This window comes from Bufo bufo, chromosome 2 (genome assembly GCF_905171765.1).
Source record: "Bufo bufo chromosome 2, aBufBuf1.1, whole genome shotgun sequence".
Lineage (NCBI taxonomy): Eukaryota > Metazoa > Chordata > Amphibia > Anura > Bufonidae > Bufo > Bufo bufo.
The window spans coordinates 38,643,324-38,931,681 of NC_053390.1; the positions used below are offsets into that span (position 1 = coordinate 38,643,324).

Below are 288,358 nucleotides of genomic sequence, written 5' to 3' on the forward strand. Positions count from 1 at the left end.
GTCTCCTGTAGCTGTCCTTCTGGCTGTAGGAACGATCCCGCTGCTTGCCACCAATGTAATGGACCGTTTCAGCAGACAAGGGGTTAAAATCCGTTTAGGCGATAAGCCCCTTTCTGAGAGACAGGCACAGCTACTGCAGGACACCAACCTCCCGAACTGGATTCAAAGTAGCACTCCAAACTGGAACCTCACGAATAGCTGCTAGCAGACGAACAGGAAAAGCATACAATCCTGGCAATCGGTCCTCTAACAGCATACAGTGAATCCCTCCAATAACGAGACAAGGCTCCGTGTTGAGGGTCAAACAGTGGTCTGACTGTACTTCACGTACAGCCTCTTTTATTCTTAAACCACAAACATAGTACTGCACACAGGGGTTTGAAATATAACCAATCAGTAATTTACAACACATACAATGTAACTACAGCAACCAATCGTTCACACCCCCAGAGGACCAGAATGAAGACTGTGACATAGGACAACATATCCCCACAATGCATCATGGTTTCCTCCTCTCTGTCCAGACAACCTGAAGAGCAATCCAATTATCTCTGAGGACAAAGGGAGATCGCCAATACACATGTGAGGACAACAGAACAGACATCACCATTTTAAACACACAATGGGACAATGGCACAATAGAAACACACCCGCATATTCCTCTCAAGCTGACAAGTTACACTTATTATAAATTGTTACAACTTTGTGAGTTTACATTGGCCATACATATAACTTACATTAATTCAAACAGTATAACTTTGTGACAAACCTATCCAAAATTCACTTGAATAGGTTCAGGGGTTTAAAAGTTAGTATATGGCCCATAATCCAGGGGCAAGAGGCCAGCAGCCAGTCCTCTCCAAAACCCAGTGGCGAGGTTGGTTTCGCCACAGATATATATATTTATAGCAGCACACAGCAATATAAGTAAATACACTATAACAACACACTAATACGGTTCTAACTACACTAGTCACAATCCCACTATAATACTCACCCCCACAATCTAACTATATCTAACACTTACATACACGTTAACAGCAGCCCACCCAATCCTGTCAATATACTATCCCTACGGGGAATAACAAGGGGTTAATACAGACACTGCTGCTGCTGGGGTATGCAGGGCAGCCGTGAAGGGGTATCAAGGGGTATCAGGGGTAGATGATATACAGTACAGACCAAAAGTTTGGACACACCTTCTCATTCAATGAGTTTTATTTATTTTCATGACTATGAAAATTGTAGATTCACACTGAAGGCATCAAAACTATGAATTAACACATGTGGAATTATATACATAACAAACAAGTGTGAAACAACTGAAAATATGTCATATTCTAGGTTCTTCAAAGTATCCACCTTTTGCTTTGATTACTGCTTTGCACACTCTTGGCATTCTCTTGATGAGCTTCAAGAGGTAGTCCCCTGAAATGGTTTTCACTTCACAGGTGTGCCCTGTCAGGTTTAATAAGTGGTATTTCTTGCCTTATAAATGGGGTTGGGACCATCAGTTGCGTTGAGGAGAAGTCAGGTGGATACACAGCTGATAGTCCTACTGAATAGACTGTTAGAATTTGTATTATGGCAAGAAAGAAGCAGCTAAGTAAAGAAAAACGAGTGGCCATCATTACTTTAAGAAATGAAGGTCAGTCAGTCAGCCGAAAAATTAGGAAAACTTTGAAAGTAAGGGCTATTTGACCATGAAGGAGAGTGATGGGGTGCTGCGCCAGATGACCTGGCCTCCACAGTCACCGGACCTGAACCCAATCGAGATGGTTTGGGGTGAGCTGGACCGCAGAGTGAAGGCAAAAGGGCCAACAAGTGCTAAGCATCTCTGGGAACTCCTTCAAGACTGTTGGAAGACCATTTCAGGGGACTACCTCTTGAAGCTCATCAAAAGAATGCCAAAAGTGTGCAAAGCAGTAATCAAAGCAAAAGGTGACTACTTTGAAGAACCTACAGTCGTGGCCAAAAGTTTTGAGAATGACACAAATATTAGTTTTCACAAAGTTTGCTGCTAAACTGCTTTTAGATCTTTGTTTCAGTTGTTTCTGTGAAATTCAAAGTTTTCCCAATTTTTCGGCTGACTGACTGACCATTATTTCTTAAAGTAATGATGGCCACTCGTTTTTCTTTACTTAGCTGCTTTTTTCTTGCCATAATACAAATTCTAACAGTCTATTCAGTAGGACTATCAGCTGTGTATCCACCTGAGTTCTCCTCAACGCAACTGATGGTCCCAACCCCATTTATAAGGCAAGAAATCCCACTTATTAAACCTGACAGGGCACACCTGTGAAGTGAAAACCATTTCAGGGGACTACCTCTTGAAGCTCATCAAGAGAATGCCAAGAGTGTGCAAAGCAGTAATCAAAGCAAAAGGTGGCTACTTTGAAGAACCTAGAATATGACATATTTTCAGTTGTTTCACACTTGTTTGTTATGTATATAATTCCACATGTGTTAATTCATAGTTTTGATGCCTTCAGTGTGAATCTACAATTTTCATAGTCATGAAAATAAAGAAAACTCTTTGAATGAGAAGGTGTGTCCAAACTTTTGGTCTGTACTGTACATAGAGATGCATGCTGCCAAGGGGGCATACATACATCTCCATGTATACACACACATCCTACCTGGACGGGCCCATAAAAAGGGCCAATATATATGTATATGTGTCAGGGCATATATACATATATATTTAAATATAACACTTCCCCCAACACAGAGGAAGCCATTTCTCCGCCCACAGCACAAAAAGTGCCGCTTCAGGTGGGCTAAAGCACATTTGGACAAGCCTGCTTCATTTTGGAATAAGGTGCTGTGGACTGATGAAACTAAAATTGAGTTATTTGGCCATAACAAGGGGTGTTAAGCATGGAGGAAAAAGAACACAGCATTCCAAGAAAAACACCTGCTACCTAGAGTAAAATATGGTGGTGGTTCCATCATGCTGTGGGGCTGTGTGGCCAGTGCAGGGACTGGGAATCTTGTCAAAGTTGAGGGACGCATGGATTCCACTCAGTATCAGCAGATTCTGGAGACCAATGTCCAGGAATCAGTGACAAAGCTGAAGCTGCTACAAAATCCACTAAGGAGGAACAAGTACAACGTTCTGGAATGGCCATCTCAGTCCCCAGACCTGAATATAATTGAAAATCTGTGGTGTGACTTAGAGAGAGCTGTCCATGCTCGGAAGCCATCAAACCTGAATGAACTAAAGATGTTTTGTAAAGAGGAATGGTCCAAAATACCTTCAACCAGAATCCAGACTCTCATTGGAACCTACAGGAAGCGTTTAGAGGCTGTAATTTCTGCAAAAGGAGGATCTACTAAATATTGATTTCATTTCTTTTTTGTGGTGCCCACATTTATGCACCTGCCTAATTTTGCACACTTTCTGTAAATCCAATAAACTTCATTTTACTTCTCAGATATCACTGTGTGTGTCTCCTATATGATATATTTAACTGACATTTTTTATCGTAACAACCAACGATTTATACAGGAAAATCATGGCGATTAACAAGGTTGCCCAAACTTTCGCATCCCACTGTAAATAGCAGCAATATAAGCAATGTCCTGAAATATGCCCAATACGATAAACTGGTGATTAAACAATCGAATGAATGTTCTTATGTCCCACAATGGTATAGTATAAACAGGCAAGAAGTAGCGGCATCCTGCTAAATGCAAGTACCAGCGGCGTCCCACTGGAATGTTATCACTGCGTATTTAAAAGTTCTGCCGGAAAAATTAGAACAGTCTTGCCGTATCACTTTGGAAGGGGTAACTCGATACCACTTGAAAAGCTGGAATATCTTGCCAGATTCGCACAGAAAAATCGTCCGCCGCGCGAATGGTATTTTCGAAAAATATTATGCAAGACCTGAATCCATAGTGAAGGTCTGACTGCACGTGTCAAACACTTGCCAGCGTGGGAAGTCAGGACGAATATCGCTCGTAGAATATTGGTCTCCACATACATAGGACCACCTTACAGAGCAACTCTGTGATCCGAAAAGTGATACGGTAAGACTGTTCGAATTTTTCCGGCAGAACTTTTAAACACGCAGTGATAACATTCCAGTGGGACGCCGCTACTTCTTGCCTGTTTATACTATACCATTGTGGGACATAAGAACATTCATTCGATTGTTTAATCACCAGTTTATCGTATTGGGCATATTTCAGGACATTGCTTATATTGCCGCTATTTATATTCGGGACAATTTCGCATTGGAATTCATCAACACGATTTGCACTAATCGACATCAGCCTGATAGACGGTTATATAAATTTTTCAATTTTTTTCCATTTTATCAATTTTTAATCGATTTTCTATTATATATTGTACCGACATTAATTCTTTTATGTATTTTGAGTGATTGCTGCTTTATGGTCCTACTACCAGTCTATCCATTTTACATTTAGATGTCTATGCTATTTTAATATTGACTGTTGTTGTTTTACATAGCCACTATTATTTATTGAACTATATTATATATGCTAATAAATTCTTTATGGTTCAGATATCCTGAGAGTGCCCAGTTCCTTTTGTTTCACTTAGTCTCTTTGTTGGAGTGGACAGGGTGAGTCCGCTTTACTGAGTGCACCTCAACTGGTTATTAGTTACTCCTGTGTGTCACATTCACTATTTGTATAATTAAATAACCGATTGAACTCTTTTTGAGGTGTTATATATGTCCACCTCGAGGATCAATAATCATTTGAATTTTTTTTCTTTGATCCTATCTTTTATATAAAGCCTTTTGCTTTATACCCCCGACAACAGATACACTGTGTGCAGAATTATTAGGCAAATGAGTATTTTGACCACATCATCCTCTTTATGCATGTTGTCTTACTCCAAGCTGTATAGGCTCGAAAGCCTACTACCAATTAAGCATATTAGGTGATGTGCATCTCTGTAATGAGAAGGGGTGTGGTCTAATGAAATCAACACCCTATATTAGGTGTGCATAATTATTAGGCAACTTCCTTTCCTTTGGCAAAATGGGTCAAAAGAAGGACTTGACAGGCTCAGAAAAGTCAAAAATAGTGAGATATCTTGCAGAGGGATGCAGCACTCTTAAAATTGCAAAGCTTCTGAAGCGTGATCATCGAACAATCAAGCGTTTCATTCAAAATAGTCAACAGGGTCGCAAGAAGCGTGTGGAAAAACCAAGGCGCAAAATAACTGCCCATGAACTGAGAAAAGTCAAGCGTGCAGCTGCCAAGATGCCACTTGCCACCAGTTTGGCCATATTTCAGAGCTGCAACATCACTGGAGTGCCCAAAAGCACAAGGTGTGCAATACTCAGAGACATGGCCAAGGTAAGAAAGGCTGAAAGACGACCACCACTGAACAAGACACACAAGCTGAAACGTCAAGACTGATTTTTCCAAGGTTTTATGGACTGATGAAATGAGAGTGAGTCTTGATGGGCCAGATGGATGGGCCCGTGGCTGGATTGGTAAAGGGCAGAGAGCTCCAGTCCGACTCAGACGCCAGCAAGGTGGAGGTGGAGTACTGGTTTGGGCTGGTATCATCAAAGATGAGCTTGTGGGGCCTTTTCGGGTTGAGGATGGAGTCAAGCTCAACTCCCAGTCCTACTGCCAGTTTCTGGAAGACACCTTCTTCAAGCAGTGGTACAGGAAGAAGTCTGCATCCTTCAAGAAAAACATGATTTTCATGCAGGACAATGCTCCATCACACGCGTCCAAGTACTCCATAGCGTGGCTGGCAAGAAAGGGTATAAAAGAAGAAAATCTAATGACATGGCCTCCTTGTTCACCTGATCTGAACCCCATTGAGAACCTGTGGTCCGTCATCAAATGTGAGATTTACAAGGAGGGAAAACAGTACACCTCTCTGAACAGTGTCTGGGAGGCTGTGGTTGCTGCTGCACGCAATGTTGATGGTGAACAGATCAAAACACTGACAGAATCCATGGATGGCAGGCTTTTGAGTGTCCTTGCAAAGAAAGGTAGCTATATTGGTCACTGATTTGTTTTTGTTTTGTTTTTGAATGTCAGAAATGTATATTTGTGAATGTTGAGATGTTATATTGGTTTCACTGGTAAAAATAAATAATTGAAATGGGTATATATTTGTTTTTTGTTACGTTGCCTAATAATTATGCACAGTAATAGTCACCTGCACACACAGATATCCCCCTAAAATAGCTAAAACTAAAAACAAACTAAAAACTACTTCCAAAAATATTCAGCTTTGATATTAATAAGTTTTTTGGGTTCATTGAGAACATGGTTGTTGTTCAATAATAAAATTAATCCTCAAAAATACAACTTGCCTAATAATTCTGCACTCCCTGTATATAGTATATACAGCAATGTACTGATATGTGAGGTACGAGGTATAATAGATGCAGTGTGTACAGATATATAGTACACAGTATATAGCAGTGTACTGATATGTGAGGTATGAGCTGTAATTTATACCTCATACCTCACATATCAGTAATCTGCTGTATGTACTGGCCAGGAATGGGGAGTGGGAGGAGTTAGGAATGGGACATGGGGACCCAATTTAGTTTCTTGCTATGGGGCCCAATGATTTCTATGTACACTACTGGTTCTTGGTCATCTCTCTTACCAACGCCCTCCTCGATTACTCAGTTTGGTGGAGTGTCCAGCTCTTGGAAGTGTCCTGGTTGGTCCAAACGTCTTTCATTTAAGAATTATGGAGGCCACTGTGCTCTTGAGAAGTTTCAGGGCAGCAGACATTTTTTGGCCCCGTCTCCAGATGTCTGCCTGCACACAATTTTGTCTTGGAGCTCTGCAGGCATTTCTTTCCTTCTCATGACTTGGTTTTTGCTCTGATCCGCATTGACAGCTGTGAGATCTTACATAGTCTATGTGCGGCCGAGCCCTATATCCCTCATTATCTGTCCGATCTATAATGCCCGTGCCCTATATCCCTCATTATCTGTCCGATCTATAATGCCCGTGTCTAATCCTCTCATTATATATCTGCACTTACACATTCTCCCCATCTCCTTTATCTTCTTCACTATTACAGAGAAAAAAGACAATTATTCAGATATTTCTGATAATCACATCTCCTTCTTTTGTATAGAACATACTCCATTTTTTCCCACACCAAAAATCAAACACCTTCTTGACTCTGATGTACACTTCATTAGTTGAATGTGCTCTGGACTGCGATAGTGTTCTGGTTACCGCGGCTGATAAGCCCTGTCCTGCTAGAAGGGGGCAATCAACATCCAGACTGTCAATTTCAGGTGGTGTAGATCCGGACAACATCTGCGGTCCTAAGTTACTAGGTGTGGAGTCTGTGGGAGCCTCCAGGTCTCCCTGCTTACCAGCATTAGTGGTGTAAACCATGCTCTTTTGGACCAGTATGGGCATATCAGGATTGTCGAGACTGATTCCGTTTGATCTTCTGTAAGTCCTTTGGAATCATAGGAATGGGCAAAAAGATGTAGGTCAACCTGAAGTCCCAAGGGACTGAGAGGGCATCTAGGGCCCAACGGTTGTCTTTCCTGAACAGGGAGCAGAATAGAGGCACCTTTGCATTGGCTCGGGTAGCCATCAGATTTATCTGGGGTCGACCCCAACGCCTCTTGAGTTGAAAGAATATTTCTGGGTCCAAAGACCATTCCCCCGGGAAGGGCAAGTTGCGGCTTAGCCTGCATGCGACAGCCTTCTTCCTTCCTCTGGCGTGTACAGCTGACAGCTGTTGAATATTGGCCTCCGTCCATACAAAGATCCGCTCCACCTCTTTGAAGAGGGATAAGGATCTAGCACGTTCCTGGCGATTTAAATACGCAATGATGGTCATGTTGTCTGACTTGACTCTTATGACTTGTCCCTGGACCAAGGGGTGGAAATGTGTTAGGGCATTGAATCCAGCTCTCATCTCTCTGAGATTTGAGGATAACAGTCTCTCTGTTGGAGTCCAGGCTACTTTTGCCCTCCGGCCCCACATGTGGTCACCCCAACCTGTAGCCGAAGCCTCGGTAGTAATAATATCGGTGCATCTGGGAGGGGCACATTTTCTGCCATTCTTTAAAGCCATCCACCACCTCAGGGATGTCCTCATCTCCTTGAAGACGATTGTCGTAATGTCTAGAAAATTGGGGTCTCGATCCCACTTCTGCAGAGTTTCACGTTGCAGGTATCTCGTGTGCCAATTCGCCCACAGAATTGTCTGACTGTATGCCGTCATAAGAACCATTGTCTTCATCAGTTGAAGGGATATAGGTCTGAACGGCCTCAGAAGCTGTACATTCTGGCACAGACATTCCTTCTTTTCACTGGAAGGGAAACGGTCATCTCCTTGGTGTCCAGAATGAACCCCAGGAACTGTTTCTGCTGAGATGGGACGATACTGGATCTTTGTCTGTTGACTATCCAGCCTAAAGACTGGATTCTGTTGAAGATTAACTGGAGATGCGCTTTGAATCCCTCTGCGGTCTCCCCCCTTTACCAGCCAGTCGTCCATATATGGGATTATAGTTATGCTCGATTCTCTGAGTCCCGCAACAACCGCTGCTACCACCTTTGTGAATGTGAATGGGGCTGATGAAACCCCCGAATGGTAGGGCCTTAAACTGCAGATGACATAACTGGCTATGAACAGGAACTTTTGATGCTTTTTGAATGTGCAGATAAGCATCTTCTAAATCTATTGTAGCGAGGTAATCTCCTGGTTCTAGCAGTTTTGCGCAGACTGAACAGTTTCCATACAGAACTTTTCTAGCGTATGAACCTGTTTAGATACCTTATAGATCCACAATAGTCCTCCACCTCATCTGAGGTTTTGGGACTAGGAATAACCTTGAGCCCTGAAAACTGTCTCTTTCTGGGACAGGCTGTATTTCCCAAGTCAACGGACCAGAGATTCCCAACCAGCCACAGCTTATAATTGCCCGTCCTTAAGCTGTTTATTTTCTGCGATCTCATGAGTGCAGGTACGTTCAGCTTAGATTCAGAATAACTGTTGACCTTCATCACAGTGTAGAGGATCCTCTGGAATGCACCTTTTGATGCAGATGTCTCTCCACTCTGATCTTCTATGCTCCCTTCCTCTATTGGAAGAGCAAAATGTTTTAATTTTTTTATAAAGTGAAGGTTCTGGACTGGCCATCTCAGTCTCCAGACCTCAATATCATTGAGCCACTCTGGGGAGACCTCTTTCTTTTTAGGAAGAATGCCACTTCTTCTTAGCAGCATAAGGAAGGGACTTCCATTTTTATTTTTACTTTTATTTTTGACAGATTTTCCATAAGTGGGTCATTCTCTGGTCTGAAAAGCCAATTCAGACGATAGTCTATTGCACAGAGTGTATTTTTTGGGTGGATATCTGCCCCCCAAGGTTTTACCATAAAGATCTTCTACCCGCTGTACCATGTCTGGCTAACGCCATAGATCGGCCCGCAAATCCTGCCCGCTGTGAGAGGCAGCCCCCGCGCAAAGCACCATCCAATCCTCCATCCATTGGATCCGCAAAAACTAGACCTATCCTCACCAGGGACTAAAGTGCATCTAAATAATTTTGTAACGGGGTTCCGAAGGTGCACTCGGTCCCCCATTGCCCGCAGAACTGTTGCTTAGCTTTGGGAATGAGGATCTGTGTTTGACCTCATTCCCAGGGCGGCTTTACTGCTGGGTGGCTCCCTGCTCCTAAGTCTGCCTTGAGCGCCGAGCTGATCACTCGGTGCTCAACTGGTTGGTCTGTCGGTCATGTGACGCTGGCCACGTCACATGACCCTCACTCCCGACTATAAATACAGGCAGCCTGCTAGCCACAGGTTGCCTGTTAATTTCTAGGTTCCTGGCTATTTGTTGGACTACTGAATACTCACCTGATTCCGTTCCCTGACGATCCTTTGTCTGCTCCTCCTGTACTGCGCATCCGTCCTGGTATTGTGACCTCGGCTCCCACCTGACTACTCTCTTAGGACTCCTCTTGTACTTCTCTACTCTCCTGGTATTTGACCCCGGCTTCTCCTGACCATTCTTTGCTTAACCCTTTGTTCTGCGTAGCTCTCTTGGTTCTGACCCTGTCCGTTCATGTTCCGTATTTTGTCTTGTCTGTCTTCCCTGCATGTATCCTAAGTTAGGGACTGTTGTCCAGTTGTCCCCTGTCATCAGGACTCGTGAGGCAAGTAGGCAGGGCCAGGGGTGAGGGTGGAGCGCAGTGGTCACTATCCTTCCCCCTGTGTGTGTGTGGACGTGACCGTTACAAATTTTGATATGGTGACGTCTACCTTAGAGGGATCTCCCTACAGTTTTACTTCTTGCTCTGTCATACACATGGTCTTAAACCTCTTGTTAAATATTGGCCCCTTATCTGGCATTTTCCACTCATTGGCCATAAGCCTCTTCACCATAGGATCTACCTTAAAGGCTCTGGATTTCTTAGGGATACTATCGTCCACCATTATCGCACCTGGCTGCAATACTGCTTCAGGCTCCAAGAATTTAAATAACTTTGACATTTTACACCAAGACATCAGACATCATATAGAAAATCAGAAGCCAGAGCAACCTTCTTAACCCCTTCCCGACACATGACGTACTATTACGTCATGGAAGCCACTGCGTTCCCGCAATTTGATGTAATAGTACCGCACCAGAGCGGTGCGCGCACGATCACTGCAGGGGCCCAGCAGTCTCTGGTAGCCGGGCCCTTGCTTTATCCGCCGACATCACTGTAAAAGCCGATGCCGGCGGATTAACCCCTTCTATGCCGCGGTCCGCGCTGATCGCTACATAGAAGGGGTTTGTTTCGGGTGAGGGAGCGCATCGAGTCCCCGCGCTGCTGTGGGGGGACTTGATGTGTCAGAAGGCAGCCCGATGCTGTGCAGAGGCTGCCTAATGCCTTGCACGGCATCGGGACCTGCCTTTTACGGGTGCCCAGGAGATCCAGGCTGGGTCTCCTAGGCAACCTGTTAGTGTATTACTCACTGTAGTACACGAACAGGCAATGCATTACAATACAGATGTATTGTAATGCATTGCAGAGGGGATCAGACCCCCAAAAGTGAACATCAGAAATAAAGTTAAAAAAAAAAGCAAAAAAAAAAAGTTTATAAAATTAATAGTTTTTAAGTAAAAAAAGAAAAAAAACAGAAAAAAAAACCAAACATATTAGGTATCACCATGTCCGTAATGACCGGCTCTATGAATATATCACATGATCCACCCTGTCCGATAAACACCATAAAAAATAAAATAAAAGCCATTTTTGTCATAATTTTTTTGTTTCAAAACTGCTATTAGGCCCCTTTCACACGAGCGAGTATTCCGCGCGGATGCGATGCGGGAGGTGAACGCATTGCACCCCCACTGAATACCGACCCATTCATTTCTATGGGGCTGTTCACATGAGCAGTGATTTTCACGCATCACTTATGTGTTGCGTGAAAATCGCAGCATGTTCTATATTCTGCATTTTTCACGCAACGCAGGCCCCATAGAAGTGAATGGGGTTGCGTGAAAATCGCAAGCATCCGCAAGCAAGTGCGGATGCGGTGCGATTTTCACGCACGGTTGCTAGGAGACGATCGGGATGGAGACCCGATCATTATTATTTTCCCTTATAACATGGTTATAAGGGAAAATAATAGCATTCTGAATACAGAATGCATAGTAAAACAGCGCTGGAGGGGTTAAAAAAAAATAATAAATCATTTAACTCACCTTAATCCACTTGCTCGCGTAGCCGGCATATCCGTCTGTCTCTTTTACTGTATAGGACCTGTGGTGAGCATTAACTATAGTTCAAGGACCTGGGATGACGTCACTCCGGTCATCACATGGTACGTCACATGATCTTTTACCATGTGACGTACCAAGAAAAAGACATAGACATATTAGGTATTGCCACATCTGTAACGATCTGCTCTATAAAAAAAGTCACATGACCTAATCCCTCAGGTAAACACTGTAAAAATAAATAAATAAAAACCCATAAAGTTTAATAATGAATGATCAAAAAATCTGATATACCCAAAAATGGTACCAATAAAAACGTCAACTCTTCCTGCAAAAAACGAGCCCCTGCACAAGACGATCGGCAGAAAAAAAAATAGGGCGTTCAGAAAATGGAGATACAAAAACCTAATTTTTGTTTTTCAAAAATGCTTTATTATGTAAAACTGAAACAAACATCATAGAAAGTAGACATATTTGATATCATTGCATCCGTAACAACCTGCTCTATAAAAATAGCACATGATCTAACCCAGTGGTGGCGAACCTATGGCACGGGTGCCAGAGGCGGCACTCAGAGCCCTCTCTGTGGGCACCCGCACCCTGGAAAAAGTCTATGGTGTACCAATATGCCTTAGACTTCTCCTGCCATTCATCAGCGCAGGGCGCGCTATGAACACCACAGGCAGCGCATTGAATGTAGGCAGGCTGCCATAGCTAAATAATAAAGTACATGGAAGATAAACTATATTGGTATTCAGGATATATTGCTATGTTGGCACTTTGCGATAAATTAGTGGGTTTTGGGTTGCAGTTTGGGCACTCAGCCTCTAAAAGGTTCGCCATCACTGATCTAACCTGTCAGATGAATGTTGGTAAAAATAAAAACGGTGCCAAAACATCCATTTTTTTATTACCTTGCCTCACAAAAAATGTAATATAGAGCAATTAAAAATCATATGTACCCTGTAACGGATCTCCTAGCACCCCGACCGGGTACCTCCGTTGATAAATGCTCCCAGTGCCTCCCGAGGACTCCAAGCACTCCGCTCGACACCGATACCACCACAGGAACCAGGAACAGCTCTTACAAGAGCTAGGAGTAATATCCAGGGGAGTATACAAGTATAGCAATCCCCACACACATGAGACGAGGCTCTATGTTGAGTGTAAAACAGGAACTCTTTATTGAGGGCTACCCGCCCGTATTTATGCAGGTCCTCATCTGGTGTACACGCCCCTAGGGGACCAGAAGGAAGACTGTGACACAGGACAGATACGTAGCACTCAGGATACACAGACACAACACATCCCCACAATGGATCATGGTTTCCTCCTCTCTGCCCTGGAGACACCCGAGGAGTAATTCAATTATCTCTAAGGACAAAGGGAAATCGCCAATACACATGTGGATACAAAAGGACAGGAATCACCACCCAAACACACAATGTCACACCCCCACAGCAAACACAGACATTTAACATATTCCCAGATAGCTCAAGTCTGAGTGCATATTATTAGGTGAAGGCACTCAGACAAGATGAATACAATAAAATGAGCTATCTGGGTACCCTCACATAACATACAATACAATTACACAGACAGATGGTTCTGTCACACACCTCAAAACCCCACATGTCCCCATATGGCTTGGATCTGAGCGCTCAGATGCCACAAACACAGTCAAATCGCCATGGGGTTTAAGTTTTGCATGGGCTGATGAGAGGGCCCATAATCCTGGGGCAAGAGGCTGGCAACCAGGCCCCTCCAAAACCCAGTGGCGAGGTTATTTTCGCCACACATCTCCCCCTCCCAGGGAAGACTAACCAGATACCCGACCTCACGCCGGTCGGTACCTGAGTTAGTCTGGAAGCCCACCAACAACCAAATACTGGACCTGTTGAATTTGGTAGCCTGTGTCTGTCCAGTGAGTCCACCAAGGTTATGTTGGTAGCTGGTACTCCCGGTCTCTGTGTTGCTCCCTGGCTTGGAGTGGAGGTTGCTTTGTGGGCAGGGATCAGCGGTACTCTGCCCTGGTGCCAGCGTTACCATGGAAAAAGCCTGGTTGGAGCCTGGTTGTTGGAGAGGGAGACCGACTGTCTCCCCTTTGGACACCCAGCTCTGCTGCTGGAGGGGGAGACCGACTGTCCCTACCCCCTGTGTTGTAAGTGCAGAGACCACGGTCCCATCTGCACTGTTGTGGGGCTTACTGTCTCTCCCTGGTGCGTTAAGCTGCCGCTGGGGAGAGGGGGTAATGAGCTCCTCTCCCATACATACTTCCAGCCGCTGTGGAGGGCGACCGACCGTCTCCGCTCCCAATACAGTGTCCTGCTGCTGGGGAAAGGAGACTGGGCTCTCTATTCCCTGCTGGACACTCTGCCGCTGGGGGACAGGGCCGACTGTCTCTGCCCCCTGTAACTCCGCCTGCCGCTGTGGAATGGAGACTGGGCTCCCAATTCCCAATAAATCACACGGCTGCTGGGGAATGGAGACTGGGCTCCCAATTCCCTGTAAATCACCCAGCCGCTGGGGAATGGAGACTGGGCTCCCAATTCCCTGCAATTCACACTGCCAATAGGGAGAGGGGGTAACAAGCTCCTCTCCCATACATACTTCCAGCCTCTGGGAGGGAGACTGACTGTTTCCGCTTCCAATACAGTGTCCTGTTGCTGGGGAAAGGAGACTGGGCTCTCTATTCCCTGTAGGACACTCTGCCGCTGGGGGACAGGACTGACTGTCTCTGCCCCCTGTAACTCAGCCTGCCGCTGGGGAATGGAGACTGGGCTCCCAATTCCCTGCAGGAGCAGTGCAGAGACATCGGTCCCATCTCCACCGGCCACCTGGGGTTCTTCCCAGTAAACATACACAATATCCTCCCAGCTGAAGGGCTCTGGACCTGGGTCTGACACTCCGCTCTCCTGCTGAGCCTTCTCACTGGAGTGGAACAGCTGCTGGTAGCCCTGTTCCAGCTCCATCTCCCGGGTCACCAGGTGGACCAGGTCCTGCTCAATATCATGAGTGTCGTCCCAGTCATACCTGCTCTCCCGCCACTCAAAGAGGTCCCTGTACCGGGCTTGTGTAGGGCTCCCAAACTCCAGCTCTGAAAAAGTCTCCCATAACAAGCCAGGACCATCAAACTCCTCTCCCTCTGGCTTGTCATGCTCAGCTGTCCTGGGTAGGTACTGTGCCCCATACCACCAGAGCGCCTGGTAGGCATCTTCCAGCCACAGCTCCTGCCATGCTAGGAGTTCCAAATCCTTTACCCATTCCTCCCGGGGCTGCTCTCCCAGGAAGGGCATCTGCAGGGCTACTCGCTTCTGCAACCACTGGTCTTCCGTGGGGAGTCTCTCGTCCCACATATACTCCACAATACCCAGTACCTGGTACCATATGCCTTTGTGGACTACATCTCGGTCATCCATGACACCCTCATCGTACTCCACTGCTGTTTCCATTCTGGTGCTGTCAGGGTCGCTGTACTAGGACATGCGTTGCCCTCAAATTGTAAAATCCATGGAATGGTGTCTCCTGTAGCTGTCCTTCTGGCTGTGGGAACGATCCCGCCGCTTGCCACCAATGTAACGGATCTCCTAGCACCCCGACCGGGTACCTCCGTTGATAAATGCTCCCAGTGCCTCCCGAGGACTCCAAGCACTCCGCTCGACACAGATACCACCACAGGAACCAGGAACAGCTCTTACAAGAGCTAGGAGTAATAGCCAGGGGAGTATACAAGTATAGCAATCCCCACACACATGAGACGAGGCTCTATGTTGAGTGTAAAACAGGAATTCTTTATTGAGGGCTACCCGCCAGTATTTATGCAGGTCCTCATCTGGTGTACACGCCCCTAGGGGACCAGAAGGAAGACTGTGACACAGGACAGATACGTAGCACTCAGGATACACAGACACAACACATCCCCACAATGCATCATGGTTTCCTCCTCTCTGCCCTGGAGACACCCGAGGAGTAATTCAATTATCTCTCAGGACAAAGGGAAATCGCCAATACACATGTGGATACAACAGGACAGGAATCACCACCCAAACACACAATGTCACACCCCCACAGCAAACACAGACATTTAACATATTCCCAGATAGCTCAAGTCTGAGTGCATATCATTAGGTGAATGGCACTCAGACAAGATGAATACAATAAAATGAGCTATCTGGGTACCCTAACATAACATACAATACAATTACACAGACAGATGGTTCTGTCACACACCTCAAAACCCCACATGTCCCCATATGGCTTGGATCTGAACGCTCAGATGCCACAAACACAGTCAAATCGCCATGGGGTTTAAGTTTTGCATGGACTGATGAGAGGGCCCATAATCCTGGGGCAAGAGGCTGGCAACCAGGCCCCTCCAAAACCCAGTGGCGAGGTTATTTTCGCCACATACCCCAAAATAGTACCAATAAAACTGGCACCTTATTCCGTAATTTCCAAAATGTGGTCACTTTTTTGAGTTTCTACTGTAGAGGTGCATCAGGGGGGCTTCAAATGAGACATGGCATCTAAAAACCAGTTCAGCTAAATCTGCCTTCAAAAAACCATATGGCATTTTACAACCACATGTGGGGTGTTTCTGTAAACCGCAGAATCAGGTTAATAAATATTGAGTTTTGTTTGTCTGTTAACCCTTGCTTTGCTACTGAAAAAAATGGATTAAATCGTAAAATCTGCCAAAAAAGTGAAATTCTGAAATTTTATCTCCATTTTCCATTAATTCTTGTGGAATTAACAAATTTAGGGGTGAAGTTCCTAAAATGCGGTCATTTTTGGGTGGTTTCTATTATGTAAGCCCCACAAAGTGACTTCAGACCTGAACTGGTCCTTAAAAAAAGGGTTTGGGAAATTCACAGAAAAATTTCAAGATTTGCTTCCAAACTTCTAACCCTTCTAACGTCCCCAAAAAATAAAATGTAATTTTCAAAATGATCCAGACATGAAGTCGACATATGTAAAATGTAAAGTAATAACAATTGTATGAGGTATTACTATCTATTCTAAAAGTAGAGAAATTGAAATTTGAAAATTTGGAAATTTTTATTTTTTTTTGGTAAATTTGGGATTTTTTCACAAATAAAGGTGAAATATATGGACACAAATTTATGACTATCATGAAGTACAATGTGTCATGAGAAAACAATCTCAGAATGGCTTGGATAAGTAAAAGTGTTCCAAAGCTATTACCATATAAAGTGACACATGTCAGATTTGCAAAAAATCGCCTGGGCAGAAGAGCGAAAACTGGCCCTGGGTAGAAGGGGTTAGGACAATTTATTTTTATTATTATTATTATTATTAATAATATATCATCCCTTGCACAAAGGTTTTTTTTTTTTTTGTTTTTTTTAAAGTTGTTGCCTAGCTTCCCTAGACTGCTGTACTGCTGTTAAGTATTGATGAGACTCGCACTTTTTTCATTACTTTGGTGCAATTACTGGCTTCTCAGCGCAGTGGCTGAAGTGGGATCTGAACCTTTGCCTCCATTTTTTTCAACCATATAAGAGGATAGCGCTGCCTGGCCTGAGGCCTTAGCAGTCGACTGTTTGAATGAATCATGGACACAATCCTTCATCCACAGCAATAAATCACTATTGGAAAGGTGCTGATCCTCCACAGGAAAGTTGTTAGCTCTGCAGTCTGAGCAGAAATAGAAGTCACTGCCATCAGGCAAGGGGGTATTACATGATCTGCCTGACATCTGTTTGCGTTTCCCAGACGAATTCCTTAAGTTGGAGTTTCTATTTTTTGTTAAGTTTTACACAGTAAATGCATTTTTGAACAGAATAAATTCTTGTTTTTATGTTTTTTATGTTGCCATATATACATTTTTTTTGGGAGATTGTCTTAGGTAGGATCTTATTTTTTGCGGGATTAGATGACAGTTTGGTACTATTTTGGGCTAAATACCGTATTTGTCGCCCCATAAGACGCACTTTTCCCCCAGGGGAAATGCCCCTGCGTCTTATGGGGCGAATGCTGCCATTTTACATCGCAGATTGCGATGTATCAGCTGGACGGGGGAGGGAGTAGGGGCCGGTGTCATGCAAATGCGGCGGGGCCGGTGCGGTCACTGTACTCCGGCCCCGCCGCTCACTCACTGCTTTATTGCTTAAACATTTTATAATAATAGCTTTAATTGACGTTCCGATCCCCAGCCCCATCTGTACTACCGTACTTACTAAATGTCCTGTAGCAGGCAGAGCAGGGCGGGCAGCCGGCCGTAACTCACTGACGTCACGTGCCTGCGCCGCCTACTTCATTCATAAAGTAGGCGGCGCAGGCACGTCACGTGACATCAGTGAGTTCCGGCCGGCCGCCTGCCCTGCTTTGCCTGCTACAGGACATTTAGTAAGTACGGTAGTACAGATGGGGCTGGGGATCGGAACGTCAATTAAAGCTATTATTATAAAATGTTTAAGCAATAAAGCAGTGATATATCGTGCCCCAGTAGATGCCCTCAGTGTCCCCCATAATTTGCAAGTATAAAATACCCCTTCTTAGTACCCCCCGTAGATGACTCCATAGTACTCCTGTCTCCCCTTCTCCATAGTACCCACCATAATGTGTCCCAGTATAAAATGCTACTGTACAGAGCCCCCCATATAAAACACCCCTTCTTTGTGGCCTCAGTAGATGCCCCTATAGTGCCCACCAATAATGTGCCAGTAATAAGTGCCCTCAATAACGTGCCACTGCCAGTAACAAGAGCCCCCCAATGTGCCAGTAATAAGCCCCCATCACGTGCCAGTAACAAGAGCCCCCATCACGTGCCAGTAATAAGTCCCCCATCACGTGCCAGTAATAAGCCCCCCAATGTGCCAGTAATAAGCCCCCCATCACGTGCCAGTAATAAGCCCCCTCTACGTGCCAGTAATAAGCCCCCCCATTACGTGCCAGTAATAAGCCCCCCCATTACGTGCCAGTATTAAGCCCCCCCATTACGTGCCAGTATTAAGCCCCCCCATCATGTGCCAGTATTAAGCCCCCCCATGTTCCAGTATTAAGCCCCCCCATCATGTGCCAGTATTAAGCCCCCCATCGTGCCAGTATTAAGCCCCCCATCATGTGCCAGTATTAAGTCCCCCCCCATCATGTGCCAGTATTAAGTCCCCCCCATCATGTGCCAGTATTAAGTCCCCCCATCATGTGCCAGTATTAGGTCCCCCATCATCATGTGCCAGTATTAAGTCCCCCCCATCATGTGCCAGTATTAAGCCCCCCCATCATCATGTGCCAGTATTAAGTTCCCCCCATCATCATGTGCCAGTATTAAGTCCCCCCATCATCATGTGCCAGTATTAAGTCCCCCCCCATCATCATGTGCCAGTATTAAGTCCCCCCCATTGTAATAAGCCCCCCCAATGTGCCAGTAACACTATTGTAAAAAAACAAACAAAAAAAACCTCACTTATACTTACCTCAGTGTCAGCGATGCGATGCAGACTCTTCCTGTGTCCCGCGCTGTAAGGCTCAGGCGGCGCGATGACGTCATCGCTCCGCCTGCGCCGGCCTCTGATAGGCTGCCGGCCTAGTGCCTGCAGCCTATCAGAGGAAGGGGAAAGGACACGCCTCTCCCTCCCCTGCACCTCCGCTGGCACAGGCAGGTTACAATGGAGATGAGCACAATGGAAGTGCTCATCTCCCTGTGCCCGGCGGCGGCGGCTCACTTAGGGGGGGCATTTTAGTTGGGGGGGGCACAGCATTATGTAGGGGGGGCCGTGGCCCCCTCTTCCCCCCCCCCCTGGCGACGCCACTGCACTTAATATGTCTACTTTTCTTCTTTTTCCTATTTTTTTCAATTTTTTTTATTACTTAATTATGGGAAAAGAACGCTTTTTTTACTTGAAACTTTTATTTTTGTTTTTTATGCAAAACTTTATTTTAACTTTTTTTTACTTTTTTTTCCCCCACAACTTTTGGGGGTCTGATCCCCTGTACAATGCTTTACAATACTTCTGTATTGTAATGCATTGGCTGTAAGTGTATTACTCAATATAATACACTTACAGCCTGCTTCCTGTGAGATCCAGGGGGTTGGATCTCACAGGCTTTCATGAAAGGCAGCCCCCGATGGCTGTGGAAGGCATCTGGCTGCCTTCCCTGCCATCAGGTCCCCGTCACAGCAGCGTGGGGACCCCATGGGGAAGAGGAGGGAGCTTCTTTCCTCCACACACCCAGCACATGCCACGGTCAGCGCTGATCACGGCATAGTGAGGGTTAATGCGCCGGCATCGATGAAAACATGCGCATACAGCAGGGGTCTGGCTAACGGGAACAGCCGGTCCCCTGCAGCTGATCTGGTGGGCTCAGCTCCTGCACCCACCCAATCAGCGTGCCGTAGTACTACGGCGCTGGTCAGGAAGTCACGTCCCGCAGCGCCGTACGTTGGTTGGTAAGGTGTTAAAGTTACATGTAGTACCACCGTTGGGACCACCCTGTGTGTGAACACGTACTAAGACAAAGACCATAACATATCCATGCAATAAGGCTGTTTGGGATCACATGCAAATCTGTGTGTGAACACGTGCCAAGATGAAAGCAACAGCATATTACTAGATTTTGGCTGATTTAAGAGCGTATATGAGTGAAAAAGCCCAATGAATCTCTCCTAAGTTAAAAACACGCTATAAAGACACTCAATGATTTTGTGTCAAGCAAAATATAAACATAAATTGTGTAATAATTATATTTTAAGCCTATGCTTGAAATGGTATGAATAAAAAATATAAAACCAAATATATTTATGGTACTCCCACTGAGGAAGGGGTGAATGCAAGTACCCCGAAACGCGTCTGGTGCCACATTCCCTGCATTTTGTGACCAGATACAGTACAGACCAAAAGTTTGGACACACCTTCTCATTCAAAGAGTTTTCTTTATTTTCATGACTATGAAGGCATCAAAACTATGAATTAACACATGTGGAATTATATACATAGCAAAGTGTGAAACAACTGAAAATATGTCATATTCTAGGTCCTTCAAAGTAGCCACCTTTTGCTTTGATTACTGCTTTGCACACTCTTGGCATTCTCTTGATGAGCTTCAAGAGGTAGTCCCCTGAAATGGTCTTCCAACAGTCTTGAAGGAGTTCCCAGAGATGCTTAGCACTTGTTGGCCCTTTTGCCTTCCCTCTGCGGTCCAGTTCACCCCAAACCATCTCGATTGGGTTCAGGTCCGGTGACTGTGGAGGCCAGGTCATCTGGCGCAGCACCCCATCACTCTCCTTCATGGTCAAATAGCCCTTACTTTCAAAGTTTTCCCAATTTTTCGGCTGACTGACTGACCTTCATTTCTTAAAGTAATGATGGCCACTCGTTTTTCTTTACTTAGCTGCTTTTTTCTTGCCATAATACAAATTCTAACAGTCTATTCAGTAGGACTATCAGCTGTGTATCCACCTGACTTCTCCTCAACGCCACTGATGGTCCCAACCCTATTTATAAGGCAAGAAATCCCACTTATTAAACCTGACAGGGCACACCTGTGAAGTGAAAACCATTTCAGGGGACTACCTCTTGAAGCTCATCAAGAGAATGCCAAGAGTGTGCAAAGCAGTAATCAAAGCAAAAGGTAGCTACTTTGAAGAACCTAGAATATAGTTTTGATGCCTTCAGTGTGAATCTCCAATTTTCATAGTCATGAAAATAAAGAAAACTCTTTGAATGAGAAGGTGTGTCCAAACGTTTGGTCTGTACTGTACATCTACCTAGTACCGACCCGGAAAAAGTGGGATTCAATATCTTCTAAATTGACCGACGCGATTTGACGGCTAACACACAGAGGGTTCGATACATCATTGGCCCAAGTGTTGAATAACAGCCCGCCAGCGTGGTTTCCATTAATAAGAAACTCCTGCTAAGACATCGTCGGCACAATACAGGGAGCGAAAATATCCCAAGGTCCGGTAAAGTTTGTTTCGGTAGAAGCTAAATTAGAGGTAAATAAATAATCGATTGCAAGCTGCACAGTAGCGGGACGCCGCTACCTATCCTGTTTTAGCGGGACGCCGCTTTATTCAGGAGAGTTGTCACAACGATATTCACTTTAATCTATGTTTCAGGACAGATTGGTTTTGATGGAACTAAGTACAGAACTTTGAAGCTATTCCATCGATCACTAGTAGTGGACATTTTTGACCTCCGATTATATTTTGGGTCGATTATCTTGCAGGTCGAACTTTTGCAACTTACCCGCTTTTTATTATCGAGTCACTTTTATTATCGAGCCATATTCGACTACCTATTTATTCGATCGATATTTGTTATTATTTTATTGCTCATGTTCATTGTTTTATTCTGCTGCTATTTAATCACTGCCCACCAAGCAGGTGTTCTAGGAGTGGTGTATTGTTATACAGTTGCAAGAAAAAGTATGTGAACCCTTTGGAATGATAAAATGTGATCTGATCTTCATCTATGTCACAACAATAGACAATCACAGTCTGCTTAAATAATAACACACAAAGAATTTAATGTTACCATGTTTTTTATTGAACAAACCATGTAAACATTCACAGTGCAGGTGGAAAAAGTATGTGAACCCCTAGACTAAGGACATCTCGAAGAGCTAATTGGAGTGAGGTGTCAGCCAACTAGAGTCCAATCAATGAGATGAGATTAGAGGTGTTGGTTACAGCTGCCCTGCCCTATAAAAAACACACACCAGTTCTGGGTTTGCTTTTCACAAGAAGCATTGCCTGATGTGAATGATGCCTCGCACAAAAGAGCTCTCAGAACACCTACGATTAAGAATTGTTGACTTGCAGAAAGCTGGAAAGGGTTATAAAAGTATCTCCAAAATCCTTGCTGTTCATCAGTCCATGGTAAGACAAATTGTCTATTAATGGAGAAAGTTCAGCACTGCTGCTAATCTCCCTAGGAGTGGCCATCCTTTAAAGATGACTGCAAGAGCACAGCGCAGACTGCTCAATGAGGTGAAAAAGAATCCTAGAGTGTCAGCTAAAGACTTACAAAAGTCTCTGGCATATGCTAACATCCCTGTTAGCGAATCTACTATACGTAAAACACTAAACATGTCACGGCGGGCATGCACTCAGTATAACAGATAACGCGCCAACTAGGCTCTGGGCGAGAGACAGGGGAAGGGTCACCTCCTAGCAAATTCCTGACCTCTTTCCCTCTTCACTGCTCAGCCCACCTACAGACCTTAAAAGGTAGGTATGAGGTGTCTCCGTGCCTGGGCTGACAAAACCCTGAATTCCCTGAGATGGTGAAGTGGGAAATAGGAGCAGCCTGCTCGCATAGAACCTGGATGGGAAGATGACACAAATCAACCAACTTGAAATAACACTTATCTTCCTGAGCTGGAGCAGACAGCCAACCTTCCTTCCTAGCTTCCAAGACCACAATGATGAGTATAATCCGCTCAGGACACTGGGCTGATGAGCTATTTAAACTAATGACTCAACCCAGTGCACCTGATGAGGGGCGGATCCAGCACGACTCTAAAACAAACACTAAACTCGTGCTGCAATCCTGGCCGACCTCCGCACATCTTCAGAGTGGGGCATGACAAAACAAGAATGGATTTCATAGGAGGATACCACAGAGGAAGCCACTGCTGTCTAAAAAAAACATTGCTGCACGTTTACAGTTTGCACAAGAGCACTTGGATGTTCCACAGCAGTGCTGGCAAAATATTCTGTGGACAGATGAAACCAAAGTTGAGTTGTTTGGAAGAAACACACAACACTATGTGTGGAGAAAAAGAGGCACAGCACACCAACATCAAAACCTCATCCCAACTGTGAAGTATGGTGGTGGGGGCATCATGGTTTGGGGCTGCTTTGCTGCATCAGGGCCTAGACGGATTGCTATCATCGAAGGAAAAATGAATTCCCAAGTTTATCAAGACATTTTGCAGGAGAACTTAAGGCCATCTGTCCACCAGCTGAAGCTCAACCGAAGATGAATGTTGCAACAGGACAACGACCCAAAGCATAGATGTAAATCAACAACAGAATGGCTTAAACAGAAGAAAATACGCCTTCTGGAGTGGCCCAGTCAGAGTCCTGACCTCAACCCGATTGAGATGCTGTGGCATGACCTCAAGAAAGCGATTCACACCAGACATCCCTAGAATATTGCTGAATTGAAACAGTTCTGTAAAGAGGAATGGTCATGAATTACTCCTGACCGTTGTGCACGTCTGATCTGCAACTACAGGAAATATTTGGTTGAAGTTATTGCTGCCAAAGAAGGTTCAACCAGTTATTAAATCCAAGGGTTCACATACTTTTTCCACCTGCACTGTGAATGTTTTCATGGTGTGTTCAATAAAAACATGGTAACATTCAATTCTTTGTGTGTTATTAGTTTACGCAGACTGTGATTGTCTATTGTTGTGACTTAGACGAAGATCAGATCACATTTTATGACCAATTTGTGTAGAAATCCATATCATTCCAAAGGGTTCACATACTTTTTCTTGCAACTGTATATGTAATATGCTGCTATTAGCCTATTATTTCAGTTGACCATACTTTTAACATAAATAAAACACATTTTCAGTATCTTTACATGGGCTTGGATTTCTGAGAGTGCCCTATCCATATTCAAATATATTTTTATAAATGTAAAAAAAGATTGTATGTGGTACATCTGTAACACCCTGAAAGGAATCCATGTTTTTATATGTTTAAACTAATTCTGTTTTCTGCTAAGTTTCTGTTCTCTGTAACCATGAATCTTATCTCTTTGGCACTACTCCCGGACAATACCCCAAATATGGAAGTTCCGCTTTTTGCTCTATTTGCCTGTAGAATAGAATGTGTTAATATATGATAGGTTGAATAAATAACTTACGTTGATATGCTAATAAAGGGGTTAAAACCCCCTCTATATAACCTGTGTGCACTAATAATAAACTTCAGAGCATTCATTCAGTACATCATTGTTGTGTCTGTTATTCCCTACTGAGTGAAGCGCTCTCCTGACGTCAGAACAAGACTCAAACCAAGCCGATACTAGAAGTTCGGTACCAGGGGTACCAAGTGGGACGTTGAGATTTCCTATCACACCCCAGAGGTGCCTTACCACCTTCTGCACCTTGCCACTGTCTCCCATAGTTAATTCCATGTCATTCTTTGCACTAATTCCCAGGGCCTGCAAAATGTGTATCCCTATTTCCTTGCAATTGGTATATTTAAATGTCATGTAAAATGTAGAGCAGATAACCAGTGGCACTACACCAAACCTAAAATTATCAGGATGCGACTGCCGAGGAGTGGTGCCTCACGGAGGTGCTCAGCTTGTAGCTGCAGTGAGCATATGTGATAAAAAGAAAAAGAAAACAAAACGAGCGGCACTCACCGTTGATAGGCAGGTAACTTTATTCCATGGCAGGAGGGGGGTGCAAGGGTTGCAGATACAGCAGCAAATAAGCAACAGCCGTTTCGCGCGTGTATGCGCTTCTTCTGGCTTTCCAACACTGAAGAGGTCACGGCACCTTCTTATAGTGCACAGGAAGCCGCATCATCACAGTAATATGCTTAATTACTAAGTAATCAACACCTGGCCTCTCAAGAGGGAGGGCAGGGATTACAGTCAGGCGGGACCTCTTCAATGATGTAAGGTGCATATGTGAACATACATAAACCAATAAGAACAAATCAAAATCCGAAAATACAATAAGCAAGAGTGGTTCATTACAAAAATACGCTCATATCTATTTTTTCATTTAGTCCCAGCGGACCCAATGCATCCGTGCGTAGGATCCATATAGTTTCTCTTCTCAGAAGCTCCCTTTCTCTGTCACCACCTCTTTCAGTGCGGTTAACTACTTCAAGGCCAGCAAAAGTCAGCACATTGGGATTTCCACTATGTGCCTTATTCACATGATCTATTAACCGCGGAACACCCTTTCCTGTTTTTAAGGAGTTTAGGTGTTCGCGGAATCTTTCAAATAAGCAGCGGATAGTTTTTCCGATGTAGAAGCGTCCGCATCTACATAAAATTATATAAACCACAAATTTGCTGCGGCAGGTAATAAGTGGAAAAACCCTATGTTCTATCCCTGCAAAAGAGATCACTTGTAGTTGGGAATTGAAGCTGCAGAAGGAACAGTTTCTGCAACTCCTATTCCCTTTTGGTCTCTGTTCAGACAGCCATGTGAGACGTTTTTTCCTGAAATGGCTAGTTACCACTTGATCGCGTATAGTATGGCATCTTCTAAACGCTATCACTGGTTTCATATCTTTCAATTGTTTTAGGGAATCGTCCCTCACTAGGATACTCCAATTTTTCTTTATGACCTGTTTTATCTTATCGGCCATAGGACTGAATTTAAAGGAAAAGGCGAAGGGTGGGGGCCCTTTTATTGAGGGTTTACCCTCCCTTACTTCTGTCTGATGTACTTGTGACGCTTTTGTCATAGCTTGATTCAACAAGTCTGGGGGATACCCTCTACGTCTCAGCCTAGCGCGCAGATCCTGCGCCTGTTTATCATAACTCATTGAGGTGGTATTTATACGTGCAAGTCTTCTGAATTGGCCATATGGCACTGATTGTTTTACTGTGCTTGGGTGATAGCTGGAGAAATGGAGGAGGGAGTTGGCGGCGGTCGGCTTGCGAAAACCTTCCGTCACCAACTCCCCCTCCACCACTGATACCACTACATCCAGAAACTCGATTTTATTGCCCCCAAACTGGTAAGTAAATCGCATGTTCATGTCATTCTGTGTATTCAAGTAATCCACGAAAGCCCGGAAATGTGCCTCGTCGCTGGACCATATGATGAAAACATCATCCACGAATCTGTAATAGGCATGCATATATTTCAGAAATGGATTAAAACTCGAGTACACAAAACGGTCTTCGAACCGGGCCAGGTACAGATTGGCAAAAGTACACGCCACTGGGGTCCCCATCGCGGTACCGACCCTTTGTTTATACCAGGAATCTCCGAACATAAAGGCATTGTTAGTGAGAATTAGTTTCAGGCCTTCCGTGATGAACATCTTGAAGTCCTCACTTCTATCTGTGTTCTGTAGGACTTCCATCACTGCCTCAATGCCCTTATCCTGAGGGATCCGGGTATAGAGACTCTCCACATCGAGGGACACGAGTCGGAACTCCTCCTGCCACTGAATATCGGTCAGTGACCGGAGGAGGTCCGACGTGTCCCTCAAATGTGAGGGTATCATCTTAACGATAGGTCTCAACAGCCAGTCTATGTACCTGGACACCGGTTCGGTCACTGACCCAGTCCCGGAGACAATAGGTCGCCCAGGGGGCTGGGTCAGTGACTTGTGTATTTTAGGCAAAAAATACCAGGTGGGCCGTCTCGGAAAAATCGGAAGCAGTTTTTCTGCCTGCTGGCGTGGTACTACATTTTTCTCTACGTATGTATGTAAAAAACTGCGCAGAATATTTTGGATTTTCCAAGTGGGATCAGTACACAATTTCTCATACACCTGTCTGTCATCCAATTGTCTAAGTGCTTCGGAAACATAGTAAGACTTGCTCAGTATCACTATATTACCCCCCTTGTCCGCCGGCTTCACCACTAGATCCTCTCTGTTTTTCAGCCACTTTAAGGCTTTTTTCTCTGCATCTGTGAGATTATTTTCAGCACGGGGATATACCAAAGCCTTAACCTCTTCCAACACTCTTTGCTGGAAGAGGTCAATGCTAGAGCCGGCGGGCAAGGGGGGACAATAGGTGGAGCGAATGCCCCCTGTAAACGCAGGGCATTCAATATCCTGTGCCTGATCCCTCAACACGGAATCTGTCAAGGCCTCAAGGCAAGAGATTTCTTCATCGCTAAAGTTAGCATTGATGCTGAAACCTAGAGGGCCGATACTCATAGGTCGTTCCCCTTCAAGGTGGATAGGAGGTATTTTGGGAGCTATAGGGTTCTCATATATTCTTTTAAGGTTAAGTTTTCTGGTGGCTTTAAATAGGTCTATCTCGAATTGTACTGGATCGAACTGTTCCGTGAGACTGTAATTGAGGCCCTTATTGAGCACGCGTTCACAGTCCCGGGGCAATTCGATCCCGGACAAATTAACCACCAGGGTCTCCTCACTGACAGGTTCCTCCTCTATCGTTTCCAGGATACCTGTTTGCGTTTGTAACCTTGCTTCCCTATATTTTTGTTTTTGTTTCTTACTATTCCCTCTTCCCCTTCTAGTGCCCTGTCTAAAGGGCTCATGTCCATAGAAGAGTTGTCGGTATCATCATGGGCACTAGAGTCCGAATCTGATGTCCAGTAGTCGCTCTTCCTTCTTTTTGGACGTATCCTTGTCTGTTGTCTGTTGCCCCAGTTGAACATTTTGCCTGCGTCGTAATCTAGCTTATCACGTAAAAACTTGTCACGTTTATTTTCTTTTATACTATTTTGTATTATGGTCAGTTTTTTATCCATTCGTTTCAAAAAGGCTTGCGATTGGCTGTCAGTATGGCGGGATGCCAAAACGGTCTTTGCTTTCTGTAATTCAGTTGTTATTTTAGCGTATTCTTTCTCGTTTTGTTTTAGCACTGTGTCCATAATGGTGAGGGAAAATTCCTGGTGGATCCGATGCCATTCAGTGACAAAAAGTGGGTCCTCTTGGAACTGGGATATTTCCTTGAAAATTCTTAAACCTCTTGGCACTCTTTTGCTTTCCTGGTAGGATTTAAGCGAGCTGACTGTCCAATAAATACGGACTTCTTTTGCAGCCATTTGTATCACTTTTCCCTCCAGAGCTTTTGTGCTGAGTATTTCGTAAATATCTTTTTGGTTGCACTGCAAGAAATATGCGTCTGCCCCCTCTCTGCCTTCCATTACTCCCGGTTTAAGTTCAGACTCTGCTGAACTGTCCATCATATTTGGTACAGAACCAATTTGATCCATATGAGTAGGTTCATATAATGTTCAACTGGGGCAACAGACAACAGACAAGGATACGTCCAAAAAGAAGGAAGAGCGACTACTGGACATCAGATTCGGACTCTAGTGCCCATGATGATACCGACAACTCTTCTATGGACATGAGCCCTTTAGACAGGGCACTAGAAGGGGAAGAGGGAATAGTAAGAAACAAAAACAAAAATATAGGGAAGCAAGGTTACAAACGCAAACAGGTATCCTGGAAACGATAGAGGAGGAACCTGTCAGTGAGGAGACCCTGGTGGTTAATTTGTCCGGGATCGAATTGCCCCGGGACTGTGAACGCGTGCTCAATAAGGGCCTCAATTACAGTCTCACGGAACAGTTCGATCCAGTACAATTCGAGATAGACCTATTTAAAGCCACCAGAAAACTTAACCTTAAAAGAATATATGAGAACCCTATAGCTCCCAAAATACCTCCTATCCACCTTGAAGGGGAACGACCTATGAGTATCGGCCCTCTAGGTTTCAGCATCAATGCTAACTTTAGCGATGAAGAAATCTCTTGCCTTGAGGCCTTGACAGATTCCGTGTTGAGGGATCAGGCACAGGATATTGAATGCCCTGCGTTTACAGGGGGCATTCGCTCCACCTATTGTCCCCCCTTGCCCGCCGGCTCTAGCATTGACCTCTTCCAGCAAAGAGTGTTGGAAGAGGTTAAGGCTTTGGTATATCCCCGTGCTGAAAATAATCTCACAGATGCAGAGAAAAAAGCCTTAAAGTGGCTGAAAAACAGAGAGGATCTAGTGGTGAAGCCGGCGGACAAGGGGGGTAATATAGTGATACTGAGCAAGTCTTACTATGTTTCCGAAGCACTTAGACAATTGGATGACAGACAGGTGTATGAGAAATTGTGTACTGATCCCACTTGGAAAATCCAAAATATTCTGCGCAGTTTTTTACATACATACGTAGAGAAAAATGTAGTACCACGCCAGCAGGCAGAAAAACTGCTTCCGATTTTTCCGAGACGGCCCACCTGGTATTTTTTGCCTAAAATACACAAGTCACTGACCCAGCCCCCTGGGCGACCTATTGTCTCCGGGACTGGGTCAGTGACCGAACCGGTGTCCAGGTACATAGACTGGCTGTTGAGACCTATCGTTAAGATGATACCCTCACATTTGAGGGACACGTCGGACCTCCTCCGGTCACTGACCGATATTCAGTGGCAGGAGGAGTTCCGACTCGTGTCCCTCGATGTGGAGAGTCTCTATACCCGGATCCCTCAGGATAAGGGCATTGAGGCAGTGATGGAAGTCCTACAGAACACAGATAGAAGTGAGGACTTCAAGATGTTCATCACGGAAGGCCTGAAACTAATTCTCACTAACAATGCCTTTATGTTCGGAGATTCCTGGTATAAACAAAGGGTCGGTACCGCGATGGGGACCCCAGTGGCGTGTACTTTTGCCAATCTGTACCTGGCCCGGTTCGAAGACCGTTTTGTGTACTCGAGTTTTAATCCATTTCTGAAATATATGCATGCCTATTACAGATTCGTGGATGATGTTTTCATCATATGGTCCAGCGACGAGGCACATTTCCGGGCTTTCGTGGATTACTTGAATACACAGAATGACATGAACATGCGATTTACTTACCAGTTTGGGGGCAATAAAATCGAGTTTCTGGATGTAGTGGTATCAGTGGTGGAGGGGGAGTTGGTGACGGAAGGTTTTCGCAAGCCGACCGCCGCCAACTCCCTCCTCCATTTCTCCAGCTATCACCCAAGCACAGTAAAACAATCAGTGCCATATGGCCAATTCAGAAGACTTGCACGTATAAATACCACCTCAATGAGTTATGATAAACAGGCGCAGGATCTGCGCGCTAGGCTGAGACGTAGAGGGTATCCCCCAGACTTGTTGAATCAAGCTATGACAAAAGCGTCACAAGTACATCAGACAGAAGTAAGGGAGGGTAAACCCTCAATAAAAGGGCCCCCACCCTTCGCCTTTTCCTTTAAATTCAGTCCTATGGCCGATAAGATAAAACAGGTCATAAAGAAAAATTGGAGTATCCTAGTGAGGGACGATTCCCTAAAACAATTGAAAGATATGAAACCAGTGATAGCGTTTAGAAGATGCCATACTATACGCGATCAAGTGGTAACTAGCCATTTCAGGAAAAAAACGTCTCACATGGCTGTCTGAACAGAGACCAAAAGGGAATAGGAGTTGCAGAAACTGTTCCTTCTGCAGCTTCAATTCCCAACTACAAGTGATCTCTTTTGCAGGGATAGAACATAGGGTTTTTCCACTTATTACCTGCCGCAGCAAATTTGTGGTTTATATAATTTTATGTAGATGCGGACGCTTCTACATCGGAAAAACTATCCGCTGCTTATTTGAAAGATTCCGCGAACACCTAAACTCCTTAAAAACAGGAAAGGGTGTTCCGCGGTTAATAGATCATGTGAATAAGGCACATAGTGGAAATCCCAATGTGCTGACTTTTGCTGGCCTTGAAGTAGTTAACCGCACTGAAAGAGGTGGTGACAGAGAAAGGGAGCTTCTGAGAAGAGAAACTATATGGATCCTACGCACGGATGCATTGGGTCCGCTGGGACTAAATGAAAAAATAGATATGAGCGTATTTTTGTAATGAACCACTCTTGCTTATTGTATTTTCGGATTTTGATTTGTTCTTATTGGTTTATGTATGTTCACATATGCACCTTACATCATTGAAGAGGTCCCGCCTGACTGTAATCCCTGCCCTCCCTCTTGAGAGGCCAGGTGTTGATTACTTAGTAATTAAGCAAATTACTGCGATGATGCGGCTTCCTGTGCACTATAAGAAGGTGCCGTGACCTCTTCAGTGTTGGAAAGCCAGAAGAAGCGCATACACGCGCGAAACGGCTGTTGCTTATTTGCTGCTGTATCTGCAACCCTTGCACCCCCCTCCTGCCATGGAATAAAGTTACCTGCCTATCAACGGTGAGTGCCGCTCGTTTTGTTTTCTTTTTCTTTTTATCGGTATATTTAAATGTAATGTGCCTGGTTCACCAGCAGATGGCGGCATCTATGGCAGAGCTACTTTGCATAGAATGGAACCTTCTTCCATTCTAGTCTCTCTCTCTAGAGAGGGAGGAGTTTTGATTAGTGAGAGTCAATCTAGCTTACCCCCTGCTTGGGGAAGGCAGCAGGCCCTCGTCCCTGCTGGATGAGCCCTGCAGAAGCGAGTCTAGAGTACCCCCTGTAAGGGGAAGGCTGTGTGCCAGCCAGCAGAGTCCTGTCTGCTCTGCTGGAACAAGAGAAAAGAGCAAAGAGCCTTTAGAAGCCAGGAGGAAAGGTTACCTGGATAAAGCCAAAGACAAGGATAAAGGTACAGATAAAGATAAAGACTGAGTCAGACTACAGAAAGCTAAGTACAGCAGAAATTAAAAGTTTCTATTCAATCCTGTCAGCACAGCAGAGCCAGAGAGTGACAGATGTAGCAGTGCTGAGTGTGTTTGCCTGCCAGAATTCATACCAAAGCCTGCTGGTAACCAAGATAAAGTTGGAAGATTGTTTCCTGATGAAAGTTTATTCAAGTAAAGCTGTTATCAACTCCAATACAAGACTGGACTCCATTTCTTTCATCATCCCTTCATCAACTATCCCTTGCACTGCTGTGGACGACAACGCCTGGGGTTCCAGGATATCCAGGTAGGATCACAGCCACATCTAAAGAGACATTATAGTCTACCCTTACACCACTCTGGCATACCTACACCTGGATACCACAAACACCATCTACTTAAGGGGACTCCCTTGTTGCTGAAATGCAACTGGTGTCACGACAAAAACTTTCACTTTAAGGGACTCCCGGCCACGTCTATGTCCGCCGCACAACTGTTAAGATTACACGCAGCTCTGTGTGTGAACACATGCTAAGATGAGAGTCATAGCATATGGGTAGATCGTGACTGATTTAAGGGCGTGTAAGTGAAAAAAAAACCTGTAAAACTCTCCTAGGTTAAACACACACCATAAAGACAGTTTGCTACAGTCTATCAACTGTCTTCAGCTGTGCACCGCCGAGTGCGTATCTCCTCGTCAGCCTGTGACCCGCAATGACTGTTTCACTTGTACGTAGTGCTCGCTTGACTGTGCCGCCCCCTACCTTACTTGTTTGGATTGTTCAGGACTTTGTCTTTGGGGCTGTCTGCACGTCATTTAGCACGCATTGTATCAGTCATTTGCTTGTTCCTTTCACGCATGATGGCTACAGAGGCATCCAGCCAATCTATCTTAGAAGGCAGAGAGGGGGCAGAAGATTTCTTCACGTTATGCAATACCAGGGACACCCTGCAGAACCTCAGCACTCGTGCGCTTGAAACGAAAGTAGCGCAACTAGCTGATAAGGAAATACGTCTATTTTGGACGGTCAAGTCACTCAAATCGTATCAAGGGAGTGGAAGAGTGCCTAGAGGTTTAAGGGTGTACAAGTACCCTGCACAGTATGAATATGACGAGATGTTCCTAAAGGAATGGCAACAGTTGCATGCAAGCTTCTCCTTGCAAATTTTAGATGTAGTCCTGAAAAGAGACATAAAAGAATTCGACATGGTGAAGGAAGAACTCGCCAAAGCAAGGGAAGAGTTGGAATCTAGGTTGCCTGATAACCTTATGGAGGCATTTGACAAAAAATTAAATAAGAAGCTTACAGTCATACAGGCTGAAGTAAAAGAAAGAAAGAAAGATAAATTTATAAGAGATAAGCAGGATTATGAGTCCAGTCACATTTTTGAGTGGAATACTGGCAGAAAGTTCAAAAAACAACAGAAAAGAAAACCTAAACGCCGTCAAAATAACGATTACTGGACCACAGATTCAGATTCCAGTATCTCGGATGACCCCAACCTAACATCTATGGAAAATGCAGGGGAGTCACAAGACCCTTTAGGAAAAAGATCAGAAGGGGACGGAGGAAAACTAAGAAGAACAGGTGTCAGGAGGTCGGAAAGGGAGAAGAAGCAGGTGTCTTGGAGAAAATGACAACCCCTCCCACAGCACCAGATGTGAATTTAGTGATCAACCTTACGGACTTGGTCTTACCACCCGGCTGTATTAGCATCCTGAATAAAGGACTTGGTTATTGTCTTACTGAACAATTCGACCCTGTTACCTTTGAAATAGATCTATTCAAGGCCACCCGCAAGATGTACCTATACAAAATGTTTAAAGATGCCCCCAAGAAAGTGTCAACTACACAGGGAGAGTCTCCACTCTATCCCGACCCTGGAGCTTTCCAAATATCTACTAAATTCAGTGATGAGGAAATAAAATGCCTTAACCTACTCACTGGTTTAGATACAGTTGAGAAATCCACTCTTGATACCCCTGTAGACCCTTTCAGAGGTGGAGTTCAATCCACTTTTTGTCCCCCCATGTCCGCCGGCAGTAGCATTGATATTTTCCAACATCAGGTGATGGAAGATATTAGGGCAATTGTATATCCCACCGCTCCACCTAATGTTACCCAGGAAGAAGAAAGGGCCCTATCCTGGCTCAGCTCCCAGGATAATATCATTGTGAAACCGGCGGACAAGGGGGGAAATATTGTTCTTATGTCTAGGGAGTTTTATCTGACTGAGGCCCTTAGACAGTTGGGAGATGTCCGCGTGTACGAAAGGATACGGGGGGACCCCGTGGCCAATATCCAGCAGTTACTTAAGTCCTTGATTACCAAGTATGCGGAGCTTGGCTTCCTTCCTAGGAACTTTTTGGACAAGCTTGTCCCATCATCCCCAGCTAAACCGTCCTGGTACTTTCTGCCGAAAGTCCACAAATCGCTGAGCCATCCCCCGGGACGTCCTATCGTCGCGGGGATTGGCTCAGTGACTGAGCCTTTATCTAAATACGTGGACTGGCTTTTGAGACCCATTCTTACCAGTGCTCCAGCGTATCTCAAAGACACCAATGATTTTCTGCTTGCCCTGAAGGATTTACATTGGCAGGATGGTTACCAATTGGTGTCCCTCGATGTGGAAAGCCTCTACACCCGCATCCCACATGATGCGGGTGTGGAGGCGGTCCTCGACATCGTGGCCAATTTGGGCAAGAGTCAGACCTACTGCAATTTTATTGGTGAAGCACTGGAGTTTATTTTAACTAATAACGTGTTTCAGTTTGGGGCTGATTGGTACAGGCAAAAACTGGGTACGGCCATGGGGACCCCCGTCTCCTGTACATTCGCCAATATGTACCTCGCAAGGTTTGAGGATAGGTACATTTACTCCGTTATGAACCCGTATGTATCTAAATTGAAAGCATATCTACGCTACGTAGATGACGTGTTCATAATTTGGGAGGGTACTAAGGGCGAGTGTGACGAGTTTGTGGATTTCCTTAACAGCAATGACATGGGCATGACCTTTACCCTCAATTTCGGTGAGTTTCTGGATGTGGCTGTCCTGGTTGAGGGCGACGGGTTGGTCACGGAGGGCTTCCGCAAGCCCACGGCGACCAATTCCTTGCTCCGCCATGACAGCTTCCATCCATATAGCGTCAAGAGAGCCGTACCACACGGACAATTTGTTAGATTGAGACGTATAAATAGTAAGAATAGCAGTTTTTGCAGTCAGGCCCAAGACCTAAAAAAGCGTCTCAAAGAGAGGGGTTATCCAGAGGGACCACTGAATGAGGATATGAGAAAGGTTGAGAAGGATTGTTCCCAGGAGAGTCTACTTAAGAGGGGCACTGGGAAGAATAAACAGGGGAGTATAGATGCAACATTCACAAGGTTTGCATTCTCATTTAAATACAGTCCCATGGCAGAGCGCATTCGCTCTGTCATTTTTAAGAATTGGGACGTATTGAGGAGAGATGCAACCCTACATGAACTCACTGAGCGTAAACCATTGATTTCCTTCAGGAGGGCTCACACCGTAAAAGACCGATTGGTCAGAAGCAGGTTCAAGCCCAGTAAGAGTGAGAATTGGCTGAAAAGCAATTTACCTAAAGGGAATTTCAGGTGTGGCAACTGCTCATTTTGTCACCATAACTCCCTCAAAAAATGGATTGAATTTGCGGGTGTCCAACACAAAGTGAGCACCTTTATTAACTGCAGGAGCACATACGTAGTTTATCTGCTGTTGTGCCCCTGCGGACGATTTTATATCGGCAAAACTATTAGGTGCCTTTTCGAGAGGTTCAGGGAACATCTTAACTCGGTCAAAACAGGGAAGGGATGCCCCAGGTTCATCCAGCACGTTAGAGAAGTCCACAATGGGGATGTGAATTGCATTTCATTCTCCGGCCTAGAGATAGTACCCACCCCTCTGCAGGGAGGGGATAGACACCGCCTCCTCCTGCAGAGGGAAGCTAGGTGGATTCTCCGTACACAAGCACTAGGAGAACTTGGGCTGAATGATAGAAACGACCTCAGCCCGTTTCTCTAAATAAGTTTCTTTAAATTGTTTATTTTGGCTATTGTCTAGTCATAACACGTACTGTGTATCCATATTTGTCCCTGAGTATGTGCTTGTTCATTGTTTTGCATTTTGTTTGTATGTACCTCCCCCTATTCAGGTGCGGTCTGATTCGTCTGCTTCCATGACGGCAATCCGCATCAGGGGTTCAAAAGGAGCGCTGACACAAGCGCGCATTTGACGCACAGCCTGATGAAGCGCAGATAGCGCGAAACGGCCGCCGCTGTTAGTTGCGTGCTTGGATTGTCTGCCCCCTGCCTTAGTTCGTCTATGAAATAAAAGCAGCTGACGCACACCGGTGAGTGCCGCTGTTTCATTTCTTACTTACCAGAGATAAAGACACACAATGATTGTGTTTCAGGCAGAATGTAAGCATAAAATATGTAATAATTAAATTTTTGAAACTGTACTTACAAAATGGTATGTAATCAAAATGAATAAATGTACAGTGGATATAAAAAGTCTACACACCCCTGTTAAAATGTCAGGTTTCTGTGATGTAAAAAAATGAGACAAAGATAAATCATTTCAGAACTTTTTCCACCTTTAATGTGACCTATAAACTGTGCAACTCAATTGGAAAACAAACTGAAATCTTTTAGGAGAGGGAAGAAAAAATATAAAACTAAAATAATATGGTTGCATAAGTGTGCACATCCTTAAACTAATTCTTTGTTGAAGCACCTTTTGATTTCATTACAGCACTGAGTCTTTTGGGGTATGAGTCTATCAGCATGGCACATTTTGACTTGGCAAGATTTGCCCACTCTTCTTTGCAAAAACACTCCAAATCTGTCAGATTGCGAGGGCATCTCCTGGGCACAGCCCTCTTTAGATCACCCCACAGATTTTCAAGGTTTTGTGCCAATATTGACTGGTATTTGGAACTATTCATAATTCCCTCTAGCTTAACTAAGGCCCCAGTTCCAGCTGAAGAAGAACCGCCCCTTGGCATGATGCGGCCACCACCATGCTTCACTGTGGGGATGGTGTTCTTTTGGTGATGTGCAGTGTTGTTTTTGCACCAAACATATCTTTTGGAATTATGGCCAAAAAGTTCAACCTTGGTTTCATCAGACCATAACACCTTTTCCCACATGCTTTTGGGAGACTTCAGATGTGGTTTTGCAAAATGTAGCCCGGCTTGGATGTTTTTCTTCGTAAGAAAAGGCTTTCGTCTTGCCACTCTACCCCATAGCCCAGACATATGAAGAATACGGGAGATTGTTGTCACATGTACCACACAGCCAGTACTTGCCAGATATTCCTGCAGCTCCTATAATGTTGCTGTAGGCCTCTTGGTCGCCTCCCAGACCAGTTTTCTTCTCGTCTTTTCATCAATTTTGGAGGGACGTCCAGTTCTTGGTTCTTGTTGTGCCATATTTTCTCCACTTGATGATGGCTTCACTGTGTTCCATGGTATATCTAATGCCTTGGAAATTCTTTTGTACCCTTCTCCTGACTGATACCTTCTAACAATGAGATCCCTCTGATGCTTTGGAAGCTCTCTGTGGACCACGGCTTCTGCTGTGGGATGCGACTAAGAAAATTTCAGGAAAGACCAACTAGAGCAGCAGAACTTTATTTGGGGTTAATCAGAGGCACTTTAAATGATGGCCGATGTATGCTGACTCCTATTTAACAGGATTGTGAATGTGATTGCTTAATTCTGAACACAGCTACATCCCCAGTTATAGGAGGGTGTGCACACTTATGCAACCACATTATTTTAGTTTTTTTTGTTTTCTTCCCTCCACCTAAAAGATTTCAGTTTGTTTTTCAATTGAGTTGTACAGTTTATAGGTCACATTAAAGGTGGAAAAAGTTCTGAAATGATTTATCTGTCTCATTTTTTTACATCACAGAAACCAGACATTTTAACAGGGGTGTGTAGACTTTTTATATCCACTGTATATACAAACTAACTAACTAACTATCTATCTAATGTAATGACACAGCAATGACACTGCTCTCTCTCTCAGATCTGTAAAATACTGCATACAAGGGCTGCTGAGGAGGTTCTTATATAGTAAGGAGTAGACAACTTTCCTATTGGTTGCTAGGGATGTTGCTAAGCGCAGACAAAGACATTGCAGCCTTCTCATTGGCCCACAAGCAAGAAGGGAGGTTACTGATGAAATAAAAACTGGAATATTCGAAATTACGAATATATATCACTATATTCTAAATATTCAGGAATTCTCGAAGGGCCGATATTCGCGATTAATATTCGCTATTTAAATATTCGCGCCCAACACTATTCCCAGTAAGAGCTGTCCCGGATCCGCTATTACAGCCATGCTAAGTACCAAGGTGTGAAACAACAACTGCTGCTGACACATAAAAACCGTCTCTTACTCCACCGAGGCCGGGAACCTCGGTCACGCGTACCTATCATTCACGATGATTCCTTGTACCTTCTCACAGTATATACGGGTTTCTGTGGACACTTTTTTGTAAGTACATTGTGCACAGATGATTATGGTTCGGGATCACGTCTACAAGACTTTTAAGAAATTTTATTAAGATGTAAAACAAACATGAATTTACAAGAAAATTACAAAAGTATCAGAAGGAAACGGACAGACGGCAAAAGACAAAATACAGACATATAACAAACACATTGAAACTGTGCAAAGAGTACGAAGTCAAGTTCTATGTTACACTAGGTGAAGAGCTCAGGAGAACTATATACTGTATATACAGGTGAAACTCGAAAAATTAGAACATTGTGAAAAGTTCATTTATTTTAGTAATGCAACTTAAAAGGTGAATCTAACATATGAGATAGACTCATCACATGCAAAGTGAGATATCTCAAGCCTTTATTTGGTATAATTTGGATGATTATGGCTTATGAAACCCCAAAGTCACACTTTTGAGGTCCCCTTTGCTCAGGGGTATGGATTAATTAGCTGACTAGAGTGTGACACTTTGAGCCTAGAATATGGAACCTTTTCACAATATTCTAATTTTAAGCTGCATTAATGCAAATTCTTTTAAGTTGCATTACTGTAATAAATGGACTTTTGCACGATATTCAAATTTTTCGACTTTCACCTGTGTACAGTATGTTCTATAAAAATATACAAGTACAAAATGCCTATGTCAGATCTACAAAATGGAATCGAGCACAATGCAAAATGGGTCAGTCAGATCTTAAAGCCAGTATCTGGATGTAAAGAGAATCCACCCCGCTATGTAGTTCTACAAAAAAATCTGATTACTAAGTCAGTGTGAAATGGAGAGCTGAAGTTGAAGTAATCTGAGACCAACAAACACATGACATAGCAACAACAGTCTATCCATAGCTACAATTCTGTCTGAAATGACTGGTTCCGCTCAAGATTGTTATGGTAGCGGTCAAGCTATACTACTACAACGCTACATGGCCTCAATGCAAAATCTCCTACTATGGGCCCCACTTGCACCATTTGTAATTATGATGCATTTTTATGTGGTTGAGGAGTCTTTGGGTACAAAAACCAGGGACAAAGTTTAACTGTTACCATTGACCCCTCTATAGCTGCCCCCTGCTATTGCCTATTGCCATCTCATTCTGCGTTATTAATCAGATTTTTTTTGAATATACATATGGGGCAAGAAGGTTTTGCAGTGTTTGGTTGCATGAATTGGGGCTTTGGTATAATATAAAAACTAGGACAAATATGGCCTTTTTAGCGAGGTAGAAATTCTGATAGCTTCTTGTCAGTAAATTAAGTCAGTTCCCTTTTGGAATTACTTGTGCATTTGAGATGTCTGCTGACAGGAAGCATTTTTAAGAACATCCAGGACAGGCAATAGGCATTGATACAGAAGAGCCACCACAAAAGGTCATTGAACCCTTGAAGGAAGACTAAAACTACAAATGCATGACAGGCAGCTGAGGTGATGGTTCTTAAACATCTTGGTCGCTTACTGGTGGCAAATCAGTGGGGGAGGTCTCCTGCTGCATCCAGTTGCCTTACATCTATTGGGATTTGCAGTCTAGAGTAAAGAAGTTGTTAAAGGTTTTGCAAGATAACAATATCGATGGCCCATCCTTAGGAAAGACCATTACTATCAGATCAGAGATAGTTTGACTCTCGGTGCTCCCACCCATCAGGTTGCTGTCTGTTCATTGTTTACACCATTCTGTACCAATGAAGGCCATAGCAGTAGTAGCATGTGATCTTGGAAGAACCCTTTAATGGCAACTTCCCTGGTGATCTAGAGCAGTGATTCCCAACCAGTGTGCCTCCAGCTGTTGCATGCTGGGAGTTGTAGGTTTGCAACAGCTGGAGGCACACTGGTTGGGAATCACTGCTCTAGAGCATTGAAGGGGATAATGTTGAAATGTCTGTTCGCCTATTCAAATGAAAGGGCTAGCGAAAGAGTTCTCTGGGGGACCATGGTAGAGAAGGAGTTCATGGAAGCATTACTGGTGGCTTAGGGTGGCTAATAAATCAGTGTAGACGTCTCTGGGGGCCTAGGGTAGCAAATAAGTTAACTGTACTTTTGGTCGTGGTCTTTGGGATGAAGTATTTGGCATAGTTTATTGTATGTCATAATAGGGGGACCCTCCTGTCCACCTGTGAAGTCAATATTAGGGATAAGGACGCATACTTGTTTTTTTATGACATGGATGTGTTTATTGCATATGGAGCTGAGTAAAGGAGTCAAACCAGAGTTTACCACTGCACCCTCCAGTGCCTTTCATGTGGCATATACAACTCTATTGACACAAAGTCCAAGGTCCATATTTTTCTCAACTTAGGTCATGGCGGAGCAGCCTCTAACTGCTACAATGTAGAAACCACACGGTAACAGTGAATTGTGAGTGCACATAACCTTAACTTTGGCCAGATAGTAACATATACAAATGTTATTTTGCAGCATTCCGATTTCAATGATGGATAACATGTGGCCTCTTTCACAAGGGGGACGTGGTTTGGGATTAACAGTGTGTGTTAAACTGATTTTAAAGCTTGGATATAGGCTTATTATAGCACTAGAATACGGCAAGAAAGACAAAACTAATGAGGGTGTATGAGAAAACCAAATGCATGGACGTCCCCTTTAAGAGGAGAAACAAATCTGTTTCCCTGCGCCACTAAAGGAGAAAAGAAGCATGACACAGTTCCCATTGAAATCAATAGTATGTAAGTGTCATGTAAGGCCCTTCCGAGTCCTCTAGAGTAAGAGACGCTCTTTGTAGCCACTCTCTGTTCAGTCTAATTTGATGGAGTTTAGGAATTAGGAACCTTCTTCTATCAAAACAAAATTCCCTAACGGCATTTGGTTTCTAGACTGGACAACCTCTGTCCATCTGCAACACAATGTCTACCTTGAGCCACCCTCAGTAGACTAGATAACCTTACAAGCCATGTTTTGTTCTGGTACCCCCAAACAGTCTTGTGCAGTCTTAGAGTTGGAGGACCTATAACAAGTCTGTGTAGATAGGAGAGGAAGTCAATCCTATAGCAGATAAAACTAGTCCTAACCACTTCTTTGCATGAATAGTGGTCATTTGGACAGGAGGTAACTGCCAGCTCTATAAGCAAACTAAATGGAGCCTTTGGGCTCTACGATGGAGCTCCAAAACAGCTGCAAATGACTAACCATGGGATGGACAAAAGTATAAATAGGACTGTCCAGTTTCTCATCAGACATTTTTGGGACAGTTGTGCGGAAAAGGCACGGATATCTCACACTAGTCATACATGAGTCTGCTCTCCACCAGAAATATTTTCATACTTTTCTTCTAAAAGGAAACAGCTGTTAGAAGATTCTATTTGGTCCTGGCTTTCTTGAAGCAAACGTGGAATGATAAGGATTGCAGATCATGCTCAGAGTGCAAAATCTCAAATTCTTCCATCAGCATAAAACCATCTGAACGTCTCCATCCTTATTTATTGCCACAAGTATTAATGTTTTTCCCATCCGATGCGTCTTCAACCAGTGACACATGATAGTCTGTAGAGAGGGTGAAGTGAGAGATGCAACCTATAAGGCCTCCAATGTACTGCCGGTTGGTGTGTAAGGCGATCTCCTTCATCCCACCTGGAAGTCAAAGCCAAAAACTATACATTAGAGAACTGAGATTGAGTTCATACAATGTCAGGAATGGATCGGATAAGCAGGAGTTTTTATTTTAGGCCTTCAACTCTGGGAAACATTCTGCCCCCCAGCCCTTAAAATATACAACTATACAAAGGGTCATACCTAGAACCATCAAAATAAAAACTCCGGTTTATACAACAATATTTAAAACACAACAAAATACAAAAACATCTCCATGTACATAAAATTAAATTTTGCAAAATGTACTGTTTTCTGCAAGAAAAAAAAGGTCATCTATGTAGCGAGTATATAATGGATTGTTCATTTGGAATGTGTTTCACCGTGTGTTTACTAAACATTGAATAAATTAGATTGTTGCTTAGCAACATAGACTACTTCTGGTGGGTGACTAGATCTCTGTGCATTGTCATTCATCATACAGTCCTGGTTCTTTTTCTGTTTAGGCTATCAGAGAAAGATAGCATCTGGGATACTGTTGGATTCTAGGATATCTTGTGATAGGAGCCAATAGGGTCACTCACCAACATAAAGATCTCCATTAATATTCAACTGGCGCATCAGACCTGGAGATTTTCCCGTCCTAGCGCCATAATCGTCCACAGTCACCTTTCCGGACTGGCCGTCACTGAAACAAAAAAAAAAAATTGATTAGATATCCGTTTTGGTAATTAATATATTATTGTCAAGTCATGCAATAGAATGTATTATACCTTTATTATGGCTGCTCACATGAGCCAGTGTTAAAGGAAAATCACATGGATCCAAATTATCATCCACATCAATGTACACATACAGTATATCATCACACATAACTGAGAGTATTGAAGAGCAGGATGTGATTGTGATGACAATGGTGATAGGGATTTACTGTTGATATGACATTGAGTAACTAGAAAACAGATAGTGTTGTCATAGGGACATGATGCAACGGAGCTGCCCAAGAAAGACTTTAATGTACAAACCTGTTACTTTTACACTTATATTTTGCACATTTAGAGTCAAGATTCTCTTACCGTACAGCCTTGACCCGGTGCCATCGGCCATCATTGAAAGTTCCATTGACCATTATAGAAACCATTCCGCTCCCCAAATTATAACTGCGGAGAAAGGAAGCAGAGGATGAGGGTGATAGCATCTAATGGATTGTTCCATAGAGGAGTGTTATTTGATCATTCCCAGGAGAACTCATTTATTAATATATCCTTAAAGGGATCATTTCTTTTTAGGCTACCTTCACATCAGCATTTTGGTTTCAGGTTTTGAGATCCGGCAGAGGATCTCAAAAGCTGACCAAAATTGTTCCGTTTTGATTTTACACACGTCAACTTTGACTAACATTGTTTTAAAGTGACGGATCCAGTTTGTTCCGTTTCAATAACCGGACACAAAACTGCAGCGTGCAGCGGTTTTGTGTCCAGTTAAAAAAACGGAATGCTGATAGAATGGAAGGCATCCTGATGCATCGTGAACGGATCCCTTTCCATTCAGAATGCATTAGGACAAAACAGAACCATTTTGGCCCAGTTTTTAGATCCTCTGCCGAATCTCAAAACCGGAAATGCTAAAACGCATATGTGAAAGTAGCCTTACAGAGCTCTAACTTCTAGGCATAGCTACAGAGGTACACTAAAGAATTTTGTCAGCAGCCACCACTAGGGGGAGCTTGATACATTAGGATTTTTACAGCTTATATCATCAATATTGGTGCACAACTGTGAGTACAGAGCGCCCTCTAGTGGTGGCTGCAGACAGAAAAACATGTTGTTATCATATATCTAGCATGTGGCCCCAGGTAACTCTTCTAAGTATAGTATTGACTGGTCTGTTGGGAAATCAGCAGCAGAAAACCCAAGGCATCTATTAGTAAAATCTTTATGGACATCATACAGATTTTGTCTTTCATGTCATTGCATTTGAGGACATCTTCTCAGACATGATGATAAATGGTCATTTTGTCATTATGTTCAAGCACAAGGTTAATCTAAAGTTGACAACATATATTGCGGCACTGTTGCCCCTTTTTGCAAAAAATACAGCCACAATCCAACAGAAAAATTGCAAAATTGCAGTATGTTCCTTAATTTGCAACAGTCTAACACACTAAGGACTACTTACAGAGGTCTGTACCCTCAGATTTACAGAATTTAATTAAGGACTACAATTTCTCATGAAATATGATACAATATATCAATGTGTTAGAAAAAAACTTGACAAGCTGTAACTCACTTCACAACCACTGGGTGGCTGTAAATATATAAATATAGGATAGACATCTTGTGACGGAGTATCACTAAATCATTTTTTTTAAGCTGGTCACCTAGCACCACACGATTCAGGATATGCTGAGCCAAGAGGAGAGGTAAGGACACGTATGTACACAAGAGGGCCATACAGCACAGTACCGAGCATCATCACTGATTTACCTGAACATAAGGTTTCCTTCTTGAAGACCTAACGAGATAAAATCACTGTTTGGCCTCATGGGACTATCGCCTCTCCACATGAGCAGTCCGTCCTTCACTGTGGTCTTGAATCTCATGAATATGTTTGTTCGAGATCCAGAAACTCTGAAAAACATCAGAAACAGTAAGAACGATGGCCATGACATCTGATATCATCCATAGACATGACTGGGTGGGTTATAGAGAGACACTGGTGTTATATGATCTCTACATGACTGTGGGCAATCAGCATTGGACTAGAGACAATAGAGAGGACTCTGGGGTCCACCTCCTTCTATATAGAACATGTACATATCCCTCCTGGTACATTGCAGAAAAAAATGTGCAGCTTCTGGGTAACACATGCAAGACGAGTCAGAAAATGCACAGGAATGGGCTGTCTGTGTAACACTGGTGAGGACTGGTACAGCAACAGAGGCAGGATCCAACACTGAACATGGTTCTGTGCAAATTAAAATCTTCATATAAATTTATAGGGGTAGGAGCTTTGCTTCAAATCCATATGGAACGATACATAACACAATTCTACAGTTCAGGAGATATGTATTCATACAGTCTCCACTAGAGGGAGCTCAGGAGATTACTGCATACAGATATATACAATCACCATATAATCACTGCAAAAAACTAGAAGCCTTTTGGAAATCCATTGCAATGATAGTCAACAAAACTTTTAACTCGACAGCTAAAATTCCCCCAAACCTGATTCTATTTAGTATATTCGATATACAAACCTCCACTATTAGGCACCCCTTAACACTACATATGTTAAAACGTAGCCAAGCTACTTATCCCTAAACTATGGAGGGAAAAAGAACCCCCATCCATTTCAGAGTGGCTGAAGGAGATGCATACCCTACATAATTACGAGAAACTAAGATTAATTAGAGATGATAATAAACCAAAATACCATCAAACTTGGGACCCTTGGACCAAACTTTTAGAAAAAGATGCCATAACTGAACATCTTTAATTTCTCAGCTTCATCATCCTGACCCTGTACTCATAAGGTTAGATTAAACCTGACTCCCTCCCCATTCCCTCCCCCGTGTTTCCCCTGTTGAGAAAGTTACTGTTCTCTTTGAGATATAGCTGGGATGACTCGACTAGGTCTGCCACAATCAGTAATTCAGAAGTTGGTTAAACTACAAAGTACTAAGAATACTGTAGTGGTACAGTATGGCAATCATAATTCATGTTGTTAATAAAGACTTTGGTCCTAACCTGATATTTGATTGCCTATCACCCCAGCGTCTATGGTTATAGGTTCAATAACTTTTGAGAACCGAAAATTTTCTTTCCTACATTAATACTTGATTGTTGTACAATCCCATTGTAACACATGCCATGATATTTAATGCCATGTAGACCGATCTTATTTTTGTTTTTGATATAGATATTCATTATCATTTTACTGTAAAGCATTTACTTTTTTGAATCTTAAAAATTTGAATAAAAAAAAGAATTTAAACAGATATATACAATCACCACTAGGGGGAGCTCAGGAGATTACTTCATACAGATATATACAGCCTCCACTAGAGGGAGCTCAGGAGATTACTGCATACAGATATTTACAGCCACCACTAGAGGGAGCTCAGGAGATTACTACATACAGATATGTACAGCCACCACTAGAGGGAGCTCAGATTACTGCATACAGATATATAGAGCCAAAACAAAAGGATGCTCAGGAGATGACTACATACAGATATATATAGCCACCACTAGGGGGAGCTCAGGCGATTACAGCATACAGATATATACAGCCACCACTAGAGGGAACTCAGATGATTACTACACACAGATATATACATCCACCACTAGAGGGAGCTCAAGGGATTACTGCATACAGATATATACAACCACCACTAGAGGGAGCTCAGGAGATTACTGCATACAGATATATACAGTCACCACTAGAGAGCTCGGGAGATTACTACATACAGATATATACATCCACCACTAGAGGGAGCTCAAGGGATTACTGCATACAGATATATACAACCACCACTAGAGGGAGCTCAGGAGATTACTGCATACAGATATATACAGCCACCATTAGAGGGAGCTCAGAGGATTACTACACACAGATATATACATCCACCACTAGAGGGAGCTCAGGAGATTACTGCATACAGAAATATACAGTCACCACTAGAGAGCGCAGGAGATTACTACACACAGATATATACATCCACCACTAGAGGGAGCTCAAGGGATTACTGCATACAGATATATACAACCACCACTAGAGGGAGCTCAGGAGATTACTGCATACAGATATATACAGCCACCATTAGAGGGAGCTCAGAGGATTACTACACACAGATATATACATCCACCACTAGAGGGAGCTCAAGGGATTATTGCATACAGATATATACAGCCACCACTAGAGGGAGCTCAGGAGATTGCTGCATACAGATATATACAGCCTCCACTAGAGGGAGCTCAGGAGATTACTACATACAGATATATACAGTCACCACTAGAGGGAGCTCAGGAGATTACTGAATACAGATATATACATCCACCACTAGGGGGAGATCAGGAGATTACTATATATACACTCACCTAAAGAATTATTAGGAACACCATACTAATACGGTGTTGGACCCCCTTTTGCCTTCAGAACTGCCTTAATTCTACGTGGCATTGATTCAACAAGGTGCTGATAGCATTCTTTAGAAATGTTGGCCCATATTGATAGGATAGCATCTTGCAGTTGATGGAGATTTGAGGGATGCACATCCAGGGCACGAAGCTCCCGTTCCACCACATCCCAAAGATGCTCTATTGGGTTGAGATCTGGTGACTGTGGGGCCATTTTAGTACAGTGAACTCATTGTCCTGTTCAAGAAACCAATTTGAAATGATTCGAGCTTTGTGACATGGTGCATTATCCTGCTGGAAGTAGCCATCAGAGGATGGATACATGTTCTCATTCTGTTTACGCCAAATTCGGATGCAAATTGTAGCCTCTTTTTCCTATTTGTAGTGGAGATGAGTGGTACCCGGTGGGGTCTTCTGCTGTTGTAGCCCATCCGCCTCAAGGTTGTGCGTGTTGTGGCTTCACAAATGCTTTGCTGCATACCTCGGTTGTAACGAGTGGTTATTTCAGTCAACGTTACTCTTCTATCAGCTTGAATCAGTCGGCCCATTCTCCTCTGACCTCTAGCATCCACAAGGCAGGACTGCCGCATACTGGATGTTTTTCCCTTTTCACACCATTCTTTGTAAACCCTAGAAATGGTTGTGCGTGAAAATCCCAGCAACTGAGCAGATTGTGAAATACTCAGACCGGCCCGTCTGGCACCAACAACCATGCCACGCTCAAAATTGCTTAAATCACCTTTCTTTCCCATTCTGACATTCAGTTTGGAGTTCAGGAGATTGTCTTGACCAGGAGCACCCCCCTAAATGCATTGAAGCAACTGCCATGTGATTGGTTGACTAGATAATTGCATTAATGAGAAATAGAACAGGTGTTTCTAATAATTCTTTAGGTGAGTGTATATCATTAATTTCCTTGCTCTAGATCTTGCAGGGCAGAGTGGCTTGTAGACCCCCCTCCCGTCCCTGTAACCAGCATGTTGCACCCTTGCTCCATCTATATCCACTTACCTCTTCAGAATCTCCCTGTTGTCATATGTGAGATAACTTCGACCAATAAACTGTGGAATCTCGATGGCCTCTGTAATGACTAAGAACAGGAGGAAGGTTAAACCTCATGGAGTGGTGTCTTTTTACAACCTTTGGACATTTGGACCAGTTTCCAGCCGTACTATAATACACAACTTCTGAGGATTACTACACGCCTGGTTTTTCTGCAGCTCCTACTCACCTCATCCATTTGCTCGTGGAGAGCGCATCTTGGTTGAAGTCCCCGAGCAAAATCTCGCACGGTGATGATATGACATCATCACGGTGGCCGGTCGCACTGTGATGTCACCCCACACAACATTTTGTGCGGTATCTTCAATCAAGATGGCTGTAGCGGCCTCTCCCTGAGCAAATTGATGAGTTAAGTATTTTTTTTAGCCGTCATTTCAGGAAAAATAGATTCGTTACCACATAACGCAGGGAAATTCGGCTTTGCAGCGAATCAAATTTCTCCTGAAATTCGGATCGAAGTCAATTGTTTTAGCACTAATTGGGAAGGGGTTCTCTACAGCAGAAGGTAGGTACAATGCTCTTCCTCTACTTACTATTGAGGCAGTAGTTTCCACACTCTGCAGCCAGTCAGCAAAAAAGCAGAACATTGACAATCAGAGAAGGAGCAGAGCTGGAACCTACACATTATACACATCTAATACACACAACACATACATATTACACATACAATACATACATAATACACATACAATGTATACATAATACATACATAATACACATACTATACATGCATAATATATACATAATACACATACAATGTATACATAATACATACATAATACACATACTATGCATACATAATACATACATAATACACATACAATGTATACATTATACATATATAATACACATACAATGTATACATAATACATACATAATACACATACTATGCATACATAATACATACATAATACACATACAATGCATACATAATACATACATAATACACATACAATGTATACATTACATACATAATACATACATAATACACATACAATACATGCATAATACATACATAATACACATACAATACATACATAATACATACATAATACACATACTATGCATACATAATACATACATAATACACATACAATACATGCATAATACATACATAATACACATACAATACATACATAATACATACATAATACACATACAATGCATACATAATACATACATAATACACATACAATACATGCATAATACATACATAATACACATACAATACATACATAATACATACATAATACACATACTATGCATACATAATACATACATAATACACATACAATGTATACATTATACATATATAATACACATACAATGTATACATAATACATACATAATACACATACTATGCATACATAATACATACATAATACACATACAATGCATACATAATACATACATAATACACATACAATGTATACATTACATACATAATACATACATAATACACATACAATACATGCATAATACATACATAATACACATACAATACATACATAATACATACATAATACACATACTATGCATACATAATACATACATAATACACATACAATACATGCATAATACATACATAATACACATACAATACATACATAATACATACATAATACACATACAATGCATACATAATACATACATAATACACATACAATACATGCATAATACATACATAATACACATACAATACATACATAATACATACATAATACACATACAATGCATACATAATACATACATAATACACATACAATGCATACATAATACATATATAACACACATAATACATATATAACACACATTATACACATCTAATACACACATAATACACACACAATACATATACCGGTACAATACATAAATAATACACATACAATACATGTATAATACATACATAATACACATACAAAAAATACATAATACATACATTATACATATATAATACACACACAATGTATACATTATACATATATAATACACATACAATACATACATTATACATACATAATACACATACAATACATACATTATACATACATAATACACATACAATGTATACATAATACATACATAATACACATACAATACATACATAATACATACATAATACACATACAATGTATACATAATACATACATAATACATACATAATACACATACAATGTATACATAATACATACATAATACATACATAATACACATACAATACAACACACATATAATACACACAGTGCATACACACACACAATACAATACACATATAATACACACAGTGCATACACACATACAATACAATACATATATAATACACACAGTGCATACACACACACAATACAATACACATATAATACACACAGTGCATACACACATACAATACAATACACATATAATACACACAGTGCATACACACATACAATACAATACACATATAATACACACAGTGCATACACACATACAATACAACACACATATAATACACACAGTGCATACACACATACAATACAACACACATATAATACACACAGTGCATACACACACACACAATACAATACACATATAATACACACAGTGCATACACACACACAATACAATACACATATAATACACACAGTGCATACACACATACAATACAATACATATATAATACACACAGTGCATACACACACACAATACAACACACATATAATACACACAGTGCATACACACACACACAATACAATACACATATAATACACACAGTGCATACACACACACAATACAATACACATATAATACACACAGTGCATACACACATACAATACAATACATATATAATACACACAGTGCATACACACACACAATACAATACACATATAATACACACAGTGCATACACACATACAATACAACACACATATAATACACACAGTGCATACACACACACACAATACAATACACATATAATACACACAGTGCATACACACATACAATACAATACATATATAATACACACAGTGCATACACACATACAATACAATACATATATAATACACACAGTGCATACACACATACAATACAATACACATATAATACACACAGTGCATACACACATACAATACAATACACATATAATACACACAGTGCACACACACATACAATACAACACACATATAATACACACAGTGCATACACACATACAATACAATACACATATAATACACACAGTGCATACACACACACAATACAATACACATATAATACACACAGTGCATACACACATACAATACAATACACATATAATACACACAGTGCATACACACATACAATACAACACATATATAATACACACAGTGCATACACACACACAATACAACACACATATAATACACACAGTGCATACACACATACAATACAATACACATATAATACACACAGTGCATACACACATACAATACAACACATATATAATACACACAGTGCATACACACATACAATACAATACACATATAATACACACAGTGCATACACACATACAATACAACACACATATAATACACACAGTGCATACACACATACAATACAATACACATATAATACACACAGTGCATACACACATACAATACAATACACATATAATACACACAGTGCATACACACATACAATACAACACATATATAATACACACAGTGCATACACACACACACAATACAATACACATATAATACACACAGTGCATACACACATACAATACAACACACATATAATACACACAGTGCATACACACATACAATACAATACACATATAATACACACAGTGCATACACACACACAATACAATACACATATAATACACACAGTGCATACACACATACAATACAACACACATATAATACACACAGTGCATACACACATACAATACAATACACATATAATACACACAGTGCATACACACATACAATACAACACACATATAATACACACAGTGCATACACACATACAATACAATACACATATAATACACACAGTGCATACACACACACAATACAACACACATATAATACACACAGTGCATACACACATACAATACAACACACATATAATACACACAGTGCATACACACATACAATACAATACACATATAATACACACAGTGCATACACACACACAATACAATACACATATAATACACACAGTGCATACACACACACACAATACAATACACATATAATACACACAGTGCATACACACATACAATACAATACATATATAATACACACAGTGCATACACACACACAATACAATACACATATAATACACACAGTGCATACACACATACAATACAATACACATATAATACACACAGTGCATACACACATACAATACAATACACATATAATACACACAGTGCATACACACATACAATACAACACACATATAATACACACAGTGCATACACACATACAATACAACACACATATAATACACACAGTGCATACACACACACAATACAATACACATATAATACACACAGTGCATACACACATACAATACAATACATATATAATACACACAGTGCATACACACACACAATACAATACACATATAATACACACAGTGCATACACACATACAATACAACACACATATAATACACACAGTGCATACACACACACACAATACAATACACATATAATACACACAGTGCATACACACACACACAATACAATACACATATAATACACACAGTGCATACACACATACAATACAACACACATATAATACACACAGTGCATACACACACACACAATACAATACACATATAATACACACAGTGCATACACACATACAATACAACACACATATAATACACACAGTGCATACACACACACACAATACAATACACATATAATACACACAGTGCATACACACATACAATACAATACATATATAATACACACAGTGCATACACACACACAATACAATACACATATAATACACACAGTGCATACACACACACACAATACAATACACATATAATACACACAGTGCATACACACACACAATACAATACACATATAATACACACAGTGCATACACACATACAATACAATACACATATAATACACACAGTGCATACACACATACAATACAACACACATATAATACACACAGTGCATACACACATACAATACAATACATATATAATACACACAGTGCATACACACATACAATACAATACATATATAATACACACAGTGCATACACACATACAATACAATACATATATAATACACACAGTGCATACACACACACAATACAACACACATATAATACACACAGTGCATACACACATACAATACAATACATATATAATACACACAGTGCATACACACATACAATACAATACATATATAATACACACAGTGCATACACACATACAATACAATACACATATAATACACACAGTGCATACACACATACAATACAACACATATATAATACACACAGTGCATACACACATACAATACAACACACATATAATACACACAGTGCATACACACATACAATACAATACACATATAATACACACAGTGCATACACACATACAATACAACACACATATAATACACACAGTGCATACACACACACAATACAACACACATATAATACACACAGTGCATACACACATACAATACAATAAACATATAATACACACAGTGCATACACACATACAATACAACACACATATAATACACACAGTGCATACACACATACAATACAACACACATATAATACACACAGTGCATACACACACACAATACAACACACATATAATACACACAGTGCATACACACACACACATACAATACACAGACACGCTGTAGTAGACATAATTGTTCAAAACGGCCAAATCACTGTCAGGGGGCCGGGCATGCTGTAAGAAATTAAAATTAAAAGCCAAAACACCCACTTTGTTGGGGCGTCCTCCATTCCAGTGCCGTGCAACAGAATGGGAGCTGCGGTGCCAGAGCTGGGACGCTCCAACAAGGCGGGTGCTTTGTTTTTGTTTTACAGGTTGGCATTTGTTTTACTGGTCGGGACCCTAGGCAGTTGCCCAGTTTGCCATCTCCTCATGCCAGCCCTGCAAACATGTAAATACAGCCCCCTAGACATATCGCGCAGCAGCAGCAGCAGCGGGTGTTACCTTTCTGACAGTTCCTGCCATCGAAGCCCAGGGGGCAGTCACATTCATAGCCGTCATGTTTGGGTCTACAGCTCCCACCATTGGCACACGGCACATCGGCGCAGGGATGGAGAGTATTTGCGATGTTCACCCCGGAGGTCAGACCATGCACAAGGTGAACGATCCTGTCATTGATTATTATCTGTGCACAAAGGAAACCAGACACCAGTGTTATAGTCTATTCCGTGGTAGGAATTGTTTCATTAGGAACCATATACTGCTACACAGGCTAAAAAGTCACCTTTTGGCTTCCAACTACAGATGTAGCAGAGCTGAGTTTGCAATATAGTCTGATATTTACAATTTGCCTTTTCAGGCATTGCAGGTGTGAATATGAAGCTGCAGCCACCACTAGGGGGAGCTCAGTACACAGCAATTTATACAGCTCCTATTGAACCATGGACAGTGAGCTCCCCCCGATGGTGGCACAAAGAACTTCATAATTCAGCTCAGCTTCTCAGTTTTGAGGCACTCACTTTCTGAATACTTCCACTAAATGGCCGTAAAACTCCAGAATGTTTCTTGACCGTATCATAATCAGGAACGCCACCGATATAGATGTCAGGGTTACACTTGATTTGTGTGAATCCGCCCTGGAATGTAAAGTGACTGATATTAGAATATTTGGGAAAGCAGCATCACTAGTATAAAGACTGGACTGAACTCGTAGCGGGTGACAACTACAGGCAACTCTGAGCACATTTTGTTGTCAGTCTTAACACACGTTCTGTTCAGGAGAGAAATGAATACAATTGTATCCAGTCTAGACAATGCTCTGTGAGCTAAACAGCCTGGACTCCAGACTGATACATTGTAACAAACTAGCAGAGTTGTATCCAGTCTAGACAATGCTCTGTGAGCTAACCAGCCCGGACTCCAGACTGATACATTGTAACAAACTAGTACAGTTGTATCCAGTCTAGACAATGCTCTGTGAGCTAAACAGCCCGGACTCCAGACTGATACATTGTAACAAACTAGCACAGTTGTATCCGGTCTAGACAATGCTCTGTGAGCTAAACAGCCCGGACTCCAGACTGATACATTGTAACAAACTAGCAGAGTTGTATCCAGTCTAGACAATGCTCTGTGAGCTAACCAGCCCGGACTCCAGACTGATACATTGTAACAAACTAGTACAGTTGTATCCAGTCTAGACAATGCTCTGTGAGCTAAACAGCCCGGACTCCAGACTGATACATTGTAACAAACTAGCACAGTTGTATCTAGTCTAGACAATGCTCTGTGAGCTGAACAGCCCGGACTTCAGACTGATACATTGTAACAAACTAGCACAGTTGTATCCAGTCTAGACAATGCTCTGTGAGCTAAACAGCCCGGACTCCAGACTGATACATTGTAACAAACTAGCACAGTTGTATCCAGTCTAGACAATGCTCTGTGAGCTAAACAGCCCAGACTCCAGACTGATACATTGTAACAACCTAGTACAGTTGTATCCAGTCTAGACAATGCTCTGTGAGCTAAACAGCCCGGACTCCAGACTGATACATTGTAACAAACTAGCACAGTTGTATCCTGTCTAGACAATGCTCTGTGAGCTAAACAGCCCGGACTCCAGACTGATACATTGTAACAAACTAGCACAGTTGTATCCGGTCTAGACAATGCTCTGTGAGCTAAACAGCCCGGACTCCAGACTGATACATTGTAACAAACTAGCACAGTTGTATCCGGTCTAGACAATGCTCTGTGAGCTAAACAGCCCGGACTCCAGACTGATACATTGTAACAAACTAGCACAGTTGTATCCGGTCTAGACAATGCTCTGTGAGCTAAACAGCCCGGACTCCAGACTGATACATTGTAACAAACTAGCACAGTTGTATCCAGTCTAGACAATGCTCTGTGAGCTAAACAGCCCGGACTCCAGACTGATACATTGTAACAAACTAGCACAGTTGTATCCGGTCTAGACAATGCTCTGTGAGCTAAACAGCCCGGACTCCAGACTGATACATTGTAACAAACTAGCACAGTTGTATCCGGTCTAGACAATGCTCTGTGAGCTAAACAGCCCGGACTCCAGACTGATACATTGTAACAAACTAGCACAGTTGTATCCAGTCTAGACAATGCTCTGTGACACATTGTAACAAACTAGCAGAGAGATTTCTGCAGCTTCTGCTATGGGTTTAGCTCACAGAGCATTGTCTGAACCAACAGTGGGGAGACATCTTGGAGTTGGCACAGCTCAGAACCCCATCCACCATGAATGTCCTTAGGTTTTCCCTAATATTAATGATAATTATCTTTTTCTCTGTTTCAGGTACATTGTTTGGGGGAAGTGGTTTTGGGGTCTGAATATATAGAGGGGCCGCAGATGCGATGGGGTCTGTGTACATAAAGGGTCTGTATGAGCTGGTTATAGGGGGTATTTTGTTTGGGGTTTCTATTTACAAGGAGTCTGTATAAATTGGGGGTCGATATACAGTACAGACCAAAAGTTTGGACACACCTTCTCATTCAAAGAGTTTTCTTTATTTTCATGACTATGAAGGCATCAAAACTATGAATTAACAGATGTGGAATTATATACATAACAAACAAGTGTGAAACAACTGAAAATATGTCATATTCTAGGTTCTTCAAAGTAGCCACCTTTTGCTTTGATTACTGCTTTGCACACTCTTGGCATTCTCTTGATGAGCTTCAAGAGGTAGTCCCCTGAAATGGTCTTCCAACAGTCTTGAAGGAGTTCCCAGAGATGCTTAGTACTTGTTGGCCCTTTTGCCTTCACTCTGCGGTCCAGCTCAACCCAAACCATCTCGATTGGGTTCAGGTCCGGTGACTGTGGAGGCCAGGTCATCTGGCGCAGCACCCCATCACTCTCCTTCATGGTCAAATAGCCCTTACTTTCAAAGTTTTCCCTATTTTTCGGCTGACTGACTGACCTTCATTTCTTAAAGTAATGATGGCGACTCGTTTTACTTTACTTAGCTGCTTTTTTCTTGCCATAATACAAATTCTAACAGTCTATTCAGTAGGACTATCAGCTGTGTATCCACCTGACTTCTCCTCAACGCAACTGATGGTCCCAACCCCATTTATAAGGCAAGAAATTCCACTTATTAAACCTGACAGGGCACACCTGTGAAGTGAAAACCATTTCAGGGGACTACCTCTTGAAGCTCATCAAGAGAATGCCAAGAGTGTGCAAAGCAGTAATCAAAGCAAAAGGTGGCTACTTTCAAGAACCTAGAATATGACATATTTTCTGTTGTTTCACACTTGTTTGTTATGTATATAATTCCACATGTGTTAATTCATAGTTTTGATGCCTTCAGTGTGAATCTACAATTTTCATAGTTATGAAAATAAAGAAAACTCTTTGAATGAGAAGGTGTGTCCAAACTTTTGGTCTGTACTGTACAAATTGGGAATCTGAATACTTAAGGGGTCTGTATATAGAGAGGACCTGTTTATAGGGGGATCTTGTTTGGGGTCAGTCTGCATACATAGGGGTCTCTTTATACAATGGGGTCTGTATAAAAGCAGACTGGCCTGGAGTCTTTATAGGTATTTAGGGGTCTGCTGAAGGGGGTCATTATGTATCAGAGAGTTTCCCACTTAAGAATGGTGACCAGGATGAAGTGCAGATCCATAACATGATGGACACCACATTGCCCCCCACCGCACTCCCCATGGACCCCAGTGACACATAACGGGGCCCCTCACAGAACAGCAGGGCTGCATGCTTCACTATTCTCCCCATAAAATCTGAAAGAACTGCCGACGGAGGCTCCAAATGCTTCCTTGGGGGCCACGGGGTGGAAATTCGTCACTCGGAGCACTTGGCTTGTGAAGGATGAGAAATACTGATCTATACGGGATACCACCATGAGATCAGGACCAGCTATGGACAGGATAACTGCCTCTGAATGGAAACAAGAGTGCCCTCATTCACTGACAGCAAGTCTATTGGAAGTTGTAGATCTTCTCATTTATACAGAGATGAAACTTCATTTCTATAAAACCTGAAAACTGAATTCATCAGAACAAACCTCCGACATTCCCTCCACTTGCTTCTGGTTGTCCACCTGTAAGAGGCCATTCCTAGCTGTTCGGGAGACTCGCAGTTCATGCCACTGACCACGACTTACCGGCTTCTCACTTCTGAAAGTCAAAAAGGAAGTGCAAGTCAATTTACAGAAAGATTTCCCACATTACAGAATTCCATAGAATAGGCGCAGTACACACTTCTGGCCTCTAGGGGCAGCAGAGGGCATCAATATTTTTTAACTGGATAAGAGTGAACAGATGCAGTACACACATCTGTCCTCTTGGCGCAGCAGAGGACAGCCAGATTTTTAAAGGGAACCAGTCACATTGAACATGGTGTCTGAGCTGCAGGCAGCATGTTATAAAGCAGGAGGAGCTGAGCAGATTGATGTATAGTTTTGTGGGAAAAAATTCAATAACATTTTTTATTTATACATTTAAATTCCTGCTCATTCTGGGCTTTGAAGTCCAGGGGGCGGTCCTCTCAGTGACTGACAGCCTTCCCCCTATGACTGTGCATATAGAGGTAGCTGTCAATCATTGATAGGACCGCCTCCTGGACTTCATTGCCCAGAATTAGCAGGAATTTGAATGTAGAAATTAAAAATTTTACTGAATCTTTTCCCATAAAACTATATATCAGTCTGCTCAGCTCCTCCTGCTCTATGACATCCAGCCTGCAGATTACACTGCATTTTTATGGTGACAGACAGGTGCAGTTTACACATTTTTCCTCTAGGGGCAGCAGAGGCCAACAAGATGCTTAAGGGTTCCTTCACACGTGGAAGATTTTGTGGCAGAAAATTCTGCGACTGAAAATCTGTTTCATTCATTAGACTGGGTCTGCAAGCACTGGATGAGTGTGAACAGGTGCAGTACACATATCCGTCCTCCAGGGTCAGCAGAGGGCAGCTAGATTACTAACTGGATGAGTGTGAACAGGTGCAGTACACAAATCCATCCTCCAGGGGCAGCAGAGGGCATCCAGGTTTTAATCGGTGAATAGGTGGACGGTTCTGATAATGAAGGAAGGAATGATCGATATCTTTAGATTGCAGTGCGACCATTTCACTTTTTTTCCTATGTACATTAGAAGTCTCAGACAGTGCTGCCAGCTATACAGTAGACTTCCTTCCCTGCGCCGCACAGACTTCTTTTTGGTCTATCGAATCATCATACAAAAGCGTAACCCCCTCACCGTATCATCGCTGTTCCCGAGCCGCAGTCAAACCTGAAGACCACGTAGCCGCTGACCATGGTGATCGATACAAAGTCTTTGCTGTCACTGTCGTAGCTGTAGAGGATGGTTCCGTCTTCTGCATCTGGGCGGAACGTCATATCAAACTCCATGAAGGAGAGGTAATGGTGCGGCTCAAATGGCCATCTTGTCACAACGAAGGAACGGGCGGACTCATTGAATTGGGGGATAGCCAGGACGAAAGCTGCAACAGAGGGACAAAACATATATGAGTGAAGTCCATTGGCCCAAAGGGGTCAGGCAGGATTAGAAAACGTCCTTTGGCAACAGTGCCACACCTGTCCACGTGGTGGTATCTGGTATTGCAGCTTAGCTCCACTGAAGTGAATGGGACTGATCTGATGCAATTGTATCCAGTCTAGACAATGCTCTGTGAGCTAAACAGCCCGGACTCCAGACTGATACATTGTAACAAACTAGCAGAGTTGTATCCAGTCTAGACAATGCTCTGTGAGCTAAACAGCCCGGACTCCAGACTGATACATTGTAACAAACTAGCACAGTTGTATCCAGTCTAGACAATGCTCTGTGAGCTAAACAGCCTGGACTCCAGACTGATACATTGTAACAAACTAGCACAGTTGTATCCAGTCTAGACAATGCTCTGTGAGCTAAACAGCCTGGACTCCAGACTGATACATTGTAACAAACTAGTACAGTTGTATCCAGTCTAGACAATGCTCTGTGAGCTAAACAGCCTGGACTCCAGACTGATACATTGTAACAAACTAGCACAGTTGTATCCAGTCTAGACAATGCTTTGTGAGCAAAGCCCATCAGCAGCAGCTGCACAAGCCTTGCTGCTAGTTTGTTACAATGTATCAGTTTGGAGTCCAAGCTGTTTAGCTCACAGAGCAATGACTAGACTGGATACAACTAGCAGGACTAGCTATGGACAGGTTTACTGCCTCTGAATGGAAGTTAGAGTAATATTGGTCACTGACGGCAAGCACAGATCTTGATGTAAGGAAAAAATTAAAACAAAGTCTATTAGAAAGTTGTAATACTTTAAAAATGAAATTCATTTAGATTGATGAAGTCCCTACAAAATGGGCTTCAGCCAGTGATCCTGAGATAGATAGATGACCAGGACTTCATTCAGCCGGACTACAGCACCGCCTAGTGGTAGAATATTGCCTTACACCACTTCATGTAAACTTCAGATTACATAACTTTTAGACAATCATCATCTTTATAATCTTTTCCTAGATGATTACAGGATCACGGCTGCTGGGAACCTCGGTTATCTGGTGCAGCAGAGCTGAGTTAGTGATTATATTTTGGGATATAGGCAGGGTCCATTGTAATCCACTGGTATTTATTGGAATCCATTGCATTTCATCGGCGCCCTGGGGTCAAGAATTGCACTTGCCTTGGCCCTTAATGTTAACTAACAGAAGGGCTCATAGAAAGGCTCATGGTCGGGGGCAATGACCACATCCCAACCTTCCCGAGCTTTTGTGTAGTGAGTGTCGCTGGCAAGTAGAAATGTTGCACAGGGCAGCCCCACCTCTCTGAGGAGTCACTGATGTCATGAGCAAAGTCCCACTGGCATCAGCAAAAGTCCGAGAGGTGATGTAGTATGTGGCACGTGCACCATTTTTCAACATGTGCCCTCCCCACCACAATAGGACATGCACCTAACCTAAGGGATATCAACCATTCATATGACCCTCCTTCATAACATCTCAAAATAACTACAGTCAACGCACTCGTAAACAATAAACCCCCCCAAATAAATATAGACCCTGACAAAACCCAAAAATCAATACAGACCCAGGACTAGATGACATATGTGTTTTACATTCCGGTTTTGAGATCTGGCAGAGGATCTCAAAAGGGGACAAAACACTTCAATTTTGTCCCCATTCATTGTCAGTGGAGACAAAACAGAACAAACCAGATCAGGATGTTTCCGTTTTTTAGGCTGGACACAAAACCACTGAAAGCGACAATTTTGTGTCCGGTCTGCGAAACTGAACAAACTGGATCTGGCATTAAAAACAATGTAAGTCAATAGTGCTGGATCTGTTTTTTTTTTTTTCAGATCCAAAGAAAATGGATCCGGCACCATTGACTTTATTTTTAGTGCCGGATCCGGTTTGTTCAGTTTCGAATTAATACAACCGCATCCGAACAGAACGGATGTATTAAATGAAACTGAAGCGCTTTGCTCCGGTTTCGAGAATCTCTGCTGGATCCCAGAACCAGAATGCAAAATGCATATGTGAATGTAGCCATATACGCCAAGAAAAATACAGACCCCAGATCCGGCCCCAAAATAAATACAGACACTAATCGACCTGCAGTCCCCAGACCAAAACCCAAAATACATACAGTCCCCAAAATGTATACAGTCACCAGAACAGACCCGGACCCCTAAATAGATCACTACAGGTGTAAACAAATAAGGACCCCAAACCAGACCCAGGGGGACCAAAACACTGATAGATCTCCGTTTATGTGGTATCTATCATGTCTCTGATGAATGCAAGTGAAAGTGATTCAATAAAAAACAAAGACCTCAGACCAGACCCCCTTTACTAATGAAGACCCTACACTAGAGCCCCTAAACTAATACATACCCTACTGTCCACACACCAGACCCCTAAAATAATACAGACCCTACACCAAAGCATCTAAATTAATGCCCCAAACTAATACGCTAGTCACACAAAGTTAGGGATATTTGGCTTGTGGATGAAATTTCTGGATGAACCTAAAATGCCCTCTAACCTTTACAGGTGAACTTAATGTGACCTTCTCTAAACTTCTGAATGCACATGTCTAACTGTTCAATGTTTCATTACTTTTTGCACAACTTGTTTTTCTCTAACAAGGAGCTTAACGGCAAAATTCACAGGTGTTTGATCCATGAATAGCCCAATAAATTTCCTGGTTCATTTAGAATTGGCATTTAAACAGTCCTCCTCATCATGCTGTTCACATTTTGACATCATGAGACCAAGACGACACCTAACAATTGATTAACAGTACCTTGCTATTGTGAGGCTTCAAGCAGGATGTTCTCCGATGGAAGTACAGTAGCTACGGAGCTTAGAGTGTCATCAGGAGGTTGTATCAGAGATACAGAGAGACTAAAAGAGTCACAGAAAGGCAGAGAAGTGGACGTCCTTTGGCCACATCCCACACTGATGATGGCTTCATTATTAACAATGCCCTGCGGAACCGGATGATGAATGCCACACAACTCCAGGCACATTTATGGGAGGTGAGAGGCACCCAAGTGTCACGTCAGACCATTCGAAACCGTTTACATCAGCGTGGTCTGCTTGCTAGTAGAGATGTCGCGAACATAAAATTTTCCGTTCGCGAGCAGCGAACGCAAATTTACGCAAATGTTTGCGAACGGGCAAACCGCCATAGACTTCAATAGGCAGGCGAATTTTAAAACCCACAGGGACTCTTGCCTGCCACAATAGTGATGGAAAAGTTGTTTCAAGGGGACTAACACCTGGACTGTGGGGGATCCATGGCAAAACTCCCATGGAAAATTACGTAGTTGACGCAGAGTCGGGTTTGAATCCATAAAGGGCATAAATCACCTAACATTCCTAAATTGTTTGGAATAACGTGCTTTAAAACATCCAGTGTGTGTATACGATCAGGTATGATGTTGTATCGATCAGGTAGTGTAAGGGTTACGCCCGCTTCACAGTGACAGACCAAACTCTGACAGACCAAACTCCCCGTTTAACGCACCGCAAACAACCACAAAGAGTTGTCGTCAATAGTTGACACACTCATGACATAAATTTTATTCCTCTATGCGTCAATCTTGGTGTAGTGATGACTGTGCTCGTGCGCACGTTCGGGAGATTGCAGGCGATGGCGGTTTTTCAAAGCCTATGGTCGTGCTGAGGTAGTTCAGTGACAGTTAAGTGACCCAGAAAACAATGATTCTGCAGTGTGGGCCCATTGTTGGCCTAGTAGGCTTTAATGATCACCTTAGATCAGGGATGCTCAACCTGCGGCCCTCCAGATGTTGTAAAACTACAACTCCCATCATGCCCTGTTGTAGGCTGATAGCTATAGGCTGTCTGGGCATGATGGGAGTTGTAGTTTTGCAACAGCTGGAGGGCCACAGGTTGGGCATCCCTGCCTTAGATGATCACAAAGAAAATTAATGTTTTTTCTATGCAAAATTATCCAGCCGATCGCTTTTGGTCTGTTCACAATGAAGCAACGACCTTATCATCTGGGGTGTGCCAACATTGCCATTGCCAACACACTCATAGAGGTGATCGCTTCATTGTGATACGCAAGCCCCTTCACCACAACAAGGTAACGATCACGAAGGGGAATTGACACATGTATGTGCCTTTTTTTTGTTTTGTTTTTGCAGCCACAGTGCAGCACCAGAGGCCAGAAAAATTAGGCATGTACACATGCCTGAAAAATCTGGTATTGTTGCAGCCGCAACAATACCTGATGTTTTCCAGGCAGAAAGTGCACTAAAATATTGCGGCTTGAACCCTAGTTGGTGGCGGAGAAGTCACGCAAGTCATCCGGCATGCAGAGATTAAATACAGCAGCGTGGGGACCATTTTTAGCCCAAGGCTTCTCATCAGGCCTTTTTTAGTCAAATGCATCCCCCACTGTCAGTCCCTTCGGCATCCATCCCTCATTCATCTTAATAAAGGTGAGGTAATCTAGACTTTTTTGACCTAGGCGACTTCTCTTCTCAGTGACAATACCTCCTGCTGCACTGAAGGTCCTTTCTGACAGGACACTTGAAGCGGGGCAGGCCAGAAGTTCTATCGCAAATTGGGATAGCTCAGGCCACAGGTCAAGGCTGCACACCCAGTAGTCAAGGGGTTCATCGCTCCTCAGAGTGTCGATATCTGCAGTTAAGGCGAGGTAGGCTGCTACCTGTCGGTTGAGTCGTTCTCTGACGGTGGACCCCGAAGGGCTGTGGCGATGCGTAAGACTTAAAAAGCTCTGCATGTCCTCCATCAACAACACGTCTGTAAAGCGTCCTGTCCTTGCCGGCGTGGTCGTGGTAGGAGGAGGAATACTTTCACCTCTTCCCCTGTTAGATTCCCGTTGTGCTGTGACATCACCCTTATACGCTGTGTAAAGCATACTTTTTAACTTGTTTTGGAACTGCTGCATCCTTTCCGACTTCCGGTAATTCGGTAACATTTCAGGCACTTTTTGCTTATACCGGGGGTCTAGTAGCGTGGCCACCCAGTACAGGTCGCTCTCCTTCAGCCTTTTTATACGAGGGTCCCTCAACAGGCATGACAGCATGAAAGACCCCATTTGCACAAGGTTGGATGCCGAGCTACTCATGTTCCGTTCCTCGTCCTCACTGATCTCCCCCAGCCACGTACAACACCACGGGTCCCAGATAGGTGACAACGAGCACCCTGGGATGCCTGCTGTGGTTGGTCTTCCTCCTCCTCAAAGCCACATTCCTCCTCTGACTCCTCTTCCTTAGACTCCTCTTCCAGCGTTGCCGCAGGTCCAGCAAGTGATGCTGATAAGGCTGTTTCTGGTGGTGATGGTGACCACAACTTTTCCTCTTCCTCTTCACGCTCATCCACGGCCTGATCCAGCACTCTTCGCAGGGCACGCTCCAGGAAGAAAACAAATGGGATGAGGTCGCTGATTAGGTTTGTCACCTCCTCAAAAGGACGCATGAGCCTACAGGCATTGCGCATGAGTGTCCAGTAATGTGGCAAAAAAATACCCAGCTCCGCAGAGGCTGTCCTAGCACCCCCGAACATTAGGAGTTTTGAATTCCAACGTGTCGGGCTGTCGCAAATCAAGCGCCTCACTGGCATGTTGTTTCGCCGCTGAATATCGGAAAAGTGCGCCATGGCCGTGTAGGAACGCCTGAAATGGCCACACACCTTCCTGTCCTGCTTGAGGACGTCCTGTAAGCCTGGGTACTTATACACAAAGCGTTGTACGATCAGATTCAACACATGTGCCATGCACGGCACATGTGTCAACTTGCCAAAATTCAATGCCGCCAACAAATTGCTTCCATTGTCACACACCACTTTGCCGATCTCCAGTTGGTGCAGGGTCAGCCACTGATCCACCTGTGCGTTCAGGGCGGACAGGAGTGCTGGTCCGGTGTGACCCTCTGCTTTCAGGCAAGTCAACCCCAAGACGGCGTGACACTGTCGTATCCGGGATGTGGAATAGCCCCTGGGGAGCTGGGGGTGCAGTTGATGTGGAGCAAGACGCAGCAGCAGAAGAGGACTCAGCCGAGGAGGTTAGGGAAGAGGATGGAGTAGGAGGAGTAGAGGAGGTGGCAGCAATCCTGCCTACAAGTCGGGCAGTGTCACCAACTCCGCTGCAGAGCCACGCAATCCATGCTTGGCAGCCGTCAGCAGGTTTACCCAATGAGCAGTGTAGGTGATATACAGTACCTGCCCTGACCGTGCTTTGCAGACCAGGTATCAGTGGTCAGATGGACCCTTGCCCTAACACTGTGTGCCAGACATGCCATGACTTCCTTTTCCACAATAGAGTACAGGTTGGGGATTGCCTTTTGTGAAAAAAAAATTCGGCCGGGTACCTTCCACTGCGGTGTCCGAATAGCTAAAAAAATTTTGAAGGCCTCAGACTCCACCACCTTGTATGGTAAAAGCTGGCGGGCTAAGAGTTCCGACAAGCCAGCTGTCAGACACTGGGCAAGGGGGTGACTTTGTGACATTGGCTTCTTACGCTCAAACATGTCCTTGACAGACACCTGACTGTGGGCAGATGAGCAGGAACTGCTGAAGGTGAGAGGCGGAGTGGCGGGTGGTTGAGAGGGGGCAAGGAGGACAGCAGTGGTTGACGTGGCTGAAGATGCTGGACCAGGAGGAGGATGGCGGCTTTGAGTTTGTGTGCTGCTTGTACTCATGTGTTGATCGCATAGGCGTTTGTGATGTGAGATCATGTGCCTTCGCAACGCAGTTGTACCTAGGTGGGTGTTGGACTTCCCACGACTCAGTTTCTTTTGGCACAGGTTGCAAATGGCATCGCTGTTATCAGAGGCAGACACACAAAAAAAATGACACACTTCTGAGCTTTGCAATGACGGCATTCTGGTGGTGGCAACAGCATGCGTTGATTGGCGTGCTGTCCGGCTGACCCCGGGTGCCGATGCATGCTGTCTGACTGTGCCACTAGCTCCTTGCGACGACCTCCCCCTGCTTCCAACTCGTCTCCTCCTCCTCTCTGTCTCCCCATCTGAACTTTCCCCCTGTTCTTCTTCTCTTCGAGCGGGCACCCACGTGACATCCACGGACACATCGTCATCATCAACCGCTTCACTTGTATCTGACAACTCAGCAAAGGAAGCAGCAACGGGTACAACATCATCATCATCATCACACTGTACGTCCGTGTGTGTAATGCTGCCTGACTGAGACATATCCCTGTTATCTGCATCCTCTGGCAATAATGGTTGCGCATCACTAATTCCTTCCAACTGATGTGTAAATAACTCCTCTGACAGATCAAGTAAAGCGGCTGTGGTGCTAGTGTTGGTGGTGGCGGCAGGCGGGCGAGTGTTAACTTGAGAGGTACCCGAAGCTGAGCTGGAGGAGGATGGTGCGTCAAGGTTCCGAACGGAAGCTGTAGAAGATTGGGTGTCCTGTGTTAGCCAGTCAACTATGTCCTCAGAACTTTTCGAGTTCAGGGTACGTGGCCTCTGAACACTGGGCATTATTCTAGGGCCAAAGGAAATAACAGCACCACGACCACGACGGCCCCTGCGGGGTGGCCTGCCTCTGCCAGTCATTTTTTTTTAGATTAGTGGTACTATGAGTGCAAGGTACTGTGTCACCATATATGAGTGGTGGGCAGTGGGCACAGTACAGTCTGTGGGCCTGACACTCACTGGCAGGCAACTGCAATTATATTACAGAGGAAAAAATTAAATTAATTTTTTAACAGCAAGGTGCTGTGCCACCCTATATGAGTGGTGTGCACACAGTACAGTCTGTGACTGAGCCTGCAGCCTCTCACACACGGGCAGGCAACTGCAATATATACAGTATAAAAAAGCAGACTGATGTACCAGCCCTAAAAAGGGCTTTTTGGGGTGCTGTCAGGACGCTGTCCTTACAGCAGATGAGTCTTTGAGGACTGGAGTGGACACAGAACACTGGCCTAGCTAACGCTTTCCCTATTAATTCAGCAGCAGCAGCAGCACTCTCCCTGCTCTCACTAACACTGCAGCTTCAGAATGAATCTAAGATGGATGCTGTCCTTGCTTTTTTAGAGGAGGTGGGAGGGTATGCTGATTGGCTGGAATGTGTCTGCTGACTGAGGTACAGGGTCAAAGTTTGCTCAATGATGACGTATATGGGTGGACCGAACATCGCATATGTTCGCCCGCCGCGGCGAACGCAAACAAGCGATGTTTGCCGGGAACTGTTCGCCGGCGAATAGTTCGGGACATCTCTACTTGCTAGACAACCTGCAAGGTCATCGTCTTGGAGGGGCCAGGGAGCATCTACGCTGGACCAGGAACCAGTGGGTCTCAGTGCTGTTCACTGATGAAAGTCCATTCACGCTGAGCAGAAATAATAGCCGCCAATGATGTTGGAGACATCCAGCATAGCGCTATGCACAGGGTCGGCGCTTGCATATAGGCAAGGGGGGCAATTGCCCCCAGGCCCCCGAGTCTTTAGGGGCCCCAAAGCCCACCATCCGACACCGGCGCCGGCCCGCAACTAACAGCAGGTCACAGGGAGATGAACGCTTCCATTGTGGAAGCGTTCATCTCCATAGTCATCTGTATCGCCGTCTTCAGGATATTGATACAGATGGCTGTGCTGTGGGGCAGGGGAGGGAGAGGAGTCTCCCTTCCCTGTTCCTCTGATAGGCTGCCGGCACAAGGCCCGCAGCCTATCAGAGGCCGATGCAGCGGCGCGTTGACATCATTGCGCCGCGTGAGCTGTACAGCGCGGGACACAGGCCGGAAGAGGCCTGCATCGCATCGCTGTGTGATGGAGGTAAGAATAAGTGTTTTTTTTTTGTTTGTTTTTTAATACTGGACTATCTGTTACTGCCACATGGGGGGAGCGGGAGGCACTTGATACTGGCACATGGGAGTGGGGGGGTTAGCACTTGATACTGGCACATGAGGGGGGTTGGCACTTGATACCGCACATGGGGGGGTTGGCCCTTGATACTGGCCCATGGGGGTGGGATGTTTGGCACTTGATACTGGCACATGGGGGAGGGGTTTGGCACTTGATACTGGCACATGGGGGGTTGGCACTTGATACTGGCACATGTAGGGTTGGCACTTGATACTGGCATATGGGGGAGTTTGGCACTTCATACTGGCACATGGGGGGGTTTGGCACTTGATACTGGCACATGGGGTGCATGGAGAGGCACTTGTTACTGGCACATGGGGGGGGGGGCATGGAGAGGCACTTGTTACTGACACATTATTATGGGGCACTATGGGGGCTTCTACTGAGGCCACAAAGAAGGGGTATTTTATATGGGGGGCTCTGTGTGGTACTAGTATTTCTGCAGTATAGTATTGGGGAGCACAGTGGCACAGTATTGGGGGTAGTAGGATGATTTGTGCAGAAGATGGGATGATGATAGAAAAGTAGTAAACTAAGATTTTTTTGTTGTTGTCAAACTGCAGAGATGGAAAATGGCGACAAAATGGTGGTCTGGTCTGAAAGGAGAAGACGAGGACAGAGAACATCTACATAAAAGGAGACGTCACTGGATCTAAGAGGTATGGGGCGCTGTATTTCTGTAGTGATGGGGGGATGTTAAAATCAGCAAGTGTCATGTGTGTGGGTGAGGGGGCCCTTATTGTTTTTCGCCCCAGGGCCCCATTTCACCTAGAACCGGCCCTGGCTATGCATCAGCCTTTGGTGGTGGTGGTGTTACAGTATGGGCATGTGTCTAGTGAATACAGAACTGTCCTACACTTTGTGAATGGTCCAGTGACAAGCCCATACTACTTGAATAACATCATTAATCCAGTCATTGTGCCTCAGCATGAACAACACAGGCCTAATGTCATCTTCATGGAGGACAATGCTCCAGCTCATCGAGGTCCAATCATTAGGGAACGGCTGCTAGAGACTGGGGTACCTCAAATGGAGTGGGCTGCACTTTCTCCAGACCTGAATCCCATTGTAAACCTATGGGATCAGCTCAGTCGCCGTGTAGAGGCTCGTAACTCTGTACCCCAGAGCCTCAATGACCTGAGGGCCTCCCTTCAAGAAGAGTGGGATGCCATGCCTCAACAGACAATAAGGCGACTTGTGAAAAGCATGAGACTTCGCTGTCAAGCTGTAATTGATGCTCAAGTTCACATGACAAGTTATTGAGACACTGACATATATGTGGCGGTATACCCAGCACTGGTGTTGGTTTTTGTTTCAATAAGTTGTTTGAGACGAGGAAATCCCCATTGCTGCTTCTACTTAAATGCCCTACATTCATGATATAATGATACTGGAGCAGGAACTTTTTAAGTTTTTCATAAATTTCACACGAAAGCCAAATATCCCTAACTTTTTGTCAGTAGTGTATATAGTCCAGACCAAAGCCCCTAAACTAATACAGACCCCAGAGTAAAGCCCCTAAACGAATAGAGACTCAAGAACATATCCTAATTGAATATAAACCCCAGACCCCCTAAATTAATGCAGATCCTACAGCATATCCTCTGAATAAATACTAATTTAGACCTACTGCAGCTAATACAGACGCCAGACCAGACCCTGGTTCCTGCAGCTTGTAGTCCCCTTCACACCCTGGCACTGTCACATACGATATCTTCACACCAACCCCCGGAGTCAGGCTGTTCCCTTCAGCTGGGAGTGAAGAAGACTGCAGGAATTGGGTGAGTATTATTCCGGACAAGGTGCCTAGGAGATTTCCTGACTCTTCTTGCAATCTAGGAGGTCTCCCCAACTTTTGAGAGACCTTGGACATTCCAGGACAGTTGACGATCATGGTCAACTTGTGGGATTTCTAAATGATTCTTAACATCTTCACATTTGGAGACATGTAGCTGTCAGGCTCACCTTCCTCACAGTGACGTCCCTGAAATCCAATAGGACACAGACACATGTAGGAATCCGCTGACTTGGAGGTGCAGGTGCCGCCATTAATGCAGGAAGCCTCGTCACAGACCCTGATGCTGCAGTCACCTGCGTACAATGGATGAGCAGGTTATAGCTGAACAGGAGCCGAGTATAATTCCTGAAGAATGCTATATACATGATAATCACTCACCTACATCCGATCCACTTAGAGCCCTTCCCAGGGGCCACTGCCTCATGTCAATATTCCTGCCATTCACAGACAGAGACTGGACGCAGCCTTTAAAGCCCCGGTTGGTTCCCGCTGATTTTACCAGCCAGTAGATACTTGGTGCACCGCCCAGATAGAAGGGGGTTCGGAAGGTGATCTTACTGTACTGACCCTGGTGAAGGGGAGTGCAAACAGATATATGTTCAGTGCTTTAAGAACATCTTACCATGTTATCTATTCATCTACAGCTGGAAATAAAAGTAAGTCAACCCCTCAGAACTACCTGCATTTCTGCATTGTTTTCTAAAACACAATGTAACTAAACTAATAACACAACCAGTCAATACCAGTCATGCATTTCATCCACAGTGATTGGAGATAAAGTACAAACCGGATTCCCAAAAAGTTGGGACACTATACAAATCGTGAATAAAAACTGAATGCAATGATGTGGAGGTGCCAACTTCTAATATTTTATTCAGAATAGAACATAAATCACGGAACAAAAGTTTAGACTGAGAAAATGTACCATTTTAAGGTAAAAATATGTTGAATCAGAATTTCATGGTGTCAACAAATCCCCAAAAAGTTGGGACAAGGCCATTTTCACCACTGTGTGGCATCTCCCCTTCTTCTTACAACACTCAACAGACGTCTGGGGACCGAGGAGACCAGTTTCTCAAGTTTAGAAATAGGAATGCTCTCCCATTCTTGTCTCATACAGGCCTCTAACTGTTCAATCGTCTTGGGCCTTCTTTGTTGCACCTTCCTCTTTATGATGCGCCAAATGTTCTCTATAGGTGAAAGATCTGGACTGCAGACTGGCCATTTCAGTACCCGGATCCTTCTCCTACGCAGCCATGATGTTGTGATTGATGCAGAATGTGGTCTGGCATTATCTTGTTGAAAAATGCAGGGTCTTCCCTGAAAGAGATGACGTCTGGATGGGACCATATGTTGTTCTAGAACTTGAATATATTTTTTCTGCATTGATGGTGCCTTTCCAGACATGCAAGCTGCCCATGCCACACGCACTCATGCAACCCCATACCATCAGAGATGCAGGCTTCTGAACTGAGCATTGATAACAACTTGGGTTGTCCTTGTCCTCTTTGGTCTGGATGACATGGCGTCCCAGATTTCCAAAAAGAACTTCGAATCGTGACTCGTCTGACCACAGAACAGTCTTCCATTTTGCCACACTCCATTTTAAATGATCCCTGGCCCAGTGAAAACGCCTGAGCTTGTGGATCTTGCTTAGAAATGGCTTCTTCTTTGCACTGTAGAGTTTCAGCTGGCAACGATGGATGGCACGGTGGATTGTGTTCACTGACAATGGTTTCTGGAAGTATTCCTGAGCCCATTCTGTGATTTCCTTTACAGTAGCATTCCTGTTTGTGGTGCAGTGTCGTTTAAGGGCCCGGAGATCACGGGCATCCAGTATGGTTTTACGGCCTTGACCCTTACGCACAGAGATTGTTCCAGATTCTCTGAATCTTCGGATGATGTTATGCACAGTTGATGATGATAGATGCAAAGTCTTTGCAATTTTTCGCTGGGTAACACCTTTCTGATATTGCTCCACTATCTTTCTGCGCAACATTGTGGGAATTAGTGATCCTCTACCCATCTTGGCTTCTGAGAGACACTGCCACTCTGAGAAGCTCTTTTTATACCCAATCATGTTGCCAATTGACCTAATTAGTGTTAATTGGTCTTCCAGCTCTTCGTTATGCTCAAATTTACTTTTTCCAGCCTCTTATTGCTACTTGTCCCAACTTTTTGGGGATTTGTTGACACCGTGAAAATTTAAATCAACGTATTTTTCCTTTAAAATGATACATTTACTCGGATTAAACGTTTGATCTGTCATCTACGTTCTATTACAAATAAAATATTGACATTTGCCATCTCCACATGATTGCATTCAGTTTTTATTCACAATTTGTTTAGTGTCCCAACTTTTTTGGAATCCGGTTTGTAAGTGAACCTCTGAGTTAATAAGTTCTACAAAAGCTAATTGGCAAAAGGTGTTTCAATTAAGGATATGAGATTAGAAGTGTGAGTTTCACAGTGCTTTACACATTAAATGAAGGCACACAAAGCCTGGTTACTGACCAATCTGTTCTCAAGAAAGATTGGTTAGTGGGAATCAACTGTGAAGCATGATGGAGAGGGCATCATGGTGTGGGGCTGGCAGAGGTATCATTATGGTTTGGGGCTGTTAGAAGGGGTACCATGGTTTGGGGAGGATCATGATTTGGGGCTGGTGGGGGGGGCATCATAGTTTGAACCTAGTCGAGTGGGACATCCTGGTTTGGGAATGATGAAGAGGACATCATGGTTTGGGACTGGTGGATGAGCTTTCATAGTTTGGAGCTGGTAGATGGAACATCATGGTTTGGGGTTGGTGGAGGAAGCATCATGGTTTGGGGCTGGCGGAGAGGGATCATGGTTTGGGGCTGGTAGAAGGGGCATCCTGGTTTGGGGTTGGAGGAGGGAGAATCATGGTTTGCGGCTGGGGGAGAGCCATCATGGTTTGGGTCTGGTAGAAGGGGCATCCTGGTTTGGGGTTGGTGGAGGGAGCATCATGGTTTGGGAATAATGGAGAGGCATCATGGTTTGGGGCTGGTAGAAGGGGCATCTTGGTTTGGGATTGGTGGAGGGAGCATCATGTTTTGGGGCTGATGGAGAGGAATCATGGTTTGGGGCTGGTAGAAAGGGCATCCTGGTTTGGGGTTGGTGGAGGGAGAATCCTGGTTTTGGGTTGGTGGAGATCCATAATGGTTTGGGGCTGGTAGAAGGGGCATTCTGGTTTGGGGTTGGTGGAGGGTGAATCATCATTTGGGGCTGGTGGACGGAGCATCATGGTTTGGGTTGGTGGAGGGAGCATCACAATTTGGGGCTATCATGGTTTGGAGATGGTAGAAGGGACATTATGGGTTTGGGGCTGAAACATGGGAATCATGGTTTGGGACTGGTTGAGGCAGCAAAATGGTGTGGGGCTGATGGAGGAAGCAAAAAGGTTTGGATCTGCTTTCCTGTCATAGTGCCTGGACGCCTTGTGATGATCAAGGAAATAATAAATTTAAGGGTGCATGAAACTATTTTAAAGGAAAATGCAGACAGCATACATGGTCTCAAGTTTAAGAAACATTGGGTGATAATGTAATGCAATGACCCAAAGCACAGAAGTAAATCAGCTAAAGAATGGTTGAAAAAGACTTGCATTTTGAAATGGCAAAATCCTGACCTTAGAGAGGTTATCCAGGTAAAAATAACGATGACCTATCCTTAGGATAGGTCATCATTATCACATTGGCGAGGGTCTGAGTCCTGGCACCATCACCAATCAGCTGTTTTAGGGAGCTGCTGCGCTCACCTGAGCATTGGTGAGTGATACAGGCTCCGAGCAGCTTTTCAAGCACAGCGCCGTTTATCCTATAGTGACAGTGGTTGATATTGCAGCTCAGCCCCATTGACTTCAATGGTCAGCTCATTTCAAAGGGTTCACTTACTTTCTATTGCAAGTCTTGCTACTTGTTCCTATAGTAATAAAAATCCTAAAACAAGGTAGAACTGCAATCATACAGCTCTGCTCTGTTGTTCCCTGTTATCAGCCATTTTGCTCGCTGGAGTGTTCTTCAATGGGATGTCTCCACAAATTGCATCTTGCACTTTCATGAGCTCCTAGATTGACCTCTGGCCCCCATCATCTAAAGACTTCCTTCACCCTACAAGAGCCATGTGGTCACATGCTTTGCATAGCGCTGTAATTTCGGCACTGTGTGGCGGTCTTATTTAGACACAGTGCCACATTGTTACTGGGTTCATATGATCTCTTGTATTGTCTTAGAATTGGGGTCCTGCCATAGACTTTGCCCCCAGCTGTGTATTTGGTATCTTACCGGTGATCTCCCAGACACTGCTGCCCCATTATCTAGCTGGATCCATCCATTAAGACCTTCTCTGTACAGCGTTACAATGTGCCAGGCGCCTGGTTTGATTTTATTGTCGCTAGTGATGACTGCTGTCCCAGTACCGCAATTATACCTGGAAAAGAGAAGGTTAATTGTACAAGGTGTGTCATTGTCTTAAAGGGAATCTCTACATTTCTTCATCATGTTGTTTTTAGCTCCAAAATTCCCTGATGGTTATAGGGGTCAGAGGTCTATGTTCTGGTAGATACAGAGCTCAAACCCCCCTGTATATATTTAGTTATATGATAAACTTCTGCTTCCTGCAGCCACCACTAGGGGGAGCTCACACTTACTGTATACTTTAAACTGTATACAAACACTGTATGTTGTAAACTCTTGAGCTCCCCTTAGTGGTGACTACAGGTATACAGAGTTTTATCATATAGCTATGCTTATGCAGAGGGTTTAGGGCTCTGTTTCAGAAAAATTGAGCTCTGACCTCTATAAACAGAATTTTTTACCTTTTTTAGAAAACAAAAAAAGTTTTACTTTTTAGAACAACTCCAATCAGATGCAAAATGTCTTCTCTAGGTGGCTTACCGAAACTGGACGCTCCTGCGAATAATAGCCAATGACATAAAATCTCCCCGGCCATATTCATTTTCACCACAGTAGAGAAGAAGGCCATCGTCACCATCAGCCTGAAGACCAAGATAGACACATGAGATTCTGACCCATAAAACCACATCATCACATGCCACAATAAACTGATAACTAAACCTTAAAGGGGATTAGAAAAAAAGGATTAGAAAAACATGGCTGCTTTATTCCAAAAACAGCACCACACTTGTCCACTGGTTGGGTGCGGTACTGCAGCTCATACTAATTCATTGCAATAAGGATAAGTTACAATCCATGGATGTGGTGGTGATGTGTTTAGAAGAAAGCAACCATGTTTTTCTAACTCTGTACATCCCCTTAAATTATAATAACAAGAACGACAACAATCTGTAGCTCTGTAATAATAATTTCACAATTCTGCAGGCTTCTAAACTCAAACTTTCAAGCAACCCTTGCTTGATCAAGGTCTGCAAACAGCTCTAAAAAGAACAAACTGATCCATGTGCTATAGGGGCTCAGCTAAGCTTTTAGGGACACATCTGCCCAGAAAAATCAGTAGTGTTTTGTGTTAAAGGGGTTTTCCCGGGATTTTAATATTGATGACCTATTCTCAGGATAGGTCATCAATATCAGATCCACGGGGGTCTAACACCCAGCACCCCCACCAATCAGCTGTTTGAAGAGAAGGACGCTCTCCGTGGCAGCGCAGCTTTCCCTTTATTGTTCACCTGCTCGCCGTCGACATCACAGCAGTGAGCATTGTAGTGAAGTGAATGGGATGGCGTGTAATTACACTGCTTACCTCTTTAATGGTTGCATTTTTTCACAGTAACTTATATATGATGTGCACTTTGAATCTGACTCTTATAGGGAAATTATTTTGTTAATAGTCCCATTGATTATAGTAAGATTTTTCTCATGAAAAATTCTGGGGTGGCCATATCCTAAATTACCATACATAGACTTACCTTAAATTCCACTGTAATTTGGAAGGTCTGGTATGAATTTTTCAGTGGTTCAAATGTCATATAGGAGTGACCGTAAAACTGAGGATACTGAACATTAATATCTGAAAAAAAGAACATATTGTAACAAATTTCAACATTTTCCACCTTGTCAATTTAGTCGACTTGGAGAACTGGGAGGAATACTTTTTAATCTAAAGGCGAATGTCAACTCTTTTCTTTTATATCTAAATAGGTTACAATTTCTCAAAATCCCCAGCATGGAAATATAAATAAAAAACAATAATATTCTTTCTACCTGCAGCTACCACTAGGGGGAGCTCAGGAGATTACTGCATACAGATATATACAGCCACCAGTAGAGGGAGCTCAGGAGATTACTGCATACAGATATACACAGCCACCACTAGAGGAAGCTCAGGAGATTACTGCATACAGATATATACAGCCACCACTAGAGGGAGCTCAGGAGATTACTGCATACAGATATATACAGCCACCACAAGAGGGAGCTCAAGAGATTACTGCATACAGATATATACAGCCACCACTAGAGGAAGCTCAGGAGATTACTGCATACAGATATATACAGCCACCACAAGAGGGAGCTCAAGAGATTACTGCATACAGATATACACAGCCACCACTAGAGGAAGCTCAGGAGATTACTGCATACAGATATATACAGCCACCACTAGAGGGAGCTCAGGAGATTACTGCATACAGATATATACAGCCACCACAAGAGGGAGCTCAAGAGATTACTGCATACAGATATATACAGCCACCACTAGAGGGAGCTCAGGAGATTACTGCATACAGATATTTACAGACACCACTAGAGGGAGCTCAGGAGATTACTGCATACAGATATATACAGCCACCAGTAGAGGGAGCTCAGGAGATTACTGCATACAGATATACACAGCCACCACTAGAGGAAGCTCAGGAGATTACTGCATACAGATATATACAGCCACCACTAGAGGGAGCTCAGGAGATTACTGCATACAGATATAATCAGCCGCCACTAGAGGGAGCTCAGGAGATTACTGCATACAGATATATACAGCCACCACTAGAGGGAGCTCAGGAGATTACTACATACAGATATTTAAAGACACCACTAGAGGGAGCTCAGGAGCTTACTACATACAGATATATACAGCCACCACTAGAGGGAGCTCAGGAGATTACTACATATAGATATATGCAGCCACCACTAGAGGGAGCTCAGGAGATTACTGCATACAGATATATACAGCCACCACTAGGGGGAGCTCAGGAGATTACTACATACAGATATATACAGCCACCACTAGAGGGAGCTCAGGAGCTTACAGCATACATTGAACTCTCTAATAACACAGCATGCATTAAGCTCCTGAAAAAAAATCTGTGCAGATTTTGGAACTAAAAACTCCTGATGATATGAGATGGAAATGTTTTTTTCATACCCGAACTCTCATAGCTCATAATCGCTGGTAGGGAGTGAGCAGTGAATTAAAACAGTACCGTTATCGTTAATCTGTAGCTGCTTTTAGTAAAAAAAAATTTTGTTCCACTATGGTTATTTGGTGTTTGGAGCACTGAGGGCGGGCCCTAGCCGCTTGGTGCACCACCTATCCATCCCTGTGTCCATGAAGCTCCTCCTTTCCTTAGGCGACTGACAAGTCAGGCATCAGAATCCTGCTCTCACCTGGCCCCATAATCTAATGCCTGCATCGTGCACCACAGCTTCAGCGCATGCGCAGTATATTTAATCCAAATTGTGGCTCATGGTACAGGGGCGAGATTACAGGGCTAGACGAGAGCAGGAGCTTCATGGACACAGGGAGGGACAGATGGTACACCAAGGGGCAAGGACACCCCACTATAAATGGTCTGATATACATAAACCTTCTGATGGACTCCCTCAGCAGCAGCTACACACATCTGGTCTGGTTACTTTCCCAGATTCCTGAGTGGAGCATCTACCTGCTTGTGCATTGATACATCCGCAGCCCTGCTGCTCAGGAATCAAGGAAAGCTGGGTGGCTTCCCTCTTGGCAGATCTCTCGGTTATCTGGGTGAATGCAGCAGTGTTTACCTAGATGACAATGCCGACCCAGTACTGTATCTAAAAATTGCCTTTCAGGATCCTGGAAAAGTTGAGTGTGCATTTTGGCCCGGGCTATGTTTGTGGCTTGGTTAGTTTTGGACTATCTGTAGTGACAGCTGCAGAGATGTCTATTATGTAAGCACAATACAGGTCACCATTGATTAGGACACGCGGCAGATGCTACAGGGAAGGTCGTGTGCCCGCGGGGGGTTGGGGAAGCCAGTACCCACCACTGTACCCACATTGATTTCATTATTAACAAGTCACACTGCATTCAACCCTAAAACTAGACACAACTTTGTGTGACATGAAGCTGAGAGGTCATATATGGATGCACAAGGAGGTCATAGTTTAGGACCCCCTCTATGAGTCAGGATGGAGGGGGTCTGCTCTGGCAAACATATACTGTCCATGCATTTCGTGGTTGATACCTGGTTGATTGTCAATTCAGTGCTCAAACAATACCACCACGCAGTCCTCAAATAATACTTCTATACAGTGCTCAGACAAAACCAATGGGGATGAGCGAATTTCATATTTTGAAATTCGTTTTTTACTGAATTGCGTTATGGATTCCGTTACCACGAACCATAACGCAATTCCATAATGGAATGCCTTTAGAGGCATTCCGTTATTCATTCCGTCATAACGGGCTGCATAACGGAGAGGACTCTCCTGCATCATGGAAACCGGACGGATCCGTTATGCAGGACATAGACTTCTATTATGACGGAATGAATAACGGAATGACTCTAAAGGCATTCCGTTGTGCATTCCGTCATTAAAATTGCGTTATGGTCCGTGGTAACGGAATCCATAACGCAATTTAGTAAATACCACAACACGAACCGAAAACTAATTTCAATATATGAAATTCGCTCATCTCTAAATACCAACATAAAGTGCTCAAATAGAACCACCATAGAGCAGGCACATAGCATCTCCATACATGCCGTAAACTAGTAACAGCGACACACACTGTCTTAATAGTACCGCTATATAATCAATATTAAAGGGATTCTGTCACCAGGTTTCACCCCTGTCAGCTAAACATATGCTGATGTTCAGGGCGTCTTCACGATTCCTAATGTGGGCTTCTAAATGTGATCCGTGGCCTTATTTTGCTAAAAAACTGCTTTTACTAACCTGTCATTTAAAGAAATAAGGTGCCTAAAGGGATGTCAAGGGATGCAAGGTGCCCGCCGCACCCACCGCCGTTCGTGCCCAGCGCCGCCTTTCCAGACTTCTGCACCGCCTCCTAATCCTCTGTGCCGCCTCTCGCTCTCCCTCCCTCCCCCCTCCTCCTGCTGTAAAATCTCGCGCGTGCGCACAGGGCTCTGAGAGGCTGGCGCCAGAGTGCAGGTCATACAGGGGGTTGAGCGAAGTGCCGGCGCATGCGCACTTCGCTGTAAGAAGCCAAATGGAGAAGTCCGCACGGGCGCATCAGGCAGAGTCCTGTGCGCAAGAGCGAGATCTTACAGCAGGAGGAGGAGGGGGGATGGAGCGAGAGCGAGAGGTGGCACAGAGGATTAGGAGGCGGCGCAGAAGTCTGGAAAGGCGGCGCTGGGCACGAACGGTGGTGGGTGCGGCGGGCACCTTGCATCCCTTGACATCCCCTGACATCCCCTTGGCCACGGATCACATTTAGAAGCCCACATTTGGAATCGTGAAGGCGCCCTGAACATCAGCATATGTTTAGCTGACAGGGGTCAAACCTGGTGACAGAATCCCTTTAAGATCCAGGCCCTCTCAAGCATCCTTTTAAGGCCAGCCTGGAGTTTATCTCCTCTCCAGTGACATAATGGACATGTTAATATCCAACTTTGTTCTAATATCTCATCAAAAACCACTCCTCTCATACTGCAGCCATGTGCCATCAGCTAATCCATTCCCTGCACCCCCCACTCCCGGAAAACAGACTTTGTCAGGGTAAGCCTCCTCTAGCCATTCTGGCTCATGAAAGTGAGTCCTGAGCAGTGGACACTCAGATCATCTTATAGACAGAGCTGGTCTTCATGACACAACCCCCTTTAACTGTGTAATATTCATCTCAGATCCTAGAAGGCACCGCTCTCTGGTAACAATAGAGCAGCAGAATTCCGAATTTAGCTTTATACACAATCAGGGAAGAAAGCACCCTGCAACTCAACATCAGTATAATAAAGTAGAGCAAAGAATCGTACCGTGTTCACATGTCTCTCCTGCTTTCCCGAGGTTACAGTGGCATTGTGATCCCCCGCGGTCATAATCATTGAGGCAGAAGCTATCGGCTGGGCAGACGGTTTCCTCACACGTCAAGTCAAAAAGTCTAGGAGGAGAAACCATGGCATTCTTTCGCACAGGCCTCGTGGTGGTGGTCCTGGTTGTGGTGGTGAATCTGGTTGTGGCTCTGGTTGTGGTGGTGGCTCTGGTTCTAGTGGCACTAGCGGTGGTGGTGGCTCTAGTTGTGGTTGTGGTGGCCGTAGTTGAAGAACTTGTGGGTTTTGCCATAGAACTGGAAGCTGCGGTGGTTGTTCTCAAAGGGATTATCTTTGTGTAGGTCCCTGGAGTCATCTTAGTTTCTGTCCCAAATTTCTTGTTACCACCTCTGGTACGAGTAAGGGGTTTGACCTTCAGAGACAAAAAAGCAAAGGAGAACGGTAGAAACAAAACCAGTAGGAAGTCAAGGATCATTAAACATTATACCCGACGTGCCTGTTTATTAGAACATTTAGAGTTTCGAAATAATCTGTCTTGTATCTAGGATCAAATGTTTGGCAAAAGTACTCTGTTTGGAGTGTTTAGAGACTGAGTGGCAACTGCCTGTGGATTATAGAGACTGTTTCTAACTCTCTTGGCATAGTCAACAGGATTAAAAGCTTGAGTATGAGCACATACCTGTACACAGTCCCATAACTCATGCTAGTAGATTGAGGGTCAAGTGTCTGGCAAAAGTCCTACGTATGAGATGTTTAGAGACGGACTGGCAACTGCATTTGCAGTATAGAGACAGTCCTGCTGCCTTCATGTGTTTCTGACTCTCTGAGCACTTAACATAGTCGGCAGGATTCAAAGCTTAAGGATGCGCGCTTACACAGTCCTATAAGTTTCTGACCGTTTGAACACCTAGCGTGGTTGATAGGATCAAAAGCTTGAAGATGAGCGCTTACATTGTCCCATAGGTTTCTGGCCCTCTGAACACTTGGCGTAGTCTGCAGGATTCAAAGCCCGAGGATCAGTGCTTACATGGTCCCAGATGTTTCTGACCCTCTGAACACTTAACATAGTCAGCAGGATTTAAAGCTTAAAGATGCGCCCTTACATAGTCCTATAAGTTTCTGTCCCTCTGAACACTTGGCGTAGTCAACAGGATTCAGTGACTAAGGATCAGCACTTACACAGTCCCATATGTTTCTGACCGTTTAAACGCCTGGCGTAGTTGATAAGATGAAAAGCTTGAGAATAAAAGCACTTACATAGTCCCATAAGTTTCTGTCCCTCTGAACACTTGGCGTAGTCGGCAGGATTCAAAGCCAGAGGATCAGTGCTTACATGGTCCCAGACGTTTCTGACTGTCACCGCCAGTCTGGCAGACGTTCTTCTCTACCTCTTACATGACGTTCTTTGTTTTGGTTTCATTTTGTCATCTCCTTTCCTTCTCCCAGCTGTCACCTATTTACACTAATTGCCTCCCTTTATATTCCCTCCCATACTGCCTCACTTTGCGGTTCATACTACTTCCTGGATTGTGTTCACTGCCGGAGGCTGCTTCTCCTGATTCCTCAGATAAGTCTGTTTCCTTTATTTGTGTTTCCTTGCTGGCTTGATTCAAGGTGACCCTGATTCCGTCCGTATTAAGTGCAGGGAGCAGGTGGTCGTGTCCCCTCACTATTATAGGGTTTTCAGGTGTCACATAGTATTAGGTACGTGGGCATGCAATCGTCTACCATAAAGATGTTTGCATGGGCATAGCAGTCAGGGAGAGCTCTAGGGGTTTTATAGGGCTCACCCATATGCTCCTTAGTTTGGGATCAAGCCAGTCGGATGTTTATTTATAAGTTCCAGCTTTCTGCAACACCATCCGTGACACTGACCCTCTGAACACTTAACATAGTCAGCAGGATTTAAAGCTTAAAGATGCGCCCTTACACAATTCTATAAGTTTCTGTCCCTCTGAACACTTGGCGTAGTCGACAGAATTTAGTGACTAAGGATCAGCACTTACATAGTCCCATATGTTTCTGACCGTTTGAACACCTAGCGTAGTTGATAAGATGAAAAGCTTGAGAATAAAAGCACTTACATAGTCCCATAAGTTTCTGTCCCTTTAAACACTTGCCGTAGTCGGCAGGATTCAAAGCCCGAGGATCAGTGCTTACATGGTCCCAGATGTTTCTGACCCTCTGAGCACTTGGCATATCCAGCAGGATTCAAATCCTGAGGATGAGCGCTTACACAGTCCCATAGGTTTCTGACATCCTCAAGACTGCACAGTATTGACTTAGTTCCCCTCGGGCAATAGGAAACCAACACAGAGAGAACAGAGCGGAGACGGGAAAACTTGGGGAACCCTGGTTATTTCTACTGCTACCTTATTTTACAGCTCATAAAGATTTTCTCCTGCACACAGTACCTTTACTCAATCTCTTTACCTCCTTGAACATCACACCGGAGGCGTCGGTCACTTCCTATCCCGCTATCTCTTATATGTCAACTCAGACCGCAAATCAGTTCAAGACTTTGCTTCAATACACACTCGTCTCGCAGACGCTCTCGGTAAAGGTTAAAGGTATTGAACTGAAGTCTTCCATTTCCACAGTACATACATCTTATGTTAACCCCCCCAACACTCCCCCCCCCCCCCGCGCCCCATTATCCAACATTACCTGCACATACAAGTCTATGAGTTGTTCTCCCTCATATATGAAATTGTTTTTTGTATTGAGGAAGGTGGGCAACAACGGCATGCCTAGAGCCTTATGGGTCCCAGTGCAAATTTTGCCTTGCACCCCCAACAAACACATTATGCTCCTCTTGGACTATCTCTTTCCCAAATTAAAATTTTCAGAAGTAGGATCAACCCTATTAAACCAGGCATACTGCCTGGTAGGGATGACGATTAAAATGATACCTGTCTTGTGAAAATCTGTGAAAATCCCCATGTAAATGAGGTCTTCAGTGCACTGAAGGGTGGGGCCAGAACTAGGTGAGGTGCACTGAGGGGCTAGATCCCACCCTTGGTGCACTTAAACCCACATTTGCACACCAGATCTTTTTTTTTTTCAGGAACGGTGCAACCGATTTTCACAAGACAGGTATCATTTTAATCAGCAGGATTAACCCTGCCAGGCAGTTCGTCTGGTTTGATAGAGTTGATCCTGATCCACCTGACAGGTGCTCTCTTAAAGGAGTTTTCCAGGATTAGAAAAACAAAAACAGCACCACACAGGTCCATAGGTTGTATGTGGTATTCAGTGCAGTTCCATTCATTTCAATGGAGCCGTGCTGCAATACAAGACACAGCCCATGGACAGGAGGGGTGCTGTTTTTGAAAGAAAGCAGCCATGTTTTTTAATCTTGGGCAACTCCTTAAATTCAGAACTGCGACCTGACCTCATAATAAATAAAGACCCCAGACTCAACCCCAAAGTGAATTTAGACCCTACACCTCCATGGACTTTGATGTACCTGACCTCCGATTTAGTAGTACCCAAGGGTGTATTTATATGGGATGGATAGTAGTGGTCGCCATCTGGTGAATAGGGGCCCAGGAGCTTCATGTTACCCCTCTGCCTGCATCATATGCTGAACTATCAGGGCTCCAAACTTCTTGCTGTTAGGTGGACAAACCCTTTAAGTGAGTGTGGACAGGCTAAGCTTTTGTTCCTCTGGTCACATTGTAACAATATATAAATGATAAACATAATAACACTACGCCATGGACTTACATCATCTATATAGATATCGTAGTCAGAGTCATCAATGTTGTATCCATCATCGTCGCTGGTTTTAGGGTCTGTCACGTATCCGTCCACATATCCTCCAGATCCCAGCTCATCACTCCCTGCAATGGAAGACTCAGGACGTAAAGGATGTAAAAGGACCGCACTGACCTCTATCGTATACTGCCATATAACAGGACATGAAATGGACCCACCCATTCATTTTAATTAAACTTGAAGGGGTTCTCCTTTTTGTTAAAAAAGGTCTCCTGAAGATCAGCTTAGCATGGGCTGTGCAGAGTTCAGACATAATCTGTGGGGAAACTACATGTTCAATCTCCCTGTAGCGCCTCCAGAGGAGAAATGAAGTATTACACAGTTCTCAATGAAATCAATGGGTTGCCTGTATGAAGGAGGAAAAGGCTTTTGCTTGGCTTATCATCATAGAGATGGAGATTTACTATGAGCAGAATTTTTAATTGCCAGAATTTGTGCTAAATGTATCAAATATTTGATGAATTTGCTGTATCTTTAAACATCACTTTTTGTCAAAAGATATTACTCCCTTTTTTGGTTTGCCCCCCTTTTTTGGATAACTCTTGCAACTATTTAGAAATACACATTTAGTAATACTGCCATATACAGTACCTACTCACCTATATAATCATGTACACTTTTTAAATGGATGAGGCAGCGAAAAATCACAAAAGGCAGAAAAATGATATACCTGTAACCCAAAATTTTCAACACATGACTCTGTGAAACTGGCATACAGGGCTTGAAAAGTTTCCTCAAAGAACTAAATGATAAAATTCTGGCTATCTGCAGCCACCACTAGGGGGAGCTCTCTGCATATAAATTTATACAGCCACCACTAGGGAGAGCTCACTGCATATAGATTTATACAGCCACCACTAGGGGGAGCTCACTACACATGGAATTTTACAGCCACCACTAGGGGGAGCTCACTACATATAGATTTATACAGCCACCACTAGGGGGAGCTCACTGCATATGGATTTATACAGCCACCACTAGAGGGAGCTCACTGTGTATGGATTTATACAGCAACCAATAGGGGAAGTTCACTTCCGATGGATTTATATAGCTACTACTAGAGGGAACTCACTGTATGTGGATGTATACAGCCCCCACTAGGGGGAGATCACTACCAACGAATTTATACAGCCACCACTAGGGAGAGCTCACTGTGTATGGATTTATACAGCAACCACTAGTGGGAGCTCACTACTAGAGATGAGCGAATTTCCGCTTATGAAATTCTTTAAAACTTAATTTGGTGGTAAAAGATGAATTGCGTTATTGATTCCGTTACCACGGACCATAACGCAATTCCGTTATTCATTCCGTCATAATAGAAGTCTATGGGCTGCAAAACCGTTCCGTCCCGTTTCCGTTATGCAGGGGAGTCCTCTTAACGTTATGCAGCCCATAGACTTCTATTATGAGGGAATGAATAACGGAATGCCTCTAAACGCATTCCGTTATGCATTCCGTCATAGTATTGCGTTATGGTCCGTGGTAACAGAATCCATAACGCACTTCACCTTTTACCACCAAATGAAGTTTTAAAGAATTTCATAAGCGGAAATTCGCTCATCTCTAGTAGTAAGCTCCCCCTAGTGGTGGCTGTATAAATCTATATGCAGTGAGCTCTCCCTAGTGGTGGCTGTATAAATTCGTTGGTAGTGATCTCCCCCTAGGGGGCTGTATACATCCACATACAGTGAGTTCCCTCTAGTAGTAGCTGTATAAATCCATCGGAAGTGAACTTCCCCTATTGGTTGCTGTATAAATCCATACACAGTGAGCTCCCTCTAGTGGTGGCTGTATAAATCCATATGCAGTGAGCTCCCCCTAATGGTGGCTGTATAAATCTATATGCAGTGAGCTCCCCCTAGTGGTGGCTGTAGAAATCTATATGTACTGAGCTCCCCCTAGTGGTGGCTGTAAAATTCCATGTGTAGTGAGCTCCCCCTAGTGGTGGCTGTATAAATTTATATGCAGAGAGCTCCTCCTAGTGGTGGCTGCAGATAGCCCGAATTTTATCATTTAGTTCTTTGAGGAAATTTTTCAAGCCCTGTATGCCAGTTTCACAGTCATGTGTTGCAAATTTTGGCTTACAGGTATATCATTTTTCTGCCTTTTGTGATTTTACGCTGCCCCCAGCCTTTTAAAAAGTGTACATGATTAGCTAGGTGAGTAGGTACTGTATATGGCAGTATTACTAAATGTGTATTTCTAAATAGTTGCAAGAGCGAAGCGTGAACGAATTTCAAAATATGAAATTGGCTCATCTCTAGTCACTACCAATTAATTTATACAGCCACCACTAGGGGGAGCTCACTACACATGGATTTATACAGCCACCACTAGGGGGAGCTCACTACACATGGATTTATACAGCCAGCACTAGGGGGAGCTCACTATACATGGATTCATACAGCCACCACTAGCGGGAGCTCACTACACATGGATTTATACAGCTACTACTAGAGGGAACTCACTGTATATGGATTTATACAGCCACCACTAGGGGGAGCTCACTACACATGGATTTATGCATTTATGCAGCTACACTAGGGGGAGTTAGCTGTATAAGGATTTCGACAGCCACCACTGGGGGGTGGGGCTCACTACATATGGTTTTATACAGGCGCCACGATGGGGAGCTCACTGTATATGTATTTATATAGCACCACTAGAGGGCGCTCACTGCACATGGAGTTACAGCTTGTATTCAACTCAATGGGAGCTGTAAAATCTTTGTAAAGTGAGCTCCCCCTAGTGGCATCTGCATGAAAATGCTGGGAAAATACAGACCCTATGGCTATCATGCAGTACATATGCCGCCGTCACCTGTGCCTATTGTACATGCAAAAGCTCAGTGGCAGCTCAGCACAGAGAGACATTTCAGATTTTTTTTTGTCAATCAATACAATGAGCATTGGAAGTGAATTCAATTACGCCATCTACAATGGGCATTGTGCTCGACAAGGACATAACGATCGCTTCAAAAGGCTGATCGATGCGGACATTGCTCCCCTCCCCCGTTATATGTATTTCCTGCTTTTTATAACCTTTTCATACAGTTGTGATGGATTGAGAGGCAGAAGCCGCCCTCAATGGTGTCTAAGACGCCTCCCGAGTCATTCCCCTGTACAGCAATTAATGGCAGATCAGAGGTGATTACACAGACGTAGTAAACTGCGCAGCAGGAAAATCAAACATAAAGTCCAGAGCTGATCACTGCTATTGAGGTTGTAGTAATGAACCGCGTTGCGGTAGTTTTACACCGCACGATGTGCCATTCGGTGGTAATCTCCTGGTGCTGAAAGTTGCAAGGCGACTAGATTCTGGAAGAAAACAATCCAGTAGACTAGAAGCTTTTAGGTTGGGCACCACATAGAGTCACAGGACCAAGCACTGGTGGAGGAGGAACACACGAATATAGCTGGAGACCTGGGATTGTGCCCCTGGTGCCAGCACTTCCACTGCCCGTTTGGAGACCACAGCTTAGACCTTGGTCAGAAGGCGACATTGTACCCTTGTGTAACAGTCTGTATTGTGGATGTAACATCGGGCCCACCCACCATCCTGAACTTACTTTACAGCAGTAGAATACTGGCAGAGTTGTGTCTGGTTTGGGTTTACATCAGTAGCTTGTAATGTGGCCACCAGGCATTGAGTGACCTGACAAACGTTCTGGGCACAACAGTCAGTTGACCAGAGAGGAGTAAATTCTCAAAATTCATCTCAACGGTGTGTTTTCTATAATTTACAGTAGAAACAGCAAACACTTTAAAATGGGCTTAAATACCAGGGTATCAGGCATTGCAGTAGTCATGGGGATCTGACAAATAAGGAGGTCCACTATCCTGTGAGACATAAGGTGCAGTTAGTGATAACTGTGTGCAGATGGAAAGGGTCCAGAGGTGTTCAATTATCCCTGTAATATACCACGTGTTGGTTATACCACCATGGTGACCTTCACTTGTGTGCCTTATGTATTTACTGTGAGATCACTGTGTTTATTATCTCTGTACTGTGACATCACTGTGTTTATCTCTTTACTGTGACATCACTGTGTTTATTATCCCTGTACTGTGACATCACTGTGTTTATTATCCTGTACTGTGACATCACTGTGTTTATTATCCATGTACTGTGACATCACTGTGTTTATTATCCCTGTACTGTGACATCACTGTGTTTATTATCCTGTACTGTGACATCACTGTGTTTATTATCTCTGTACTGTGACATCACTGTGTTTATTATCTCCATACTGTGACATCACTGTGTTTATTATCTCCATACTGTGACATCACTGTGTTTATTATTCCTGTACTGTGACATCACTTTGTTTATTATCTCCATACTGTGACATCACTTTGTTTATTATCTCCATACTGTGACATCACTGTGTTTATTATCTCTGTACAATGACATCACTGTGTTTATTATCTCCATACTGTGACATCACTGTGTTTATTATCCCTGTACTGTGACATCACTGTGTTTATTATCACTGTACTGTGACATCACTTTGTTTATTATCTCTTTACTGTGACATCACTTTGTTTATTATCCATGTACTGTGACATCATTGTGTTTATTATCCCTGTACTGTGACATCACTGTTTCTATTATCCCTTTACTGTGACATCACTGTGTTTATTATCCCTGTACTGTGACATCACTGTGTTTGTTATCCCTGTACTGTGACATCACTGTGTTTATTATCCCTGTACTGTGACATCACTGTGTTTATTATCCTGTACTGTGACATCACTGTGTTTATTATCTCTGTACAATGACATCACTGTGTTTATTATCCCTGTACTGTGACATCACTGTGTTTATTATCCCTTTACTGTGACATCACTGTGTTTATTATCCCTGTACTGTGACATCACTGTGTTTGTTATCCCTGTACTGTGACATCACTGTGTTTATTATCCCTGTACTGTGACATCACTGTGTTTATTATCCTGTACTGTGACATCACTGTGTTTATTATCTCTGTACAATGACATCACTGTGTTTATTATCCCTGTACTGTGACATCACTGTGTTTATTATCTCCATACTGTGACATCACTGTGTTTATTATCCCTGTACTGTGACATCACTGTGTTTATTATCTCCATACTGTGACATCACTGTGTTTATTATTCCTGTACTGTGACATCACTTTGTTTATTATCTCCATACTGTGACATCACTTTGTTTATTATCTCCATACTGTGACATCACTGTGTTTATTATCTCTGTACAATGACATCACTGTGTTTATTATCTCCATACTGTGACATCACTGTGTTTATTATCCCTGTACTGTGACATCACTGTGTTTATTATCACTGTACTGTGACATCACTTTGTTTATTATCTCTTTACTGTGACATCACTTTGTTTATTATCCATGTACTGTGACATCATTGTGTTTATTATCCCTGTACTGTGACATCACTGTGTTTATTATCCCTGTACTGTGACATCACTGTGTTTATTATCCCTGTACTGTGACATCACTGTGTTTGTTATCTCTTTACTGTGACATCACTGTGTTTGTTATCACTGTACTGTGACATCACTGTGTTTATTATCCTGTACTGTGACATCACTGTGTTTATTATTCCTGTACTGTGACATCACTGTGTTTATTATCTCTGTACTGTGACATCACTGTGTTTATTATCTCTGTACTGTGACATCACTGTGTTTGTTATCACTGTACTGTGACATCACTTTGTGTATTATCCTGTACTGTGACATCACTGAGTTTATTATCCCTGTACTGTGACATCACTGTGTTTATTATCCTGTACTGTGACATCACTGTGTTTATTATCCTGTACTGTGACATCACTGTGTTTATTATTCCTGTACTGTGACATCACTTTGTTTATTATCCCTGTACTGTGACATCACTGTGTTTATTATCCCTGTACTGTGACATCACTGTGTTTATTATCCCTGTACTGTGACATCACTTTGTTTATTATCTCTTTACTGTGACATCACTTTGTTTATTATCTATGTACTGTGACATCATTGTGTTTATTATCCCTGTACTGTGACATCACTGTGTTTGTTATCTCTTTACTGTGACATCACTGTGTTTGTTATCACTGTACTGTGACATCACTGTGTTTTTTATCCTGTACTGTGACATCACTGTGTTTATTTTCTCTTTACTGTGACATCACTGTGTTTATTTTCCCTGTACTGTGACATCACTGTGTTTATTATCCCTGTACTGTGACATCACTGTGTTTATTATCCCTGTACTGTGACATCACTGTGTTTATTTTCCCTGTACTGTGACATCACTGTGTTTATTGTCCCTGTACTGTGACATCACTGTGTTTATTATCCCTGTACTGTGACATCACTGTGTTTATTATCTCTGTACTGTGACATCACTGTGTTTATTGTCCCTGTACTGTGACATCACTGTGTTTATTGTCCCTGTACTGTGACATCACTGTGTTTGTGATCCCTGTACTGTGACATTACTGTGTTTGTTATCCCTGTACTGTGACATCACTGTGTTTATTATCTCTGTATTGTGACATCACTGTGTATATTATCCTGTACTGTGACATCACTGTGTTTATTATCCCTGTACTGTGACATCACTGTGTTTATTATCTCTGTATTGTGACATCACTGTGTATATTATCCTGTACTGTGACATCACTGTGTTTATTATCCCTGTACTGTGACATCACTGTGTTTATTATCTCTGTACTGTGACATCACTGTGTATATTATCCTGTACTGTGACATCACTGTGTTTATTATCCCTGTACTGTGACATCACTGTGTTTATTATCTCTGTATTGTGACATCACTGTAACTGGTTGCAAAAATGGACTTATCCTTCGATTGTAGAAAAACTGTATAACTAGCTGACTGTGATGAAACCAGAGTTGTAAAATTTACAGAAAAAGTTTTGAAATACTTTAGAGCAAAATGCAGAGTTTTTTTTTCACTGCTTTTGCAGAGTCTAGAATAACAAGTCTCACGGGGGAGATTTACTTGTCCCCAAACACAGAAATGTCTATGACTATTTCTCTTGAAATGAGAATCAGCCTCAGGGGGGAGCAGACAGTACATGGCGGGGTCTCCTGGGACCCCATTTTTAATAAACATCCCCCTTCCTCCTTGTTAGACCCATCACAGCCTTCAGCAAATCGATGTGAAGTTTTGTATGATTTAATTCGCAGGCAATCAGAGGCCGTGCTGGTCGCTGCAGCCACTTCCAGGCGTGTAAATAGGACATTCTGGTGGATTTTACTGAGGCTGTGGAATAATGAGACACATCTGGAGACAAGGACGGCACCACCGCCTTCTTTCTATTTCTTCTCGTAAAGAGAAATTGAACAAATATGTCTTATTTATTTATGTCTTCAGCAGTTTTATTAGCGGCCTAGATTTACCGGATAGATTTAATTGTGTTTGTATGTTGTGCATGTTACACCTGCGCCTGTGTAGAAACACCCACAAGACAGTCCACATGCAACTTACAAATAGTCGTGGCAATTCCTAAAACATCTTGTGAATGTGACACCCATTCCCAATACTATTTGCAATATAACAACAGGTGAATCCACTGAGCAACTAAGGAATGAACATCCACATGATAGCCCATAGGCTCTAGAGCCAGCACTACAAACTACATCCACATGATATCCTATAGGCGCTAGAGACAGCACTACAAACTACATCCACATGACAGCCCATAGGCTCTAGAGCCAGCACTACTAACTACATCCACATGACAGCCCATAGGCACTAGAGCCAGCACTACAAACTACATCCACATGACAGCTCATAGGCACTAGAGCCAGCACTACAAACTACATCCACATGATATCCTATAGGCGCTAGAGACAGCACTACAAACTACATCCACATGACAGCCCATAGGCACTAGAGCCAGCACTACAAACTACATCCACATGATATCCTTTAGGCTCTAGAGCCAGCACTACAAACTACATCCACATGACAGCCCATAGGCACTAGAGCCAGCACTACAAACTACATCCACATGATATCCTATAGGCGCTAGAGCCAGCACTACAAACTACATCCACATGACAGCCCATAGGCTCTAGAGCCAGCACTACTAACTACATCCACATGACAGCCCATAGGCACTAGAGCCAGCACTACAAACTAAATCCACATGACAGCCCATAGGCACTAGAGCCAGCACTTTCAAACTACATCCACATGACAGCCCATAGGCGCTAGAGCCAGCACTACTAACTACATCCACATGACAGCCCATAGGCACTAGAGCCAGCACTACAAACTACATCCACATGACAGCCCATAGGCACTAGAGCCAGCACTACAAACTACATCCACATGACAGCCCATAGGCGCTAGAGCCAGCACTACAAACTACATCCACATGACAGCTCATAGGCACTAGAGCCAGCACTACAAACTACATCCACATGACAGCCCATAGGCACTAGAGCCAGCACTACAAACTACATCCACATGACAGGCCATAGGCGCTAGAGCTAGCACTACAAACTACATCCACATGATATCCTATAGGCGCTAGAGCCAGCACTACAAACTACATCCACATGATATCCTATAGGCGCTAGAGACAGCACTACAAACTACATCCACATGACAGCCCATAGGCTCTAGAGCCAGCACTACTAACTACATCCACATGAGAGCCCATAGGCACTAGAGCCAGCACTACAAACTAAATCCACATGACAGCCCATAGGCACTAGAGCCAGCACTTTCAAACTACATCCACATGACAGCCCATAGGCGCTAGAGCCAGCACTACTAACTACATCCACATGATATCCTATAGGCGCTAGAGACAGCACTACAAACTACATCCACATGACAGCCCATAGGCTCTAGAGCCAGCACTACTAACTACATCCACATGAGAGCCCATAGGCACTAGAGCCAGCACTACAAACTAAATCCACATGACAGCCCATAGGCACTAGAGCCAGCACTTTCAAACTACATCCACATGACAGCCCATAGGCGCTAGAGCCAGCACTACTAACTACATCCACATGACAGCCCATAGGCACTAGAGCCAGCACTACAAACTACATCCACATGACAGCCCATAGGCACTAGAGCCAGCACTACAAACTACATCCACATGACAGCCCATAGGCGCTAGAGCCAGCACTACAAACTACATCCACATGACAGCTCATAGGCACTAGAGCCAGCACTACAAACTACATCCACATGACAGCCCATAGGCACTAGAGCCAGCACTACAAACTACATCCACATGACAGCCCATAGGCGCTAGAGCCAGCACTACAAACTACATCCACGTGACAGCCCATAGGCTCTACAGCCAGCACTACAAACTACATCCACATCATATCCTATAGGCACTAGAGCCAGCACTACAAACTACATCCACATGACAGCCCATAGGCTCTACAGCCAGCACTACAAACTACATCCACATGATATCCTATAGGCACTAGAGCCAGCACTACTAACTAAATCCACATGACAGCCCATAGGCACTAGAGCTAGCACTACAAACTACATCCACATGACAGCCCATAGGCACTAGAGCCAGCACTACAAACTACATCCACATGACAGCCCATAGGCACTAGAGCCAGCACTACAAACTACATCCACATGACAGGCCATAGGCGCTAGAGCCAGCACTACAAACTACATCCACGTGACAGGCCATAGGCGCTAGAGCCAGCACTACAAACTACATCCACATGACAGCTCATAGGCACTAGAGCCAGCACTACAAACTACATCCACATGACAGCCCATAGGCGCTAGAGCCAGCACTACAAACTACATCCACGTGACAGGCCATAGGCGCTAGAGCCAGCACTACAAACTACATCCACATGACAGCTCATAGGCACTAGAGCTAGCACTACAAACTACATCCACATGACAGCCCATGGGCACTAGAGCCAGCACTACAAACTACATCCACATGATATCCTTTAGGCTCTAGAGCCAGCACTACAAACTACATCCACATCATATCCTATAGGCACTAGAGCCAGCACTACAAACTACATCCACATGACAGCCCATAGGCACTAGAGCCAGCACTACAAACTACATCCACATGACAGCCCATAGGCTCTAGAGCCAGCACTACAAACTACATCCACATGATATCCTATAGGCACTAGAGCCAGCACTACAAACTACATCCACATGACAGCCCATAGGCTCTACAGCCAGCACTACAAACTACATCCACATGATATCCTATAGGCACTAGAGCCAGCACTACTAACTAAATCCACATGACAGCCCATAGGCACTAGAGCTAGCACTACAAACTACATCCACATGACAGCCCATAGGCACTAGAGCCAGCACTACAAACTACATCCACATGACAGCCCATAGGCGCTAGAGCCATCACTACAAACTACATCCACGTGACAGGCCATAGGCGCTAGAGCCAGCACTACAAACTACATCCACATGACAGCTCATAGGCACTAGAGCCAGCACTACAAACTACATCCACATGACAGCCCATAGGCGCTAGAGCCAGCACTACAAACTACATCCACGTGACAGGCCATAGGCGCTAGAGCCAGCACTACAAACTACATCCACATGACAGCTCATAGGCACTTAGAGCTAGCACTACAACTACATCCACATGACAGCCCATAGGCACTAGAGCCAGCACTACAAACTACATCCACATGATATCCTATAGGCACTAGAGCCAGCACTACTAACTACATCCACGTGACAGCCCATAGGCACTAGAGCTAGAACTACAAACTACATCCACATGAAAGCCCATAGGCACTAAAGCCAGCACTACAAACTACATCCACGTGACAGGCCATAGGCGCTAGAGCCAGCACTACAAACTACATCCACGTGACAGCCCATAGGCACTAAAGCTAGAACTACAAACTACATCCACATGACAGCCCATAGGCACTAGAGCCAGCACTACAAACTACATCCACATGACAGCCCATAAGCACTAGAGCCAGTACTACAAACTACATCCACATGACAGCCCATAGGCACTAGAGCTAGCACTACAAACTACATCCACATGACAGCCCATAGGCACTAGAGCTAGAACTACAAACTACATCCACATGACAGCCCATAGGCACTAGAGCCAGCACTACAAACTACATCCACATGACAGGCCATAGGCGCTAGAGCTAGCACTACAAACTACATCCACATGACAGCCCATAGGCGCTAGAGCCAGCACTACAAACTACATCCACATGACAGCCCATAGGCACTAGAGCCAGCACTACAAACTACATCCACATGACAGCCCTTAGGCACTAGAGCCAGCACTACAAACTACATCCACATGACAGCCCATAGGCTCTAGAGCTAACACTACAAACTACATCCACATGACAGCCCATAGGCTCTAGAGCTAACACTACAAACTACATCCACGTGACAGCCCATAGGCACTAAAGCTAAAACTACAAACTACATCCACATGACAGCCCATAGGCACTAGAGCCAGCACTACAAACTACATCCACATGACAGCCCATAAGCACTAGAGCCAGCACTACAAACTACATCCACATGACAGCCCTTAGGCACTAGAGCTAGCACTACAAACTACATCCACATGACAGCCCATAAGCACTAGAGCCAGTACTACAAACTACATCCACGTGACAGGCCATAGGCGCTAGAGCCAGCACTACAAACTACATCCACATGACAGCTCATAGGCACTACAGCTAGCACTACAAACTACATCCACATGACAGCCCATAGGCGCTAGAGCCAGCACTACAAACTACATCCACGTGACAGGCCATAGGCGCTAGAGCCAGCACTACAAACTACATCCACATGACAGCTCATAGGCACTAGAGCTAGCACTACAAACTACATCCACATGACAGCCCATAGGCGCTAGAGCCAGCACTACAAACTACATCCACGTGACAGCCCATAGGCACTAAAGCTAGAACTACAAACTACATCCACATGACAGGCCATGGGCACTAGAGCTAGAACTACAAACTACATCCACATGACAGCCCATGGGCACTAGAGCTAGCACTACAAACTACATCCACATGACAGCCCATGGGCACTAGAGCCAGCACTACAAACTACATCCACATGACAGCCCATGGGCACTAGAGCTAGCACTACAAACTACATCCACATGACAGCCCATAGGCACTAGAGCCAGCACTACAAACTACATCCACATGACAAGCCATAGGCTCTAGAGCTACAACTACAAACCACATCCACATGACAGCCCATAGGCACTAGAGCTAGCACTACAAACTACATCCACATGACAAGCCATAGGCTCTAGAGCTACAACTACAAACCACATCCACATGACAAGACATAGGCACTAGAGCTAGCACTACAAACTACATCCACATGACAGCCCATAGGCACTAGAGCTAGAACTACAAACTACATCCACATAACAGGCCATAGGCACTAGCACTACAAACTACATCCACATGACAAGCCATAGGCACTAGGACTAGCACTACAAACCACATCCACATAGACCATAGGCACTACAGCTAGCACTACAAACCACATCCACATGAGAGCCCATAGGCTCTAGAGCTAGAACTACAAACTACATCCACATGACAGCCCATAGGCACTAGAGCTAGCACTACAAACTCAAGACATATGGTAGATGAATAGTTCAAAAATTGATGGCATGTATGGCACATCCATGGCATATATCATACATTTGATATGTGGGGAATCCTGTAACTTCCATCATGTCTGGCAGACAGTGACCAAGAAGGAGAGAGCAGAGGCATTTCTAAGTCTATTTAATGCCTAAGTGAAATGGCACCCCGCCTCAACTTTCAATACAGCAGCATGGGCTAGATCTGCCATTACCCTGCACCCCTATAGTAAGGGAAACTCGGGTCCTGTGATGCCCTCTGTAACGGATCTCCTGGCAACCCTGACTGGGTACCTCCGTTGATGGATGCTCCTAGCGCTTCCTGAGGACTCCAAGCACTTCGCTCTATACCAAAACCATTACAGGAACAAGGAACAGGAGCAGCTCTTACAAGAGCTAGTATTTATAGCCAGGGGAGTATAGCAAATCTTCAGCGTACAGCAATCTCCAGTGTCGATCAGTTACCCAAACACCAGCCTCAACATGATGAAGGGTAAAACAGGAACTCTTTATTGAACACACAAGCATTGACTTATATACACATTTTCCAACAAGGGTACCACCCCGTGGACCTGGTTGGGAACTGAGGACATAACATAGCAGCCAATCCTTACAGTTTAAACACAAAAACTATACATTCAACAAACACAATGGCATTGTCTGTGATGCAATTAACAAACACAATGGCATTGTCTGTGACGCAATCAATAACAGAATAGGCATTGTCTTTGACACAATCAACCAAATACAATTACCAAAACACAATGGGCTCTGCCTGTGATACAATTACCAACATAATGGGCTAGCTTAATCACTCACAGTCAGAAAACACACATTTTTCCCCAAAACACAGAAAACACCTCAAAACCCCACATATCCCCATAGTTCCCGAATTCCATGGAAGTCACATTGGGCTGACCACAAGCATGGCTTTCCTGCCAAAATCTGTTCCACAGATTTAGGCTGTGCGGCTGGTCTACCTTCTCCTTCAAAGTTAGTATATGGGCCATAATCCTGAGGCAAGAGGCTGGCAAACAGGCCCCTCCAAAACCCAGTGGCCAGGTTATTTTTGCCACACCCTCCTAAATGGTGCATCTTTGGTCACCATTTACTGTCCTACTGTCTTTATTTTGATGATATGCTACGATGACACAGTAGACAGTCACAAATAAAAATACATTTGTTTCGCTTTTTTTTTTTTTTTACAAAATTTGGTTCTAGATAGCTATTTCATTAAAGGGGCCACAGTAGAAGACCATGAGGCATCCTCTACAAACAACTAAAGATGACCATAAAACAGCATGAAACAGAACATAAAAGTAAAGAAACAAAGCCTCTGCCACAGCAAGCCATACAAGGCAATGAACACTTCTTAGGCTTTGTGATTCCAGAATCCAGCCTCACTCACAAAGGAATTTGGGTTTGAAATATTATGTGTGGCCAGATAGATCTGCAAATGCAGCTGCAGCGCTTAATGAGCTCAGTCACAATTACATTCATTTGCATCGAGGCCAAAAACAGTCAATAAAATCTTCTGTGTGAAAATTAAAAAAAATCCAATGCCATGACTCTCGTAGAATCACAGATACCAATACTTCAATCATCTACGGGTTAAATGTGTACAGAGGAGTGCTCGAACCCGAGACCCCCGATCAACCCCTCCTGTTCTTCTCCGCAATTTAATTCCATCTATTAATATTGCAAAAGTGACTATGGCAATGGCCAGTGATCCAAATATAAGTCTGAGCACAACCCCCCCGAGGAAAAACATGGAAAAGGTTTGTATTTGTTCTGAAGGCTGTACGATATTACCTGAGATTTAATCATCTCCAGCAAAACCCTGAAGTACATGGAAGCTGAAAGCAGCCAAGAGGTGATTCTTGTTTTAGAACACAATTCTCTACCAAGTACAAAAAAAGTTTGTAAAAACAATCAATAGTTTCAGAATATCTATCAAATGTTTCCCTTCCAAAACCTTCTTGAAATGACCTGACAAGACTTCTCTAGAGCTGCCAATATACTCTAATTCTCCTAATGGCCTTTGAACCTTGGAGGTCAATTATGATTAGAAGTAGGCCACTTTTTAGTGTATTGTTGTCACAGATTTGGTCACAAAGCGGATTTGCGGCCAAATCTGTGGCTTTTCCCCACTCAACACTTTTCCGAGGTGGTGGAAAAGGGGGCGTGGTGTGAGCGGGAATCTCATTTATCATTTTCTGCGCCTGTTTTTGGCATACAAAATGACAAACCTATGCCAGCAAGGGATCTGGCGTTAAGCAAGTCGCATGTCCAGCGCCTAAGTTGTGTAAAGGCCGGAGCCTCTACATAACTTAGGCTCATCAAGCGCCAGCGCAGGATTATTAAGACTGACCCACTTGTGTCCATCCTAAAACAATCCCAATAAACCTACCTCTTCAGAATTGTCCGGTCATCTACCTGTCCATTAGAGAGGCCCCTTAATCCATAGTCTTCGCTGGAAGGCTGGAGATGCACACCCTGTCCCCCACCATTGACTTGACTCTTTCAAAAACCAGGAACTATGAACCCCTCATTCTCAGTGGTGGGGTTTCCAGAGGTCAGACCTAAATACAGGAGCCTTGCATCCATCCTTAAACAATCCCACCAAACCCATCTCTCCTGAACTGTCCAGTCATCAACCTGACTTTTAGAGAGGCCCTTAGTCCCTGGTCTTTGCTGAAAGGCTGGAGATCAACACTCTGTCCCCCACCATTGACTTGAGTGCTCATTCAACCGTTTCTAATGCAATGCTTGTGCCGCTCTCTTCAAAACCAGAGCTTAAGGACATCTTGTTCTCAGAGTTGGGGTTCCCAGAGATCAGACCTGAATGACAGGAACCATCCTTAAAGGGTTGTCGGGTACACAGCTGATTACCATGTCTGATTGGAGCTTCAGAGCATTTCTTGCTACGATGCTCCCCCTTTCCCTGCGCTGCATTGACATGAATGGGCACTGTTTAATGCTTAGTTTCTCCTGAGGAGGCACTGCAGTAGAATTGAACACTTCCTTCCAGGTTTCCCCATAGATGACAGCTCATTGTCTGCAAGGAGATTGGGTATGTTGAGGGCTTCGGCAAGCTGGGTTTCAACATGCTTGATCCTTTGGGCACCTGAGAGGTAAGCAGCTGCCAGAGGAGTCTGAATAAAACATGCATGTTCAGCGGGGTCATATTCATGGGGGAGCTGGGGAACAAGTTGTTGGCTAACAGGTATCTAATATGTTTGGCTGGCATTAGACTGGAAGCCTTTTGGACTTCTTCTCCTACTGTGTCTTTTCTAAGTTTGCACTCCATCTACTTTATACCGCACAGTGCTGTGTAATACGGTATGTTGCATTTCACAAATAAAGGATAATAGTAACATTAGCTATACTTACGGAAAGTTCTGATGATTTCACTCGGAGCACTAAGCTGACTGTCTCCAAAAGAGTTCACTGCTTTTATGGCAAACTGATACATCGTGTCTGGTGATAGACCCTTAAGCACCATAGAGTCCATCTGTACCTGTTCTGTGATAGCAACCCAATCACCGTCAATATCCGGCCTAAGAGAAAACAGAAGAAAAAGTAAATCTTACGGAGGGTCTGTCAGGATATGGGCAGGACTTATTGGCTTTCTCTATAACTGCATGATGGAAGCAGAACTCACAGGCTTTCTTTATTAGTGAGTGTAGGAAACAGGACTCACAGGCTCTCTATTAGTGGGCAGGGGGAAGCAGGACTCACAGACTTTTTCTATGAGTCGGTCGAGGAAAGCAGGACTCACAGGCTTTCTGTATGGATTGCTGGGGGGCAAGCAGAACTCATAGGCTATTTCTGAGTGGGTGAGTAAGCTGGACTGGAAAACTTTTATGAGTTTGTGGGGGAAGAAGGACTCACAGGCTTTCTCTATGAGTGGGCAGGGAAAACAAGACTCAGAAAATATTTATTAGTGGGTGTGGGATGCAGGACTATTTTTGAGTAGGTGAGCGAAGCAGGATTTACGTACTATCTCTGTATGAGAGGGTGGAGGAAACATGACTCACAGGCTTTCTCAATGAGTGGGCGGGGGGAGCAGGACTCCGTCTTTTCCTATGAGTGGATAAGGTAGCAGGACTCAAAGGCTATTTGTATACGTTTATAGGGGAAGAAGAACTCACAGACTTTCTCTATAAGTGGGGGGAGTAAACAGGACTCATAGGCTTTCTCTATGAGTATGCGGGGAGAAGCAGGATTCAGACTTTTTCTGAATGAGTGAAGAAGCAGGACTTGCAGGCTGTTTCTATGAGTTTGTGGGGGATGCAGGACTCATAGGCTTTCTCTATGAGTGGGTGTAACAGCGGCTGCTGTGTGGCACTATTCCCCTGCTTACCGCCGTGGTCCCGGGCGCCGTGTTCAGCTGTGATCTGCTGCCAGTGTTTCCTTTCAGCCCTGGCCACATGCTTGCTGCTTGTTTCCTGCAGTACTTCCTTAAGGGCCGGCGGGCGTCACTTCCTGTGCTTTATGGGTTAGATCATGTGACCTCGCTGACCAATCCTAGCCCTCCTGCATGTATATAAGTGGCTCAGCCCCCTTCCTAGATTCCTGAGTGTCAAGGTCCTTGTGTCCTGCAAAGGTTGCTGATTTCTTTGTCTGTGTACCTGACTCATGTGTCACGGGGCGCCAAAGGCGCACTCGGTCTACCATCAGCCGCAGACCTGCTGCTTAGCTTCGGGAGCGAGGATCTGTGTTCGGCCTCGTTCCCAGGGCGGCTTTGCTAGCTGGGAGGCTCCCTGCTCCTAGGTCTGCCTTGAGCGCCGAGCTGATCACTCGGTGCTCGATTTGTCTGTCTGTCAGTCATGTGACGCTGGCCACGTCACATGACCCTCACTCCCCACTATAAATACAGGCTGCCTGCTGGCCACAGGTTTCCTGTTAATTTTAGGTATCTGGTGATTGTTTTGTTCCTGCATACTTACCTGATCCTGTGTTCCCTGACGACTCTCTGCCTGCTCCTCCTGTACTGCGCATCTCTCCTGGTATCCTGACCCCGGCTTCCACCTGAGGATTCTTTGCGGACTCCTGTTGTACTTCGTTTCTCTCCTGGTATTTGACCTCAGCTTTTCCTGACTATTCTCTGCTCATTCCTTAGTACTGCATAGCTCTCTAGGTATTTACCCGGTCCGTTCACGTTCCGTTATTTGTCTTGTCTGTCTTCCCAGCACGTATCCTGCCGTCTAGTTGTCCCCTGTCATTAGGACTTGCGAGGCAAGTAGGCAGGGGTGAGGGTGGAGCGCAGTGGTCACTATTCTCCCCCCTGTGTGTAGTGTACGTTACCGTCACATCATGCTTGTGTTTCTGGAATCCGCTACCTGTTTGATTCCTGCCTGCTTGCCTTGACTCTTCTGTTGCTGACCCGGATTGCCTGACCAGTACCTGTGCCGCCTGCCCTGCCCTTGTTTGACTTTGCCTCTGCCTCATCCTTTGGTCCTGCACTGTTGCTCCTGGTTACAACTCGGCCTGCCGACTACGTCTGTACCTCTGGTACCTTGCTCTGGTACTTCCTGGTCCGCCTGGACCAGCTGCCTCATGTGCCAATCCTTCTCAAGAGGTAGTGACCTGGTGTTCCTCTCGAGAAAGCCTATCCCCACCATCAGGGGTACTGTGAAGAATGAGGGGTTCACTTACACAACGCCCTTAGAGGAGGTAGGACACGTGGCACAGTGGGTTCACACCCGCTGGTTCGTGACAGTGGGTGGAGGCAACAGGACTCAGTCTTTCTCTATGAGTGAGTGGGGGAAGCAGGACTCACAGGCTTTTTCTATCATTAGTTAGCTAATCGGGACTCACAGACTGTGAGTAAACAGGTGGAAGCAGCACTTTCAGATTTTTGTCCTTATTGGGTGTGATGGAGCAGGACTCAGGCTTTCTTTGAGTGGATTGAGGAAGCAGGACTCACAGGCTTTCTCTATGAGTGAGTGGGGGAAGCAGGCATGGGCGTAGGAAGCGGGGGGGGGGCGTATCCTCCCCAGGAAATAATGCGGGGGGGACAGGTATGGTGAAATCCCCCCCAGCGGGGCAATGTGTGCGGCGGGGCACTGAGATGAGCGCTTCCATGAGCTGTGCGGAGGAGCAGGGGAGAGGTGTGACCCTTTCCTGTTCCTCTCATAGGCTGCCGACACTAGGCGTCATCGCGCTGCCTGAGCCGTACAGCGCGGGATACAGGCCGGAAGAGGCCTGCATCGCATCGCTGCCAAAGAGGTAAGTATAAGTGTTAATTTTTAAAAAAATATATACAATACTTTTACTGGAACATGATTTGGGGGGCCGGACCCTGTTATTACTGGCACATAATGGGGGGGGGCTGTTATTACTGGCACATAATGGGGGGGGCACTTTTATTACTGGCACATAATGGGGGGGGCCCTGTTATTACTGGCACATAATGGGGGGGCCCTGTTATTACTGGCACATGATTGGGGGGGCCCTGTTATTGCTGGCACATGATTGGGGGGGGGCTGTTATTACTGGCACATGATTGGGGGGGCTGTTATTACTGGCACATGATTGGGGGGGGCTGTTATTACTGGCACATGATTGGGGGGGCTGTTATTACTGGCACATGATTGGGGGGCTGTTATTACTGGCACATGATTGGGGGGGGGCTGTTATTACTGGCACATGATTGGGGGGGCTGTTATTACTGGCACATGATTGGGGGGCTGTTATTACTGGCACATGATTGGGGGGCTGTTATTACTGGCACATGATTGGGGGGGCTGTTACTACTGGCACATGATTGTGGGGGCTGTTATTACTGGCACATGATTGGGGGGGCTGTTATTACTGGCACATGATTGGGGGGCTGTTATTACTGGCACATGATTGGGGGGCTGTTATTACTGGCACATGATTGGGGGGGGCTGTTACTACTGGCACATGATTGGGGGGCTGTTATTACTGGCACATGATTGGGGGGGCTGTTATTACTGGCTGATGAGAGGCACTGGGGGCTCTTATCTGAGGTCTGATTGGGGGTCATTCATATTGGGGTCTGAGCTGATGTGTGATCGGGGATCTTATTGGGGCTGTTAGCTGAGGTCTGATTAACATTGGGGGTCTGATTGGTGGTCTGACCTGAGGTGTAATGAAAAATATTTTTTTCTTATTGTGCCCACTTCCAGTCCGGAGCCCAGCTGCCCAGAGCACTGATCCGGAGCAGCTTGGAGAAAAAAGCCTCACAGTCCCCCACACTCCTTCTGCCCAGCCAAGCCAGCCAGCCCCCCTGAGTCTTCAGAACTGTAAGTAAATTATATATAAAGGGGAGATTATTGTTTCGGGGGGGGGGGGGGGGGCAGAGAAAGTACCCGCCCCTGGTGCCAAATACCCTAAGCACGCCACTGCCCCCAGGTTAGGAATCTAAATCTTTTGTTATCATTCAGTATTATCATTCTTCTTTAAATTTTGTCTTTTCTGGAACCTTAGCTTTATGCTTAAAAGTCAGTTTGAGTGAAGAAAGTCAGAATGGATATCCGCAAGTTTTTTACAAAGCCTAGTAAAGCAAATACATCCTCATCAAGCTCAGAAGCATGTCAACAAAAAGAGATCACTGAATCACCAGTCAGGCATCATTTTGTTGAGCCAGAAAAAGTTTTTTCACACACACACACGCACACTTAAAATTTAACGATATAAACAACTGGCGGTTTACTGAATAAGAATATACCCGGCGAGCAAAAATGCTGTCGTCTCCCCAGATTTTTGGGGGTTCCTACACCCATGGAAGCAGGACTCACAGGCTTTCTCTATGAGTAGGTGGAGCAAACAGAACTCACAAGTGGGTGGGGGAGGCACTAACAGGATTTCTCTGTGACTTGGCAATGGAAGGAACATTAATAGAAAATTTTAAATCCTCGAGCTCAGCCCAGGACCCTGTATGTTTTACTGCCCTTTGCTAGGATATTTTAAAGAAACCGCAGAAAATAATGCACTATAATAATAGATGCAAGCATAACATATGGACTAAGCCCTCACTCTACTGATAAAATCTGAGACACTTGGTCAATAGATTTTGATCAAAACAATCTAAACAAACCTACCAAGCGACAAGGTGGTGTCACGGATGGTGTTGCAGAAAATAAGAAGTAACAAATAAAGATCCGACTGACTTGATCCAAAACTAAGGAACAAAAGGGTGAGCCCTATTAAAGCCCTAGAGCTCTCCCTGGCTGCTCAGCCCATGCAAAGATCTCAATGATAGAAAGTTGCATGTCCACGTACCTCGACTGTGTGACACCTGAACACCCTATAATAGTGAGGGGACACGACCACCGGCTCCCTACACTAAATACGGAGGGAGCCAGGGTCACCTAGGATCAAGCCAACAGGAAAACACAAATACAGAAATAGACTTGAGGAACCAGCAGTAGCAACTTCAAGCAGTGAACAGAATCCAGGAAGTAGTATAAACCGCAAAGTGAAGCAGTATGGGAAGAGATATATAGGGAGGCAATCACTGCTAATAGATGACAGCTGGGAGAGGGAGAAGAGATGTCAAAGCGAAACCAAAACAAAAGAACATCATGCAGGAGGTACTGAAGAACGTCTATCAGAACTTCTCAGAGATCTGGCGGTGACAGGTGGTCTTAGTTCAGGCGGGTCCTACGCTAAACCTGCTTATGCATTTATGTTCAGGAGCGCAGACCCCGCACATATAGGGTGCTGCTTCTAGTTACCTCCATGTACAGGTGGGAGGAGCACACACCTATATGTACCACCTTAATCAATGTCGTCTATTAGATAGGTGGGGCAAAAGTGCACATGAATACTACTCCCAAGTAGGAGTGTATTTTCTGTGATTGTATAAATGTAGCCATGTACATCCGCAGCATTTATTATCATATCGTGCAGTATGTTTTTTTTTTTTTTTCGTGATTTATTTTAAGAAACCTGACAAATTTGCATTAAGATTTTCTGTGCTCTATAGCAGTAGATAGTCATAATAAGCATCCAAAATGTGAGAGTGAATCTGGATCGCACACCCTCATACTATGTTTTGATCTAATAACTGCTTCTCAGCAAAAAATATCATCGCTTCTCAGCGCAATTAAAGGTATACCGCCCCTATGCTGTATGCTATACATAAGGCATTAGTATACATTTTGATCAAAAAGCATAGATCCACTCACCATGACAAGGTTTAATTATGCTGAGAAGCAGATGGAAGCATAGTATGAGGATGTGCGATCCAGAGTTTTCCGCGCGGGTGCAATGCGTGAGGTGAACGCATTGCACCCGCACTGAATCCGGACCCATTCATTTCTATGGGGCTGTGCACATCATCGGTGATTTTCACGCATCACTTGTGGGTTGCGTGAAAATTTTCACACAACGCAGGCCCCATAGAAGTAAAAGGTGCTGCGTAAAAATCGCCTAGCATCCGCAAGCAAGTGCGGATGCGGTGCGATTTTCACGCACGGTTGCTAGGTGACGATCGGGATGGGGACCCGATCATTATTATTTTCCCTTATAACATGGTTGTAAGGGAAAATAATAGCATTCTGAATACAGAATGCAAAGTAAATTAGGCATGGAGGGGTTAAAAAAACAATAAACAAATTTAACTCACCCCATCCACTTGGTCGCGTAGCGGATCTCCTCTTCTTTCTTCAGGACCTGGGTAAAGGACCTTTGATGACGTCACTGCGCTCATCACATGGCCCATCACATGGTCCATCACCCTTGTGATGGACCATGTGATGAGCACAGTGACATCATCAAAGGTCCTTTACCCAGGTCCTGAAGACAGAAGAAAGAACGCGACCAAGTGGATGGGGTGAGTTAAATTTGTTTATTATTTTTAACCCCTCAATGGACATTTTACTAAGCATTTTGTATTAAGAATGCTATTAATTATGGAAAATAATAAAAGGGAATAATTAAGGGAAAATTATAAAATATACAGAACACCTAACCCAAACCCGAACTTCTGTTAAGAAGTCCGGGTTCGGGTACCAAACATGCCGATTTTTCTCACGCGCGTGCAAAACACATTAAAACGCTTTGCACTCGCGCGGAAAAATCGCGCATTTTCCCGCTACGCACCCGCATCCTATCCGGCCCTCACACGCGACGCCCGTGTGAAAGAGGCCTTACTCTTTTATTTGTCATAATAAGCAGTTTAAAGAAACGGTAGAACATGGGAGAAAAATTCTACAGGATACAGGTAAAGCAGGTCAGTCATAAGTCGTCACTCTACGTTTTAAGAAACATTTTGATTTTCGCTGCTTCTTCATTACATCTGCTTCTTGGAACGCTTGATGCCAAGTGCGACTAAGGTTACCTTTGTGAAATACATGATGCGCAGCTAATACTAAGATTTTAAATTGGGGTCAAGGAGCTTCAATCTACGTCACAATCCAACAATATAAGAACAAATATCTTTATAAATTAGCACATTGGGTAGAAGACGATAGACATCTTCTCGGTGGCCTTGAAAGATTCGACTTGTAAAACACTTGCGTGTGGTATAACATCCATTTGCAATCACTAAATGTGAACGTGCCCCAGGAGAGAAGCTCCAGGGAGAGACAGAGATTTATACAGCTCAGTGTCAACAGATCAGAAGACAGGAATCATTTGAGAGGAGCCGCCATGAAAGTCCTGACTCCTGTCAGCAGCAGGATAGCTCATGTTGTCCGCTTCTCTGCAGAACCTTGCACACTTTCTCCTTTTTCTTATGCCGCTTTCTTGCTTTTGTTACTTTTAGGATATTGCACTCCAAGCAAAGATACTTTTGCTTTATAAGACAAGCATTAGGTCCTTGAGTATTGGTTTGTGGCCAAAAAGAGAGACAGCCATTGCTGATCAGTGGGGGTATGACACCCGGGACCCCCGACGATCTGTCTTGAGAAGGCAACGCCGCGCCTGTCAGCACCACAGCTTTCGCGCCGCTTAACAAGTGCAGCGCTGTACATTGTATAGCAGCTGTGCTTGGTATTAGACGTGAATGGGGCTGAGTGTGTTAGGAACCCCACCGATCAGATACTGATGACCTATCCTGAGGATAGGTCATCTCTACAGAACGGGAAGTGTCAGTCTGAATGAGGCTCAGCGATCAGTGCAAAAACTGCGGGATTTTAGGATTTTTGAAAAATATAGACAGGGTCATGGTAAATTAAAAAATAAAATAAAATCACCAAACATTCTAAAAAATATATGTTCAACATAAAAACTTGATAATTTTCTGATGCCCTTAAAAATTCCCTTGATATTGAAACCATACGTAGGCGTGCAGTAGTGTGGTGGGTCCTCACCAGCGTCTTCTGCTCGGATTGTTTTCAGATTTTGGGTGGAGATCAAGATACATGTATGTAGGTGGGGATGAAGGTTGGCACATGTATATGGTGGCTGCTTTCCAAAATGGACTGCTTTGTCTGTAAAGGACGGTGGGGGAGGACTGAAGGTCTTTATTTTAATTTTGCTCAATGACCCTCCCCTCTTAGTTCACGCCCCTGAGGATTTCAGTTTCTGCTATCGGGGATTTATCATGACTTCAACAGGACTTTATAGGACCAAGAGACCGGGAAAGCCATACCTAGGCTTTTCATCAAAGTTGGCCTGAATCTAAATACCCCAGCCAAGGCAAAGTGACTTGTTGGTGTCCTCTCCCCAGTTCACAGCACCAGGGACTGGCTATGCTCCTGACCAAAATTATATCTTCAATCACCCAGATTTCCAAGAACAGATAAACTAACAGCTAAGCCTTGTTGCTTTATTCAATGACTGCAAGTTTCAAATAGATGTTGTGTTTCAACCTTACTAATTTTCAAGATCTCTGTTTAATGTCAGGGAATGGTAACATTATTTTGCTTCCATCCAGAAGTTGAAAACCTGCACCCACCTAGCTGTGCACAGTTGAGGGTTTGCTACAATTGTATCCAGTCTGGACAATCCTCTGTCTGGACTCCAGACTGATACATTTTATTTGCACTGATACATTGTAGCAAACTACAAAGCTAGGAGAAAAGCTTACAGGCTGTGAACTGATCCCATTAACCAACCTTCTATAAGCCAATGAGTACCACTGGATTGGGGAGCTGCCTTGACTGGCACCTTGCTTCCACGAAATGGCTACTTCGGTGTCAGACACGACCACGACCTGGGGCTGGAGCGGTGGATCGGGCACCATGCACATATCTGTAGAAAGCAAAATAATGGAGCTCAGCTGTGTCACAAAGAAGACAAATAGTTGTCATTTATGAATCTGAAGTGAATAACTACCCATTAACTCAGCCTCCCTGAATCCCCGAGACAGATCAGGGCTTCGATCGGCAGTGATTACTGCACTGATTCATTGCATTCATCACGGCTCATTTGTGAAGAGCAACATCAGTGAAAATCCATGTGTAAGTAAATAAGCAGGTAACAAGGTTATTATCCATGTGTGCCCATTGCCTGACGTACTAGTCTGTAGAATCAGAGCCACCGCTACATCCTAACAGTCCACATTCTACAGACACTTATACACCTGACAAGATGCCAGATTATAGACTGACTGCAAGTGTATTATTTTCCCATGTAGGGTGCATGGGGTCAGATTTCCTAATTCATTTCTGGCTTACTGATATTTTCAAGAAATCTGTTATACAACAGATGGCCTCTCTGTCCTGCACAGACTTGTTACATTCTAGTAACTTATGTAGGAGCAGTATAATAGCAGTTATATTCTTGAACATAGCAGCAGTATTATAGTAGTTATATTCTTGTACATAGGAGGCAGTATTATAGTAGTTACAGCCAGGTCCATAAATATTGGGACATTGACACAATTCTAACATTTTTGGCTCTATACACCACCACAATGGATTTGAAATGAAACGAACAAGATGTGCTTTAACTGCAGACTGTCATCTTTAATTTGAGGGTATTTACATCCAAATCAGGTGAACGGTGCAGGAATTACAACAGTTTGCATATGGGCCTCCCACTTGTTAAGGGACCAAAAGTAATGGGACAGAATAATAATCATAAATAAAACTTCCACTTTTTAATACTTGGTTGCAAATCCTTTGCAGTCAATTACAGCCTGAAGTCTGGAACGCATAGACATCACCAGACGCTGGGTTTCATCCCTGGTGATGCTCTGCCAGGCCTCTACTGCAACTGTCTTCAGTTCCTGCTTGTTCTTGGGGCATTTTCCCTTCAGTTTTGTCTTCAGCAAGTGAAATGCATGCTCAATCGGATTCAGGTCAGGTGATTGACTTGGCCATTGCATAACATTCCACTTCTTTCCCTTCAAAAACTCTTTGGTTGCTTTTGCAGTATGCTTTGGGTCATTGTCCATCTGCACTGTGAAGGTCTGTCCAATGAGCTCTGAAGCATTTGGCTGAATATGAGCAGATAATATTGCCCGAAACACTTCAGAATTCATCCTACTGCTTTTGTCAGCAGTCACATCATCAATAAATACAAGAGAACCAGTTCCATTGGCAGCCATACATGCCCACGCCATGACACTACCACCACCATGCTTCACTGATGAGGTGGTATGCTTAGGATCATGAGCAGTTCCTTTCCTTCTCCATACTCTTCTCTTCCCATCACTCTGGTACAAGTTGATCTCATCTGTCCATAGGATGTTGTTCCAGAACTGTGAAGGCTCTTTTAGATGTCGTTTTGCAAACTCTAATCTGGCCTTCCTGTTTTTGAGGCTCACCAATGGTTTACATCTTGTGGTGAACCCTCTGTATTCACTCTGGTGAAGTCTTCTCTTGATTGTTGACTTTGACCCACATACACCTACCTCCTGGAGAGTGTTCTTGATCTGGCCAACTGTTGTGAAGGGTGTTTTCTTCACCAGGTAAAGAATTCTTTGGTCATCCACCACAGTTGTTTTCCGTGGTCTTCCGGGTCTTTTGGTGTTGCTGAGCTCACCGGTGCGTTCCTTCTTTTTAAGAATGTTCCAAACAGGTGTTTTGGCCAGGCCTAATGTTTTTGCTATCTCTCTGATGTTTTTTTTTTTTTTTCAGCCTAATGATGGCTTGCTTCACTGATAGTGACAGCTGTTTGGATCTCATCTTGAGAGTTGACAGCAACAGATTCCAAATGCAAATAGCACACTTGAAATGAACTCTGGACTTTTTATCTGCTCATTGTAATTGGGATAATGAGGGAATAACACACACCTGGCCATGGAACAGCTGAGAAACCAATTGTCCCATTACTTTTGGTCCCTTAACAAGTGGGAGGCACATATGCAAACTGTTGTAATTCCTGCACCGTTCACCTGATTTGGATGTAAATACCCTCAAATTAAAGCTGACAGTCTGCAGGTAAAGCACATCTTGTTCGTTTCATTTCAAATCCATTGTGGTGGTGTATAGAGCCAAAAATTTTAGAATTGTGTCGCAATATTTATGGACCTGACTGTATATATAAGTAATGTATGGTTAGTTCAGTCATGGTTCTTACCCGGAGATAGAGTTGACACATCTCTTGGCATACTGGCTCTTCCTTTACCTGCCCAGCTATAGGCTCCAACACTAACCCGATGCAGTGTTCCTGGCTGTAAATTGTTGAGGATGACTTTCTAATGGGAAAGACAAGAATATTCATGTATCACTTGCAGTAAATGACTTTTCTAGCTCTCATAATGCTGAATTGAACATTTGACCACTTCACAGTAGTGAACGACTCGAGGACTTTTACTTGCTTTTTATGGAGTATACCTACTTTTCTTTAGGAGGGAAAAGCTCTTAAATGTGAATCAGTCACCTGTACCCCCCCCCCCCCCCCCAGCTTTTTTACATACTCTTTTCTATTGCAATGAATGACTGGGGAAAGCTCATGTATATCAGGACTCAGTGACTGGAGCTGTGTAATAGAGAATTTTAGCAAAATGATTGCGTCCGTTAAAGGAGGTGACCAGGGGACATCGCTATAAGGGGAGCAGACATAGCAGTTGCATCCAGCCCTGTTACACATTCTACATTGGGCCTAGGAGCTTCATGTTAGTCCACTGAAAGCCTATCATATGTGAATTCAAGGTCAGAACCCAGCGTGATCTCCCTTTAAGTCACAGACACTTTTGGGAATAGTGAGTTTTGACACAATTGCAGACCTGGTTCATGTTTTAACTTGTGACACGAGAAGGACATTTACAGGAATAAGTCACATCTGCTGAATATACAACAGCAAATTTAGAATTGGTATTTGCACCTACAAAAAAAAATGATTTATGGTGGAAATAAAAAATAAAAAAGTTTTGTCCAAGTTGGGCAACCAGTCTTCAGAACAGAGATGCCCTGGTGATCTGCTGACCACTACGCGAGGTCAGCTGGGATGGAAGGGTCAAGATGCAAGCAGACATTCATTTGTGTAGGCACACATGCAAATGGAAGCTCCTGCCCTGGGTCCCATTGCAAAAACTAGAAAAAAGCCCCATCATTCAATACGGGAGGTGTTGATGCGGCCCGGAAGAGTGCCTCTTGGCTTTGGCTCATGCCTGTAGAGCAGCGGTTCTCAACCTAGGGGTCGCGACCCCTTTGGGGCTCGATCGGCCCTTTCCGGGGGGTCGCCTGAGGCTTCCTATTGTGGGTCCAGGCCCGTCGCTAACAGACAGGCAAAACAAGCAATTGCTTGGGGCCCCGAGCTGGTTGGGGCCCCGAGCTGGCCCGGGGCCAAGCAGAGCCGGTGCTTGTTTTGCGGCTGAGTAACTCAGAAGATCCGATGGTATATTCTAACCCCCAGGCGTTCCCATGGTGACGGGGACGCTTGCCTGGGGGTTAGAATATACCATCGGATCTGAGTTTTACGAGCTCAGTGAGATCGTAAAAACTCAAATCCGATGGTATATTCTAACCCCCAGGCGTTTCCATGGTGACAGGGACGCTTGCCTGGGGGTTAGAATATACAGGGCCACGCCGCTCACAACAGTATATTTATAAACTAATCAGTAACTACTTTAACTTTAATCATTGCTCATTGCTGAGCTCTTTACTTGGATTATAATTTATTTGGATATGGGATATCTTACTTTGTCTTAGCTCCAGTAATAGCAGGCAGTGCGGGGGGCGGCGCTCACTCACTGACGTCACGCGCCTGCTCCTCTCACTAGGCGGCGCAGGCGCGTGACGTCAGTGAGTGAGCACCGCCCCCCGCACTGCCTGCTATTACCGGAGCTAAGACAAAGTAAGATATCCCATATCCAAATAAATTATAATCCAAGTAAAGAGCTCAGCAATGAGCAATGATTAAAGTTAAAGTAGTTACTGATTAGTTTATAAATATACTGCTGTGAGCGTCGGGGAGGGAGATCTGTGGATGGCACTGTAGGGGGATCTGTGGATGGCAGTGCCATCCACAGATCTGCCTACAGTGCCATCCACAGATCCCCCCTCCCCTAAACAGTGCCATAAACAGTGCCATCCATGTTTAGGGGGGAGATCTGTGGATGGCACTGTTTAGGGGGGAGATCTGTGGATGGCACTGTTTAGGGGAGGGGGGGATCTGTGGATGGCACTGTTTAGGGGGGGATCTGTGGATGGCACTGTTTAGGGGGATCTGTGGATGGCACTGTTTAGGGGGGATCTGTGGATGGCACTGTTTAGGGGGAGATCTGTGGATGGCACTGTTTAGGGGAGGGGGATCTGTGGATGACACTGTTTAGGGGGATCTGTGGATGGCACTGTTTAGGGGGGATCTGTGGATGGCACTGTTTAGGGGGGATCTGTGGATGGCACTGTTTAGGGGAGGGGGGGATCTGTGGATGGCACTGTTTAGGGGGGATCTGTGGATGGCACTGTTTAGGGGGATCTGTGGATAGCACTGTTTAGGGGGGATCTGTGGATAGCACTGTTTAGGGGGGGATCTGTGGATGGCACTGTTTAGGGGGGGATCTGTGGATGGCACTGTTTAGGGGAGGGGGATCTGTGGATGGCACTGTTTAGGGGGGATCTGTGGATGGCACTGTTTAGGGGGGATCTGTGGATGGCACTATTTAGGGGGGAGATCTGTGGATGGCACTGTTTAGGGGAGGGGGATCTGTGGATGGCACTGTTTAGGGGAGATCTGTGGATGGCACTGTTTAGGGGGGATCTGTGGATGGCACTGTTTAGGGGGGAGATCTGTGGATGGCACTGTTTAGGGGAGGGGAGATCTGTGGATGGCACTGTTTAGGGGGTGATCTGTGGATGGCACTGTTTAGGGGGGATCTGTGGATGGCACTGTTTAGGGGGGAGATCTGTGGATGGCACTGTTTAAGGGAGGGGGGATCTGTGGATGGCACTGTTTAGGGGAGGAGGGATCTGTGGATGGCACTGTTTAGGGGGGAGATCTGTGGATGGCACTGTTTAGGGGAGGGGGATCTGTGGATGGCACTGTTTAGGGGGAGATCTGTGGATGGCACTGTTTAGGGGGGATCTGTGGATGGCACTGTTTAGGGGGGGATCTGTGGATGGCACTGTTTAGGGGGAGATCTGTGGATGGCACTGTTTAGGGGAGGGGGATCTGTGGATGACACTGTTTAGGGGGATCTGTGGATGGCACTGTTTAGGGGGGATCTGTGGATGGCACTGTTTAGGGGGGATCTGTGGATGGCACTGTTTAGGGGGGAGATCTGTGGATGGCACTGTTTAGGGGAGGGGGGGATCTGTGGATGGCACTGTTTAGGGGGGATCTGTGGATGGCACTGTTTAGGGGGATCTGCGGATAGCACTGTTTAGGGGGGGATCTGTGGATAGCACTGTTTAGGGGGGGGATCTGTGGATGGCACTGTTTAGGGGGGATCTGTGGATGGCACTGTTTAGGGGGGATCTGTGGATGGCACTGTTTAGGGGGGATCTGTGGATGGCACTGTTTAGGGGGGAGATCTGTGGATGGCACTGTTTAGGGAGGGGGGATCTGTGGATGGCACTGTTTAGGGGGGATCTGTGGATGGCACTGTTTAGGGGGGAGATCTGTGGATGGCACTGTTTAGGGGAGGGGGGATCTGTGGATGGCACTGTTTAGGGGAGATCTGTGGATGGCACTGTTTAGGGGGGATCTGTGGATGGCACTGTTTAGGGGGGAGATCTGTGGATGGCACTGTTTAGGGGAGGGGAGATCTGTGGATGGCACTGTTTAGGGGTTGATCTGTGGATGGCACTGTTTAGGGGGATCTGTGGATGGCACTGTTTAGGGGGGATCTGTGGATGGCACTGTTTAGGGGGGAGATCTGTGGATGGCACTGTTTAGGGGAGGGGGGATCTGTGGATGGCACTGTTTAGGGGGGATCTGTGGATGGCACTGTTTAGGGGGATCTGTGGATAGCACTGTTTAGGGGGGGATCTGTGGATAGCACTGTTTAGGGGGGATCTGTGGATGGCACTGTTTAGGGGGGATCTGTGGATGGCACTGTTTAGGGGGGATCTGTGGATGGCACTGTTTAGGGGGGATCTGTGGATGGCACTGTTTAGGGGGGAGATCTGTGGATGGCACTGTTTAGGGAAGGGGGATCTGTGGATGGCACTGTTTAGGGGGGATCTGTGGATGGCACTGTTTAGGGAAGGGGGATCTGTGGATGGCACTGTTTAGGGGGGATCTGTGGATGGCACTGTTTAGGGGGGATCTGTGGATGGCACTGTTTAGGGGGGATCTGTGGATGGCACTGTTTAGGGGGGGGATCTGTGGATGGCACAGTTTAGGGGAGGGGGGGATCTGTGGATGGCACTGTTTAGGGGAGATCTGTGGATGGCACTGTTTAGGGGGGATCTGTGGATGGCACTGTTTAGGGGGGAGATCAGTGGATGGCACTGTTTAGGGGAGGGGTGATCTGTGGATGGCACTGTTTAGGGGGTGATCTGTGGATGGCACTGTTTAGGGGGATCTGTGGATGGCACTGTTTAAGGGAGGGGGGATCTGTGGATGGCACTGTTTAGGGGGGCTCTGTGGATGGCACTGTTTAGGGGGGGGGTCTGTGGATGTCTTTGTGATTAATTACTCTGCTTTAATTATGTTCAATTTGTAGCAATAAAAATACATCCTGCATATCAGATATTTACATTACAATTCATAACAGTAGCAAAATTAGTTATGACGTAGCAAGGAAAAAAATTTAATGGTTGGGGGTCACAACTACATGAGGAACTGTATTAAGGGGTCACGGCTTTAGAAAGGTTGAGAACCACTGCTGTAGAGGGACCTAGAAAGATGCATACAGACTACTTGTCTTAATAGGGCAAGCAATTATTGCACCATTTCAGCTTTACCTGGCCATAGACATTGGATGTCATGTTCTTTCCGATGACATCATCAGCCCTGATATTCCATTGCATAATTACATCAATAAGTCAAGGAACATATGTGGATCCCAAATGGCTCTGTCACTACTTATCTCTTCTAGGGTAATAAAAAAGATCAGACAGGGACCGTATCCTGTCCAGTCCATCTCTCCTGGGCAAATGTGGCAGCCCCCATAGATTGGATTACCAGTGCTTCTCAATTATTTTCTGTCATGTTCCCCCTAGGAAGAAGAAAACATTTTGCGCCCCCCGATATATGTAAATAGTATCATTTGTCTATAAAATTGTAATAAGTACACCTCTGCACCTCTGTGGATGACGGACACTTATGGGGGGATCTGTGGATGACGGACACTTATGGGGGGGATCTGTGGATGACGGACACTTATGGGGGGATCTGTGGATGACGGACACTTATGGGGGGATCTGTGGATGACGGACACTTATGGGGGGGATCTGTGGATGACGGACACTTATGGGGGGATCTGTGGATGACGGACACTTATGGGGGGGATCTGTGGATGACGGACACTTATGGGGGGATCTGTGGATGACGGACACTTATGGGGGGATCTGTGGATGACGGACACTTATGGGGGGATCTGTGGATGACGGACACTTATGGGGGATCTGTGGATGACGGACACTTATGGGGGGATCTGTGGATTACGGACACTTATGGGGGGATCTGTGGATGACGGACACTTATGGGGGGAAACGTGGATGACGGACACTTATGGGGGGATCCGTGGATGATGGACACTTATGGGGGGATCTGTGGATGACGGACACTTATGGGGGGATCTGTGGATGACGGACACTTATGGGGGGGATCTGTGGATGACGGACACTTATGGGGGGATCTGTGGATGACGGACAGTTATGGGGGGATCTGTGGATGACGGACAGTTATGGGGGGATCTGTGGATGACGGACACTTATGGGGGGGATCTGTGGATGACGGACACTTATGGGGGGATCTGTGGATGACGGACACTTATGGGGGGATCTGTGGATGACGGACACTTATGGGGGGATCTGTGGATGACGGACACTTATGGGGGGGATCTGTGGATGACGGACACTTATGGGGGGGATCTGTGGATGACGGACACTTATGGGGGAATCTGTGGATGACGGACACTTATGGGGGGGGATCTGTGGCTGGCACTGTTACAGGGGGATCTGTGGCTGGCACTGTTATATATGTGCCATCCACAGACCGCCCACCCCATAACATGACGGACACTTATGGGGGGGATCTGTGGATGACGGACACTTATGGGGGGATCTGTGGATGACGGACAGTTATGGGGGGATCTGTGGATGACGGACAGTTATGGGGGGATCTGTGGATGACGGACAGTTATGGGGGGGATCTGTGGATGACGGACACTTATGGGGGGATCTGTGGATGACGGACACTTATGGGGGGATCTGTGGATGACGGACACTTATGGGGGGATCTGTGGATGACGGACACTTATGGGGGGGATCTGTGGATGACGGACACTTATGGGGGGATCTGTGGATGACGGACACTTATGGGGGGGATCTGTGGCTGGCACTGTTACAGGGGGATCTGTGGCTGGCATTGTTATATATGTGCCATCCACAGACCGCCCACCCCATAACAGTGCCATCCACAGACCCCCACCCCTTAACTGTGCCATCCACAGATTCCGTGTGCCCGCCGCCGCCGTTTAAAGTTAATAAACATGCCCCCTCACTCCTAATAGTACTGTATATCCGAATTTCTTCTGTATAATGCCGGCAGGCGGGCCGGGCGGCCGGCGCGTCCCTCAGTGACGTCACTTGTCTGCGCCGCCTGCTTCATTCATAAAGCAGGCGGCGCAGGCACGTGACATCACTGAGGGACGCGCCGGCCACCCGGCCTGCCTGCCGGCATTATACAGAAGAAATTCGCACACCCCAAAGGCCGGCCCTGAACGAGCCCCCCTTACGGAGCCTGGTGCCCCCCCTGGGGGGCGCGCCCCACTATTTGAGAAGCACTGTATTAATCTAAAGTTTTAAATGAAGGGCTTATGCAAACCCCCGAGTTCTATTGGGGCCCTGCTGTCAGATTTTGTATAAGTCTGAAAGTTAATAGGTTAAGATGGAAAAGAAAAATATATAAAAAATAAAATAAAAATGCAGTACCGAGAATGTCCACTAGTTGAGCAAAACAATTCAAACAGAATGTCATATTACAATGTATTTTAGCCATTATTTGAATAGTAAACATTTTTTTTAGACCACTACAGATATTGCAGACACTAGGGTCTTCTAGAAACGTGGTCATCCAAGAGAAGCCAATATATATATAGGATATCAGGGGACTGAAAATCCTTCAAAACTGTAGCCCATGTTAGATATATTCTTTCAGTGTAATTTCTATACTATCTTTCTGACCATATATGTTCTACTCATATTGGTCATGGATCCTATAAAGATGCAGATCATGATACAAGGGTGAACAGAACCTATAATATTATTATTATTATTATTATTATTATTAATAACAGAACCTAACAAGTGCAGTACTAGTTAAAACCACTAGGGGATCAAGTGTAGAATGTCTCTTTCTACACATATAATCAATATGTGCATCGTTCCTCTCAGTCAATATGCGGACCCCCAGTATCCTGATAGGCAGCAGGTAGATAGATGACAAATACCAAGACACCTCTAAATAAAATGAAGTTCCCATCAGAAAACACTGATCATCTGTCCCATAAAGTTACATTGTGCCAACCAGTAACTGACAGTCCTGTTTCCGACAGTCCTTGACTGACTTAGTTTATTTTGATTCCATTTCCATCATCACCGGCCATGTATGCAATGTGCTGTAATGATGGGAGAAGGTCGGCATCTCCGCACACCATCTGGTATAGATAGTCTTATATTCTACAAAGGAGTGGTGTTCATGTGTTTCGGATGCTGGATGCAAGTGAGACACCAACAAGCCTTGGATGGGGTATTTAGATGCAGGGCTAGGGTTACAAACTGAATCTTTGCCCCTGGGGAGGGAAATCCGAGCTACACCCCTGAGGCCTAGAGTTTGCTGCCTTCCCTTTGCTTGTTTTGCTATGGCCGCGTTCTGAGGTTGCAATGACTGCATGAAAACTAAACCCAATGACTGTAAGAAAGAGGTCCTGCACAGGTTCTTACCACCCAGTACCAATGAGGACAGAACCAGATAGATTGGAAACCCTTATGGCTCTCATACACATTAAGGTTCCATTCACACGTCCGTAGGTGTTGTGCAGTCTGAAAATTGCGGATACCGTCTGTGTGCGTTCCACATTTTGAGGCCGGCCCTATGATTGAAAAGTATATTCTTGTCCGTGGACATGCTTTATATTTTTTGTTGAAATGAATGGGTCCGCACCTGTTCCGAAATGGGTCCGCACCTGTTCCGAAATGGGTCCGCACCTGTTCCGAAATGGGTCCGCACCTGTTCCGAAATGGGTCCGCACCTGTTCCGAAATGGGTCCGCACCTGTTCCGGACATGTAAATGGACCCTAAAAAGCATCTGTCGGCCATTTGGTACCTATGATATGGACTGATCTGTTACTATGTTGGTCCCATGTTCATATGTGCCCGCATTGCTGAGAATAATAATGTTTTAATATATGCAAATGAGCCTCTAACACAACTGGGGCATTGCCATTACACCAAGAGGCTCTGCTCTCTCTGCAATTGCCACATCCTCTGCATTTGATTGGCAGCGCCAGGCATGATTATGTTTTCACTGCCTGGAGATAGGGCAGCAGTTGCAGAGAGAGCAGAGCCTCTAGGTGTAATGGTAACGCCCCCGTTGCTCCTAGAGGCTCATTTGCATATATTAAAACATCATGTTTCTCAGCAATGCGGGCACATATGAACAGGGGACCAACACAGATGCCTTCAGCTGCCAAGTGCACATGTAACAGGTCAGCCAGTGTCATAGGTACAAAACTGCTGACAGATGCCCTTTAAAGTATTGTTGGCTGAACCCCCATGAACAGAGGGTACAGTCTAATGCAGGCATCTCAAACTCGCGGCCCTCCAGCTGTTGCAAAACTAGAACTCCCAGCATGCCCGGACAGCCTACAGCTATCAGCCTACAGCAGAGCATTGTGGGAGTTGTAGTTTTACAACAGCTGGAGGGCTGCGAGTTTGAGATGCCTGGTCTAATGTGTATGGGAGCTCCCGATTCTTCCTGGACTGATGCTGTTGGGTAAGATGAGCGCTGGGTGTAGTGAATATCGAGAGAATGCCAAGAGTGTGCAAAGCAGTAATCAAAGCAAAAGGTGGCTACTTTGAAGAACCTAGAATATGACATATTTTCAGTTGTTTCACACTTGTTTGTTATGTATATAATTCCACATGTGTTAATTCATAGTTTTGATGCCTTCATAGTCATGAAAATAAAGAAAACTCTTTGAATGAGAAGGTGTGTCCAAACTTTTGGTCTGTACTGTATATATATATATTTATATATATATACACACACAACTACAAACCATCAGACACATCCTCAGCCGAGCACAACTCTACTTACAAACATTTCCATCGCCTCCAGCTGCCCCTGAAATAGAAACAGTTATTGTTGATTTTTTTTCTATGGATAGCATCACAATTATAAAATGTATCAAATCAATGAAAGAGAAACCATAGAGATACAGACATCTGGAGACAAGGCTCGATACCGAAACGCTACAGTCCTCTGTGGTGAATGGTGGTCCTCTCAGGGGTGGGAACAAGAGCACTTCTCGGTTGTATGGTCTACAAGAGGAGGCCGCAGGTTCTCGGCCAGAAATAGCTGCACACGACTAAAGGACTATAAAATCTTACAAAAACAGAAAACATATCCTAACCTTACAGGGGCCGTATCAGATATAAAGGGTCTTTTTTTTTTTTCTTTTCAAACACAAATGAACAACTCAGACTGAATGAAGCAGCTCTCTCTGCCCCTACCCTAGCAGGAAGTCTCAGGACCAGTGTGCTCTGGATTGGAAACACCATTCACTCGCAGCTGAACCTGTCTGCAGGATTTGGAATTTTAACTCTGCCATTTCCAGCACACATATCTGCTTCTACAGATACTTAGAAGGGGGTTCCAAGTGTGCAATCTTAATGGCCTGTCTTAAATATTTGAATCTAACACTCCACACCTGTGTAGATCAGCTGAATGAAGGGGTTGCAATTCTCCAGCTGTAGTTTACCAGATACAGCGCCACACATTTGGTTTGTGGCTGTGGCTGGTACTGCAGTTCAGTCACATTCATTTGAGCTGCAGTGCCAGGCTCTGCCTGAACAAGATGTTTGGCGCTGTAGCTGGTAAACCATGGCTGAGGGAACAGCAGACACTTAATTCTGTTGACTGTGGGAACACCGGGGTTTCACAGTTTAGATGTTAATAGGCCAATGTTATATTCCTTTTGTTTTATATTGAAGGAATTTATGTGGATTTTGGAGCTGGGCTTCAACAGATCTTAAAGGTAATTCTAAAAATATTCCAGTAATTATGTAACGTACCATATTCAGCATCTCCAGTTTGAGGGGAACGTCCTGAGTTTGCTGTTTCACGTGTTTGCCGTTGATCACTTCAGTGTAGAAAACCTATGAGAGACAGGGAGATATCAGGGCGAAGGTGTCAACGGCGTCACCGTAATAACAGCGTGCTAGAAAATGTATTATAATATGGAGCGAAGAAGAAAAAGTAACCATCACAAGAGCTGAAATATCACCGCAACGGGCCAACCATCGCAGTATACAGGGCGGTGCAACGGTTTTTTGCAGGGGTGGAAAAAATGCTGCAAAGTAAGAGACAATTCACGTCACCATTATTGTTCTGTTCTTCTGATTTGTCAAAAGAACAGAAAAAATAAAAAATAAACGGAAACTGAAAGAATAACAGAGAGATGTAAATCCAGTCAGGATCTGGTGTGACCGTGCTGTGCCTTCAGCGTCAGTTCTTCTAGGTAGACTTGTCCACAGTGTGAAGGAACTCAGCAGTGAGGTGGTTCCAGACATCTTGGAGAAGTAACCAAAGATCTTCTGTGGATGTAGGCTTACTCCTTCTGTCTCTTCATGTAATCCCAGACAGACTGGATGATATCAGGGCCCTGTGGAGACCATCTCATCACGTCCAGGACTCCTTGTTCTTCTCTACACTGAAGATAGTTCTTACATGACATTAACTGGATGTTTGGGGTCTTCCTGCTGCAGAATACCTGATGATACTGTATGATGGAACAGTCATGTAACAGCAGGGGGCGCTATAACAGTCATGTAACAGCAGGGGGCAATATAACAAGTATGTAACAGCAGGGGGCGCTATAACAGTCATGTAACAGCCGAGGGCACCATAACAAGTATGTAACAGCAGGGGGCACCATAACAAGTATGTAACAGCAGGGGGAGCTATAACAGTCATGTAACAGCCGAGGGCGCCATAACAAGTATGTAACAGCAGGGGGTGCCATAACAAGTATGTAACAGCAGGGGGTGCCATAACAAGTATGTAACAGCAGGGGGTACCATAACAAGTATGTAACAGCAGGGGGTACCATAACAAGTATGTAATAGCAGGGGATGCCATAACAGGAATGTAACAAGTATGTGACATCAGGGGGCACCATAACAAGTATGTAACAGCAGGGGGCACCATACCAAGTATGAAATAGCAGGGGGCGCCATAACAAGTATGTAAACGGAATGGGGCACCATAACACGTATGCAAAAGCAGGGGGCACCATAACACGTATGCAAAAGCAGGGGGCGTAACAGCAGGGGGTACCATAACAAGTATGTAACAGCAGGGGATGCCATAACAGGAATGTAACAAGTATGTGACATCAGGGGGCACCATAACAAGTATGTAACAGCAGGGGGCACCATACCAAGTATGAAATAGCAGGGGGCGCCATAACAAGTATGTAAACGGAATGGGGCACCATAACACGTATGCAAAAGCAGGGGGCACCATAACACGTATGCAAAAGCAGGGGGCGCCATAACAAGTATGTGACAGCAGGGGGTGCCATAACAAGTATGCAACCCCAGGGGGCACCATAACAAGTATGTAACGGGAGGGGGCATCATAACAAGTATGTAACGGGAGGGGGTACCATAACAAGTATGTAACAGCAGGGGGCGCCATAACAAGTATGTGACATCAGGGGGTGCCATAGCAAGTATGTAACAGCAGGGGGCGCCATAACAAGTATGTAAACGGAATGGGGCACCATAACACGTATGCAAAAGCAGGGGGCACCATAACACGTATGCAAAAGCAGGGGGCGCCATAACAAGTATGTGACAGCAGGGGGTGCCATAACAAGTATGCAACCACAGGGGGCACCATAACAAGTATGTAACGGCAGGGGGCACCATAACATGTATGTAATAGCAGGCGGCCGCATAACAAGTATGTAATGGCAGGGGGCATCATAACAAGTATGTAACGGCAGGGGGCATCATAACAAGTATGTAACGGGAGGGGGTACCATAACAAGTATGTAACAGCAGGGGGCGCCATAACAAGTATGTAACAGCAGGGGGCGCCATAACAAGTATGTAACAGCAGGGGGTGCCATAACAAGTATGTAACAGCAGGGGGCGCCATAACAAGTATGTAACAGGAGGGAGCGCCATAACAAGTATGTAACAGCAGAGCTAAATGGTTTTTCCAGAATTAGAAAAAAAACATTCTAGTTTTATTTTTAAAACAGCGCCACAGCTGTTCACAGGTTGTGTGCGGTATTGCAGCTCCACTGAAGTTAATGGGGATCATTTGCAATACCAGATACAACCTGTAAACATGCGGGACACTGTTTTTGGAAGATAGGAAGAATGATTTTTTTACTACCCAGCCAGCACCCTTCCCCGTGACTTTGATAGACCCTGATGGCTCCTATGGTCCTGGGCTGTCACCATGGATGGTCATTGATGTTCTGCACGCCACTGTGTCTGATGATTAGGTCAGGGTGTCCGGCGTCTCTTCCAGATGCAGGGATCTCTCGCCTTTCATCTTTCTGTTAGCTCATTCCGGCTACATCCTCTTATTGATTAGTCTGTCTCCGCCATTGTTACTAATTAGGTGAGAATTGTCATCAGAGGGCGGCGGGGCGGTCTTCCGGGACCCCGCTCTCCTCTCCACTGTTATCTCCAGAGGATAAACTCATTTTCTGTTGCGATAAATGGCAGCGGTCTCCGTGGCCTGTCTCTCAGCTTTGATCCGCACGGCTCGGCTCCGGCTAATGATTCTTTCAGGTCAAATCCTCCTCATTTCTGGCAGTGGCGTTACGAATTTTCCTCCCTTCTCCATTTAGCTTGTAGCACCTGTAATGGATGATGTCATTTCTGTAACTGATGATGTCATTTTTCATCGGTACGTGTAATTGGTCTCCCACTTGCGGCCAATTTCAATACTCGGGGGCCGTGAACAATTAATTTTTTCTGCTACTTCTTCTGGTAATTTATGAGCCTTGTCTCTCATTGTTTGCTCTGGAGGTAAATTTATCGGCGCGGCTGTGGTTTATGCAGATCGGTTTTAAATATGTCGCCCCTAGGAGCTTGAAGAAATGTATCCAGCGAGTCAGTGGAAGCTAAAAAACCTGCGACTCTATTACTCCACATTGTGCTCCACTTATACAACCGATGGATGGAGACGTAACTGGATCAGATCCTTTACTTGACTTCTCTTAAAGGGAATGTCCATCCTGGCCAGCACTTTATTTTTTATTTTTTTTATATCTACATGGATATGGATGATGATAGTGATTTGGATCCCTGTGACGACTATGAATGTACAGGATGTCATAAATACAACAATACACAATATACAATCCTGCTCAAAAGTTTAAGACCACTTGAAAAATGGCAAAAAATCCTATTTAGCATGGCTGGATCTTAACAAGGTTCCAAGTAGAGCTTCAACATGCAACAAGAAGAAATGGGAGTGAGACAAAACATTTTTTGAGCTTTCAATTTAATGAAAACAACGAATAAACTGAAACAGGCTGTTTTTCAGCTGATCAAAAGTTTAGGACCACACCTCCCAAAAAAAACTAAACCCCCCAAAACTGAAAGAAATCCAACTTCCAAACATGAGCTCAGTAATGAGTAGCTCCGCCGTTATTGTTTCGGCATGCTTGCTGCAAGCGTTTCCATGAGGTGAGTGGGAACATTTCTCCAAGCGGTGAAGACGGCCGCACGAAGGCCATCTACTGTCTGGAACTGTTGTCCATTTTTGTAAACTTCCCTTGCCATCCATCCCCAAAGGTTCTCAATTGGATTTAGATCAGGGGAACACGCAGGATGGGCCAAAAGAGTGATGTTATTCTCCTGGAAGAAGTCCCTTGTCCTGCGGGCATTGTGTACTGTAGCGTTGTCCTGTTGAAAAACCCAGTCGTTACCACACAGACGAGGGCCCTCAGTCATGAGGAATGCCCTCTGCAACATCTGGACATAGCCAGCGGCCGTTTGACGCCCCTGCACTTCCTGAAGCTCTATTATTCCACTGAAGGAAAAAGCACCCCAGACAATTATGGCGCCTCCTCCACTGTGGCGCGTAGAAAACATCTCAGGTGGGATCTGCTTGTCATGCCAGTAACGTTGGAAACCATCAGGACCATCAAGGTTAACTTTTTTCTCATCAGAGAATAAAACTTTCTTCCACCTTTGAATGTCCCATGTTTGGTGCTCTCTTGCAAAGTCCAAACGAGCAGTTCTGTGGCGTTCAAGGAGACGAGGTCTTTGAAGACGTTTTTTGTTTTTGAAGCCCTTCAGTCTCAGATGCCGTCTGATGGTTATGGGGCTGCAGTCAGCACCAGTAAGGGCCTTAATTTGGGTCGAGGATCGTCCAGTGTCTTGACGGACAGCCAATTGGATCCTGCGGCTCAGTGCTGATGAATTTTTTTTGGGTCTTCCACTTGACTTTTTTGTTCCATAACCCTCAGGATCATTTAAGAAATTCCAAATGACTGTCTTACTGCGTCCCACCTCAGCAGCGATGGCGCGCTGTGAGAGACCCTGCTCATGCAGTTCAATAACCCGACCACGTTCAAAAAGGGAGAGTTTTTTTGCCTTTGCCATCACAACGTGTGACTACCTGACGGAAAATGACAATGAATCCACATCTTTGCACAGATTTGGCCTTTTAAAGGCATGTGGTCCTAAAATTTGGATCAGCTGAAAAACAGCCTGTTTCAGTTTATTCGTTGTTTTCATTAAATTGAATGATCAAAAAATGTTTTGTCTCACTCCCATTTCTTCTTGTTGCATGTTGAAGCTCTACTTGGAACCTTGTTAAGATCCAACAATGTAAAATATGATTTTTTGCCATTTTTCAAGTGGTCTTAAACTTTTGATCAGGACTGTAGATCCATAAGAATTCAACAACCTGTAGGTGACCAACACAATTGATAGGTGAACTGCGCAGTTTTATTTTTGTATATTGTTGGTCACGTTGAACAGATATGGCGGTTTAGTGACATACACCCAACAATCATTCCATACTCACTACTTTTTTATTGCTGTAGTTATTTCTGAACAGTTTTTGACTTACTGTATAGCCATTGATGGTACTTGCGTGCTGCCGGGGCATTCGCCATTGAACGCTGAAGGCCGTACAGTTAAGAGCTTCAAGATTAATGTCCAGTGGGGGCCCCAGCCGCTCTGTGAAGACAGAAATCATGGAATTAGTAACCGATATAATACAGATGGCAACCTAAATGTCTGGTTTTAGAAAAAGAATCCAAAAACTGATACAATGTGTCAGCCCTTGTTGGCATTTAAAAAAAATTACAAAAAACTGAAGAGTCTGACAATACATCGTTTGGCCAACAGCTATCCATCCCAACCCCCCACACACATGCAGCTTGGCTCGGTTCAGTGTGTAAGAGGGTCAGTATGGCCATGGACCCTGACACGATACTCTACTGATGGACGATGCAGTAATAGAGGTAGAGTTGAAAGAAACAGAACTTTACTCCACTTGAAGCAACAAGTATAATGGTTGCAAAGTGGCACATAGCTTGGCGGTTACAGTCTTTACTGGGCACAAAGCTTGCCAGTTACCATTGCTAATGTACACTCTGCTTGGTGTTTACTAGTAATGGCAGAGAACTTGATGGTTACAGTCTCTAGCAGGAATACTGCTTAACAGTTACAGTCACAATTAGCAACACAACTTGGCGATTACAGGTAACGGCCTACAACTTGATGGTTACAGTCTCTATTACGCACAAAGCTTGCCAGTTACCATTGCTAATAGGCACGCTGCTTGGTGTTTACAAGTAATGGCAGAGAACTTGATGGTTACAGTCTCTAGCAGGAATACTGCTTAACAGTTACAGTCACAATTAGCAACACAACTTGGCGATTACAGGTAACGGCCTACAACTTGATGGTTACAGTCTCTAATAAGCACACCGCTTGCCAGTTACAGTCACAATTGGGCACATAGCATGCTGGTTACCATTAAATGCAAAAATATTGATGATTATGGTTAACCTCAAAGAGCAACTCACAATGCAAGATTCATGCCGGGTCTCAGTGGATCTGGCATTGTTTTGGTCTCTGGTCACATTTTCAGGCTGGGACAACATGGCTAGCACCCAGCTAGGTACAGGAATATAGTGATGAGCGGCATAGGCAATATTCGTTTATATTTTTCAGATAATATTTGCAATTAATTCACGTTTAAGTCACGTTGACAACACATGGCATATCAACAATAAAAAATGTATCCACAGTTCATGGGCACTACTTTGTAATGGGTGCTGGTCAGTGCCATGCAGAAGTACCCACTCCACCTTACGAGAATACATGCGGGAGTAAACAACTGTCAGAGACTCTGGTGGCAGCTTATTTTCCATGAGAACAAAAGGACTACGCATGTTGAAATCCAACAGCCTGATCCTTCTCTTCCCTGAAATCTGCCATTGGGGATAGTAGAAACAAGCCCCAAGACACATTTGATGCTTGGGGTTCCACCAAAATCAAATATCTAAACATCTAACATGGCTGTAGGAGATATTTCAAGGTATTCTGCATTGGGGTGTACCTATGGGCCCCATAGGTTTCTGGGCCCTCTGACTGCTTGGGAGGGGTGATACAAAGTGGCAGAGTCTCTGTGAGGAGAGGCAGTGGGGTGACCAGGAGGTGACAGGGGGGTCTGTAGGTGGGTGAAGGGGAATACAAAATGAAAGGTGCTCTATGGGGTTGGTGGAAAGAGGAGATGATGGAAGGAGCTGTGGGGAGAATGGGGGCAAAGCTGGAAAAAAAATGGCAGAAGCAAAGTAGTGAAGGGGGGAGAACGGAAGGGGCTCTAAGGTGGGTAAATGGGGCTCAAAGTGGAAGGGCTCCATGGGGCATAATGCAGATGGCAGGGGCAACTTACAGGTTGGATCACAGATTTGTTACATTGACAAAATTGAATTTGAAGCAAATAATGTAAATCAGCATCACCGGCCCCAGGTGACGGTGACATCGGCTTTTATATCACTTAGCAATAAATTAGCAGAGTTTGTTCTCCAGCATTGGGTGAAGTGCTGGGTAACGATCCCCAGAAGGCTTCATATCATACATTTACATCATCGTCCTCCGGAGGTTGTAGTAACACTTATAGTCCTGCCATATACCGCTCCACCCGACTCGTCCTTATTAATGCACAATAAGCGATACATGACAGTGTAAATGGCACTGCCACAATGTTCTGCGAGCTAAACTCCAGAAGCTGCAGAAGTCTCTCTGCTAGTTTGTTACAATGTATCAGTCTGGAGTCTGGGCTGTTTAGCTCACAGAGCATTGTCTAGACTGGATACAACTCTGCTAGTTTGTTACAATGTATCAGTCTGGAGTCCAGGCAGTTTAGCTCACAGAGCATTGTCTACACTGGATACAACTCTGCTAGTTTGTTACAATGTATCAGTCTGGGGTCCGGGCTGTTTAGCTCACAGAGCATTGTCTAGACTGGATACAACTGTGCTAGTTTGTTACAATGTATCGGTCTGGGGTCCGGGCTGTTTAGCTCACAGAGCATTGTCTAGACTGGATACAACTGTGCTAGTTTGTTACAATGTATCAGTCTGGAGTCCGGGCTGTTTAGCTCACAGAGCATTGTCTAGACTGGATACAACTGTACTAGTTTGTTACAATGTATCAGTCTGGAGTCCGGGCTGTTTAGCTCACAGAGCATTGTCTAGACTGGATACAACTCTGCTAGTTTGTTACAATGTATCAGTCTGGAGTCCGGGCTGTTTAGCTCACGGAGCATTGTCTAGACTGGATACAACTGTGCTAGTTTGTTACAATGTATCAGTCTGGAGTCCGGGCTGTTTAGCTCACAGAGCATTGTCTAGACTGGATACAACTCTGCTAGTTTGTTACAATGTATCGGTCTGGAGTCCAGGCTGTTTAGCTCACAGAGCATTGTCTAGACTGGATACAACTGTGATAGTTTGTTACAATGTATCAGTCTGGAGTCCAGGCTGTTTAGCTCACAGAGCATTGTCTAGACTGGATACAACTCTGCTAGTTTGTTACAATGTATCAGTCTGGAGTCCTGGCTGTTTAGCTCACAGAGCATTGTCTAGACTAGATACAACTGTGCTAGTTTGTTACAATGTATCAGTCTGGAGTCCGGGCTGTTTAGCTCACAGAGCATTGTCTAGACTGGATACAACTGTGCTAGTTTGTTACAATGTATCAGTCTGGAGTCCGGGCTGTTTAGCTCACAGAGCATTGTCTAGACTGGATACAACTGTGCTAGTTTGTTACAATGTATCAGTCTGGAGTCCGGGCTGTTTAGCTCACAGAGCATTGTCTAGACTGGATACAACTGTGCTAGTTTGTTACAATGTATCAGTCTGGAGTCCGGGCTGTTTAGCTCACAGAGCATTGTCTAGACTGGATACAACTGTGCTAGTTTGTTACAATGTATCAGTCTGGAGTCTGGGCTGTTTAGCTCACAGAGCATTGTCTAGACTGGATACAACTATTGAAGCTTGCGCCAATGTATCAGTCTGAGTATGTGATCAGTGAGGGTCCGATGCCCGGCACCCCCACTAATCAGCTGTTTGAAGAGGCTGGTGAGCTCAGCAACTTCCTCGCACCTAACCAAGCACAGTGCTGTCTTGGATGTGCTTTGTATTGCAGCCTAGCCTCATTCAACTGAAAGGGACTGAGCTGTGCTTCGGCCATGTGACCGTTGAATGTGATGTCACTGGCAGCAGTAAGCATCGTGGGCTCTTCAAACAGCTGATCAGCAAGGGTGCCAGGAGATGGACCCCCAATGATCAGATACTGATGACCTATCCTGAGGATAGGTCATCAATATTAAACATTGGGACAACCCCTTTAAGCATCACTGACGTAAAATAGACCTAAAACAAGTCTGTGCAACGTGAGGAAGCAGTGCATTGTATAGCAAATTCAGCTTCATTTGACTACTTCAATACACATAGCTAGTTTACTCAAATAGTGGTTCTGTAAGCAGAGATGTATACAGAAGTAATAGGGCTTTATAAAAAAATGTATAGCCCTACTGTCAAAAATGGCCACACCCCTAAAAGGGTTAGAAGATACTCCTGGTCTTTTATCCTGGTCTCCAAATTTACTTCTCAATGATAAAATGTATGTAGTCACGACTAGAGGGAGCTCATTACATTTACTAGTATACAGCTCCTACTGGACTACTTGTGAGTTGTATAAATATGCATACAGTGAGCTCCCTCTAGTGGAGGAAACCAGAACTTTATCATCTACCGCTATGACTTTGGAGCCAGTCTCCGCTCACCTAATGCCCCGTAGCAGTAGTGTAATCTGCCTGTATGATAAATTGCAGAAATATTAGTCAGTGTCATTTTATTTTTGGAATTTGAGGTTTGATTTAAAAATATGTTCCATTCACAGATGACTTTAATGAAATCCTGCAATGTATGCTAATGCTCAGTGGATCCTTTGATGTGTTGTGTGCCAGTGATTCACAATTCCTATCTGGGATCTACATACCTGTTTTCAGCCAGTATCAGACCCTGAGGTTCCTTTGTTGTTACATTGTACACACAGAAGTGTCATCTAGAAGATCTAATAGGTTATTACTGATCATCCCATAAGACATAGGCCCTTGTGATAAGTGATGGCTTCAAAATCACCTCCAATGGGGCTGGTGTTAGGAGGAGGGGGAAACTGGGCAATGGTCCAGGGCCCTTGTCCCCCATGGGGCCCCAGCAGCACCACTAACTCCCCTCTTAATGATCAGGCAGAGCGCGGTCCCCTTTATCTCCTCAATGCATTCATCTCTATGATCAGTGGAGGAAGGAAGCAGGAACATCCATGTTCTACTTCCTGCTATGGACTATTGAAGGCAGGGGGGCATAGGGAGCAGTCTGTGAGGAGGGGGAGCAGTCTGTGAGGAGAGGGAGCAGTCTGTGAGGAGGGGGAGCAGTCTGTGAGGAGGGGGAGCAGTCTGTCAGGAGGGGGAGCAGTCTGTCAGGAGGGGGAGCAGTCTGTCACGAGGGGGAGCAGTCTGTCAGGAGGGGGAGCAGTCTGTCAGGAAGGGGAGCAGTCTGTGAGGAGGGGGAGCAGTCTGATAGGGCATAAGGAGCAGTCTGTGAGGAGGGGGAGCAGTCTGTCAGGAGGGGGAGCAGTCTGTGAGGAGGGGGATCAGTCTGTCAGGAGGGGGAGCAGTCTGTGAGGAGGGGGAGCAGTCTGATAGGGCATAAGGAGCAGTCTGTGAGGAGGGGGAGCCGTCTGTGAGGAGGGGGAGCAGTCTGATAGGGCATAAGGAGCAGTCTATGAGGAGGGGGAGCAGTCTGTGAGGAGGGGGAGCAGTCTGTGAGGAGGGGGAGCAGTCTGTGAGGAGGGGGAACAGTCTATGAGGAGGGGGAGCAGTCTGTGAGGAGGGGGAGCAGTCTGATAGGGCATAAGGAGCAGTCTATGAGGAGGGGGAGCAGTCTGTGAGGAGGGGGAGCCGTCTGTGAGGAGGGGGAGCAGTCTGATAGGGCATAAGGAGCAGTCTATGAGGAGGGGGAGCAGTCTGTGAGGAGGGGGAGCCGTCTGTGAGGAGGGGGAGCAGTCTGATAGGGCATAAGGAGCAGTCTGTGAGGAGGGGGAGCAGTCTGTGAGAGGGGGGGCATGAGGAGCAGTCTGTGAGAGGGGGGGCATGAGGAGCAGTCTGTGAAAGAGGGGGGATGAGGAGCAGTCTGTGAGAGAGAGGGGGCATGAGGAGCAGTCTGTGAGAGGGGGGCATGAGGAGCAGTCTGTGAGAGGGGGGGCATGAGGAGCAGTCTGTGAGAGGGGGGCATGAGGAGCAGTCTGTGAAAGAGGGGGGATGAGGAGCAGTCTGTGAAAGGGGGGCATGAGGAGCAGTCTGTGAAAGAGGGGGGATGAGGAGCAGTCTGTGAGAGGGGGGGGGCAGTGTCGGACTGGGGGACTTAGGGTCCACCAGTGTAACTGATTCTGGGGGCCCACCTTAGGGCTCCTGCACACAAACTTATTTTTTTTAATGTCCGTATCGTTCCCTTCACTTCAATGGGGCCACACACAAAAACTGACTCCGTGTGCATTCCGTGTCTGTATGTCCACATGGCCGTTCTGCAAAATGATAGAACATGGCCTATTATTGTCCACATTGCAGACAAGGATAGGACTGTTCTGTTAGAGGCGGCTGTTCTGCTCCGCATATTGTGGAATGCACACACCCGGTATCCATGTTTTGTGGATCCGCAATTTGCCGACTGCAAAACATCCAACGGTCGTGTTGATGAGCCCTTACAGTGATAACAGAAATATTACAGATGAAGTATGATGGCCGACACTCACAGCAAAATGCACAAACATACATATGGCAGAATTTACACATATATGGATATCCTGCACTTAAAGGGGTTCTGCACTTTGTTTAAACTGATGATCTTTCCTCTGGATAGATCATCAGCATCTGATCAGCTGTTTGAGAAGGCAGCGGCACTCCAGCAGCGCCGCGGCCTTCTCACTGTTTACTGCTGGCCGAGGGATGTCACGACTTGTATCAACTGGCATGGGCGGCCGGGGCTAAGCTCCATTCAAGGGAACGGAACTTAGCCACGCCCAGGCCAGTGATACTAGTCGTGACGCCAGTGGGCCGGCGGTAAACAGTGAGAAGGCAGCGGCACTACTGGAGCGCCGCTGCCTTCTCAAACAGCTGATCGGCGGGGGTCCGGGGTGTCGGACCCCCGCCGATCAGATGCCGATGATCTATCCAGAGGATAGATCATCAGTTTAACCAAAGTGCAGAACCCCTTTAAGTCAGTCAGAAACAAGACACATGCAGCGCACACCAATCACTCATCGGACACATGTGGGACACAAGACACTTATACGTGGGTCACACCAATCACACATAGGAAACACGCAATGCACACACCAAGACATTTATGTCTAACCCTATTAAGTGTAGCACAGGGGTTAAAGGGGTTGTCTCACTTCAGCAATTGGCATTTATCATGAAGAGAAAGTGAATACAAGGCACTTACTAATGTATTGTGATTCTCCATATTGCCTCCTTTCTATCACATTATACACAGCACATATCCGTGGTTATTACCACGTGTAATCCAGCAGCGGTGGTCGTGCTTACACACTACAGGTAAAGGTGCTGGCCTATGAGCACTTCCAGCCTTTCCCTATAGTGTGTAAGCACGGCCACCACTGCTGGATTACACGTGGTAATAACCACGGATATGTGCTGTGTATAATGTGATAGAAAGGAGGCAATATGGAGAATCACAATACATTAGGCAATATTACCAGTGCATTTAGATTGGGGGCATCTGGAGCTGGGGCACTAATGGGGGTGCACCTAAAGCAGAGTCCCCCAATGCCACTCTGAACTCTGCAGAGAGCAGCACACATACACAGATCTGAGTATGCTATAAACAGGGGCATGAGGAGCAGTCTGTGATAGGGGGGCATGAGGAGCAGAGTGAGGGCTATTGGGAGCGGTCTGTGAGAGAGAGGGGGCACAGGAGCAACTGTCTAAACGATGGTGTACAGACAGCAGCCTATGTAAAGAAAGAGGCCTAGAGAGCAGACTGTGAGATACTGTAGACTGGAGCACAGAGAGCATAACATTCCTTGTAAGGCCTCATGCACACGACCGTTTTTTTTCACGGTCCGCAAAACGGGGTTCCGATGGTCCGTGATCCGTGACCGTTTTTTCGTCCGTGGGTCTTCCTTGATTTTTGGAGGACCCACGGACATGAAAAAACAGTCATTTTGGTGTCCGCCTGGCCGTACGGAGCCAAACGGATCCGTCCTGAATTACAATGCAAGTCAATAGGGACGGATCCGTTTGACGTTGACACAATATGGTGCAATTTCAAACGGATCCGTCCCCCATTGACTTTCAATGTAAAGTCAGGAGTTAATATACCATAGGATCGGAGTTTTCTCCAATCCGATGGTATATTTTAACTTGAAGCGTCCCCATCACCATGGGAACGCCTCTATGTTAGAATATACCATCGGATTTGAGTTACATCGTGAAACTCAGATCCGACAGTATATTCTAACACAGAGGCGTTCCCATGGTGATGGGACGCTTCAAGTTAGAATATACTGAGAACTGTGTACATGACTGCCCCCTGCTGCCTGGCAGCACCCGATCTCTTACAGGGGGCTGTGATCCGCACAATTAACCCCTCAGGTGCTGCACCTGAAGGGGTTAATTGTGCATATCATAGCCCCCTATAAGAGATCAGGGGCTGCCAGACAGCAGGGGGCAGACCCCCCTCCCTCCCCAGTTTTAATTTCATTGGTGGCCAGTGCGGCCCCCCCCCCCCTCCCTCTATTGTATTATTTTCATTGGTGGCACAGTGTGCGGCCCCCCCCTCCCTCCCTCTATTGTATTATCATTGGTGGCCAGTGTGCGCTTCCCCCGGCCCCCCCTCTATTGTATTAATATCATTGGTGGCCAGTGTGCGGCCTCCCCTCTCCCCCCCCTTCCCGATCATTGGTGGCAGCGGAGAGTTAGAAGCATCATACTTACCTGCTGCGATGTCTGTGACCGGCCGGGAGCTCCTCCTACTGGTAAGTGACAGATCATTAAGCAATGCGCTGCACAGACCTGTCACTTACCAGTAGGAGGAGCTCCCGGCCGGTCACAGACATCGCAGCAGGTAAGTATGATGCTTCTAACTCGCCGCTGCCACCAATGATTGGGGGGGGGGAGAGGGGAGGCCGCACACTGGCCACCAATGATATTAATACAATAGAGGGGGTGTAAGGGATCAAGGGGTTGGTTAATCTGGAGCACAGGATCAGCTCCGATTTTCACAGCGGCGGTTGCGTTCCAGGATGGCGCGATGACGTTATCGGCTCCTCCCTCACAATCACTGCAACCCGATATATGTGCCAAGGCACCTATACACGGCGTTCCACTAATTTGGAGTGCACGCCGTGTATGCTGCTAAGGTAGCCTCACCTCCGTCATTCAGAGCTGAACCACAACCTGCTGGGACCCTCATTGCTACAGCATCACCACGCCGGATACTTGGACCTTCTTAGTAGAGCACCTAAACCGCAAGTATCAGTCTACTCAAAGACTGGATGTACCTGGACTAATTCAGTTCTCTCCTATTACTAACAACACTTCGGCACCTGGTGCCCGCTTACTGCTGTTGCAGGTGAGGGGGGTGAAATAGTAACAAGTGTTACGGACGGTAACTCTGTCCTTTCACACAAATTGTTTTACTACATACACCTGTGAAGGTATAGGAGCTACATTAATAATTGTTATAGCATAGGGAACAGGTGTATGATGTTTGGATCCCTAACTCTCCGTATACCAGATTGAGAGAGCCGCCTGGGTATCCGTCACTGAACCTGAATTACCATACCCGCTCTCGTTTTGGGCTGGGTATTGGTTAATGCAAAACGCCTCCGCAGTTGAGATCCTCGCCAACCAGTTCGGTGCATTACATATTAGTGGAACCCAAATGGATCCAGCGGAGTTAGCGAGACACATGGTCACTCTCTCACAGAGGGTTGAGAACCTCTCAGAGGATGTTCTGAACCTGCAACTGGAGAACCAGACTTTGCGAGACCTTGTCGCACAGAACACAAACCCCCCAAGGGAGGGGCCCGAACCTATGGTCAGTCCGCCGGAACTATTCTCAGGGGATCGTAAACAGTTCCGTGATTTCATAAACGCTTCAAATTTAATGTTTGAACTTCGTCCTAGGACGTACCCTACAGACCGGATAAAGGTACTTACAATGATCTCCTTCCTTAGGGGTGAGGCTAGAGCGTGGGCAAATACCTACTTGGAAAGGCAGGACCCCGTCCTAGACAACTACCACCAATTTCTCACAATCATGGCTCTCTTGTATGAAGACCACAGCAAGCAGCAGACGGCGGAATCTGCCATCAGGAGCATAAAACAAGGCAGACGGCCGGTTGAGGACTTTATTGCCGAATATACACGGTGGGTTAGGGAGACCGAGTGGAACGATATTAGTCTCAGAAACCAGTTCCGTCTCGGCCTCTCCGAAGCATTGAAGGACGAATTGGCAAGAGGAGACATGCCCCTCACCCTCGATGAATTAATGCAACGTGTCACCATCCTCGACAGACGTCTACGTGAACGTAGAGTTGAGCGGTGCATTGGATATGTACCTCCCAGTAGACCAACCCAGATGCACCCCCCTGAAGAGAACATGGAGATAGGTGCCCTTAGGGGTCCTCTAACAGAGAGAGAGAAAACCAGAAGACGTAACTTGAATCTCTGCCTTTATTGCTCTTCCGAAGCCCAAGGGGTAGATGATTGCCCGGCTATACGGAAAAAGTCCGAAGGTAAGCAACACAATCGATGTAAAATCGTAGTTCCCCCGATCAGAACCCCGGGATACTTATACACCTCTCTTACTCTACAGTGGGACCAAAGTCGACTTACCGTTGACGCAATGGTGGATACAGGTTCCTGTGGAAATTTTATCGATACGCTGTTGATCAAGCGAAATAAAATTCCATTGATTAAAAAGAACTCCCCGATGTCCGTGAGTTTTATTGATGGTACTACTTCGGCCTCAGGCCCAGTTCAAACCCAAACCCCACCAATAATGGTGACGTGTGAAAACAACCACACTGAATTCATGTCTTTTGACATTATATCTTCCCCTTTATTCCCTATCATACTAGGTCTACCATGGTTAAAACTTCATAGACCAACACTTTTATGGGACCAAGGGAAGGTAAGGTTAGACTCGGGGTATTGCCAGGAGACTTGCTATCCTACAAACCCCATATTAACGGTTGGGGGCACCCAGATACCAGACCTCTACCAGGACTTCGCCGACGTGTTCAGCTCTAAGAATGCTGAGACACTGCCGCCTCACAGAATATATGACTGTCCCATAGACCTCCTTCCAGGTAGTGAAATACCCACAGGGAGGATTTATCCATTGGCGAAACCTGAGTTGGACCATCTCAAACAGTATCTAGAGGAAAACCTGAAAAAGGGGTTCATTAGCCCCTCTACCTCACCCGCAGGTTCGGGAATGTTCTTCGTTCGGAACAAGGATTCCAGCCTCCGTCCTATCATCGATTATAGGGCTCTAAACAAAGTGACGGTAAAAAACAGGTACCCATTGCCTCTCATTAATGAGCTGATTGAACGCCTCAGCACTGCCACTGTCTATACCAAACTGGACCTCAGAGGAGCTTACAACTTGATAAGGATCAGAAAAGGAGACGAGTGGAAGACCGCTTTTCGCACCCGCTATGGACTTTTTGAGTACCAAGTGATGCCGTTCGGACTATGCAATGCTCCTGCAACATTCCAAAATTTCATAAATGACATTTTTCGTGATCTACTGGATGTTTGTGTCATTGTCTATCTGGATGACATATTGGTTTATTCAGATAACATCCAGGACCACCGAAGACATGTGCGTTGGGTACTAGCACGATTGAGAGCCCACTGCTTGTACGCAAAATTGGAGAAATGCGTATTTGAAACGACCACCTTACCGTTCTTGGGGTATATCATCTCCCCCGAAGGAATTCAGATGGACCAGTCCAAGATTGAATGTATACAAAATTGGCCCAGTCCGGGTTCCAGGAAGGCACTCCAAAGGTTTTTGGGGTTCGCTAATTTCTATAGGAAATTCATCAAGAATTATTCCGCTACTACGAAACCGCTTACCAGTCTTACAAGCATTAATACGAGATTCAAATGGAATCAAGAAGCTCAGGAAGCATTCCAACTACTAAAGCACAGGTTCACGTCCGCCCCCATTCTCACCATACCGGACCCTAACAACTTGTACGTCCTCGAAGTGGATGCTTCCCAAAATGCTGTAGGTGCTGTCTTATCTCAACGCTCATCGTTAATGACACTCTTACACCCGGTGGGGTTTTTCTCCCGGACACTAAATCCGGCCGAGGTCAACTACCCCATAGGGGAAAAGGAACTTCTGGCAATAAAAAACGCGTTGGAAAATTGGAGACATATCTTGGAAGGCTCAAAACACCCAATCACTATTTATTCAGATCACCGCAACCTCCAATACCTAAAGACCGGTAAGACATTATCCTCTCGTCAAGTAAGGTGGAGTTTTTTCTTCGACCGGTTCGATTTCCAAATCACATATAGACCAGGCTCAAAAAACGGAAAAGCAGACGCGCTTTCTCGGTTGAATGAACCCAATCCAGGAGCAGATTTTCCTTCTTGGGTCATTCCACCCGAAAAAATTATCGCTTCTGTAACTCTACATCAAAAACTTAAGGACAACTTAAACCTAAACGAAGAGGATCGTCCTTTAGGACTCCGCAGGGATGATGAGGGCTTCTACTATAAGGAGAATCTTCTATACATACCACCAAGACTCACAACACAAGTAATTCAACTACACCATGATACTCCCATGTCGGGGCATCCGGGCACCTCCAAAACCGTTGATTTAGTCCGCAGATACTACTGGTGGCCCAACATGATACAGGAAATTCAGGACTACGTCGCCTCATGCGAGATTTGTGCCACTTGCAAACATGACCGTAAGCGACCTTACGGTTTACTAATGAACCTCCCGATACCCTCCAGACCCTGGGAGTGGGTATCAATGGATTTTATTGTTGATCTTCCCCCTTCACATGGTCATAATACAGTACTTGTTGTTGTTGACCTTCTAACAAAGATGGCTCATTTCGTGGCTCTGAAGAAGTTACCATCCTCAATGGAGACTGCTGAGGTCTTTGTGACAAACATAGTCCGTCTACATGGTGTGCCTACAAAACTGATTTCGGATAGGGGGTCACAATTTACCTCCAAGTTTTGGAAGGCTTTATGTGGGAAACTCCAGATAGACCATCGGTTGTCCACGGCATACCACCCACAGACAAACGGACAAACCGAGAGAGTAAACCAATGCCTCGAGCAGTACCTCCGCTGCCACTGCTCTTATCTCCAGGACGACTGGGAGACCTTACTTCCCCTTGCGGAATTTTCCTATAACAACTCCAAAAGTGCCTCTACCCTCTATTCTCCATTCTTTTCGAATTACGGTTTTCACCCTTCTCCTATCACTCCGATGAGTGTCCTTACTAATGTGCCAGCTACTGAAGATTACTTCTCCACATTGCAGAAGACCCTCAAGGAACTTAAAGAAAATCTTATCCGAGCTAGAGAACGTCAAAAAATTTATTATGATCGACACAGAAGGCCGAATCCCCCTTATCAAATAGGGGACTCTGTCTGGCTGTCCACCAAAAACCTCCGCTTGGGTACTCCCTCTAAAAAATTGGGGAAACAGTTCATCGGACCATTCCGTATTGAGAAGGTCATCAACCCTAACACCATGAAACTCATCCTACCTCCTCGATTTCAGATACACCCCACTTTTCACGTTTCCCTGCTGAAGCCTGTTCGTCCTAACCCTTTTCCAGACAGGAACCCTGCCCCGTCACCTCCGGTCATAGTCCAAGGTGAGGAAGAGTTCGAAGTTGAGGAGCTGTTGGATTCAAGAAAGAGGGCGGGGAGACTTCAGTACCTTATACGATGGAAGGGTTACGGTCCCCAAGATGATTCCTGGGAGGTGGCCGACGTTGTCCACGCTCCAAAACTGCAGAAGGAGTTCCACCGCAGGTTCCCCGACCGGCCCTCCCCTTCTGGGGTACCCCGGAGGGGTTCCCTTAGGAGGGGGGTACTGTAAGGGATCAAGGGGTTGGTTAATCTGGAGCACAGGATCAGCTCCGATTTTCACAGCGGCGGTTGCGTTCCAGGATGGAACGCAACGTGCGCTATGACGTCAGTGCGACGTGCGCGATGACGTTATCGGCTCCTCCCTCACAATCACTGCAACCCGATATATGCGCCAAGGCACCTATACACGGCGTTCCACTAATTTGGAGTGCACGCCGTGTATGCTGCTAAGGTAGCCTCACCTCCGTCATTCAGAGCTGAACCACAACCTGCTGGGACCCTCATTGCTACAGCATCACCACGCCGGATACTTGGACCTTCTTAGTAGAGCACCTAAACCGCAAGTATCAGTCTACTCAAAGACTGGATGTACCTGGACTAATTCAGTTCTCTCCTATTACTAACAACACTTCGGCACCTGGTGCCCGCTTACTGCTGTTGCAGGTGAGGGGGGTGAAATAGTAACAAGTGTTACGGACGGTAACTCTGTCCCTCCACACAAATTGTTTTACTACATACACCTGTGAAGGTATAGGAGCTACATTAATAATTGTTATAGCATAGGGAACAGGTGTATGATGTTTGGATCCCTAACTCTCCGTATACCAGATTGAGAGAGCCGCCTGGGTATCCGTCACTGAACCTGAATTACCATACCCGCTCTCGTTTTGGGCTGGGTATTGGTTAATGCAAAACGCCTCCGCAGTTGAGATCCTCGCCAACCAGTTCGGTGCATTACAGGGGGGGCCGGGGGGGGGGGCGCACACTGGCCACCAATGATAATACGATAGAGGGAGGGAGGGGGGGGGGGGCCCTGCTGCCTGGCAGCCCCTGATCTCTTATAGGGGGCTATGATATGCACAATTAACCCCTTCAGGTGCAGCACCTGAGGGGTTAATTGTGCGGATCACAGCCCTCTGTAAGAGATCGGGTGCTGCCAGGCAGCAGGGGGCAGTTATGTACACAGTTCTCAGTATATTCTAACTAGAAGCGTCCCCATCACTATGGGAACGCCTCTGTGTTAGAATATACTGTCGGATTTGAGTTTTCACGAAGTGAAAACTCAGCTCTGAAAAAGCTTTCATACAGACAAATCTTCGGATCCGTCTGTATGAAAGTAACCTACGGCCACGGATCAAGGACGCGGATGCCAATCTTGTGTGCATCCGTGTTCTTTCACGGACCCATTGACTTGAATGGGTCCGTGAACCGTTGTCCGTCAAAAAAATAGGACAGGTCCTATTTTTTGGATGGACAGGAAACACGGATCACGGATGCGGCTGCAAAACGGTGCATTTTCCGATTTTTCCACGGACCCATTGAAAGTCAATGGGTCCGCGAAAAAAAAACGGAAAACGGCACAACGGCCACGGATGCACACAACGGTCGTGTGCATGAGGCCTAACACTGTTACTGTGTGCGGTACAACAAAATCCAAGCTACAAGTTACGTGTCTGCGATTCACTAACATTGCACTTCTGGCCGTGTCATAAAGAAGTCCAATGTAAAATGTTCTGAGCGGATGTGACCTGCAGGCTCTGTTCACACTTTGTTAAAAATATACATTGAACGGCTTTCCATGGGAAAAAAAAGTACGTTGATGCCAAAATTGCAGCCTTTCTGCCTATGCCGGGTGAATGAGGCTATATGGATATGTTCAGTATACACATAAATCAGACCTAGTTCACAAAGAGCCTAAATCTATTATAGCGGAGTCTGATCTGTTGTATTATAAAATATGTATGTCCAATAATCAGGGAAAGCGTCGCTTCAGAACCCGAGCGAGCTGAATAATGGGACTGACACATCAACACTTAGAAGACATGTCCTCCTTTCTACACTGTATCCACGGATCCCTATAATCATCCGCACATAGATGCTTCTTAATTGAATTATTCATAACCACAGTTTTCAGAATTTTGCAAATTCTGCTGAATATTCTTACGTGATGAATGCAGATTGGGCCGGCGACACTTCTTTTTAAGAATTTATGTGTCAAATCAGCAAAAGAATAGGACAGTCCTGGTAACTTTACTAAGAGTACTGTATTTCTGGAGATGGAGGGCAAGAGCTTACTTGTGTTGCTGGTAGGGGATGTGCTCCAATCCAATGAGGGCATCCACAAGCCACTTTGTTTTTGCTAGGGTTTTTGGATGCACTGAATCTTTACCTTGGAAGGAAGGAAAGCATAGCTAACTTGTTCTGCATATATTAGATAAGGGGAACCTAAAACAAGTGTGTGCAGAAGACAGAAGGAGTCTCTAATATAGCAAACATAACTTCCTTCTGAGCAGTGGGTAGCTTTATGCTGTAATTTCTCCACGAGACTACCTGGTATGTAGGTTACAATACATGAACATTATAGGTCCTTTTTTTAGCACTCGTGGGTTGAGGCCCAGGGATAACCTGGTGCTCCCAATGCAAAATCTGTAACAGAATTGCCACCTACCGTGTGCTATGTGTAATATGGGTGTATTTTTATGTGAGCCTCTTAGTCTACAGCAACCTTGCTACCTTTGCACCCCCTTTATTGGAGACACCGACATGGCTGGGAAGGAGGGGGGGTTCACATACTTACTTTAGTGTTTTACATTTAAGATTGACAATGATATATTACAAGGATTGTTCAGTGGCCTTTGCATAGGTCCTTGTTTTGGATCACTGCCTGTAGACTCACTAAAGAAGATCTCCCTCTAAATCACTTTATATACATCTGGTGTGCTGCTGTTCTCTGTTATCAGCCACTCGAGGCCGTGAAATAGGATTGCCTACAAAAGTTTAGCCCATGGTTAGGGGAAGAGACAAATGAAAAATGTTGAAATATTTCTTTCACCATTGAAACTTTTTCAATTTGCAGCCAAAATGTCTTGATTTGTAATTTAGTTTAAACTGGAAGGACGTTAAAGGCGTTCTCTGCTTTGGACAGTCCCTACTTTTAGAAGGGTACCTTCTTACCAATAAGCTGATTAAACAGTGTCCTCCTGCTGGGACTCCAGCAATCAGCTGTAATCTACATGGACGTGGTAGTAAGTGTTTAATTTCCCTACAGCTCCCCACCAGGATAAATGAAGCATTACACTATTGTCCATTCACATCAGTGGGTTGTCTGTGTAAGGCAGGACAGGACAGGTCCTCCAGAGAAAGAAATGCTGTGTGTAACCACTCTTCTGGCCTAGAGAGGAAGATGCTGTGAACAGAGGACCCTCCTCGATTAACCCAGAATGTGTTTTCTAAACTAGACACCTCCTTTAAGTGCATTTTCTTCCTTTCAACTATAATGGTCAATTTTGCAGGGGTCTCTGCAGTAAGAAAAATACATCCTGCTGTATTCTCTCTTAGGTGCTGCCGCGGATCCGCTTTAATCGTAGATCAGAGAAGGTCACTGTTCTCTTAATGCTTTGAAGTCCAGCAATGAAAGAATTTAAGGGTCACTGTCATGGCTTCACCCTTTAGAGAATTTGAAATCTGAAGAACTTTCCCAAATTTAGTTCACTATTCCCTTCAAAGTGATTTACCAAAGGTCTTCTGTTAGGGGCATTGGATTTTTTCCTCATATGACTTGTGTTCTCCTTCTAAAATGTATTATGCCATATACATCTGGAAGACCTTCCTCCTCATCCGCATATATAGATCTAATGTGCTTAAAGGGGGTTGTCCACTTGGTAGAAAACATTTTTATATTCTGTTTTAGGGAGGGCGCTCATTCTTGATCCTCCTATATAAGCCAGAAGAGAAATATATAGAAGAGCATATCTCTCTGAGGACCTGCCCTGTCCTATATTACACAGATAACCCAATGAAGTGAATGGACAATATGTAATACTTTGTTTCTCCTGTGGTGGCACTGCAGGAGAACTGAACATGTACAGCCAGGTCGCTGTACAGATCAGAGCTGATCGATGGGGGTCCAGACGCAAAGGTGATCAGCTTATCATCTGTAGACTCTTCTAGCTAAAAGGATTGTCCAAAGTGAAGAAGCCCTTTAATGGAGGCATCAGATAGTTTAATGGTCGACCAGGAAATCTTTTGGTTGACTATTATGGTAATTCTATGGGTAAGTTTTACTTTTTAACACAACCTTGTTATTTTCTCTGGAAAATGACTTTTTAATCGGTTTGAATGAGCGTTTTCTAGGTGGTCACAGTGGACGTCCTCCAGCTGGACACATCTCTCCTGGAACATACTTGGGACTTCTTAGAAGAACACGCACATGATTGTGATCTTCATCTTCTAGATAGAGATATAATCTGATATTTTTTTTGTCTATGTTGCCAATGGAGTGCAGGTACTGTGCATGTGCAGTGCATCCACCGTCTTAGGCTGCGCATGTGCAGTACCTCCCTGCGTGTGCACTAGTATGCCGACAGATAGAAATGAATGTGCTCCAGGCAAGCAGCTTGGCATCGTTCTGCCAGTATGTACTCTGAAAGCTATAAGGTTCCTGAAAGCATACAGATTATACATCTCTAGGCTACACAAGCATCCTATTCGTTTATATGCACTGGAATTCTGCCTATGCTGCTATTCAATAGAAATCTGAGTCTGAGATTATTTGGTAAAGCGGTGCCACTCATGTCTATGGCAGTATCTGGTACTGCAATATTGAAGTGAATGGGGCTGAGCTGCAATACCAGACATAGCCCAAGCACAATAGTGGCGCTGTTTTGGGAAAGACTGAGGTCCTAGACAACCTCTTTCATAAGGTGGCACCTACAATACTACTTTTTAAAGGACAATGCCCTAATTGCTGGGATCTTGGACTCAACGCTCATGACAAAGGCCAAATGAGATGCAGATGTTCAACATCACGATCCTGAGATGAGTAACTTGTCCCCCTCTGGCGCTGAGACTTTTATCCGCCTTCGTGGGAAGGAAATGAATAAAGGAAAATTAAACCTTCAAGTCAAACATGGAAAGACAATAAAATCCTTAAATCTGCTCCCCCCCATTTCTCGTCTCTGTTGTGTTCCAGGCACGGAGGAGGCTAGCCACATTCACTGCACCCGCCCTCAGCGCTAGCACATGTGATCAGTTTATCCTCATCATCCATCACCTTTATTGCAGCCATATTGTAAAAATAGGTGAACCTGAGTGACCATACGTTCTTGCTCACATCACATCCCTCTTACTGTACAATGACACAAGGTTATCACAAGGAAGGCTCGTTAGTTACTATCTTAAAGGGCTTGTCCACTTTTGAAAATCTTTTTTTTTTTTTTTTTAGGTTCACCAAACAATGATCTGTGGTTGTCCTGATGCAGGAAGTGTTCTGTTCTCCTGCAGCGCCACCACTAGTTGACATTAAATATTACATGCTTCCCATATAAACCAATGGGCTGTTTGTGCAACATAAGGATGTGTTGGGTCCTCCAGAGCGTGAGACGCTCTCTTTGCATTCCAATTCTCATACAGAATATGTTTTTTTCCCCACATCGAGTACTACACAAAAGGTACTTAGGATTATTTTAATGTGTATCATATAGAGCAATTGCAACATTTTTCAGGTTCCTGGACAACCCCTCTGACAGTGATGGCCTTGGTGGTGGCCTTGGTGGGGTCACCTTTCTATAGGACATGCTTTAGTACCAGGTATAGACTCTCTAACAGACCAATGTACTAATGTACCCTCTGGGGGTCTTGGAGGGTAGATCCCCACTGATCAAATGTTGATGGCCTACCCTAATCAATGTTGCTTTATGGCTGAAGAACCAGTGAGAGCATATGATGGGCCCTTTACCAATATCAAAAACATTTTCCCATCTTGAGGAACCGTTCACATATCAGTATTCAAATCAGTTGACTCTCAGATTTCTTCTGCAGATGTGGGCATACAGAATATCTACTTAAGGAGTATCCCCATTATCCTTCAAAGGGCTTTGACCAAAAATGGTCAAGAGAAGATAAATGGCACACAAATCTTGGATTAGTAGTCCTGTTAATGCCAAGACGATAAGCCCACCATTGACTGCATTAAACATGAAGTTCTCTTAAACCCTATACCCCTAACAGGACACTTGAAACCATTGAAGAGTTTTCCCCCCTTGTGAAAAAACGTCCTCTCTGGAAAGAAGGTGCCCAACAATAAGTATTTCTAACTTAATGGAGGATTTCCATGCACTAAGCTTTTTATCCAGGACATATAGTCCACACCATAGTCCACACCATAGTCCACACCATAGTCCACACCATAGTCATTATGTGTCCTGCATTATGAAGTGAGTGGCCACAGTGTAATACTGTGTTTGCCCTATGGAGGCACTGCGGTTAAACTGAGCACATGCTGCCAGGTTTTCCCACAGATCACACCTCACCAATGAGGGTACCAGCAGGAGGACAATTTGCGATCATCTTATTGTCAATGGACCCTTCTAGCAAGTGGGGATTATCCGAAGTGGAGATTTGGGATTTGCTAAACACACACAACCTGTGGACAGATGTGGCGCTATTTTTGGAAGGAAGCAGCCAGGTTTTGTAGACTGTGAAGGAGATGACTGGTTTCATAGAGTCATAGCTAAGACTTGCTACAATGGGGCAAAGATTCAGGTTGCTGTCCTAGCCCAAAATCTAAATGCTTTGGGCAAGACAGAGGGATTTGTAGTCTCCTTCGGGCACCCGAGGCACATGCCCCATCAGCCCTTTCTTGATTGATTTGCCTCCAGGGGTTGGAGCTTTACCGTTTCAAATAGGGAGCTCGAAATCCTCGGTTCACTTCATGCAACCTTAAAATCACATGGTTAAAGCCTCAGTGCCTCAGGAAGATACAAAAGTTATCAGTGTAATGATGGCTTATGATGATGATGACGATTTTTGCTTTTTGGTACCCCATGGCCGCCCAGCACGGCCACTGCCGCAAGGGGGAAGAACCTTTTTCTTTCTTCTACTTTTTACAGACTAAGGCTACATGCACACGAACGTATTTTGTTTCCGTGTCCGTTCCGTTTTTTTTTTTGCGGATAGGATGCGGACCCCTTCATTTCAATGGGTCCGCAAAAAATGCTGACAGCACACCGTGTACTATCCGCATCCGTATGTCCGTTCCGTAGCCCCGCAGAAAAATAATAGAGCATGTCCTTTTCTTGTCCGTTTTGCGGACAAGGATAGGCATTATTACAATGGATCTGCAAAAAAAAGGATGCCAAAAAAATAAAAAACATAGAGTTTCTTTTTACACCACTATATACTTACAGTCAGGTCCATAAATATTGGGACATCGACACAATTCTAACATTTTTGGCTCTATACACCACCACAATGGATTTGAAATGAAACAAACAAGATGTGATTTAACTGCAGACTGTCAGCTTTAATTTGAGGGTAATTACATCCAAATCAGGTGAACTGTGCAGGAATTACAACAGTTTGCATATGTGCCTCCCACTTGTTAAGGGACCAAAAGTAATGGGACAAAATAATAATCATAAATCAAACTTTCACTTTTTAATACTTGGTTGCAAATCCTTTGCAGTCAATTACAGCCTGAAGTCTGGAACGCATAGACATCACCAGACGCTGGGTTTCATCCCTGGTGATGCTCTGCCAGGCCTCTACTGCAACTGTCTTCAGTTCCTGCTTGTTCTTGGGGCATTTTCCCTTCAATTTTGTCTTCAGCAAGTGAAATGGATGCTCAATCGGATTCAGGTCCGGTGATTGACTTGGCCATTGCATAGCATTCCACTTATTTCCCTTAAAAAACTCTTTGGTTGCTTTTGCAGTATGCTTTGGGTCATTGTCCATCTGCACTGTGAAGCGCCGTCCAATGAGTTTTGAAGCATTTGGCTAATTATGAGCAGATAATATTGCCCGAAACACTTCAGAATTCATCCTGCTGCTTTTGTCAGCAGTCACATCATCAATAAATACAAGAGAAGCAGTTCCATTGGCAGCCATACATGCCCACGCCATGACACTACCACCACCATGCTTCACTGATGAGGTGGTATGCTTAGGATCATGAGCAGTTCCTTTCCTTCTCCATACTCTTCTCTTCCCATCACTCTGGTACAAGTTGTTCTTGGTCTCTTCTGTCCATAAGATGTTGTTCCAGAACTGTGAAGGCTTTTTAGGTGTTGTTTGGCAAACTCTAATCTAGCCTTCCTGTTTTTGAGGCTCACCAATGGTTTACATCTTGTGGTGAACCCTCTGTATTCACTCTGGTGAAGTCTTCTCTTGATTGTTGACTTTGACAGAATTCTTCGGTCATCCACCACAGTTGTTTTCTGTGGTTTTCCGGGTCTTTTGGTGTTGCTGAGCTCACCGGTGCGTTCCTTCTTTTTAAGAATGTTCCAAACAGTTGTTTTGGCCAGGCCTAATGTTTTTGCTATCTCTCTGATGGTTTTTTTGTGTTTTTTCAGCCTAATGATGGCTTGCTTCACTGATAGTGACAGCTCTTTGGATCTCATCTTGAGAGTTGACAGCAACAGATTCCAAATGCAAATAGCACACTTGAAATGAACTCTGGACCTTTTATCTGCTCATTGTAATTTGGATAATGAGGGAATAACACACACCTGGCCATGGAATAGCTGAGAAGCCAATTGTCCCATTACTTCTGGTCCCTTAACAAGTGGGAGGCACATATGCAAACTGTTGTAATTCCTACACCGTTCACCTGATTAATACCCTCACATTAAAGCTGACAGTCTGCAGGTAAAGCACATCTTGTTTGTTTCATTTCAAATCCATTATGGTGGTGTATAGAGCCACAAATGTTAGAATTGTGTCGTTGTCCCAATATTTATGGACCTGACTGTATATCTAGCAACCTGAGGAAAAGGTTAAGACATGTAACAGTTTTATTGTAAAGCTGACATCACAGCCGTACATGAAAGACTTACAAAAAATATATTCAATAAAAACCATAATAATTCTCCATGTGTTTTCTGTGGCCGCCATTCGCTTATTGGGGTGATGTTCAATATCACTCAGCGAAGGGCCATCCAACTATTTATTTTATCTAATTTCCCTGGAATTTCCTTTTTTGTTTTTGATTCAAAAATGTGCTGATTTGTCTGAAATCATTTTTTTGTCCTTTGCCTTTTATGTTGTTTTTGTAGACTGAATCTTAGCACGGTGCTATTGAAAGCTTTTCAGTCTCTATATAAAGGTAATCATTCATTCTAAAGGTCAAAAATAAGTGCCCCCGAGGCTCGCTGCGGTATTAGACACGCTGCAATCCACCCTTTAGAAAAGAGCCCAAATTACGGTGTTTTTGTTTCTGTTTTTTGCCTTTGGAGATATAGAACTGGCCAAGAAGAGCAGCTATCGTCTTGTCCTGAAGGTTGTTTTTCGGCGCAGTGATTGGTCCCTAGTGTTTTGGGCTGACTTTTAGGCAATTCTGAATAAAAAACAAACAAACTGTGAACTGTAGAGTGTCTTTTATCGAGGACACTTACCTTAGGCCAGGCATGCTCAACCTGCGGCCCTCCAGCTGTTGCAAAACTACAACTCCCAGCATTCCCGAACAACCTACAGCTATCAGCCTACAGCAGGGCATGGTGGGAGTTGTAGTTTTACAACAGCTGGAGGACCACAGGTTGAGCATCCCTGCCTTAGGCCTCATGCACACGACCGCATGGCTTTTTCAGTGTTTTGCGGTCCGTTTTTGTTTCCGTTGTGTTTCCGTTTCTGTTCCGTTTTTCCGTATGGAATATACAGTATACAGTAATTACATAGATAAAATTGGGCTGGGCATAACATTTTCAATAGATAATTCCGCACGGAACGGAAACGGAAGACATACGGATGCATTTCCGCATGCGTTCCGTTTTTTGGCGGACCCATTGACTTGAATAGAGCCACGGAACGTGATTTGCGGGCAATAATAGGACATGTTCTATCTTAAAACGGAAATACGGAATGCATACGGAGTACATTCCGTTTTTTTTGCGGAACCATTGAAATGAATGGTTCCGTATACGGACCGTATACGGAACGCAAAAAACGGCCCGCAAAACGGAAAAAAAAAACGGTAGTGTGCAGGAGGCCTTAGGCTGTAAGTATTGAAGAAAACAAGTTGTCCATTTTTATATATAGTTCCCCTCGTTAATGGGATTTCTGCATCCTAAGCCCCTGGAATTCAGCAGATATGTAATACTGCATAGCCAGCCACTGAATTTTGGGAAAGGGTGCAAGAAAAGACCTGGAGCCCAGGACTTGTTACTGTTGTGGATCTTAATAGTCTAGCGGTATTATTTAGTTATTATATAGTTCTATCATTAAATCACTTTATATAGAGGTGCATCTCAATAAATTAGAATATCATTAAAAAGTTAAGTTATTTTAGTAATTCAAATCAAAAAGTGAAGCTCGTATATTCTATAGATCCATTACACACAGAGGGATCTCTCTTATATTCTATAGATCCATTATACACAGAGGGATCTCTCATATATTCTATAGATCCATTACACACAGAGGGATCTCTCATATGTTCTATAGATCCATTATACACAGAGGGATCTATTTCAAGCCTTTATTACTTTCAATGTTGATGATTATGGCTTACAGCTAATGAAAACCCAAAAGTCAGGATCTCAGAGAATTAGAATATTGTGAAAAAGTTGAATCTTGTAGACTCATGGTGTGACACTCTAATCAGCTAATCAACACAAAACATCTGCAAAGGTTTCCTAAGCCTTTAAATGGTCCCTCAGTCTGGTTCAGTCGGTTACACAATCATGGGGAAGACTGCTGACTTGGCAGTTGTCCAGAAGACAGTCATTGACATCTTCTACAAGGAGGGGAGGCCACAAAAGGTCATTGCTAAAAAAGCTGTCTGTCCACAGAGTGCTGTATCCAAGCATATTAATGGGAAGTTGAGTGGAAGGAAAAAGTATGGTAGAAATAGGTGCACAAGCAACAGGGATAACTACAGCCTTTTCCTCTAGAGTGAGCTCAGGAGATTACTACATACAGATATATACAGCCACCACTAGAGGGAGCTCAGGATAGTACAACATACAGAACCACTAGAGGGAGCTCAGAAGATTACTGCATACAGATATATACAGCCACCACTAGAGGGAGCACAGGAGATTACTACATACAGATTTATACAGCCACCAATAGGAGAAGCTCAGGAGATTACTTCATACAGATATATACAGCCAGCACTAGAGGGAGCTCAGGAGATCACTACATCCAGATTTCTACAGCCACCACTAGAGGGGGCTCAGGAGATTACTGCATACAGATATATGCAGACACCACTAGAGGGAGCTCAGGAGATTACTGCATACAGATATGTACAGCCACCACTAGAGGGAGCTCAGGAGATTACTACATACAGATATATACAGTCACCACTAGAGGGAGCTCAGGAGATTACTGAATACAGATATATACAGCCACCACTAGAGGGAGCTCAGGAGATTACTGCATACAGATATATACATCCACCACTAGAGGGAGCTCTGCATACAGATATATACAGCCACCACTAGAGGGAGCTCAGGAGATTACTGCATACAGATATATACAGTCACCACTAGAGGGAGCTCAGGAGATTACTACATACAGATATACACAGCCACCACTAGGGGGAGCTCAGGAGATTACTGCATACAGATATATACAGCCACCACTAGAGGAAGCTCAGGAGATTACTGTATACAGATATATACAGCCACCACTAGAAGGAGCTCAGGAGATTACTGTATACAGATATATACAGCCACCACTAGAGGGAGCTCAGGAGATTACTGCATACAGATATATGCAGCCACCACCAGAGAGAGCTGAGGAGATTACTGCATACAGATATATACAGCCACCACTAGAGGGAGCTCAGGAGATTACTGCATACAGATATATACAGCCACCACTAGAGAGAGCTCAGGAGATTACTGCATACAGATATATACAGTCACCACTAGAGGGAGCTCAGGAGATTACTGCATACAGATATACAGTGGGGGAAATAATTATTTGACCCCTCACTGATTTTGTAAGTTTGTCCAATGACAAAGAAATGAAAAGTCTCAGAACAGTATCATTTCAATGGTAGGTTTATTGTAACAGTGGCAGATAGCACATCAAAAGGAAAATCGAAAAAATAACTTTAAATAAAAGATAGCAACTGATTTGCATTTCATTGAGTGAAATAAGTATTTGAACCCCTACCAACCATTAAGAGTTCTGGCTCCCACAGAGTGGTTAGACACTTCTACTCAATTAGTCACCCTCATTAAGGACACCTGTCTTAACTAGTCACCTGTATAAAAGACACCTGTCCACAGAATCAATCAATCAAGCAGACTCCAAACTCTCCAACATGGGAAAGACCAAAGAGCTGTCCAAGGATGTCAGAGACAAAATTGTAGACCTGCACAAGGCTGGAATGGGCTACAAAACCATTAGCAAGAAGCTGGGAGAGAAGGTGACAACTGTTGGTGCGATTGTTCGAAAATGGAAGGAGCACAAAATGACCATCAATCGACCTCGCTCTGGGGCTCCACGCAAGATCTCACCTCGTGGGGTGTCAATGGTTCTGAGAAAGGTGAAAAAGCATCCTAGAACTACACGGGAGGAGTTAGTTAATGACCTCAAATTAGCAGGGACCACAGTCACCAAGAAAACCATTGGAAACACATTACACCGCAATGGATTAAAATCCTGCAGGGCTCGCAAGGTCCCCCTGCTCAGGAAGGCACATGTGCAGGCCCGTCTGAAGTTTGCCAATGAACACCTGAATGATTCAGAGAGTGACTGGGAGAAGGTGCTGTGGTCTGATGAGACCAAAATAGAGCTCTTTGGCATTAACTCAACTCGCTGTGTTTGGAGGAAGAAAAATGCTGCCTATGACCCCCAAAACACCGTCCCCACCGTCAAGCATGGGGGTGGAAACATTTTGCTTTGGGGGTGTTTTTCTGCTAAGGGCACAGGACAACTTATTCGCATAAACGGGAAAATGGACGGAGCCATGTATCGTGAAATCCTGAGCGACAACCTCCTTCCCTCTGCCAGGAAACTGAAAATGGGTCGTGGATGGGTGTTCCAGCACGACAATGACCCAAAACATACAGCAAAGGCAACAAAGGAGTGGCTCAAGAAGAAGCACATTAAGGTCATGGAGTGGCCTAGTCAGTCTCCGGACCTTAATCCAATCGAAAACCTATGGAGGGAGCTCAAGCTCAGAGTTGCACAGAGACAGCCTCGAAACCTTAGGGATTTAGAGATGATCTGCAAAGAGGAGTGGACCAACATTCCTCCTAAAATGTGCGCAAACTTGGTCATCAATTACAAGAAACGTTTGACCTCTGTGCTTGCAAACAAGGGTTTTTCCACCAAGTATTAAGTCTTTTTTTGTTAGAGGGTTCAAATACTTATTTCACTCAATGAAATGCAAATCAGTTGCTATCTTTTATTTAAAGTTATTTTTTCGATTTTCCTTTTGATGTGCTATCTGCCACTGTTACAATAAACCTACCATTGAAATGATACTGTTCTGAGACTTTTCATTTCTTTGTCATTGGACAAACTTACAAAATCAGTGAGGGGTCAAATAATTATTTCCCCCACTGTATACAGTCACCACTAGAGGGAGCTCAGGAGATTACTGCATACAGATATATACAGCCACCACTAGAGGAAGCTCAGGAGATTACTCTATACAGATACTGTATATACAGCCACCACTAGAGGGAGCACAGGAGATTACTACATACAGATATACACAGCCACCACTAGGGGGAGCTCAGGAGATTACTGCATACAGATATATACAGCCACCACTAGAGGAAGCTCAGGAGATTACTGCATACAGATATATACAGCCACCACTAGAAGCAGCTCAGGAGATTACTGTATACAGATATATACAGCCACCACTAGAAGGAGCTCAGGAGATTACTGTATACAGATATATACAGCCACCACTAGAGGGAGCTCAGGAGATTACTGCATACAGATATATGCAGCCACCACTAGAGAGAGCTGAGGAGATTACTGCATACAGATATATACAGCCACCACTAGAGGGAGCTCAGGAGATTACTGCATACAGATATATACAGCCACCACTAGAGAGAGCTCAGGAGATTACTGCATACAGATATATACAGCCACCGCTAGAGGAAGCTCAGGAGATTACTACATACAGATATATACAGCCACCAGTAGAGGGAGCTCAGGAGATTACTACATACAGATATATACAGACACCACTAGAGGGAGCTCAGGAGATTACTGCATACAGATATATACAGTCACCACTAGAGGGAGCTCAGGAGATTACTGCATACAGATATATACAGTCACCACTAGAGGGAGCTCAGGAGATTACTGCATACAGATATATACAGCCACCACTAGAGGAAGCTCAGGAGATTACTCTATACAGATATATACAGCCACCACTAGAGGGAGCACAGGAGATTACTACATACAGATATACACAGCCACCACTAGGGGGAGCTCAGGAGATTACTGCATACAGATATATACAGCCACCACTAGAGGAAGCTCAGGAGATTACTGCATACAGATATATACAGCCACCACTAGAAGCAGCTCAGGAGATTACTGCATACAGATATATACAGCCACCACTAGAAGGAGCTCAGGAGATTACTGTATACAGATATATACAGCCACCACTAGAGGGAGCTCAGGAGATTACTGCATACAGATATATGCAGCCACCACTAGAGAGAGCTGAGGAGATTACTGCATACAGATATATACAGCCACCACTAGAGAGAGCTCAGGAGATTACTGCATACAGATATATACAGTCACCACTAGAAGCAGCTCAGGAGATTACTGCATACAGATATATACAGCCACCACTAGAGGGAGCTCAGGAGATTACTGCATACAGATATATACAGTCACCACTAGAGGGAGCTCAGGAGATTACTGCATACAGATATATACAGTCACCACTAGAGGGAGCTCAGGAGATTACTGCATACAGATATATACAGCCACCACTAGAGGAAGCTCAGGAGATTACTCTATACAGATATATACAGCCACCACTAGAGGGAGCACAGGAGATTACTACATACAGATATACACAGCCACCACTAGGGGGAGCTCAGGAGATTACTGCATACAGATATATACAGCCACCACTAGAGGAAGCTCAGGAGATTACTGCATACAGATATATACAGCCACCACTAGAAGCAGCTCAGGAGATTACTGTATACAGATATATACAGCCACCACTAGAAGGAGCTCAGGAGATTACTGTATACAGATATATACAGCCACCACTAGAGGGAGCTCAGGAGATTACTGCATACAGATATATGCAGCCACCACTAGAGAGAGCTGAGGAGATTACTGCATACAGATATATACAGCCACCACTAGAGAGAGCTCAGGAGATTACTGCATACAAATATATACAGTCACCACTAGAGGGAGCTCAGGAGATTACTGCATACAGATATATACAGCCACCACTAGAGGGAGCTCAGGAGATTACTGTATACAGATATATACAGCCACCACTAGAGGGAGCTCAGGAGATTACTACATACAGATATATACAGCCACCACTAGAGGGAGCACAGGAGATTACTACATACAGATATACACAGCCACCACTAGGGGGAGCTCAGGAGATTACTACATACAGATATATACAGTCACCACTAGAGGGAGCTCAGGAGATTACTGCATACAGATATATACAGCCACCACTAGAGGGAGCTCAGGAGATTACTGCATACAGATATATACAGCCACCACTAGAGGGAGCTCAGGAGATTACTCTATACAGATATATACAGCCACCACTAGGGGGAGCACAGGAGATTACTGCACACGGATATATACAGCCACCACTAGGGGGAGCTCAGGAGATTACTACATACAGATATATACAGCCACTATTAGAGCGAGCTTACCCACTGTGTTATCAAAGAAATTAATGTTTTAACAGTATGCAGTAAGCTCCTGAGCACCCCTTAGTGGTGGCTTCAGATAGTCAGAGCGTTCTGTGTTAAATCTATGTCTGCAGAGGGGTGTGTATCGGAAAAATGAAGCTCCAACCTATATAAGTATGTATTAATAAATTAATCAGCACAGAAATTTGGACCTCTTATAGATAGAAAAATATCTGTTCAATGGTGAACATTCCCTTTATTATTAGGCTAAATTATTTGAGGTATAACAAGTGTGGATATGACAGAGAGTAAGGGTGCAAGCTGCTTGATCCAGTGCTGCCATGAAGTACCATATCCAAAAAGAACAGTATCTCTCTGTGTACTGGGACGGATCTTTATGTGGCCTAGCATCATTTCAGTGCTTGCTCTAGAGCATTTTTCATAAAAAGGCTTCCAGTATAAAGCACTGCAGCCGGACATGCAAGTCTATGGGAAGATACTTGTCTACTGTACATAGGTGGATGGCTGACCTATTTGTTACATTGTTACACTTTTGTTTTTGCGTAAATGAAGCATTATCATTGTATTCATTCTACTATACTTTCTATGTGGATTCTATTTTCAAGATCTAGGCTTGCTTTCAGTGAACAAAAACATTATTTATACCCAAAGACTGAAAAACAGAGCCCGTCTCTACAATTCATTCCACTGTAGACAATCCTCTGTGAAATTACGGGTCTGTTTTTTTTGCAATTTTATGTACAATAGTTCTGAAGCCAGTGGATTATAAAGTGGGCCAGTATACAGGACAGGTTCTACTTTTTGAATCCACTTTTTGTTTTGGCTTCAAAAGCTGTGCTCTTAATGTAAATGTGAACGCACTCATTAGATCAGGGGTGCACAACCTTTTTTGGTCTGAGTTCCGCATTGTCACATCGCTCTATTTCAAGGGGCCGCAAATAAGAGGATGGCGCTCCCTGGTTATTACCACCTCCTGCCAGTTACAGGCGCCCTGCAATAACCAGTAAGCACTTTCCCTTACTAGTGGGGAAAGTGCTTATTGGTTAACACTTTAATAACCAGGCCTGAACAGACGCTTTTTTTTGTGATTGAGCGCACATGGTGGTTCGAACGGTTGTAACTTGTGTTGGGAATACCAAAATAATTTTTGCAACAAATTTTCACTCGACGCATAGGGCCTTATAATTAAATTTTTTGTTTTATTTGGGGGAAACTGTACAAAACGATTTTAAAAAGGATTTTTTTTTTCAAACTATAGCTCCTTATTCTTTAAATATGCAGACTGCCACCAAAATAAATTATTATAATTAGTTCCCTATTTTGTGTCGGTTGTTTTGTTATATCTTACCTATAGTTTAACGTGAATAGGGTGATAATGGTGACGGTTTTGGTTGGTGTTTTTTTCTTTTATGTATTTTTATTAATTTTTTAACTTAATTTTTAATATATTGCTGCTACAAAAAATATCCCCTAAGAGGTCATAAAAAGACCTTGGGGGGACACTGACACTTTTTGTTAATTTTTCACTTTTTCCTTTTTATTTTTTACTTTTATTTGTATTTTATTAATATTTTATTGTATTTTTTTATAATTCGTTTATTACGTATTTAAATATATTTTTGCAACATAATAGGTCCCCCAAGAGGTCCTAAAAAGACTGTTGGGGGACAATGAACACTCTACTATTTAGCACTTTTTATTTTTTTATTTTATTTATATTTTATTTATTTTTTATTTATTTTTTTCTATTATTTTTTTAAATATATTTTTGCCACATAATGTGTCCCCCAAGAGGTCCTAAAAAGACTGTTGGGGGACAATGAACACTCTACTATTTAGCACTTTTTATTTTTTTATTTTATTTATATTTTATTTATATTTTATTTATTTTTTTCTATTATTTTTTTTAAATATATTTTTGCCACATAATGTGTCCCCCAAGAGGTCCTAAAAAGACTGTTGGGGGACAATGAACACTCTACTATTTAGCACTTTTTATTTTTTTTATTTTATTCATATTTTATTAGTTATTTATTTATTTATTTTTAATTTTCTATTATTTTTTTAAATATATTTTTTCCACATAATGTGTCCCCCAAGGGATAATAAAAAAAAGACTGTTAGGGGACAGTGAACACTCTTATTTTGCAATTTTTTCTTTTATTATTTTATTTTATTTGTATTTTATTTTTGTATTTTTTTTATAATTTTCTATTTTTTTGCCACATCATATTTTACTTCTTTTATTTGTGTTTTATTATATTTTTTTGTTTTCCAATTTTTTTTTTTATAATTTTTTTTTAACTTATTTTTTTTCCACATTAATTTGACTTTTTTTTTGCACTATTTCCACTGTAACTGGGGCATCTAAACATAGAAACATAGAATGTGTCGGCAGATAAGAACCATTTGGCCCAATATACTGAATACTATGGATAGCCCCTGGCCCTATCCCATGCATGCTTAAACTCCTTCACTGTATTTGCAGCTACCACTTCTGCAGGAAGGCTATTCCATGCATCCACTACTCTCTCAGTAAAGTAATACTTCCTGATATTACTTTTAAACCTTTGCCTCTCTAATTTAAAACTATGTCCTCTTGTAGCAGTTTTTCTTATTTCAAATATTCTCTCCTCTTTTACCTTGTTGATTCCCTTTATGTATTTAGCAGTTTCTATCATATCCCCTCTGTCTCGTCTTTCTTCCAAGCTATACATGTTAAAGGGCTTCTGTCACCCCACTAAAGTGATTTTTTTTTTTGGGGCTAGTTAAATTAGTTATATAGCGATATATGAAAATATAATTGTGTTACTTACATTGATCCAGCAGTTTATTCAAAAAACGAAGTTTTATCATATGCAAATTCGGTCTCTACCAGCAAGTAGGGCGGCTACTTGCTGGTAGCTGCTGCAGAAATCCGCCCCCTCCTCTTGTTGATTGACAGGGCCAGCCGGGATCTCCTCCTCAGGCCAGCCCTGTCGGCATTTCAAAAATCACGCGCCTGTGTTGATTCGGCGCAGGCGCTCTGAGATGAGGAGGCTCGTCTCCTCAGAACTCCCTCAGTGCGCTTGCGCCGATAACGTCTTCTATTTCGGTGATGTCATCGGCGCAGGCGCACTGAGGGAGTTCTGAGGAGACGAGCCTCCTCATCTCAGAGCGCCTGCGCCGAATCAACACAGGCGCGTGATTTTTGAAATGCCGACAGGGCTGGCCGGAGGAGGTGATCCCGGCTGGCCCTGTCAATCAACAAGAGGAGGGGGCGGATTTCTGCAGCAGCTACCAGCAAGTAGCCGCCCTACTTGCTGGTAGAGACCGAATTTGCATATGATAAAACTTCGTTTTTTGAATAAACTGCTGGATCAATGTAAGTAACACAATTATATTTTCATATATCGCTATATAACTAATTTAACTAGCCCCAAAAAAAAAAAATCACTTTAGTGGGGTGACAGAAGCCCTTTAAGGTCCTTTAATCTTTCCTGGTAAGTTTTATCCTGCAATCCATGTACCAGTTTAGTAGCTCTTCTCTGAACTCTCTCCAAAGTATCAATATCCTTCTGGAGATATGGCCTCCAGTACTGAGCACAATACTCCAGATGAGGTCTCACTAGTGCTCTGTAGAGCGGCATGAGCACCTCCCTCTTTCTACTGGTAATTCCTCTCCCTATACACCCAAGCATTCTGCTAGCATTTCCTGCTGCTCTATGACATGGTCTGCCTACCTTTAAGTCTTCTGAAATAATGACCCCTAAATCCCTTTCCTCAGATACTGAGGTTAGGACTGTATCACTGATTGTATATTCTGCTCTTGGGTTTTTACGCCCCAGGTGCATTATCTTGCACTTATCAACATTAAATTTTAGTTGCCATATTTTTGACCATTTCTAAATCCTTTTCCATTTGGTGTATCTCTCCAGGAACATCAACCCTGTTACAAATCTTTGTGTCATCAGCAAAAAGACACACCTTACCATCGAGGCCTTCTGCAATTTCGCTGATAAAGATATTAAACAATATGGGTCCCAGAACAGATCCCTGAGGTACCCCACTGGTAACAAGACCATGGTCTGAATATACTCCATTGACTACAACCCTCTGTTGTCTGTCCCTCAGCCACTGCCTAATCCATTAAACAATATGGGAGTCCAAGCCCAAAGACTGCAATTTATTGATAAGCCTTCTATGTGGGACAGTATCAAAAGCCTTACTAAAGTCCAGATAAGCGATGTCTACTGCACCTCTGCCATCTATTATTTTAGTCACCCAATCAAAAAAATCAATAAGATTAGTTTGACATGATCTCCCTGAAGTAAACCCATGCTGGTTTTCATCTTTCAATCCATGGGATTTTAGATGTTCCACAATCCTCTCCTTGAGTATGGTTTCCATTAATTTCCCCACTATTGATGTCAGGCTTACTGGCCTATAGTTGCCCGATTCCTCCCTTCTACCTTTCTTGTGAATGGGCACAACATTTGCCAATTTCCAATCTTCTGGGACGACTCCTGTTGCCAGTGATTGGTTAAATAAATCTGTTAATGGTTTTGCTAGTTCACCGCTGAGCTCTTTTAATAGCTTTGGGTGTATCCCATCAGGCCCCTGTACACAGGCAGAGCCGATCAGGGTCTCCTGACCCTGCACTCCTCTGCCCCCAAGCTGGGTCCACCTTGCTTAGCGCGCCGCTCACCTATCTGAGGAGAAGGCAGAAGCGCTGATGCACTGCTTCTGCCTTCTCCTCGGCTCCCCCGCTGTCACCGACAGTCCGGCACCTGTCCTGCTACAGTGCGGGAGCAGGAGCTGTAATGCTCCATCGTGCTGCGCTGCGGGCAGAAACACAGCTGATCACACGATCAGCTGTGTTTCTGTCCAGGAGGACGGGGGCCGCAAGCCTTGGCTCTGGGGGCCGCATGAGGCCCGCGGGTTGTGCACCCCTGCATTCAGGGGTGGATTGGCCATAGAACCTACAGGGAAATTTCCCGGTGGGCCGATGCCTAGAGGGCCACTCAAGCCCTCTTGATGGCCGCAGGCCAGGTACCTAATGATCTGATGCTCAATGGCCACAGGTGCCCTCCTGAACTCAACTGTATTACCGTCCTCATCATGGTCATACAGTTGAGTACTGTGGTTGGGGCGGCAGGATTTTGTGCTGCACTGTGGTATTTGGTTCTGTGCTGGGGCCACTTTTAGTTTTTTTTTCCAGGGCCACTTTAAGTTCTTAATCCGCCCCTGCCTGCATTAGAGGCATGTCCGGCTAGGTCCTCTACAGCGGCCTCTACAGGGAGAATGCAGTATTACCTATTGCTCATACACGAATGGACCAACCATAAGAGAAAGAGCAGGTCTCTGCCCTGGCTCATAAAAGGGGGGTCCCATGTGGGGTGACCCTATCTATGATGATTATGTGCCCTAAAAAGACATATGTTCTTATAATGAGACTCCCCTTTAACAGTCCACACTTCAAACTGACCCATTTTTCCTGTACTGGTACATTGTAGCAAACTATCAGGACAGAAAACATCTGTTGCTGCTGAAATACTCTGAATGGTAATGTTATGAATTGGATTGTGGCTTTCACTCACTGACAGCAACCAGAGATACTGATAATGGTAAAGAGTGAGGATATTAACCCCTAAGGCCTCCTGCACACGACCGTTGTGTGCATCCGTGGCCGTTGTGCCGCTTTCCGTTTTTTTTCGCGGACCCATTGACTTTCAATGGGTCCGTGGAAAAATCGGAAAATGCACCGTTTTGCAGCCGAGACCGTGATCCGTGTATCCTGTCCGTCAAAAAAATATGACCTGTCCTATTTTTTTGACGGACAACGGTTCACGGACCCATTTAAGTCAATGGGTCCGTGAAAGAACACGGATGCACACAAGATTGGCATCCGTGTCCGTGATCCGTGGCCGTAGGTTACTTTTATACAGACGGATCCGAAGATCCGTCTGCATAAAAGCTTTTTCAGAGCTGAGTTTTCACTTTGTGAAAACTCAGAACCGACAGTATATTCTAACACAGAGGCGTTCCCATGGTGATGGGGACGCTTCAGGTTAGAATATACTAAAAGAACTGTGTACATGACTGCCCCCTGCAGCCCCCCCCCCTGTAGTTAACACATTGGTGGCCAGTGTGGCCGGCCCCCCCTCCCTCCCCTGTAGTTAACTCATTGGTGGCCAGTGCGGCCGCCCCCCCCCTCCCCTGTAGTTAACTCATTGGTGGCTAGTGGGCCCCCCCCTCCCCTGTAGTTAACTCATCGGTGGCCAGTGCGGCCGGCCCCCCTCCCTCCCCTGTAGTTAACTCGTTGGTGGCCAGTGGGCCCCCCCCCCTGTAGTTAACTCATTGGTGGCCAGTGCGGCCGGCCCCCCTCCCTCCCTCCCCTGTAGTTAACTCGTTGGTGGCCAGTGGGCCTTCTCCCCTCCCTCCTAATTAAAATCTCCCCCCTATCATTGGTGGCAGCGGAGTGTACCGATCGGAGTCCCAGTTTAATCGCTGGGGCTCCGATCGGTAACCATGGCAACCAGGACGCTACTGCAGTCCCGGTTGCCATGGTTACTTAGCAATTTGTAGAACCATTATACTTACCTGCGAGCTGCGATGTCTGCGTCCGGTCGGGAGCTCCTCCTACTGGTAAGTGACATGACCTGTCACTTACCAGTAGGAGGAGCTCACGACCCGACACAGAGATCGCAGCTCGCAGGTAAGTATAATGGTTCTACAAATTGCTAAGTAACCATGGCAACCGGGACTGCAGTAGCGTCCTGGTTGCCATGGTTACCGATCGGAGCCCCAGCGATTAAACTGGGACTCCGATCGGTACACTCCGCTGCCACCAATGATAGGGGGGAGATTTTAATTAGGAGGGGGAGGGAGGGGAGAAGGCCCACTGGCCACCAACGAGTTAACTACAGGGGAGGGAGGGGGGCCAGCCGCACTGGCCACCAATGAGTTAACTACAGGGGAGGGGGGCCCACTGGCCACAAATAAGTTAACTACAGGGGAGGGGGGGGGGGGGCGGCCACACTGGCCACCAATGAGTTAACTACAGGGGAGAGAGGGGGGGCCGGCCACACTGGCCACCAATGTGTTAACTACAGGTGGGGGGCTGCCCCCTGCTGCCTGGCAGCACCTGCCAGGCAGCAGGGGGCAGTCATGTACACAGTTCTTTTAGTATATTCTAACCTGAAGCGTCCCCATCACCATGGGAACGCCTTTGTGTTAGAATATACTGTCGGATTTGAGTTTCACGATGTAACTCAAATCCGACGGTATATTCTAACATAGAGGCGTTCCCATGGTGATGGGGACGCTTCAAGTTAAAATATACCATCGGATCGGAGTTTTCTCCAATCCGATGGTATATTAACTCCTGACTTTACATTGAAAGTCAATGGGGGACGGATCCGTTTGAAATTGCACCATATTGTGTCAACGTCAAACGGATCCGTCCCCATTGACTTGCATTGTAATTCAGGACGGATCCGTTTGGCTCCGCACGGCCAGGCGGACACCAAAACGACTTTTTTTTCATGTCCGTGGATCCTCCAAAAATCAAGGAAGACCCACTGACGAAAAAACGGTCACGGATCACGGAAAAACGGAACCCCGTTTTGCGGACCGCAAAAAAATACGGTCGTGTGCATGAGGCCTTAATGTACTGCAGCGCACAGGTACAGCGCAGTAAGGGCTGTAATACACTAACAGATTATCTGACAGATTTTCTGACCAATCATTGGTCAGATGGCCAATTACACACAAGTATAGAAAAAAAAAACGATATAAATCTGATATTTTTGTAATTGCACTGGCCGCCAGAATAAAGGTAGCATGACACTTATGTCGCCGGGCGAACCGCGCAATATTAAGTAAAGAAAGAAACATTGTCGGAATTGGTGCTTTTTTTCATTCCCCACTCCCTAGAAAGAGTTAATAAAACTTAGTAGGTTATATGTACCTCAAAATGAGTTCACATCACGTTTTTCCCATCCGTTAAACGGATGCCTCAGACTGAAGCCATACAGTGATCCGATCACCATAGAGCTCCATTGTAAAAAAAAAACTAAAAAAAACCGTATCCTTTTTTTTTAGCCGACTGTGCAGGATACAAGAACATGGTGTGCTGCGTTTTGTATCCTTTTTTTTCCTAACGTATAGGCTACATGCACACAACCGTATGTGTTTTGCGATCCGCAAATTGAGGATCCATAAAAAAAAAAACGATGACGTCCGTACGCCATCCGTTTTTTTTTGCGGATCAATTGTAACAATGCCTAAAACGGACAAGAATAGGACATGTTATATTTTTTTTTTTGCGGGGCTACGGAACGGACATACGGATGCGGATAGCTCACGCATTTTTTGCGGACCCATTGAAATGAATGGGTCTGCATCCTATCCGCAAAAAAAACGGATCGGACACGGAAACAAAATGCGTTCGTCTGCATGACGCCATACTGTACGTCAAACGGAGGCATAAGACGTGATGTCTAAAAATAAAAATCGTCTATTGTATACTTTAAGTCCGACTATTTTTGGATAATAAATAAAAAATATTAAAGACAAAAAAAAGAAGAAAATAATAGAAATCACCCCACAAAATCAATCCCTCATACAGCTATAATCAAAAAGATAAGGCGACATTGGAAAAAATCTGGTTTCATTAGCCCTCCCTTAATTAGAGGAGAGCAGCGCGGTTTTATTGTATCACGTGGTATCTGTATACGGAGAGGTAAAGGCGCAATCCATGTGAATGACAGATGCCGGAGATTCATACGCCACAGACGGCCGAATCTCGGGGCTCTTTCTGTTACTTGCAGGCAGCTGCGGGGTGGTGACATAATACTGCGGGGTGGCGACATAATACTGCGGGGTGGTGACATAATACTGCGGGGTGGCGACATAATACTGCGGGGTGGTGACATAAACTCTGCGTTGAGAATCTATTGACTTTTCAATGGTCTGTCAAAGTTCACGACTGCCAGAGTGGGGTGACTAATAATGAGGACAGGACGGTGCCTTCTGCTCAGAATTAGGGGAGGGGGTTCTGGGCCCCAATGCAAAAGTTGTCACCTATAATACAGGTGTCTTGGTAGGTAGCAGAGGGTCCTATTGGCACCAGGGTCCGGGTGCAACTGCTACCTCTGTAGGTTCGGTAGCTACACCCCTAGCTTAATCCAACATCAGGAGTGGACCGCCATCTAGTGCTGGATGACACCGTCATACCCCTGCCTGTTGCCCGTCTCCTTTCCGTAATCCATCGTTTTTTTACATATACCCTTGTTCTGCATGTTCTAGGACCTCCAGTTCTCAGCATAGGTTCTTACCGTTCATCATCCAACTTGAGCTGGGCCCCCCTCTCTTTAGGGGCCCGATAGCAGCCATATGGGCAGACTTTATAATAGCACATGGACTTGTTAGTACTTTTGAACAACTAGGCGTTTATAGTGGACAGGACGTGCAACCAGGTGGGGTGGACCCCTGGCATCGGCTCGGGACCACCTTTAATCTTATTTCTATAGTGGTATTATTATTTCTATGGCAGCTGTTATTCGTGCACTGTATGGCAGTATTACTTAGATTTTTATAGCATTGTTATGACAGTAGTTTATGTATGAAGCTGTTATTTCGTGTACTCTATGGCAGTATTATTTGAGCAATGGATGGCAATGTTTTTGGAGCATTATACTACAGTATCATTTGTGCACTGTCAGGTGGTATTATTTGAGCATTAAATGGCGTTGTTATTTCAGCACTGTATGTATTATTGTGCACTGCATGGTGGTATTGGGGCACTGTATGCTAGCATTATTTGTGCACTGTATGGTGGTATTTAAACATTGTTTAGCAGTACTATATGTGCACTGTATGGTGATATAGGCATTATGTGGCACTACTTAGTTGCTGTACAGTACATTATATTTGCAGTAAATGGTGGTTGGGACACTGTATATCGGTATTATTTGTGCACCTTATGGTGGTATTTGAGCATTGCATGGCAGCATGGTGGTATTAGGCATTATACTATGTTGCTGTACAGTACATTATATTTGCAGTAACTGGTGGTTGGGGCACTGTATAGTGGTGCTATCGGTGCACAGTATGCTGGCATTATTTGCGCACTATATGGTGGTATTTGCGCATGGTATGGCAGTATTATTTGAGCACACTATGGTCTTATTAGGCATTGTGTAAATGGTGGATGGGACACTGTGTATCGGTATTATTTGTGCGCTGTATGGCAGCATTACTTGAGCACTGTTTGGTGGTGTTAGGCATTGTGAGGTAGTTAGGGCACTGTATAGCACTGCTATTTAACCAACTGTATGGCAGTGTTATTTGGCTTTCATATGGCACTGTTATCAGGGGCGTACATAGAGAAGTAAGGGCCCCATAGCAAGGATCTAACCCCACAGGACAGAAGGGCTTCTGCCTAAACCATTTTTCCACTGCTTTATTTGCTAAAAGTTGTTCCTTTAGAGGGTAGAGTCCTGACCAAGTTTTCAAGTTTCCACCTCCAGTAGAAGAGGAGATGATCCCAACTATGACTGGGCCCCATAGCAGTCGCCTGGTCTTCCGCTGTGGTAGTTACGCCCCTGACTGTTATCCCAGTGGACTCTCAGTTACCGCACACTCATGTAAACTCTATAACAGGCCCCCACCTACCATGTGCCATTACTAGTGTCCGCTTGGTTGGCACAGGGGTCTTTTGCCCCCTCAGGTACCAGGAATCGGATGTGACTGACACCCCTGCGCCGCCTAATGCTAAGCTCCTGGTGACTAGCCATATACATACAGTGCAGTGTAGGAAGGGGTTAATCTCTACCTGCAAAGACTTAGTGAATGGCAGTATTTTATCAGCTGCTTTGAGTTAACCCCTTGTGCCCACAGGTGTAGGTAGATGGTTCCTGGATGGTAACAGAGGCGGACATCCTGCTGCTATAATGAAGTTTCACCTCCTGCCATTGTACTGGAGGCAATTGTCATCTCAGCTCTAAGCAGGTGACAAAGGCCAATTAGGGCAAAACACACAAAGACGCGGATTCCCTATAACATGGGCTGCCTGTAACAGCAGCACTTACCAGCAAGATCTACATATGGCCACAGCTGTCACCAGAGGATGGAGAACCTCGTCTAGGGCCTCGTTCACATCTCCATTTTTCATGGACAGCACCTGAACTGATTGGTTTTAATGTGTCTGTTCACATAACAGTAGTAACAGTACTGACTGCGGGTCAGTGGGAAAATCAGAGACATGTGCTACTTTAGATAGATAGATAGATATGAGATACATAGATAGATAGATAGATAGATAGATAATAGATGATAGATAGATAGATAGATAGATAGATAGATAGATAGATAGATAGATAGATAAAGATATAGATAGATATGAGAGAGAGAGAAAGAAAGATAGATAATAGATAGATAGATAATAGATAGATAATAGATAGATAGGAGATAGATAATAGATAGGAGATAGATAGATAAATAGATAGATATGAAATAAATAATAGATAGATAGATACGAGATAGATAGATGATAGATAGATAGATAATAGATAGATAGATAATAGATAGATAGATAGATAGATAGATAGATAGATAGATAATAGATAGATAGATAGATAGATAGATAACAGATAGATAGATAGATAACAGATAGATAGATAATAGATAGATAATAGATAGATAATAGATATGAGATAGATAATAGATAGATAGATAATAGATAATAGATAGATAGATAATAGATAGATAGATAATAGATAGATAGATAGATAGATAGATAGATAGATAGATAGATAGATAGATAATAGATAGATAGATGCTGTGGTTAGCACTGGGGTCCTAAGTTTGGTTCCAACCAAGGACAACATCTGCATGGAGTTTGTATGTTCTCCTGGTGTCTGTGGGGCTTTCCCCCGGGTTCCCCGGTTTCCTCCGGGTTCCCCGATTTCCTCCCACAGTAGGACAGACTGATATGGACCTTAGATTGTGAGCTCCAGTGATGATGATGTCTGTACAGCGCTGTGGAATATGTCAGCTCTATATCAGAGAGTACAATAAATAACAGGTATACAGAATATGTGTGAATGAATACCTTCTGTGTACAGCGCTGCTGACTACGTCGGAGCCATACAATGTTATAGATATTTGGATCATTTGATGCATTTTGTAATATTTTTGGCTACAAAATTTACAAGAGCAAATGATCCAAATGAGGTGAGGTGGAGCAGCGGAGAGGAAGATGTGCAGGATGCTCCAGACTGACCGGCTGTGATCCCGTCCACCCCCCAACACAGGAAACCGCAGCACGGGAACGCTAACCAGGCACATGACCACACAAAGAACCTCCGACATGTCTGCTGTATCCATCCTGTGCTTAACATTCAGCTAGGACCTGAGCCCCTGATTAACCACAGATGCCCGGAGCTGCCCGCCCGCGACAGCCCAAGAAAGATTTCGCAGAAACTTCGCTCCCACACCACACACAGCGCAACCTTCTCCATTAACGTTCGGAACACTTCCAGATGCAGCAGGGCTGAGTTTGTCATTTGGGACCTGCAACTTTACATAGGACTGCCAGCGAACCTCCTGCCCCACCACCATGCGAAAAGCCATGCAGCCCAGCAAACTCAGCTCTGCTACATCTGCAAGTAAGAAAGTTTGCATTGAGATCCCACGGTAGACCCTTACTGAACATCAAAGGGTAGTAGTCATCATTACCTTGTCTCCTAGGAGTGATAGTCTTCCTGGAGCTCAGGACAAATCCAATGGACAGAGTCAGCAGCAGGAGACAGAACCAGGAGGGAGATCTCTGCAAATCCATCCTCATGTGCATCTAAAAGGGAAAGCAGCGAAGGAATAGCCGGGGGCCCCGGGGCCAGAGGAGATGGCGAAAGAGTTTAGGATCCCCCAACCTCTCTCATGGAGAAGAGTCAGACCCCAGCAGGAGAGGATGGTCTGAAACCTAGTGGATTTTGCACGTGTGGGAGGGGGAGAGAGTCAGCAAGGAGGGGCTCACATCCAGAATACATCCCACCGCACTTACAAACAGCACAAGAAAGCAATTTACAACCCCCCCCACCTCTCCAAATGACATCCACAGTCTGTAGCCCCTGCACCGCTGCCCCCCTCCCTGCCCTGAACACTTCCATGAACTTCTCCTCTGGAGGATCTTGTCTTGCCTGCTGCCTCCATTAAGCCACTTCCAGCCAAACACAGGAGGCTGAGCGGGAGGAAGAGCGCAGACTTAAGAGGATAAATCGGAATTAACCTCCCAGATGGAGGCTGAGATCGCTCCGGCCACTCAGACTAATAAAGCAGCACCTAGGGATTAGGAGACACGGCGGGACCCGAAAACCTCCCCCCCGAATAGAGGAAACTCTAGGGGCATAGCTATAGCGGGTGCAGAGGTAGCAGTCACACCCAGGTCCTGGTGCCCAGAGATGGCCAAATGCCAGTATTATAAGTGGCAAAGGGTAGGTGGTGCTGCATTGGGGTCCAAGAGCTTACACCTCTGAGTGGGGGTCCTGTGCGCCCCTGCCAATGTCAATAATCAATGTCCTACACTGGCGGTGCAGTGTGCAAAGTTACCGCCCGCGTGCGCGGGTCAAAGTGCAAGTGCAACTAATCAAACTGCATTGTGGCTTCGAAGGTAATCCCTTTTTATTAATAGAGACTCCCAGCGATGGGGATACCCGACAGAGAGAGTTCAATTTCATTGCAGCGCCCCCACAGGGATAATGAAATATTACAGTTCTCAATAGGCCGAAATCAATGTGTCCTCCAGAGTGAGAGACGCTTTTATTATTACCTCCTCCTCCATTCTGGGTAGTGATGTCATCACTGCAGGACAAGTGAACTAAGACTGGTTCCGACCTGCAATTTAAAGGGGTATCCTTACAATCAATGTTACTACGTTGCAGTCCTTAATGTCTGTGTTACTACATTGCAGTCCTCCAATCTAAGCGTTTGCATTATAGGTGCAGATCCGTCTGTGCAGATACCAGACGGATCCGCACCTAACGCAGGTGTGAAAGTAGCCTTAGTCTATGTTACTATGTTGCAGTCCTTACAGTCTATGTTACTATGTTGCAGTCCTTACAGTCTATGTTACTATGTTGCAGTCCTTACAGTCTATGTTACTATGTTGCAGTCCTTACAGTCTATGTTACTATGTTGCAGTCCTTACAGTCTATGTTACTATGTTGCAGTCCTTACAGTCTATGTTACTATGTTGCAGTCCTTACAGTCTATGTTACTATGTTGCAGTCCTTACAGTCTGTTACTATGTTGCAGTCCTTACAGTCTATGTTACTATGTTGCAGTCCTTACAGTCTATATTACTATGTTGCAGTCCTTACAGTCTATGTTACTATGTTGCAGTCCTTACAATCTATTTTACTATGTTGCAGTCCTTACAGTCTATATTACTATGTTGCAGTCCTTACAGTCTATGTTACTACGTTGCAGTCCTTACAGTCTATGTTACTATGTTGCAGTCCTTACAGTCTATGTTACTATGTTGCAGTCCTTACAGTCTGTTACTATGTTGCAGTCCTTACAGTCTGTTACTATGTTGCAGTCCTTACAGTCTATGTTACTATGTTGCAGTCCTTACAGTCTATGTTACTATGTTGCAGTCCTTACAGTCTGTTACTATGTTGCAGTCCTTACAGTCTGTTACTATGTTGCAGTCCTTACAGTCTATGTTACTATGTAGCAGTCCTTACAGTCTATATTACTATGTTGCAGTCCTTACAGTCTATGTTACTATGTTGCAGTCCTTACAGTCTATATTACTATGTTGCAGTCCTTACAGTCTATATTACTATGTTGCAGTCCTTACAGTCTATGTTACTATGCTGCAGTCCTTACAGTCTGTTACTATGTTGCAGTCCTTACAGTCTGTTACTACGTTGCAGTCCTTACAGTCTGTTACTATGTTGCAGTCTTTACAGTCTATGTTACTATGTTGCAGTCCTTACAGTCTGTTACTACGTTGCAGTCCTTACAGTCTATGTTACTATGTAGCAGTCCTTACAGTCTATGTTACTATGTTGCAGTCCTTACAGTCTATGTTACTATGTTGCAGTCCTTACAGTCTGTTACTACGTTGCAGTCCTTACAGTCTGTTACTATGTTGCAGTCTTTACAGTCTATGTTACTATGTTGCAGTCCTTACAGTCTATGTTACTACGTTGCAGTCCTTACAGTCTGTTACTATGTTGCAGTCCTTACAGTCTATGTTACTATGTAGCAGTCCTTACAGTCTGTTACTATGTAGCAGTCCTTACAGTCTATGTTACTACGTTGCAGTCCTTACAGTCTATGTTACTATGTAGCAGTCCTTACAGTCTATGTTACTATGTTGCAGTCCTTACAGTCTGTTACTATGTAGCAGTCCTTACAGTCTATATTACTATGTTGCAGTCCTTACAGTCTATATTACTATGTTGCAGTCCTTACAGTCTATGTTACTATGTTGCAGTTCTTACAGTCTATGTTACTATGTTGCAGTTCTTACAGTCTATGTTACTATGTAGCAGTCCTTACAGTCTATGTTACTATGTAGCAGTCCTTACAGTCTATGTTACTATGTAGCAGTCCTTACAGTCTATGTTACTACGTTGCAGTCCTTACAGTCTGTTACTATGTTGCAGTACTTACAGTCTGTGTTACTATGTAGCAGGCCTTACAGTCTATGTTACTATGTTGCAGTCCTTACAGTCTATGTTACTATGTTGCAGTCCTTACAGTCTGTTACTACGTTGCAGTCCTTACAGTCTATGTTACTATGTTGCAGTCCTTACAGTCTATGTTACTATGTTGCAGTCCTTATAATTTGCTAGTGCATCTCAATAAATTAGAATATCATCAAAAAGTTAATTTATTTCAGAAATTCAGTTCACAACGTGAAGCTCATATGTTCTATAGATCCAGTACACATTAAGGGATCTCTCATATATTCTATAGATCCATTACACACAGAGGGATCTCTCATATATTCTATAGATCCATTACACACAGAGGGATCTCTCATATATTCTATAGATCCATTACACACAGAGGGATCTCTCATATATTCTATAGATCCAGTACACATTAAGGGATCTCTCATATATTCTATAGATCCATTACACACAGAGGGATCTCTCATATATTCTATAGATCCATTACACACAGAGGGATCTCTCATATATTCTATAGATCCATTACACACAGAGGGATCTCTCATATATTCTACAGATCCATTATACACAGAGGGATCTCTCATATGTTCTATAGATCCATTACACACAGAGGGATCTCTTATATGTTCTATAGATCCATTATACACAGAGGGGTCTCTCATATATTCTATAGATCCATTACACACAGAGGGATCTCTCATATATTCTATAGATCCATTACACACAGAGGGATCTCTCATATATTCTATAGATCCATTACACAAAGAGGGATCTCTCATATATTCTATAGATCCATTACACACAGAGGGATCTCTCATATATTCTATAGATCCATTACACACAGAGGGATCTCTCATATATTCTATAGATCCATTACACACAGAGGGATCTCTCATATATTCTATAGATCCATTACACACAGAGGGATCTCTCATATATTCTACAGATCCATTACACACAGAGGGATCTCTCATATGTTCTATAGATCCATTACACACAGAGGGATCTCTCATATGTTCTATAGATCCATTATACACAGAGGGGTCTCTCATATATTCTATAGATCCATTACACACAGAGGGATCTCTCATATATTCTATAGATCCATTACACACAGAGGGATCTCTCATATATTCTATAGATCCATTACACACAGAGGGATCTCTCATATATTCTATAGATCCATTACACACAGAGGGATCTCTCATATATGCTACAGATCCATTACACACAGAGGGATCTCTCATATATTCTATAGATCCATTACACACAGAGGGATCTCTCATATATTCTATAGATCTATTACACACAGAGGGATCTCTCATATGTTCTATAGATCCATTACACACAGAGGGATCTCTCATATGTTCTATAGATCCATTACACACAGAGGGATCTCTCATATGTTCTATAGATCCATTACACACAGAGGGATCTCTCATATATTCTATAGATCCATTATACACAGAGGGATCTATTTCAAGTGTTTATTTCTTTGAATGTTGATGATTATGGCTTACAGCTAATGAAAACCCAAAAGTCAGGATTTCATAAAATAAGAATATCATATAAGACTAATTGAAAAAGTGATTTTTCATACAGAAATGTTGGCCTAGTGAAAAGTCTGTCCAGTATATGCTTTCAATACTCGGTCGGGGCTGCTTTTGCATGAATTACTGCATCAATGTGCCGTGGCATGGAGGCGATCAGCCTGTGGCACTGCTGAGGTTGGAGCCCTACTTTTATAGTGGCCTTCAGCTCGTCTGTATTCTTAGGTCTGGTGTCTCTCATAGATTCTCTATGGGGTTTAGGAGTTTTCTGGTCAATTAAGCTCAGTGATACTGCGGTTATTACACCAGGTATTGGTACTTTTGGCAATGTGGGCAGGTGCCAAGTCCTGCTGGAAAATGAAATCAGCATCTCCATAAAGCTTGTCAGGAGAGGGAAGCATGAAGTGCTCTGAAATTTCCTGGTAGACAAGTTTAGACTTCATATAACACAGTGGACCAACACCAGCAGATGACATGTCTCCCCAAACCATCACTGACTGTGGAGACTTCACATGGACCTCAAGCAGCTTGGATTGTGGCCTCTCCACTCTTCCTCCAGACTCTGGGACCTTGATTTCCAAATGAAATGCAAAAATTTACTTTCATCTGAAAATAGTCCTTTTCCTCCTTAGCCCAGGTAAGATGCTTCTGACATTGTCTCTGGGTCATGAGTGGCTTGTCACAAGGATTCCGACAGCTGTAGCCCATGTCCTGGATATGTCTGTGTGTGGTGGCTCTTGAAGCACTGACTCCTGCCGCAGTCCACTCCTTGTGAATCTCCCCCATATTCTTGAATGGCCTTTTCTTGACAATCCTTTACTGACTGAGGTTATCCCTGATGCTTCTGCACCTTCTTCTACCATACTTTTTCCTTCCACTCATCTTTCCGTTAATATACTTGGATACAGCACTCTGTGAACCGCCAGCTTCTTCACCTTCTGTGACTTCCCCTCCTTGTGCAGGGTGTCAATGACTGTCTTCTGGACAACTGTCAAGTCAGCAGTCTTCCCCATGATTGTGTATCCTACTGAACCAGTGACCATTTAAAGGCTTAGGAAACATTTTCAGGTGTTTTGTGTTGATTTGCTGATTAGAGTGTCACACCATGAGTCTAAAGTAAAGGCACTATAGGTTATGACTTTCATCACACTGAACCGTTCTTTCTGGAAAATAGCAATTTGTTGATTCATCATATTTACTGCTGAGCGAGATTCACTTTGTTTTGTGCCAATCAGTTCAGACATCTTGAAGAAAGTTTTCAAATGGTGAAAACATGAAATAGCTCTGTATTAAGAGCATTCCAATCATTCCCTTCAGTCAAGTTGTTTCTTCAAGTGTACAAGTTTCTTCATAGTGACAAGTCAGACATTTTGATTGGCGAGGGTCCAGGTGCTGAGACCCCTACAATCAATGAAACAAAAAGGAAGAACTTCTCTCTGTTGAGTGCTGTGGCCACTAATTAGCTTTGCTTGGTTCTTCTCATAGAAGAAGTCCATATCCATAGCAAGTATATGAGTCCCTACACTCTGGTCTCTGAGGAGGGGGCATGGCCAAAGGGGATGAGCACTTTTTCAACTCTGTTTCATCAGCTAGAGCTCCACCGATCAAAACTTCTGGATGTCACTAGGACAGGACAGGATAGGTGATAAGCATCTGATCAGTGGGAGGTCCAAAATCTGGGGCCCCCACGATCACGAGATCAGAGTACCCAGAGTGAATACAGCAACTAAAGGACTTAGGACACTATATGTGGCTTCTCCATCTCTCCATTCACTCTGGTGACTCTGGGGCCCTGATCTCGTGATTGTAGGGATCCCAGTATTCAGACCCCCATCAATCAGATGCTTATAACTCATCTTGTGAATAGGCAATAAGTTCTTATGGTATGGAACAAGCCATTTAAAGTGTTAAAAAGGGTGCTGAGATCCAATGCCTATCGGAGAAGCCTACAGACAGCACTGATGCCAACCTTCCCTCTGCATGGGAGATCTTTAAATAGCCAATTCCATCTTCATGGGTGGTACTCCCTGTCTCCAATTGCCTTACTACTAATCAAGTTGCAGGCTTGACCATGAGGCCTGATCAACCAGAGGTCTCTCTTTATATGGCTTGTGAAGTGCAAAATCCCATCATCTAAGAATGGCAGAGGAAGATGCCCTGGACCTGGTTTCTTGCCTTTTCCAATTATGAGTCATTGTGCATCTGCAAAATATTACTTAAAGACACTGGAAAAGATGAGTATGGAAGAAAAAAGGTGGAGGAGATGGGTAGCAACAAGAAGAATGCATAAAAATCCAGAAAACATGTAAACATCTTGGAGAACATTGAAGATCCCAACAAAGGATGGGGTAATGGGGAGAGGTTCCTTTCATAAGCATGGACCAATAAAATGTTCACACTTGTATCCTGCTGAGGAGAAATTATGGTCAAAGATGAGGTAGAGACTGTGCACCTAGGGAGAGTCTGAAGGTACATGGCGCCGGCCCCGTGCGATTTAAAAAAAAAGCGTTGCCGTAAGTTTTTTTTTTAAAGTACGGCGGGCGGCAGCGGGCCCTCCCCTGCACCGGGCGGCTGCCGCACTGCCCAGAGAGAGGGACTGACAGGAGGGAAGCGCCTCTAATGTAGCGTGGCCGAGCTCTGTTCGGTCCGTGGTACAGAGGCATTTGTTTTCTGTACCCGGCCGGACTGACAGGAAGTGCTCACTTAGTGTGCACTTCCTTTCAGTCCGGCCGGGTACAGGAAACAAATGCTCCTATACCGCGGACCGAACAGAGCTCGGCCACGCTACACTAGAGGTGGGTGGGGGGGAAATGGAATGAGAGTGACAAGAGAGTGGGGGGAAGAATGAGAGTGACAAGGGAGTGGGGGGGGAATGAGAGTGACAAAGGAGGGGGGGAATATGAGTGATAAGGGAGTGGGGGGGAAATGATGAGAGTGACAAGGGAGTGGGGGGAAGAATGAGAGTGACAAGGGAGGGGGGATGAGAGTGACAAAGGAGGGGTTGGAATGAGAGTGACAAGGGAGGGGGGGAATGAGAGTGACAAGGGAGTGGGGGGGATGATGAGAGTGACAAGGGAGTGGGGGGAAGAATGAGAGTGACAAGGGAGGGGGGGAATGAGAGTGACAAGGGAGGGGGGGGTGAGAGTGACAAAGGAGGGGGGAGAATGAGAGTGACAAGGGAGGGGGGGAATGAGAGTGACAAGGGAGGGGGGGAAATGAGAGTGACAAGGGAGGGGGGGGGGAATGAGAGTGACAAGTGTAGTGTCCCACTAGGCAAATGTGGGCACTACACAAGGGTCAATTGGGCCACGTTGTTTTCCACCTCCTGTGGAACATGGTCATTGTATTTTATATGTCATTTTAATGTAAATTGTCATGTTATTTATGTAATCTCCTGTGTATCAGGCCTGTAGAGGGAGCTAGGGAACCCCCTAGTATAAATAGCCAGGTCCAGACCAGGGTCAGTGCAGTCAGTCAGAGTCTGAATATCCCAGAAGTCAGTGTGCACCCTAGTCTGAGGGTAGCTGGGATCCAGCTTCTGATATGCAGCTAGATAGCCCAGGCTTCTAGTTGCCACCAGGAGAGGGTTTTACCTCCTGAGAAACCTGAAGTTCCCATAACAGAGGACAGTGCAGAGCCAAGGTGTTTCCAGCCAAACAGAGAGCTGAAGGGCAGAAGGATATATATACAAAGCAAGGAGTCATATACGAGAGGAAGCTTTCCCTAACCAAGGATAAAGCCAGCAATAGGGCATACGGGCCTTGGGATAAAGACAGACAGGATTCTGAGGAAAAGTGCAGCCTGATCTGTAAGTGTTTAACCCTCTGAGTATCTTGCAAGAACATTGTGCATGCCATTGGAAGTAAAGCCTGCCTGTCACTATCTTGTACATGTGGAACTTTGCCTAAAGACTGTAAATAGTTAACTGTTTCAGTAAAAGGAAGTTTTGGTTCACTGCAATTTGTGTTCCTCCATTATTACTATAACAAATCGGTGTGCCACTGTTACCGGCACTGGCGTCGCGAACTTTAAGGGATCTTGCCACAGGCACATTAAATCTACAACACCTAGGGCACCTCACCTACCACCTGGCCTGGTCCCTATATACAGAGAGTGCTCCAGAGAATCCAAGTGCCAGCCTCTCCATCACTGCTGTACGCCTGCCCAGGGTCTCCCATAAACTGTGAGTAACCAAGAGCAACCCTCGTTTTGCCTATTAACCGTGACCTCACATTCGCTCACCCTGCAGGGCTGCGTACTGCACAAGGGAGGGGGGGAGTAAATGAGAGTGACAAGGGAGGGGGGAATGAGAGTGACAAGGGAGGGGGGGAATGAGAGTGACAAGGGAGGGGGGGAATGAGAGTGACAAGGGAGGGGGGGAATGAGAGTGACAAGGGAGGGGGGAGTAAATGAGAGTGACAAGGGGGGGAGTAAATGAGAGTGACAAGGGAGGGGGGGAGTAAATGAGAGTGACAAGGGAGGGGGGGAATGAGAGTGACAAGGGGGGGGGGAGTAAATGAGAGTGACAAGGGAGGGGGGGGAGTAAATGAGAGTGACAAGGGAGGGGGGGAATGAGAGTGACAAGGGAGGGGGGGAGTAAATTTAAGTGACAAGGGAGGGGGGGAGTAAATGAGAGTGACAAGGGAGGGGGGAATGAGAGTGACAAGGGAGGGGGGAATAAGAGTGACAATGGAGGGGGGAAGAGAGTGACAAGGGACGGAGGGGGGGAAGAGAGTGACAAGGGAGGGAGGGGGGAGAAGAGAGTGACAAGGGAGGGGGGAGAAGAGAGTGACAAGAGAGGGAGGGGAGAAGAGAGTGACAAGGGAGTCCCCAGAGCCAGACTGCAGTCAGAGACCAGATCATCTTATTGTCCTGGTGGTAAGTAGACAATGCAATATGTTTATTATGTAATTGTTTAGTTATTAATACTACATTGGAAACTAATTTACCTCACATTAAGGCTCCATTCACACGTCCGCAACGTGTTTTGCGGATACATGGAGCTGCGGATCCGCAAAACACAGAAGTGGCAATGTGCGTTCCGCATTTTGCGGACCGCACATTGCCGGCACTAATAGAATATGCCTGTTCTTGTCCGCAATTGCGGACAAGAATAGGACATGTTCTATTTTTTTGCAGAACGGAAGTGCGGACCCGGAAGTGCGGATCCGCAGTTCCGTGTCCGGGCAGCACATCATGCTGCCCCATAGGAATGAATGGGTCCGCAATTCTGTTCTGCAAAATGCAGAACGAAATTGCGGACGTGTGAATGGAGCCTAGAAGGACACTATAGTCCCAGCACCAGTACAGTTTAATGTAGTGGTACTGGTGTCTATAGCCTGTTCCTGCAGAGAAAAGACACTGTGCAGTACTGGTGGTAAAGGAGCACTATAGTGCCAGGAAAACAAACTCATTTTCCTGGCACTATATAGTTGTTAGGAGTGGGTCACCCTCGTGTCCCCCTCCCACTGGGCTGAAGGGGTTAAAACCCCTCACTGGGAACTCTTCTCCCCGATCCTCCTCTCAGCTGTGAATGCGCATGCGGACGCATTCAAAACTATGTTCCGCGTCTTCGCACTGTAATTTTCAGGGGGGGGGGATTTTTATCTTGCCTAGGGCGGCAAAAATCCTTGCACCGGCTCTTCGCGATTTAGCGCAGGGCAAAGGAGAGCATCGGAGCATGAACTGCTCCGATGCTCAAGTCAGGGGGGCTGCCGAGGTGAAAATGGAGGTATGTCTGGGTTCAGCTCTGAACCCAGACAACCCCTTTAAGACACAGGACACTGATGCTACAAGTAAAATTTCTAACCGCTGAGCTACTATGGACCCACATTGAGGAAGTTCCCCAATGGACCTCCTCCCTCCATTGATTCTGGATGAACTTGACCCAGGGTAAAAATAAGCAACTTTCCCAACCTTCCTTTTGTCTAGTGTCTGCTATCGAGATGGCCTCATATACAGTAGTTCCCTGATTGATCACTCCAAAATCTGTATAAAAAGGACGTGACTATATTTCTTTGAAGGGGGGTATTCTCACATTTGCCCTATGGGCCTACGGTTTCTCAGTTGTAGCGACCACATAAGGTAAACATCAGATTGTGATCTCAGGTATCCACCACAATAGAGGTTATGTATCAAGGGAATGAGCTTTCGCGCCTCTGGGGTATTTACCTCTGTTTGTAGGGTGGGACTTGTCTTTGATAAGTGACTGGAGAGAATGGGGACAGGAGGAGGCTTTGTTCTATACTTAATTGGCAGGGAATTACAATGAGGTGTAATGAGGCTCAGTAATGGATGGTAAGCACATGCAATGTGTCCTCTGGGAAGATGGTGCGATATAGGATACAAACTTTTCCGAAGAACATTCCCCTAACCTAATGAGATGCAATAGTGTACACAGGGAGGGTGCAGAGCAAAATCATCACTCCATTAGTTTTCAATGTTACATTCCTGACCCAAGCGATACGCTGTATTTTTGAAATTTGGTGGAAAAACCTAATTACTCAAAACTTAACTCAAAAGGGTATTTGACAGAAGTGGACAACGCAATAAAATTATGTTTCGTTAGATTCAATGAGTTGAATTTTTTACATTTTGTGGCCATTGTTCTGTAATAACAGGTGTGTAACTCCATACATTCCCGAATATTTCTCCAATTGTTGCTTCAGAGAGTTTATCACAAGAATGAAGCAATGAAAAGTGAGGAATATTTAGTGATTTCATAAAACTTTCATTTATGGGAGAGGCTTAACTGTGATGAGTGGGTGAAGCGCTTCCCCTGACCTAGCTGGCTGTGTTGTACCGGAAGCCAGGAGCGAGGGTAAGCCTAGTAGTGGGCGTACCCTAAAGGGAGTGTTTGAGAACAGGGGGGGTGGGTGGGTGTGAACAGAAGCGCGCTGGGGGCTGGAGCTTAAGAAGGTAAGATGCCCCTCCCACAAATTCATGCTGACTTTTCAGCCTTCCACTTATGGGAGAGGCTTAACTGTGATGAGTGGGTGAAGCGCTTCCCCTGACCTAGCTGGCTGTGTTGTGCCGGAAGCCAGGAGCGAGGGTAAGCCTAGTAGTGGGCAAAATAAACGAGGAGAGCAGAGAAGTGACCAAAAGCCTTTAATACCACCCAGAGAGCAAGATTACAAAATGCCTGGGAAATCTCAACATGCGGGTTCGGGATGTATCTCGTGAAGCAAGAAGAGCGCCACCTACCCATGCATTTAATCACGTGCGCCGGGACCCCGTTTTTGATGCTGAGGACGCGGCTCCGGTTCGGAGCGAGTGTCCTGTGATGGCCAGCGGGTTATAACCGAGACCTGAGGCCAGCGTTCTGATGTGGGACACAAACTGGATTGACGTCAGGGGCCCCCCCACGCCAAGGAAGCAGCGGGGCCTCTGGGGAGGCATCTTGCAACAGGGCCAGCAATTGACGGGGGACCATGACTGGGCACCAATCGTTGGAGGTTTTAAAACCTGACCTCCGAGGGTGGTCCATGCTGATTGGCCTTCGTGGAAGGGAGCCAGAGGACAAAATGGTCATGGGCCCAGGACAACTGTCGCACCTGCGACCCCTGACGTTTAGGGGAGGTGCTGGTGAACTCACCTGGCCTGAGGAACCCGTAAAACCCGAGATACATGGCTGCCTTAATAATCAAACTAGGAGAGTGCCCAAAAGGAAGTCCATCCAGCGCGGACGAGAGTCGCCTAAACATCTCGCCGGAGACAGGCTGCCTACGGGCGGGAGGGACATCCCCGCACTTCTGGATCCCCCTAAGGGCAGCTTTTACCGCCTGCACTGAAAAAATGGAACCTCCATTCAGGTTATGGAGCATTGCGCAGTGCTGTCTCCCCGCTAGGTACAGCTTGATGGTGTTGAATGACAGCCTGAGATTGCGGTGATAGTGGCCTATAAACACCAGGGTGTAGGAGACATCGTCCAAGCCACCTTGCGGGTGGGACCTGGCGAAACCTTTGTAAACCCTGACACCGGCTTGGTAGTTCCTGATGGTATTGGAGGAGAGGGAGTGCTGAACCAGGTTCCTGGCGTGAGCAAGGAGGGATATGAGTTCGGAACGTAGTACGACTGGTGCCTACGAGAAGGCTTGAGTCAGTCTGGGCAACGTACCTGGCTTAGAGGCTACTACCTGTATCGATGTGTTGGGTCACCTGACCTTGATCCAAATGTCGCATAAGTGAATGATCAGGACACATTCCTGAGAGGGCAAATCATAAGGTTCGGAAGGAAAAAGAGAACATAACTGAGGAGGGTGACGGGACTGGGTGAACCAGGAGATAGAGGTAGGTATGAGCCTGGGCGATCCAGGAGACAGAAGTAGGTGCGAGCCTGGGCGATCCAGGAGGCAGAGGTAGGTATGAGCCTGGTGATCCAGGAGACAGAAGAAGGTGCGTGCCTGGGCGATCCAGGAGGCAGAGGTAGGTATGAGCCTGGACGAACCAGGAGACAGAGGTAGGTGCGTGCCTGGGTGATCCAGGAGGCAGAGGTAGGTGCGTGCCTGGACGAACCAGGAGACAGAGGTAGGTGCGTGCCTGGGCAATCCAGGAGGCAGAGGTAGGTATGAGCCTGGACGAACCAGGAGACAGATGTAGGTGCGTGCCTGGGCGATCCAGGAGGCAGAGGTAGGTGCGTGCCTGGGCGATCCAGGAGGCAGAGGTAGGTATGAGCCTGGACGAACCAGGAGACAGAGGTAGGTGCGTGCCTGGGCGATCCAGGAGGCAGAGGTAGGTATGAGCCTGGGCGATCCAGGAGACAGAAGTAGGTGTGAGCCTGGGTGATCCAGGAGACAGAAGTAGGTATGAGCCTGGCGAACCAGTAGATGAGACAGCAGCATATAACGTGAAGTACATACCTATAACACATGGCACTGTTGCCACCATAGAATAGATGACTGCAATGAGCGTTTAGTGACCGCTGAATGGGTATGGCGTGCAATGATGACCTGGCCTACTCGTGGTGAGACCCCGGTTTCTTTGAACACCGTGCTGAAACTAGGTCCCTTCCACCCAGCAGGGACCCCGGGGCCCTCCCCCTAAATGAGGAACCAAGGATGACTTGCCTTCCTCCTGCTGCGGCACGGCGGGAGTGCGTATGAAATGGCTGGTGATTGGAACCTACCGATTTCATTGTATATTTATTTTATTTTTTTGTGGGCATGGGCCGTCGTTGCCCAGGGGCTAGATACCCCTGCTTGCCGCGTGTGGCCTGTTTCGACGGGGGTGCCAGTCTGGGGGCCGTAGACCTAATAGTAAGGCCAGAAACAGGGTGTAATAGAAGAAGGGGAGGGACCCAGAGGGGACAGGGATGACCCAGGTAGGAGCCAAGGCACCGGAGCCGCCAAGGCATGAATCGGCCGGGCCCGAATGGCGATTCCGGCGTGCACTCCACCCTGGAACGCACGTCGAATCCGCGACCAGACCCAGGGCCGGCTGAGGGACTCCGGCGTGCGCTCCAAGCCGGAACGCACGCCGACCACGTGACCCGGCCCATGCCTTGCGGCGGACTTCCGGCGTGCGCTCCACCCTGGAACGCACGCCGAACATGTGACCCAGCCCAGGCCCGACGGAGGCACTCCGACGTGCGCTCCAAGCTGGAACGCACGCCGAACACGTGACCAGGCCCAGGCCCGGCTGAGGGACTCCGGCGTGCGCTCCAAGCCGGAACGCACGCCGACCACGTGACCCGGATCATGCCCGGTGGCGGATTTCCGGCGTGCGCTCCATGCTGGAACGCACGTCGGCCGGCAGCGGAGCCCGAGGTAAGGACGGGGGAGGCCGTGTGGAGGGGGGAACCCGCGGGTTGCTGTCTCGGGAGGGAGTTGGATGGGAAAAGACAGGGGAGAAACAAGAAAGAAAAACAATTTTGGGCAGAAGTGTGTATCGGCATGCTGGAACGCACGCTGGAACGCACGCCGACTCAGGGAGCCGGAGGTATGTGACCGCCGCTGATGGAGCCCTTGTGGCGCATTGTTTGCACAGAGTTACCTCTCCTGAAGACGTGACGGCAGTGTATGAAAACGAAACGAACGAACCAGATGAAAGCAACTCATGAGGTGCACGGATGCAGTACCAGAGCAAGCGACTCCTTATCCAGACTGTGAACAGAAGCGCCCTGAGGAGCTGGGGGCTGGAGCTTAAAGAGGACCTTTCACCTTGAAAAAACATTGTGAACTAAGTATGCTGCCATGGAGAGCGGCGCCAGGGGATCTCACTGCACTTACTATTATCCCCGGGCGCCGCTCCGTTCTCCCGTTATGCCCGCCGGTATCTTCACTCACTAAGTTATAGTAGGCGGTGTCTGCCCTTGTTCTGTGGGCGTCTCCTTCTCCTAGGCTGTAGTGCTGGCCAATCACAGTGCACAGCTCACAGCCTGGGAGAAAAAAAACTCCCAGGCTGTGAGCTGTGCGCTGCGATTGGCCAGTGCTGCAGCCTAGGAGAAGGAGACGCCCACAGGACAAGGGCAGACACCGCCTACTATAACTTACAGAGCGAAGATACCGGAGGGCATAACGGGAGAACGGAGCGGCGCCCGGGGATAATAGTAAATGCAATGAGATCCCTGGGCGCCGCTCTCCATGTCTGTATAGTTAGTTCATAGGGTAATAATCGGTGAAAGGTCCTCTTTAACCACCTCCGGACCGCCTAACGCAGGATTGCGTTCCGGAGGTGGCAGCGCTGCGCAGAGTCACGCATATACGCGTCATCTCACGAGACGCGAGATTTCGCTCAAAGCCGGCCCGCGCATGCGCATCGCGGGCCGGGAAAATTAAAAGAAGTATTTCGTCACCAGCCTGCCAGCAACGATCATTGGCTGGCAGGCTGGCGATTTTCAAAAAATCCAATCCAAAGTCATATAACAGATCATATTAGTAAATATGATCTGTTATATGGCTTGTCTGCTCCTCTGCTGGTCCTTTTCGTCGGTTGGATCCAGCACAGGAGCAGACTGAACTGTGAGTAGCACCAACACTACACCTTAGCCCCAGATCACCCACCTGCACCCCAATTAACCCTTTGATCACCCCTTTGATCGCCCCTGTCAATCACTAGTGAAAGGAAAAAAAGTGATCAGTGTAAACTGTCACTTTTTTTTTTTCACTGGTATTGGCTGTTAGGTTTTAGGGATAGTTTAGGCCCCTTGGTTAGGTAGTTAGCGTCAGTTAGCGCCCACCCCACCGCACCGCAGTCACTTTTATTCGCTGTTTAGCGTATCGCTAATCAGCATTTGTACTTTTATAGTATCTGTAAGTGATCAAAACTGATCACGGTCAGATCTATAATAGTATTAGTGTCACTTTAGTTCGCCCTCCACCCAAAACGCAGTGTTTGCCCGATCAGGCCTGATCGGTCGCCCACACGTGCGTTCACCCACGCCCGCCCCACCGCAGTGACAAAAAAAATATATTTTTTGATCACTGCACATTCATTTTACACGCACTGCGGCGATAAAAAAATCAGTTTTGATATTTTTTATCAACCGCAGCGGCCTCCGGTACTTCGCTAGCCTCCCCTTTGTAAGACAGGTTTGCTTTTTTTCTTGGGTAGTCTCAGGGAATACCCCTAAATTTAGTAGTCCAAAATGTCAAACAGGGGGTATTCTTCTGAAGAGGCCTACAGGATTCTGACCCAGTCGGATGAGGAGTGGGAACCCTCATCTGACGAATCTAGCGGGTCAGAATATGAACCTGTGGAAAGCAGTGGCTCTCTGACCCAAAGTTCGGACGAGGAGGTGGAGGTCCCTGGCAGCACCAGGCGTACCCGGCCCCATGTCGCTAGACCACAGGTTACGCAGGATCCGCTTCAAGAGCAGCAGAGTGGGGCTGTCGCTGCCGGATCACGTGGTGAGGCATACACCAGCAGCGCAGCCCTTCCTGGACCTAGTACCAGCACTGCCGTACAACCTGGTGAAGTAGCGAGCACCAGAAGGGCAGTTGAAGCTGGTACGGTGGCACGTGCAATAGTTACCCCGTCGCAGACACCGCACAGACAGGCCCGTAGAGCCCCTAGAGTCCCTGAGGTGCTGGCAAATCCTGATTGGCAGTCACCAACTTCAGCCGCACCAGTAGTTCCCCCTTTCACCGCCCAGTCTGGAGTTCGGGTTGAGACGGCTCAAATCGGTTCGGCCCTGGGATTTTTTGAGCTGTTCTTGACTGCGGAGCTCTTGGACTTAGTCGTGGCAGAGACCAACCAGTATGCCACACAATTTATAACCGCTAACCCGGGAAGCTATTATGCCCAGCCTTTCCGGTGGAAACCAGTCCAAGTTTCCGAACTTAAAATTTTTCTGGGCCTTCTCCTCAACATGGGCCTGACAAAAAAGCATGAATTGCGGTCATATTGGTCAACGCACCCAATTCATCACATGCCCATGTTCTCTGCTGCTATGTCCAGGACACGATTTGAGACCATCCTCCGTTTTCTGCATTTTAGCGACAACACCACCTCCCGTCCCAGAGGCCACCCTGCTTTTGACCGGCTCCACAAAATTCGGCCCCTCATAGACCATTTCAACCTGAAATTTGCAGATTTGTATACCCCTGAGCAAAACATCTGCGTAGACGAGTCCCTAATACATTTTACCGGGCGCCTTGGCTTCAAACAATACATCCCAAGCAAGCGTGCCCGGTATGGGGTCAAATTGTATAAGCTCTGTGAAAGGGCCACAGGCTATACCCACAAATTTCGGATCTATGAGGGAAAAGATCAGACCCTGGAGCCGGTCGGTTGCCCTGACTACCTGGGGAGCAGTGGGAAGACAGTCTGGGACTTGGTGTAACCCTTATTCGGCAAGGGGTACCATCTTTATGTGGACAATTTCTACACAAGTGTGGCCCTCTTTAGGCATTTGTTTCTAGAACGGATTTGCGCCTGTGGCACCGCGCGAACTAGTCGCGTGGGCTTCCCCCAACGGCTTGTAACCACCCGTCTTGCATGGGGGCAGAGGGCTGCCTTGTGTAACGAAGAACTGCTCGCGGTGAAATGGAGAGACAAGCGTGACGTTTACATGCTCTCCTCCATTCACGCAGACACGACAATCCAAATTGAGCGAGCAACCCGTGTCATTGAAAAGCCCCTCTGTGTCCACGACTATAATGCGCTCATGGGAGGGGTGGACTTCAATGACCAGATGTTGTCTCCGTATTTAGTTTCCCGCAGAACCAGACGCTGGTATAAGAAGGTGTCTGTATATTTAATTCAATTGGCGCTCTACAATAGTTTTGTTCTCTACAGTAAGGCTGGGAGAACAGGATCCTTCCTCAAATTCCAGGAAGAGATCATCGAGAACCTCCTTTACCGAGGAGGTTCCGTGGCCCCATCCACCAGTGTAGTTAGCCGTCTACACGAGCGACATTTCCCCAGTGTCGTTCCTGGTACCTCAACCCAACCGTCACCCCGAAAAAGATGTCGTGTCTGTAGCAGGAGTGGAATAAGGCGTGACACCCGCTATTTCTGTCCTGACTGTGCTGACCACCCTGCCCTATGCTATGGAGAGTGTTTCCGGAAGTACCACACACAGGTACACCTAGCATAGGGATCACATCTCACCAGGACAGGCACACAGGGCTATTAGGGCCCATTCACTCACAGCTGCTGCAAACCTCTCCTTTCACCTGGGATAAAGTGCATAACGTACTTCGCCACATCTTTGGGCGATTTGCGCTTTGCACATTGTCCCATGGGGAAGGAGAGGTTTGTTCTATAAAGGTAAAAAAAACTAAACAAAAAAAAAAATACCGGTAAGTAAAAAAGTTAAACGTTCAGTTAAAAAAGTTTAAAAAAAGTTTCTATGTTCTGTTCAACAGTTAATAAAGTTATTGCTTTGCGGCCTGGTTTTTTCTTTTTTGTTTTGTTTTTTTTACCTTTCAGGTGGACCAACCGATCGACTAGCTGCAGCACTGATGTGCATTCGGACAGAAGCATTGCGCTGCTGTCAGATTACACGCAAGTCGGTGTATGCGGCGCTGCAAGACGAGATTTCTCCTCTGCAGTAAAAGATACGTTTGCCGAGGCATATGAGCTGAGGAGGTGGCGGTGTTCATATACTTTGGCAAACACTTTGTATATATAAAAAAAAAAATCCCGGCAATGATTTATTCATCCACATCGATTGATGTGAATGGAGAAATCGGGTTTGCCAGGGCATACGAGCTGAAGTGGGTATGGATGTTGGGCGGAGCTCCTATGTCCTGGCAGACGCCTTTCCCCTCCTTTTTCTTTTTTTGGCAGAGATTTTTTCATCCACATTGATCGATGCGAATGAAGAAATCTGTGCCGTTCATTTTTTTCTTTCAGCCCAGAGGCTGAACGGAAAAAAAAAATCTCATTACCCGTATGCTCAATATAAGGAGAATAGCAGAAACTCCTAATGCTGGCCATACATGTAATGATTGCGGAGACCCTCAAATGCCAGGGCAGTACAAACACCCCACAAATAACACCATTTTGGAAAGAAGACACCCCAAGGTATTCGCTGAGGGGCTTATTGAGTCCATGAAAGATTGAAATTTTTGTCCCAAGTTAGCGGAAAGGGAGACTTTGTGAGAACAAAATCAAAAAAATCAATTTCCGCTAACTTGTGCCCAAAAATTTTTTTTTCAATGAACTCGCCATGCCCCTCATTGAATACCTTGGGGTGTCTTCTTTCCAAAATGGGGTCACATGTGGGGTATTTATACTGCCCTGGCATTTTAGGGGCCCCAAAGCGTGAGAAGAAGTCTGGTATCCAAATGTCTAAAAATGCCCTCCTAAAAGGAATTTGGGCACCTTTGCCCACCTAGGCTGCAAAAAAGTGTCACACATGTGGTATCTCCGTATTCAGCAGAAGTTGGGGAATATGTTTTGGGGTGTCATTTTACATATACCCATGCTGGGTGAGATAAATATCTTGGTCAAATGCCAACTTTGTATAAAAAAAATGGGAAAAGTTGTCTTTTGCCAAGATATTTCTCTCACCCAGCATGGGTATATGTAAAAAGACACCCCAAAACACATTCCCCACCTTCTCCTGAGTACGGAGATACCAGATGTGTGACACTTTTTTGCAGCCTAGGTGGGCAAAGGGGCCCACATTCCAAAGAGCACCTTTCGGATTTCACAGGTCATTTACCTACTTACCAGACATTAGGGCCCCTGGAAAATGCCAGGGCAGTATAACTACCCCACAAGTGACCCCATTTTGGAAAGAAGACACCCCAAGGTATTCCGTGAGGGGCATGGCGAGTTCCTCAAATTTTTTATTTTTTGTCACAAGTTAGTGGAAAATGATGATTTTTTTTTTTTTTTTTTTCATACAAAGTCTCATATTCCACTAACTTGTGACAAAAAATAAAAATTTCCATGAACTCACTATGCCCATCAGCGAATACCTTGGGGTCTCTTCTTTCCAAAATGGGGTCACTTGTGGGGTAGTTATACTGCCCTGGCATTCTAGGGGCCCAAATGTGTGGTAAGGAGTTTGAAATCAAATTCTGTAAAAAATGACCTGTGAAATCCGAAAGGTGCTCTTTGGAATATGGGCCCCTTTGCCCACCTAGGCTGCAAAAAAGTGTCACACATCTGGTATCTCCGTACTCAGGAGAAGGTGGGGAATGTGTTTTTGGGTGTCATTTTATATATACCCATACTGGGTGAGAGAAATATCTTGGCAAAAGACAACTTTTCCCATTTTTTTATACAAAGTTGGCATTTGACCAAGATATTTATCTCACCCAGCATGGGTATATGTAAAAAGACACCCCAAAACACATTCCTCAACTTCTCCTGAGTACGGGGATACCAGATGTGTGACACTTTTTTGCAGCCTAGGTGGGCAAAGGGGCCCACATTCCAAAGAGCACCTTTCGGATTTCACAGGTCATTTTTTACTGAATTTGATTTCAAACTCCTTACCACACATTTGGGCCCCTAGAATGCCAGGGCAGTATAACTACCCCACAAGTGACCCCATTTTGGAAAGAAGAGACCCCAAGGTATTCGCTGATGGGCATAGTGAGTTCATGGAAGTTTTTATTTTTTGTCACAAGTTAGTGGAAGATGAGACTTTGTATGAAAAAAAAAAAAAAAAAAATCATCATTTTCCACTAACTTGTGACAAAAAATAAAAAATTCTAGGAACTCGCCATGCCCCTCACGGAATACCTTGGGGTGTCTTCTTTCCAAAATGGGGTCACTTGTGGAGTAGTTATACTGCCCTGGCATTCTAGGGGCCCAAATGTGTGGTAAGGAGTTTGAAATCAAATTCTGTAAAAAATGACCTGTGAAATCCGAAAGGTGCTCTTTGGAATATGGGCCCCTTTGCCCACCTAGGCTGCAAAAAAGTGTCACACATCTGGTATCTCCGTACTCAGGAGAAGGTGGGGAATGTGTTTTGGGGTGTCATTTTATATATACCCATACTGGGTGAGAGAAATATCTTGGCAAAAGACAACTTTTCCCATTTTTTTATACAAAGTTGGCATTTGACCAAGATATTTCTCTCACCCAGCATGGGTATATGTAAAAAGACACCCCAAAACACATTCCTCAACTTCTCCTGAGTACGGGGATACCAGATGTGTGACACTTTTTTGCAGCCTAGGTGGGCAAAGGGGCCCACATTCCAAAGAGCACCTTTCGGATTTCACAGGTCATTTTTTACTGAATTTGATTTCAAACTCCTTACCACACATTTGGGCCCCTAGAATGCCAGGGCAGTATAACTACCCCACAAGTGACCCCATTTTGGAAAGAAGAGACCCCAAGGTATTCGCTGATGGGCATAGTGAGTTCATGGAAGTTTTTATTTTTTGTCACAAGTTAGTGGAATATGAGACTTTGTAAGAAAAAAAAAAGAAAATCATCATTTTCCGCTAACTTGTGACAAAAAATAAAAAGTTCTATGAACTCACTATGCCCATCAGCGAATACCTTAGGGTGTGTACTTTCCGAAATGGGGTCATTTGTGGGGTGTTTGTACTGTCTGGGCATTGTAGAACCTCAGGAAACATGACAGGTGCTCAGAAAGTCAGAGCTGCTTCAAAAAGCGGAAATTCACATTTTTGTACCATAGTTTGTAAACGCTATAACTTTTACCCAAACCATTTTTTTTTTTACCCAAACATATTTTTTTTCTCAAAGACATGTAGAACAATAAATTTAGAGCAAAATTTATATATGGATGTAGTTTTTTTTTGCAAAATTTGACAACTGAAAGTGAAAAATTTCATTTTTTTGCAAAAAAATCGTTAAATTTCGATTAATAACAAAAAAAAGTAAAAATGTCAGCAGCAAAGAAATACCACCAAATGAAAGCTCTATTAGTGAGAAGAAAAGGAGGTAAAATTCATTTGGGTGGTAAGTTGCATGACCGAGCAATAAACGGTGAAAGTAGTGTAGGTCAGAAGTGTAAAAAGTGGCCTGGTCTTTCAGGGTGTTTAAGCACTGGGGGCTGAGGTGGTTAAGAAGGTAAAATGCCCCTCCCACAAATTCAGGCTGACTTTTCAGCCTTCCACTTGTGTTATGCTTTTGAGTCACAAAAAAAGTCTCAAAAACCTTTCATAGTCTGTGGGATTGATGAAGATTATAGACAGGTAAAACCCTCGTATATATAGATAACCCAAAATTTCAAAATTTACAATGGGTGACGGTTACAGCTTATATACAGTACTTCCCCTCCCTGCACAATGACCAATGCACAGGTCACAAAGCATGCCCACTGCATATCCCATAAAAGCCAAGAGTCATGTCAAGTCTACAGATTCCTATGGTCTATGTGACTGCTGTCAAGCAGATCTTTAAATGAATTTAGCTGGTCAGGCAAGATAGTCGTCCTCATAATTACATAATCATGTACAGAAAATAGAATAAAAAAAATCTACAATCAGAAAGTAAAAACAGATGATAAAAGGGAATGTGATTTACTATCTGGTTGTAATTGGAAGCAAAATACAGTTGCAAGACAAAGTATGTGAACCCTTTGGAATGATATGGATTTCTGCACAAATTGGTCATAAAATGTGATCTGATCTTCATCTAAGTCACAACAATAGACAATCACAGTCTGCTTAAAGGGAACCTGTCACCTGGATTTTGGGTATAGAGCTGAGGACATGGGTTGCTAGATCACCGCTAGCACATCCGCAATATCCAGTCCCTATAGCTCTGTGTGCTTTTATTGTGTACAAAAACCGACTTATGCAAATTAACCTGAGATGAGTCAGAGCTTGAAAATATGACTCTTCTCTGGTCACACAAGTAAGATATGACTCTTTTATGTTAATTTGCATATGTATCAAATCAGTTTTTTTGACACAATAAAAGCACACAGAGCTATGGGGACTGGGTATTGCGCATGTGCTAGTGGCCATCTAGCAACCAATGTCCTCAGCTCTATACCCAAAATCCTGGTGACAGGTTCCCTTTAAACTAATAACACACAAAGATTTAAATGTTACCATGTTTTTATTGAACACACCATGTAAACATTCACAGTGCAGGTGGAAAAAGTATGTGAACCCCTAGACTAATGACATCTCCAAGAGCTAATTGGAGTGAGGTGTCCAGTCAATGAGATGAGATTGGAGGTGTTGGTTACAGCTGCCCTGCCCTATAAAAAAAAACACACACCAGTTCTGGGTTTGCTTTTCACAAGAAGCATTGCCTGATGTGAATGATGCCTCGCACAAAAGAGCTCTCAGAAAACCTACGATTAAGAATTGTTGACTTGCATAAAGCTGGAAAGGGTTGTAAAAGTATCTCCAAAAGTCTTGCTGTTCATCAGTCTACGGTAAGACAAATTGTCTATAAATGGAGAAAGTTCAGCACTGCTGCTACTCTCCCTAGGAGTGGCCGTCCTCTGGAAAGATGACTGCAAGAGCACAGCGCAGACTGCTCAATGAGGTGAAGAAGAATCCTAGAGTGTTAGCTAAAGACTTACAAAAGTCTCTGGCATATGCTAACATCCCTGTTAGCGAATCGACGATACGTAAAGCACTAAACAAGAATGGATTTCATAGGAGGATACCACAGAGGAAGCCACTGCTGTCCAAAAAAAAACTATTGCTGCACGTTTACAGTTTGCACAAGAGCACCTGGGTGTTCTACAGCAGTACTGGCAAAATATTCTGTGGTCAGATGAAACCAAAGTTGAGTTGTTTGGAAGAAACACACAACACTATGTGTGGAGAAAAAGAGGCACAGCACACCAACATCAAAACCTCATCCCAACTGTGAAGTATGGTGGTGGGGGCATCATGGTTTGGAGCTGCTTTGCTGCAGGAGAACAAGGCCATCTGTCCACCAGCTGAAGCTCAACAGAAGATGGGTTTTGCAACAGGAAAACAACCGAAAGCATAGAAGTAAATCAACAACAGAATGGCTTAAACAGAAGAAAATACGCCTTCTGGAGTGGCCCAGTCAGAGTCCTGACCTCAACCCGATTGAGATGCTGTGGCATGACCACAAGAAAGCGATTCACACCAGACATCCCAAGAATAATAGCAACAGAGCGAGGCGCAGACATAGCGAAAGGGCTTAGGGGGAAGACTGTAGGCTAGGAGAGGGTTAAGGTTGCTGGGATTGGCATGGTAGGGGGTTGGTTTTGAATGGAGGTGGGGAGGAGCTGGGAGTTTGGCGGGAGGTATATAAGATTTAGAGGGAGGGGCTTTCAGGCAGTTGCCAGCTAGAGCCAGCGAGATTTTGTGGTCATGGCCTCTTTGGACGAGCTGTTGCCGTCGGTGCTGGCCGCGGTGGAGGTGCACGGTATGGAGTTCCTGCAGCAGACCATTCAGGCTGCTCTTAACCCCCCTTCTCCTCCGGTTGTGGCCGCTCGCGCTGTCAAGGCCAGGAGATCTGTCCCCCCTGAGTGTTTGAGCCCGGAAGCTACCCCTCGGGTCCGCCAACGCATTAGAAGCCCCCCCCAGGGACCCTCCGCTGCGGTCTGAGGTGTCCGTTGCCAGTCGGACTCCCAGGCGCAGCGGGAGGAATTCGGTATCGCGTGGCGGGCCGGCGGGAGAGGGTCGGGCTCCTCCCAGAACAGTCTCCCTTTCAGCAAGAGGGAGAGAGCGTTTGCAGGCGGCGGCATCCCCGCGAGATGCTCCGCGCGGGGAGCGAGCCAGGAGAGCATTACCTGTTACACGGGGATGCAATGCAGCCGGGCCGTCTCAGGGCTTGGGCCTTCCGGCGGTGGATATAGTCGTGTCTTCTGCGCTACGGTGGAGGGATCCGGGCCGGCAGCTTCAGCGTGACGAGGCTGGTGAAAGCGCAGAGGCTGGTGTTGATGTGAGCGCGTCACGGCGCCTAGTGGCGGGTCGGCGACATGGCAGCCAGTCAGTTACCGGAGGAGAGACTTTGGCTCCGCCCCCTGAGCGGTGGTATGGAGCTGCGGCCTGTGGTACCTGTGCTGCAGGGTTGGTTCAGGTGGGAGCAGGACGGATTGATGGAAGGCGGCCAGGTGATGAGGCCCGCCCGGCTGGGATAAGGACAGTTACCCTCCCCTCACATCAACGGCAGGAGGGGGAGGCATCGCAGTTGGAAGAGGGTGAATTGGATTCTGGAGTGGACGACACGGCAGGCGGAAGGGACATTTCGGTGCTGGAGGATGCCGTGCCATGCAGAGCGAGCTCGCCGGCGCGGATGTCTGAGAGTGGAGCTGCGGCTGCCGGAGGATCCGTCCGGGGATGGCCAGGTGAGATGATGTCGTGTCAGATGGCAGTTGGGGGTACTGTTCAGCATAGTGGGGGGGGGTTCTGAAGTCTTGGCTCGGGAGGTATTGTCTGGGATGCTGTCATTGCTGTCGCGGTTGGGGACAGGAGCGCCTGCATCTGCATCCCCGTCGTCAGTTTGGGCGCCTGCGCAGGCGTTGGGGGTGTTGGCTCAAGGGATGGTACACAGTTCTGTCGGGGCTGGGGATAGTGTCGCCACAGTTGGTTTGCAGGCCTCAGGGGCGGGGGCGGGAGTTAGAGGTGACGTGGGGGATGGTGTTCGGTTGGCAGACGCAGCAAAAGGGGAGATATACGTGTGTTTTGAGGGACCGCTGGGGGGCTCACTTGAAACAAGAAATTAGGGAGAAGATATGGAAGGATGAATATGTGGAAATATTCTCATTGCTTCCTTTGGAAAAATTTAACTTAGACAGGGGTAAACCGGATGAGAGTAGGAAAGAGGAGGAAGAAAGGAGGCGGTATAGGTTGATCCCGCGTACGTTTTCAAAATTGGCTGCAGGCCTTTGCGATTTTGGCCAGTGTGGTTGGGGAAAAATCGCCCGAACATTGCTCTGCACTGTTCTGCTATATGGATGCGATAGGGGAGGCTCATCGGACTTATGGGGGTGTGGCGTGGCTTAGGTATGATGAGCAGTTCCGGCAGCGGAAGGAGGTCAGGCCTAGCATACGGTGGGATCATAAGGACATAGGTCTCTGGATGCGCTTGATGGCGGCGCCTAGTGGTAGTTCGCAGCCCTTTCGTGGATCGGCCTGGGGCCCCTCGGCCTCAGATTCGCAGGGGGGAAATAGAAAGGACATTGCAGGTTCTTGTCAGATTGCCGGTACAAGCATGTTGTTTGCCAATGGGCTGCGCAATTTCTTGTTCGTTGTTTGAATCGTTTAGTTCGTTTTTGGAGTGGGTGTTGAAGCAGGAGTCAGGATGGGATTCGGTTCTGCATTATCTGGACGATTTTTTGTTTTTAGGTCCTGCGGAATCTAGGGTGTGTGCTGTGTTGTTGCATACGATGGAGTGGGTGGCGGCGAGGTTCGGGATCCCTTTAGCTGAGGGAAAAACGGAGGGGCCCTCCACGGTCATAACGTTTTTGGGGATTTAAATTGATAGTATGGCTATGGAATGTCGATTACCGGATAACGAGGTGTCTGATTTGTTGGATGAGGCTGTTTTTCTGCGGAGAGCCAAGAAGGTTCAGCTCAAGCGGGTTCAGTCGGTATTGGGCAAATTGAATTTCGCTTGTCGTATTTTGCCGATGGGACGGGTTTTTTGTAGGCGTTTAGCGCTGGCTACGGCGGGGGTTATGGCCCCGTTTCATTACTTGCGGTTACCTGCTGCGGTAAAGGAGGACTTGGCGGTGTAGGAGAGTTTTCTCGGGGAGTACAATGGGCGGTCTGTGTGGATGGAGGAGGCGATCAGTAGCGTGGATTTGGAGTTGTTTTTGGATGCGGCAGGTTCGTGTGGATATGGGTTTTTTTGTCAGGGGCAATGGAGTGCGGAGGCATGGCCGGTGGAGTGGAAACAGGCTGGTTTCCTTGGCAACTTGGTATTGTTCGAACTTTTCCCTATTGCTTTGGCTACGGAGTTATGGGGGGACTGGCTCAGGAATCGGCGGGTTCGTTTCTACTGTGACAATATGGGTGTGGTACAGGCGATTAATAGCCAGACAGCAAACTCTCCGCCGGTGTTGAATTTACTCAGGCATTTGGTGTTGAGGGGGCTGCGGCTGAATTCATGTTTTGTTTCTGTGCATGTCCCGGGGGTGGATAACTCACTTGCTGATTCCCTTTCTCGTTTCCAGTGGGATCGCTTTCGCAGCTTGGCTACGGGTGCCGAAGTCCAGGGGTTGCCCTGTCCCCAGTGGCTCTGGAGCGTGGCCTTGGGGTGTCAGTGGACCTGATTCGGCAGTCGCTTAGTAGAGGTACGTGGTCGGCCTATTCATCGGTGTGGTGGTTGTGGGAGGATTTGATAGAGCGGGTTGGGGGTTGCAGTTCGGTTGATGATTTTAGGACGTTTTTGGGTGGGTTCGTGTTATGCTGAGGGTTTGTCATTCTCAGTTGCGTCAAAGAGGGTGGCGGCGGTAGCCTTTTGGTTGCGCTTGCGGGGACTGGCTGATGTGTCTAAGTGTTTTGTGGTTCGGCAGGCGTTGAAAGGTTACCGGCGGGGGGCGATTCGGAGGGACTCTAGAAGGCCAGTTTCTTTTGCTGTGTTGCAGTTGTTGTGGGAGAAGGCTGGGCTTGTTTGTTTGTCGGAATTTGAAGTGCGTTTGTTTAGGGCTGCGTTTTCGCTGGCTTTTTTCGGAGCCTTTCGAATTTCGGAATTGGTAGCGGCCAGTCGTATGGGTGGTGGAGGTTTGTTGCGGGAAGATGTAAGGTTGTGGGAAGGTGGTTTGCGGTGGATTGGTCTGAGGAGGCTCCTTTGGGGGCGGGTGGTGTTGCCCGAAATTCACATTAATGCCAATTTAGACCGGCCGCCTGATATATTGGTGCTCCATGTTGGAGGCAACGATTTGGGCGTGCGGCGATCCCGGGATGTGATCCGGGATATCAAGTTGGACGTGCTGCGCTTATTGTCGGAGTTTCCGGATTTGTTGCTCGTTTGGTCGGAAGTTGTTGCGAGGCGTTGCTGGAGGTTTGCCAGGTCGGTGGATCGGATCAATAAAGCCCGGGCGAAGTTGAATAAGGAGGTGGGGTGCTTTGTTCGCAGGCAGGGTGGTAGGTATTGTGGTGCGTCATCGGTAATTGGAGGCGGCGTCGCCTCAATTCTTGAGGGATGATGGTGTACACCTGAATGACGTGGGCATTGACATGTGGGTGTTGGGTATTCAGGAAGGTTTGGAGACGGCCCTTAAGGTGTGGCAGGACGCCCACAGGTGAGGTGTCACCGGTGGTCGTTGGTGGCTGCTTGAAATGGGATCCTGGGGAGCAATTCAATGTTTAAGAGATGCAGGACATATTGGAGCCTGCATCTCATATGGTTTGTTAATGCCGAGGATGGTGCCCCTGTTTGGGCTACAAGGCCTACAGGGGGGGATACTGGTATACTTCAAGGAGTTGGTGTCCTTGGGTCGGTGAGTGCGGCCAAGGGTAAGTTTGAAGTACGAGGTGAGGCGGTGAGGGAGGATACTGCTTGTTTGGATTGCCCTCCAGGATCCTTGTTACGGTGCAGTAGGTGATAATGTTGAGGGATGTGTCAAAAGTGCCTGCTGTTATTATTATTATTATTATTATTCATGGTGTAGGATGTTGCTTATGTGTGGAATAATAAAGTTTGGCCGTCAAGGTCATTTTCACCAAAGCAAGTCAGTGTTGGTGTGGTTATTTAAAGGGGTAACAGGGTAGGTTTTAGTAGCCAGAGGAAATTCTTCCATCCTATTAAGTCATATTGCTGAACTGAAACAGTTCTGTAAAGAGGAATGGTCAAGAATTACTCCTGACCGTTGTGCACGTCTGATCTGCAACTACAGGAAACGTTTGGTTGAAGTTATTGCTGCCAAAGGAGGTTCAACAAGTTACTAAATCCAAGGGTTCACATACTTTTTTCACCTGCACTGTGAATGTTTACATGGTGTGTTCAATAAAAACATGGTAACATTTAATTCTTTGTGTGTTATTAGTTTAAGCAGACTGTGATTGTCTATTGTTGTGACTTAGATGAAGATCAGATCACATTTTATGACCAATTTGTGCAGAAATCCATATAATTCCAAAGGTTCACATACTTTTTCTTGCAACTCTAAATAAGAATAGGAGAACATTGTGTTGGGAGAATGAAACATTAGAAATTAGACTATAACAATTCCCCATAAAGGCTAGAGTCCTTCAATACAAAGTGTTAGAGTCCTCCCAGCAAAATGATAAGATTATAGAATATGATTCCTTCTACATAGACCATTAGTCTCTGCACAGATTCCACAGAAGGATACCAGGGTGTGCAGACTTATTTTGGTGGGTTACTTTACCTCTACAGAACCAGGGTCACATTTAACCTCCTGACTTCTCCTTCGTCATTGTAACCCTTTCATGGTCTCAGCAGTCTCAGTCTTCCTGTGGGATGTATGTGGAAGGTTTAATAGGTCCCATATGGTAGAATAAGATCCCAGTGTCATTAGTCACAGGAGCCTATGGTGGAAATACTTTACAGTTCCTCTCATCTCTATAATAATAATCTGTGCTATAATCTACAGTCTACAGTCTATGGTCACATTTTGCAATAAACTGATAGATATTTATTTGTTTTACTCACCTCTATAGAGCTGACATATTCTGCAGCGCTTTACAGACATTGTCATCACTCACTGTCCCCAATGGGGCTCACAATCTAAGTTCCTTAGGAATGTGGGAGGAAACCGGAGAATCCGGAGAAAACCCACACAAACACGGGGAGAACATACAAACTCCATGCAGACATTGTCTTTGGTTGGATTTGAACATATATATATATATACAGTGGATATAAAAAGTCTACACCCCGACCCTCCCCCCGTTAAAATGTCAGGTTTCTGTGATGTAAAAAAACGAGACAAAAATAAATAATTTCTAAACTTTTTCCACCTTTAATGTGACCTATAAACTGTACAACTCAATTGAAAAACAAACTAAAATCTTTTAGGTAGAGGGAAGAAAAAATATAAAAATAAAATAATGTGGTTGCATAAGTGTGCACACCCTTAAACTAATACTTTGTTGAAGCACCTTTTGATTTATTACAGCACTCAGTCTTTTTGGGTATGAGTCTATCAGCATGGCACATTTTGACTTGGCAAGATTTGCCCACTCTTCTTTGCAAAAACACTCCAAATCTGTCAGATTGCGAGGGCATCTCCTGGGCACAGCCCTCTTCAGATCACCCCACAGATTTTCATTCAGATTCAGGTCTGGGCTCTGGCTGGGCCATTCCAAAACTTTAATCTTCTCCTGGTGAAGCCATTCCTTTGTTGATTTGGATGTATGCTTTGGGTCGTTGTCATGCTGAAAGATGAAGTTCCTCTTCATGTTCAGCTTTCTAGCAGAAGCCTGAAGGTTTTGTGCCAATATTGACTGGTATTTGGAACTGTTCATAATTCCCTCTAGCTTAACTAAGGCCCCAGTTCCAGCTGAAGAAAAACCGCCCCTTGGCATGATGCTGCCACCACCATGCTTCACTGTGGGGATGGTGTTCTTTTGGTGATGTGCAGTGTTGTTTTTGCGCCAAACATATCTTTTGGAATTATGGCCAAAAAGTTCAACCTTGGTTTCATCAGACCAGAACACCTTTTCCCACATGCTTTTGGGAGACTTCAGATGTGTTTTTGCAAAATGTAGCCTGGCTTGGATGTTTTTCTTGGTAAGAAAAGGTTTTCGTCTTGCCACTCTACCCCATAGCCCAGACATATGAAGAATACAGGAGATTGTTGTCAAATGTACCACACAGCCAGTACTTGCCAGATATTCCTGCAGCTCCTTTAATGTTGCTGTAGGCCTCTTGGTGGCCTCCCAGACCAGTTTTCTTCTCGTCTTTTCATCAATTTTGGAGGGACGTCCAGTTCTTGGTAATGTCACTGTTGTGCCATATTTTCTCCACTTGATGATGACGGTCTTCACTGTGTTCCATGGTATATCTAATGCCTTGGAAATTCTTTTGGACCCTTCTCCTGACTGATACCTTCTAACAATGAGATCCCTCTGATGCTTTGGAAGCTCTCTGTGGACCGTGGCTTCTGCTGTGGGATGCGACTAAGAAAATTTCAGGAAAGACCAACTAGAGCAGCTGAACTTTATTTGGGGTTAATCAGAGGCACTTTAAGGCTCCATTCACACGTCCGTGGTGTGTTGCGGACCCACAAATTGCAGATCCGCAACACACCAGCCCGGCACCCCTATAGAAATGCCTATTTTTGTCCGCTGCTGCGGACAAGAATAGGACATGTTCTATCTTTTGCGGAGCTGCGGGACCCGAAGATCGAGGCCGCACTCCACAAATGCGGATGCGGACAGCACACTGTGTGCTGTCCGCATCTATTCCGTCCCCATAGAGAATAAATGGGTCCACACCCGTTCCACAAAATTGCGGAAACTGATGCGGACGTGTGAATGGAGCCTAAATGATGGCCGGTGTATGCTGACTCCTATTTAACAGGATGTTGAATGTGATTGCTTAATTCTGAACACAGCTACATACTCAGTATAGGAGGGTGTGCACACTTATGCAACCATATTATTTTATTTTTATTTATTTTTTCTTCCCTCCACCTAAAAGATTTCAGTTTGTTTTTCAATTGAGTTGTACAGTTTATAGGTCACATTAAAGGTGGAAAAAGTTCTGAAATGATTTATCTTTGTCTCATTTTTTTTACATCACAGAAACCTGACATTTTAACAGGGGTGTGTAGACTTTTTATATCCACTGTATATATATATATATATATATATATATATGAGATAGATAGATAGACCCTTTGCTTAGGACTTAGTTGAAGCCCCTTTGGCAGTAATTACAGCCTCCAGTCTTCTTGGGGATGAAGCCACAAGGTTTGCACCTGGATTTGGGGATTTTCCACCATTCTTCTCTGTAGATCCTCTCAAGCTCTGTCAGTTTGGACGGGGATCATCGGTGGACATCCATTTTCAAGTCTCTCCAAAGATGTTCCATTGAGTTCAGGTCAGGGCTCTGGCTGGGACACTGAAGGACAGTCACAGAGTTGTCCCTAAGCCGCTCCTGTGTTGTCTTGGCTGTGTGCTTAGGGTCATTGTCTTGGTGGAAGGTGAACCTTCGGCCCAGTCTGTGGTCCAGAGCTCTGTATCAAGTTTTCATTAAAAATATCTCTGTACTTTTCTCCATTCAGCTTTCCCTCCACCCTGACCAGTCTCCCTGTTCTCCCACCATGCTGCCACCACCATGCTTCACTGTAGGGATGGTATTGAGCAGGTGATGAGCAGTGCCTGGTTTCCAACACGAAAAAAAAAAAAAAAAAGGCACCCACCGCAGTCTTCAACTCTTAGGTCGGATGCATGCCTGTCACGGGGCGCCGGCGATGCGCTCCGCAGCGCAGACGGCGCCCCGCCTCTGTACAGCATCTTCGTACTGCACGCGTCTTCGTCTCCTAGGTGATGGGGGGCGGGACGGGCCCGGCCGCGCACGTCTCCTCAGCGCAGCCGGCGGCCTTGGTCCCCCCAGCAACCAGATGAAGCCTGAGCACCGAGCTGGGCACTCGGTGCTCAGCGTTTTGCAGCAGGGCGAGTCATGTGACGCTGTCCACGTCACATGACCCCTATTACTCAGTATTTAAACAGGCAGCCTGCTGGCCGCAGGTTGCCTGTTATTTAGGTTCCTGCTGTGAATTTGCATTACCTGGCGTACTTACCTTCTGCTATTTCCTGATGATCCTCTGCCTGCTCCTTGTGTACTTTGCTGCTCTCCTGGAATTCTCACGCTGGCTTTCTCCTGACTATCCTCTGCTGACTTCTTTGGTACTTCTCGACTCTCCTGGTATTTATGACCCCGGCTTCTCCTGACTATTCTCTGCTTGCTCCATTTGTACTACGTTGCTCTCCTGGTATTGACTCGATCCGTTCACGTTCTGTTGTTTGTCTGGTCTGTCCTCCCAGCACTTATTCCAAGCTAGGGACTGCCGTCCAGTTGTCCCCTGTCATTAGGACTTGCGAGGCAAGTAGGCAGGGCCAGGAGTGAGGGTGGAGCGCAGTGGTCACTTTCCTCACCCCTATGTGTGTGTGTGTACGCGACCGTTACAATGCCCCTGTCAGAGCTGTATCCAAAAGACATTGAGGCCAAAAAGTTTCTTGGTTTCATCTAAGCAGAGAATCTTGTTTCTCACAGTCTAAGAGTCCATTAGGTGTTTTTTTTTTGCAAATTTCCATGTGTCTTTTACTGAAGAGAGGCTTCTTTCTGGCTACTCTGCCATAAAGCCCAGATTGGTGGAGGCTGCAGTGATGGTTGACCTTCTGGAAGTTTCTTCCATCTGCACACAAGATCTTTGGAGCTCAGCCAGAATGACCATTGGGTTCTTGGTCACCTCTTTTACCAAGCTCATTCTCCCCCAAGTCCTGATTGTTCTAAACTTCTTCCATGTAAGAATTACAGCTGTGGTACATTGTACAGACAGGACTTTGTCTTTCCAAATCATGTACAATCAATGGAATTTACCACGGGTGACTTCAATCAAGGGGCAGAAACATCTCAAAGATGATCCAGAGAAATGGGAGACTCCAGAGCGAAATGTCAAGTGTCATAGCAAATGGTGTGAATATTTATGTCCAGGTCAAATTTAAATTTTAACTTTTTAATAAATTTGCAAACATTTCTAAAAATCTGTTCTCAAAAAAGTGAAAGGGTCGGAAGACTTTCTGAATCCACTGTAAGACAGATAGATAGATAGATAGATAGATCTTTGTGCACATTTTTGACCAAAATTGCTTCAGGTCCATCTACCAATGGCAAGGTGGCTTGTGCAGACTTGCCTTTCCTGGGCCTAAGCCTGCAAAATTCAGGGCATCTCCTGACCCATCCTTGGACAGATGGGTCAGGAGTGCAGTATATGGCTATAAGAAGTAACCCATCATCTCTGAGACAGGTGAGAAGAGGGAAAGAGGTAGAAGATGGGAGAGAGCAGAACAATTTCTATAGTCGTAGGCAGGTGGATCACTGGGCGACCCAAGAAAACTCGCTTTATAGTCTCCACTCTGACTGAGGCTGCACCTTGCTGTCTTCATTTACGGTAGGAACTACAGCTCTGGAGCACAAGCTACTTACGTGAGCAGGTGAAATACTGTACAGACTTGCAGACTAAATCTGAGATTCATGAGCATGCAAGGTTCATAATTTGGACTCCTTTATCCTGCTGTTATATTTTCCACATAATTTGACGATGTGATGTTCTAAAGTAAAAATAATCGCGTTGTAACAGGAGCCGCAGAACATTTCTGATTTAGAATTCATAAAGTATATTTAGAATTTCAGCAGCAACTCTGATGGATTTACATCTCACACATGAGATGACTAAAACATTCTTCAGGGAATTAATGAATATTCGTGATCAATAGCACAGTCCTGCTCCATTTACAGTGCACTCCGAAAGTATTCAGGCCCTATTCACACCGCCGCTGAGAGAAGTGATGCCTGCCGTACCGTAGGGATTGTACTAGAGAGGTGAGAAGCGTGTGTATAATTTTGCTGCCAATATCTTTATTGCTTCATTGTCTCTGAAGCAACTTTGCATGTAGCCTAATCTCCTACCATTTTGTGTCTACAGCTCCAATCCTGCTTTATGTGTCTCCATGGTTACAGACTACAAACAAGCCCTGTGTAGTCTGATCCTGCAGTGATGTGTTACATTTTTCACTCTGAGCCTTCTTCTGCTTTCTGTAGGTTGTCGAGTAGTCTGATGGAAATTTGACAGGTAACTGAAGCAACATAAAACCTGGGTTGCAAAAGTGTTCATATCCTTTTTATGCAAATAACATTCTGGTATGGGAATGGGTTGGGACTTGTTTTACATATAACAGCCTGTTTTTCCTAAATGTTTTACTAAACCTAAGGGGCCATCCTGTCTCTAAAAGAGTCTCAAGGTTGGGGCTTCAGTGATGGCTTTGACCAATCACATTGACTGTTGCAAAGAAGGGAATTGGAGGTCACATGACTGGCCAATCAGACATTTAAGACATTTTTCAATGACAACATTGTATCAAGGGAAAGCTAAGAACAGCATTTGGCCACCAAGACCAGGAAATTATGGGTTCCTCATTGATTTCACCCATGCAGTGGTCTCAACGCATCCATAAATTATGGCTGTTAATAGTATTTTGCTGGCAAGGGTGTACATACCATATATGCCGCTAACGTAGCTGCAAATGGGCCCCTGGAGACAAGTTGGTCTTGTCACCATTGGTATGGTTGAGGAGAACCTTCAAGTAGTGGACCAGTGGTCAGTCCTGTCCTAGTGGTTTTCTTTGTGGTAGTGTCAAGCAGCTTCTGGAAAGGGTCTCATTTTTACGTATGAAGCTGGACACTATATGGCAGGATTTGGATGAAAACTTCTAGGAACCTCTTTAGTTCATGGGGACAAGAGATGTGTTCCTCAATTGCTCAATCTTTTGCTATGGTCCCACTGGATCCTAGAAATTTGGCTATAGATTACACTTTGGAGGAAGCCCTTGCCCACTATTTTTATTGATGATGGCAACCTGTACATAGAAGTGGCCTCCTATGGAGGGATGTTGGCACCAGGACTACTTTATCCTAATCTCAAGCAGCTTGTGTAAAGGGTCCCGGTTTTTATGTACGTCATTGCTTCCGCATTCTTTCCATGTCTCTAGACACTATATTGTGGCCATCAACTTAGAAACAAATTCCAACATGTTTTATCTACCGTCAATTGCTCCCAGGAGTCAATGCAGATCTAATTAACATCTGATCATTGATTTGCATGTACAGAAATAAAGTAAATGCAAATTCGGCCCGACCGATGGTGATGATAGTTTCCCTTTAAATTTCTGACTACATCCCACAGCCCCCTATTAGAGCTAGACGTTATCAGAGCCGTAAACGAGTCAGTGGTTTATCAACTGTTGAGATTTCATATTGGCTGTAAATTTCCGCCGCGCCGCTCTTTTTATTGAGTGCCGGGTGATGGAAAGCCGACATGTTATATATATATACTCTCTGGTGGGGGAAGTTCATTTACATATAGATTCATTTAGACTCCACATATTGACCCTGAGTGATCAAACGGAGATGGTGAAAATCCTCCTTGTTATATAGACCTGACCGAGGGAGACGACACCGAGGGTCCGAGACCTGAATAATTTCCAAAAAGAAGGGTCTCTATACAACGCCTGAAGTTCTGGAGTGGCGCCATAGTGAAGGGACCATGCGGCAGAGGGTTATCTTGGTTGGATTTTCCTTTGACAGACACCTACAGATGCGTTGCAACAGGAGAATCGCATTATAGGAAGGGCTTATGGGGCATGCGCTTTGGTACCTCCGTCATCTTGGAGATGTAAGTTAGGGGCTTAGCTATTGGGGGGAAAGGGTTTGGTATTATTCCCACCTCAGCCTGGTGTCTAAGAGGACCCAAACTACTCTTTACCAAAGGTTAGTATTAGACCTTGAAATTAAGGCCCAGTAGTTTGAACGACAGGTAAGAGGTTACCATCCGGTAGGCCATTTTTTGACCCTATCTCCTATTCGAAGGGTAGATTAGTGGCCATTAAGGCCACTGAGGCCAAATGTCATCATAACACTCGTAGTCTTCAGTGGAAGAGGCCCCCTCTCCTGCTATAGGGACCATGTGGAGTCTGGTTCTCGGAGATAGCATGGAGTTGTAAAGTTGTAAACCATATTTTTTGACCAGGGGCCTCCACCTAATCTGGCCCTAACAGTAATGGGTCTAATAAGGTCAATGTATCCTACAATCATCTCATTCATATGTAAAAGTGTAAGAGTATAAGAAACCTAATCCTTTGGCTACATTGTATGTTGACCACAGATCAGTCAACAGCAGCTTGTTGATGGTTTCCATAAAACAAGACCATGGAGGATTCTTACAAAGAAGCAGGATTTTACATAAGAGTCTCTATTAATTAAAGATCGAAGCATAGTCACCCAACCTGGGGTGTACACCGAGACAAGCAAACCCTTAGAAATGTGCACAAAGTTTTTGATTTTTATTATTTATTAACTATATTCTTATTGCTTTGCTTGATGGCAGAAATAAAGGAAACATTTTTGGAACACCCCCCCCCCCCCCCCGACTGGTAACACCCATCTGGACCTTTTGACTGCTTGCAATTCATTAATAAACTTCTAGTAAGAATAATAAAGGGACAGCACAACATAGAGTCATAAGACTAGATGCTCCAGGATTGTTATTACATGGGAGATGCAAGTAGTTACTAAAACTGACATGTCAGGAGGGGTAACGGGTCATCATTAAAGAGATTTTAGAGCATATAGACATCATATTTAGGGTCCCCCACTCTGGACTCCCCTCTATTACTGTGAATGGGGAGCATTTCTGTAAGAGCAGCTTCCTCTCTCGTGGATTTGGCTTCTCCCAGCAACATAAGCTGCTATTCAGAGGTGTGTGGGAGTCAGACCCCATAAGGATGGGACACCATAGAAAGGGTTACCCCACAGTGGCTGTGTCCATCTGTCCCACGCCTTACACAGGCTAGGAGAGAGAAGTGGGGACAATTAGGGATATAAATAAAAATTTTAAATTTTTCACAAATTTTGGGAAAATTTTGAAAATCTTCAACTGTATAGTACTGGCAAAATGGAAACGAAAAACAGTCAAAAATTCCTAAAAAATTAATCTCAAACTTAGGACTCATGCACACAGCTGTTGCGTCCAGCAAACAGCGGGTCCACAATACACGGGCACCGGCCGTGTGCACCCCGCATCACTTGAATGAGTCCACAATCCGGGAGGTGCGGAACGGAGGCACGGATCGGACGCCCATGGAAGCACTTCGGAGTGCTTCCGTGGGTTTTCTATCCGTGCCTCCGCACCGCAAAAAAGTAGTGCATGCAGGAGGAACAGGTGATCACAAAGTGTCCTCCTGCTGGGATCCCCAGTGATCAGCTATGATCTGTGGAGATATTTGGCAGTAAGTGTTCAGTTTCCCTGCAGCGCCACCACTGGAGAAATGAAGCATTACACAGTGTCCATTAATATCAATGGGTTCTCTGTGTAGTATGGGACAGGACGGGTCCTCCTGAGAGAGAAGCTATCTTTGTAACTACTCTGGACAAGATGGAGCCCCCCCTCCCCTCTGCGTAAGCCCCATGCAGCTGCCTGTACTGCCTCTGTGCTCCATTGACCCTCGATTTGGATCACAAGTCCAGGAATGAGTGTTAATGGTGTGACCGTTAAAGGTATCACAACGACCTTGGCGTTTTCTTCTGGACGACCTGCGACAATCACAAGAATTCCTTCCTCCATAATTATTCGATTCTTGCAGATGGCTTATTACACATTTTCCTCATCACCCTGGATTTCGATGAGGATGAGTCACGTTCTCTACACCATCTCCTAAGTTCTTCGTTTTTTCGTTCTGTAGGTTGGAGGCGGATTGTCTCAGTTTGTGGTTAATCATTTATTTCTCATCGGAGGTCCATGCAACCCAGAGGACAATGATAAGATAGGTCCATGCGGCCGATGTCTGCAGACTGCACACATTCCAGATACAGATGTGATAACACATACATCCTGCCTCCCAGCATCTGCGATTCATCATACCATTCACAGGGCACCCTGACCGCCCCTCCCCCGCCACCATGATGGGTCAAACTCTAGGGGAGATTAGGAGAATGCAAACAAATGAGACAACTTATGGAAACCCCCAAGAACACACTGTACTGACTGCAAGTCCTACTGCTGCTAATGCATCCATGAATGAGTGCACAACACAGCCAGCTCTGCTACATCTGCAGATGTCTGTTACCCATGGATTTCCCTCGTCACGTCCCAAGGCTTGTTAAAAAGTCAGGCCTTGACTTGAGGAGAGCCACTGCCAAAAGTGGTGCTAGCAAAACGGTTCTTTGTGCCGCCTGAGGGATATTACTATTATGTATATTATTTTCCCATGGAGCATTGCCATTAAGTCTTCATACACAGCTGGTCTCCTTAAAGGGGTTGTGCACTCATTTCCAGACCTCCTAGACTGGTGGGACTTGCGTTGGCAAAAATATACTTACCTAACCCCCGGCTCTGGGTCCTGACTAGTTCGCTTTCCGGCCTCCCCTGCTTGTCTCGGGTTCCTCCGTGTAAACTTCTGGTTTGACGCTGCTGCAGCCGACCAATGGCTTCAGCGGTGATCTGCTTTCCTTGTGTCATGTGACAATTTGACATGACGTAAAGGGGGAGCAGCGGCCAGTGAAGGAGGGGACCTGAGACAAGCAGCAGAGGCCGGGGAGCGAACGAGCCTGGACCCAGCGCCAGGATCAGATAAGTATCATCACCAACGCTGGTCCCGCCAGTCTGAGAGGTCTATAAATTAGTGCACCACACCTTTAAAGAGAGCATTGGCTATTTTCCCTTGTCATGGTCCAAGACTTGCTAAAAAGCTGGACTTTAATTCATAGGGAGCTACTTCCAGAAGGTGGCGCTAGCGAGGTGGCTCTCTTTGCCTGGGAGATACCTTTTTACTTATTTTTTTCCCATAGTGCATTGCCACTAAGTGTTCATACACAGCTGGTCTCCTTAAGGAGAGCCACCACCCTGGATTCCTGGTCTCCTAAAGAGAAGGTGGGGATACAGAGGAGTGGGGCGTGCAAAGAGTGTTGTCGAAAATTTTTCAACCCTCAACAACTTTTTTAGACCAAGCCCTCTACTGTCTGTTCATGTTTTGTTACGCCCCACCTCCTCAATGCATATTTGGGCGCCGGGGCTGAGTGTGATGGTGGTGCCAACATACCATTAAAGTTCATGGAGGGCTTCATACTAAGCCTGGGAATTCTGGGAGGTTTCCCCTTTTTCTGGGAGCCTACCACATGTCTCAGGAAATTTGGCAAGTACCGTATACTAGTTGGAGAGCGAATGCAATTACACTATAACACTAACTTGATGTTGGGGAGAATATGAAGGTAAACGGGTTCCCATCATTAAGACATTCTGTCAAGAAAAGTGTTACCATACAGTGAAAAGGGCATTTCAAATGAAGAGTTATTGTAATATACATGCAATAAAAAATATTTTGGGCTTTTTTTTTTTTTAAGTACATGAACTTTTCCTCTCTGATAGCGCCCCCTGCTGTTTATCCTTCTGGTCCACCTTCTCCTGTATCAGGTGGTGGCCACGCTTGGTAGGTACCTCCTATCAGTATCAGCATAGTGATCTTTTTGTGAAGTGGCTCAGACACCTTTCATTCCTCACCCCTTCTACACTCACTGCAGTATATGGCTCTATCTCTGTCTAGACAGTGGAGAAGGAAATTGCATGACATACCATAGTGCTGTTTATTAGTGGAATCGCTGGGGCTGAGTGTGAGGGGTTATTCTCTATGCAGGTGAGGAAGGGGTTAACAAGAGATAATTGCAGTGCACTCCTAGGAGATGCAGGTGCTTGATTGTCACATGTGATGAGCTGCTGCCCACCTACAGGAAGGGAAGAGACCAGAGCTTCAGAGGGGTGAGTAAAAGAGAAAAAAGGGTAAAAAAATGTACACTGGAGAGGAACAGTTTTTGCTGTGGGATAGTTATAATAATGGTATGTATCACTTCTGATTATTTTATGTCATTTTTTTTTTATTTCCTGGCAATAACCCCCTTTCATATTGAGCCATACTTGCCAACTTTTGAGAAGTGTCTTTAAGGAGGTTCTAAAGAGTCATGTACTGTTTAAAGTTATGAGATATTTGACTGCCCATTTATATGAGACATGTCCCCAATCTATAGCATTTTAATCAGAGATTCATCCCACCCCTTCAGACTCCCTAAGTAATTAATGCAAACCAAGGGCCAGACCCCCTAATCGAATATAGACCCCAGGCAAGTTACCTAAATAAGTACAGTCTCAGACCTCCAAATATATACAGACCCCAGAATAAACCTCAAATTAATCTCCCTAAATAAATACAGACCTCCTGAATAAATACAGACCCCCCCGACCAGTCACCCAAAAGAAATACAGACTCCAGACCACCTAAATAAACTTAGATCAAAGAACAGACCACTGAAACAAATACAGATGCTGGCCAGACCTCCTAAATAAATACAGTCCCCTAAACTAATACAAGCCACTGAGACACCCCCCAAATAAATGCTGACCCCAGACCAGACCCCCTAAATAATGACAGACCCCCCCCCAACAAATGCTGACCCCAGACCAGATCCCCTAAATACTGATCTTGACCAGATCTCCTAAATAAATACACCCTCCTCAACTAATTCAAACCACTGAGACACCCTGATCCCCCAAATTGTGACCCCAGACCAGACCCCCTAAATAAATACAGACCCCTAAACTAATACAAGCCACTGAGACACCCCCAAATAAATGCTGACCCCAGACCAGACCCCCTAAATAATGACAGACCCCCCCCCAACAAATGCTGACCCCAGACCAGATCCCCTAAATACTGATCTTGACCAGATCTCCTAAATAAATACACCCTCCTAAACTAATTCAAACCACTGAGACACCCTGATCCCCCAAATTGTGACCCCAGACCGAACCCCCTAAATAAATACAGACCCCTAAACTAATACAAACCATTGAGACACCCCCCAAATAAATGCTGACCCCAGACCATACCCCCTAAATAATTACAGACCCCCCCAAATACTGTAAATGCTGACCCCAGACCAGATCCCTTAAATAAAAACTGATCTTGACCAGATCTAAATAAATACAGCCCCCTAAACAAATACAAACTACTAACACCCCTCACCCAGATAAATGCTGACCCCAGACCAAACCCCCTAAATAAATACTTACCTCTAAACTAATGCAAAGCCCAGACCAGACCGCCTAAATTAATACAGGCCCCTTAAACTAACAAAGACTCCAGACCAGGACCTAGATCATACCCCCTAAAAAAAATATACTCCCTAGACCATACTCCCTAACAAAATACTGGTCCCAGACCAGGTAGATTAATACAGACCCCAAATCATACCCCCTTTAAGTAATACTGGTCCTATACCGCCCAAGAACCCCTAAATTTAATTGCCTAAAACTGTGGCAACTTGCAATATAGCCGCTTATTCTACCCCCACGCGTATGGGAAGTCTTATTCACGCTGATGTTCCCCTGGGCTGTGCAGTGATGAAAAAGGCGCACCTTTCTTCTCTTCGGGGCAGACTCTGGTTCTAGGGGGCTCCTGCCTTTTGTAGGTTGGGGTGCCCTTGGTGTTTTGGTGATTTTGAGGTGCAAGGCAGGGTGCCTTGGTGCCACTGCAGATGTCAGGGAATAACGAAACCAGGTATGGAGAGAGTGACAGAAGCCCCACTAGGTGTCTGGTGGGTGTAAGTACAGCCTATTAACAATACAGTAAAAGCATGTACCAATATAAAAATACACCTTTTAACCCATTTTTTGCAGTGTACCGCTGCTCTGCAGTTGGACGCTGCACTAAATCAGTTAGTTGAATGATTTTTAATCGTGATGGCCCCTTCAAGCCTTCAGTTAGTGGATGGCCTAGGGCAATTGCCCCATTTCCCCTCCCTATAGCCTGGTAATGACAATTTTTTAACTATTATAGCAGATGTTTATTGCAACACAGGTGTCAGTCACCTGGACCGCTCATAGTAAGACGTCCTCCTGATATAACAGATTCCACGGATGAGACAATCGGTGATCACTGATTTCTCACATTTTCTCCTCTCTCAGTGAGCGGCATCTGGACCCACCAGGGCTTGAAATGTGTTGATCGAAGCAGGTGCTGTGACATGTAAATGAGTTCTCTCACGTTCTCCGTGTTTGTTGTAGTAAAGTTACTGGAGCATATTGACGTCCTACAGAACAGCGGGGAGAGAATGCCGTCGCATCGCGCCGATACGGAGAAGATGACAGTCTGCATAAGGACATAATATTTCAGCGTCTAAGGAGTGTGAGGCGCGAATACAGAAGATCTGCTCCGGCTAAGGAAAAAACTTTTGCTAAACTTTTTAACCCATTATGGACACAGTTCATTTTGTTGGCTTTTCTGTCACCTTCTTAGGGTACATACAATATATATATAGTTCAATTTTTAGTGATACTTTTTGGGGCAAAATGCAGAAAAGAGCAACTCGTCTCCTATATATGGCTGCTCTAATGGGTCAGGCGGTTCTGCTTCCAGAGAGCGGATGGACCAATTTTTGCCCATGGGCAAAAGTAGGTTGAAGCCCATGCCGCAAGCCCCAGAGGAGTGAAGGATGGGAGTGGTAGTGCTGCTGGCTGCAATAATAATTCACAATGGCAATCCTCACACTGCTGCTCCCTAGGGCCAGGGCAGTGATAAGAGGGCACACTCTTTCTTCCCTTGGGGCACACCCTGATGTTGGGGCTAGGAGGGCACACCCCTTCTTTCCTTGGGGGACACCCTGATGTCAGGTTCCTGCCTGATGATAGTTGTGGTGCCCTTGGTGTTATGAGTGTTGTATGTGTTCAAGGCAGGAGATGTAGGTGCTGTGTCCGGCAAATGGTGCTGGAGTCAGTAACCAGGCCAGATTTAGAAAACAGACAAGTCTCCCTTAATAAAAGTGCAGAATAGGAGTTGTAGTGCATCCAACAATATCAGAACACAGTTCCACACAATTCTCAATTCAAATCTTCCCAGACAGTAATGTATGGATACAGGCCAGGATGGGGATTGTACTACTCCTTTCCTCTATCTCTCCAAAGTCTCTCCCTCTGCAGAATTTATGGTTGGCAATATTATTCTTGCAAAGGTGTCTGTAATTGTAATGACCGGCGTCACGCAAAGGGAGGGAAATGGGAAGGCCCTGTCCAAGGGAGAGGGAAAGGTGGTGACCCCTGACTCACCTTGAGGCTGGCACCTGACTGCCCTGACGTCCCTAGACGGGTTCCTCACCTGTACACCGATCACGTGCCTAAACCCTGGCTTTCCCTAAGATAAGCCCTACGTAGTGAACAGGGCGGTGGGATCACTAGTCCGCACCACTGACACTAAGAGGAAAACACCAAGGAGAGGACAGACAACACAGACAAAACATATAATCCCAGGTGGGCGACAACAGCAGACAACAAAAGCCCAACAGGGATCCGGAGGGTAATGTTCTGGAACAACAACCAAGGAACACAGCTACACAGCTCCAGTGGGTCAGTATAGAAGTCCAGGCAGGAAGCTCTATATCTGGCAACCAGAGAAGTGAGAGAGGGTAATATAAGGAGGTTAGGAGTGCTGGACAAGAAACAGCTGAGGAGAAGAAGCTACGGATCCCTGAGTGAGCCAAAAAGGGTTGCAAGGCAAACCCAGAAAGCTACCATTAAGAAACAGCACTGTCTTTATACATAGAGCGCTCAGCCACCTGCTGCGACTTCCTGACCCCGGGTATAACGGAGTCAGACGTGGCTCTTGACACCCTCGTGACAGTAATCCCCAGCTGAGGGGTGCAGGATTAAAATATGGTTTGCCAGACTGTGTGCAAATGTGAAAGGTGTCTTAACAAAGCCTCTATCACTGCAGTAAAGTCTATCAGCCTTAAACAGCCAATACCTTACTGACTTTTAGTTTTTTCCTTTCTCTCTTTCTGAAATTTCTGAGGAGTGAGCACATGTGGCTTCCACTCACTTCCTCTGCTAAAAGACTACAAACTGAGCTAGGGGCGGACCTAAGTCCAACACCTAGCTTGCAAGAGGGGCTGAGTCAGGATCATTAACCTCAACTGATCCATAGAGAGATATGCTGGGACATTACAAAGCATTAACATATTAAATAAAATTATGCAAAAAATAATAATTGCAAGTATCCTGTTCTGGGGTCTGGGGTATTGAATCCGACCTCATTTATACATTTATAGATGACAGATTTCTTGCAAACATTTCTGCATTGTCTCATCCATCTTGATGGAGCTTTCAGAAATCCATGGGATTCCTGCATAAACGTAACTGATTTTCAGACGCAGAAATTTCTACTATAAGTCTGCTACATGTGAATATACCTTTATAGGTCACTCTTGCCTGGGGGTTTTGCTATCAGAACATAAAAATAAAATCATTCCCAAAATTATTGCAGACCGTACCACAAAATGTATTTAGATCCCAGACCATAAAATTATTCAGACTAAAGACCATACACTCACATTTATTCGGACATAAAAGGGTCTGTACCAAGACAAAAACTTATCTACAGGATAGGGTTTAAGCATCTAATTAGTGGGGGTGTAACCTCTGGGACTCCTACTGATAATGAGGAAGGGGGTCCCAATTCCAAAAATAAATGGAACGGGGGTCGAGTATCTGCTCTGCTCTTTCTAAGGGATGGCCAAGCTCTGGCAGTCCCATTGACAACTGCTGATGTGCTCACTCTGGGAAATTAGGAGTCCTGTTCTTGGGATCGGTGGGGGTGCCTGTGGTCAGACCTCCACAGATTATGGCATAAGCTTACATCTTGATACAAAAAAAACTTTAAATCAACTCAGATTCCAGAACAGACAACAAAAATAAAGAGGTGCACCGTATACTTTTTTAAATACCAGAACAGGTTAAAGATAAAAGAAAAAAAAGAAGCATTACTCACCTCACCGACTGCCAACGCTGATGTTCCAATGTTGCCCTATTCCCAGCTCGAAACACACAGGAAATGGCTGGAAATGCCAGCTGAGCCAATCATTTACTGAAGTGGGTGACTGGTGCAGACTATGATTGGCTGAGCAGACATCTCATGTGTGACACAGTGAGTGAGAGGTTTGGTCTGGGAAAACAGATATTTTCCTTCCAGCATGTGCTGCTGGGCTGATTTACAGCCAGGTGAGGTCAAATACCAGACCGGATTTTAAATGCGGGTCTGGGTTTTGGCAGCACCTGGCTGTCCTTAAATAATCAGCTGGGCTCAAAAGCCATGTCTCTGTGTTGGGATCTGGGAGCCTTGTGTCTGGATGAAGGCTTGCTACCTGTTTGGTGTGAAAACAGGTTGGTGCTGCTATCAGCAAGGACTCTTTGAGGCAGAATTGCCGCATTGTGTGAATTACCACCAACACCGCAAGGTGTCATTTTGTTTAAATATGACTGCTTGTCACTTGCCTAAAGTGTGAATAAAACACTGAACTGTTTGATCCAAAGAACTTGTTGTTGCCTCTATACTGCGTCCGCTAATCCTGTCTACCAGTGCGAGTCCCCACAATTGGTGGAGGATGCGGGCAAGAGCAGTGAGGCTGGCGTGAACGCCGATATTTTTGGTTTCTGCATTTTCCAGGCACGGTTGTACGTCATACATTAAACCAGCTGTATTACAACCAGTGCCCCACTACAAAATGGAGGCTGTTGTGAAGGCCCTCCTGGAGGCTAATCTGCAGCAGTGAGAGACAAACCTGCAGCAACGCAAGGCTAATAAGCAGCAACAGGAGACTAACCAGTTGCTGCTACAACACGTGATGGCTTTGCAGACAGCAGGAGCAACCCCGAGCATCCACGATGCCTGGAAAGCAGTCCGTGCCGCGATTCCTAAGATGATCCCCGCAGACGACAACGAAACCTACTTGGCGATGTACGAGAAAGTGGCTTTTAGGGAAAAGCTACCCCGTGACTAGTGGGCTGAGGTCGTCGCTCCATTCCTGGCATCCGATTCCCAGCGGGTGTATTTAGACTTGACGGACGATCAAGCGTCTGACTAACAAAAAGTAAAGGGTGAGATTTTGGCAAGACTGGGGTGAATGTGTTGGTCCGGGCCTAGCGGGTACATCAGTGCCTGTGAGGACCCAGTATTATGACTTACTCCACCTCTTGCAAAAGTGGCTACAGCCTGATGCGCTGAGTCCCACAGCTATGCTGGATAGACTATTGGCTGATATGTTCTGGAGGGCTTTGCCATACCCTCTCCAGCACTGGATCGGTCAGGTGTCTCCTGGCAATGCCCTTGATATGGTGGACCTGGTGGAACGCAATGAAGCTACCAGGAATCTAAAGGAGGGTTCTGTTGGGAGGGGGATCAACAAACCCTGGAAATCTCCACCCCAGGCCTGGAGATTTGAGCTGATAAAACCCGCCCGGGATGTACCCACGGCAGACCTGGCTCCGATAGTCTGCTGGCCGTGTCCGGAGCCTGGCCATGTAAGGGCTGACTTTCCCCATCGGGTTGAGCCCATGGACACTTACTATGGCTACCGTCAGTCACTATATGCCAGGAGGCTGTGTGCAACAGGTACCCCAGGGTCTCTAGATCATTTGTGCCAGGTGGAAGTAGGAGACACACCGGCGGGGGCTTTGCTGGACTCAGGGAGTCTGGTGACCCTAGTAAGGGCTACCCTGGTGCGGTCCACTGAGTATACTGGCCGAAAAGTCGGGGTGATGTGCATCCACAGAGACTTAAAAGACTACCCCACCGCGCTGGTGTCTCTAGCCACGGTGGCCGGTAGATGGACCCACGAGGTAGCTGTCACCACAAATCTACATTATGAACTCATAATAGGGTGAGACTTCCCGGGCTTCCCGGCACTGTGGCCTGCTATGAGAGTGACTGATACCCATGAGACAGGGGTAACCCTAGCAGAGTGGCCCATCTCAGGGTGGAGATCAGAACCCTGGGAACCTGAGACCGAAGGGCCAGCTGTAGGGGTGACCGCCACTTCGGTGGAAGAGCGGGAGACAACCCTGCTAAGTGTGATGGTGGGAGATCTGGAGAACTTTCCGCTGGGTCCTGAATTGGCAGACCTCAATGTCTCTGGGGATAATTTTGGTACCGCCCAACGTCGGGACCCAACCTTATCCTGCGCCTGGGAAAATGTGTTAATAGTAGATGGTGAACCACAACAACCTGGGGCAGTCAGTGTTTCCCCGTTTTGTGGTTCATCGATATATCTTGTATCGGGTAAACCAACTACGGGGTGAGCAAATTGAACAGTTGGTGGTCCCCTAGCTTATCGCAAGCTTGTCTTAGATATAGACCACCAACACGTTCTCGGGGGTCACCTGGGGCTGCAGAAAACTTAGGATCGTATTCTACAGCGGTTTTACTGGCCCAGCATATTCAAAGAAGTGGAAGAGTTTTGTAAGTCTTGCCCGACCTGCCAGATAACTAGTCCCCAACCACATTTGCATAGTCCCCTAGTACCTCTCCCGATAATCGAAGTACCGTTTGAACGAATAGCTATGGACCTCAAAGGCCCAGTATCGAAGTCTGCCAGAGGGCATCAACACAACTTAGTCATTCTAGACTACGCCACTCGGTACCTGGAGGCGGTGCCACCGCGACATACCTCGGCCAAACTCATAGCTAAGGAGTTAATGGATATGTTTTCCCGAGTAGGACTACCTAAAGAGGTTCTGACCGACCAAGGGACCCCTTTTATGTCAAGGTGATGAGGGAACTCTGTAAGTTGCTGCACATAAAAAAAAAAACTACGGACGTCCGTTTACCATCCGCAAACGGATGGTCTTGTCGAACGGTTTAACCAAACATAAAAAAATATGTTGAAAAAGGTAGTGTCTAAAGATGGGAAGGACTGGGACTTCCTTCTGCCCTACCTCATGTTCACAGTGCGAGAGGTACCCCAGGCCTCTACTGGGTTCTCACCCTTTGAACTGCTATATGGCAGACACCCTCGCGGTCTCTTGGATGTGGCCAAAGAGGCGTGGGAACAACAACCCACACCACATAAAAATGTCATTGAGTACGTTACCCAGATGCAAGATTGGATAGAGACAGTGTTGCCTCTTGTTAGGGAGCATATGGTGGCAGCTCAGCGAGCCCAGAGTCGTGTCTAGGCTCGGGTCCGGACCTTTAACCCAGGTGATTGGGTTTTGGTTCTGGTGCTGACCATGGACAGTAAGTTCCTGGCTAGGTGGCAGGGGCCCTACGAGGTACTCAAGAAAATTGGAGAGGTAAACTACAAGGTACACCAGCCAGGGCGGCGAAAGCCGGAGCAGGTTTACCATGTGAATTTACTCAAACCGTGGAAAGATATGGAAACCTGTACAGAAGACAGCCCGCGGCCGGGTTTTCTAGGAGAAGAGGTACCGGCCCCTCTGTCTGATGCAAGAGAGGCGGCTGCTACAGTAAAAATTGCTGACAGCCTCTCCTCTAAACAGGCCAGGGAGTTTGTTAGTCGGAACACGGATGTGTTCTTGGACCTCCCTGGACGCACTTCCATAATCCAGCATGACATTGTCACTGAGCCTCAGGCAAAAGTCTGATTAAAACCATACCGGGTGCCCGAGGCTCGGCGACAAGCCATATCGGAGGAGGTGCAGCTAATGTTGCAGCTAGACGTCATTGAGGAGTCAAAAAGTGAGTGGGCCAGTCCTATAGTATTGAAACCCAAGACGGACGGGACGTTGAAGTTTTGTAATGACTTTCGAAACCTTAACAAGGTTTCCAAATTCGATGCGTATCCCATGCCCCGGGTGGATGAGCTCATCGAGAGGTTAGGACCTAGCCCGGTATTTTTCTGTTTTGGACCTCACGAAAGGGTACTGGCAGGTGCCCTTAACGGATGCTGCCAAGGAGAAAACTGCCTTCATCACGCCACTTTTCAGTGACTAATGGACATTGTGCTTCGTCCACATCGTCTGTACGCTTCGGCTTACCCGGACAATATTGTCATCCACAGTACCTACTGGGAAAGTCACCTACCCAAAGTGCAGGCTTCAGTGGACTCCCTTCGGAAAGCTGGCCTAACCGCTAACCCAAAAAAATGTGCGAGAGGGTTAGAAGAGACTAAGTACCTGGGGTATGTCATTGGGCGCGGAGTCATCAAACCTCAAGTGAACAAAATAGAGGCGATACGGAATTGGCCCCGACCTGTCACCACTAAGCGAATAAAGTAATTCCTGGGATTGGTGGGCTATTACATGAGGTTTGTTCCACACTTTGCTACTCTAGCCGCGCCCTTGACAGGACTCTTGAAGGGACACAAGTCAATGATGGTCGCTTGGATGATCGGGCGGAAGAGGCTTTCTCCGCTTTGAAGTCAGTCCTGTGCAGGTCCCCGGTTTTGGCGTCGCCCGACTTCAAAAGGGAGTTTATAGAACAGACCGATGCCTCCGAAGTAGGCCTCGGTGCTGTACTGTCTCAGGAAGTCAATGGGGAGGAGCATCCCGTTGTCTTCCTCAGCCGTAAGCTCACCCCAGCCGAGATCCGGTATAGTATAGTGGAGAGAGAGTGCCTGCCTATCAAGTGGGCACTCGAGTCTCTCTGCTATTATTTATTGGGGAGAAAATTCTGCCTGGTGAATGACCACTCCCCTCTCAAGTGGATGAGCCAGGCCAAGGACAAAAATGCCCGGGTCACCCGATGGCTTCTCTCCCTACGAAACTTTAAGTTTTCGGTGGAACACAGGGCATGCCGGTTACAGGGAAACGCGGATGCCTTGTCCTGGGTACACTGTCTGGCATGTTTTCACCTGCTCAGGGTTGAACAAATGGGGGGGTATGTGACACAGTGAGATGTTTGGTCTGGGAAAACAGGTATTTTCCTCCCAGCATGTGCTGCTGGACTGATTTACAGCCAGGTGAGGTCAAATACCGGACCGGATTTTAAATGCCGGTCTGGGTTTTGGCAGCACCTGGCTGTCCTTAAATAATCAGCTGGGCTCAGAAGCCATGTCTCTGTGTTGGGATCTGGGAGCCTTGTGTCTGGATAAAGGCTTGCTACCTGTTTGGTGTGAAAACTGGTTGGTACTGCTATCAGCAAGGACTCTTTGAGGCAGGATTGCCGCATGGTGTGAATTACCACCAACACCGCAAGGTGACTTTTTGTATGACTGCTTGTTTTGTCACTTGCCTAAAGTGTGAATAAAATACTGAACTGTTTGATCCAAAAAACTTGTTGTTGCCTCTATACTGCGTCCGCTAATCCTGTCTACCAGAGCGAGTCCCCACACCTGCCATTTCCTGTTTGTCGGGTTATGACCAGGAAGTAGATAGCGGTGTGAACCAGATGAGCATTGGAGCATCAGAGGCGCAGGAATCGGTGAGATGAGTAATGCTTCTTTTTTTATCTTTTTTTTATATATATATTTTCGCCCTTTAATTCAGAACCCCTGACCAGACTCAGAATCAGACCCCAGACAATAACAATATATTTTTTTTTAATTGCTCATCCCTTCCGGTTTTGACTAACAGATTGCAGGGCAGAGCAGTGGGAAAGGGCGACTGCTGCAGCCAGTCTCCTTACAGTCAGAGAGAAAATTGTGTTTTCTACATCTTTAAAGAAATAAAAATATATGAGCTTGTTGGACATCCCATTCCAAAACCATGGGCGTTAATAAGGACTTAGGCCTATTTTGCGGTCCCCACTCTTTTTGGAAAGGCTTTCCACAAGACCCCATGTCATCCCATGTGTTTAGAAAGTTTATTCTTTGCTGGAACAGCAAAATATTACAAAAATTTTGGCAGCGACAATTGTGTAAAATCTATATACGCTGCAGCATTAACATTACCCAACACTGGAAATAAGGGACCACAACCCCGAAAAACAGTCCCATTATGTTACCCCTCCTCCAGAACAATTCACAGTGGGCACTAATACTAACTAAGTGGTGGTGAGCGTCTAGGGAAAAGGGCAAACATTCATGGGCCTCCCTGGAGGACCGGACCCCGGGTGGTAGCCAAGATTGCCCCCATTATTATCCACCCCTGGGGACTATACATTCCAGAAGGTCAAATCCTCCAAACCCCGACTGCCAAATAGTGCGGCATCATTCGCCCATCCAGAGACTTTTTTCTCTGCTCCAGAGCCCAGAGACGACGTGCTTTACACCAGCCTGGCAGACGCTTGGCATTGAGCATGCTGATCTTAGTGTGTATTCAGATAATGCCGTTGACCATCAAAACCCCCATCATGGGACATGGATGTGGTGGTAATATTACAATGTAATCCAATGATTTTAGCTTCAGTATTCATGTTCTCATTTTCGGCTCTACGGTGACTGGATTAATAAGTGTCCCCCAGCCATACACTGGTTCTGCCATTGATCCGTTCTTCCAATCATGCGGCTGACCCAGTAATTACTGGAGCACGAGGCTTCACTGAAGGTCACTTTTAGCAGCGAGTTTTCACGGTTTGCATTGGGCGGGCACTGACGTATCCTGCACATTACCATTGTGATGTATGGACAGTAGGCACACAGTGGTCTCTCTGTTCCAGCACATCATAAAATGATAAATGGACCAAGTGATGTGTAAGGAAGATGTGGTGCTTCAGGCAAATCCCGAAGAAGATGCTGCTGCGGGGTCATAGGTCCTGGCATTGGGCATCAAAATTATAGAGATGATTGTAATTGACAGGAAGTTCAACAGAGGGTCAGACGGGGCACAGCTGGGCAGTCTCGGTAGAGATCACATGATCAGGAACGTAAGCATCCGGATATCATAAAAATATACTCGTACTACATATACTAATAGGGTGCCCATTTCCGGACCACTTGGATGCCTGATTAACCCCTTAAGGACTGGGCCAATTTTCGCTTTTGCGCTTATCATTGAGCCTTCCAAGACCCATGACTTTTTACATTTTCCATGTACATAGCCACACGAGGGCTTATTTTTTTGCAGGACCAGTTGTAAATATTTTAACAGCACCACTTAATCTATTGGGAAAATTGGAAAAAAAAATCCTTTGTGTGGTGAAAATTAGAAATAAATGTAATTCTGCCTTTTTTTTTTGTGGGGGGGGGGGGGGGGGTTGGTGTTCACTGTGCACTAAAAATGACATGACAGACGTATTCTGTATGATGATGTATTTGGTATGATTACAGTGATACCAAATTTATAAAGGTTTCATTATGTTTCGCTGCATGAAAACCTTTAAAAAATGTCTTTCCCTTGCCAAATTCGGACAGCCATAACTTTTTTATACAGTATTTAAATCTATGTAGGGCGAGCTGTAGTTTGTTTTTTGGTACCATTTTGTGGGACATGTGACTGTTTAATCACTTTTCATTAAATGTTTTTAATAATTTGAACATTTTTAGATGCAGCGATTAGAAATTACTTTTTTTTTATTTAGTTCAATGTGTACATTTTTTTTGTGGTATTTTTGGGGTTTTCTACTATAATTTTTAGTTAACCTTTGAACATTTGATGGATTTGAACATGTAATGTGATTGACTGTACCATAGACTGCAACAGAATACTATTGCAGTCTATGGGATTTTTACTGGCTGCCTATCAGGCCATTCTTCAGGCAGGGCTTAACAGATAGCTTACTATGGCAGGCCTGGGAGCCTTCATAAGGCCCCAGGCTGCCATAGAAGCCAATCAGAAGCCTTTGATTTCACTGTGGCGGCTCTGATCAGAGGACATGGGAAGCCCCCTTTCTCTGTCTAGCACCTCAGATGGGGAGGGGGGGTTAAATGACTCGTATCAGAGTTATCTTCAATACTGGTTATTGCTAGCAGGTGTCTGAACATGATTTTGCTTTAAGGGGTTAAAATTGAAGATAGACAAAAATATATACACGCAAACACGTGGTGGTATAGGCATATACTGTATACAAAACTTGCCTATACCACTACATTGATAAGTCAAACTAAGAAGACAGGTTGGCATTAGCAGGAGGTGCTTCAAACCCACATGCAGTTGTGCATATATATAGGGGAGCAGATCCTGCATTTGTGGCCCGTTGCTAATGGCAATCCCCAGCAAAATGCATACAATGGAGGATGCCCGCAGCGAACCACAAGTACCACAATAGACATCCTACACAAGGTAACAAGTGCGGATGTAATAATTAATATAACAATATAACAAAACAATAACGGACACAGGTGCACTCTGCAGTAATACTAAATCCTCAAACTGATTTTAAAATTGAGAGATTAGTCAACATGTCCCACGGTGTAGAACATGTCTAAGCCCGGCACCTGTGAGGCCTGGGACATATCAGCAAGTCTTGAGTGGGACTCACAGACTCCTCCCTCCTCCCATTGCAGGCATGGCCACATGCCGGAGGTAACTGGTGAGTTGTTTGTGAGTCGGCCCAATGCTCCTGTAATTTGCCCACTGGCTCCTGGTATTGCCCATATGGCTCAGGTTGGAGAGTGTAGGGTCCCGGGCTACTTGAGAAACCTTGTCGCGGTGTCCGGGCTTAGACATGTTCTACACCGTGGGACATGTTGACTAATCTCTCAATTTTAAAATCAGTTTGAGGATTTAGTATTACTGCAGAGTGCACCTGTGTCCGTTATTGTTTTGTTATATTGTTACATTGATAAGTCCCTTATCATTTTCAATAGATGTGTTTGCTGTCAGTGAACAAAAACACTTTTGCTTCCTTTCAGCTAGTCCTACATAGCATAGCTAGTCCTGCTCTCAGGTGAGAAATCTAAACAGCCCGGACTCTAGACTGATACATTGTAACAAACTAGCACAGTTGTATCCAGTCTAGACAATGCTCTGTGAGCTAAACAGCCCGGACTCCAGACTGATACATTGTAACAAACTAGCACAGTTGTATCCAGTGTAGACAGACAATGCTCTGTGAGCTAAACAGCCCGGACTCCAGACTGATACATTGTAACAAACTAGCAGAGTTGTATCCAGTCTAGACAATGCTCTGTGAGCTAAACAGCCCGGACTCCAGACTGATACATTGTAACAAACTAGTACAGTTGTATCCAGTCTAGACAATGCTCTGTGAGCTAAACAGCCCGGACTCCAGACTGATACATTGTAACAAACTAGCACAGTTGTATCCAGTCTAGACAATGCTCTGTGAGCTAAACAGCCCGGACTCCAGACTGATACATTGTAACAAACTAGCACAGTTGTATCCAGTCTAGACAATGCTCTGTGAGCTAAACAGCCCAGACTCCAGACTGATACATTGTAACAAACTAGCACAGTTGTATCCAGTCTGGACAATGCTCTCTGAGCTAAACATCCCGGACTCCAGACTGATACATTGTAACAAACTAGCACAGTTGTATCCAGTGTAGACAATGCTCTGTGAGCTAAACAGCCCGGACTCCAGACTGATACATTGTAACAAACTAGTACAGTTGTATCCAGTCTAGACAATGCTCTGTGAGCTAAACAGCCCGGACTCCAGACTGATACATTGTAACAAACTAGCACAGTTGTATACAGTCTAGACAATGCTCTGTGAGCTAAACAGCCCGGACTCCAGACTGATACATTGTAACAAACTAGCACAGTTGTATCCAGTCTAGACAATGCTCTGTGAGCTAAACAGCCCAGACTCCAGACTGATACATTGTAACAAACTAGCACAGTTGTATCCAGTCTGGACAATGCTCTCTGAGCTAAACATCCCGGACTCCAGACTGATACATTGTAACAAACTAGCACAGTTGTATCCAGTGTAGACAATGCTCTGTGAGCTAAACAGCCCGGACTCCAGACTGATACATTGTAACAAACTAGTACAGTTGTATCCAGTCTAGACAATGCTCTGTGAGCTAAACAGCCCGGACTCCAGACTGATACATTGTAACAAACTAGCACAGTTGTATCCAGTCTAGACAATGCTCTGTGAGCTAAACAGCCCGGACTCCAGACTGATACATTGTAACAAACTAGCACAGTTGTATCCAGTCTAGACAATGCTCTGTGAGCTAAACAGCCCAGACTCCAGACTGATACATTGTAACAAACTAGCACAGTTGTATCCAGTCTAGACAATGCTCTCTGAGCTAAACATCCCGGACTCCAGACTGATACATTGTAACAAACTAGCACAGTTGTATCCAGTCTAGACAATGCTCTGTGAGCTAAACAGCCCGGACTCCAGACTGATACATTGTAACAAACTAGCACAGTTGTATCCAGTCTAGACAATGCTCTGTGAGCTAAACAGCCCAGACTCCAGACTGATACATTGTAACAAACTAGCACAGTTGTATCCAGTCTAGACAATGCTCTCTGAGCTAAACATCCCGGACTCCAGACTGATACATTGTAGTAAAGGGCGATTTGTGCAGCTGCTGCTGAAAGGTTTAGCTCACAGAGCATTGTCTAGACTGGATACAACTGCTGGTTTGTTACAATGTATCAGTCTGCCGTCCGGGCTGTTTAGCTCACAGAGCATTGTCTAGACTGGATACAACTGTACTAGTTTGTTACAATGTATCAGTCTGGAGTCCGGGCTGTTTAGCTCACAGAGCATTGTCTAGACTGGATACAACTCACTCATAGGCAGGGATGGACTGGCCCTAGACCCCACAGGGAAGATTCTTGGTGGGCCGATGCCCACAGGATGCCCAGTGTTAAATAAGATCAGGTACCTATGTACAAGGCTCTGGCCAGAGATGCCCTCCTGAATTTAACTGTATTGCTGTCCTCAAAGGTCATCATGGCGGTCTGGGATGAATGGAGAAGATGAGGAAAGAAAAGGTTTAAAGGAGGAGACATCACTGGCTGTATTCTCCTGTATGAGCAGCTTCTGGGCAATATTCTGCGCTGCACTGTGGAGTTTGATTCTGCAGGGTCAGGATTTAATGCTGCGCTGTGGTATTCGGTTCTGCTGGGGCAGTATATTGTGCTGCATTGTGATATGTCATTCTGCTCGGGCAGTATATTGTGCAGTACTATGGGATTGCTGGTCCCGCCTATTTGTGTAGGTCCCCCTACACAAATAGGCGAGTTTTCCGCGCGTGTGCAATGCGTGGCGTGAACGCATAGCACCCGGACTGAATCCTGACCCATTCATTTCAATGGGGCTGTGCACATGAGTGTTTTTTTTTTTCACGCATCACTTCTGCGTTGCGTGAAAATCGCAGCATGTTCTATATTCTGCGTTTTTCACGCAGACCTGGTTCCATAGAAGTGAATGGGGCTTCCGAAGTGCGGGTGCGATGCGTTTTTCATTGATGGTTGCTAAGAGATGTTGTTTGCAAACCTTCAGTTTTTTTATCACGTGCGTGAAAAACGCATGAAAACGCATTGCACCCGCGGGGAAAAAAGTGAACAACTGAACGCAATCGCAGACAAAACTGCCTGAACTTGCTTGCAAAATGGTGCGAGTTTCACTGAACGCACTCTTAACACATCCGGACCTAATCTGTCACGCTCGTGTGAAAGAGGCCTTACTGCTGTTTTGTGTCTACAGCTCCTATGCAGACATATGTGTCTCCATGGTTACAGACTGAAAACATACCCTATGCAGTCTGGTCCTTCAGTCATGCCCCCTTCCATCTGTCCCCTACTAACTAACAGTTGGAGTGACACATGATTGCCATATCCGACTACAGATGGGGTTGTTTGTAGACTATAGCTGTGGAGACACATAGGCCTGCACAGGAGCTGTAGGCAACATACAATTTTTTAGGCAATTTGCAAAGTTACATTGTATTTTATATTCACCGTGGCATTAATTAAAGAAATTGGTTGCAAAAGTATACACATCCTACAAAGTGAAGCTTTATTGTATATGTCATTTTAAAGAAAAATAAAGAAATCACTGTGTTACAGTATGTCTCCTGCCCTTATTCACTGCATGAATGTCCTGCTTGTGTCTTCTGGATGTTCTTGATGTCAGTACACCGAGATGTACAGAAATCCTCATCTATTCAATGACGGTGGGGACCTCTACTGGTCACTTACTTTCGCTTTTGTTTTTGCAAGATTTTTCTTTCCTGATACCCAGCAGCTGTTTGCTACAATGTATCTAGAGATGAGCAAATTTTTCAAAAATTCAATTCGCCGGTTTGCTGAATTTTTGGGGAAAAATTTGGTTCGATCCAAATATATTTGCGGCGAATTACGTAAAAAAAACTGCTATTTCCTGGCTGCAGAGAGCCTGTATATTGTTGTAGAACACTGTGCCTTGCAGTAACACGCATAGGGAGTCTGCTGTGGTAGTGAAATAATACTGTGAGTCAGTGTGACATGTAGATGACAGGCGTCGCTCTTAGAATCACTGTACACTTCACTTATTAGGGCAGTCACGGGGCCAAAACTGACCAAATAACTCAAGTATGAACTCAGCCTTACAGGTCGATGTTAGCGCCAAGAAGAAGCGCACTCCTTTTACACCGTCGTCAGCTGATTCCACATAGATGTCTACAGAACCTGTTCTATTAAACGCTTATACAAGTAGAGCCCCCCGACAGAGTGGAGAGGGTGTCAGCAGTAAGTTTGTGTTGACGTCACTGAATATTTTGCCCTTCCTCTGATCCGTCAGAACAATGACCCCCCAAAAACCCTGTCTGTTGAGCATCCGCCTTCACTTGGTCAGCATTTAGTCAGTAATCCATCAGTATTGCTAAAGCCAAAAAAAAAAAAACAGGAGTGGATCCAAAATAGAGATGACACGTGAACGGAATATTTGCATTTCTTCTGTGTTTTGTACCCACTCCTGCTTTTGGCTACCAAATCATAAGCCAATTCTGATGTACCCATACAGGCCTTACAGCTGCTGCACAGACAGGATCCGTTGTGCGTCTCATTTTATCTTCCTTCTGACAGATCAGAGGAAGGATCAAATAAATTATGATGTCAGCCAAGCCAAAAAGGCTAAATAGTGGCCCAGTCATGAAGTGGGGAAGGTGGGAACAGCATGAGCGTGGAGGTGGCGGCAGCATCAGGAGGCCGCAGAGTGGCAAGGGGACATAGTGGTGAGGTGGAAGCAGCATGAGGAGACCACAAAGTGCCCCAATGACAGAGTCTGTAGGTGGTGCCTGCATCAGGAGGCCACAGAGTGGCACAATGACAGAGTCTGTAGGTGTTGCGACAGCATCAGGAGGCCACAGAGTGGCACAATGACAGAGTGTGGAGGTGGCGGCAGCATCAGGAGGCCACAGAGTGGCCCATTGACAGAGTCTGTAGGTGGTGGCAGCATCAGGAGGCCACAGAGTGGCAAGGTGACATAGTGTGGAGGTGGCGGCAGCATCAAGAGGCCACAGAGTGGCAAGGTGACATAGTGTGGAGGTGGCGGCAGCATCAAGAGGCCACAGAGTGGCAAGGTGACATAGTGTGGAGGTGGCGGCAGCATCAGGAGACCACAGAGTGGCAATTTGACATAGTGTAGAGGTGGCAGCAGCATAAGGAGGCTACAGAGTGGCAAGGTGACATAGTGTGGAGGTGGCGGCAGCATCAGGAGGCCACAGAGTGGCAAGGTGACATAGTGTGGAGGTGGCAGCAGCATCAGGAGGCCACAGAGTGGCAAGGTGACATAGTGTGGGCGTGGGTGGCAATACCAGTACCCGCTGAAGATGGTGGGGGAAAGAAGGAGCACTTGGCATCAGATGTGTGGCATCAGGTGGGTGGCAGCATCAGAATAGTAGCTGAGGCAGGTAGCCAGAAGAAACCGGTCAGTCTCTCCACATTTTGGGTGGCAGGCAAGTTCTTAACACCCGCTCTGATGTCACACTAGTGGCTGGGCAGGACAGCTTTGCCAGGACAAACTCGGTGAGTTGCGGCCACCAATCCAGTTTGGCTGCCCAGTAGTCCAGCAGATCTTCAATTACGGCTGGCAGGGTGCACTACAAGTATGCCACCATTGCTGGTCCAGGTTCTGCTCCAGGTCTAGATGCTGCTGCTGGTGAGTAGTTTCTTCACTATGCGGGTGAAGAAAGCTGCTCATCAGCGACTCTAGACTCAGGCTGCTGCTGATGGAGCTAGTACTGCTCCTGCCACCTCACCCCTCCCCAGCAGCCATGGCAGAGGAACGTGAGTGCAGAGGGCCCCCCGGTCAGACCTGCGAGAGGATGGACGATGGGTCAGATAGGCAGTGGCCAACTGACTACACAGGATGTCTCCATAGTAGTTCAGTTTGTCCTCCCTCTCAGCGGGTGTAAAAAAGGCCCCCATTTTGGACCGGTAGCGAGGGTCCAACAAAGTGGAGAGCCAGAAGTCATCCCTCTGCCGAATGGTGACAATTCGGCTGTCACTACCCAAGCAAGTGAGGATGCATCGGGCCATTTGCGCAAGTGACTCAGGGAGACTCCCTGCCTCCATCTCCACTGCATACTGCCACGGTGTGTCTGGGTCCTCTGCCTCATCTTCCTCATCACCCTGTAGCTCCTCTGGCTGCTCCTGCTCCTCCTCTCCTCTCCCTGTGTAGAAAATCACCCATTTCGCTACACATTGCTTGTGCTCCAATCTCCTCCTCCTCCTCCAGTTCAGCCCCCACAGGGCTCATGTGGCGGTGAGATCTAGGCACCACGTCTCCAGTCCCCTGACCAGCCAGATTTACCAGCATCTGTTCCAGGATATGAAGCAGTGGAATGACGTTGTTCATCCCGTAGTCCAGGCGACTGACAAATAACGTGGCCTCCTCAAAGGGCCTGAGCAAACGGCAGGTGTCACACATGAGCTGCCACTGGCAGACATCGAAGTTACACAGGGGAGTACTCCTGTCCACTTGGATCATCAGGAAATCGTTTATGGCCTTTCTCTGTTCGTATAGTCGGGACAACATATAGAGGGTGGAATTCAAACGGGTGGAAACCTCGCATATCAGCCTATGTTGGGGGATGTCGTTCTGCCGCTGCAGCTTAAGGAGGGTGTGCTTTGCAGTGTACGAGTGGCTGAAGTGCATGCAAAGTTTCCTGGCCATTTTTAGTATGTCTTGCAGATGGGTGGAAGACTTCAGGAACCACATTGAACACGTGTGCCATGCAGGGGGCATGGCTCAGCCCTCCTTGACACAGTGCCGACACAATGTTCTTCCGGTTGTCGGTCACAATGGTTCCAATTTTCAGTTGTCGCGGAGAAAGCCAGGATTTGATTTCTTGCTAAAGGACATGGAGCAGTTTCTCCCCTGTGTGACTCCATTCGCCCAGGCAAACGAGGTGCAGAACATCGTGACACCACCGTGTCCTGCACATGTTTTATGCTGGAGGGGCAATGTGAATTGTCCCTGCAGTGGAGGCTGAGGACAAGGTGGAGGATGAGGAGGCAGAGGCGGACATTGTCGCTGGACCAACGGAGTGGCAACGTGGAGGTGGATGCGGCGTCACCTGGCTAAGTTGCTGGTGTGGCTGGGCAGGAACCACATTCACCCAGTGGGCCGTAAAGTACATGTATTGTCCCTGAGCGTAGTTACAGATCCACACGTCAGCGCTGCCGTGCACTTTGGCAGACACCAACAGACTGAAGGACTGGCCCACCTTCTGTTCTACATACATGTGCAGGGCTGGTACTGCCTTTTTGGCAAAGAAATGACGGTTTGGGACTCTCCACCTTGGCTCGGCACAAGCCATCATTTGTCTGAAAGGTGCAGAGTCCACCACTTGGAAAGGGAGGGACTGCAGCACCCGCAACTTGGACAGGAGCACGTTCAGCTTCTGCGCCGTTGGAGGAGTGCACGCATACTGTTGTCTCTTGGCAATCGCTTTGGTGATCGATAACTGACGGAATGACTGACAAGGAGTAGGAGGAGGAGCAGGAGCATCAAGACCAGCAGATGATGGGAAGGACAGACAGCTCCCTACGGCTGAGGTGGTGGAGCCTTGACTGCCTGAAACTGGGTGCGTGCCACTGGGTGATGCAGAGGTTGCTGCAGCAGGCTGGACCACCACATCGGAGCCACGGTTCTCCCAGGCCACTTTATGGCAACGCTGCATATGTTGACGCAGGGCCGTGGTGCCAACATTGGCACCCTGGCCACGCTTCACCTTCTGCCCACATATTCTACATATGGCCATGTTCACCTTTAAAAAAAACTGCCACCCTAGCTGAGTAGGTGATTTTACCCCAAACACTACGCACTGACTGAATGCTACCGCCGCTGCCTCCTTGAACCCCTGCACCGCTACTTCCCGGACAGGTAGGCTCCTGCGAAGCGGGCAGTGTAGACCAGGCACGTTTGGCTCCCGACCTCCCACTGCTGCCACCCTGCTGACTCCCGGCCACGCTAGAGACTTGCTGGCTCTGCCGCTGCCTCACGGGCAAGCTGCCACCCTCTTCTCCCGATGATGATGAAGCCCCTTCGTCACCCGGCTCCCAAGTGCGATCAGCTGCATCATCATCATCGAGTACTGTCTGCATGTAACTGATGTCCTCAACCGTCTCTGGGTTAGGAGCCTGACCGCTCGCAACACCAGCTCCCACGCCACTCTCCTCATCACTACTTGCCCGCCTAGCGGAGGAAGCGGTGGATGTCTCCTCCACATCTTGGCTGGGCAGTAGCTGCTGACTGCCCTCTAGTAGCTCGTCCTCGCTGAAAAGTGGAGCCGAGCCTACAGCATATAAAACTTCTCGCGGTGGGGGCACAGGGCCTGCACCTGGGCCATGCCAACTAAGCGTCGTGTCAGAAGAACCCACCGACTCTTGGCTGGGGGGGGTCTGATGTCACGGGACGAAGTGGATGACCAAGTCAACCATTCAAGAGCCGCTGGGTTGCTGGTCAATACACGACCTCTAGATGACGCCGGGAGCTCAGGCCTCTCGCTGCCACCCCCTTCTTTACTCTTCTGTGACCTCTGCCTGTGCCAGTGCAGCACGCCAGACCTGCAGGGTATAGCGAAGCGAGGTCACGGTTATAGGCAATCGAGGGTTGCTCACTGTATTGGAGAACCCTGGGCAGGCATGCGGCAGTGAAGGAGAGGTAGACACAGTTCCTCTGGGGCACACTCTGTATATAGGGACCAGGCCTGATGGTGGATGAGGTGCCCTGGATGTTACAGGTATTTTTAGTGCCTGGGGCAAGGTCCCTGTTGGATTCGTGACGCCAGTGCCTGTAACGGTGGCACACCGATTTATAGGAGGAATAACTGAGTACTCAGTGGATAAACCAAACGTTGCTTTACTTGGTGAACACAGTCCAACTTTGTACATACAGTTACAGTTGATAGTGATGATAATGCAGTCCCTTGAACAATACTTCACAAGCAGGTAGACTTTAAATAGTGGCAGGAATTAATCATGCAAGATACTTGGAGGACACAACGGTTGATGCTTTACAGTACAATGCTGCTCTATTCCCTTCAGCTATTCTAGCTGGCTGGATCCCAAGGCCCGGATGCCTAAATGCTGGCTTTAATCCTTGGTATATAAATCCTTCCTCCAGTATTGGCGCTTGCTTTACTTTATAGAACCTCTGCCCATCAGGGTACTTATCTGACCTGGTATTGTCCTTACTCGGCTTGAGGGTAACTGCAGGTTTCTCCCAGGAGGTGCTGTCCTGCAACTGGGGTGTCTTCAGAGCTAACTAAGGCTCTCTTGATCCGCAGGTAGGCTAGGATCCCTCTACTAGCCTCCTGGTAACAACTAGTAGCCTGGGCTGTCTAGCTGCATGTCAGGAGGAGGCCCTCAGCTTGTCACTGGCTGGAGCCTTCTAACTTCTGTCTCTGCAGACTCCTGACTCTGAACTAACTCTCCCTGTCTGGGCCTGGATATTTATACTAGGGGCTCCCTATCTCCCTCTAGTGTCTGGGATGTCTAACTACACCCAACTAGGCCTGCTTACACATTTACACAGGGGAAATGCATATAAAAACACATTAGAAAATACATAAAATGCACAATTAAATATAACATTTCTGTCCCTTGTGAGTAGGAGTAACGCGCACACCAATTGACCCTTGTGTAGTGCCCACCTTTGCCTAGTGGGACACTACACCAGAAACATTTAGGCCTCTGCTACTCCCCTGTGCAGGGCCTGGCACTTCTTTGTCTGACATACTGTTAGATCAAATATAATTTTATTTCGCCACTAATACACGGCAAACAGGGCTTTAGAGTATATCACTTGTAGGGATTCGCTCTGGTAGTTGGGATAAGCGGGTGCGGTACAGAGGCAAAGTACAAGTTCGTAATTCAAATGTCCGTGTTTATTCACACATAAGGTCAAACAAAAAAACCTCTTTGCAGGGTTGGTGGTTGTTCACACCAAGTTCACACCAAGTGGAAAGTTCGTGCATAACAAAAAAACTTCACCTTGTCGGTGGTTCTGCCTCCAGCAGTCAAATTGCAGGCTTTAGGTGGCCTGCGCTCCCAATGCACAGGTCTCAGCTTTTCAGCGCAGCACAGGGCTCAGTTCCCACACCAGCGATTGCCAGAGCTCTTCTGTCAGGTAGGTTTTTTATAGGCCAGTCAAGTCCCGGCCTGGAACGTGGGGAGTAGTCACCAACCCAGCACTTTGACTACTCCCAGTAAGAGCCGTCCCGGATCAGCTATACAGCCATACTAAAATAGCAAAGTGTCAATCAGCATTAGCTGCCGCTGACACCTGGAAATACCGGCTCTTCCGTCACCGAGGCCAGGAACCTCGGTGACACAAACGGACCCTTGCGCCTTCCTACACACTGCACTGCTGAACGGCAATTAGGCACTAATTATTTTCTACTTTTACACAACACAAAAGGCTTTTCAACAGATAAGTGCAACGCTAAAAGGCAAATATATTTTTATTTCGCCACTAATATACGGCAAACAGGCCTTTAGAGTATATCACTGCACCGCACAAGGGCAAATAGATTTTTCTTTCGCCACTAATACACGGCAAAAAGGGCTTCACAACATATAACTGCACTGCATAAGGGCAAATAAGACGTACTCTAGAAATATTTCCTTGTAATAAACCCTGTTAATGGCTGTATCAAACAGCACTTGCACCCCAATAACAAGAACGGTTTGCTGGAATTACAGAGCTGTATAATGGCAATTTGGATCCCCAGTCAGTGCAGCAAGGTGTAATAGGATTGTTCCTATTACCCAGGCTGTAACCTCCCCTACTGAACCCTGTTCAACATAAATGCTGTGGAATTATTCCTCCCTATACTTTCCCTGCACTTACAAATCGTTTTTTCAACACAATCAAGTCTTTCCTAGCACTGTCCTTAGCGCCTACTGACATCTCTCCCTGCACTAACTACACTGGAAAATGGCAGAATCCAAGATGGCTGCTGCTATTTATAGGGCTGCGACATCACAGGGCTGGCTGCTGATTGGCTGCATGCATGGCATTATGGGTGATCCTGCCTTTCCAGAGTTCCTTTCTCCATGTCCTCACACGTGCAGCAGCCATTTTAGGAAAAAATGTGATTCGTTACCACGAAGTGCAAGGAAATTCGCCTTCGGTGCGAATCGAATTTTTCTCGAAATTCGGATCAAATTCCACTTAGTCTGCTTTGTTTCGCTTATCTCTAAATGTATCAGTCTGGAGTCCGGACTGTTTAGCTCACAGAGCATTGTCTAGACTGGATACAACTGTGCTAGTTTGTTACAATGTATCAGTCTGGAGTCCAGGCTGTTTAGCTCACAGAGCATTGTCTAGACTGGATACAACTGTGCTAGTTTGTTACAATGTATCAGTCTGGAGTCCAGGCTGTTTAGCTCACAGAGCATTGTCTAGACTGGATACAACTCTGCTAGTTTGTTACAATGTATCAGTCTGGAGTCCGGGCTGTTTAGCTCACAGAGCATTGTCTAGACTGGATACAACTGTGCTAGTTTGTTACAATGTATCAGTCTGGAGTCCGGGCCGTTTAGCTCACAGAGCATTGTCTAGACTGGATACAACTGTGCTAGTTTGTTACAATGTATCAGTCTGAAATCCGGGCTGTTTAGCTCACAGAGCATTGTCTAGACTGGATACAACTGTACTAGTTTGTTACAATGTATCAGTCTGGAGTCCGGGCTGTTTAGCTTACAGAGCATTGTCTAGACTGGATACAACTGTGCTAGTTTGTTACAATGTATCAGTCTGGAGTCCGGGCTGTTTAGCTCACAGAGCATTGTCTAGACTGGATACAACTGTGCTAGTTTGTTACAATGTATCAGTCTGGAGTCCGGGCTGATTAGCTCACAGAGCATTGTCTAGACTGGATACAACTGTGCTAGTTTGTTACAATGTATCAGTCTGGAGTCCGGGCTGATTAGCTCACAGAGCATTGTCTAGACTGGATACAACTGTGCTAGTTTGTTACAATGTATCAGTCTGGAGTCCAGGCTGTTTAGCTCACAGAGCATTGTCTAGACTGGATACAACTCTGCTAGTTTGTTACAATGTATCAGTCTGGAGTCCGGGCTGTTTAGCTCACAGAGCATTGTCTAGACTGGATACAACTGTGCTAGTTTGTTACAATGTATCAGTCTGGAGTCCGGGCCGTTTAGCTCACAGAGCATTGTCTAGACTGGATACAACTGTGCTAGTTTGTTACAATGTATCAGTCTGAAATCCGGGCTGTTTAGCTTACAGAGCATTGTCTAGACTGGATACAACTGTGCTAGTTTGTTACAATGTATCAGTCTGGAGTCCGGGCTGTTTAGCTCACAGAGCATTGTCTAGACTGGATACAACTGTGCTAGTTTGTTACAATGTATCAGTCTGGAGTCCGGGCTGATCAGCTCACAGAGCATTGTCTAGACTGGATACAACTGTGCTAGTTTGTTACAATGTATCAGTCTGGAGTCCGGGCTGTTTAGCTCACAGAGCATTGTCTAGACTGGATACAACTCTGCTAGTTTGTTACAATGTATCAGTCTGGAGTCCGGGCTGATTAGCTCACAGAGCATTGTCTAGACTGGATACAACTGTGCTAGTTTGTTACAATGTATCAGTCTGGAGTCCGGGCTGTTTAGCTCACAGAGCATTGTCTAGACTGGATACAACTGTGCTAGTTTGTTACAATGTATCAGTCTGGAGTCCAAGCTGTTTAGCTCACAGAGCATTGTCTAGACTGGATACAACTCTGCTAGTTTGTTACAATGTATCAGTCTGGAGTCCGGGCTGATTAGCTCACAGAGCATTGTCTAGACTGGATACAACTGTGCTAGTTTGTTACAATGTATCAGTCTGGAGTCCGGGCCGTTTAGCTCACAGAGCATTGTCTAGACTGGATACAACTGTGCTAGTTTGTTACAATGTATCAGTCTGAAATCCGGGCTGTTTAGCTTACAGAGCATTGTCTAGACTGGATACAACTGTGCTAGTTTGTTACAATGTATCAGTCTGGAGTCCGGGCTGTTTAGCTCACAGAGCATTGTCTAGACTGGATACAACTCTGCTAGTTTGTTACAATGTATCAGTCTGGAGTCCGGGCTGTTTAGCTCACAGAGCATTGTCTAGACTGGATACAACTGTACTAGTTTGTTACAATGTATCAGTCTGGAGTCCGGGCTGTTTAGCTCACAGAGCATTGTCTAGACTGGATACAACTGTGCTAGTTTGTTACAATGTATCAGTCTGGAGTCCGGGCTGATTAGCTCACAGAGCATTGTCTAGACTGGATACAACTCTGCTAGTTTGTTACAATGTATCAGTCTGGAGTCCGGGCTGTTTAGCTCACAGAGCATTATCTAGACTGGATACAACTGTACTAGTTTGTTACAATGTATCAGTCTGGAGTCCAGGCTGTTTAGCTCACAGAGCATTGTCTAGACTGGATACAACTCTGCTAGTTTGTTACAATGTATCAGTCTGGAGTCCGGGCTGTTTAGCTCACAGAGCATTGTCTAGACTGGATACAACTGTGCTAGTTTGTTACAATGTATCAGTCTGGAGTCCGGGCCGTTTAGCTCACAGAGCATTGTCTAGACTGGATACAACTGTGCTAGTTTGTTTCAATGTATCAGTCTGAAATCCGGGCTGTTTAGCTCACAGAGCATTGTCTAGACTGGATACAACTGTACTAGTTTGTTACAATGTATCAGTCTGGAGTCCGGGCTGTTTAGCTTACAGAGCATTGTCTAGACTGGATACAACTGTGCTAGTTTGTTACAATGTATCAGTCTGGAGTCCGGGCTGTTTAGCTCACAGAGCATTGTCTACACTGGATACAACTGTGCTAGTTTGTTACAATGTATCAGTCTGGAGTCCGGGCTGATTAGCTCACAGAGCATTGTCTAGACTGGATACAACTGTGCTAGTTTGTTACAATGTATTAGTCTGGAGTCCGGGCTGATTAGCTCACAGAGCATTGTCTAGACTGGATACAACTGTGCTAGTTTGTTACAATGTATCAGTCTGGAGTCCAGGCTGTTTAGCTCACAGAGCATTGTCTAGACTGGATACAACTCTGCTAGTTTGTTACAATGTATCAGTCTGGAGTCCGGGCTGTTTAGCTCACAGAGCATTGTCTAGACTGGATACAACTGTGCTAGTTTGTTACAATGTATCAGTCTGGAGTCCGGGCCGTTTAGCTCACAGAGCATTGTCTAGACTGGATACAACTGTGCTAGTTTGTTACAATGTATCAGTCTGAAATCCGGGCTGTTTAGCTTACAGAGCATTGTCTAGACTGGATACAACTGTGCTAGTTTGTTACAATGTATCAGTCTGGAGTCCGGGCTGTTTAGCTCACAGAGCATTGTCTAGACTGGATACAACTGTGCTAGTTTGTTACAATGTATCAGTCTGGAGTCCGGGCTGATTAGCTCACAGAGCATTGTCTAGACTGGATACAACTGTGCTAGTTTGTTACAATGTATCAGTCTGGAGTCCGGGCTGTTTAGCTCACAGAGCATTGTCTAGACTGGATACAACTGTGCTAGTTTGTTACAATGTATCAGTCTGGAGTCCAAGCTGTTTAGCTCACAGAGCATTGTCTAGACTGGATACAACTCTGCTAGTTTGTTACAATGTATCAGTCTGGAGTCCGGGCTGATTAGCTCACAGAGCATTGTCTAGACTGGATACAACTGTGCTAGTTTGTTACAATGTATCAGTCTGGAGTCCGGGCCGTTTAGCTCACAGAGCATTGTCTAGACTGGATACAACTGTGCTAGTTTGTTACAATGTATCAGTCTGAAGTCCGGGCTGTTTAGCTTACAGAGCATTGTCTAGACTGGATACAACTGTGCTAGTTTGTTACAATGTATCAGTCTGGAGTCCGGGCTGTTTAGCTCACAGAGCATTGTCTAGACTGGATACAACTCTGCTAGTTTGTTACAATGTATCAGTCTGGAGTCCGGGCTGTTTAGCTCACAGAGCATTGTCTAGACTGGATACAACTGTACTAGTTTGTTACAATGTATCAGTCTGGAGTCCGGGCTGTTTAGCTCACAGAGCATTGTCTAGACTGGATACAACTGTGCTAGTTTGTTACAATGTATCAGTCTGGAGTCCGGGCTGTTTAGCTCACAGAGCATTATCTAGACTGGATACAACTGTACTAGTTTGTTACAATGTCTCAGTCTGGAGTCCGGGCTGTTTAGCTCACAGAGCATTGTCTAGACTGGATACAACTGTGCTAGTTTGTTACAATGTATCAGTCTGGAGTCCGGGCTGATTAGCTCACAGAGCATTGTCTAGACTGGATACAACTGTGCTAGTTTGTTACAATGTATTAGTCTGGAGTCCGGGCTATTTAGCTCACAGAGCATTGTCTAGACTGGATACAACTGTACTAGTTTGTTACAATGTCTCAGTCTGGAGTCCGGGCTGATTAGCTCACAGAGCATTGTCTAGACTGGATACAGCTCTGCTAGTTTGTTACAATCAGGCATCTGTCTAGACTGGATACAATTGTGCTAGTTTGTTACAATGTATCAGTCTGGAGTCCGGGCTGTTTAGCTCACAGAGCATTGTCTAGACTGGATACAACTGTACTAGTTTGTTACAATGTATCAGTCTGGAGTCCGGGCTGTTTAGCTCACAGAGCATTGTCTAGACTGGATACAACTGTACTAGTTTGTTACAATGTATCAGTCTGGAGTCCGGGCTATTTAGCTCACAGAGCATTGTCTAGACTGGATACAACTGTACTAGTTTGTTACAATGTATCAGTCTGGAGTCTGGGCTGTTTAGCTCACAGAGTATTGTCTAGACTGGATACAACTGTACTAGTTTGTTACAATGTATCAGTCTGGAGTCCGGGCTGTTTAGCTCACAGAGCATTGTCTAGACTGGATACAACTGTACTAGTTTGTTACAATGTATCAGTCTGGAGTCCGGGCTATTTAGCTCACAGAGCATTGTCTAGACTGGATACAACTGTACTAGTTTGTTACAATGTATCAGTCTGGAGTCTGGGCTGTTTAGCTCACAGAGTATTGTCTAGACTGGATACAACTGTGCTAGTTTGTTACAATGTATCAGTCTGGAGTCCGGGCTGTTTAGCTCACAGAGCATTGTCTACACTGGATACAACTGTACTAGTTTGTTACAGTGTATCAGTCTGGAGTCCGGGCTGTTTAGCTCACAGAGCATTGTCTACACTGGATACAACTGTGCTAGTTTGTTACAATGTATCAGTCTGGAGTCCGGGCTGATTAGCTCACAGAGCATTGTCTAGACTGGATACAGCTCTGCTAGTTTGTTACAATGTATCAGTCTGGAGTCCGGGCTGTTTAGCTCACAGAGCATTGTCTAGACTGGATACAATTGTGCTAGTTTGTTACAATGTATCAGTCTGGAGTCCGGGCTGTTTAGCTCACAGAGCATTGTCTAGACTGGATACAACTGTACTAGTTTGTTACAATGTATCAGTCTGGAGTCCGGGCTGTTTAGCTCACAGAGCATTGTCTAGACTGGATACAACTGTACTAATTTGTTACAATGTATCAGTCTGGAGTCCGGGCTATTTAGCTCACAGAGCATTGTCTAGACTGGATACAACTGTACTAGTTTGTTACAATGTATCAGTCTGGAGTCTGGGCTGTTTAGCTCACAGAGTATTGTCTAGACTGGATACAACTGTACTAGTTTGTTACAATGTATCAGTCTGGAGTCCGGGCTGTTTAGCTCACAGAGCATTGTCTAGACTGGATACAACTGTACTAGTTTGTTACAATGTATCAGTCTGGAGTCCGGGCTATTTAGCTCACAGAGCATTGTCTAGACTGGATACAACTCTGCTAGTTTGTTACAGTGTATCAGTCTGGAGTCCGGGCTGTTTAGCTCACAGAGCATTGTCTACACTGGATACGATTGTATCCACTTCTTAGCTGAGAGCAGGACCAGCTATGGACAGGATTACTCCCTCTAAAGAGCATTCTCATTCACTAACAGCAAGCAGAGAACTTATACAATTATTAAAAAATAAAAATAAAGAAATTTTTACAAGTATTTTTATTCCGACTTTTGAACTCCCATAGAGATGCCTAAAAGAAAAGTCACCTATAAAAAATATGCCATAAATCTACAGAATGCTGCATTTTGCAAAAACTAAAATCCAAAAAAAAGGCTACAAAGTTTTGTACATGGTGTAAGTGGCCATGTGGGCACTGCGGCCCGCAAATCAATGGGAGCTGTGCTGCAATACGCAGGTGGCATAAGCTACAAGGTGGACAGGGTCTTCTGCTTACCCACTGCTAGCCTCCATTGCTGCAGCAGCCCAAAACAGCTGAATGGAAGGGGTGCCGGGAGTCGGATCCCCACCTATCTGACATGGATGACCTATCCTGTGGAGAGCCCGGGGAACCCCTTAAAGATTGATCACACTATTGGCGGTCTAGATTGCAGTGATTGTGCCGAAATCAATGTAAAGCGTGACCGCTCGAGGAACAAAACATTTTTGATATGTTTATTCCGTGTATAAGGCTTTGTTTTTTTCTTTGCAAGATGAGTGGTACTTTATGTAGGTGCCATCTTTTACATTAGCGTTTAACCCTTTCCTACCACAGCCATTTTTTTTTTTTCATTGTTTCCTCCCCGCTTTCCAAGAGCCATAACTTTTTTTTTTTCTCAGTCAACACAGCTGTATAGGGGCTTGTTTTCTGCTGGGTAAGGCCTCATGCACACGACCGTTGTTGTGTTTCGTTCCGCAAAATGGGGTTTCGTTGTTCCGTGATCCGTTTCCGTTTTTGTTTCCGTGTGTCTTCCTTTATTTTTGGAGGATCACCAGACATGAAGGAAAGTAAAAAAAAGTCTAAGACAGGTTTGCCATGCAAATGATAGGAAAAAAACGGACGCGGGTGGCAATCTTGCGTGCCTCCGCGTTTTTTAGCGGTCCCATTGACTTGAATGGGTCCGTGAACCGTTTTCCGCAAAAATAATAGGACAGGTTATATTTTTTGGACGGACTGGAACCACGGATCACGGACGCGGATGGCAAACGGTGCATTGGCTGAGATTAAAAATCAATGGGTCCGCAGAAAATCACGAAAAACGGCGCAACGGACACGGAATAAAATAACCGTCGTGTGCATGAGGCCTAAGTTGCATTTTTGAGTGGCACCATTTAATCTCCCACATCATATATCAGGGAACTGATAAAAAAAGAAGATCATATGTGTGGGGTGGAATAGAGAAAAAAGCGCAGTTCCGCCATTGTTTTTTAACGTTTTGTTTTTACGCCATTCAGTATTTGATGAAAATGACATGACGGGCTGGGACAGTCCGATTTCGGCGATAAGAAATGTCCATAGATTTTGTTTTACTACTTCTAACCATTTAAAAACTTTAAAAAATGCTTTCTATCCCCATATTCTGACCCCCATAACTTTTTTTTAGATTTTCCCTTTTTCTTTACATTGTTCATTCTGTGGGATAAGTTACATGGCATTTTACTAGTGCTGATATTTACAGATACGGGTTCATCAATTATGTTTATTTTTAAGATATAAATGGGGAAAGGGTGTGGCTTAAATTATACATATATTAAACTTTATTGCAATAGCTTTTCCTTTTTTTTGTCCCCTTAGGGGGCTTGAACCTGCTATTGCTCTATCGCTTGTACTATACACTGCAATATCTCTGTATTGCGATGTATAGTGATTTTTACTCTCAAAATGCCCCCAGCTGCCATGACAACCAATCAACACTCCACAATTGCCCTGCAGGACAGAGGGAGGGGGCTCAGATGTCATGGTCCCAAATGACTGACATCTGAGAAGTTAAACTGGATCTGATTTATCCCTGCTCCAGGTCATTGCAGGTGGGCGTCAGCCGTGTAACGCAGACAGCACCCATTGTACAGTATATAGAGCAGGCTCAGCTGCTGAACCCGCTCCATACAGCCCTTTCACCATGATGACATATATGTATGTCAAATGTAAGGAAGGAGTTAATTTATATGCTGAATTATATGGGTCACATCCATTGCCCAGCTCCTGACGAGCTCATCAATCAACTGGTTTTATTTAAGACCAAAAATCAGTGACCAGTAGGTGATTATGAGAAGGGGGCAAATACTTTTACATGGCGCTCAGTCTCCTGGAGAAAGAGGAGAGCTGCCAGAGAAGTATATTTGTTTCCTACGCTGGCAGATTTTGGCCAGCAGTAACTCAGGGCTCGTCCACTAGGTGGCACTGTGCATGGCTGTGTATGGTATCTACAAGAACACAGCACAGGAATTGAGCAGGTAAGAGGTGCTGCAGCAGCAGGCTGTGACAGGCTTGGAGTGAACTTCTTTTTTGCTTAAAATGTAATTGTCCTAATCTTTTCGTAGTAGCAATGCTGAGCTTCTGGTGTGACCCTGATCATGTTTTATGCAATTAATCGTAGAAATAATAATGACCTGTAGATACATATATATAAATACACCGACGAGCAAAAGGGTAACAATGTTTTGCGCTTTTGACTTTCAGGCTCCATATCTCACCATCCACTGCAGCTTCCAACGTGAGACTAGCCTCGTTGTATATAGACAATCCTCTTGGCTATCTCAGACATAAATTGGACTATTTATCCTATGATTAGTTCTGCAGATTTCTGTCATGTAACTTCATTGTTACTGTTTTGCTACTAAAATTCTAAATTTGTATTTGTATTATTTTGCTAGTATTTTGTAAATCCGCCGTTGGCTTTCAGCACTGCCTGAACCCTTCTGGGCATGCTCTCCATCAGATCCAAGCATGTCTGGACCGACATCTGTTCCCAGGTCTCTTCTACACGTTCCCAATGTTGGTGCATACTGGTCGACTCATTTGGGTAGGAATACAGCTTTTTCTTCATCTCTACCCACAAGTGTTCGATTGGGTTCAGTTGTAGGGGCCAATCCAGCTCCTCTACTTCATCGTCACTGAACTATTTCTTCACCAATCTCCACGTTTGCTTTGGGTCGTTGTCCTGCTAGAACACTGTCGTCCTTTTCATACCCATAGTACTCGAGTGTACGAAGTAACTCGTCTTGTAGGATACTCATATATAGCTCAACATTGAGACCACCATCCATCCTGGGCAAGTATCCAACGCCTTTGGCCGTGAAACAACCCCACAACATCAGGCTTCCTCCACCGAACTTGACAGTTCCTTCAATTTCTCGATCCGTTAGCCCCCTTTTCTCTTGTTTCTTCCAGACGCATTTCCATCCATCAGAGTCCAGTCTAATGACTTTTTCATCTCATCGATCCAAATCACCCGTTTACAATCTTCTACTGTCCACTGTTCATACTTTTTTGCAAACTCGAGCCGACGCTTCTTATGACGACATTGAAGTCGAGGCTTCTTCACCTTTTTTCAGGCCACCAGACTTGTGTAATGCACGTCACATGGTGCTTGCATTGACGTCTGTGAGCCGCCTCCACTGCCGCGTTTGTCGCGCCAGAACTGATAGACCTTGTGATGAGCCGACTTGATATTTTTCCTGGACGTCCACCTCTTGGCTTTGGACTGGATGGACAGACTTCATATTCTTCCAACCGTCATTGCACTCACATGATGCAGTTTGCCAATTAAAGTTTACCGTTTGTCATGGCTAATGGTTGTTAAAAACGGATGCAAAACGGCCATTAAAAACGGACAAACCGCCAGAAAATAGTTACACACACACTGGTGCAATGGCCATGAAACACTGTCACTGTGTCCGTATTTAACGGTTTTATACTCCAAAGCGGTGATATTGCCACTCTGCTGGAAACCTCACAGCAAAGAACACGTACGGTTTTACTGCATATTGCGGTATTACCGCACCTCACCTGGAAACTTGTGGGAACACTGCACGTGGGTTTTGCACAGTTTCAAAGTCTGAATATACTCTTAGGCCCCTTGCACACGAGCGTCACAGATTTTGTACGGATGCATTGGGGGAAACCCGCGCGAGTGTGCACGCAATTTCAGCCAGTTTTGTCTGCGATTGCGTTGTTCAGTTTTTTCTGCGCAAATGCAAAGCATTTTAATGCGTTTTGCACGCACGTGATAAAAAAATTAAAAAATTACTCACCTCATCCACTTGATTGCGCAGCCGTTATCTTCTTCTTTCTTCTTCTTGCAGGACCTGCAAAAGGACCTGCGCTGATGTCAGTGGTGAGTGCGATGACATCAGCGCAGGTCCTTTTGCAGGGCCTGCAAGAAGAAGAATGAAGACGATAACGGCTGCGCGATCAAGTGGATGAGGTGAGTAATTTTTTTGTTATTTTTTAACCCTCAAGGGACCTCATCCCTATTTATTATCATCTCCTTAGCAACCATCCGTTAAAATCGCATTGCATCCGCACTTGCTTGCGGATGCAATGAGATTTTCACACAGCTCCATTCATTTCTATGAGGCCTGCGTTGCGTGAAAAACGCAGAATATAGAGCATGCTGCAATTTTCACGCAAAACGCACAAGTGATGCGTGAAAATCACCGCTCATGTGCACAGCCCCATAGAAATGAATGGGTCCGGATTCAGTGCGGGTGCAATGCGTTCGCGTCACGCATCGCACCCGCACGGAAAACTCGCCCGTGTGAAAGAGGCTTTAGGGGTGACGTGGTAATGGAGTGCTCTAGTACTGCACTGCTGGTAATGTGGAGATGATCACAATGGAGGCTGACGCTAGAGATGAGCGAATTTATTGAAAATTCGATTTGGCTGATTTGCCGAATTTCACCCAATAATTTGCTTTGTGACTAATTATTTCATCACGAAGTGCATTCTTTAGTACGTAGCGAGTGCAATGACAGGGAGCTGCATTAGCGCCGCCCCAATCATTGTACCCCTCAGATACCGCGTTCATACATGATCGCAGCATTTGAGTGTAAAATTAACAATAAAATTTTTTTTTATTAAACTTACAGCCTCCATTCGCTTGCGACCGGCCGGCCGCCGCCATCTTGCTTGAAGATCTCGGTCGAAATCCCGTGCGGCGCGAGATTACGTCACCAGGCCGGCTGGCATGGTGACCTATGACATCATCACGCCGGCCGGCGTGATGATGTAATCTCACGCTGCACGGGATTTCGGCCGAGATCTTCAAGCGAGATGGAGTCACAAGCAAATGGAGGACGTAAGTTTGAATTTTTTTGTTTTTTATAATATTTTAGGTTAAATCGATTCGCTGACATGAAGCACGAGGAAATTCGGCTTCTAGGCGAATCTAATTCATCCTGAAATTCTGATCGAATTCCACTTTGTGGGATTCGATTCGCTCATCTCTAGTTGACGCATTTCAGACACATCGAGGTGCTAAAAACAGACAACGCTCTCTGACTACGGCCGATTCACATTATAACCACGGTTAAGGCTGGTTTCACATGTAAATCCATTAAAGGAATATACGTAGAACAGATATTTGTGTTTACTATGCAGGGATCTATAGAAAATCCCTGACAAAATCCTGCAAGTATAGATCCGCAGTACTGATGTCTACCATTAGGTGTCAGCGCTAGTATTGGGAATACAATGGTGGAGGGTTATAATACAATGTACGGTATATAAGAACTTCTAGATATGTAGATCCCATTCAGACATGGCAGCAATAGATGTAAGCACTAATATACAGACCTCAGGGGCAGCAGTACAGGGCACGCCCACTCTGCACGGATACGGATGACGTACAGTATTTTGCGGAACTGAACAGCTGGCCCCTAATAGAACATTCTTTTCCTTGTCCGTAATGCGGACAATAATAGGACATGTTCTATTTTTTTTGCGGAACGGAAATACGGACATACGGAAACGGAATGCACACGGAGTACCTTTAGTTTTTTTGCGGACCCATTGAAATGAATGGTTCCGCATACGGTCCGTAAAAAAAAAACGGAACGGACACGGAAAGAAAATACGTTTGTGTGCCTCCCGCACCCTCACAGTCTATTTCTTTGTATCATTGCAGACATTCAGCCCTCATAAGAAATACCGGGCCCCTACACCCATGGGTTCTCACTCTCCAGGCCAACTACTGTGCAATTCCCCAACAAGCATGCCATTTTCCCTACAAGCGCCATATAGGAAAGGGCACGGCCAAATAACAGGAGGGACCACCGTGCTATATGTGGAGATGTTATGGTCACTGGTCTTCTGCACGGGCATGAAAAACCCACCAAACACCATTCACATCTGACAACAAGACAGATTATCCGAAAGAATATAGAAGGAACAGCCACGACCGTCTCCATGATATCTGGAGGGCTCTCTCCCCACACCTTATGGCTGCACTGTTATGAGCACTGGCACTGCTATGGGGGCACTATGGCTGGCACTGCACATAGTCCATGCCCTAAGTGGACCACACATTCATATACTGGCCATAGATTTAACCTAGCCATGCTACCCGACTCCTCCATATACACAGACATTGCATCACCCCATATGAACTGACCAACAGTCCTGATGCATTTCCCCATGGCCACTGCCATCAGGGGACATATAACTGTGTCACAGATGTTACCTAATGACAAGGTAGTAATAGCCACAGGTATACAACATAACTGATACACGGCCCGAGGGAGGGGGACCTGGCCTACTTCTGTTTTCATGCAGCCACCACTAGAAGGGGGGTAAGTACAAAGAGATTATTGAAAGTCAATGGTAAGTGTATACATTTCTGTGCACTGAGCTCCCCCTAGTGGTGGCTTCAGGTAGACAGTTTCATTAAACTTTCTTCCACTTAATAAAAAAAAAACATAAACTCGCTGGAAATTGGGGGTTGCGCTTTGTGCTCTGGATTGTCTAAAGGCCCCTTTACACTGCCTGAACATCAGGCAGATCATCGCTAACAAGCGTTCGTAGGAACGCTCCTTACTGATGATCTGCCAGTGTAAAGGTGCTGCCAATTACTCAATGAACGAGCAAAACACTTGTTTATCAGATAATTGGATCTTCTAGTCACTGAAATCATCGGTTGCCCGCAGGGAATGGTGCTGTCTAAACATCCTCTGCTGCCGGCAAACAATTATTCTGTATGGGGACAAGCGATGGCATTAATGATCACTGCTCCCCATACTGTGGAGGAGATCGCAGCAGGTAAACGTGTCTACTCCACTGACGAGCCGGCAGCTTCGGACCCACCACAGGAAATAAATCTGAGGGCCCACCCTCTGACCTTAGGGGCCTTGTTTTATTAGGAGTACAATATTGGCAGAGCTTGGGCCCACCAGAGGTTCCTCTGGTCCTCTGGTGGGCCAGTCTGACCCTGCGAGCAGGCGATTGTCAGGAAGGAACGCATCCTTCCCAACAATCGTCTGCTCAATCGATCAGTGTAAAGGGGCCTTAGGAGTGTTTGATACATGCAGATTGTAAAACTGGTGTATCATCAATATCAGATATGTGGCAGTCTGACACGTGGCAGCCCACCAATCAGTAGGCTGTGTCTACTGTGTAGTCTGTAGCACTGGGGGCTCAGCTTCCATTCAACTGAATGCTGCAGGACCCCGGCACGGACAATACACAGTTGATGGGAACCTTGTGCTTCTGGCTCCATCTTCTGTATACTTTCTGGAGAATGTCCAAAACAGCTGATCGGTGGGGTGCAGGTTGTGAGACCCTCACAATCTGACCTATCCTGAGGATGGGCCATCAGTATCCAAGTACCGTAAAACTCCTTTAATGCAGCGCACCACCGAGCAGAGCACTGCATAGTGTGATACTAGATGTGGTTACAATGTTGCAATGTTGTCTTTGTTAGTAAATAAACAATAGCCAAAGATGCAATCAATATGAAAGTGAACAGTGCGTGGGATGGTCGCCTTCCCAGGTGTAGCGCATGCTAATCACAAGCAGCCGACCTTCCTCGTCATTGACATCTGTGATATTCTACAATGTGTCAGGGATCAGCAACCTTCGGTGCTCCAGCTGCTGTGAAACTACAACTCCCAGCATGCAAACTTTACTTAGCTGTTCTTGTAACTCCCATAAAAGTGAAAGAAGGATTCTGATACCTGTCCTATGATTTCCATGTTGTACGTGATGGGCAGACGCTCTATACCGTATTGACGGGTCTCACAGTTACTACTACCACGGCGCAGTATTTGCTCTTACACGCATGACGTCCAGTAGCCGCCAGTGCTTTTGGCTACCGACAGCTGACCCACCATCCTGGCAGCGCGCGGAGACTGCGTCTTCACTTTAAATATTGCAACTATTTCAGAGATGAGGTCTTCCTCATAAATAATCTGTTGTTTAAACCCCCACGGCCTGCGGAGTTTGCAAGTATGCTGCTAAGTTCTCCTCGTCAGGATATTCCTTGTAGTCCTGCCAAGAAGCAAAGGGAACCCGAGGCTTTTATGTGCCCTAATACCCGCCATTGGCTCCAGGGATCAGTATTACCTCAGGATGGAGTGTGCTGGTGTGAATCTCAGACATGGAGCTCGCAATCCGTCTCGTATCCTAGCGGTGCATGCCTGCCTGATGATGCCAGGACAGCAGGTGCCCCTGGCAGACAGCAGCATGGCATACTAACCCAGCAGCTTCCTATTACATCGTCACTTAGGACACTACAGGAAGGACTTATGACACTGGGACGGTTATAAAAAGGCGACATTATCAGGATGTAGCAGATTAAACAGGAGAGAGATACATTACACCCATAAACCCGCTATAAAACTTCCAGTCTGTCGCACCAACCTGCATTAGACCAGGGGTGTCAATATGCGGGGTGCAGAAGGGGCTCATGAAAGCCCCTCAGACACCAGTTACAGATTTTGCATTAGGGTCCAGGATTAGAAAAACAGCACCATACCTGTCCACAGGTTGTATGTGGTATTGCAGTTATACTCAAGTCAAAGTAGCCAAGCTGCATTACCAGACACCCCCTGTAGTCAGGGGTGGAGCTGTTTATAGAAGAAAGCAGCTATGTTTTTCTAATCATGGACAACGCCCTAGAAGATGCACCTGTCACGCTTTGGTGTGGGAGGGAAACACCACACCGGGCATAGGAGGGAAGGGGGGGGACGGGGACGGAATCAGGTCTGAGAACTAGGGAAGGAATATGGACACCTCCTAGTAAAAACCCTAACCAAAATCCTGACTGACTACCAGTATGAACAGACCCGAAACGTAGATGAAGATGCTCAGCTGGGTATATGGCCAAGTCTCAGCCGAGACTAGGTCCTTGCTGTCTTCCCTATGCAGGGGAACTCCACACACATACACCCTACCCCTAGCAGGGGGTGGGCTACACTCCTATTAACTTCCTTCTCCACCCATGCTACAGGATGTGGATCCATCCCACTTCTCCACAGAGGGGGAGCTAAGCTGGAATAGACCATTCCAGCTCAGATACACTAAATCGTAACTTGTACCTGCCAATGAGTTGCTGCCACCCGCTGGTAGCCAGGCAAATTACATGAACAATTGCATTTAACATAGATTTATATGCACATTTGTGGAAGACATGAGCAAAGGCATATCTGATGACAGTATAAAGGCTCCTAGGAGATAGTAGGGGGGAAGAGAAGTGTAGTAACACAAATTCGTACTGCTATCTTTAATGTTGAGAGAAGGGAGGGGGAGAGCAGAGAGAAATCCATCAGAAACAAGAGCAGAACTCTGAACAATCTTTGTCAGATTCGGCAGCATCAGCAGCTAGGTGAAGGACTTACATTCTGCAGAAACAAGAAAGGGTAGGTAATGTTTAATGAAGACTTTTTTTTTTTTTTAAATCTGCCTAATTTTGGATTTAGGAAACAAACAATACAATAATCAGTGTGAAGGTGTCCATAGCCTTTAATGCTGATGTGTAGCCACTGCTATGAGGATTTCAACCAGAAGTGGTAAATTGGCCCTATATGATTATTCACCATACTGAGTGCCATCCAGACGGGTAACAGCAGGGTTGCCTTCATCAGTCCCACCAAACCAAACATAGTTTACTTATAGCCTTGACTTGGATCAGAGGCCAGTGCACAGAAAGAAGACACAATGGATTCTGACAAACATGTAACACATCATTTTACTCATATCCCATTTCCCTGTCTTACCAAGCATACTGACAAATAATAGAACTGCTGCGGGGAACACAGGAAATACTTGACAGTTTTGGCGCTTTATCGAGTTAAACCATCTCCAGTACTAACGATGCTGAATTAATGAATAGCAGATGGGAAGAAACTTTTTTCAGATCCTCATCGTCACTTCGCTCCATTCATCCCAAATGAAATTGAGATGTTGCCATGTATACTCCAACCATAATTGCAGTCCATGTACTATTGTCTTCTGAATAAGATGGCCAGTATACATAGTATGTAGTGTCCTGGAGCAGGGGTTCTCTGGACTATGGATGTTTATGGCCATTAACCCCTATTGCTACTATGCAAAGCCATCAACTCACTACTTTTGTGCACTTGAAAAAGGTTACCTTGCACTTTGATTTATGCTGTTACTTACACTTATACTGCTTTATAATGTTTTATTGTTATATTGCATTTTGGATGTTTATTGTAATATATTCTGTTCATTAGCACTGTATCTGCACTGAACTGCGGAAAGAGTTAATATGCAGCCAGCTAATATTGAGAGACTTTGGGACTTTCTATCTATGGGCATGGAGTTTGTATGTTTTCCCCGTGTTTGCGTGGGTTTCCTCCAGGTTCTCTGGTTTCCTTCCACACTCCAAAGACATACTGATAGGGACATTCGATTGGGGACAGAGAGTGATGCTAATGTCTGTAAAGCGCTGCGGAATATATGTGAGCACTATAAAAGTCAGAAAAATAAATAAAATAAATCTATATACTGAGAAGTTAGAAATCTTCCACAGTTACTATAAGGAAGCATGCAAAAAACACATACTCATCTCTCAAGACTTGTTTCTGTCTGGAAAAAACGCTTAGTCATTTCCATAGACTTGTATTAAAACTCTATGACAGACTGAAATTGCAACATTGTTTTTTTTAGGCTGTGATTCTCCACTCAAACCCTCCCACTTGAAGGTTCTATTTTAGCTAGAAACTGTATATAAGGAGAGCATTCAGAGCCTCAAGTTGTCTGCAGATAAGGACCAGTGTTTAGTAAAAGCGATTCTGCCAGATTTCAGGAGTGGCCAGAAGAAGACGCTGAAATGGAGATACTCACACAGACCTTGGGTCACCAGCCCTTTGACCAGAGGGCCAGCCAAATGACTGAGCCACAGACTCTGAGCCTCCAGCCATTTGGCCAGGGTAGTAGCAGAGAGACAAAGAGAGAGATAGGACTAGCTCAGGCCTTTCCTCAGCACAGAACCTTCTTTTGCCAGGGAGGAGGCTGGTGAACCAGCTCAGTGGCTTGCTTTTATGGTTTTGCATTGATTTCTTGCAGTAAAGAAGCATACTGTTCTTTTGCAAACCCTGGTAAGGTACCATGCTTAGGCTACTTTCACACTAGCATTTTCAATTACACTATTGAGATCCGTCAGAAAACGCTTGAGATCCGGAAGAAAACGCTTCAGTTTTGCCCTTATTCATTGTCAATGGGGACAAAACTGAACTGAACGAAACAGAATGCACCAAAATGCATTCCGTTCCGTTTGGTTGCGCTCCCATTGCGGACAGAATAATGCTGACTTTCAATGGTGTTCATGATGGATCCGTCATGGCTATATAAGACATTATACAACTGGATCAGTTCATGACGGATGCATGCGGTTGTATTATTGTAACGGAAGAGTTTTTGCAGATCCATGACGGATCCGCAAAAAACGCTAGTGTCAAAGTAGCCTTACCATTCCCTCCAGAGAGCGTAAACACGTGGTGACAGCTCAACGGTGTCCGGCGGCTCAATGTAATGTTGGGAACACCTCAAACCCTGGCCGCTGCAAGTATGTACTGGAAATGAAAATGTGTCACAGTAAATCTGGTCTAGATAAAGGGTGATCTTCTTAAAGAGGTGGTCTTTTGGAAACATACACTGTTTGTAATACAAGGACCACCTATGCACCAGTTTAAATGAGCCATAAAGTAGCTTGTAAGTCGTATGCTCCAGTTGAAACCTTGATAATGCATTTACACAAGTCTTCCTGATGGCCATGAGAAATGAAGAGGACCAGGTGGGTAAATAGATTGTGTCTGGTCTGGGGTCTGAGAAATGTAGACGTCTGGTACCTAGTCTGAGAAATTTAGGGGTCTGGAATATTTAGGGTTCTGGTTTGTCTTCTGAGGGATTTAGAGGATTGGTCTGGAGTCTGAGGAATTTAGTAAGGGGTCTGGTCTCTGGACAAAGGAATTTACGGGTTTGGTCTGGGGTGTGATGAAATGACAGGGTCTAACCTGCAGTGTAATGAATTTAGGGATCTGGTCACAGGTATGTGGTACTTTAAGGTCTGGTCTAGGGTATGATGAATTTTGGGGTCTGGACTGGGTATCTGATGAAACTTGGGGTCTTGTCTGGAGTCAGAGAAATTTAGCGGTCTGGTCTTGGGTCTGAGGAATTTAGTGGTGTGGTCTGAGCTCTGATGATCATAGGGGTCTAGTATGGGTCTGATACATTTTTGGACCCACAAAGTCTGAGAAAGACCCTTGGTTTGGTTGAAAATTTTGAGTTTTTTGTGATTGGCATATGTGAATAAATTGTTTTTTCTTTGTGTAAATGTGAATGCCATTGCAACTTTTTATGCTTTGCCTGGTGGATCAAAATTAGGGTATTTTTGGACTTTTGCAACTTGCAGCCTAGATACAATTCTTGGTTCTGGCTGTACGGTTCTGCCTTTAAAGTTGGATGACCAAAAATATATGACCTGCTCGTCATAAAAATCTCTGGGATTCTATTTCGATTTGTCAGGTCTTGAGTGCTAGACTCCACCAATGTCACTGATAGTTCAAGATATACTGTAGGTACTAAAATTGGCTAATTTAGTATGCATATAAACAACCACTTAAAGTTTTAGTGATAAAGGGTCTTCTGGAGAGGTGATCAAAGAAGGAGCCCAATATACATAGGATATAGTAGAGTTCAACCCCACCCCCCACCCCCCCACCCCAAAAAAAAAAAGCCTGGTGCCACTTTTCTCAAGGAAGTGGCACCTGAGGGGACATGACCACAAATGTGGTTATGTAAGTGAGTGGAATGGCCAAGTATACCAGAGTCCATTTGCATATGTGGGGTCCTCGGTGCCAGGACCTACCAGTGTGACTGAGCATTGAGAAGTAAAAATATGGAAAACTTTTTCTAATTTTGTATACAGAAAAACATCTCAAAAGGGCTTTGAGGCGATCTCCCTTGATCAAGACCAGATAGTTGTATAACAGATGGTCAATTCCTGATTGGTTTGATCTTTGGAAGGGCCACCTCTTATGAGGACCACTGTTCAATACAATTTTGGGCTTACCTAATACAGTAGACTACATGATGTTGAACATTATGGCATGTACGTTCAAGGTGGCACCATCTTATCAGTATGTAAGTCCGTACTGGGCACACTGTATCCAGTCCCCGATAGATATGTTAGCTCTCTATGGCAAAGGAACCCTTTGACTGCTAGCTATGCATAAGGGAATGAAAAATAAATTTAAAACCATCTAAATAATGTGAGGTCGCAGCCCAGCAGTCTCCGGTCTTGGCAAGTGTATAGTTTGTCTGTGATCAACATGGAGGGGGGGGAGATATTTTGCTGAAGCCGTACCCAATGCCAGCGTCCCAACAATGTATACAGAAATTTGGCAAGGCCGGAGCCGGATTAGCTGGAGAAACTGAACTGGATCAGGACGTTTTCCAGGCAAGACGGTCAGATTTCTAAAGGACAAATCTTCTCTGACATCAGCCATTTTACAGTGTTTTTCAATCATTACTGAGGATTTATACAAGCCCTGTTAAGTCTCCTGTTGGCCGATGGTCTCCCCAAAGGGAAAGCTTTTGTTTGAATAATGGCTGAGCAGCCTCTTATGGAAGATCAAAATATTTCTGCAAGGATCTAAAATATTTTAATAGCAATATTGACCATGTATCTGTGCCCGGAATAAGCAGCAGAACCCCATATTACATACAAAAAGGTTCCTCCATTCCAAGAAGAACATCTGAACTGCCAAAAATGAAGATTAGGGAAGTATCCAATCTTTATAGAACAGAACCAGAATTTGTCTTTGTGCCTCTTCTGGGGGAGATAAGGTGAAGGGAAGATGGAGATGTTTCTTTATAAAAGGTGAGACATGAAGAGCTAACCAACACTTTGAGATACAGTATATTGCCTGCCTTGGTAGACAAGCAGGGCTGAAACTCTTCAAGGTCTCATTTTTCACCTGTCTTGGCTTTATACATGATAGAGTGGACCCTCTCCAAAAGACCACCCTTGATCTAAAACAGATGTGATGGATTCTCAAAAAGGTCTCATTTTTCACCTGTTTTGGCTTTATACATGATAGAGTGGACCCTCTCCAAAAGACCACCGTTGATCTAAAACAGATGTGATGGATTCTCAACTCCCATGAATCCTATAAGTGTTAGAATGAAGTTCTTTGGACCAACCACAGGAAATCCCCTTCATCCAGCTGGAGAACCATCATCCATTCCCACCCTGTATCATATGTACAGTACATCGGCGCTTTACTTTGTGAGGGCCACCCCTGTAGAAAGCCATTTTTCATCTACAGTTTGGGGTAATTTGGTTTGTAGGAAAGCAAAACAAAAGCCACTGAGTTTATCCCCAATTCTAGATCATGCTGAAATACAAAAAAAAAAATCCTTCCTGATGTCCCAAAGGAACATTTCCATCCACGCTAGTAGGGTTCTGTTCAGGATCCTCATCTCTTGGTCAATGGAGAGCGGTTACATAGCTCATCTCTAAACTGTTTTGATCCACGCTCAGTGAACAGTTAGAACATGAAGATGGTGGTGTGTGTTTCTTCTCATCATTGCTCATCTCCCTTATTCACATCTCTTAACCCACGGGCAGAAAAAGGGGTCCTCTTTGTCAGACCTTTAGAGATAACATAGACATAGCGCAGACCCATTAGTAGAGTTAAAATAAAACGCTATATTCTACTTACAGGATCATGCACATGGTATCGCGTGTAAAACAAACTCCTGCCCGACCTAGGTTTCACTCCGCTTCATCAGGGACATAGCTCATCTTGCTTTGGAGGACTTGTACTGTCCTGCATGACACTGACAACCCATTCATGTGAATGGACACTGTGTGATGCTTCACCACTGTAGGGAAACTTTAGTGACAGATTTCATGACCTAATCACCAGGGGTCCTAACTGGAGGACACTTGTGATCTGCTTATTGTCAAGGGACCTTGACCGAAATCGACAACTCCTTCAATTCCTTTCTTTGTTTTAATTCAGTATGAAGTAGTGAGACCCAGACAAAAGATTCTAGGTAGACAGCAGGCACAGTAGTACGCTGCCTAGAACAGAAGCAAGGGGCAGATTGGATAATTTAGTTTAGGTCGGAAAGTTAGAGGAACTAACAAGAGAGGTGTTTGAGGTACAGGATTCCTGAAATATATAGGAAGTGTTACTCTCTGCTCCCTGCTTCAGAGCTGGGTCCTTGCCAGTGGTCAGGATCCTGGTCATTTGTCACATTGGACTGTGAGCAGCGGGCCGCCCCCTGGGGCCCTATTAGAGGGTTGGTACCCAGGTGTAGTAATAGCCGAGTGGTATAGGGTAGCCTAAAATGTCCCTTCTAGTGAAAGTAAGTGTCACTGTGCTCCTACCTGGATACGGTAGGACCCCAGGCGTTGGCTCCGAAGCAGACAAATAGGGGGGAATAGTTGAGGAATTGGAACAAATAATTGAGTCCAGACCTTGTGATGAAGTTTAATAGCAGCTTTACTTTGATAAACTTTCATCAGACACAATCTTCAAACTTTGTCTTGGTCCCAGCAGGCTTTGGCATTAAAACTCTGGCAGGCAAACTCAACTTTGCTACATCTGTTGCTCTCTGGCTCTGCTGTGCTGACAGGCTTGCTGTATAACTTAGCTTCTTATTTATGCTGCAACTTCTCTCTTGGTAGTCTGTTTCTTAATTATGCCAGGGAACTCTCCTCCTGGCTCCTGAGGCTCTAAGCTGTGGCCTCCACATCCAGCAGAGCTGAAGGTGCTCTGGCTGGCTTGGCTTGGCCTGGGCACCTCCAGCAGAGATGTGCCCAGCACACCCTCCTTCCCTTAGCAGGGGGTAAGCTAGACTAACTAAATCTGATCCCCACCCTTCCTGCAGGGGGTTAGAATGGAATGGGGGGTTAGAGGGGGGTTAGAATGGAATGGAAAGCTTCAATCGACCTAACTGTAGCTCTTCCATGTTTGCTGCCACCTGCTGGTGAACCAGGCACATTACATTTGAACACAACAGTTACATTAGAAATAGGAATGCACAGTGTAGTGGACCTGAACAAAATACATAAGATGACATTATATTAGCCCATTAAAGACATTAGCGGGGTAAAGAAGTGATAATGCCACTCTGAGGTGTTACATGTGCAACCTGATTCTCCTTTCTCTGCATCCTCTTCAGCACTGGCCAGTAGCTCTCTAGTTCTCTTGTCTTCAGCCACTTCAAGATGATGCCAAACCCAAGGGGCTATTTGAACTGAAGCTCTGGTTCAGATCCTTGTCCATGCCTCCCAAGTGTCCCTCTTTTCGAGGTACAGTCCCTCTTTTTGACCCATGCTCCTCTGTCCCTCTTTGATCCTTAAATCTCTCTCTTTTTGACCTGGGGAATTAATGCATAAATGTGCATCAATAAATTTACTAGATTTCTCCTTAATAAACTATCTATATGGTTTCTACCTGTATATTAGACCATAACTTCCTCATTTTGTGCAATTTGGACCTTAAAATATCTATAATCTGATGATTTACGTGCTAATATTTTAAATAGATATTGAAACGCAAGAAATAAAATTGTCCCAGGGGCTCCACATGCTGTAAAAAAAATAAAGGAACTTATAGTCACCTAACCGATCCCCAGCTGTTGTAGTTCTGACGGAGTCAGTAATTATGCTTTGGGCAGAGTTAAATGCATGGCCTAGTATGAAAAAAATTCTAGACATATTGTCCCTCTTTGCGATTTTCAAATTTTGGGGGGTATGCCTTGTCTGTGATCTTCCTGGCTCCTGTCCATGTATTACTGTGCTGTTTACTGTATTGCTCCTGACCCCAGCCTTGCTCCTGACCAAGCCTTTGCTTAGCTTTCCAGTTTAGTCTGCTCGTACTTGTGGTTCTTCCTCGACTGTGACCACAGCTCTGTCCCTGACCTCGAGGCAGTCTTGTACATCAGCTTCTTCTCCAAGCACTGTTATGTTCCTCTGCTCTTGGCCTCTGGTTAGCCCATGATTATGGTTCTGAGTTATCACTAGGGCCTTATGCCCCCTTTCTGTTGAAGAACCCCAACTTGCAACCGGAGTCCTGAACTAGCCTTTTTTTTGTCTCAAGCAACAAATTTGCCAACTTGAGACTATTCCAGGGAAGACTACACACCTAGGTTTAGCCAGTGCAAATGATATATTTTACGGTCATCTCCAAAGAGTTTTTGAAAAATGCAAAATGACTTCAAGAAGAAACATCTCAGTATCAGCTAACCTCTGTAAAAAGTTTACCTTCTGCCATATAATAGACTAGTGGTGAGCAAAACAAAGCATCCAAAGTGGAATTCCGTCCGAAGTTTAGGAAAACTTTGGTTCCAAACGAATCCGAATTTCCTTGCGCTTCGTGGTAACAAATCAGTTTTCCTAAAATAGTGGCTGCACGTGTTAGAAAGTGAAAGTAAGTGTAGAGGAGACAAACCCGGGAATGTGAGATCACCCCTAATGACGTGCAGCTAGCTAATTCGCAGGCAGCCACCCTCCTGTGATGTCACAGCTCCTGTGATGTCACACCCTGATCCTGGTTTGTCGCCGCCATTGTCCTGTGAGCTGAGCATAGGGAGAGACGTGATAAGACGCACTAGGGACACTGTTGCTGCAAACACTTACCAGAGAGTGTAGGACAATATTGGAGAGGGAGAGTGCAGGGAGACTGCAGGGAGAGTGCAGGGAGACTGCAGGGAGAGTGCAGGGAGAGAGTAGGAGACTGCTGAACTTCAGACTCTGCTACAATTAATCGCCATGGACATAACTGTGCAGTGCACCAAGAGTCATAGCTAATCCATTCTGTTAGCTGTAGAGTTACTGTGCCGTCAGTGTTACAGACAGGTTTAATTTATCGCTGTGTGCAGTGCACCAATATTCATAGTTAATCCGTTCCGTTAGCTGTACAGTTACTTTTAGGCAGCTTGGCCCGGGTATACCTGATTTATAGTGATTTTTGACAAATTAATTCGTAACAAATTGAAATTCTTGTCAAACTTTAGCGAAGCTGCCAAATCAAATTTTTCAAAACTTCGCTCCAATAGAGACTCATGGCCTATAGGTGAATATACTGATGTAGAGATGAGCGAATTGATTCTAAAATTTGGAATTTTTTAAATTTTATTGTGACTAACAAATCCGAATTTTGTGCAATTCAATTTAGGAGAATCAGCACTCTGGATTCAGACTTTATTCGGAGTGGGCGATTTGACTGACTCGGACCAAAGTGGAATTTTAAGAAATTCAACTTATCTCTTATTGGTGGATTCCTAGAGATATGGAGATTAATGTAGACACAACATTAGCGCCATTCTGGAAATCAGAGAAGATCCAAGCTCCTGGACTCCACCACTGTGGTCTTCTAACTTGGGTCTAGAGCAGGTCGCCTGATCATTTTTCCCAGATATCTCCCATAGAATCTTGGAATCTTTTTGTATAGCAGAGCGTAACCATGAGACGATACATTAATTAAGCCGTATTATGTAAATTTGGCATTTCTATTACCCCTATTATGCAACGGCAATCGGTGTAAGCAAGACATTTTCAGGAATGGTGTCGACGTGTAATTAGTCATTACTGCAATAGTCATAAAGTGGCACAGATATGAGGTAATGAGATGCCGAGAGCTTTACTAAACTGCTAATGAGCATAAAAATAGAAGGGAGCTCTCCTAACATAAAGGTCTAAGCCGGTGGCAGGCGGCCCGAGGCTTTCACATGTGTACATCACTATTCACATGAAAGGAATATAGCAGAGGAATTCACAAACTAACCCGGGCCCGAGTGCACTTTAACCTGAATATCGTCGGCTTGCAGGAAATACTGCAAATTAAGTGGTCATTGCACATAAAGAAAATTCCAGCCATGCCTGTACTGAACAGCACGTAACCCAAGAAGACACGTGAATGAGGGATGAAATTGACCCACAGCGAGACTGACCTAAACTGATCCTCTTCCATCTCCGCTCACCGTATTATGTATTTATTACTATTATACCTCTCCATTAACTGCACACCCACATCCCCTGCAGGACTTTATGGAGAATGTATATAGCGCCTGCCGCCATTAGTATTTAAATCACCCATCTAAAAAAAGGAAAGTCTACAGCCAATAGCATATAAAGCCCAATGTGCATAGCTTGGAGTATGGCACTTGCATGCTATGGTGGACATTATGAACTTCAGCTTGATGTGAGTTATTACAGATGGTCTACCATTCAGAGGGCTCATTAGCCAGAGTGGAGAGGGGCAACAAAGAGTTTTTCTCTGTCTGGAAGATCCACCACCTCTGCGTGTTACATCTACAGGATATTGATTTAAACAAGCACCCTGTAATACTTCATTTCCCCTGCGGGGGCAGTGCAGAAGAATGGAACACTTGCTACTGGGTTCTCTCATAGATTGCAACTGATTGATTGGGCAGCTGGACACTTTGTGACAGGTTTATCTTCAGGGGACACCTAAATTTCCATATATTTTATGTAATTGAAATGGAAAAAAAAAGTATACATAGAAAAAACTCAAATCTATATATTGTATATGTGCCAGAGGTGATCTAAATGTAAAGAGGTAAAAATACAAAGATTATACCTGTAATATACAGCACCCCTCTCCCTTTAAGGGGAGTGCACATGAAACTTGAAGTGAAGGAGATTCCTGGGAGATGTAAGGTCACCATCTTTGGAGCGCTGTACTCCCGGGGCCGGAACAGCTTGACCACACTGAGATTGTGGAAGCTGTTCCTTGGTAGTGATTGGCTGGAGCCTGCTTGAGGCTACCAGGCCTATCAGAGGTACTGTATATTCCAATGTAGGCCCGCAGGTGGCAGCACTGCATTGCAATAGACTGAATTTCCTATCCACTAAAGTATTAAATTACATTAGTGTGTAGGAAAAGCATACACATTTGGGTCCCCTAAAAGGAAGGGGGGGGGGGGCAAAAAAAAAAGTAAAAAAAAAAAGATTTTTAAAACAAAAAATAAATAAATTTTTATCTCTTAATTCTCCCCCTCCCTAATCCTCCCCATAATTAAAATAAACAATAAAAAATAAACATCATAGGCATCACTGCGTCCAAAAACACCCGAACTATATAAACATATTTATCCTGTACGGTGAACGCCATAATGAAAAAATAAAATCAAAATGGGTGATTTGCTTTTTTTGTCGCTTCCCATCCAAAAAATATTGAATAAAAAAGTGATCAAAAAGTCATTCACTGTACAAAATGGTATCCATAAAAACTAAACAGTGCTCTGCAAAATATGAGCCCTCACACAGCAAGGAAACTATAAAAAAGTTCTGCACTCTGGTTGACTTTCAAATTATACGTGATTTATTCAACAAATCCCATTACTAGGTATTTCGTATCCATGTATGACTATGTAAATGCTTATATTACTGTTCTAAATTTTTGATTTATGTTCAGTACAGGCAATCTGTCTGCAATAGTGTTGAGTGAATCGAAATATCCGTACTTTGACCTGAATTTCAGGAAAAATTTGATTCGCCGCGAGGACGAATTTACTCTCGCTTCGTGGTAACAAATAAATTTTCCCTGAAATGGTGGTAAAAGAACAAAAAAACATAATCACCATATCAATTTGCGTGCAAAGAGGCCATCGTCATTGGATTAACCCCTGAAAGCCTTCAAACGATCAGCGATGAACGCGGCATCTGAGTGGTTCAATGACGGGGGGGGGGCTGTGCCATTGGCGGTCCCTGTCATTGCGCCCGCTACATACAAAGAAATGACAAAGTAATTTGTCACAAAGTTGCCAAAGCAACCGATTCAAATTTTCCATAACTTCGCTCATCTCTAGTCTGCAATATAACTATACATGACAATACATTTCTACGTTATATTATGATTTGTGAGATGACAACATAAGCTCACGTTATATGGCGGTTTCCTCTGGCTGGATACAAGCCGCTCTCTGTAACTGGTATCTGGATGTAGTCATCGCTGACAAGTACTTTTCTTACATGATATTTATTGTTTTTCCAGTATCTGATGAAGGCCACCCCGGGTGAAAACTTTTATATAAAACTGGGATTTACTAGGATTTGTTTAATAAATCACATATAGTTTGCAAGTCGACCGATCGGAGTGCAGAGTATTTATATCATTCTGGTCAGGGACCGAACTGAAGACGAAGGTAGTGTGCCATTAGACATATTCTGTATAAAAAAGGTATGGGGGGGGTCATAATTTGTCAATGAAAAGAAAAAAAAAAATTCTAAAGTTTTCATTTTTTTCTGTATTAAAGCAAAAGAAAAACTAGATAAATGTTGTATAGTTATAATTGACCCAAAGTTTGAATGTAACAGGTCAGTTTTACCACATGGGAAACACTGTAAAATACAAAAAACTTAAAACTATGGTGGAATTGCTATTTATTCCCTAATTCCAGCCCATTTGGAATTTTTTCCCCGCTTTCCAATCCCTTGTATGTAACAGTAAATAGTGTCATTCGAAAGTACAACTTGTCCTGCAAAAAACAAGCCCTCCTACAGCTACGTGAATGGAAAAATAAAAAAGTTATGGCTCCAGGAAGGCAGGGAGTGAAAAAGATAGTCCATGTGTGGTTGGAGGCTGACCCACGGGGTCAGAGACACTGGTAGTTTGGAGACAGGCCAAGGTCAAGATCAGGGCAGGCAATGTTCAAGCATATCCATGAGACAAGTCTAAATAGGATAAGGTCAGGTCAGGTGGCTAGAGTCGGTAGTCAGACTAGAGTACGGTACATGGGTAGTCAGACAGAGAATACACCTAGGTACTAGAGACTAGAAACCTAAAGCTCAAGCTTCTTCCCAGTGGGGAAGGTGTCTAAAATACCCTGGGGTATAGGCTGGGGTAGAATTTGGATGCGCATGCTGGCCCTTTAAACAGCCAAGACTAAGCACGCACCCTTAGGACAGCCCTGGAGGCCTTCAGAAGAGCATGCAGGCTGCAGCCTGCTGGAAGAGGAGCAGTGGAACTCGAGCAAGAGGCGAGAAATGACTGGGTAATTAGCCTGCAAAAGTGAGCAGGACAGCGGTGGGCATGGGACACACCAGCAAGCTAATACTTAGAGACTTTGGTATTTTCTAGCCTGTGCACTGAGACACTAGTAATTTTCCACAGCTACCATAAGGGATTATGCAGAGCTAAGTTTTGGTGGGAAAACAGACACAGTGAACTTTTCACCATCTCATTTAGCTCTGTCAGACGGTTGTTTACGTCTGGAAACTGCTTAGTCATTCCCATTGACTTGTATTGAGGAACAATACAAGTCTATGGCCGCCATGAACTTCAACACTGTTTCTGTTAGGGCCTATTCACACGACCGTATATTTCTGTCCGCATCCGTTCTGCAATTTAGAGGAATTGGATGCAGACCCATTCATTTCAAAAAGGGGCGCAAATGATGTGGACGGCACCCCGTGTGCTGTCCGCATTCGTATGTCCGTTCAGTGGCACCCGCAAAAAACATAGAACATGTTCTTTTCTTGCCCATATTTGCGGACAAGAATAGGCATTTTTATCACAGAGAAGGATGTTCTGTTCCATGCGTAAGGCACACGGCCGGTATCCATGTTTTAAGGATCCGCAATTTGCAGTCCGCAAAAAATGGATACAATCCTGTGACTAGAAGGTTCTGGATCAGTTGGAAACTGTATAAAAGTAGCGCAGTCAAAGCCCCTAAGTGTCTGCAGATAGGGACCAGTGCTTAGTAGGAGAGACTCTGTATCCCTCTAATATGTTGCTTTAAGTGTATTTTATCTATTTATCTAATACAGTCAGGATTTTATTTCTTGTTGGTGTAGTGCATTTTTGTGGTTTTTTTGTTAATAGACGCAGCACTAGGTGTTTACTTTATAGGCCCTACTACTTTTGTGTATAGTTGGAGAGACTCATGAGGAACTAGTAGAAGAAACGGGGATATTCTGCCCGATGACTGAGCTGCAGACTCTGGGTCACCAGCCCTTTGGCCAGGGTATCAGCCTTCTGAGCGAGAGAAGGACAGCTCAGACCATGAGTCAGTGAAGAGATAGTGGATGTCTGTGCAGAGTATTGTGCGCTAAAGAAGTAGAAGACACTGAAACGGGGATATTCTTCCCAACAACTGAGCTGCAGAACCTGGGCCACCAGCCTTCTGAGAGAGACAGCGACAGATAGTTCAGACCAGTGTCGGACTGGGGTACCTAGGGCCCACCAGTAAAATGTATTTTGGAGGCCCACCATATGGATATATTCAAGTACAATAAATAATCTAACAAGCTTTTTTATATGAACATAAGCTGGTTGAGGTGCTGTACATTATATATGTGTATGTAGTGCAGTAAGTCTACTGTGTTATGTGCCACTTGTGCAGGGGGTGGGAGACTGGGGGCCCACCTTGCTCAGGGGCCCACCGGGGGATTCACCTGTATCCCTGTGGGCCAGTCCGAGTCTGGCTCAGACCATGAGTCAGTGAAGAGATAGTGGATGTCTGTGCAGAGTATTGTGTAAGGCAGTAGAAGACAGCCCTGGAGAAACCAGCCAAAAATAGCTTAAAGAACAGCTAAAGTGGAGAGAAAAATGTATGTATTTGAAAAGCATTCCAGTGTAGAGAGGAGGTGCGATTAGAAGCCCTGGGAAGACAAACTGTCTAAGGAAGCTTAGAGACTACATAGCAGACATTGTCCAGAAAGAGAAAGGCTTGTGGCCCTGGATATGCCAACCATACTACGTACAGTACAGACCAAAAGTTTGGACACACCTTCTCATTCAAAGAGTTTTCTTTATTTTCATGACTATGAAAATTGTAGATTCACACTGAAGGCATCAAAACTATGAATTAACACATGTGGAATTATATACATAACAAACAAGTGTGAAACAACTGAAAATATGTCCTATTCTAGGTTCTTCAAAGTAGCCACCTTTTGCTTTGATTACTGCTTTGCACACTCTTGGCATTCTCTTGATGAGCTTCAAGAGGTAGTCCCCTGAAATGGTTTTCACTTCACAGGTGTGCCCTGTCAGGTTTAATAAGTGGGATTTCTTGCCTTATAAATGGGGTTGGGACCATCAGTTGCGTTGAGGGGAAGTCAGGTGGATACATAGCTGATAGTCCTACTGAATAGACTGTTAGAATTTGTATTATGGCAAGAAAAAAGCAGCTAAGTAAAGAAAAACGAGTGGCCATCATTTAAGAAATGAAGGTCAGTCAGTCAGCCGAAAAATTGGGAAAACTTTGAAAGTAAGGGCTATTTGACCATGAAGGAGAGTGATGGGGTGCTGCGCTAGATGACCTGGCCTCCACAGTCACCGGACCTGAACCCAATCGAGATGGTTTGGGGTGAGCTGGACCGCAGAGTGAAGGCAAAAGGGCCAACAAGTGCTAAGCATCTCTGGGAACTCCTTCAAGACTGTTGGAAGACCATTTCAGGGGACTACCTCTTGAAGCTCATCAAGAGAATACCAAGAGTGTGCAAAGCAGTAATCAAAGCAAAAGGTGGCTACTTTGAAGAACCTAGAATATGACATATTTTCAGTTGTTTCACACTTGTTTGTTATGTATATAATTCCACATGTGTTAATTCATAGTTTTGATGCCTTTATAGTCATGAAAATAAAGAAAACTCTTTGAATGAGAAGGTGTGTCCAAACTTTTGGTCTGTACTGTATATGCCGCAGTGGAAACCTGTAGTAACATAAACTGTGACTCTCTGGACTTATTTCCCATGGGTGTGCACCACGCCTTACCAACCCATCCAGAAAGCAGCAACACATAGTGACACCTCAACGATGTCTAGGGGATCCAGGCAGCATAGTGTAGGGGTCACCTCAAACCTGATCACTGCAGACATGCCTCCTGAGCTGTGAGAGAGAGAGGGTGGAAATAGAAAGGACATACCCCGTGAGCTGCCAGCTTGACATAAATCTAGCAGAACAACTGGAGCAATGAATGGGGAGATCTCTGGATCCGTGTGGGGCTGGTTCTGGATTTGTTCTAAGGAGATTGTCATGTACTATAGGATGTCTGATTTAAATGTTTTACATTAATCATGTTTAACTCCTTCAGGACCAAGCCAGGTTTGTCAGCATTTTAGTTTTTCTCTCCACTCCTTTCAAGAGTTACATCTTTTTTTATTTTGTCGACCACAGCCATCGGCGGCTTGTTTTATTTAGTTGTATTTTTTTATTGGCACCATTTAATGTTCCATAATACAGTAATGTATTGAGAAACTCTAAAAATATTTGTGGGGTGGAATGGAAAAAATGCAGTTCCTCCATTGTTTGTGTTCCACTGTGTTAACTTCAGTATAATTTATATCTTTTTTATGTCCTTTTTAATTTTTTATTTATTGTTAAATTGCCATACTAGGTGAGCCATAACTATTTTATACTGAGTTTGTTTTTTTGTGCGGTGAGGCGTAGTTTTTATTCGTATTATTTGACTTATTGATCTTTTTCATTCCTTTTTGTGATGGTGAGGTGACCATGAATGGCTATTTTTGTATTTTTTCCCGTTTTTATATATATATATTTTTTTTTGACCCATCCTTTTTTTTAGACTCCCGACACCCCTACCGATCAGCTGTTTATCAAGGCCGCGGCTCTCTGGTGAGAGCTGCTGCCTTTTTGAAGCTTATCAAGCACAGCGCCATTCATTGGCTGTGCTTGGTATTACAGCTCAGGGCCATTCACTGACTGAGTTGCGCCTAGGCCCTGAGACCAATGTATGTGATTTCACTGGCTTAGGAAGTGGCCAAGTCACTCTTCACTCTTCTAACGCCGAGGGGGCCGGAAATTGGAGGATAGGTCATCAATATAAAACACCCGGAATACCCCTTTAAAGAGGTATTGTATTATTTTGAACATATTACAATACCTGAGTTGCAATACCAGATACAACCAGTGGATAAGAGTGGAGCTGTTTCTGGAAGAAAGGGGTTTTCTGATACCATAATAATAATGACCTATCCTTAGTACAGGCCATCAATACCTGAACAGAGGGTGTCTGACTCCCAACTCTCCACCAACCAGCTGAACGGATGGGTGGTGGAGCACAGACCAGGTCCACCTCACACAAATGATGCAACTTGAATAGTGAAATACTACAACTGGGCTCAGAAGATCTATGTTTCCCACTTCATAACATATTAGCATCTTCTGATATAGCTTAGAGGAGATACTTGCTCTCCTTAAGGAGACCAGCTGTGTCTGGCAATGCTTCATGGGAAAATAATATGCAAACGAGGTAGGAACTGTCTCACTAGTGCCTTTCTTCTGATATAATATCTTTTGTGAGTCCTTAAGGGGGTTGTCTTCACTTCAGCAAATGGCATTTATCATGGAGAGAAGGTTAATACAAGGCACTTGCTAATGTATTGTGATTGTCCATATTGCCTCCTTTGCTGGCGGTATTCATTTTTCTATCACATTGCTCGTTTCCATGGTTACAACTAGAGATGAGCAAAATTATGAAAAATTCGATTTGGCCGCTTCAAAGAATTTCACAAAGAAATTTGATTTGTGACGAATTACTTTGCCACGGAGCACATTCCTTTGTGTGCAGCGGGTACAATGACGGGGAACAGCGATCGCGCCGCCGTTCGTCATCGAACCCCTCAGATGCCGCTTTCATCACTGATCGCGGCATCTGAGGCTACAATTTAGGTCTTTCAGAGGTTAATCAGGGTATAAAAAAAAATACTCACCTTATCCATTTGCACGTTGCGGCCTTCTTGATTGAAGACACCGTACGATGGCCAATGCGCCGGCATGGTGACATCATAAGTCATCCCACACAGGATTTATCGCGGGTTCTGCAATCAGGATGGGCGTGACGGCCTCTTCGCGTGCAAATGGATGAGGTATGGGGTTTTTTTCCCGTCATTTTACGAAGCCCAAGGAAATTTGGCTTTGCGGCGAATCAAATTGTCCCTAAAATTTGGATCGAAGTCAATTTGTTTGGCTTCAATTCGCTCAACACTAGTTCCCCCCACCCTGCAATCCAGCAGCGGTGGTTGTGCTTGCACAATATAGGAAAAAACACAGGCCTCTCTGGGGGCTGTACATAGGCTGGTGGTTTTTATATAGTGTGCAAGCACGTCCACCACTGCTGGATTGCAGGGTGGTCGTAACCATGGAAACGAGCAGTGTATAATGTGATGGAAAAATGAATCCAGCCAGCAAAGGAGGCAATATGGACGATCACAATACATTAGTAGGTGCCTGGTATTCAATTTCTCTACATAATAAATGCTGTTTATGAGAGAACCACTTTAAGACTGGACCATGGGGCCGTGAGGGGACGCCCTATTCAAATACCAAAGGGGCAGGAGAGCATTACTGGTAATCACAGCTCAACCTGCAATATCCCTTTAAATAAAGCATAAAATAATTGTTATTGTACCACTAGATGGCGCCAGAAAAGTACAATACAATGTAATGGTGACTCGACATACAGTTGGATTGTATTTTGCTCAGTAGGGGGCAGCAGAGAACTTTCCTATAAGATTCAACTAGACGGCCTGGATGCAGAATAATGAGAAATGTATCAGGCATTGATTAGCGGCATTGGTAATAGAAGGGGTTATCACGATGCAGGGGTTTATGGATCACTATGTCTGCAGTGTGCGTTCTCTTGCGGTTGATAAGTACAGTATGGTTTCTACACTGCAGCAACTTGCGGCTCTTATCTCCACGACACATTTTTTCATGTCAGTTGCATGTTAATCTCCTTTCTCCACACAGTTGTCAGTAGTCAGTAGGGTTGCCACCTTTCCCAACAAAAAATATCGTCCAAGTTAAGCCACACCCCAAAGGGGGTGTGGTTGTGGGGGTGTGGCTTAACACAGGGGGTTAAGTCACTATGTCATAATGTGCTCCCAGTAAAATGAATGCCTCCATCTCCATTAGTGTCCCCCAGTATTAATAATGCCTCCATTAGTGCCCCCAGTAATATTAATGCCTCCATTAGTGTCCCCAGTAATATTAATGCCTCCATTAGTGCCCCCAGTAATAGTAATGCCCTCAATTAGTGCCTCCAATAATATTAATACTCCCCAATATTGCCCCCCCCAGAATTAATAGTGCCCCAATTAGTGCCCCTAGTAATGCCCCCTTTAGTGCCCCCCAGAATTAATAGTGCCCCCAGTAATAGTAATTCCTTCATTGGTGCCCCCTAGAATTAATAGGGCCCCAATTAGTGCCTCCAGTAATAGTAACACCCCCATTAGTGCCCCCAGTAATATTAATGCCTCCATTAGTGCCCCCAGTAATATTAATGCCTCCATTAGTGCCCCCAGTAAAATGAATGCCTCCATTAGTGTCCCCCAGTAATATTAATGCCTCCATTAGTGCCCCCAGTAATATTAATGCCTCCATTAGTGCCCCCAGTAATAGTAATGCCCTCAATTAGTGGCCCCAATAATATTAATACTCCCCAATATTGCCCCCCCCCCAGAATTAATAGCGCCCCAATTAGTGCCCCCAGTAATAGTAATGCCCCCTTTAGTTCCCCCTGAATTAATAGTGCCCCCAGTAATAATAATTCCTTCATTGGTGCCCCCCAGAATTAATAGTGCCCCAATTAGTGCCTCCAGTAATAGTAACGCCCCCATTAGTGCCCCAGTAATAGTAATGCCCCCATTAGTGCCCCCACAATTAATAGTGCCCCCAGTAATAGTAATTCCCCCATTAGTGTCCCCCAGTAATAGTAATGCTCCCACTAGAGCCCGCCAGAATAATAGCAGCCCCATTAGTGACCCCCCAGTAATATTAATGCCCCCATTAGTGCCCCACAGTAATAGTAATGCCCCCATAAAAAAAAAAAAAAGAAAGAACTCTCCTCGCCCATTTGCTCGCGAGGAACACTTGGCGCTGACTGGAGGACAGGACCTGCGAGACGTCATCACGCTGGAGCGCAGGTCCTGTCCTGAGCTTCCAGTCAGCTCATTAGTAACAGTCCATATAGGAAAATACCGGCAAAATTAGAAAAAAATTACCGGCAGGGCCACAAAACTAGTGGTAGCTCTAGTTGTCAGTTACATATAGATAGGCTTCCATTTAGCTCCACCCAGGGTAGGAAACAATAAAAAAAATACAAAAAAGGCATTATGTGACCGCTCATTAATCTAAAGTAAAGGCAAATATAGACTCAAAAAATGTGCGCCACCTTCTGAAAGGCAGACGTATTGCTGAACGGGGGGATCTAAAAGTGACCTAACCAGTATTGATCACTAAGAAAGGTTCCCACTGTGTACGGACATTTTTAAGAAGCCCATATCTATGCTACTTAAGACACCACCATTACCATGAATGGCCAGTGACTTCACCACCAAGCAAATGCTCGGGGCCCCAGAGATCCCAACTGTAGAACAATGGCAGAAGTGCCTAGGCTGCCCTGCTAAGCTGAGAATGGGGTTTAGTGGGCTGATGTGGGCGGAGCTTAGTGGGCTGAAAGGGGGTGGAGCTTAGTGGGCTGAAAGAGGGCCCCCAGACATAACTTTGCTTGGGGCCCCAGAAATGCCCAGAATCTGACTCTTTTTCAGACAGTGTTCACAAGCCTGCCTGACTGGCGGAATTTATCATTCGATTTCAGCATGAAAAATCACGAACGACGGCGAGCTGGCGACGCAGACGTAGATTTCACTTCCTATCTTTGGAACAGAGGCGAAGACGCGCCAATTTTTTTTAAGAGGTGTCCGCCTTTTAATGAATTTGCCGCATTTTCAGTTTCAGCATGTCTGACGTGACCGCTTTGTCGCAAGAGCTTGCAATCTAACATTTCCAAAACCACATTCCACTCCATTGTTTTTTCACAGGAATTCCTTCCGCAGGAAGTGACATTTTGGCCGCCGAGCTGGTGATGCCATAAAGCCCAGGATTGTCCTGCTGGTGGAATCCTCGGCGTGGAAGCCATCAGACAGCCCTCCATTGTGGGCTCTCGGGGGGGTGGGGCGGCACACTAGAGCAGCCGCCTTTTAACTTTCGTCTCTATATCTTACAAAGTTGAACAGTCCGGCGCATTGTCCGCAGCTCTTCCTACTGATGGGATCTGGACTACTAGCAAAAAGTTGCTGATTAACCGCAAATATGCCAAGATTGTGGGGCGATGGGGGGCGGGGGGCTTCACAGTCACATCGGGCACTGTACAGCACGGTTCTTGTTGGCGTGTCTACATGTTTATGAATGACTTCTCTTCAATGGAGGCTGCATGGGGTTGGCACGGCGTCAATGTCTCAGGCGGAGGGTCAGTACATGAGACGTGCATCCGAATGAATGTTTCCCATTAAAGGGTAATTATATTAGAGCGCAGCGTGGCGGCATCATCGCTTTCTGCCAATGACTTCAGTCACTGACCTTAGCAGAATTAATCCGGGCAATCACTTTTTTTTTATTACGCCTCGACCATCAATTTAGATAAAGAGGCTAAGGCCGGTTTATTTTAGAGGACGGCAATTATCTACCAGCCGCTAATGATGCACAAAGATGCCTAAAGGGTTAGGAAGAAAAACAGCAGTAAATTTATGGCCTTGTGAAAAAGTCTTCACGCCCCTTCAGGCTGCTACCACCCGCAGCGTGCAGCGCGAATATTAGGAGGAACTATGTAGATGGTAATACGGACGCTGTGGGAATGGCACTGTTTTGGGGGGAGGCATTATGTGAGTGGTGCCATATCATAATGAAGAGCATATATTGTGGCCACCTAGAGCAGAAGTATTCTGGACTTGTGCTGCAAAAGTGAGTCTTGGCCAGAAAGTGCAGAAGAGAGTAATGCTTGTCACCCAGACCCGCCACCAGAACGACCCAGAAGAGGTCAAGGTGATGGGTGTCAGAGCTGCAGTCCCTCACCTGCAGCAGGGTCAGCAAAATTGTGGTCTCGCTGATCACTCTGCTGTCTACTGAAGTTCCATGAACCAGTTTTCTTAAATCTAGAACTCTTCCTGGAGTATAGGTCTCACAGGAAAATTGGTTGCGGTCCTTTGGAGTAGGAGCTTTGGCCTGTGCTTCCTATCTCCTTACTGTCTGGACTCAACCCCCATCCTCCTGACAGGAAGTAGGACCAGCCCACTCCTACGTAGGTGGTTAGCCCTGTTCCTGGCAACCATTGCAAACCATACTTCCTCTGATGGAGTACCTGGCAGAAACATAGTATTGTATATAATCATAATACATAATATAACAAGCAATTGCAGATACCTCCGGGTCTGGGGTGCTGCACATACAGTGGCGGATTTGGCCACCATTCAAACCACGCAAATGTATGTGACCCCAGAGATGAAGGGGGCAGCCTGAGGCCACGTGGCAGCCGGCACCAACTGAGCGGCACCACTATCCGCTGTATCCTCAGGACACAGATATAGTTGAATACAATGGTGAAGTAGAGAGCCGCCAGCTCCCTGCTCCACCCTGAGACTGACGTGCTGGCAGTCACGATAAAGTGACGTCATTGCTCCTGCTCGGCCTAGGTGCCAGGCAGATTGGAGCAGATCTCCGCTGAGAGATCTGCTCTGTATATATCGTGGCGGCAACATAGGCTAGGGGAGTATTTATGTTGGACACACTAAAGAGGCACCATATCGTCTTGGGGGCACAAAAAGAGTTTTTGGGGAACATAAGGGGCACCATATTGTGTTGGGGACACATAATGAGGGCACCATTTTGTATTAAGGTCACATAAGGTGGTAACATATTGTGTTGGGGCACCATATTGTGTCGGTTGAACATAAGGGGCACCATATTGTGTTGGGGACACATAATGAGGGCACCATTTTGTATTAAGGGCACATAAGGCGGTAACATATTGTGTTTGGGCACATCATTTGACCCCATATTGTATTAGGGGCACCATATTGTGTCGGGTAACCATAAGGGGCACCATATTGTGGCGGTTGCACATCTTGGGGCACCATATTGTATTAGCAGCACATAAGGTGGTACCATATTGTGTTGGGGGCACATAAGTTGACACCCTACTGTGTTGTTATCACATAAGACGGCATTACACTGTTTGCATGATATTGTGTGAGGGGCACATATAGGGGCAATATACTTTGTGATGAGGCACATAAGGGGTCACCATATTAGCAGTGTGATGGGAGCGGAGCTTAGCAATGTGAAAGGAGACCCAGAAATGTCAAATCCACCCCTGAGTACACGCTTCACCTCTAGGACCCCCACCTGTCAGGAACCTGATGGGGGTCCTAAAGGCCATTTGGTAATCCTAAGGAGAGGTGATGATGCGTGTGGCTTGATGTCTCCATAATACCCATAGACATCAGTACACTAGGCCATGTGCCTGCAGAGACAACTTTTCTCCGTCTGGTTGAGATAATTGGTCAGGTGGCACAAGGACTAGGGTTGCCACCTTTTCCACCCAGGCAGCCAGGTTTAGACTTGTGGAGGCTTCTGCAGCAATTTGGCAAATATCAACGTAAATATACTATACAGGTACACACAATATACTGCCATACAGTTCCTGGGCCGATTCTGAACACATTGCCACAAAGACCAATACAGTGCCACCCTCATACAGCACCCAGTTACAGCTTATACGGTAGTGTTGAGATAATACATAGCGTACAATATCCAGGTCCCTAAAGTGTGACATTGCCCCTGCAAGAACTGCCCATTTACAGCATTAATTTAAAGGTCCATATAGTGCCAAGCAATGCCCAGAGAAGCCATACTTTGCTCATCATGTGGAGTCATACACGGCTATAGTGTGCTCACATCAGTGCCCAGACAATATCACAGATTGACCTCAGCCGTGTTAGCCCCCCCATATCAAAATTTTTGAACAAAACATATGCAGTTGGTTACATCTTTGTTAGATCAGGTTAGATGAATTGTTGTTTGCGTTAGATCTCATACAGAAGTAGAGATATTAACAGTTATTTGCAGGGGGGGCTAACCCGTCATCAGCCCCCCCTTATCAAAACATTGACCAAACAATTAGCTTTGGAAGATATTTGTTAGATCCGGTATGATCAACTAGTTGTTTTGTTAGATCTCACATAATTACAGACTTATTAAGTGATTAATGAGGGGGGGCTAGCCCCCCCACATGCAATTTTCAGGTAAAATTTGACGTTAGATCTCATATAATTACAGAGATATTATGGATATTTGGTATTACGCTAGCCCCCCCCCCCCCCCCCTCCCCCACATGCAATTTTCTGGTAAAATTTAATGCAGACTAATAGGCCTTCGTTAGATCTCATATAATTAGAGAGATATTTTTCATGAAAACACAGATTTTACCGGATCTAACGAAGGCCTATTAGTCTGCATCAAATTTTACCAGAAAATTGCATTTGGGGGGGCTAGCCCAACCCTTATATGATACCAAATTTCCATAATATCTCTGTAATTATATGAGATATAATGTTAAAACCACTTGATCTTACCGGATCTAACGAAGACCTATCAATCTAAATCAAATTCTACCTGAAAATCGCATGTGGGGGGGGGGGGGGCTAGCCACCCTATTTATTACTACCTAATATCTGTGTTTTCATGTGAAATATCTCTGTAATTATATGAGATCTAACGTTGAAACCACTTGATCTTACCGGATCTAACAAAGGCCTATTAGCCTGCATCAAATTTTACCTGAAAATTGCATGTGGGGGGGCTAGCCCCCCTCATTAATCACTTAATAAGTCTGTAATTATGTGAGATCTAACAAAACAACTAGTTGATCATACCGGATCTAACAAATATCTTCCAAAATAGCTAATTGTTTGGTCAATGTTTTGATAAGGGGGGGCTGGTGACGGGTTAGCCCCCCCCTGCAAATAACTGTTAATATCTCTACTTCTGTATGAGATCTAACGCAAACAACAATTGATCTAACCTGATCTAACAAAGATCTAACCAACTGCATATGTTTTGTTCTAAAATTTTGATATGGGGGGGCTAACACGGCTGAGGTCACAGATTGTCCAGGTGGATACTGGATTGAAGTGCATCCAGACCAACCCCAAAAACATCCCCAGAATATTTTTTTGGTTTCCGAAAGACACCATTTCCTGCGCCCCTCTTCTACAGGGCAAAATAAGATTTAGTACTGAAGAATAGTCAAAGCAACCATAATATCTCCAAGACCAATTAACATCAAATCACAGCATTTGGTAATATAGCAGATTATATCAGTAGGAGGGATGTGGCCGTCCTGTGATGATGTAGTCCCGGACATGTACGCCTTCTACTAGAAATGCTCTGGGCATCATATTATAAACCTACAATATCCATAGTACAAAGTTGGCAAAGGGGTTCTCTTTGAGGCCAACACTGGATAGAGGTGGAGGGGCTGAGCTTGGGGGTATATAGTTTTCTATAGTTTTTTTATTTAATGTTATATTTTCTTCCTATTTTCTATAGTCCTGCTCCCCCTTCAACTTTATAGAGAAAACCTGTGAGTCCTGCTTCCCCCACTCACTCATACAGAAAGACTGTGAGTACTGTTTCCCTGCCCTCTCATAGAAAAAGCATTTGAGTCCAGCTTCACCCTTGTTTATAGTAAAAGCTTGCTTTCCCTCCCACTCATAGAGGACACCTGTGAGTCCTGCTGCCCCCCCCCCCACTCATAGAGGACACCTGTGAGTCCTGCTGCCCCCCCCCCCACTCATAGAGGACACCTGTGAGTCCTGCTGCCCCCCCCCCACTCATAGAGGACACCTGTGAGTCCTGCTGCCCCCCCCCCACTCATAGAGGACACCTGTGAGTCCTGCTGCCCCCCCCCCACTCATAGAGGACACCTGTGAGTCCTGCTGCCCCCCCCCCCCCCATAGAGGACACCTGTGAGTCCTGCTGCCCCCCCCCCCCACTCATAGAGGACACCTGTGAGTCCTGCTGCCCCCCCCCCCACTCATAGAGGACACCTGTGAGTCCTGCTGCCCCCCCCCCCACTCATAGAGGACACCTGTGAGTCCTGCTGCCCCCCCCCCCCCACTCATAGAGGACACCTGTGAGTCCTGCTGCCCCCCCCCCACTCATAGAGGACACCTGTGAGTCCTGCTGCCCCCCCCCCCCACTCATAGAGGACACCTGTGAGTCCTGCTGCCCCCCCCCACTCATAGAGGACACCTGTGAGTCCTGCTGCCCCCCCACTCATAGAGGACACCTGTGAGTCCTGCTGCCCCCCCCCCACTCATAGAGGACACCTGTGAGTCCTGCTGCCCCCCCCCCCCTCATAGAGGACACCTGTGAGTCCTGCTGCCCCCCCCCCCCACTCATAGAGGACACCTGTGAGTCCTGCTGCCCCCCCCCCCACTCATAGAGGACACCTGTGAGTCCTGCTGCCCCCCCCCCACTCATAGAGAGAGCCTGTGAGTCCTGCTGCCCCCTCCCACTCATAGAGGACACCTGTGAGTCCTGCTGCCCCCTCCCACTCATAGAGGAAGCCTGTGAGTCCTGCTGCCCCCCCACTCATAAAGGACACCTGTGAGTCCTGCTGTCCCCCCCCCCCACTCATAGAGAGATCCTGTGAGTCCTGCTGCCCCCTCCCACTCATAGAGGAAGCCTGTGAGTCCTGCTGCTCCCTCCCACTCATAGAGAGATCCTGTGAGTCCTGCTGCCCCCTCCCACTCATAGAGGAAGCCTGTGAGTCCTGCTTTCCCTCCCACTCATAGAGGAAGCCTGTGAGTCCTGCTGCTCCCTCCCACTCATAGAGAGATCCTGTGAGTCCTGCTGCCCCCTCCCACTCATAGAGGAAGCCTGTGAGTCCTGCTTTCCCTCCCACTCATAGAGAAATCCTGTGAGTCCTGCTGCCCCCTCCCACTCATAGAGAAAGCCTGTGAGTCCTGCTGCCCCCTCCCATTCATAGAGAAAGCCTGTGAGTCCTGCTGCCCCCTCCCACTCATAGAGAAATCCTGTGAGTCCTGCTTTCCCTCCCACTCATAGAGGAAGCCTGTGAGTCCTGCTTTCCCTCCCACTCATAGAGGACACCTGTGAGTCATGCTTCCACTGCCCACTTATAGACGAAGGCTGAGAGTCCTGCTCCATCCCTCTTTATAGTAAGAGCCTGTGAGTCCTACTTCCCACCTACTCATAGAGAAAGCCTGTGAATCCAGCTACACCCCTCTTTATAGTAAAAGCCTGCTTCCCCTCCCACACATAGAGAAAGTCCATCAGTTCTGCTCCTCCTGCCAACTTTATAAAGACAGCCTGTGAGTCCTACTTGCCCCACCTGCCTTTGATGTACTGCTACTGCCTTTGAGGTACTCTCCTGTCTTCAGGCAGATATCTCAGGAGCATCGCTGCATTTATTAACATTAAAACATCTAACATTGATAGACTGAACCCAGTGTTTGTCTTCACTAGGAGTTCATCAAAAGACAGCACCAGGGGCGGATTGGGAACTTAAAGTGGCCCAGGAAAAAAACCTAAAAGTGGCCCTATGTTGTAGGTGGGTCCAAATTGACAGAAGACAGGACAAAACAAGTAGGCAGGGCTGCAATACCATAGTGTAGTCCACAGAATACCACCCCAGCAGAACTAAATACCAGGGGGCAACACAAAATACTGCCGCCCTCACCGCAGTACTCAACTGTATCACCGTCATGAGGATGGTAATACAGTTGAGTTCAGGAGGGCACCTGTGGCCGTTGAGCATTAGATCATTATGTATCTGGTCTGCGGCTATCAAGAGGGTTTGAGTGGCCCCCTGGGCATCGGCCCACCGGGAAATTTCCTTGTAGGGTCTATGGCCAATCCGCCCATGGACAGCACTACTGGCAAGACCTACAATGAGCTCCTCTGCGAGGTAAAAAGACGACTGCCCGGGGTACATCCACTATCTTGAAAGGAAGCCTGAAGCTTAGTGAAGACATACCTAGAACCCACCTGAGGAGATGACCTCTCTATCTATACAGAACATGTGGTGCCCACTTATAATAACAGTGTAATCTCGGTTGTTACATTGTACACAGGTGATGTATCGCCTAACAGATTAATGCTGATCTTCCTATAAGACATAGACCCTAGTGGTAAGTGATGGATACAAAGTCACCTCCAATGGGGCTGCCTTCTGCTGGACCTTCTGAAAGTCTAGTGGGCTAGTTTGACCCTGAGCATGAAGCATGGCAGTAAAGGGGCTCATCTAAACTTTAGGGGAGTGTCTGTCAACATACTGTTGACTGATTCCACTAGAAACAAGGGACTTTTCAATGTAACCCTCAGGGAAGATCGTGCTGTAGGTTTTAGAACATTCACAATAACATAAAAGTGAGAACAAACCATAAAACACAACAACTCATACATTCTGATACATTATATAATAAACGTATTTCATATTCATTTCTGAAAGGAAAAAACAAAACAAAGGGAATATACGATCATTCTGGGGAGGCAACTGAGGATGGCTGACATTTGGGCTTTGGGTGACGTTGGGTCCTCGTGGTTTGGTCTTCCTCCAGGTCTCGCTCTACAATCACGTAAAGCTCTATAGGCAGACAAGAGATTTGCTGTGGTGGGGACGACATTTTATGAGCCCGCAGGCATCTAAAGCTTCACTCCTGACTACAAATCCATCATTAAGTACGGGCAGAACCTAATAGTGACAGACGGTGGCATCTGATACATTGATGGACACCAACACCATCAGAGGATTAGGGCGACTGAATGTGGGCAGTCTGGGTTCTCAACCAGGAATCAGACACAAGAGGTTCTCAATGCCAGGGTAATCCCTACTAAGTAGTAAAGTCATCCACAGCATGGTCGGGCAGGACATCCTCGTCTATTACCATAGTTCTAATGAAGGGTTCATATTGGCAGCACAAACGGCGGCACTGTGCACAGATGTAGCAGAGCTGATTCTGTCATGTATTTCATTGGGGCTTCGCTGGATGTGCATTGTGATACCGTATGAGTTTTTGATAATGAAGGAGGTTTACTTGCTTTGATAGGATGTTACAATATCAGGTTAGTTGTGATAATTGTGCTGCATCTGACAAATATGACCATCTCGGCCCTGCCGCTACAACACATTCGGCTCTGCTATTCTAAACCGTTTTGGGTCTGCAACTACGACAAACTCAGCTCTGCAACTACGACAGACTCAGCTTTAGGCCTCATGCGCACGGCCGTTGTGCGGCCGTTCCGTGCATTGGGGACCGCAATTGCGGTCCCCAATGCACGGGCAACATCCGTGCAGCGGGCTGGACCCATTCAACTTGAATGGGTCCGTGTTCTGTCCGCACCGCAAAAATGTCATATTTATTTGTGGTGCAGAACAACGGAAAGAAACACCACGGAAGCACTCCGTAGTGCTTCCGGTGTTCCGTTCCGTGACTCCGTTCCGCATCTATGGAATTGCGGATCCAATCAAGCGAATGGGTCCGCATCCGTGACGCGTGGTGCACACGGCCGGCGGCCGTGGATTGCCGACCCGCCGTTTGCGGGCCGCAATACGGCCACAGCCGTCCAACAGCCGTGTGCATGAGGCCTTAGGCATCAGTATGTCTGTTCCGTTGCCCCGCAAAAAAAATAGTGCATGTCCTATTTTTTTCTAGTTTGCGGACAAGGATAAGCATTATTACAACGGATCCGCAAAAAAAAACGGATCCGCAAAAAAAAAAGGATGCCATACGGAACGACATCAGTTTTTTTTTGCGGACCGCAAAACACATACGGTCGTGTGCATGTAGCCTAAGGCTACATGCACATGACAGTTGTTTTTCTCTGCGTCCATTCAGTTTTTTTTGGCTGATCGGATGGTTACCCATGCATTTCTATGGAGCCGTTAAAATTGCGGTGTAGTCAACCATTTATTTTCCGCGTCCGCTGTCCGTGTTTCCTGTCCGCAAAAAAAGTATTGCATGTCCTTCTCTTGTCCGCAATAAACGTTTTGCGGACCCATTGAAGTCAATGGGTCTGCAAAAAAATGCGGATGACCAACGGAAGTCATCCGTATGTCATCCGCATTCATTTTTTTTTGCGGATGGTGCTGGGAAACCTGTATACATTAAATTTCAAGAATTACAGCCTTCAGTTTTTGGCCTCATGCAGACGACCGTTCAGTTTTTTGCGGTCCGCAAACCATTGTAGACATGCCTATTCTTGTCCGCAAAACGGACAAGAATAGGACATGCTATATATTTTTTGCGGGGCCTCGGAACTGAGCCACGGATGCGGACAGCACACGGAGTGTTGTCCGCATCTTTTGCGGCCCCATTGAAAAACGGTTGTGTGCATGAGGCCTTTTTATGCGGACCGCAAAAAAAAACTGCAGACACACGGAAACACAACCTACAAAATTTGCGGACAAACGGAACGGATGTGGATGTAAAAAAAACAGGAACACGGATCCGCTATTTGCGGACCGCACAAAACAACTGTCGTGTGCATGTAGCCTAAGGCACTGGCTTTAGAAAAAAAAAAAAGTAATTTATTTATTTATTTTTAAATTTCATACGACCACAACGGATAGACTGGGCCCCATGCAATAATGATCAGGGGGCCCCTGCAACAACCGCAGTCATGATATACGTGACACAGGCTAAGGCCTCATTCACACGTCCGTGATGACACCAGTAATAACATGGTCAGCGGTTCATCCATGAAGATGTCTGTGAAGGATCCGTGTTTGGTCCGTGTGTCTGTTTTTTGCCCTCCGTGTGTCATCCGTGTTCCATGGACACTGCTCAGCTGAATCTCCTAGCAGCGACCTACAGACCCGTAGACTACAACGGGTGTGAGGGATAAAACCCACCCTTTTGTTCTGGGTTACAAAACACCATAATAGGGAGCCATTTTGGTATCTGCTACGGGTGGGGGGTGCAGATGTTGTTCTTGAACCCAACTGAGGCGCCACCTCTGCCATATCACCATATATCACTACAAAGGGTCAGTGCATAGCGGCTCCTCTACACACAACTACCAGTATACTACAGCCATGGTGTTACTGCGTATGAAGAGGTCACTGTATGCACTTTTTGCTCTTCCATCAAGCTTTATTTAAATAGGAATGGACAATCCCTTGAAGGGGAGTGCCTGTCAGCATGGTATTGACTGAAAACTGAATGTACAAAATTTTGTGTCATTTATTAGAAAGAGACATAATGGAGTAGGCTCATGAAAACTGAAAGCCAGACTTTGTTGCCCATAGCAACGAATCACAGAGCAGATTTCATTTTACCAGAGCAGTTGAGCTCTCATTGTCTTTCCTGCCCATAGCAACCAATCACAGCACAGCTTTCATTTCTTATCTTGCTCTTGTAAAATCAAAGCTGGGCTGTGATTGGTTGCTATGGGCAGCAAAGACCATGAGAGCTCAACTGCTCTGGTAAAATGAAAGCTGCGCTGTGATTGGTTACTATGGGCAACAAAGACAGTTTTCACAGGTCCGCCCCAATGCCTAAGTCATTCTATAAAATGTTTAGATCAGGGGTGGATGGAGACTTATTTTTCAGGCAATGCTCTATGGGAAAAAGTATGCAAATTAACTCATACCAGTCAAACCAGGGGGACTAAAGGGGCGATTTATAAATGTATTTAAAAGAAAATCTGTCTTTGTTGCCCATAGCAACCAATCACAGCTGAAAAATTTGGTGCATCCTCCGCTGTCCGTGAGTCAGAGCTGAAATCTACTGCAGCCAGGAACTGGAGTAGATCTCCGGTGTAATGTGCACCAGTCTGGGGCGTAACTAAAGGCTCATGGGTCCTGGTGCAAGAGTTCAGCTTGGGCCCCTCTTCCCTCAGTGCTTTGTGGCAAGGGGCAGGGGCGCACCTAGCCTTTCTGCTGCCTGAGGCAAAAATTGAAACAGGGCCCCCCACCCCATGCCAAATTCTCAACCTAACCCCTTCCCTCCAGCCCTGGTATTAAAGACATACTTGGAAAACATGATATACAGCTGTAATAAACATACAGGGTAATACAGCAGCACGTGCCTCTTACATCCAGTGATCTCTTTCCTTATCTTCTCCATTCAGACCAGACCGCCATGATGATTTATTTCAGCCGTGTCTTTTAGTTTTCTACTTTTCCACCATCCTCCCCACCTTCTGAACACCCCAATACTGTGCCCTGTGTTCCTCAATACAATACTGCAAAAACAGATAAACCCCCTGAAAATACTAGCACCACGCAGATAGTGCCCCCTTGAATAATTATTGGCACACAGTGCCCTAAAAATATTGTGCCAAGCAAGTAGTCGCCCTGACACTAATAGGTTTGCAAACATAATGTTCCACAAAAATAACTGTGCTGAACTGATACTGTGTGAGGGTGCCCCCCATAGTAATAGTGCCCCCCCAGTAATAGTGCTCTCCAAAGTCTCACCAACAGAAATAATTATCTGCCAGAGTGCATAGTGTTAGCAGTGCTTCCAATAGTAATAATGACTCCATTGTGCTCATAATAGTGCCCTTATAATGTGTGCCAGTACAATAAATGCTCACTCTTAGGCTCCATTCACACGTCCGCAAAATGGGTCCGCATCCGTTCCGCAATTTTGCGGAACGGGTGCGGACCCATTCATTCTCTTACGGCCTGTTTCCTGGCTGTACACTGCCCGACTCATTGCACCACCTGTGGGCGGGCTCTGTGTCGCCATCCTGAGGACGGCGATACATAATTGGTGGTGCGCCACTGGCAAGGGAAGCCGTGTGGGCCCCCCTGGCTTAGGGTTCTGGGCTCAATTGAGACCGATGAGACCCCTATAGCTACGTCCCTGGTGCCAGTTGTCTGGCACACATGTTGTTAAATGAGTTGGGCCATGGAGGCACATCTGCGTTCCACTTCTTCCAGCCCTGACCACTTATTCCAAAAGTGGGGGTGTATGAGGAAGCTAAAAATTTGCTAATTTTATGCCAAATCGGTACTTGCGTCAAAATTTGTGACTTTTCTATACCAAAAAACTGGTGTTTTCTGACTTTTTTTGGTGCCATTTTTAGGGTCAGTGCTGTTTTTGACAAAGCAGGTTTTTCCCATAGGTATCTCTGTAGGACTTAAAGGGTATTTTAAACAATTTGATATTGATGCCTTAGGGCTTATGCACATGACCGTTGTTTTTGTTCGCCTCCGATCCACACTTTTTGCGGGTCGGATGTGGACCCATTCACTTTCAATCCATAGGTCCGTTCTGCGACACCCGGAAAAAAATAGAACATGTCCTATTCTTGTCCGCATTATGGATAGGACAGTTCTGTTATGTGTTCGGACGTTCCGTTCCACAAAATACGGAACGCACATGGCCAGTATCCATCGTTTGCATATCCGCAATTTGCAGACCACAAAAACGGCTACCACCGTGTGCATGAGCCGTTATCCTGAGGATAGGCCAACAATCTCGAAATCTCGGACAACCTATTTAAAAGGGCTAGCCGGGCCCGTACCTAAAAAGCCTGTTCCGCTAACCTATGAGAGAAGATGCTTTGAGCTTTACTCTGTTCCATTACTTCGCCGATTCCCGATCATTGCTCGGATCACGTTACCGCTGGACTGGCTGCAGGCTCTTCCTCTGAGGTCGCTGAACAGTAAGAAAGAGGAGCAGCCAGTCGGGCGGTCACGTTATGGTGGAATCAGCGGATTTTTACGAACAGGCACAGAGGACACCTTTAAAAAACACCAGAAAACCTGTTACAAATGTGACAAAATGAAAAAAAAAAACACACTAAAAAAGGGCTCATGCACACGACCGTATGTATTTTAAGGTCTGCAAAAAACGGATCTGCCAAAAATACGGATGACATCCGTGTGCATTCCGTATTTTGCAGAACGGAACAGTTGGCCCCTCATAGAACAGTCCTATCCTTGTCCGTAATGCGGACAATAATAGGACAAGTTTTATTTTTTTGCAGAATGGAAATACGGACATACAGAAACGGAATGCACATGGAGTAACTTCCGTTTTTTTTTGCGGACCCTTTGAAATGAATGGTTCCGTATACGGTCCGCAAAAAAAAAATGGAACGGACACAGAAAGAAAATACGGTCGTGTGCATGAGCCCAAACCTGCATGAGCCCAAAAAACGCAGCCTTAGGGCTCATGACCGTATGTATTTTGCGGTCCGCAAAACACGGATCCTCAAAAAAAAACGGATGACATCTGTGTGACATCTGTATTGCATCCGACTTTCTTTTTGAGGAACGGACATGCGGACATACGGAAACGGAATGCTCATGGAGTCATTTCCGTTTTTTTTTTTGCTGACCCGTTGCAGTGAATGGTTCTGCATACGGACCTGTAAAAAAAACGGAACGGAAACGCAAATAAATTACATTTGTGTGCATGAGCCCTAAAGGCTAGGATACGCCATCACTAGCTGACCAGACCGATCTGACTGCTGGGACCCCGACAGAATGAAGGGGCCACAGTGCTATCTGAGCTTCATGGCGTGTCCAAAGACTTTCCTGCGCAGCAGCGCTCCCGACCACCTGCTCTAAAAGGAATTATTATACGGCCCTCTATACTTGGATACAGCAGTGTCGCCGTTCTCCAGAAACCGCGGCTGTGCAGGAATTCCGCTAAAGGAGCTTTGACCTTAATGTTATGGCATATCCTAGTGATATACTGCCATACTATACGATGTGTACATCCCTTTCATAAGAAGAAGTGGCGGAAAGTGTCGGGTCTGGAATTGTGACCATTAGGATCTAATCCTATTTCAGGGAGACATGTTTTGGGGTAGATTTTATTTTTCCCCCGCCGTGCTCGTCGCAGTGTGTCAGGTAGATGACAGGCTCATTCTGCTTTGTCACATTTCATTGACACCACAAGTCGCTGGCAGCGGATCTCAGGGTAAGCGATACACGCAGGATAATCCGGTCAGCATCCCACTCATGTGCTTGATAGATATGAATGCTACATGGAGCCACCAAGTCCGCGTGGTTTTATGTCTGACATTGAGGCTGAACATTTCCCTAGGAGGAAACCTTACACGATGACATCACTCGCCCCTAAATGTGAACCCGTCACCGTGAAATTACATTTACCAAATCAATTACAGCACGGCCAGTTATATACTTCTAGAAGATATTCAACCAAGGCAGAGAGGTGCTGGGCTCTTACAGTCAGTGCTATTCACCCAGGACCTTTATTCCAAAGATCTGCCCCCCCACATACAGCTAGTGACCCTGGGAAATCTCTCCAACCCCAAATGCCTAAAATGAATTCAGACCCCAATCCCTATAATAAAATCTGACTTCTGATCAGACTCCTAAAAAGCAGACCAGATCCCAGAATACATTCATACCCCAGACCTGACCCCAAAACCCCTAGAAAAAAAAATTCAGACCAAAGAACAGAATTTAAAACTCCCCAAATAAATTCAGACCACAGACCAGAACCCAAAATAAATACAGACCCCATTCCTAATCCCAGAATAAATTCAGACCCTAGACCAGACCCCAAAATAAATTCAGACCCCAAAGGAGACTTCAAACCCCTCCCGAAAACAGACAGACCCCAGACCCCCAAACCACCAAAATAAATTCAGACCACAGAACAGAAGCCATAATAAATACAGAGCCCAGATGCCTAAAAAAATTCAGACCCCAGAACAGTCAAAAAATAAATTCAGAGTCAGACCCCAGACCCCTAAACCATCCAAATAAATTTGGACTCCAGATCAGACTTCCAAATAAATACAGACACCACTCCAAGTCCCAGTATTAATTCAGACCCCAAACCAGACCCCTAAATAAATTCAGACCCCAGAGCTGACTCCAACCCCCCCCCCCCCCACAAAATAGATTCAGACCTGAGTCCCCCAAACCATCTAAATAAATTTTAACCACAGACCAGACCCCTAAAGAAATTCAGACCCCAGAGAAGACTTCACCCCCCCCCCACCCAATTAGTTTCAGACTCCAGACCCCCAAACCATCAAAATAAATTCAGACCTCAGATTAGACTTCCAAATAAGTATGGACACCACTCCAAGTCCTAGTATAAATTCAGACCCCAGACCAGACCCCTAAAAAAATTTAGACATCTAAAACATCTTTGAACCTCAGATCAGACTCTAAAATAAATTATATGAATCTCCATTTATGGGTCATTTTAGGTCCCGTCACCTGATACACCAGAAATTCTGTGTGGCCATACCCTGAGGACCCCCCCCCAAACAGACTTGACCAGGTTTATCCTGATTGTTCTCCTTCATGTGCTGATGTGTGGTTTCTCCTGTCAGTCTGCATGGTTTCAGTAAAAAAAAATTGTTTGCACAGTTTTTTGATGGTCAAAAAAAACAAGCGTACAATAAAAATAATTTGGTAACCATATGCTCGGTGCTTGGGAATAAAGATGGCAGATCGCGATCTGCTTGGGAATAAAGATGGCAGATCGCATGTGTTCGTCGGCAAACACTGCAAACTGGCCATCACTATCCGGCACTGCACTATTTATTATAATGGGATCCGACGGTGATCCGGCCAATTTCTGCCATAAATGCCGGCTTTCGGACGGACAAATATCGCTGCATGCATTGGTTTGTGTCCGGCTGACTGATTTATGCCGGAACAGGCTGCCGGATTTCTTCACGCTAATGTGAACCTAATGTAATAATTGATCTATAATGGAGAAGACTGACGGATCCCAGCAGGTTTCAGTCTCCGCTGGAGGTCCGGTGACCAGGAATCTTCTTCACGCCCCCCACTATCAATCACTGCAGTGTACTTAAAGTAAGGCCTCTTTCACACTACAGTATTTTGCGTTCAGTATACTGGACGTTTTTTGAGTTCAGTATACGGAACAGATACTGAACCATTCATTTCAATGGTTCAGCAAAAAATACTGAAGTGTCTCCGTGTGCATTCCGTTTCAGTATTTCAGTATTTCCGTGCCGTGGAAAGATAGAACATGTCCTATGTTTCTCCGCAAATCACGGTCCGTGGCTCCATTAAAGTCAATGGGTCCGCAAAAAAACGGAATGCATACGGAAGGCATCCGTATGTCATCCGTATGTCATCCGTTTTTTGCGGATCCGTCATTAACAAATGCTAGGCCCAGCCCACTGTGGCCATGTGTTTCTTGTTGCCAAACTTTGGCTGAGCACAAATACAGGTGGCTTCCGTTTTTGATCCGTGAAAAACGGACCGTATACGGGAACCATACGGAAACCATACTGAAAGGTTTTTGCGGACATACTGAACGGAAACGGAGACACAACGGAACCCAAAAACGGGACAACGGATCCGTGAAAAACGGAACGCAAAACACTGAAATGGACATACTGTAGTGTGAAAGAGGCCTAAGGAGGATGTTCCTGGAACTACAACATTTGCTCCCGCGCCCCCACAGGTCTAATCCTGCGGTCACTGAGCAATCAGTCAGGACGCAGTACGCTATATACTCCCCATATGTCAGCCGGACGCCTCCCTCATCCATGCTCTGTACATTACTGTGGATTTTCTAATACAATCACTATTCTTATCCTACATTTTTCAATGAACCAAATACTACTATCATTATTACTACCATCACTATTACTAATACTGCTACCACTATTATTACTACTACTGTATTACCACAGCTATTCTACTATCATCACTATTACTGCTACTATAACTACTACTATTACTGCTAACACCACTATTACTACTACTATTATTATTTTTGCTGTCACCATTACTACTATTACTACCACCACCACCAGTTTTACTACTATTACAGAAACAATTTCTACTAATATCAGTATGATTACTACCATCATATGATTACTACCATCACGTTACTACTGTTACTAATACTACTACCAACAGGATTACTTCTACCACCAGTATTACTTACTACTATTACTATTTCCATCACCATTAATAACAATAGTACTATTATTATTATTACTACTACCTCCACCACTAATGTTGCTACTATTACTAATACCATTACTATTACTACTACCATTACTATTACTACTACCATTACTATTACTACTACCACTACTATTAGGCCTTATTCAGACGAGCGTGTCCTGGGCGGAATTCACACTCCGTGTGTGAGCGTGATTTCCCATTATCGCCACTGCTCATTTCTCAGGAGCACACGGCATTACTCTGATTTATAATGTTGTGTATCTCTGCATGGCATGTATCTACTGAATTATACAGACATGATGTTGCCAGTATAATTCGGTCGGAGTAAGGTCATGCAAAAACACACAGCATTATAAATCAGTATAATGCCGAGCGCTCCTGAGAAATGAGAAGTGTCCACAATGGAGCACGATTTCTGCACAGAACATACTCATCTGAAATTAGCCTTACTACTACCATTACTATTACTGCTACTATTACTACTACCACTACTATTACTACTACCATCACCATTACCATCACTCCCAAAAGTTTTACTATTTCTAAATGCCATTAATGAAGGTATAGTTTATGGGTTGGGGATGGATCATTTTACTTTTAGGCTCCTATAGTCAGGCTCGGACTGGCCCAGAGGGGTACAGGTGAATCCGCCAGTGGGCCCCTGAGCAAGATGGCCCCTAGTCTCACACCCCCTGCACAAGTGGCACATAACACAGTAGACTTACTGCACTACATACATACAGTGGATATAAAAGTCTACACACCCCTGTTAAAATGTCAGGTTTCTGTGATGTAAAAAAATGAGAAAGATAAAAATTTTAGAACTTTTTCCACCTTTAATGTGACCTATAAACTGTACCACTCTATTGAAAAACAAACTGAAATCTTTTAGGTGGAGGGAAGAAAAAAAAACTAATATAATGTGGTTGCATAAGTGTGCACACCCTCTTATAACTGGGGATGTTGCTGTGTTCAGAATTAAGCAATCACATTCACAATCCTGTTAAATAGGGGTCAGCATACACCGGCCATCATTTAAAGTGCCTCTGATTAACCCCAAATAAAGTTCTGCTGCTCTAGTTGGTCTTTCCTGAAATTTTCTTAGTCGCATCCCACAGCAGAAGCCGTGGTCCACAGAGAGCTTCCAAAGGATCAGAGGGATCTCATTGTTAGAAGGTATCAGTCAGGAGAAGGGTACAAAAGAATTTCCAAGGCATTAGATCTACCATGGAACACAGTGAAGACAGTCATCATCAAGTGGAGAAAATATGGCCCAACAGTGACATTACCAAGGACTGGACGTCCCTCCAAAATT

General features: G+C 45.2%; 1 protein-coding gene and 1 long non-coding RNA gene across 2 annotated transcripts; one reads left to right on the plus strand and one right to left on the minus strand.

Moving 5' to 3' along the window:
- The first annotated feature begins 39,024 nt into the window (after nucleotides 1-39,024).
- Nucleotides 39,025-57,167, plus strand: LOC120992172. The gene is made up of 3 exons (XR_005776935.1): nucleotides 39,025-40,153; nucleotides 44,421-44,423; nucleotides 57,156-57,167. It is a non-coding gene; the product is annotated as an uncharacterized LOC120992172 (long non-coding RNA).
- Nucleotides 40,361-169,616, minus strand: EGFLAM (EGF like, fibronectin type III and laminin G domains). Its single transcript, XM_040420956.1, has 23 exons — nucleotides 169,304-169,616; nucleotides 127,107-127,216; nucleotides 122,072-122,155; nucleotides 121,095-121,121; nucleotides 111,740-111,857; nucleotides 109,330-109,465; nucleotides 100,688-100,854; nucleotides 84,571-84,686; nucleotides 80,827-81,253; nucleotides 76,546-76,646; nucleotides 75,557-75,657; nucleotides 74,945-75,089; nucleotides 71,019-71,208; nucleotides 70,808-70,933; nucleotides 59,706-59,949; nucleotides 58,510-58,621; nucleotides 54,961-55,077; nucleotides 54,446-54,626; nucleotides 48,201-48,279; nucleotides 44,535-44,678; nucleotides 43,125-43,208; nucleotides 42,633-42,736; nucleotides 40,361-42,090 (listed from the first exon to the last, which is right to left on the minus strand). The coding sequence occupies exons 1-23, from the start codon at nucleotides 169,416-169,418 to the stop codon at nucleotides 41,936-41,938; spliced, it is 3,183 nt and encodes a 1,060-aa protein (XP_040276890.1). The 5' UTR covers nucleotides 169,419-169,616; the 3' UTR covers nucleotides 40,361-41,935.
- Nucleotides 169,617-288,358: the final 118,742 nt, after the last annotated feature.

Excerpts from the sequence above, each read along its gene's own strand:
- EGFLAM (XM_040420956.1), bottom strand. The coding sequence starts at position 169,418 with ATGCACATGAGGATGGATTTGCAGAGATCTCCCTCCTGGTTCTGTCTC. Across the intron at positions 76,647-80,826 it reads AGGAGAGACATGTGAACACG|ATATTAATGTTCAGTATCCT; the intron begins GTACGATTCTTT and ends TCTTTTTTTCAG. Across the intron at positions 59,950-70,807 it reads GGGACGTCACTGTGAGGAAG|CTTTCGTCCTGGCTATCCCC; the intron begins GTGAGCCTGACA and ends CCTCTGTTGCAG.